This window comes from Diadema antillarum, unplaced genomic scaffold (genome assembly GCF_040938485.1).
Source record: "Diadema antillarum isolate AM-2024a unplaced genomic scaffold, OU_Dant_1.0 seq00002398_RagTag, whole genome shotgun sequence".
In the NCBI taxonomy this organism is placed as follows: Eukaryota; Metazoa; Echinodermata; class Echinoidea; order Diadematoida; family Diadematidae; genus Diadema; species Diadema antillarum.
Genome location: NW_027273009.1, coordinates 5,156 through 293,513, shown reverse-complemented (window position 1 = coordinate 293,513; position 288,358 = coordinate 5,156). Strand labels below are relative to the sequence as shown.

The following is a 288,358-nucleotide window of genomic DNA, read 5'->3' as shown; positions in this document are numbered from 1 at the left end:
CAAATACTTGTTTAAATTTGGCTGGTCTCATCACATTTGAAAACACCCCATTATTTTCAAGCATACTATGCAGTGACAATTTTTGGACTACTGTACTTTACTGCTTCTTGTTTTGGCAACACACATCAAATCATTCTGTTGAAGAAATGTATTCCATTATGCTCAAATGCCAAACAGTCATACACTCAGTAAAATTTTTGAGTATGAGCTTGGCATGCATTTCTTTCCCTGATAACTTGATTTTTATTTTATGACATGTGGTGTAGGCAGATGATTTCAGTTCAATACAAGAAGCACATAAGTCAGTATTTCAAACATAACATGATTATAGAATATTTGTATAAAAGAAACACATCGTCGCTGGGGCGACAAGACCTCGTATCTACAAAATGTCAAATGTTCAGGAGAGCCAAAAAACATGGCGGCCAAAGCACTATACCAAATGGGACAGCCGTTCCTTTGATGTGCCATGGTGGCTTCATTTTTGGGGTAACACAGCTAGGATTTGGACAGGACATCACTTCACCGATTATTTGACCATAAATGCAAAAAAGTCATTTTCACCAAAATTGCAGATACAAGGTCTTGTCACCCCAGCAACCATATGTACATACCTTAGCGACAGTTTTACTTAGGGCCCTCAACACAGCCAACTCATCCCTGTGAAGAAAAGTGATGTGTATGTGTCAAAACATTCTCTTATTAACATACATTGAACTGCAAGTAGAGGGTTGAGGAGCTACATTTACTTCATTTGGTGCAGATTCCTAGGTAGGGACTGCTGTGAAACATATACACATAGGTGAACAAACAAACAAACAAACAAACTAAATGGCAGTACTGCTGAAACATCTCTATGTGCGTGGTATACTATTTCTCTACATCTCAACTGACGGTCTGTGTTCTGCTCTTGAGAATGCATATTCATACATATATGTCCATAATTATGGACACAAAAGTTGGTGGATTCCTCAGACTTTGTGGCATTGGATGCACACTTGAATATTCTTGCACATTAAAAACGAGGCAACCCAATGATACAGTAGAGGCTGAGATGAGAAACTGCTATAGTTTCTGTTTTAGAAATCATTTCATATTAATACCTAGAATGTCAAATTATGGCAAACATGCACATAGCAAGCAAAACAAATACAAACACACATACACATCCATTTACTTGAAAACACAAATAAAAATGAGCTCTGTTATCCACTGATATTTTCCACTTACTTTTGAATTCTCTTTGGTATGACAATAGCCTCTTCTTTTGTTTGTTCAACAGTGGAGCACCTTCGTATCTGATGATGATCCTGAATTAGTCTGGAAGCAATTCTGCGAAGAGAAAGCATCATCAAAGTTCTTCATCAATCTCTGTGGTTTTTTATTTTCTTCTTTAAAGAAAGCAGAACAAAACAGAGCAATAGAGTAGATTTGGATGCCTATCTCCAGACTAGTAAACATCAAGGGATTGCGAAGAAAATCATTCCAGGACCCTTCCCGACATTGTTATCTTACATTGGCTCCTTGATACCGCACTAGTGTACAACATTCATGGCTTAAATGTGGCAAATTTAACCCAAACTGCCAGGTGGATTTTAAGCAAGCTGATACAAATGACTGTCATGTTAAAAGGCCTGTTTACCTTTGGGAGGAGTAATTTTAAAAATGTTCAAGGTAAATCTTTTGATGCATATGTGTAGGTCAGTTGTATCACAAAACATCCTACCATATAAAATTTTTGAATAAAGCCCAAAATATAAAGAGATATCGCTATTTTTCTCATTAAACCATAACTGTAGACGGTTTAGTCTGGAAACATTTTCATTATAACTATTGTTTCACATTTTGCGTATCTAACAATACCCAACATCGATTGTACTGTTTCATATTTTTACATTGGTTGTTTCTATCCCTAACTCACATTTTAGAACTATTTTGAAGCACTAATGCTGGGTTTTTGTTTCATCTGCAAATGGTAATTTATGCCCTTAAAGTGTGATTTGAACTTTTGTTTAATTTCCTGAAATGCATACACCAGCATTTCAAAGCTGAGGCCAGGTAACAAAAGAAAGTAGTTTCTTGTCCGAATTTTCAGAGAGAGGGGATTGATAAGACTATGTTGCACTCTGGTTAGCGCATGCGCACAGGTTTCAAATCCGTCGAACGGAGCAGCTGTCATTCTCACAGATTCCTCTTGACCGGATCATTTAAAGTCTCCAATATTTTCAGAAAAGAACTACTGGAGGAGCAAAACGTTCCACGTACAGCAAGTGTTATCAACAATTGGACCAAATACATAAGTATTCAAATTGAAGAAATTTTGAGTAATTAAGTTGAACTTTAACAGCGATACTCCACCATACCATGACTCAATATCCTTCCCCACACAGAAGCGTTCGGGCTGTGTTTCGCAGTTATTTCTACTCATAAAATGTAAACTTCCACATATCAAATTGAAGAGAGATTTGTATTGTAATTTAATGTACTAAGTAATGTAACCCTGCCATAAGTTTCCATATTCCTACACAGTTCGGACGGCACTATGCACATTCAAAGTCAACATGCATACAGACAGAGCCGCTGTAAATGCGCTGCAGCATACAAAACTACCCACCTAGACAACAGTAACACACAGCCAAACACCCGATCGGGGTCCACTAACCCGGGGGCGCTCCTTCTAATGCACTTGTCAATGTAATGACTCACCCCACTACCCCCGGACATGGGTGCGTCATTTCCTCGTTTGGTCCGTCAAATTTGTGACCCAGGTGTTCGTCATTTTACCAGCTTTGTCCGTCAAATCTTTGACCGAGGGGTGCGTCAAAATCCCATCATTGTCGGTCAAAATTTTGACCGAGGGGTGCGTCATGGTACGTCACTTGGCTATGGAAAATAACACGCATTATTTTGAACCGAGGGGTGCGTCATGGTACGTTACTTGGCTATGGAAAACTGCACGCATTTTTGCACGCTACCGGTCCCGCCGGATACACGTACCGCGAGTGAAATTACAGTGAGCGCTTTCCCGCGGCAAGTGAAAATCAAAGTCGGGAAGCGTTTTGGAATAAGAGGAAAAAATGCTTGCCAGAATCTGGCAAGCAAAGAATTTAAAAGCCACCCTTTCTCCTTACATTTTCCCTCCAACAAACCCATGAAATCATGCATACTCAATCTCAAACCAGGGACTGTTCAGCGATGTAACAACTTAGTTCAATCTTTCCTGTCGAAACGGCAGCAGAAGAACTGCCTGCCGCATGCTATTTTCTGCTCGCGGGATAGCCCGACCAGCTGGCCAGACGCGCGCGCGACGCTGTTAGCTGTGCGAATCTCTACGTACCGCGACTAAGCTGTAGTTACGCAGTACTCGAGTGGGAATATGAATGCCGTGGCATGGTGTGTACCTACCTGCGCTGCAGCAGTATGCATCCACCGCACTAGCAATGGCCGCGCACACACAGCGCATTCTGCACACATATGTGATTGTCATAATATGGATTGCATGCACAGAATACATACTACTGTTCGGAATATCGTAGCAGCAGCGTGATGTACGGTGAATGACAATACGGTGCTTACATGGTAAAAAAGGGAAAATTGCCGAAACTTTTACAAATTATGTGTACGAACCAAAAGAAAATGAAATTGCTTGAATAAAACGGATGCAAAAATCGTTTCGGTATTTACGGGGGTGCGTCAAATGTACCGAGGATGTCCGTCACAAAAGTGACCGAGGTGTGCGTCACTTTCAACGTGTTGTCCGTCAAAAAAGTGACTGTGGTGTTCGTCACTTGCAGCGTTATGTCCGTCAAAAAAGTGACTGTGGTGTCCGTCAAAAACCCCGTGTGGTCAGTCAAAAAATGACCATGACGCACCCATGTCCGGGGGTAGTGGGGTGCGTCATACATTGACAAGTGCATAAGTTCTACATAAACTTTACACAGTTATAAAATGTGGGACCAGCCCCAACACTACGCGTTGGGGCTGGTCGCAGTTAGGGGTCCACGTGACCCTCGTTGTACAGTGTAAATTTTGCACTACAGCGGTGAAAAGCTGCAGTGCAGCAGCACCGGGCCGCCGGGGGGGGGGGGGGGGGGGGGGGGGGCTACCGTACTAGCTTGACTGCCTGCTGCCCTGGCCCTGGCCCTGGCTCCGGCTGCGCTGCGCTGGCTGGGCGGTCGTGATCGTGTCTGTTGGATAACGTAGGTAAACTACAGTACCAGTAGTAGGCCTACAGGCTAGCAGTACAGCGTGCGGCGGTGCGGTTGCCAACCAACCTCACCTCATTCCGTCATCATTACGTACACATTCTGGAAAGATTAACCATGATATAATCGTTCTGACGAATATCAAAATGTTCATAACCCCTTGACTCAATGGAGGTGTTGGGTTTGCACTCAAAAGTTAAGTTCTTACCTAGAATAACGTAACATCTGAGGGACATGAAGAGGCACACGGTAGCCACAGGGCGCTGCCATCTTGAAAAGTAATGTCGAAGAGGGCGTTCCGACCTATTTATTTTTAGGGCTGATACGTAATACAGTGTATGAGTTTAGATATTTCTCCTCACAACTCATCCCAATGTAAACTCTTTGGTTGAAAATAACATTCATGTGAACCATGGAGCTACGAACTAAGCATAATTATACAATACAATGCTGCGATACATTAGGTAGTTGTTTACATTAAAAAAAATAATAAAACAGCCGAGTAAACAAAAATGTTGATGCGAACTCTCACTCCTTCTGCAGCAGTTTACTTTGATAAAAATAAGGAGAATACTGAGTCAACTGATTTAGTTTTTACAAGGCAAGTGTCGTTCAATTGTGCCGGATAATGCCTTATTTTCCTATATTGATGTATGAGATTCCTAAACGGAAATAAAAAGTTGGCTGTAATATTTTGTACAAGTCAGTGCACTAGTGTGAGCCTGATTATTTTTTTTTCTTTTTTGACATTTATTTCTACTTTCATTTACAAGTATGACAAAAATGTGAACGCATTGAAAGTTTCTATCATAACTGGTAATGGATTTAAATACAATATTGATTTAAACGAGACAGAAGTAGGGATTACTAATTTTGAAGTTAGCAAATAGGCCCTTAATCCCGATAGATGGCGTTTAAAGTGACAGGGGAATGAAACAGAAAATAAAATGTTCATGGGATTAATGATTTTTAGTTTATTTGTAGTTTTTTTAAACTATTTAGCAGGAGAAAGCTGCTGAGAAATTAACAAGCTAAGAAAATCAATAGCTTCCTCGGAAGCGGGAGGGAGATGGAGAAAAAAAAAGAGTATTGGAATATAATGCAATAGAAACATAAGGATCACAGTTCTTGTTTACACAGAATTATGACGTAATGCCATGTCACAAGTTTGTCCGGCGCATGGCCGGTGCCATGTTTTCAAAAGTGGGGAGGGGGGGGGGGGGGGGAGCCACTTGGACTTCTGGCGCCACGATGTTCCGGGCTTCATCAGCGGAAAACAACAACAACAACAACACTAACAAAAACAACAACAACAACAACAACAACAACAAATTAGCGCAACTATAGTTCTGTAGGGTGCCACTTCCGAGTTTCTTCAGCTGACAAGCAAAAAAGAAAAAAGAAAGAAAGAAAGAAAGAAAAAAAAAGGGTCTCCAGCGCAAAAACAAAGCTTTACCGCACATTGATACACTTCAAGGTTTCTATGTATTTTTTGTTTCTAGTGCCACTTACGCTCTTCCGGGGGGGGGGGGGGGGGGAGAAAAAAAAAGTGGGGGGCCCAAGGGTTAAAGTGGTGACCCTTTGTATGGTGCAAAAAAAAGTGGGAGCGAGCCCCCCCCCCCCACCCCCGTTCCGCCGGCCCTGAAGTTCGTGTTATGATGGGGCATAAAGTGGAAAGCAAATTAAGAGGTAGGATTGGCATATCATTTTATAGGCTTTTATATAAGAATGAAAAATAAGAGTGATTTTGCTCGCAAGATCTTTATAATAAGATTGCGGAGAGACAAAACAGGCAAGATTACGTGTAGGCCTACATGGGAGATTGCGCGTATACCGTTTTTCAACCCTCGTTTTAACGGAGGGTTGCACTTTTAATCATTGACACGCAGGAATTTATGTTTCAAAATGAGAGAAAAAGCCTGCATGATTTAAATGGTGAAAACAATTAATGGCCTAAATGAGAAAAATAACGACTTATCTTAATGAAAAGTTTCAATTCACAATTTTGTTTTGTTTTTTTCCGCAAGGTGCAATCAAACGGTATATGATTATCGTTCGGTTTATCTCAGCGACTGTGGAAGTACACAGAACGGAAAGTTTCATTTATTTATACATCACTACTAATAAACTTCTGTCCATATAGGCCTTCTACCAGGTTCTGTTTGGATGCCCATCGGCCCCAGGCACTCAGGTGGCCATCAGTGCCGCATGCCCGAGTTCCCGATTCAGGAAATCTTTACTTTAGGGGCTCAATTCTGAGGGGAAAAAAATCCGAAAATCGTTATGGGTCTCAGGGGTTTTGCACCAAGGGTAGCTTTCAAAGTTTTCCAAACAATTCTGAAAATTAGAGGGTCCCGAATAGGGACAGTGTCAACTCCCGGGGTCTTCTTTTCGCACTATCCACCCAAGAAATTTAACATCTTCTTGGGTGTATATTCAGCATGAGAAAGTCCCGAAAGATATATTATTCCTGTCCTTGTAAGTGGTGAAGGTGGACATGCACATGCACCCTTCACCTCGGCAATCTTCATTTAATTAGGGGTAATAATTTTGCCAGCTTCCCTGATGGTAAAAACTTGTGATGAGGTGAATTTGATGGGCTGAAAAAAAAAAATCCATCGGGGGTTAGAATTCTAACCCATTTCCATCATTCGGTTATTTCCAAGAATCTGGCACAAGAATTTATGTGTATGCATGCAGACCACCTGAGGGGGAGGGGGATGCCCTCAAAAAGAAAATCAAGCTAAAGTAGCTAAGTTTGATAAGACTCTACACCAGTGCGGCTCAGTGGTCCAGGTTCAAGTGCGATGTCTTTATCCATGCCTACGGAACAATATTTGAATAGTTTTATCGTAAAATGAGCTAACTCCATTTTTGTTAAGTTGAGATATTTGTGACTAACACTGCTAAAAACAAAGAAAATAATAAGAAAATACAGGATATCTAAGTACTTCTAGAATATTCCTTGTTATGTCACAAGTCAGGGGCGGATCCAGGAATTCCGTAAAGGGGAGGCACCTTTACAAAATTAAAGGGGGCGCTCGCGCCCCCCCCCCCATTTTTTCTCTTAATTTATTTTGTTTTATAGCGAAAAACGAAGAGGCGGCGCGCACCCGGACGGTGCGCGCCCCTCTGGATCCGCCACTGAAAGTGAGGTATTATTGGAAAGGTTTAATTTTGCTCTATCTGATGATGGTCTTTTTTTAGCTCATTTTGCAATAAAACTCTTCATTTCAGCTGAGCAAAACTGGGCGAATCATCTAGCGTCACTTTCAAAATAGTTGCAGACATATACCCTGAAAACATAAAGGTTTTAAACTGATATGTTTATAGATCGATCAAACTGCAATGAATGGACTTTGATCAACTTTAGGAGGAAAGTTATAGTTGTTGTGTCTTACCCCATGATAAGTGATATCACTATATAAATTATGATAATAATAATGATGGTTATATGAGCCCTACAACTTTAAGTTTAAATGATTACAATCCACTATACAATGTCATTGTTTATAGTTAACATATTGTTCTCCAACAATGTGGCAAGTTTTTACTTTCAAAGTTAGTGTAAATAGAATCAAAACGACGTTACTAAGCTTTGAAGAAAAAAAATCCATGTACACTGTAAAAAACCAAGAATGTGAAATGAAAAAGTCGATCACATCATGTATTTGCATTTATGACTGAAACATGATATACATGAAAATGAAGAAATGCGAAGAAAGAAGACGAATTTACGATGAAAATTCGACTCCGATACCATCAAAAACGTGCAAATAGTACCGTACTAGTAGGTTCATCTTTATTTTGGCGTCAATCCTGCCCGATTAGTCGCATTTTGTATATTTTGTATATTATATATATTTTTTCTTGTACTTCTTCTCAGCAATATTAAATCAATGCAGATTAAAACAAATTATAATTTCATGATACATAAATTACTGTAATGTCATTCTTTACATTCAACATTATGATTCATACTACATGTATTAATCTCGCATTCAAAAAAATACGACTGGATCAAAAGGTTTAATGGAACCAAACTACTGCAATAGACGCCAATCATGTATTGGGAGATTTACAATACAGTGACAAGGAGAATGTGTATGGCTCGCTGCCGTGATTTCGTGCTGGTGATGTTGCAACCCTGATGATGCTGGAGCTGATGTACAGCGTGCACACGTACACCGTACCACGGTACATACCGTACTCCACAGCATCAGTAGAAACACTACATCTTGTGAATGTGCAGCTAGGAAAGTGGACGGCAAACCTAGAAACAGCATCGAAGCTACTGAAAAATCACGTCACACTAAAAAAAATCAGCATCGCTATCAGCTTTGAAAGCAAAGTCGGGTAAGTTTGAGATTTACGTGGTACAATAATTACCATGGTAATGTAAAATAATATTCTAGAGAAGGAAAAACACATCGAAGAGCTGTGTAACGTTAGAGCCCGGCGCCCGTGGTCTGGCCTGGCCGCCGACGAAGCATCGCTTATTTAGAGTAATTAAAGGCCAACCTAACAACGACTGTCTCACTGACATTTCTTGTAACTTAAATGTAAGACCTATTTGTGTGTAGATGATGTTTTGTATCTGCAACTAAAACGTACGTTTTCTAATGTCAAAATTCTTCTGTATCTGCTGTAGGGCATCTAGTGACTATATAGGGTCTATACCAGTTCAGGCAAAAGGTGTACAGACTGTACCGGCGGTATGTATGTACAGCACAGTAAACGCTGGGATAATTGATAATACAGCCACCGGCATCCCCTGGCCCTATTACTGCATACTGGTATGGCCCATTGGCATTATCAAACTCAGTAGAAAGGAATACCGGGGTAGCGATACTTCCCTACTGACACTGCATTTTCTGTGTATCTGTAGCATGTGTACTCGCCCGGGCCTGGAGAGGGGCAAATAAATAAGCATGGCTTTACGTTTTGACATCCAAGTAAATATACGTACCGGTATTGAATACCGGTAGTAGGTAAGTAAATTATTCCTCAGCTGCTCCAGTTTGTTTGTATTTTTGTTTTGGTTTTTTTTTTTGGTGTGTTTTACTATTAGTTTAATTACAGTTTTTATCATTGCATTGCAAGAAATGTAAGTATGGCTCTTTATTAAAAAACTGGGTACTGCATGCTGCAACTGGTAGTGGTGGTACTGGTAGCATGGGGATTTGTGGGTGGCCCAATTCATTCGCTACCCACTGGGTATATTTGAAAACCATGAATAGCACCTGTCAGTGATAATCCGTGCATTTGAAGTGTATGCTCGTCAGTAAATGGTCGACTCCAGTTGAGATGCTATGGCTGTGTGTGTGTGTTTGCACAAAGATCATAGACAAAGCTGTACACAATTCGTTACAGGGATTTTCAAATATTTTCAAGCAGCTAGCATTAATGATAATTCACATACAAAAAGGTTTCTATATTGGGATTTTTACCTGCACACTGTACACCCAGCACTTGACAAGCACAAGGTACGATAATATGCCAGAGGTGGACTGTACCAGACTGGAAGAAGAAGAAGAAGAAATTGGGTGATTTTCAGCATGAATACGTATGGGTATAGAAATCACTGATCTCTATGGAAGAACAAGATCAGTGGTGGAAATGAGCAGCTTGGCGGAGGTCTGCGCTCCAGACTCAGAGTGCTTTTCTAGTTTATTACTAATGTGATGTACATTTGTACAACATTTGTACAACATTTGTACAACATGAATTAACTGATCATGCATGACAATGAGTGACACGTGCCTACAAGTGTAGTATAGTGAGTGATTGATGATTGAGTGAGTGATCCACAGCATTTGTATGGCGCCATATATCTGTTATCAAATAGAAACATTCAAAGGCGCAGACTCCTCAAAGACAGTTAGCAATTGAATGTCTAGTGAAAAATATGAGTTTTGAGTGAGGCTTTGAAGTGATCCAGTTTGTCAATTTCACGGAGGAAAGATGGGAGGGAGTTCCATAGGCGAAGAGCAATAGGGGAAAATGCCAGGTCTCCGTATCCCTTGAGATGTGTGATGGGCACCTGGAGAGTAAGGCCAGATGAACGAAGGCCAGGTTGAGGCTGCCGTCGCTTGATTAGGGAAGACAGGTATCCTGGGGCCAGACCATGAATGGCCTTAAAAGTGAGCAGTAAGATCTTGAAATCAATTCTGTTCTTGATGGGAAGCCAATGCATTTCAGCCAGGACAGGGGTGATGTGATCATACTCCCTCAGTCCAGTGAGCAAGCGTGCTGCTCCATTCTGTACTGTTTGAAGTCTGTTCAAGGTTGCAGATGGAAGGCCAGCTAGAAGACTGTTACAAAAATCCAGTCTTGATGTTTAAATGAGTGAATGAATGATGCTTTCTGCTGCCGTCCTTGTAAGCAGAGGTCTAATAGCTGCGATGCCACGAAGCTGGAAGTAAGCAGTCTGGCATACCTGCGAAACATGCCTATCCATCCTCATAGACTGGTCAAAGTAGACCCCAAGGTTATAATGCAGTGAAAAGAACATATTATGCACGTACCTACCACTATAATTACACACACACACACACACACAGGCACACAAATGCAGAAAATCTTCATATTGCCCTAGATTGCACATCCTTTGCCAAAACTATGGACGTCTGGGTTCATAGAAATTGTGTTGTCCAACATGTACATATTGAACGGTGTTGTATACCAGTGTGTACCTGGTGTGGTAGGCAAGATACTCAGCAACAGAAACAAAAAGATACATGTACTTGATTTTGAAACCTGTATTTCAAGATTAAAAAGTTATTATTATGTGCGATATTACTGCACATGGCAAACAGTATATTGCTGTTTACCCCACATACTCATACAATAGTTATGATTGCGGTGAGCATTCAGACATTTTAAAAAGATTATGAATAAACGTCATGATACTGTATGCATTGTTTCTATGAATATGAGAATTCAAAGTCATAAAAATGTCCTAAGATGTCTGTACTGGTTATCATACATTTATCCATGGATACGAGAGCTCTCTAGTCTGAAAAATAGTGGGTTCAGTAAACAGCATACCTGCAATTGTGATTGATTGATTGGGCCTGGAGTTTTGGTATGTAGCAAGAAATTGCATTGTTCAATGGCACAAAATAACAGACTGTCTTGTTCTGGGTTTTCTACATAGTATATTATTTTTCCAGTGGAAATTTTCCTGGAGTACAGCAGCACATAAGGACTGTAAAACCTTGCATTAGAGAATGCACGCCTTCATTTATTTATTGTTATTAAAAATGTTTACTTCTTAAGTAAGGGTGCCCATAACCCTCCCAAGAATACCATCTTCCCATCAACATAAAATATTGCTTATGGGACTGGAAGATTTTCAAAGCTGACGCAACAGGCATATGGCACAAAAGTTCTAGGGCATTCGCATTATAAATCAATCACAGCAGGACAATATTTCACTCGTAAACAACTTTCTTCTGGTGCCTAGTATTGTTGATTGGCAAATCCAGTAATATTTTCCCTTTCTGGCCAATGTTTTTCCTCGTCTGCATGACTTTTATTTTTAGCCATTTATTCGTCACCTATGTGCTATCTTGATTTTCTATTATTGAGCTCTTTATCTATAGATAGTCAAAATTAATAGTGGTTTTTGGAATTCCAGTTTTCATGATGTCAAAAACGTTAATTCGTGTGTGTGGACACACAGAAATTGTTACAATCAGTGTGATCTGCAATGGGATTTGAAAATCAGTCGTGCTTAATTATTGTTACTTTTTATAAAACTTTTTGATGATGTGGCTTGACCATTGTGTGTGAACGGTAGCAAATAAAATGGATTTTTACATCATGATGCAAAACTAAATACTCATATGTGTGTGAATGTGGCTGTCATGAGGTGATCTGAGTATCCTCTCGGATCACCTTCTGTATCTGTTCTCATTTGATTTCCACTTGCAGCCACTGTATAATGAGTTATCATCTGATTAGCATAGTATTGTTATTAAAGTGGCTCTGAGTTTTAGTGTTCTGTCCCCATACTCTTCTCTCAGTGTAGCCCACAGTTTTTCTTCAGCAGATTGTGTGTGTGACAGATGATTTGTGATTGTGTAGTATATGGCTATGCAAGTCGTTGTCTTGTGACAATCATGGACACTTTTGTTTTTACAGCATCTTTCAGTGAGAAGAAGGGGTGTGCAGTAAACAAGAATTGTTACGTTTGCAAGACTCTGAAAACGAAAGTCTCGGTAGATATAATTTAAGGGAGTACAGTCAAACCTGTCTATAGTGGCCACCCAAGGGAAACAGCAAAAGTGGCCGCTATAGACAGGTTGGTGGCCATTTTGAATTTCAATACTTGCATTTTATAATAGCAATTTTGTAATGCCTACATCTGTTCTTTTGATTTTAAAAACAACGTTTCGGGCCTGAGGAACTGCTCTGGTTCGTACCGGTTTGCATGAACGGGGTTCACGAGTGCTGAGTTCGATGGAGATTGATAATGTGTGAAGCTTAAGCCCCGGTCACACAGCACTCCACGTCCAAATCACGAACAAAAAGTTGTGAAAATCTGGTGGACGTGGTCGTAAGTGGTAATTTTTTGGTCAATTTCGGTTTGGCCGTGCTTTGTACGGGGTATGGCCATTGGCGGCTGTTCCACTGCTGAAGCACTGCCTAAGCAAGACTAACCATGTCCAACCACGTGTGTGTACGCGGAAAAATCCATTTGTCAGCGATAAGCCGCTAAACACACGCTCTTTCCCGTGATACCAATGCGTAACACGCGTCAGATGACCGTGCTTTGCCCGTGACAGACCGCTTAACTTTCACGTCTTTACCGCGTCTCCCCCAAGTTTTAATCACTGCCAGAACGCGGATTATCACGTGTGTTTCATGTGTGTTGCACGTCTTTACCACATGTGCCGCCCGTGGTTGTCCGCGGAATAATATTTTGAGCAGTTTAAAACTTTTTACTGCGTCCGACGCCGTTCCGATTTTTCCCCGCGTCCTGCTACGTCTATAAATCAACCGTAGCTCGTCTTAAACTCGACATCAACTCGAACAACATCGTCTGCTTCACGGGAGACCACTTTTGGATGTGCTTTGGCCGTGATTAAGCCGTAAAGCGCTGTGTGACCGGGGTTTTACGTAAACAACAAACGATACCCAGACAAGTACCGTATAGTCCTTATACAAAGGGACTTAATAAACACTAATTAGCCGGCATTTCAGTAGAATTCTAAGATGTTATTAGAAGTTGTCTTTACCTTTGTAGCACCTATTCAGGGCGGCACTACTGAAGCCTAGATCTAATCTAGTCAAGTTAGTGGTAAGACGTCTTTTCGTGGCAAAGAGCTGCATTAATTCAGTCAATTGTGTCTGTGTGATTGTGACTGAGCTAGGACTCGGTAGAATTCACGCAATGAACGTAAAAGACATCGTATTCATGGCTGATTTAATGGTTCTGCTAAATTTTTGTAGCCGCTATATGCAGGTAGATATTCACCACGGGATACAAAATGAGTGGCCGCTGGCCGCGTTAGGCAGGTGGCCGCTATACAAAGGGTCCATAATACATGGTCAATTTCGTGCAGGGGATTTTTCAGTGGCCGCTATAAGAAGGTGGCTGCTATAGAGAGGTGGCCGCTACTAAGACAGGTTTGACTGTATTATGAGAAATGTAGCAATTAATAAAGTTGCTTGTGTCCTTTGTATTACACTAGAATAACACTCTAATAGGTTCACTTCTCCACTGACCAATGCAGTGGCATTGCTGGGATATTACTGATGACAGGAAAGAAAAAAAAGCAAAAAACAAAAGCAAAAAACAAAAAACACAACCTGAAGATGTGGATCATCAGTTAAATGTTTCCACTTAGTCCATGACAGTGCAGCAATAATATGATTCTTCATGCTCTACATACAGGGTTTGTGGGCATAATTATACACTGTAGATGCTGGTGCTGCTGCTGCAGATTTTGATAATTATTACCATAATTATCATTATTTGTTCTTATTATTATCATATTCTAATTATTATCTTCCTTTGATATTATTATTGTTATTGTTGTCGTTATTACTAAATAGAAAGAAAGAATTTAAATGTAAAATTTGCATTTGCCTTGGTGTCCAGACAAAAGGCATACCATTTGTATTGATACGTACTGTCACCTGTATTTCTTACAGAGAATGATAAAGTACATTTGTACTAGAGATTGTTACAAAGAATACAAGGGGAAGCAGTAGTCAAAACAACATAGTAATGCATGAAAAGCTATTCACTGTAGACACTTTCCCAATGGGTTCAATGCATTCTAGTTTGCTTGCGAGTATAGTTGAGAAAACTGATTTTTGTGCCACTCTCATGGGATTTTGCATACTTGGTAATCAAATTTCGTCCAGAATCAGTTTGCTCTGAAAGAACTTTTGTCTATGCAAACTGTTGCTATATCGGTAGGGGTTTAAATGTATCATTAAAAAAAAAATCTAATTAGCATATCTCAAAGATTAGCATCATTTTCATCATGATTGGATGTTGTTGAGCACTTTAATCTGAATAGGGAATGTGTGAAAGTGCCTCTATGCAAACAGTGCAATACCGTAATTTTGGTTCAGCTTTTTTTTTAATCCACTGTAACATAGGACACACTGAAGCTGATTGTTAAACAGCCCTTTCAGTGATTTTGTAATGATTATTAGCCTTGTGCACATTAGCACACAAAAGCTACTTGAGCTGTGATTTCACCCTCCCTCCGGCGGTCACTTCAGTCGGAGAGCTTTTCCCAACCACAGCTGCTGGCCACAATCAGACCATCTCCCCTTGATAACCTTCTAAGTATGTGTCGCTTGCCATAGTCTGACCTTTACGGCTCCCTTCCCCACTCATCTCCCATAGGCCCGTCCATCGGAGCGGGAGGAAATTACGCATAACATTGCCAATTTGAATGATTTCTGCGTATGGCCAGCCAGCGTGTGCCCTACAGTGGGGCATTTATTAGTCGACCTGTCATTCGCCCATGGGAGCGTCGTCTGCTCTTGGGAGTAGAGACAGTGTATCTGGGATATATTGCCGATGATTGGCGTAGCCACATTGCGGTTTTCGTTCTCTGGCTGGAAGCTCCGATGATTATATATTATTCGCGAGAATGGCTCCGGTGCTCCGGATCAATTTCCATTCAAACTTGATTAATAATTGTCTCGGGCCTTGTCCTTCGAGGCTACTTTGCATTTCAGCCAGAATGGCAGTGCAACCTTTGTGCATTGTGTGAGATGTCTGGAAATTTGCATGTAATGAGCCATGTGAATGACTTATTTAGGAGCATTACCTGCATCAGGCCAAAATTAATCTCAAGAAACATGTAGCAGAATTGCTGTGTTCATGACATTAAAAGTTCGTGGAAGAAAGTCAAGTGGCAATGGCAAAACACTTATTTCTTGATGTTTAAATTGTTTTTAACAAACATTCTCCCTATTTTTAGTGTAATGTCTTTTTTTTAATAAACTTATCTATCTATCAATCTATCTATCTATCTATCTATCTATCTGTCTCTTTCTCTATCTCTATCTCTCTCTCTTTATGTGCATTATGTATACAGTATGTATGTATGTATGTATGTATCTATCTTTATCTATCTATCTATCTATCTATCCATCTATCTATCTGTCTACTTTTGTATCTATCTATCTATCTATCTTTCTACAAGTATCTATCTATCTACCTATTTATACTTCTTGTGTGTGTTTGTGTGTGTGTGCGTGCATGTATGTGTTCATGCACTATGGTGCCATGGAACTAAAATGCAGCCAATGCATTGTACACATAACAATGACAATGTACAAATTATATGTTGGTTTCATATGAGAGTTAACCATGTAAAGCCGTGCAGACATAAACATTTCCTTAGTAAGTGGACATTATGAAAAAGTAATATTGATAATCACTGGGCATATTATATGCTAATCATGCAAATCACTTCTCCTTCTATTGTCGTCATTACTAATTCATAGACTATGATGTAAAATAACTGAAATTATGATGCAATGCAAATTTGTTGAATTTATTCTTGTGAAGTGACATATTTGTGATTTGATGACATAAACACCTCATCTTATTTGCATGCGGAATGTTTGAATTTTGACCAATATCACTATTTTATGAAAACTTTGAAGCTGTGAATTTGCCAACATTCTCAAAATATAATAAACATTCTGTCTTTTCCATTTCACCATAGTATGTAGATCTGTTAGTCATTGCAATACATTTAAAGTGACTTTTACTTAGATCTGTAAAATGCCAAACAAGAAAACAAAAGCAAAAAGAAACACACACCACTTGTACACTCATGTCTTTATAATATTATTTGTTTGTCTTTAAGAAGTGCATACATGCACACATTCACTCACACTTGAACTCATTTTAATGTATGGCTGTGTATTAAACACACAACTAACATTCACACACCCACAAATACACACAGGCACACTCATACACAATACACATATCATGGATAGTGTGACATTTTGATCTGAAGTATATTCTGCAGAATATTTTGAGGCTGGGGTTAAAAGCAACATTGGAGCCAGGCCTATGTACAACAATTGTATGTGTATGACACAGTACAAGGTGTCGCATTATTCTATACGCAATAAGGCTGAGACCCTCGATTGCGCTTTTAGCATCTGGATACGTGTTTAATTTGTCAGGTAGGAATCCATTGAAAAATGCATATAAATTTCAAGTCTTCTATAAATCTACCTACAGTATGTCTGTGATTACAAACTCTAAGACTTGAAATAAATGTTTGAAGAAAAGATAAGAAGTATTTAATACATACATGTACATATTGATAGAGACTGTATATTTTTAACACATTTTATTGATTCACATGCTACAGCTGCACATGAAATCATTACTTCCATGAATGGTCCATTTGGATGGAAAATCTTGCCTTATAATAGTACAATAGAAGAAAAATGTTATAACTATACCTGTCAGATAAAGATATCTTTCATGTAACCTCATTGTACTCTTTATTTAATGAATTGTAGCAGCCATCAAATTTTGTAATGGGCTATAATCTGATTATCACAAACAGCAAACAGTTATGTGTTCTTCACCATGGATTGATTTGAATCAATATTTAAAGGAAAAGTTCACCATGTGGGTTGAGTGAATGCAGCAATGTTAGTAGAACACATCAGTGAGAGTTTGAGCAAAATCGGACAATCCGTTAAAAAGTTATGAATTTTTGAAGTTTCTGCTCAGTCACGGCTGGATGAAAAGACTGCTATAGCTTGTGATGTCACATGAGTACAACGATATAAAGAAAGAATAAAGAAAATTCAACATATTTCCATAATTCTCCCATAACAAATGAAAACTCGACTTCTCTCTTTCAGAAGGCGGGAGGAATAATATTACCCTTAACATACGTCAGTAGCAAGTCAAAGAACTGTGCACTTTATTCAAAAAGTAAAGTTTTGTGAAATTCTCTTTTTATTTTCCTTATATAGTTGTACGCATGTGACATCATACATTGTAGTAGTCTTCTCTTCCAGCAGTGACTGCGCAGATACTTAAAATATTCGTAATTTTGAACGGATTGTCCAATTTTCCTCAAACTTTCACTGATGTGTTCTGCTAATATTGCTGCATTCTCTCAATCCTTATGTATATGAAGGTGGACTTGTCCTTTAATGTCCAAGACAAGCCAAGGACAATAACTTACAAATGCTAAGACTAAGGATGGATCTTGCAGAAAAAGAAGTAAATGATTTAAATATCATGGGTATACATAATATGTTGAATCTTGCATACAGGTGCAGGTAACTTCATCACAAACTGTGGTAACAAGTTTATGTACAATGTAGTAAATGATGACAGAGACCTTTTCTTTTCAGGTTTTGTCAAAAATTTGTGATTTTTTTTTCTATAACAGGAACAAGGAGCAGCTGCTAACCTGTACAGGAAAAATGTGCGTGCATTTGATTTCCAAATTCATGTTCTTCTTTATCAGTTCCCATGCACACACACACACACACACACACACACACACACACACACACACAAGCACATGCATGCGACACGCGCACATGCACACACCCCCATGCCCATGGCAAGATCATTTACAGTAGGAGCAATGATTGGCAAATATTGTAGATATTTGGCTAAAATCTCCATTCTTGACTTCCCCGCCCCTCTCACAATATAAGATATCAGTTGCTACCATATCTCCTCCTCCTCTCCACCATATGTCAGCCACATTGCTTACAAATGTTGGTGTACATATATGTCCAATGTATAAATTTGCTGCTTAAATGTCAGAGAAATCTCTGAGTAATGCTAACGATGAAGCTCTACACTAAAATGCTGAAGCAGTAGTGGGTAATCAATAAAGTCATTCAGATTCTAAGTGGGATTTTGTATGCACCTGGTAGGGCCCCGTAGCAGACATACATTAGATTAGCTAGCTTTCAGATTCAGACCCTTGAATACTGGTACTCGCTCTAGAGCACTGACTGTGCTGTGCAGGCTTTGGCTAGTGATACTGATGGAAGAAAGGAGATACTCTACTTGTACTGTGTATCACAGAACCATACAGTCGCCATCTTCATATTTGGACAAAGAACCATTAAGGTTTGGATAGTTTTTGTTTTTTCTATCATCTTTGAGAAGATGGCTGGATGAATGACGTCACAATACAAGTTTATGATTTGCCTGCACACTTGTTTATAGACTATCAGCTAATCAATCTACACTGCACGCTTCTCACATGTGCCTAATAGAATATTGCTGTTGAGTATACGTAGAGTTCTACTATGGTATGGAAGCCCATTCACTATCAGCTGTGAAGTTGTCGTATTTGAAATCTTCAATATAATATCCCTTTTCTTCACAAGAAAAATTGTATCTGAAGGAATACATTGACCATTATTTATGACTAAAATCTTTGTAGAAACATATGGAGGGTTATAATGGTTTCTGAATGCTCATGCATGATCATGGTTTCACATACTGCATTATGATCATTATTGATAAATTGATAATTACGGTATGTATTATTGTGGACTGTCAAATGTTGAACGTGTAGTCTCCCAGACGAAGATTGCAGTCACACATTTCAAAATCCAGGGCTTCATTTTGTGCTGTGCAAGGGCTTGTATTGAAGTTCTGTATGTAGGCTATGGAGCTGAACCTGTCAAAACAGGAGACCCCATGCTTCATTTCCTATGTGCTTCCACGTGTAAGTCAGCCGTCTTCACATAAATAATGCATGGTGCCCACCATCCTATGCCACATGATCTCTTCAGCAATTTAGGGCTGTGTGCATAAATTGCGCAACCATAATCACTTTTGAGGCAAGGCGGGCAGATATGGGAGCCATCTCATTTGTCATCCATGCCCACTGGTAAATTTGCAATGTATTCTTCTCGTCCGTCCGTGAAACTGAGAAGAGGGGAAATGCATCGGTGTCAACAAGATTTTAAAAATTAACATTACAATGAGCGCAATTAAGTGGGAAAAGGCGCGAATAGACTCATCCATCCCCATTTTGTTTTGCTGTCTGAAATTCTGATCTAGAAAGAAAAGTTGGATCTGCTCCATGAAAACAGCATCAATCAGCTTTGCATACCAGGTACTCAAATTTGTGAGAAGTGAAGGGCCTCTGAACGTCATATCAGGTCACCATTAGAACCCTTCGATGCACAAATTCTCATGCCTGATTTGCAACTTTAAGCAGGATGTTCGAGAGTTTGAACCCAACGTTTGCTAGATGTGCTTACGTGTGACACTTGATGTTGGAGCGCTGACGCTGGTGTGCTCAAGCGTGACTTACTCCGCATGTAGCTTCAATCTTGTTGTCATCCTCTGGAATGTCGAGACACGTATTGCAGGCACTCGAGTACTTGCAGATAAATTCATGGGTCATTATCATGAATACCTTAAAAATGTTGTTATCCCAGGCAGTTGACATATTTTTGTAAAATAATTGTAAATATTATGATTAGAACTGAGTTCTATGATATTATACATGTGTATCAAGTTTCTGTGAGTTCTGAGGGGGTGAAATTCAGTTGAAGTCGTGTTTCAAATCAAAATGTTGAATATTTATTAACTGCTTCAAACTGTTGAGGTGAAACTGAATCGCGGTCACTTTTATACCTTTTCCCCCAGATTTTGCCTACAATGTTTCACCTTTCAGCAGAATTGAAGACTCCATATCAAGTGTGTACTTACAAGACAAAAGAGGCAAGAATAATGAAAACAAGGAATATTCTCAATTTTCTGGAGTTCACTATCCTTGATTACATCAGAACTTCGTTGTAGGTAGTATTAGAAGCAGTGGCATTCACACCACATCTTTTTGCTGTTGAAAGTGACTTAGTTTGCATGTTTTCTGAGGTGTGTTCTACAAATGTAGATCAATATTTCCCATGAAAAAACCCATCATAGAAGCAGTCACCCATTATCATGGTGTATGAGTATGACATTGTGGTGTTTACATGAAGCTGCTATGTGGATAAAGTTGTTAATGGCATTGACAATGTATGCGCAGAAAGTCATTGGAAAAATATTCTTGTAATAAAGCCTCACATAAATTGTTACATCAGCAGCTTCTGTGTACACTTCTTTTTTTTTTTCTTGTGTGTCCTTTATTAAAAAGATCGTTTCCCTGAGCACTGTGTTTTTTTTTTAATGAAGTAGATAGTGTTCAAATGCAGGCAGATCTCATGGTACATGCACAGAACAGAATATCAATGTAAATGGTTCCTTGATTCTTTCTGTGTCAAAAACATTTGTAATCAAGTCATGCCAGTGAGTCTATATCTTCTGTAGATAGCACTTTTTGTTTTACAAGCCTGTGCATAGGAATTGTATATGAAGCCTAAAAGATTATATAAGTACTTTTTTGTTATTTGTAAAATTAAATAAATTGAGTGTGGAAAATTGAACTATTAAAGTTTGCACAATAATCCTGAAATGAAAGAAAAAAAAAAGTTCAGTGGGTCATTAAATAAAAACAAAGGAGTACATTGTACAGTATACCATGCAGTAAACCAGCAAATCCTGAATTTGTTTTGCTGTCAAAATATACTGTCACTTCGTACTTATTAGATTGGCAAATCTGATTCTTACTGGTTTTCATCTTTTGGACAAGTGCCAAATGGAACATTATTAAAATCTGCATGAAATTAGAACAAAAAATCTTACCCATAATTTGCTAATAGATGTACTATCTTCAATCATCTAGGATGTACAAATGTTGCCAAGTAAAGGATCAACAGAAAGAAATATGACCAAAATAACACTTGAATTCAGTGTCTTTTCTACCGTATGGAACACTACGCTGTGAATGTTTAAAAGTTACACATGTACTTTTAGATACAATAGCACCAAACCACTGAATGTTGTTTCTTGGACCTGATAGGTGAAATCACTCTCAAAAGTGAACTACTGATTGAGGCAATAAAATATCTAGATGCATTCCTTCTATGCATGCAGAAAATGTATCAAATTAGTAACTTTTGTGTATATCTGTAGTGTATTCTAATGAAATAAAGACTTCATGCATGCAACATTGTAATTTCAGTAAACCAAAGTCTTATCTGGAGGTGCACCCACAGAATGGGATGATTTAATGTTGAGTCTATGCAAAAATCCTTGTAATGGTCATTTCCTAGATTATGTATCTTCATAAACACTACAAAGTGACAGAATACTGATGATAAGCAGATGATAATTTCTAGCTCTTACCTCACAGGCATGTACATGTACTTGCCAACCATTCCTATAAAAATAATATTTATGTATTTATTCATTTATTAATCTATTTTCAGGATAAAATAAGCATAATTCAACTTGTATTCATAATTTTGTGAATACGTGGTAATGGTAGTTTGTTTGAGAGATCTATGTACAGTATTCTTGTTTGTGATATTTCAGGGTTCAAAAGTATGCAGGAGTTGGTGATATAACATTTGCTCCTGCAACAATTGCTCCAATCTTATTTTCTCCAAGAACTTATGGTTAAGGGTTGTGATAGGGTTGTGTAATGTAGGTTTAGTTTTATGTGAGGATTAGGATTAGGGCTAGGGTCATGTTTGGTGGGGGTAGAATTCTTGTTTGGCGTAGCGTGCAGATATGCAGCAATATTAGTATTTATCAGTGGGAATTGGGGGAAAATTGGACCATCCATTCAAAAGTTATGAATTTTGAAAGTATCTGCACAGTCACTGCTGGATGAGAAGACTACTATGGCGTATGATGTCACATACTTAGATTAATACATGTATGTACTAAGGAAAATATACACAAAGAATTTCACAAAATTTTATTTTTTGAAATAAAGTGCACATTTCCTCGACTTGTCACTGACGTACAGTATGTTAAGGGTAATATTATTCCCTCTGCTTTCTGAAAGAGGTAAGCAAAGTGCTCTTTCATGATACTAGAAAAGGGTAAATATGTTGAATTTTCCTTTATTTTCCTTATATTGTATTATGCTTGTGACATCACAAGCTGTAGTAGTCCTCTCGTCCAGCAGTGACTGAGCAGAAACTTTAAAGATTCATAACTTTTGAACGGATCGTCCCATTTTCCTCAAACTCTCACTTGTGTGTTATAATTACTATTATTGCTGTGATTCAGTCAATCCACCTGTCTACGAAGGTGGATTTGTCCTTTAAGTCAGAAGAGGAGAAGGATTCATAGTCTCATAAGCATGGGCACTCCGGCTTGCATCCTCCCCGTTGTTTACCCAGGGATGAGGGGCTGTTTGAAGTGCTGGCAGGGACTGTGACACGACCCCGGTCATCTTGTCCCCAGCAGAGCTGCACTGATTGCATTTTGTCGACGTACATCTCGTTATCTGGCCAAGAAAGCTCGGGCCTGACGAGACAGCGGCAGGGCATGATATTAGAGGGGAGAGGGTGAGAGATAAAGAGAGAGAGGGCCAGCAAGCAAGCAGTGGTAAGAGGGACTAAGATGAGAGAATTGAGGTCATGTAATGAAAGATGGCTGTACAAATTTGAAGAGTTGACCTGAATGTACACGAGTCTATAGCTCTCTGTGTATAGAATATACACTGTAGTTTCATGCTGCAATCATTGTGCCATCATATATTATAATCATAGTTTTTGCCTACATTGATGAATATCATTCTCCTATCCCCGTCCCCACCCCTCGTATTGAGCAAGTGGCATTTCATTCTTCTATCAATATGGGGCAATGGTACAGGTGTACGCATGTACCAGTAGATAGATGTAGGGCACAGATATTTATGTATGTGCCCTTCTTGAGTAATCTCGTTCACATGAAAACTGCAGATACGTGTATGAGGAAGAGGGAAAAGCAGACACAAGGGCATTCACACAAAATATGGTGAAATAATGTGGTATAATGTGCGGCATTTTGTTTTTTGAGCGCAAATACGTTACAAAATACTGTGGTGATTTCTGGAGTGGTGACTCAAACTTCACGCGAATTATGCATGCAACATTCAGTGTGCATCCTGTTCCGAAATAACATACCATTCTCTGCACTGCTTCAAATTTCTGTTGTGACCTGACATACTTCCTATCATTTCCCCCAAGAGATAAATGCATATATGCACAGTACTTACCTAGAGGTTTACTTTCGGGCCAGAAATACCATGATATTTTGTAAATGAAAACTGTACCAAATGAAATACATGGGTCTTTATGATTACTCTTTTATTTTGCCATTGGGAACAACGACAACAAATTACTATGGTACACTTGTAAATAATGCCACAGTAATTTCAGTGTAAATGCACCTTTACATTCATAGACTTTTACAGAGAGATATTTAGAAATGGACTTTGGCACACTGAGTCGACTATACTCAAGACTGCACACTGGCACTGGTCCGATGATCCCTGACCAGTAAAAATCACTATTGGACCAGTAACTTTTTCAGGAATAGACCAGTAAAACGTGGAAAAACTGGGTACCTACTGGTCCAATCTGTCTGTCGGACCAGTAGAAAAAATGGGTTAGTGTGCAGCCCTGCTGTACTGATGATCTCTGAATATAATTTTTACAACAATGAATAAACTCCTTTTGCATGAACATGTTTTCTTTTATCAAGTACCAATTCAGTTCAATGCAATTCAATTCAAATTCTATTTCATTTTTCGACGAGAACATATACCTTTTGCTTTCGTTGGTAACAGAGAATAAAGTTTCATATGGAAGCAAAACAACGCAGAATGAAGAAAAGAGTTTACATTGTACAATAACCAGGTAAAGAATACCAAGATGTGATGGAAAGAAAAGTTGGCAAAATATTGCAAGTTGTACATGTAGATAGCAGACATTTGGGGAATACCAACTCAACCCCCTCCCCCCACCCCAAGAAAAAGGAAGACAATTTTCTAAAACATGAGAGAGCAAAATGCACTGCATGTAGCAAAGTTATAGTGGAAAATCTGTCACCAGGGTGGAATGATTGATAGTGGGTGGGTGGGGAGATGTAGGTCACAAGCTGCAGCCAAGTAACCAGTTTCTGACTTGAATTGACTGTCGCTCGTGCTCTGTACTACGACATGGAAACACCGCCTGCGGTAAAAGCAGAAGAAAAAAAATGAATACAATAAAGGCAGTAAGAAGACTGCGGTTTAGTCTCTTTTCACACATGCATTCTTATTTTTTATGCAGAAGATGGATGTGTTCCATTCACAAATGTGAAGTTTAATGCAAAAAAACCCCCCAAACAACAAGACAAAAATATTCTGAAGACAACCTTGTCTGAAGAGATAAACTCTTTCTGTATCATCTTATCATCTTGTGGCCTTGTTCTTTTCGAACTTCGGCATTTTGATGTTTTCTCTTACTTTCTGTGGTTATCAGAAACCTGCAGGCAAGCTGCGATAAATCAAGACACACTCTCCTCTCCCGAGAAGACTGAGAAAGTGGTCAGAGACAAGAATTCAACATGGCGGGCATGGCAGCTAAAATGATTCTGGGCAACAAGCTCAACAGTGTCAAAGGTGAGAGGTCATGATGCGGTCTTTGCGAGGATTTGGCTTGAGAACAGCAACAAGGTCTCAATAACGACCTGTTGTGTGTGTGTGTGTGTGTGTGTGTGTGTGTGTGTGTGTTTTCTCACAGAAGTTGGTTGATTCAAGTGAAAATATCCATGATAGTCAATAAAAAACAACTACTTGTATATAGTCAATCTGTGAGATAATGTTAACTTATAAAACACAGAATGAAATCTTTCTGCGCTTCAAGAGCTCATCATGATGGTATGCTTTTAAAATAGTAATGAACAGTTAAAAAGAAAATGATGCAGTTGTTATGTCAAATCATAACAAGTAGATTATGAATATTATATGATATCATCACAAGCATGTACCACAGACTAGTCCTCAAAGAGTTTTTAGAAATTTAGTTCTTCCATATTAGAATAAATAAGTGTAAAGTTTCTTTTTGCTCTGGAACAAGCAGGTGCATTGTGAAGCGTTGTGGTCAATAAATAATTGTGACATAAAGGAGGTCTTAAAGGACAAGTTCACCTTCATAAACATAAGGATTGAGAAAATGCAACAATATTAGTAGAACACATCAGTGAAAGTTTGAGGAAAATTGGACAATCGATGCAAAAGTTATGAATATTTAAAATTTTTGTGTTGGAACCGCTGGATGAGGAGACTACTACAGCTTGTGAGTCATATGCGTACAACAGCATAAAGAAAATGTAAAAGAAAATTCAACATATTTTCACTTTTTTCGCATAATAAAAGAGCACTTGACTTGCCTCTTTCTAAAGGCAGGGGGAATAATATTACCCATAACATTTGTCGGTAACAAGTAAGGGGAATGTGTACTTTTTTTCAAAAGATGGAATTTTGTGAAATTCTCTTTATATTTTCCTTATATTGTTGTACGCATGTGACATCTAAGTTATTCATACACTGCAGTAGTCTTCTCATCCAGCGGGTACTGCACAAAAACTTCAAAAATTCATAACTTTTGAACGGATTGTCTGATTTTCCTCAAACTTTCAATGATGTGTTCTACTACAATTGCTCCATTCTCTCAATCCTTATCTTTATGAAGGTGAACTTGTCCTTTAATGTAATTTTGTGCAAATGCAATCAAAACTTAGGGTTATCTTATCAAGATGTTAACTGACTGACTGGTCATGATTACCAGTTAGCTATTGTCTTCTCTTTGTTTTTGTCTTTTTTTTTTGCTTGCTTTGACTTTGCACCTCCTTTTTTTTTGTATTGTTTTATGCTGTATGTAATGAAAACTGAATTGTGTCTTTCAATAGAAAAATTGGTTGTTTATGGTGAAAGGCACTTCACAGTTAGCAATATTAATCTGCAATGACCTTTGAACCACACTTTTTTTAAAATAAATAATATAAGTTATAATCAGAATAGTATTGTCTAGAATAGCTAAGTAGAAAGAAGTAATCTACTTGTAAATGCTGCATTTGTGACTTTTGCTTCTTTGTTTTAAATGAGTAATACACATATTTCCATAATTGCTTACTGCGCAAATCTGAGGTATATTTGTATCCACGGCAGAAATATAACCAAAAACCTTAGGACTAAAATGATAGAGGATGAAAACTTAGAACATGAATGCTCTATACTTGTAGCTCATCTGATTTCCTCCGTTCTCTCTTAGTCCTAATTCTATTTTTCTGAGACTTGAAGGGATGCTGACAGTCAAAATGATCAGTGCTGCAATGCAATGGCAAAGGGAGGAAAGCCCAGATGTAGTCATCTGCATAGCGGGTTTCAAAATAAAGCTCTGCTCGAGCTGCCTTGAAGCTCATCAAGCAGCAATGCATAGTTTGCAAAACCGAAAAAGTGATCGGGGCAGTCTTTTGTGTTAGTCTGGTGATTGAGATGTTAACGGCTCAGTGTCTGCCACAGGACATTTCTGCACCTCTTCCCTTCGGTGATGAGAGGATTCACGATGAAAAACTAGCTAACTATAGATCAGTTAGTACCACAATTGAGGTCTGTGGGCTTGCATGCCATTTACATATTTATCTACACTGTATATTACACCCTACGGAGACTTCCCCAGGCAGAGCAAGAAAAAGCTGCCATATCCAGATGGGTGATGGCTTTTCCAGGACAATGCTCCCAATCAGTGGCAAAAGGACGGATGTCATTGTCTCAGTGATGTGATAACTGCACTTGCTCCTATTAGCTTTTGCATGCAGACAAAGATTATGTTAAATTTATTTTGTATTTAGCTTTCCTTTTTTTTTTTGAGGTGTCTGTATAGCATCTCCAAAGAGGGGCATGTTCTTAGCAATTACAGTAAAAACTATTCGTAAGATAACCACTCAGGTTTCAGAGGTAAACAATACACATTCATTTCACTGTTATATTGAGAGTCGTGAGAAAGTTTCATGAGTGGTGAAATTCACTAACTGAGAACAGCATTGACATTCAGAAGAGAGTTATCATTCCTTTCAAAGAAAAAAAGTTGATGTCAATACATTAGGGATGGCAAGATATTTGTTAGTCGTTGATTGTGCTATTTATCAGTCCACTCAAACCAAGTCACAGTGATATCCCATAAGCATCACAGAATAGCCAAGTTCTAAAAAAATGATAATAATAGTTAGGGGTATTTATATTGCCCTTTACCACTCAGCCTGAGTGCTCAATGGGCATGAAAAAAAGTGAGAAATTACTTTGTACATACTAGCATTAAACAAAACAAAACAAGCCAAACCAAAGAATTTTTTATCAATATGTTGCCTGACCAATTGAGTCATTACTCTGATATGTGACCATGATGGTTATTTTGAAAGTGCTTCAATAATACTTACCAGGTATCTTTGAATTCATTAATGTGACTTGCAAACTGCCATGACTAAACCAATTATCTATTTTGCTCTTTAACTCAAGTTTTCTCTGGTGTTGTCCTTATAAGTTGTCAACCAATTTTGAATTCACACCTTAGTCCCGTGATCAATATGGATAACTACTATAAAAGGGGGAGGGGGAGAAAATGACTGAGAATATTTTGGAAATGACAGCAGTGTAACTTGTTACCATCTTGCAGGAGTGAGACTTGTGTCCTTGACTACTGCTGGCAGAGTGATTATGATCTGCGTTGAGATAATACGATAATATCAGGTGTCTGTTTGTGAAACCAGGCATCATGCCTTTTAATGAAAGCAGACCAGGTAGAGATGGCTAATATTTATTGTTGAATTTGTCTATTTCTCTCTTTCTCTCTTTTCTTGTTTCAGTGTCAAAAATACTGATTCCCCAAAGGCCAAGCACAGTAGTCTCATGATCATAATGTTTTGCCAAGTTTGTCACTTCAAGTATAGTTCTTTGTTGTTGATAGTAACACGAAAGCAGTGTATCGAGAGTTATCGCATTTGAGATCTATTTCCGTAGGCAATCAGCATGAAGCACATACAACTGGAAAATATGTATGAGTTGGTATGGGCTGCTGGATGTGTGTATTATGTGTTCCGCTGAATACAAAGTTACAGGTATCATGTAGCTGCCAGGAAAGCATGTCTTTGAATTTCAATAGAGAAATCAGTAGCTTTGACAAATCAGTTCATAAATTTGCAGTTTTTTAGTTATTCTGCAAATTATATTTAATAGTGGAGAGCCGTACTGTGAAATTCCTTGCTACACATTCCTCATGCTGTCTTACAGTCATCAGGTGTTGTTTGCTATGCATTGCTATGGCATCCACCGAAGCTTGTTTCTCAAGACACATTTTTTCCTTAGGTATATAAATATAAATGTGTTTAATTGTTGTGGACATTTACAGTGGTAATTACGGAGGTTTCATTAATAAATGTACAGACAGGATGTGTGCAACTATGTGTAGTTGTAAGGAGAAACCTGTCATACATGATGTGTATGATAGAGATGCATTAGTTTTGTGTATGTACTCTATGCATTTTAGGGCCTCTCTTGAGTACAAAAAAAAAAAAAAAGCTTTCTGAGCGTCAGTAAAACTTTTAGCTCTATCTGCCTCAATTCTGCCAAGAAAATATATGTCAAGCTGAAATGTCCCCTACTGTGCAATGATGCTGTCTTATTGTGGTAGTGTGACCCCAAAGTCCACTGAAATCAGCGCAGTCAACGTCCCAGATTCACAAATTACCTACGTCAGAACCCACTTGGAGAGAAACAGCCGTAATGTGGTCGATTGACGGCAATGGCTGCGCGTCTCCTGGGGTGCGGTGTGAAAGGTGCTATGACAAAGTAGTGTGCCTCTTCTGCTAGACCACCTTGTAATATAATGTTCACGAAATATTCCGTGAATAAAATGTGCTGAAGTCAAATTGGAGATCACATCAACAAATGCAATGGCACAGCAATGAAGCATGGAAGTGTGTACCATATGATGTTCCCTTCCCCTACTGGTAGCTAGAACTGCTGTTTGGCAAAGCTGTCTTGCAGCTATGGAAAGCATGTGAATGCCCCTGTTCACACTGTAGGGCAGCACAGATGCATTATGTTTGTGTCTCAATGCATCATCATCATTGAAATTGAGTCAGGCCAGGTGGACTTCCTGTTGTACAATGTCCCATCATGCACTGGAACAGTAGAGAGCTGACATCTCCTGCTGGCAGGGATGCAGAATTCATCAGGGGTAGTTTGCATAAATACAGCACTTGCAGCTAGTATCCCACTGTCGGATGAGGTTGGTTCTCCCCACAGACACCTGGTTGTGCATTATTGCCATTCTGCAGTACATGCAAGCGAGCTGCTGACTGTACAATAGTCTCCTTAACCCCCCCCCCCCCCCCCATTTACCCCCTTCCCATCTAACACTTTCCCCATCTACCCACCCCCCCCCCCCTTTGTCGCCCCAACCACTTCAGGGGTTGCAGTTGATGTGATTAATGGAAGAGTTTATGAGGTGTAATTCAATGATGATGTTGTTGCTAAAAAAAAAAAAAAAAGATACAGCATAATGTATTGTACTTTACCATCCATTCCTCCGCTGGTGAGTTATTGTTCAATGGTCCTCATGAAACAGGTACACAAATGGAGAGTTTGCATACACGGTACCCTGTATCTGTTTTATCTTCTTAAGATATGAATGCTGTTGATGTCATACAGTCTGGGTGGAAATTCAAATGGAGTGGATGTTTTACATTGACCATTGCTGTTGGTATGCAGTTAACATAAATTGGGAATGATGATAAAACAGATTGGTCCATCTGGTGGATAAATGGGCCCATAACATGAGATGTCTACATTGTGGCATAATATATTGCATGTAATTGCAGAGTAAAAGACCATATTTTGTATGAATATTGCCTTCTGTAGTCCTTATTTACAGTAACATGTACTCCACCTTTTAATAGATTAATTAGCAGAGGAGTTCATCTTTCAATCCCGTGGGTTTGGCTTTTTCACAGAGTGTTTAGACCACCATATGTTACGTACAGTCTCATAAAGCCCAAAGGTATTCCTTACCCTGCACTTAATGCTTCATTGTATCGAGTGTGTTGTAAGCCACACCCCTTCAAATAGATCGCTAGTCTTCAGCAGAGGCTCTGCACATTCGTAGATATGATGTTTGCTAGATTTGTGTACCATGTTGGTGTACTTTGGACATATTTGCAAACAGTTGGGGAAAAGTTCACTGTTCTTGGTATTTGATCGGCATCTTGAAGTCTACATGTGACAAGGATGAATGGCATGAATGCATAATGCTTCCTTGAAAACATTGAATATCTGCAATGTAGCAACAAGAATTCTTGACATTATGTTAACAGATAGAAAAGCCCCCCCCCCAAAAAAAAAAAAAAAAAGGAAAAAAGAAAAAAAAGAGTCACACACAAACCTGGGTAGTGAATACCAAACTGTAATTAAAAAAGAAATCCTTAAAGGGTGTGTACAGTTCTGGTTAAGGTGAGGATTTAGCTTTGAATGCTTTGCGAGATATTCAGAAACCAATGTATGAGATGTCAAAGAGCATGCAATTCTAAAGGGTATCAAAAGTTTATTTGATGAATATCGGTTTTGAAATGGCTGAGATATCCAAAAACAACGTGAAACAAAGAGATCGTAATAAAAGGTGTGGCCTGTCGTCTTTTATCATTATCACTTTTTTGGATATCTCAGCCATTTGAAAACCAATTTTCATCAAATAAATGTTGAATCCTTCTAAATACTGTTTCATATTTCATAAGAGATTTCTCATTGTCTCACTTACGAATGTTCAAAACATGAATACCCCCTCGACCAGTACTGTACAGTCCCTTTAAACTCCAGATAAACTAAAATTTTGTGGGGAAGAAGCCATTCAAAAGCAACACCTCAAGAGCAAGTGATACACACACACAGACATGGACTCACCCACCTACCCACACACATGCACCCACAGATGCAGACAAACACAGACAGACAGACAGACAGACATGCACACAAACTCATCTCATAAATTACAAAATTTGTGATTCAGTAACATTTGTAAATGTACATGTACAAGTACATGTGTGAATTGAAAAGCTAGACATGGAGGTATGTACTGATTAACATAACATGGAAGTACTTGACTTGATGAAATATCAGACACTGAATATTCATATTACAACCAGGTTAATCATATTACACGTAAGAAGAAAATTGAAACAGTTTGAGTAATAGCCCATGATCTAGAAAGCTGCATATTCTGGAATCTTCAGTTTCAGGTGGCTGTTTTGGTCATATGATTCCCATTGTCAAATGTGCATTGTACTCATGATATTCCTGGATACAAAGTCTTGGTTTTGTTGTGAAAGAATACATTTGCTCAAGTTGTAGGGAATATTCCACATGTGGTGTTTTGATTTCATTGTTCCCATTCAGATTGCTCTCATCGTAGGGTATTTTTTATGTTAGCATGCAGGCAAACAAACAAACAATTTAACAAACAGACAAGGGAAGACTCATTTGTTTATTTGTAGTGTCAAGTTAGTACCCTGATGCAAACTCTGTAGGGCGACATGTTGTTGCAATGATTCACTGAATAGGGTCTGAATCTGCCAGACTAGTGGTGCGCCATCAGCCTAAACGCTAAGTGTTGAAGGCAGCGTGCCCATATGGCAATTAATATTCATGATCGAGAGAGGGTTCTTTCCGCACACACTTTCCCCAGCATACTGGATGTAGAAGGAGACCAAGCGTGTTGTATACTGCAAAATGGCTGCATTCTTGGGTAAGTTTTGCTGCAAGTTAAAATTGAAAATGCCATCAGGATTTGCTGGTGTGTACGATAACGAGAAAACAGTACCTCGCTCTAATTGCAGTCTTATCTGTTGGCTCGCATAAAAAGCTCCATCCGGTGCTGCCGTCACCGAACGGTAGCATTTGAGGAAATTACAGGGTATTGATTTTAGTTTGTTCATCTCATCGTGTGTGTGTGGGAGGAACTTGTTCTGTGGAGGACTTTATAGCCTGAAGCATTATGTTTATGTGTATATTGCAGAACTGACTTTAAAGTGAGTTTGAGAGGTGATTTGCATTCAGCAGAATATCTCACTGTGGGGGGAAAAGAAAGAAAACAAAACCCCAGACTGATATTGACTCAGGGTGTACCGACAGAAGGGGTGTAAAATATCACCAGCTTTTTCAACCTGTATCCAAGAGCCTCTCATAGTGTAAGTTCTGATCAATTTTGATGATTTTCCTCAGATAGAGTTAAACTGGCATGTCAAAAATTTGACTGCTTGTTGGTCTCACATCTCTGGAATGTCTATACACTTCGGGGAAGAATACATATTGGCTGGGCTAGAATATTACAGTTGTAGTACATAATAGCGTTTTGATGGTCATAAATGCCTATGGTGTGTGAGCACTTTCGTAGACACTGGTATATTTAAAAAGCAGAGCAATGATTTGCTCCCGATGGCTGTCTGCTCCCCCGAGTTGTGACAGTTTACGGGACTGTAGAAGAGCACTTGGAAAATGAAATTTTGATGACCAGATCTAGACATACTGGACGTAGCTGCCTCTGTTGGTCCGTCCCTGCGGTATTCATTTATTCATAGAATGCAGTGCGAGTACCATGGGTTTATTTTTCCCATAGAGGATACACAGTACGTAGAGCTACAGTATATACCAAATGAAATATTGATCTCCATTTGCTGTGCTGTTGGATGCAGCTCGCTCCTCACAGTCACTCAGTTTTGGCCATGTGTCCATTTCAGCCTTGAACGACAGAGGATGAAATTGGCTAAAACGTCTGGTATGGATGGCTTCTCCCCCCTACCCCCTCTCTCTACCCCCCTACCCCCTCTCCCCCTCCTCCCTCCCCCCCTCTCCCCCTCCCCCCCCCCCCCCCACCAATTTCTGATTCATGGAGTTACGGCTGCATTAATCATCTTTCCCTTGTTTGAAATTCATTTCAATACCCACTATCACAACATGATTGCAAAGGCCTTCTAGATTGCGTTTCTCGAGCTCTTGCATCTATCATCTATTGCGAGTAGAGAGGAAGGCAGCTCCATTGCGCTGTTTTACTCAAGGAGCAAAGGTCATGTAGTTGGCGTGTTTACAGGTCCGAGCTACAATGTATAAACGCATTTCAAAATGACTTTGCGTTTATCATCTCTACAGAAATGCCTTTTAGATTGCACTGTTTTTGGCATTTCCTACCCCATAATCAAAACAGCTTGGTGTTGATCATCTGCCCAAATCTCTCTGGAAGTTGATTGAAAAACCTGAATTCTACGCCAGTTCGTGAGTTGATAAATGCACCCGTAGTCATCCAGCAAGAAAAGTGGTACTGCCCACGGATAATGGGCATTGTGTATGATGCTGACATGCTAACCCTTGCCGTGTTCTATGACATGATGGATTTAAAGGGATTGTGTGCAGTGCTGAAAGATGATTGCAGCCGATCAGTTGGCACTGTGGGCGATATAAGAAGGAGATTGAAATTTCTCTGTCCCTTTAGCCTGAAATTGATACAGAAGTCATTGACTGTATAGTGTGCCAATTCGTTAACCCATTTAATGTCCAGTAGCCCTTGACAACAGGTTCAATAAAACCATATATCATGCTTGGCCAAAAAAAAATGCCCACATGCCAGACAAGAACCCACTTCAAGGAATTTTTTTTTTTTTAAATTCTCTGCAGCCTCCTCGCAGTGCACTTTGTATGTTTTTAAAAATTACTGATAATTGTGACTCTTCACTGATTGAAATATTTCGCCGGTTAAAGTATTGCACTGCCTTGTCACAATTTCTCCTTTGAACTAAACTTGCTGACAGTTTAAATGAAATTCTTTAAAAACTAAAAAAGCACTCTGAGAGCCCAGACCTTCCCCAAGCAGCTATACTTTTCCACCGATGATTTTGCTCTTCGATTGACATTGAGTAATTTTCACCCATATGCATGCTTTGTGAAAAATAGCCTGATATCCCAATATAGAAGCCTTTGTTACATCATAAACCCTCAGCTGCGCGTCGTATGTCACCCTGTGTAGCAGAAACTAGAGCATGCACTTTAGTGCGCGTATGAAAACGTAAAAAATGCACGGCTTGAACTTCCAAGTTCATTGATCCTACCTGCCAAAATATCAAAAATCTTTTATAAAATCCATAAATTTTTTTTCATCACTACCAAATTTAATCATCTGTGCCTTGCGTCATTCTCAACGTTTCCTGCAATCTCATCCAAATCCGTGCTCAGCATTTAGAATTATTTTGCACACAGACAAACAAACAAACAAACAAACGGTAACGAAAACATAACCTCCTCCCTTGGCGGAGGTAAAAAAGGCGACACTATTTTCCAAAGGGTGTTATATTCACTTTGCAATGTGCAAAAACAAAACGAACAACCCCAATCCACATAGAAATCATCATCATCAACAACAATAGCAACTTAATAAAAGGACAAATGTGAAGATTCCTTAACTTCACACTCCACCAAGTAAGTGTATGTGAATACATGATGTCAAATACAAGTGCACTTTGATGTCAAGTTTTTGAAGGCGTCAAACTTTGCGTACTTAATTCCTCCCACCCTCTTTTTATTTGAGATGCTTTTTACACAAATGCCAGTAATCTATACTTAGTGACACCACAGCCACATTTGGAATTGCCAGTCTGTAAAATCACCCTCTCCCTTTCCATTTGAATTGATGACATTGCTTCTCATCTCGTGAGTAGGAAGAAACAACTTGTCAACAAGTTAATGCACACTGTCAGTGGTTAATGCACACTGTCAGTGGTTAATGCATGCTCATGCTGTGAGTGTCCAGACACTTTGTTATTGTTTTTGTAATGTTGCCTATCGGGCAAGGTGAAAAAATAACAAACCCAAAACCTGTAGGCATTTACCACTACACTTGTTGACAGGAAATTGAGAAGACACGATACTATAAAACCAAAAACATTTCGTGACATGAAACTTCTGCAAATTGGAGTCCACTGCCTTAATTTTCTCAGCATGAAACTCCCTTGAATTGCCACCTGCATTTAATGCATTGTGTAGTAAAAAAATAATAATAAAAGATCGCATGCATTTTACTGTTTTAAGAATCTTGGTTCCTTGTGAAATTCACAAAAGTTCCGTGCACTCAAAAATTGCTGGGTCTAATTTACACTATTAGGAATTGATCCATTATGCGGATCACACGCCAGTGTTAGTTGGCAAAGATTGAAATAGGCTACATTTATCTAACTTGAGAGAGAGTGTCACGTTTCAAAACGCATTTGGAACGGTGTTTGCAAATGTGGTTTGAAACGCAATTCTCGGGGAGCTGCGTTTATCTAACCATCATACAATCACGATTCGAATGTTGTCACTGCGTAGCTGCTTTGTGCTGTTTGACCCGGGAAGTAAAGGTCAACTGCATACCACCAAACATGCCTCCTCAGTCACACACAAATAATGGGTAGAGAGCACAACCGGAAACAGCTGGGATTTGACCTCGAGATATAAACGAGTTTCAAAACGGCATAGCGTTTATCTACTCACAGAATGGCGATCGTGGTCTCAAACGTGTTTCAAAATGCCCTTTGAAAGGCATTTCAAAACGGTGTTTCTAAACGCGTTTGTGTTTATTTAACCCCTGAAAATGCCTAAAACGCGTTTTATAGGATTGTGATTCTGCCTCAGAAAGTTTTCAGATAAACGCAGCCATAGAAACTTTCCATGTTGATGAGAAACCCAGTGTGTTTGAGGACATTTGTCGTAATCATACAAGTCATCCACTCTTGGCTGTAAATTTTAGAAGTATTTGGCAAAGATTTCATTTTGGTCATTGGTTATAGTTGTATGCACTAATGACCTGACTACAATGTACCTCCACATCCAGTTTCAGGTGGGGAGAAGATAATGGACAGTTGTAGGTATGAGCACTACATTTTCACAATTCTCATATTTATCAAATTTAGCATCCTTCAAGTGTTGGGGTGTACTGTTTAGGTTTAAATAGCACTGTGTTATACTTCAGTTGTTTTTTTTTTTAAATGCATTTCTTTATATCAATAAATGACAAATAGATTCTAAATAGTGCGACAAAGTGGAACAAATTAAAGTAAACCCAACTGGAAAAATGGGAGAATGAACACTTTGCATAATTGGGAGGACCCGGTGCAAGGCCTAAAAATATTTCAGAATATCACAGCAAAAAGGCAGAGTAGAATAAAAACCATGTTCCTCTTGAATAGAAGTCACCTGCTGATTCAGTCAATCAGTGATTATCAAAGTACCATTTGTAATATATTATGTATATATAATCATATATTATGTATACATAATCAGTAGAAACATGATTCCACTTTGCTTTCAGAATTTGATATGTACCAAGGAGTTCTTCCGCAAATCTGAAAGGGCTTGTTAACATCTATCTGCACTCAAGTAGTTCATCTGATGTGGATATGAAAAGCTAGTACATGTCTCTCATATCTTGCTCTTAAGTTGTTGGCTCATGAAAGTCTATGAAGTACAATTTTCTTCAAAGAAAAATGTGATCGAATGAAATAGATGAAGCAGCAGCCCAGCTAGAAACACTGACAGCATGCAGGTACTTGAGAAAGTTAAATGAGTTGAATCACAGAAAAATGAATTACTTTAAATGAGTTGAATCACAGAAAAATGAATTGCTTTGGTCAAGAATTCAGAAACTGCAGTCTTACCACAAAGTCATTGTTGTTAGGCTGCATTACAACACAATGTTGCATGGACTTGTAATTTGATGTGAGGATGCAAGTATTTGTTTGAAGTCACACTTAAAAAAGAAAAAAAGAAAAAAAATGGTTTCCTTACATAAAGACACCCATCATTGCCAGGAGCCAGAATATCATGTTCAATAGCGATGGCAATTAGTGAAAGTGATCCAGAGAAGGTTTGAGTGGCAAGCCTCCGAGCCAACCACAGTGGGCAAAATGATTGGAGCCTGCAAAATACATGTGACCTGTGGTTTGTGCATTATGCTTCCTACGCTCCAGTTCTACGATAGAAATGTTGTAACATATGTTGAATATATCTTACACCCGTGCGTGTGGGTGTACTTAGTACTCCGGGGTGATAGGCATAACGGGCAATTCATTGTAGATGGCGAGTCCCAACTGTGAAAGTAATCATATCTTCCCCAACGACGCCGTGGAGCCGAAAGTGCACACTCCAGTGATCGTGACGCTGTCACTCTTTCTCCGCCGCGTAAATGGTTGTGTTGCCTGCCAGCGTGCTGCAAGCTGTGGGTGTCGCGTTGAGAGCACAGCATTTGAAAGGGTCAACTCAACCACAGAGACATTTGCAGAAAGAGCACTCCCTCTTAATTGGATGTGTTTCGTCTGGAATATGGCTGGGAGTAATGCAACCACTGTACATTTTGTTGATGCATATACTATGCATTTTTTTAAATTTGTGTGCCTGTTCATGTATGTAGACGTATAGAAATAAGAAAAGTAAAAAGTAAAACATGTAGAACATGGAATGAGACTATACACTCAAGTGATATTTTTTAAAGGAAATAGTTATGATGCAAAATAGAAGGAACTGCTATGTCAAAAGAAAAAAAGACACACACACTCAAAAGAAGATTCTTGTAGTTACCTAGGGAAATTAATTCTATTTGCACATGACAATCAAAACATAAGGAAAACTGAAAAAAAGTGATAAGTCAAGAGATTCACAGAGCAAGAAATGAGAGAAAAGTACTGTTCAACCCCCCCCCCCCCAAAAAAAAAAGAAAAAATGAGGGAAAGAAGAGGAGGAACTAAACAGCAAAACTGGAAGCACCCACTTTGAGTTTTGATAAAGACATTAATAGTGGACTAGGACAGGTCCATCTTTTAGACCTGTGTTTAACCCGTTGAGGACGAGTCCCGAGTATACTCAGGCAGGTGTCTTTTGGAAGTGCATGTTGTAGCGAAATCAGTCCGTCCTCAACGGGTTAAGGCATAATATTGCCAATGAAACAAAAACCCAACATTAGTGCTTTAAAATAGTTCTGAAATGTGAGTTAGGGATAGAAACAACCACTGTAAAAAATTGAATTTGTATACTTGATGTCTAGCGCTGTTAAATATACAAAATGTGAACAATAGTTATAATAAAAATGTTACCAGACTTAACCGTCTACAGTTACGGTTTATTGAGAAAAGCACTGATCTCTCCTTATGTTTTAGGCTTTATTGCGAAAATTTTATGTGGTAGGATGTTTTTTGATAAACAGACCTACACATATGCATCAAATTTGATATCTTGAACATTTCTTAAATCACTGCTCCCAAAGGTAAACAGGACCTTTAAACTGCAGTGGCGATATCTAATTGTAGAACTTTCTTTTCATCCCATTATTTGGTTGTCTTCTATCTGTATCATATACTTTATATGGCGTAAAGTCAATGAGCACATTAACGGTTTTGCAAACTTGGACTCATTGAATAGTTTTGTGAGGCGTGAAGTTTATTGAAGGAGACTCATCTATAGCAACAGAGTGCTCAACACATATGAACATATACAGTGGAAACTCGATAGAAGATGTTTTTTGCCAAGGAAATCCAATATCAAGAATGTGTTTCTTATTAATAGTAGATGTTTGAATTTGTAAATTTATATAGCTTGCGATTGTATCAAGATCGTCTGTGGATTGGTATGTGGTTATCGTATGGGTGTGTGTTGTGTGGAAAGCTTGAAAATGGTCTGCACAATGCTGTGTGTGTGTATGTGACACATTCTGCATGTACATTATGACTGCGTGTGTGTGTGTGTGAAGACGGGGAATTCCCTAAGTAGAAGGCCAATCACAGCATCAGATTGCTTCACACCTGCTAAACGTCATGATGATGTCATATATACATATGGCCGTCCCACCACACTTTCTGCATGTATCAGTGTGCGTGCACACACACACTTCACACGTACAACATGCAGTGCTAGCTGGAGTGCACTGAAGAAAATGATTATGTGTGTACAAGACAGTTTTTGGCGCATCAAGCTTTACAATCTCGGAAGATGATAGCACAGGCGAAATAATGGAAGGAAATTTGGGACCGAGAAAATTTCCTCGTTATAACCGATATCTCGTTATAGCAGTGTTCGTTATACCGAGTTTCCCCTGTATTGTAAATGTCAGCCCTGTACAAGAACCTGAAGATAGAAATTTTCCACCTTCAAGATTACTTTCAATGGCACTCATGTAATATAATGGGCAATATTTTGTGTGCTTTTGTGTTTGCAAATGTATCAGTTGATTTGTGGAATTTGCAAAAAATGAAGCCACAATGAAATATGTGGCACCCCTACAGGTGTACAAAATTTACCTACTGTATAGTGCACTCAGTATGCCTCAGAAGCATGTGGGTTATGGTGAGTGATGAAATTTGGGACCATGTGCTTGGGTGTATATCTTGTGCTAATTACTATAAACCTGTGTACTCCAAAATCTTTAAAAATCCACCAGGTTCGTGTGCATGTAGGCTGTGGGTTTACACTGAAGAGTGAACATGCCATATAATCAAGAGAAGATGTGAATATAGCAACATAAAGTGACCATGTACGTGAAAAATGTTTTCTGGGTAATTGTAATTCAACAAGTTGACACCCAATCCTGTTTTCCCCCTTTTCAAAATGTGCAGTTCGAGCATATTGTATGTGCTTGTTATGAGTTCAAAGTAAATTTTATCAATATTATTATTTGTATTAAACACTGTTTGAATCTGCCTTCCATGGAGAAGATCATATTTTTGTAGATATTATATATTAATATAGAGTATTTTCCAGCGCATTATATCTCTAGAAACTTTGTTTTTCATCTGAAAGGACTTTTTGATTATCTATGAAAAAAAGAAATCAGACAACAAATGTTTGTGCATCTTATTTTTTAGAATAAGAATTAATAGAAGTTAATGTGTTTTTGCATTTTGCTGCTAGCAAGGGCAGGTGGAAATGTGTGTGAGCGATTGAAAATATTCTTATTGTAAGGGTAATCATAAATTGTGCTGCTAATGAGGCAGCATTGGGACAATAACAAGAAGACGGTAATCACTCATTTTGAAGCAGTTACAATCAAGTAGAAAATCTCAGTAGTTTGGTAAGTTTCTAAGAACCCCTGAGGACTTTATGTGGTTTTGACCTCTCCATTAGTGTTTTCTTTGAATGTGCATGTGTGTGTTGGGGGGGGGGGAGGATGGAGGGGGTAATGACCGATTCTTGGTGCCTAGGTCTCTTTTAAGAGTGTCGCACCGATATGCAGCAATTGACGACCATTGCAAGCAAAGTATTTTCACCATCCCCGGCTTGGTAGCTCTATCGCTTGCCTGTTCCCCCAGGGATTGGTTAGTATTACCACTTTAATACTGCTTTCAGTCTCTGACCATGCCTAATGGCTGGCTATAGATGCATATAGATTTATATGCAATCTCTGTAGTTCCCCATCTGTGAGCCACTGTAGGTATTAACGGAATATATTCGTCTGTGCTGTTTACTCATGACAGGCCTTGGCTCGGTATTGTCTTTCTGTATATCGCTTTACCAGTGCATCACTAGTGTATTCTAAAGAGTCTCTTGGGGATCACTGTTCAAGAAGAGTACTTTCCAAGAGTTTGGATGTCCACTCATTAGAGTTAGAAGTACAAGAGTTAGTTTCAAGTTGTGTTGTACCTCACTTGTCCATGTCTGTGTGTTCAAGTAGGCGTCTTTTCATGGCAGCATCCATAGAAGACTATGAAAGGAGAGTATTCTGTAAAGGGCATTAATTGTTCTAAGAATGTTCTTAAATTTAATCCTGTCTTTTGAAATGATTTGCTGGAAATCGTGAGAAAATATGTGATCAGTATTTGTATAGACTTCGCTTTGGAAGAAATACAAAATTTAAGATATCTGTAGATGAGCCTGTGACTATATCCATTCACTCTGGATGAGCAGCAAAAGCAGAGCTGAGCACATCAATGACGGTTCAGCCTCTCAACACTAGCCTGACCTTTACTGAAGGCGGAAAGCTTTATCGTTGTTAATCAAGTCTCCATGGAAACCGCCAATGAGCACACCAGTTAGTAACAGTTGAGCAGGTAGTGCATTATGTTACTAAACCAAGTAAAAAAAAAACCCGAACAAATAAAAAACAATACAAAAAATTGCTGAAGAGCCAGCCAAAGGAATACAAGTATGGAAATCATTGAAAGTGAGACAGGTCTACATAGAACGAGATAGAGGTAGAGGCCATTACAGAGATAGAGATAGAGAAAGAGATAGATAGATAGATTGATAGATAGATAGATAGATAGATAGATAGATTGAAAGAAAGAGAGGTAGAGGGAGAGAGAAAAAAATGAGATAGATAGATATATATATATAGAGATAGATAGAGAAAAAGAGAGATTGATAGAGATAGAGAAAGAAGAGAAATATATCTATAAATCTATATCTTTCTATATTTTTATATACTATATAGAGAGACAGAGAGAAGGAGAGAATAGACAGGGAGCTCAGAGAGAACGATATAGAAGGATGCAGGATTCGGGTGTGGCTTTGCATTTCTGTCATATATATTGTTAAACCAAGAAAAATTACCTGAGGCCTGAGGCACTCAAATGCTGCCTTACAAGTCACTTAGAAATTCATGTATACACATCCGATGTCTCAAAGAGCTTGATGTTTGCTTGAGAAATGAATCCGCAATGATTTTGGCTGTTCGTGTGGTTGTCGCAAGTTTTCTGGGAATTGAGATGGAACTTGATCCCATCTTTACACTGTCTCCTACATGTACAAACAAACATCTAAGTTGGGGGGGGGGGGGGAGAAGAGTTTTGAGGTATGAAATTTCTGTCAAGAGAAGTATGTATCCATCTCCATAAATTAGTTGGTTTGCATGCCAGGAGGGACAACTTTAGCAAAGTCGCTCGAAGTGAGTGCAGACCTGGGAATGTGGAAAAGTACTGTAGATCTTTCCAATCCTATCTACAGATTACTGTATGAAATGTTATCCTATCCCCCTACTGTTTCCTGCAAACTTGTCAATGTCTAAAAGGAAAGGGGGAGGGGGGTTGAAAAGTTGTATCCATCCCAATAGATTAGTTGGTTTGGCAGCCATGAGGGACAACTTTAGCAAAGTTGCTCAAAGTGAGCATGGACCTGGGAATGTGGAAAGATGGATCTCTCCAATCCTTTCTACAGATTACTGCTTTCGTAAGCAGAGTCTTGGTAAGAGGGTAGAATGCCTAGAGAAGAGGTGTAGATACACCATGTTATTACAGTTGAAGTTTCCCCTGTGATGTTTGTGTAGATTCAATGAACATAAAAATATTTAATGAAGCACTTGGTAAGTTGGCTGTGATTTGGCTCTGCTGATGGGGCGTCTGCCTCCCAACTCAAATGACTCGGGTTCGATTCCAGAGTCTAGCTACGCAATGTTGTGCTTAATCGCACTGTCCCCTTGAGAGGCAAAACACTCTTTCCCTCAGATAGGACATAAAATGGAAATCTCATGTTGGTGTCAGTCAAGACTCGCACATGGAAAAGATCCCACTTCATTCATGTCAAAAAGCGGGATGCTAACCCTGTTTAAGTTGTCCACCTACCCACACAAAAAATGGGCGAAAGATGCCAACCCCTCGTGGCTCACCCCAGGTGACTAGCAATAGTCAACAAACATCAACAACCAGGAATATTGTGCCACATCAGAAGAAGAAAGCTTGGTGAGTTGGAGGAAATGTATGTGGGATGAAATATTTGAAGGTTTCTGTGGCAGTAGAACGTTGAGTGGTGGAAGGTTTCACGGTGCACCATGCATTCTTTCTTGGGTATGTACAGTGTATGTGGCCCATTTCGGCAAGCATATTCATGCTGTTTTCTTGAAAAGAAGCTTGTGAAAAAAAAAAATCATGTTTTTCTCCTTACAATTAAAAGTGGATTTAGCACCTTCTGAAAAAGAACTCTTCATCAGCACAGAGAGTTATTTGGGAAAATGTACCTTTAAGGCTTTCTGTGAACCAACCTGTCTTTTTCCACCATTGATATTCGAAATGTGTCAGGTTCATGCAATGCATGAACGTGATGAATTTGCAAACCGACAGAACTGTCTATATGCAAATGTTTCACCAGGTAAAGATCACTTCTTGTATGATACATGTAAGATAGCAAAACCAGATCAGTCAAGTGCTATTAGCAAGCAAAACATTAGGCAGCCTACATGTATAAAGAGTCCCAGAAAGGCTGAGGCCTTGTATAATGTAATCAGTATTGGATTTGTCTGGAAGACTTTGATGATAAGGCAATTCTCCCTATCGCATATAAAATGTAAGCATTTCTTCAATAGTGTTCGGGTCCGTACGATGTATGGTGGACTGACGCTGTGTGCAAATGAATGAGGTGATCTTAACCAACCCACGCGCAACACGCAGAGGTCAAGTGGGGTCACGCGTTCGGTATCGATTGGTGCACTTCTGGGAATGCGGAGTTACATTTGTACTGTGCAGCAGGCAGAAGCAGAGGGTATTATGCAGTAATTGCCTCAATTTTTTCCCCTTTTTATCATGACTCTTTGAAAACATTGCCACTTCACAGTAGAAATGCATTTTCAGAGTTTATAAATTCATTCCTTTCTCAACATGTAACAATCGCTGAGAAACCTATAACAATACAAGAGATAAAGATAGTGCTCCATGTTGTTTTTTTTTTTTTTGTACTATCAAATAGAGCTAGCACTCTGCACCGGCACAGCTTCATTGACACATTGTTTAATGGATGTTATTGTGTGGCTGCTGTTTGAGCTGTTGCATTTATATGCAATAGGGAGAATTGTTGTCGCCAGTGTCTCCAGCAGGATGTTCTGCCACATGGAATGCGGAGAGATGGTGATTAATAGGGTGGGGATATTACCCATCTAGATCAAGCCTCCAAGAGTAGGGCCCATCAATTTCATCTGTCAGGCACTTTGTAGCGGCTGATGCAGACAAATAGCATCTTAAGAATACCATCCATTTGCTGTCGTAATGAGGCCTTAATGACAACTTATTCCACTGCAAGAGGAAAGGACTGGGGGGGGGGGGGGTGTGGGCGGGCTCGCAGAGGCCATGATGGAGCGCAGTTCTTGAAAGCCTCATAATGATGACTGTAGTATCCAATAACTGTAGTATCCAATTACTGTGTAAATGTGGTAATTTCTTAGGCTGTGGGTAATCTAATCCACATGCCAGACTATTCATCTCCACAATCTACTCCAGATATGGACCTATTGTTTTGGTGAGACAGTTCTAGAAGTCTGTAGCTATTCAGCCCCCAGAGGATCAAAGCAATATAATGATCTGTAATTTGTGAAAATGCTCCATAATGCAGAGGATAATATCTTTTTACATGTGGTTGAGGTGCATGGAAAATCATTTGCAGGCATGACTAATACATCATGTAGTAAGGTCACATGTTCGTTTTCTGCTGCGATCTGAAAGGGCAGTAATTTGGTTTATACACTGTACCTTGATTTGATGGAAGTAGACAGTGTTCGTCATTAGATGCTGCTCGAGCAAATATTCTCATGTTAATGTTATGTTATTGACCTCCTGGCCCTCCCTTTGGAAGAATTGGTATTGCACCAATATGTGACTATTCAGTGAAAAACAAACAAAAAAAAATTCTGCTGATTCAGCACAACAATTCATTCCCGCTTTTCTGTTCTTAGTCCATAATGCTAACAATCAACAGGTGTATATAAACTATTAAAAAAATCGTCTTTATGACTGTGTGCATGTATTTTCAATGAATTCATTGTTTTTTGTTTTAGTCTGTAGATGTATGAATACTTCTACAGCTGTAATTTCACAAAAATCTGACCACCCAGTTTAGTTGATCTCAGTGCTTTCATCAGACTTTATGACAATTATGCATGAGAGAGTTATCATGCAAGGCATTGTCAGTATCATTCTTGAAGAGTATGGGATGGGGAGGGGGGCTGGTGGAATTCTACCAACTGGTGATGTAGTAATATCAACCATGAAATAGTGTGAACGTCATGTACGTCAGGAAGATAGATCAGAATTTGAATGGACCATTGTGAGAGAGAAAAAAACAACAACAACACTAAACCCAGCTCAGCTTAAGTGCATTATGCTTAACTTTGCTGTTTGTGCCATGAACAGTGAAAGCCTGTGTACCACGTTCATGCAATTTTCATGTGAAAACTTGGTATATCGGTGTATTAAATGTAATGTGAGCTTGATTGATGATATTCAGACTTATGAGTATCAGTACTAGATGATAAGCTGAGCCTACCATGATGAAATATATAAATTAGTCATGTATAGTGAAAGTGTGAACTTCCAGTCAAATTGGCAATGTCGAATGATGTACAGTATTAGGTGAGAACCATGATGAAATACAACCGTAAATGACCAAATTAAAATATGTCATCATACCTTGTATACTTCTGTTTCCCCCCCCCCCCCCCATCTTACATGGATAAGTTGCGTTTAGCCTAGTGGATAGACAGGTGGTTTGTGTGTGTGTGTGTGTGTGTGTGTGTGTGTGTGTGCGTGCGTCTATGTCATTGTCAAGCTTGTTATTCCTTGGAACAAAGAAGCAGCTGGTTTGGCCAGGCATTATTCTGCCTCTGGGCCCTGTTGCCCTCAATTACTGTAATCTTGTTGTCAAATCACGGAGCTATACCACGATAATCTCCTCCTCACGCACAATCTGCCCAAAGCTGTTATCACGTGCCCGCACATGCAAATCCGTGCCTCGTCCTCTCGAGTAAACCAGAAACTCACCACAAGAGGGTTTCACGATTCTTTCTCCTCCCAAGTTTCCGTGAACTTTTGTCCAAACATACCCTTTGCGTGGCATTTTGAGTAGCATGCAAAATCAAGGTGTACCGTCTGTGCTCGATATTACGCCTGGTTTGTTTTGACTGGACAGCGAAATTGACCAGTAGTTCCCCGAGAGAATTCATTGGAAACTCGAGCCAATGTGTAGCTGGTGTTACAAAATCATAGGAATCTTATGATACCATACATGAGTGCAGGAGTCAATTTTCAGAGAAAGTTGCTAGACTCTAGTAGTACATTGCACATGGTTGATTTTTGTTTCTTATCCATCATGAACTCTACCCTACTTTTCATTCCAGCACCGTCTATACTGCTCCCATGATCATGAATAATATTCCAAAACCAATGATGAATTACTGAGAAAGTGCCTAAAGCCAGCTTGCATAATTATACCTCCCAGCACAGCAGCGAGTGTGTTTTTACATCTATAGAAGCTCTGCCTTATGTTTTACCTCTTTTGAATTTTTTCTCATTACTGATAGCATTCTACAAATGCCAACGATGAATTTCTGAGAAACTGCTTTAAAGCCAGCATGCATTTTACTTATGCCTCCCAGCACAGCAGTGAATGATTGGAAGCTCTGCCTTTGTATTTCCCCTCTTTTGATTTTTCTCTCCTTACTGATAGCACTCAACAGATACCAAGTGGAAATGACTTTCCACAGAAATTTGGCTATGAGCGAGGGTGTAAACAAAATGTGCCTTTACAAAAATACTGAACGTACTGAAAATGATGTGGAGTGGTTGCTTTTTCCTATAACCATTTCATCATGCTGAATGTCGGAATGATTCTTCCATTATTCTGTGAGCGTGTCTGATATGATAGCAGTGTGGTTGAGCTTCAAGGGTATGTTCTACAGGGTTGTAGTTTGATTCACCTTGCTGTGAGATGATGCTAATTTTAGAGCTATAGTTAAAAACATGGGTATCCCTAGGTGGGTCTTCATCAGCTCAAGCTTGAAGAATAGCGCGCTTATGGGGGATCAGAGAAATAAGCCCGAAGTCAGCTGAAATATGCAATTGCGTCTTCATCAGCTCGAGCTTCAGGCACAGTGTAAGCTCAATGCTGGCGCATGTGCACTTAAACGAACGTTAGCGGTGCGAACACACTCCGACCCGACTGCCTACGTTCCTGCGTGGTGCGCAACGCACGCAGTGCTGATGAAGACGCGTTAAGATTAGTGCGCTATTTTGCAAATTAGCTGGCTATTCAGCAAATAATTCGAAGATTTCTTTGGCTTTATTTTCCGATCGGAATAACGCGCTATTTCGGTCTTCATTGCAAAATTAGCGGGCTATTTTCTGATCGGGCTAATTCTTTGGATCAGAAATAGCGGGCTATTCTTCAAGCTCGAGCTGATGAAGACCCACCTTCTGTGCCTTGTTTCTGCACGTCTACATTCAAACTTGCTGTGGTTCTTCCAGATGAAATCTATTATGAAATAAACCCTTTAAGAAGAAAACAAACAAAGAGAGTCTGTGTTGTTATATCAGAATTATTTTGGACCATATTTGGCAGATAACTGCATCGTCTCAAACCCTCTGAATCAGTGTTATGTGCCGATCAGGACAATTTGCAATTATACGTCATACCACGAAGGCCAAAACATCAGTGTATTTGACCAGTTTATTAATTTCCCTCAATCATTCCTCCATTGTGATGTAGAGTACATTTCCATGAAATTAACAAACCTTTACAACCATCTGTATGTCAAATACTGTGAAAGCTGTTATTTACAGAAGGTAATGAAGGTTTGATTTTTTTGTGATTCGTGTACCACTGTTGGGCTGCGAATTTAACAACACATGAAAATATCTCCACCTCATATTGATCACATCATATTTAGATGGACGTCGATGCACTTACATTAGCCTCAGTCTTAAATCACAAAAACAGCATCTCACAAATATGTCTGTGACGTCCTCATTCACGAAAATATCTGTATGTGAAAACAACAGCTTTTACAGCACCACCCAAAATTCTTTGATAGTATTCATTAGATTGTGTTTAATGTCAGAAGATGATTTATTTCAAGCGCAGTTTTGCGCCATGTCATCCATCAATGGTTTTCCAAGAGTATTTGTAATATCTTGAGAGTGATTTTTCAAAAGCACAATTACTTGCATACTGTATATATCAAAGACTTGGGTGTGGCACCCGAAGTGAAAGTGATGGGAAGCGGATTTAAAAATTGGTGTGTACGTTCTTTCATCATGAGTTTGCTGCATTCAGCAAGGGTATTGTGATTTTGGAGAATGCCTTGTATTCAAGTTGTTGACGTAATTCAGTTAGATTTTGTTTGGCTTGTAATTTGGAGTTTGAGGAGCTGTTTGTCAAGCGAGGAAAAAATTATTTGAAAAGATTTGGATGTTTATTGACGTAACAAATTTAAGCGAACTTGGCCTAGATGTTTCAAGCATGCTTGAGCAAGCATATTGTCAGATTCGCTGATTGTGAAATCTGTCAATAGTGGTCATGTATTTGCATGTTTTTTATTCCATAGGAATGGAAATTAATGACATAACATAGATAAAAATGATACATATTGGTATTAGAAATGATATATAAATTGTCAACTGTTTAATACCACATGTTTTCAGGGCAGTCTCAGAGATGAGAAGGGTTGGATTTCCATTTTGATGATGAAATTACCATGTATACTACAGAGATCAATAAAGTTTAAGATTGAATTTGTCAATCTACTTCATATGGAGTTTGCTGAAAAAGCACAATTGTAAATGCATATCATATATATGTTAAACTTGCTTTTATTTTTTGGTTTCCAGGGTGTGTATAATTACACCTACAGTGCCGACCGCGGGAAACGTCACGCTTTTCCGAGATCTGGACGAGGCCACTGACGCGTATCCCCGCGGGTACCCGCGGGTATACGCGTTCACTGGACGAGTCCATCCGCCCGCACGGATAATCCATCCTCGGGAATATGCGTCTCGATTGACGCGGGTTGGACGAGGGTGGACGAGGGTGGACGAGGGTATTCAAGGGCACATTCCCGTTAAGCTTTATTTTGACCGCTCAATCAAAATACATTTCATGGAGTTCCGACTTTGCCCATTTTCATCAAATTCCGATTTCAGGGGCTTCTTTTCGATTTAATCACACTCTGATGTCCACTGCCTTGATTGTTCGCTACTTTCTAAAGAAGTACACCTGCGGAAGTTGTGCACATGCGTTCATCACTCAAGTATCAATAATTATTAGAACATATCGACATCGGTTACGATCATCTCGCTATTCACGACTTTTAACGATCTGCGCCACCAAAATTTCATTGCTGAAAATTCGGTGGCCCAATCGGGCTACAAAAAAAGTCGGATGTTTGCCTTTACTTTTGAAAATGAACAGCGGTAACAGTCGGCTCCGTAAGACGCAAAAATGAATGTCGCATGTTTACTTTTGATTTTAGAAATGAATCACGGTGACATTTGACTCCGTATGATACTGGAATAAATACCGAATGTTTGCTTTGGCGTTCGGAAGTGAATGATAATATTCAACTCCGTAAGACGATAAGATAAATGCCGGATGTTTGCTCTTACGTTCGAAAGTAAATAGCAATAACATTCAGCTCCGGAAGATGCTTGAGTAGGCTATATTATGTCGAATGATCCCTTTGACGTTCGGAAATGAATAACAAAAATATTCAACTCCGTACGATGATGAAATAAAAGACGGATATTTGCTTTTACTTTCGAAAATAAATAGCAATAACATTCGGCTTCGGAAAATGCTAACATAAATGTCAGATGATTGCTTTTACGTTCGGAAGTGAATAGCAGTAATATTCTGCTCCATACGATGCTAAAATAACTGTTGGATGTTTGCTTTTAGATTTCGAAATGAATAACAGTAACATTCAGGTGCGTTCGGTGGTAAAATTAATGTTCAATGATTGCTTTGATGTTCGGAAATGAATAACAATGACATTCAACTCCGTATATACGTTTATAAAATATACAATGTATATCTGATGTTTGCTTTTACGTTCGGAAGTAAATAGCAATAACATTCAGCTCCCGAAGATGCTAAAGTAAATGTCGAATGATCCCTTTGACGTTCGGAAATAAATAACAAAAATATTCAACTTCTTACCATAATAAAATGAATGACGGATGATTGCCTGTACTTTCGAAAGTAAATAGCAATAGCATTCGGCTCCGGAAGATGACAAAATAGATGTCAGATGATTGCTTTTACGTTCGGAAGTGAATAGCAGTAATATTCTGCTCCATACGATGCTAAAATAACTGTCGGATGTTCGCTTTTAAATTTCGAAATGAATAACAGTAACATTCACCTGCGTTCGATGGTTCGGAAATGAACACAATAATATTCAACTCCGTGTATACGATGATAACATAAATGTCTGATGTTTGCCTTTATGTTCAAGAGTAAATGGCAATAACATTCAGCTCCGGAAGATGCTAAAATAAATGTCGAATGTTTGCTGTGACGTTCGGAAATTAATAACAAAAATATTCAACTCCGTATATACGATTTTGCGTTCGGAAGTGAATAGCAGTAATGTTCTGCTCCATACGATGCTAAAATAACTGTCGGATGTTCGCTTTTAAATTTCGAAATGAATAACAGTATACATTCAGCTGCGTTCGATGGTTCGGAAATGAACACAATAATATTCAACTCCGTGTATATGATAACATAAATGTCTGATGTTTGCTTTTATGTTCAAGAGTAAATAGCAATAACATTCAGCTCCGGAAGATGCTAAAATAAATAACGCATGTTTGTTGTGACGTTCGGAAATGAATAACCAAAATAACTCCGTATATACGATGATAAAATAAATGTCTGATATTCGGTTTTACGTTCGAAATATAACAATAACAATCAGCTCCCTTCGACTTTCGGAAATGAATGATAATAATATTCAACTCCGTACGATGTTTAAATAAATGTCGGATGCTTGCTTATAATTTATATTGCGATGTACTTTCGCAAATAAATAGCAATAACATTCGGCTCCGGAAGATGCCAAAATGATTAATGTCACATGATTGCTTTTACGTTTGGAAGTGAATAGCAGTTACATTCTGCTCGGTACTATGCTAAAATAAATGTCGGATATTTGCTACATGTGTATTACATTTCGAAATGAATAGTAACATTCGGCCGCGTTTGATGGTAAAAAACAAAACAAAAACAAAACAAAACAAAACACACACACAAAAAAAACTGTCTGATGTCTGCCTTGACGTTCAAAATTCGGCCCCGTACGATATGATGAAATAATTGTCAGATGACTCATTTCACTTTCGCAAGTGGACAACAGTGACATTCGTCTCCGTACGGTGATAAAATAGATGTCGGATGTTTGCTTTTATATTTGGAAATTACTTACTGTTAAATTCTGCTCCGTATACGACAGAGCTGCCAACCTTTCGAAGCACAAATTAGTACTCAGCAGCTCCAAAATTCGTATTTTCCACCAGAATTGGTTTTTTTTTTTTTTCAAGCTCCCTCTTTTTGCTATGAGGCCTACAGGCTCTAAACATAACGTTATGACACATGCCGAAGCATCCAGCTGGTCACCAGCACGATAAAGATTCTAAACTACGCAATGTTCAGCGTTGATTGATTGCTTTCTCGCAATGTGTACAAGTTTGTACCTCCAAAATCTTTCTGGGCTGATTATGGAAGCTTCCATTTTCTAGCAGGGGACGGGGAATACTTGATCTTCTCAAGAGAGCTTCTGTGTGAGCGGATGCAAAACTCTGTTCTGTGTTTCCAATTATGTACTATCAAAACATAATCATGCGTTGTTTTCAGGCTTTTTTCATTTTATTGGATTTTAAACATCAGTATTTTTCGAAGTATTCCAATTCCTTTTCCCCTGACTGGAATCGGAAAGTCTGCTATAACGATGATCGCAAAATGCCGCGCTGTGTGTGGAAGCGCCGATGTGGTGCAAACCACAGACCTGTGGTGCAAACACGTGGCTTCATTTTCAAGTTTAAATGAATGCGCCATGTGCTCCTGCCTATAAGATGTTACTGCAAGTTCGATGGATCGAATGCGCCATAGCTGAGCTGAGCTGAATGGCTTGTTTACGGTAAACATGCAATTTACGTTCGATATGAAGAAATCATTACGTCTTTCACGAGGGAAAAACACACAAAACAAACAAACAAACAAACAAAATACACCCACGAACGAATGTTGATAGCCAAAACTTTGAAAAGTAATAAGCAGTTTTGATGCGCGTGAACTGAAATTAATTGTCATTACACGTTGTATTTTGCTGTCTAACCAGGTGATGACTGCATCTCATTGGACCTTCTCGTAGTGAATTTGTCTGGGCATACGAGACCTTTCATGTATTTCTGTGATTGCATTTTTAATTGACTAAATAATCGATCCTTTTGTTATTGTTCAGGGAACATTAGATATTCGATCAAGTACACTATAATCGACTCTTCGATGTTCCCTACTATGCGCCAAAAGAAAGGCTATAGACATAGAATCATGATATCTTTGGAATTATTCCTTTAATTCAACTAATGAGCTGGTTCTTCGATCGATATTTCCAGGATACTTACACGCTGTTTATTCCAATGCGCGCATTCTTTCGTCTGGCACGCACCTGGGTGTGGCACCTGCTTTTGTGGAAATTTCCACAAGGGAGAGGGGTGGGGTGTCAAGTTTCTTCGAGCCGAAGAGACTGCGTACACAATCTCTTCGCTTTTATTTATTGTCATTCGTGTTTTCGCCTTATTCTTTGCTGATATTGAACATTTAGATTTAACTTTACGAAAGTTGCTATAGCACAATCATGGTTCGTTTTGTTGTGAGGTGTACGTAATTTCTTTTTTTTTTAATCATTCTTGAGAGGGGAAAGAAGAGTAAGGGGGAAAGAAGACTAGAGGGAAAGGGAAATAAAACAAACGTCACGTACGCTAAGCATTCACAGGAAGCCGTCTTTTTACACCAGTCACCAGCATAGTTATCATCACTATCAGACATCACTCAAGATCATTTTAGCCTTTTCCTATGATCAACATTAAGAAACACGCATAATCCCTCGAGATAAATACGTAGGAAACTCAATAATAAATATAAAGTATCAACACCTCCCAACAACACAAACATTTAGAAAAGACGACAAATAGCACATCGAAGCGGCTGGGATCAAACTCCGTCGCTTCGATTGCAGCGAAGCGGAGAAATCGCCGTTACGAAAATAACAGTGCGAGACACTAAGAGAATTACGTTTAAATACTTCAAAGTATAAAGGGAACAGATAAAGTGATATAAAATGTAAGAAATCGTACTAAACGAGGTGTGAGAAACGACGGAAATAAAACGAAGTTTAGTAGTAAGCTTAGGCTCTAGCAAAAGTTTTGCAGCACCGAAAGCTACGCGAAAATAAACACACATATAAAACTCGGTATTGCGACGAGATCCTATGGGATCAAGTCAATAAACGATACAAAACAAAGGAAATTGATTCATTTTGATGGGAAAATAGTTTGTTATAAGTATTCTGTTATATGAGATCTCCTTTAATAGGCCTAGAAATAATCGAGTTTCCACGATACTCAGGAAAGAAAGTTCGAACGCTTTTCACCTGCACATATACTGCAGAGGGCAGTGCACATCAGTCATCAATACACGAACAGAAACTCACCTCTACAACTTCCTCGCAGAAAATGATGCAATAGCGTTATAAAAAAAACACACAACACTCTAAAAATCATTTCGTACTTGGGAGGCAAGGGACAAGAGGATGAAAAGAAGAGAAAAAGAAGCAGACATTGCACAACGGGACGCTTTCACCCCGCCTCATACGGTACTGTAGTGGCAGCTGGCTACAGTGTGTAGACACTCCCCAGCCGGCCGGCCACACATTGGGATACCACGGCGATCCATGTAAACATCCAGGGTCCGTAGGCGACAGGGATTCACGCGCGCGAAGTTCTGTTCGGTGTACACAGTACGCAAGCAGCGATATGCGTGTACGCACATTTTTCTATTCAGCGCTTTCCACATACGGTGCGTACGTGTTGCATCGATATCCCAGCTGAATACAGATAACATGGCACATGCGACGTGCGTTTGCTATATTTTTACCCATTATTTTTCCCCACTGTGAATTCGTACTTTCTAAGGACGTTTTCATATTGTCGTATTCCCTTCGATTTTTCGTATACGAATTTTTCGGAACGGTTGGCAGCTCTGGTACAATGCTAACATAAATAACAGATTATTGCTTTCACATTTGAAAATGATTAATGGTATACATAGGCTCAGTATGATGCTTAAATAAATAGAGGATGTTTGCTTCACATTCGGAAATCAATAAGGGTAACATTCAGCTCCATAAGATGCTAAAATGAATGTCGGTTGTTTGCTTTTATACAGTGTATTTGAAAATGATTAACGGTAATATTCGGCTCCGTAAGGTTCTAACATATTACTATAGTAAATGTTGGATGATTGCTTTTACAATCAGAAATGAATAGCGGTAACTTTCGGCTCTTTACAATGCTAAAACAAACAATCTGGAAATGCTCCCACTTTCTCATCCCAAAAGTAAGCTATGACCACCTAATAGCATAGGCATCAACTTTTATAATTATCTATAAGCCTATTTGCTAAATCTTAGAATTCAGAATAATGGTGATAAGATGATCTACTTTTGTATTCATTTATTTTAGACATGGGTACCTGTCACGTCAGTAATGCTTAATAATTGTTTTTAGTAGGACCGATTTAGTTTTTCCTATGTTTTTCTTGATTTTTTTGGCCACCAAAAAAAAAAAATAGAAATCAATGATTTTGGTGGTCAAAAATAAAAATTAGTTTGGAGCCCTGCGATATCATTGGGCTCATCATCATTACTTAATCTTTCCCATGATACGCTAATATTTATATCATCAATCTGCCGACGTCATCCGACAATTCATGATTCAAACCTTTTTTTTTTTTTTTCATCGTCCGTAACCCAACTTTGAACACAGACAGGGTATTCTTTCTCATTCTAGAGTAATGAAGGAGCGCACTTTCGGCTGTGATCTAAGTCCTATTATCATCATGAGTTCATGTCGCCGTTTAGTGATCTAAACTTCAGCTTTGCTGAACTGTTCAATGTCTTGAGCAGGAAGCGAAAACAATGGCTGGACTAAGGAACCTTCGTTTTTAAAAGGGGGAAATAGAAACAAAAAACACTGAAACCGAACAAGCCGGCCGAGCATTGTTTAGGTTAACCACGCGTGGTGATAATCGCGCCCATTGATCGCTCTGTCCAGTATTCTGACTGGGAGGAGTTTTTACTGGGGGTGACCCCCCCCCCCCTTCAGATCTCGGCCACCGATCGCGCGATCGCTGCGAAATTTTTCCTGAAGATAGAGCTGGATGTCAACTACAAGATTACATGGTCATACAATAGAAATATATTGCCTTTCTATTTTTAATAAATTGATTATGCAAAGTTGTGCATGAAATCATATTTTCACCTATAACTCCGTAAAAAAGACTGAAGTATTGCTAAATTTTTGTGTCAAAATTCCTCAAGACATATAAACCAATTTTCATTTAAAAATAAAGCACAGTCAAAACCAATTTCTTTTGTTTTTTATTGTTTTGTTAATTTCTTATGTATTTTATTGTTTTTTCGACCTTGTGTTTTCTGTTGTTTTTCAAAATTTGTTGCAGGCACTTTTTCAGGCTTATCTACACTATATAGAATTGATTAATTTCAATGGTTCAAAGATGAAATACTATAATTTATATCAATTTAACCCCAAAAACACAATTTACATTCAATTTGCACACGATATCATGAATTTGAGCTGTTTTCCGGTTGACATGCATTTGCATAACATTACGTAACTTCAGAACGGTGTACTCAGACGTCGCAAATTTGGTCTCAAAATATGCGGAAGACTTCAATGAAAAAAGTTGTGAAACGACGCGGCAAAATCTTTGCGCGTTGCAGAATCGTGACGCGAAACGTGGGGGGGGGGGTCAATTTGACCCATTTGACCCCCCCCCCCCCCCCCCCCCCCCCCCCAGTTAGAATAGGGTTAAGAGTATGCATATTGACCAAAAATAGTCAGAGGGATGCTAATGTACTCTTACAAGCTATCGCTACTATTTAAGTTGAAAACTGGAACTTTCTGAAAGGTTAAAGATGATCGTAAAATCAGTTCTGGCTACAGGATTTTATAATAATTATAATAGCATACAACATGTACCAAGTTTTCATCGTTTACCTGTCTTATCACTCCAAAGCAGTTCAGCTTAACTGTTGGCTTATAGAAGTGATCATCAATCGGTAAGGATTAGTCAGATGAATTCATGAATTCACTTTATGCATCACGGCTAATCGAACTATTCAACATCGTTGAAGTAACCATACTTTTTTATTTTCATAGTTCAAACTATTTCTTAACATTTATATGCAAAACGAAAGTACTCTACACGTTTTTCAAAATGCTCAGATGTAATGAGTCAATTCCACAAAGATTGCATTACGGCAACCTTTACTGACCTAAACAAGTTTTCTATAGAGCTATCAGTTCTATTATAATGGCATTCTGATAACTTCGACTGCGTTTTGAACTCGTACCGAGCACAGCATTCAAAACAACGGGTTCCTCAGGTCCTCTTTAGGTACTGGTATACTTGCTAAAAGCATTCTCTTTAGCTTCCATTGACAACAACATGGGAGGAGAATGGAAGCGATCAACTTTCTCGGTAAATGAGGCTTTTCGTATATAGCACACATTGCGTGCCTCTTTCTTTTTTCTGTTTCTGTTGTTTCAAACTACACTGCAGCCGACACACAACACAAACACACCAAAGTTTACATTCAGGCAACCGTATTTTGGTATTGGTTAGAATCGAATTATATCTGTCTTGTGATTGGCTAATTATCTGTAGCACAAACAAAACAAAACAAAACAAAACAAAAACAAAAACAAACAAACACAAAAATGCTGAAAACTGCTTATCGAATATCAGTGGCGTGCCAAAGGAGTAAAATGGAGTCTATACTCTAAAGGGGCCTGAGCTTTTGATTCCAGAAGAATCTTCGTCAGAGGCAAAATGATAATCAGGCAGGGAAAGCAATCACATTACAAAGAAGTTCACACAACACGAACAGTCAGGGACAGGCTAGGGACACGGAACAAAGAAAACAAAAGGAGAGGATGGGAGGTCATGGGCAAGGAGGCCAACAGGTGAAGGGAGGGGGATTAAAGCAGGAGGGTGGATAGACAAAAGGCATAGGAGGGTCAGTGATAATCCTGAGTGCCATGGGGGTGCATCCATTTAAGAATGAATTTTCTCACACACCCAAGCTGTCGCCATTTATGTGTGTGCGATGAAGCGTTAACGCCGTCGCTAAGCAGGACTGTTGCATCATGGGGGGGGGGGGGGAACGGGTTGTGAGCTTGAACATAACCTGAACTTTAAGGGCGATTTTCTTTTTTTTTTTCTTTTATGACTTCTAGGGATGCGGAAAGGGGTTGTTTTATATATTATTGTAAAGATAAAACTATACAATGTATGTAGAATTCAAGTATTTATATATACATGTGTAGACATGCCTAAAATTTCGTTTACTGCGACATACGCATTTCGACCGAGCGCATCACGACCTGTATGGACTACGCACATGTATTCTTTTATCTTGCGCTCTGCTTTTGTGGGAATTTCTTCAAGCATAGGTGTCAGGTTTTCCTACGTTACGTCTGCGGTCATTAATTCCATATTTGTTAGTTTGTCTGCTTTCTTATTCTGTGTTTTATGCATTTTACTTGAACTTAAAGGTCTAGACATTTCGTTTGCTAAATGCACGCGAGTCACGTTGCATTGTATGATGTATTTTGTTTCGTTGACCATTCATGAGAAGCGTTTCTTTGAGCAAACTCTCTTTTCACACCAAAATCACTTATAGAAGGTAGTCATCCACATTGGTTATCAAAATAATAATTCCGTCATTTTCCTTTCGTTCAGAAACAGGAATCAGAATTCTCAACACGTCATCCACATTGGTTATCAAAACAATTCCGTCATTTTCCTTTCGTTCAGAAACAAAAATCTGTTATTCTCAACACGTTATTACAAAAATTACATCTCACAGCGATAATAGGGCCTACTAGAACCAACTCATCGCAGCAAAATGACACATTACGGTAACGAGGACATACACAATGCTTGAACAAATTACTTTGCTTCAAAATGTAGAAACAGATGAAGTGACATAACAAGAGAAAGGGCGCACCGAAAGAGGTACACTGTATCAAGATCAACTAAGATAAACTCTAACAAAAAAGAAGAAGAAGGAGGAAACTATTCCCCCCCCCACACACACACACACGCACACACATACACACAAACGAGTAGATACACAAAGGTCATATGTTTACCTTTGGGAGCAGTGATTTAAAAGATGTTTTAGATATCACATGTGATGCATAATAGGTCCGTTGTGCAAAGCATCCTACATAATTTTTTGTAATAAAGCCTAGAATATAAGGAGATATCAGTATTTCTCTTATAGATTGTAAAGAACCTTCGGAATTAGGACCTTTGTTTCATTTTCGGATTAACGAACCTTCGGCATAACGAACCTTATTTCATTTTTTGATAAATGAACCTTTGGAATAACAAGTTACAAACCTCATATTTTCGGATTAACGAACCTTCGGAATAGCGAACTGTAACCGTTCACATAGTGTACTGTATTTTCGATCATACGGATTCAATTTTTTTTTTTCCAGCGGTTGTTTCTATCCCTATAACTCACATTTCAGAACTATGGGGGTTTTGTTTCATGTACGTGGTGAATTAATACGCCTTTAATGCAAGAGCAAAAACATGGGAAAGTTTGAATGCTTTTCACGTGCACATCGTCACATAAAGAGAATCAGGTGCTGACGGACCATAGAAGTGTCTCAAAATCAATACTGCCATGCAGCTTGCACCAAAATCACAAGAAATACTACATGAAGATTCTGATAGGTATTATCCCGTAACAGGGGCGGATCCAGGAATTCCGTAAAGTGGGGGCGCGTTTACAAAATTAAAGGGGGGCGCACGCACCCCTCCCCCATTTTTTTTTTTTTTTTTTTTTACATTTCTTTTGTTTCAACAAAAAAAAAAAAATAATAAAGGGGGGGGGGCGGGCGCCGGTTGCGGTCCTCCCTGGATCCGCCCCTGCGTAACCAAGTAAGTTTGAGAGAGAAAAGTTTGAGCCAAAAACACAGCGTTGACAAGTACTACCACAAATTGCATTTTAAATATGGTATATAGTACACAGTACGAGAAAGTATACAGCACGAGATCTCTAGTTTGATTTTCATTTCGCTTCGAATAGTAGACGAGCAGTGACAATCCGTCAAAGTGCAAACTACAGCTAGGGCCTAGCGGCACAGTTTACAGGTCTACCTTCTGTTCACTGCATGGTACACATAAACAAGAACAAAAGCGTTTTCTTCTTTTGCATGTTAGCATGGGGACGATAGTGAATTAAGTTCACCAAGATTCAATGTTTGTAAACAAGAAAGCAGCGCGGAGCAAAGACCTCAGATCGTTGTTATAGCACACGTGCATCTATTGTGGTAACATTTTAATCAACGCACTAACACCATCTGAACATACTCAACGATCATGCCACACAATCACTGTGAAGGGGAAATGTCCAGCAACAACAAGAGCACGAGTATGTAGCCTACCATATACTGTACGCGCATTCATTCCGTGAGTGCCAAATACAAGCTAGAAACACACGCAATAAAGAAACATCGCAAGTTCATGAACTGAGGGACCTTTTTTTTTTGTCTTATATCTTAACAAGATAAAGACGTTGTGATTTCGGGTGCTGTTCGTTATTCCGAAGGTTCGTTATTCCGAGGGTTCGTTTATCCGAAACACATAAATTCCCTAAACCATAGAGGTTGGTTAATCCGAAAACGAAAAAAGGTTCGTTAATTCGAACATTTGCGGCGTTATTTCGAAGGTTCGTTAATCCAAAAATGACATAGGGTTCGTCATTCCGAAGGTTCGTTAATCCGAAAATGAAATAGGGTTCGTTATCTCGAAGGTTCGTTGATCCGAAATGATATAGGATCCGAAATGATATAGGGTCCGTAACGAACCTTCGAAGTAAGTCGAGCTTTGTTTCATTTTCGGATTAACGAACCTTCGGAATAACGAACCTTATTTCATTTTCGGATTAACAAACCTTCGGACTAAAGAACCTTACTAACGAACCTTCGGAATAACGAGCTGTAACCGTGATTTCATAACCAATTTGTTTAATTGGACCTTTTAAAAGCTATGATTGTATCGAATCATTGAGAGCAATGAAATTTAACGGCCTTCTGTCCGCCGTATCAAAAGTGTGATGATAAAGGGGATGTGCGCATTGTCATTCGAAATACATGTAACTACATGTACATGTAACTCTACATTTAAGTAATTAGTCTGATTATTATATAGCAACTGATTTTGGGATTGATAGTCACTACTGACAGTTTTTATTCTCGTAAACGGCACCTGTCAATCTCACAGGCGTCAAGTCGAAGCACTCACACGTCATGAATTGACCATAACGTAAAAACGACAGAACTCTACACACAAGAGTTCTGTGATAAAAACACGCTGGGCACACAAGATGAGTATGTTGGAACCACATGGCGCACTCACTGCTGGCAGGGCAAGCACGTGCTTTGCTCATCGAACTGATCGTTTTTATAGCGATCATAATATCGCTGCACAGCAGAGATTCGTATTCCAATGCACAGTAGGCCTACTCTCTCTCTCTCTCTTTCTCTCTAAAAAAAAAATGAAAACATTCACACTTGAAGGGGTGGATACATTTAAAACGGAGTCAATTTAGAGTGAAATTGGAGTGAATTTTGAGTGAAAATGTTCATTTTCACTCGGAGTGACCTCCGGGATCACTCGAAGATTTTGGAGTGCTATTGATGTAGCGCGATTCCGCTGCTTAAATGCATTCAGTTTTGCTCATAATCATTAATTTCATCCTTCTTTTTTTTTCTTGGAAAGCAAGCACTCCTTAAAGAGGGAAAACCCCGATTGGACAAATTGCGACGTAAACATGCATTGACATAGTTATGTGATACCTATAAACAATTTATCATGAAAGGAGAGAAGGGTACCTACAGTACATGTATCCAAGATAAACATTATGCATGCACGTGTAGTACCACTTCTCGGGGACTCGAGTGAAGTTAAACGCAGCTTTGTTGATTACATAATGCCACTCTGGTGGTTTCGCCATACCCTTCTCTCTCTCCTACGTTTTCTTTGTTTTCTCCCTCTCTTTGTCTTTTTCTTTTTTCCCTACAAATCGTGTACTTTAAGAATAGACAGACGGTGTTAAACTTCAACTCAAGTGGCTTCTTAAGATCTGCGCCTCTTTCATCCATCTTAGGGACCGTGACACTATTGTGAATGACACAATTAAAAGCATCACACAAGGACTTTCACGCCTCGTTAGACCTTTAAGACTCAGATCTTTTTCTTTCTTTTTATGTGTGTGTGTGTGTGTGTAGACGTGGACGCCATTGGGAAATATCAAGCTCGAGACAATAAGTGGCCACTTACAATATAATGACCGACCGATGTTGAAGGTAGATTAAATCAGTAACTAAGTCAGAAATTGGGGAACCAGTAAATAAATAGGCAGCGATCGACACTTCGACGGTTTGCCAATCTAATGTGCAGCGATCGACGTCGAAAGTGTCAATCAAATACGTTATTTACGGTCGACGTCGAAGGTTGATAAAATCAGTAAGCAGCGATCGATGTCGAAGGTTGATAATCGGATGGGTGCTGTTCGTAATATTCCGAAGGTTCGTAATTCCGAAGGGTCGTTAAATTCGAAACACACAAATTCCCTAAACCTACAGGTTCGTTAATTCGAACGTTTGTGGCATTATTCCGAAGGTTCGTTATTCTGAAGATTCATGAATCCGAAAATGAAATTAACGGAACAATATACCTTCTGAATAACGAATCTTCGGACTAGAGAGCCTTCGGAATAACGAACATCGGAATAATAGCTACCGATGTGTAAGGTTGATGAAATTATTAAATAGCGACCAATGTCCAAAGTTGATTAGGTCATACCGTCCGACGTTAGTGATCGAGAAAACTATAAAGTAGCGGCTGATGTCGAAGGTTGATAAAATAAGGACAATTAAATCATATAGGTATAGCGTCCATAATGTCGAGATCAAATAAAATTGAGCAGCAACGAAGTGTCGAAGGTTTATGCAATCAACTTGGTATCGCACGACGTCGAATGTTAAGCAAAATTATCTGATTTATCCGACATTTGTTTTAGCATTGTAAAGAGGCTAAAGTTACCGTTATTCATTTCTGATCGCAAAAGCAATCATCCAACATTTACTATTGACACCTTACGGAGCCGAATGTTACCGTTAATCATTTTCAAATGTTAAAGCAAACAACCGACATTCATTTTAGCATCTTACGGAGCTGAATGTTATCCTTTTTCATTTCCAAACGTGAAAGCAAACATCCGCTATTTATTTTAGCATCTAACTGAGCCGATTGATACCGTTAATCATTTCCAAATGTAAAAGCAACAATCTGTTATTTATTTTAGCATCGTTCGGAGCAGAACATTACCGTTATTCATTTCCAAATTTAAAAGCAAACATCCGACAATCATTTTAGCATCGTACGGAGCCGAATGTTACTGTTTTTCATTTTGAACGTCAAGGCAGACATCAGACATTTACTTTACCATCAAACGCAGCTGAATGTTACTGTTCTTCATTTCGAAATGTAATAGCAAATATCCGACATTTATTTTATTATATGGAGCAGACTGTTACTGCTATTCACCTCCAAACGTAAAAAGCAATCATCTGCCATTTTCTGGGCATCTTCCGGAGCCAAATGTTATTGCTATTTACTTTCGAAAGTAAAAGCAAACACCCGACATCTGTTTAATCATCATACGGAGTTGAATATTAGTGTTATTAATTTCCGAACATCAAAGGGATCATTCGACATTTATTTTAGCATCTTCCGGAGCTGAATGTTATTGTTATTTACTTTTGAACGTAAAAGCAAACATCCGGCATTTATTTTTATCATCGTACAGAGTTGAATATCATTGTTATTCATTTCCGAACGTCAAAGCAAAGATCCGACATTTATTTTAGCATCTTCCGGAGATGAATGTTATTGCTATTTACTTCCGAAAGTAAAAGCAAACATCCGACATTTATTTAATCATCGTACGGAGTATTATTGTTATTCATTTCCAAACGTCAAAGGGATCATTCGACATTTGCTTTAGCATATTCGGGAGCTGAATGTTATGGTTATTATTTTACTTTCGAACGTAAAAGCAAACATCCGGCAAATTACTGATACTTTTCAAAAGATTTTCGCGGATCGATTTCAGCTAATTTCCTTCATGTAGCCGATGGTTGACGAGAGAGTTTGATTTTCATATCATTAATTCCGCGCTGGAGCGCTCGGGCAAATGCGGGTGTTTAGGCGAGCGTGAAAGTGCGGGCGACTTCCCTCGTCTGTACGCGTCCAAACGCCCGCGTATTACCTAGTACGCCCGGACGAAAGGGCTTCCCGCATTTGCCCTAGGGGTTTTCGTGACGTTTCCCGCGGTCGGCACTGTACAATGTACTGGTAGCTTGAACCTCAGAAATCTCCATTTTTGAGGGCAGAATTTCCTTTTTGAGAAGGTAACATTGATGTTTTTCCCAGCACTAACCTGCTAGAGAGGTGTGCTGATGCAATATAAGGATTTTTTTTCCCCCTGCATTACATTACATGCATTGTGCACACTCAGGATGGTGAGCAGGCGGAATATTAACGTCCATTCAAGCAGGCATGCCAGACATTGTATGCATGCGTGCTGAAGGTCTTATCCACTTAGACCAGGAGTCCTCCTCTGTCGTTGTTGTTGTTGTCATGTTTTCATTTTTATTTCCGGCCCGCTCTGATGGCTCCCATACCCTAATAATGGTTGCGTTAACGCTTTACCAACTGCCAGTATCCCTGCCACATCCCATCCAGTATTGATTGCCAACTAGGTGTATACATGTAGCTCCATCGTCATCCCCAGCCACTCTGAGAGAGTGGCTGTGTCGACCGGCACCTCAGTCATAATCCCTGCTCGACATCCAGTAGCATGATTTATGGACGAATGTGTGGTATACACCATTACTCTATGTTTGTATTCTGCTTAGACCAGTTTCCTGGCAGGGTATCAATCCAATGGCACCACACACTTTACATCTATCTGTTAAGTCTCATTTGAGACGATAACGCAACTAAAGGGGAAATAGCATTCAGAGCTTTGTGCCTGTAACAACTGTAAGCTTGATGTGGGTAATAATGACAAGATTTTTGCATATTAAAGTCTGTAATTGAGGCTAACCAAGCAATTTACTATAAGGGGGATGATAATGGAACACTAATGAGTCATGTACAGGTTTCAAGTATAAGTACATGGAATATTTTAAGCTGTCTTTAAATTTGCCAATTACATGAATTTGAAAAATTAACAAAAATTGTCACCAATAATACGAATGCCCTGTACACATGTATATTATCTCCAAGGTGGGATATTGCTAAATTTTCTCATGAAGAGGGATAGCACCGTAGGTCTATTTCCCAATATGTCACTGTGCTTCTTTACTGTGAATTTAACCATGTGCGAAATTGTCTTACAAGTCCCACTTTGCAAAAGGGGTATGCATGAAATATTACACATTTCATAATTACACATTGAGGACACTAGTGGGAATCACCCACACAAGGTACAGAGTGTACACTAGGTACGAGATACCGGTAGTTGTAATTGTACTGTTGCTTGAATGACATGATGTGTATTCAGTACTTGCTTTATGAAATGATAAAGCAGATCCTTGTCCACCAAAAATTAATATGTCATCATGTCTGGACTATTGCACATGTGTTGAGTGCATCATTGGAATGTTACCATGAGAAGGGTTGTCGCGGTCATGTTGGGGTGATGTCAGGGTAATGTTTAGGCGATGTCGGGGTAATTTACCCTAGCTGGCTAGGGCAGAATTTTTCAAAAGTATTACGGCAACAATGTCCAAGCAACGCTTTGCTTGGACCGTCTTAACAGGCAGGGTTAAAAAAAGGATTGCGTGGATGTTGTTGAGGTAACTCTGGTTTGAAAGGCTGTGTTAAAACGGGGCTTTATTGTGGAATGGTGAGGCGTTGCTGCCCCTGGGAGGATTGTCTGGAATAAATTTTCAATGATGAGCATTTGCATTGGCAAAATTATTTCTGAAAAGCATTGCAAACTACTGTCAGAGTTTTTATAAAGCAAATCATGCACTTTGGAGATGGAATGTTTGTTTTGGGTTTGTCAGGGAACGTGAAGGTAGTTGCCTAGCAACTTCCAAAGGATGTCTTGAGTCTGAAAAGTAATTAAGGCGTCTGTTTGCTTGCAATGTTAATGCCACTTCTATAACATTGTCGTACCCATAAATTGAGGGCCTTACTTGTGATGGCAGTGAGATGATTTCAAGGTCGGTTGATTCTTCATAAGATGAAAACTACTTTCATCAGACGCTTTGAGCGTGGCAGAATGTGGAAAATAGTTCCCTTTTCACCTTATGTAATTAGGATGTGTGCCAGCGGCCAGTATGATTTTTGCTTTTTTATATGTATGCACAGACTCTAAGAATTTCCCATAACTCTCTTTTCCTATGTCATATTTTGATAACACTCTACAACATCTTTGTCTGTGATAGTAGTACTCTTATTTGTGAAAGTCAATATGAACATCAATCATAGTGGGATGTGAAGATTAGTCAATTCTTTGATCAAATGCATGCATGCTAAACACACATCTACACCAGTGCATCTCCCTCCCTGTTCCCCCCTCCCCCCCCCCCCCCCCCCCCGTCTCGCAATCTCTTTCTATCTCTCTATTGTATTTGTAGGAAGATATGATTGCATGATGTACATTGTATAAATATACTGTAATCTGCTAGTCTTTCTCTCCACCTGTTCTCTCTCTTTCTCTCCCCCTCCCCTCCCCCCCCCCAACATCCTTCCCTTTCAGCTAATGAGAGGCTCTTAGCAGTCAAACAAGGAATTATGCTGCCGCTGTTTGTGTAGTAATTGGCTATCAGGGGAGAGAAAGTGTGCGGTGAATAAATTTGGGCGAAATTGTTGCTTTGTGGCTCAGAGGCAAGAGCGTAGTGACACACGAAATCCCTATTGAAATTCGGAGCAGCTTGCTGAGGGATATTGATTTTTTTTTCCCCCCTGCAAAACTGCTTTTGTATTTACCAGCATATGCCCGCTTTGAAGTCATAACCTATACAGGGTCTGCCAACCAATTACCATTACACCATCATTTTCTAATTTTAGCCCTCCCCTTAAAGGAAAGAAAAATAAAATAAAACAAAACAAAACAAACAGTGTGGAGTAACTGAACACAATTCAGTGGTATTGGTTATAACAATGCTTATGTACACAGAGTCTTGTATTCTTGTTCATGGTATGTTTTACCTGCTGTTCTGTAATACAAAAAGTTGAAATTGGGAAGATAATGACGTTGAAATCTTCCTTGATATATAAGTTGGTTTTTGTGTTTTCTATGTCAAATGTGTTTCATTTGGGCATTTTAAACATATCTTTCAGGTTTAGGCATTATTGACAAAATCTTCATTGATGATAAAAACAATACATAATTACTTCAAGTCACTGTTTGCTGAGGTATTTCGTGAAATGGATTAATCAGTTAAAGTAGAATCAAATTTCAAAAAAGAAATACGTAGAGGTTACTGAGAGGTGAGCAGGTTACCTTTGGTTGAATCCACCCCCCCCCCCCCCCCCCCGGGAAAAAAAAAACTTTCGATGGGAACTTTATGAATAGACCTGACACTCTGTTGTAATTCTTAATTTGTTAACCCATTCTGTGCCAGGAACTTTGCACAGTGCGTACAGTGCTGTACTGCTATGTATTTGTGACCCGCTACAACAAAAAGGTCCTAAAGTCGCGCACGGTCGAAGCCGTGAAAATCATGTTTGAAGTCAGAGCATTAAAATTGGTCAAAACTTACGATTTTCTGATGTTGATATATTATTGGAGTCTAACATGTCTTCTATCATCTGTCGAAATTTTGAAGCAAAATGATCAAAGGAAAGACCAAAAAATAGCGTTTTTCTGAGCCATGTTTTTTGGCGTTTCAACGAAGCAGAAACTGGTTCGAAAATTTGGATTGAGCGCCACAACAACGACCAGAGTGATCTCATTGGTCAGTTTGCTGCTTGCTGCTAACCGAAGCGTAAAGCTCGCACACTGCCCAGTCGACTGGTGCGTGTGGGCGGGGTGCGCTATGCTCAGCCACTTCTCACATCCTGGTCACTGATTGGTTGGTGAGGAGACCGCCGGCGCTGATGTGCTTGAATGAACTCTTCGGGGGTTGCTAGGGCTTACCTTCTATTGTCCAGAGGTGAAAACTGACTTGCGTGTCCCTTGATCGCGATTGCGTCGAAAGGAAGACTTTTAGGGCGCTTTTCTCGAAACAGTGATTTTCCAGACGTCTCGACATGCTCTCTTTTAAACATCAATATCTCCGCAGCCGATTATTTTATAAAATGTGTTATATATCAATTTGAAGCAGAAAGATTAGGGGATTATATCATGCAATTTTCAAATAATCGACCTCGCCCGACTTTAGAATCATTTTGTTGTAGCAGGTCACATTTTGTGTGCCAATCGGCACTCCAAGCACACAAAGAGTTAAGTCGGGTGCCAGGACCAAAAGCAGCAAGAATTCAAGAAAACAAGTCTTCATTGGTAAGATCATGGGTTCAGACTTTGCTGTGATATATATCACTTTTAATTAGTTCCAGAGAAATTCTAAGCAAAGCCTTGCAAGCATTGACAGTTTAAAAGTAGAATTTTGGGTTTGCTTCTTTGTTTTACCAATACCTACTATATGTAGTGCAATAATCCTTACAAACACTAAAAATTCACTGACAGGTTGTCAGAGTTTACCCTTTTTGTTTATACTGATAGCCAGTATGACTCCAAAATAATGTTAACCCATTGAGGAAGAGTCCCGAGTATACTCGAGTAGGTGTCTTATATGGGAAATGCATGTTATAGCAAAATCAGCCCATCCTCAATGGGTTAAAGGATTGGTATAGTTTTGGATGACGGATTAACCTGCATTTGACTATGAGATACAAAGTAGTAAACAGAAATGCTGAGTCTCGGTGATTCTATGCAGGAGACTACCTGGAAAATTAACTATTTCTTCATGCCCTGGCTAAAGCTTTTGAAAGCCTCTCTGATGTGGGGAATTATCATCGCCAATTGAAATTGCTGTTACACTCGAGTATCTCCCCAAAAGCTCTCTTAGAAGCTTTGATTTCCGATTCTGATGTATGTGAATGTTTGAAGCCCTCTGGCAAAATCCAGCTGCTATTGCAGATTCGTTGCATGGAAATTGGCAATTTTCATGTTAGAAAATCCATGTTTAGCTGCTGCATAAGAAAAACTTTATGAAACTTTTACAAAACTTTGCTGTTGGCACTTTCACTCGATGGAGCTGGTAGATTGTTCTTCTATATTTGCAGGAAGGCCCCTGATTATCTTTGAAGAAATACCGTGATGATTATTAAAGGTATGGTATTGTATTGGTTGAGGTGAGAATTTCAGCATGTAACTTTTTGTGAGAGACTTAGAAACCACTTCATGAAATGTTAAAATGCATACAATTCTGAGAGGAATTCAAACTTTATTCGATGACTGTCGGTTTTGAAGTGGCTGAGATATCCAAAAAGTAAAGTAAAACAAAGCAAGTTTAATGAAAGGTCGATGCGACATTTTATTAGGATGGCTTTGTTTTGGATATCTCAGCCCTTTTAAAACCAATTTTCATCAAAAAAGCTTTGAATTTATCTTAGAATTACTGTAAGAGTGGAAATGTTCGCGGTGTTGAAATTGTCCGCGCATTTCACGCAACCCGAAAGTAGCGTGAAAATAAAAGCACGTGAATATTTCACTTTTACAGTACATACTCTTTCTGATTTCATAAGAGGTTATTTCTCATTATCTCAAAAAAATCATCGTCAAAAGACATGGAAACCTGTAGCACCATCTGAACCAAAACTGTACCATCCCTTTAAGTAAGAGAACGGCAGGTTATTCTAACATGAAGACAGTTAATCATGATAGAGTTGAAATTGAGAAAGTTGACAGTTAAAAGGGAGGAGTGTTAAATGTAAGGAGGAGATTTAAAGGTAAAAAGAGTTGAGAATAAAAGGTATGCTTTCTGGAATGGGTAACTGCAGTGAGGCATCCATGGTACATTATACAGCTAAGACCATTTATTTGCACTCTTTTAAAGCTGACTTTTGCATTTATTAGTCCAAACATGCAATGTTTAGGAATCATTTCAGAACATTTTTTTTTTCTCACTGACTTTGATAAACTCAAGGGTGTTTCTAAGAAGTAGTTTACTATTTAAACAAACTCACCTAACTGCTTGCTCAGTGCAAGTGTGTTTTAACTTTTCATTTAGTCAGGCTGATGTTTCGAGTAAATGTTTTGACAAGTTGGGACTTATAAGGTTATTTTGTGATCTCCACTTGTAGAACCACATTGGCAGAGTGGGAAAGAAGTGTTTTCACTTTTCAAGAACAGAAAAATAGCGAGGTCCTACCTTGGATGCGATACATGCACTTGAGGCAATATTTTCACAATTATTAGTACAAATGTGACCCTGCACCACAAAACAAACAAAAAGTCGCCAGACATGGATATTTATTAGAGGTCAGATTCTGAAAGAGCAGACTCTATGCTTTAAATTGACATATAACTCAATTCAATTGGACTCTCCTAACCTATCTAGATATTGGAAAGAAAGTATACACCCTGGATAAGTGTGAACTGAGAAAAGAGGCTCTGAAGAACAGGGTCTATTCAAGCGTTTAATCACGCTAGCTGTGCGATAAATGGAACAAATAACAGGGTGATGAGCACCAGAGCAACAACAATGAAGGGATTAACAGATTAAGCTGAAATTGTGCATGCATTGTTAAAACATTCTGTTAATGATCAATGCCAACTTTTAAAGCAGTAACTTTATCCCTTCTAAAGTTATTGGAGTTTAAAGTGATGAGCATGAACAGGTTTTTAAGAAATGAAAAGAGGACTCTTTGAGAAACACCTAATCACATTATTCCACTGAAAAGTGTTCCAGAAAAATTGCTAATAACCCAATTTCCATTTCGTTTTATGATCCCAAACTTAAATATGATGTAGAAGAAGACTCGCTCTTTCAGAAAATATGAAAAAGTCAAGATTGGCTAGGTTGACCTATTTCACCTATTTTCAGCTCTCACACAAAATTAGTGCATGCGACTTTTTGTTTGTTTTGTGATGCATGGTCACAAATTGTATCACAAATGTCAGTCAACTTGTGAAATTCATGAAAATAAAAACACTGTGAAATCAACCACAAAATCAGCACATCAGTTTGCTTGAGGTCATCTTTGGTTGTTTTCAATTGAAATTTAAAGGTGCTTTATTAGATTTAAAAAATTGCAGGAGCATCAACATACTGTTTTTATGAAATACTGAAGCAGATCGTGATCAAATGATTGGTTGAGAGTGAACATGTGACCAGATTGCCCTGCACACATTATTTTGTTTAGGACTAGTCAATAGTAAAGTATAATGACCGGTCATTAACTCTTTCATGTTGTGATTGTGACCAGGCAAGACTTCATCACTTTATTTTAATACTCATGAAAATGGTTGCCATGGAATTTGTTAAAAACACCTGCACTTGGAAATTCTTTTGATGAAAAGGATCTGATTCATCATGGTATAAAACAAATAAAACACATAATTTTCTTTAATTAGTATAATTACCCACACTTGATACCTTCAAAACAGTCCAAACAGTGCATGCACATGTACCCTTGCCTATCTTCGAGTGGTGACTTGCTTGGGTAATTATTCTTACTAATACATGTACCTGCACAGACGTGTATTATTTGTATGATATTCACAATCCAGTTGCATGACATTCCCATTACTCCCAATGAAGCTAGCACAAGTAAGGTTATTTGACCTATCAAAAAGCAGTTGGGGGGGGGGGATGGGAGGGGATGCACAAACACACACACATACACACAAATGTACTATTACTGCATAGTTGTATTGATTATGCTACACACCATGTGTTATTTCTCTCATTAGATGTACCATGAAAATGACTCCAGTATAAATCATCCCCAGTTTCTTCCATGTCATTTTCTCTCCGCAGTTGAATATACATCATATGATACGAGTGAGGTCAGAGTAAATACTCGTTTCTGCACAACCTGGGAGATTATGAAAGGATGAGATAGAGGGATGCAAAAAAAATGCATCTATGCAAATCTTTTTTAGGGGGCAGGGAGGAGGGGGACTTGCCTTTACAATTAAGACAAAGTGAAATCTTCGGCTCAGCAGAAAGTATGTTACAAAGTGAAAACACAGATCCATCTTTATCTCTTGATCGAAACCAATTTTTACCTGCATCTAGATGAACTCTCGCGGCGGAATTCATAAAACCTCTTATTTTGACCCCATTGCACAATTTGTGTCACAGATTTCAATTTGAAATTGTAATTGTAAAAAAAAAAATGTAAAAAGAGAGGGTAGATTATCAAGGAATTCCACTTCATATGAATGCCCCAGTTAGGGTTGATGAATGTTAAAAGATCTTTGATATATGGCATACTGGCAGGACAGGTCTTTAGTGATACTTTTAGAGCCATGTTTTCCATCACCTTACGAACAGAAATATTGACCTCATTTTTTGTGTGATCTTTATATGTTAAAAATTCATATGTGAAGATAGTGCAGAGTGAACAGTGTGTGATTTTCAGAAAAACAGGGGAAAAAAAATCTTGTTTGCTTTCATTTTCATCATGTCCTAAGCATCTTCGTGTCATGCATTCGGTTTCATCTCATAATGATGTGACTGCGTACCCACAGCTGACAAAAAAAATTGAAGAATATTGACGCTTTTGATACAGATTGAAACCTTTGCAGGCACAATACTGGCATTTTGCAGGGTGATATTCTATGTCAAAATAGATGTCTTCATAAATTCTGTTATGTATCCTATAAATTGGTGACAGCTTTGGAATTCACATGTGGCGCCTTCGTGTACTGTATGATTATGCAATCTGACATAAATGCGAACACAAAAATCAGCTAGTGTTCAAAGACAGATGGCATGTATGCCTTACACATTGTACAATGTGCATTTTTGCCTGTCCTTGCATTAGAGCTTTCACAGCCAGACTTATCACAGCCAGACTTATCACACCCATCAAGCACAGGTTTCCATTTTCCTAGTTGATTAATTGTAAAGCTTGTCTTGACAGTAAAGGAACCTCACACTCAGTAAATGTTCCCTTCAGAGATATCACTCGTTTACCATCGTTCATCACTAGGTGGCAGATGTCTCCTTGCTAAACAGTGTCACCGCCTGTGTATATTTGCCCTCAGCTGCGGTTTTTCCAATAATTTGATTTTTATGCGGCCATCGGCCATTGATTTTTTTGCCCCCTCCACTCAAAATAAGAGATATGGTTTCCATTTGTGGCAGTGTTTGAGCTTTGCCTTTATACAAAGCCATCATGTCCCTGATAAACACTGCGGGCAGAACCTGTAAATTTGTACAATCAGAATATTTACAGATATTTTTTTGTGTCTTAGAACATTAGACAGATCTCCTTAAAGACAGTGAGCAGCTGCATTATCCATATTCATTTGCATAAAATGATGTGGAAACATAGTGTGGATAAAGCTAGAAATCATGCACAGCATGTGTGTTTGCAAAAATTTATCTGTGTCATGAGGTGAAGTGGTCCTGCCTTTGATACATCCAACTGGACCCCATGGAAGACCAGATATTGCAGCTGAATATGGGCTATCCAGCCATCTTCTCAGATGGAAATGAAACAAGCAAAAGGCAAATATCAGTCAAATCTGATAGAAGAATTGAAATACTGGTCCAGGGAATCTCGGAAATGAACTTGCCGTCAGTGAAAGAGAATGAGGTTAAAGACATTAGAGTCTAGACAAGGTGAGTTGTATGTGACAAACAACAAGAAGGAGGATATGACACTGAAAGATAGAAAGAAAAAATAATCCAATATGGCTGCCCGAGGCTGCAGATATTGCAGCTAAATATGGGCTATCCAGCCATCTTCTCAGATGGAAATAAAAAAAAAAAGAAGCAAAAAGTAAATATAATATCAGCCAAATCTGGTAGAAGAAATGAAATACTGGTCGAGGGAATCCCGGAAATGAACTTGCCAGTGAGTGAAAGAGAGTGAGGTTAAAGACATTGAGAGTAGAGACAAGGTGAGTTGTATGTGACAAACATCAAGAAGAAGGATATGACACTGAAAGATAGAAAGAAAAAATAATTCAATATGGCTGCCCGAGGACAAACCGCATGGCCGTCTTGCGAAAGTGATGGCCTCCGGGTCATTTTGTAGAGATGCATCATTCCAGCCACTGAGATATGACAACTTTCCCAAAAGACAAGTTTTCTATATAATATCTCCTCTCATGGCATGTGTGCTGCAGACATTAAGCCATTTTACACTCACCACTGAGATGTGGAAAATCACTGTTCTAGGTGAAGACAATATCATGAAACTTTTGTTCGTAAGTATATAGGCTCCTACATTTTCTAATACAAAAGAAAGCCTGAACTCATGCTATACATGTTGAATGCTGCATATGATATGCGTGGCATTGCAACATGAATTATTCAATGCGATATTCCTGTTGAGTTCCCGATGACAAATCAGGGACAGTCCCTGCAGATGCATATATCGTATGTGTTCTTTATCAAACTGTAGTTCTGGCATAGATAAGGCCATTTTCACTCGGGTCAAGAAACATTGCAATGCTAAATTGCATGTACAATCATGATAACAGTAAGGTTACAAATTGGAATTATTGACTGTACACATGACTGAGGAAGACTTCATGGATTCTGTGGTTTTTATTTTGAATTGAATTGAATTAAATTGAAAAGGTGTTTTATTCATCACTGTGGAGGGTGTTTTATTCATCAAGGTGAGGAGGTGTGGCTCCTTTTGGAGTCCCCATCAGTTATTCTTGAGCGGTAAGGAGTGCGGTTTTTCTGTGGAAGTGGTTGAAAGGTGACCATAAGCTCCACCTCTAAGACATGATTTGGAGGTCAATTTGTACACACGACTGTTTCGTTCCATAATTCTGAAGAATCGTCCACTTGAAAACACCTCCAGACCGTCATTTGAATTATGATTCGAATTACGATTCAGATCACCCTCCACGATTCCAGTTATTGCATACACAGGGCCAAAATGTGTATGATTTAGATTGGGATGCCAAAGATGCATCACTAGAATTGTGATTCAATGTGGAGTGTACTCGTAGTACGGTTGAAAAAGGATCCAAGTTCTTGTTTACCTACCACTTCTTGTTTTAATAGTAGCCTATGTTTAAAAGAGTACAAAAGTGGCAATATTTTGCAATGGTGGTCTGGAGACAGGTAATGTTCATATGTTTGCTTGGTAGAAAATTTGTGATCCCATCATAAAAAACAAACAAACAAACAAACAAACAAACAAACAAACAAACAAACAAAATGCCACACTTATAGTAAAACCAGGAGCACAAACTAGTGTGATATGATAATAAATAAACTAAAAGGTCATTTTTGTCTGAGTTGTCCAGACACTAAAAATGAGTGAAGAAGATATTCTGTACAGGTGTACATATTTGATCGTCTGTGTGGGCTAATGAAGGTGTGTGTGTGTGTGTGTGTGTGTGTGCATTTGTGTATTTTTGTGTGTGGTGTTCATGTGTTTGAATGTCATTCGAGTGTAGGATTGTATTTGGTATTCTTCACCTTGCTGTTTGCTCTTAACGTGGAAAATTGCGCCGCAAGAAGGGATTCTAGTGCCAGTATCATTAAATAGAGAGTGTGTCTTGCAGTCTTTTTATTGGGAGCAAGAGGCCTGCACCTTTAGACTACATGCGGGTGAACCAGCATTGAGTATGCACATTTTACATTGTGCATTTTTTAGATGCTCCCTGCAAGATGGGTTATGAAGTGGCATGGCGCTCCCCTGGGTCTGTTTCGGAGTGCCCTGGATAGCTCCCACCGATCAGTAATGTGATTCCGGACTGCTTCACCTGATGGTGTTTTGTTTCTGCTGCTTCGTTGTTTTTCACCGGATGTTATTCTTTCCCATGTTTGGATCAGTGTTTTCAGCATTATGTGTATGCATGTGTTTGTAGGTCTGTATGTGTGTGTAAACTTGTAGGCCTATTTCTATCTATTAAAAAAAAAAGTGCATATATGTTGTGTATTTGTGTGTGTGCACGTTAGTGTGTAGGTTAGTGTGTATGTGATGCATGTATACTTAACTGTCCTTCTGTTTTCTACATTGGTGTTGAGCTCTGCATCTTGAATAAAGGCAGTAGTTCCTCTGCCGGGGTTACAGTCTCTTCTCTCTCAGTAGGATTTCAGAGGTGCCTTTAAAGACCCAGTTTTGGTGCAGTTAAAAAAAATGGTATTGTTCATGTGTATTTCAGGCATAACTGGCGGGCTTCAGTATGCCTAACAATAATTTACTTAATACACACTGACGTAGCAGTTCACCTGAGTCATTGTACGTATAACCCATTGGATCATCATTTCTTCTTATTTTGGAAGCCCATATGTGTCTGACTGTAAGGTTACAGTGTTTTAAATCTGAATAAGTCTGTAATTGGTGGTAGCCCTCATTTTCCATGCAATCTGTATAAAATATATTCCAGGTTTTCAAACATGAAATGGTCACACACCAACTTGAAAGGATGGCAATATGCCACAAATGTTTGACATGAATTACAACAGTTACCGTGTGGTACATAGTCAGTCTAGCGTATGTTTATCAGATGATTTAGATCCCTTTTTAATCTCATTGAATGTCTAACGACATGAATTCAAAAAAGGGTTCAATTCATTTGATGCCAGAAACTAGTTTCCATGGCACTGAAGCCTGGATGCCTATTCTGGAAAAAAAAAAAGTCATCTTAAGATGACTTTGATGGAAATGGCTGGATTCTCACAACGTAGACTGTGGCAATCTATCTCCCCCATCTCTTAAACATTGTCTGTCTCCTTGAGAGTTTCACACCGTCAGAAAAACTCATTTGTAAATGTGATTTTGAAACCGCACTTTAGATACTGCATTACGTACCTAATCAGGCTGTTCTTATGTGAAAGCAAATGTGAACCATGTCTTTCACAAACACCTTTTTTTTCAAATCACTCACGACTTTGTGCCACCTGGGGTATATTCTCATCAAGTTTTAATTAATTCTTGGTGCCCGTTTGCAGTCTGAATAGTCTGACCTCTTGAATACGCATGATTGAGAAGTTGGACCTCTTGAATATGCTTGATTTAGAAGTTGGAGCTCAGCTTTACCTCGTATATTCACCATGATGTTAGCCTTGTCAAAGCTGCTGTTACACTGTAGCACTGACAGTGGTTGTGATTATTATTCATAGCAGGAATAAAGGCTAACCCACGCACCACTCCTCCCGGATCATTCAGACACTGAATGATTCAATAAGTCACTTCAACCAATTATGTTGCTCAATTGTCAGTGCGAAATATGTGTAGTGCTCTGCCGATTGGTTGTGATTTTTGCGACCAATAGAATGTTCGGAATGAAAGTTGGTAATTCAAAGTTGCATGGTTGACCAATTGAGGACGAATCTCGAGTATACTCAGGCCGGTGTCTATGGGAAATGCGTGTTGTAGCAAAATCAGCTCGTCCTCAATGGGTTAAAGAAGTTACAATTGTACCTCTTTGGAGACTCGGTACTGTACAGTGGCTAAATCCTCTGTTACTCTGAATGCGTGTGGAAGCATATTTTAACCCTATGAGGACGACTCCCGAATATACTATGGAAAGTGTCTATGGGAAATTATGCATGTTCTAGCAAAATCAGCCTGTCCTCAACGGGTTAAAAGCTCATTTACAAACAAGTTCTTCGGTACATCTGAAACCCCTCCTTGTCTCCCCACACATCTCTTGGCGAGTGCGGGACAGGACAGAGGGGGCTGCCCTGCTTCTTCCCCTGTCGTTAACGCTCGCGAGCCCTGCCCGGCAAGTACGTAGCTGTAAGCAATTGCTTTGGCAGCGTGCCAGATCTAAAGGTCAAATCTCGTTGCAGCAGAAGTGGAAAATGCTGATACTGTTACCCTAGTTTCCGGTCCCGCGTTGGAGAAATGCGATAGCCATCGCCCTAAGCTTTGGAGCGGAAAAAACAAAAACGCAGAAAAACAGAAAATGTGGAGAAAACCTAGCCAGCGAGAGTCTATAAGATGTAGACATGATATGTTTGTTTTCGTAGGTGGTGCATTGTATTTCTTTGGTGAATATTGTTGAAGATCATATAATTGTAGTCAACCAAAGAAACATAACAAAGTTCTCAGGACTGACAGTTTTCTTTTGTTATAATCAAAATTTTGTGATAGCCGAACAGTAAAGTATACAAAGATATGAAGATAATAATTGTGAGATTTGAATTTTCACTTCGTTCTAATAAGAAATTTGTTACAACCGTGTCCGTTATAACGGGAGTGTACTGTACATGCATATTGGTATAGATGTGTTCAAAAGACACACACACACACACACACACACACACACACACACGCATATGCACACAAACACACACACACAGAATAATTATATAATATTGGATGGCCTTGAGATTAATACAAGGAAATATTGGACGAGCTATGCACAAATATTGGACGAGTCGAAGACGAGTCCAATATTTTGCTTAGCGAGTCCAATATTTCCTTGTATTAATCGAAAATAGGACATTCAATATCATCATTATTATCCTACAGAGGATTTTAGCAAAGAATGTTTTCACTTTGGCCTACCCTTTCTGTCTCCGACTCCGAGTGCTGTTCCTACTGTGTAGTGATCTTGACATGGGGTATGGTACATGTACACTCTTCAGTGCAAGTTAATCCACTTCAGTCTCTGATAAAACAGTGATCTATGTATCCAAGGTAGCCGTCATGTTACTGTTAGACCGAGATCTAGCTAATTTAGACCAGAATTAGATGTATTTGTATCCGAGATCTGAGAAACAATTCACGTCACATCTATATACCGTAGATCGTGAAAGATCGAATTAGGCTACTACTACCACAACTAGTCCTACTGTGCTGTTTATAACGTACTTGTACACACATACGTACATGTACAGTAACTAGCCGGGTTCACACGTACAAATTAGCGGGATGACGATCGCGATGCTCATCCCGAGTTTTTTTGCGAGCGTCCACACGTACCAAATTAGCGAGATAGCGATCGCGATCGGTATCCCGCTAATTTGGCGAGCGTCCACACGTACCGAATTATCCCGCTAATTGCCGATAGGCATAACAGCAAAGCCTGCAAACTGGGTCACGCAGCGCCCTTCTCTATCACTGCCTGCGCGCACTTACCTTTGTCCATTGTCTTTTACGCGTCAGTGGTGTGGTTCGCGCGCTGTTGTTGTTGTGCTCCAAAGAGGTGAAGGACCTCTTCGCAGACGCCTCGCTGTTGTGATGTGCGCATTGCATGATGGGATATAAAAACTCGAGATTCTAATCCCGACCGTTCACACGTACCAGCGCAGGGCCAATTATCCCGCTAATTGACGAACCAGTGCAAGATTTCTTGGGATTAGCATCGCGATGCTTATCCCGCTAATTTTCGGGTTTTTTCTCTCCACACGTGCAAAAAACTCGGGATGACGATCGCGATGCAAATCTCGAGATTTGTATCCCGCTAATTGGTGTACGTGTGAACCCGGCTACTGTAATATGCATATCGCGCATGCAATATGCAAGCGCAGCGGCGGCGGCCGGCTACATGATATCGCGCGCGGGCTATCTAGCAGTAGCGCTGAGCATGCAGAGCTGCAGATCAATCGTCGCCTTGCGCCTGCATGCACAAAAAAATGCAACTTGTTTTCATCAAACCTAAATTTAACTTCCTGTTATGAAAGTGATATTTTGAAAAATTGTGTGAAAAACAATTTCAACTAATTGATATATGAAATTTGTTTGTATAAACACAGAATTTTAGAAGAAACGATATTCTAGTTAATTCGTGATTGACCAATCACAGACGTTTTTACTTCTTATTTCAGGTCATCTCGTATATATCTCAACCAATCACGGTGCAGTTTATAAAAACTTTGGGGAATCCCCCTCTTGCCGTCCAATATTTTAAATATTGGTCGCCTCGGCAAAAAATATTGGTCGAGTTCAACAAACTTTTTAAGTGGGTTGGAGGTTATGAGGTGTGTCGACAAAATAACACTTGTATTTGGGCTCTAAAAATCCTCTGTATGGATAATAATACTGGATATTTGCTGTGTGTGTATGAATACATGACAGTATGTTTGCTTGTGAGTCATGTTGAGCACAGTGTTCTAATGAATTTATGAACACTGAGTGGTGCAGTGGGAATAAAGACTTGTTGAAATGAAACTCAGACAGAGACGAGAGAGTGAGTGAAAGGAAGGGGGGACCATAAATTTTGGCTGGGCTAACATCGTCTCCTGTTCTCAGTTATATGAGGATGGCTCCCTAGAGAACGTGGAAGAGTCATCCCATGAACATTATGTGCGTCTGGAATTTCTCAGAGAGTGAGGGAGAACGGCACAGGATGATACTGCTCTGTGTTTCTGCATTTGCCAATTACAACTAGAATGCTGATAAAGGAACAAAGTAATACAACAGTGAGATTAAAGTTTTAGAGTAGGAAATAATGTTTAATCATAAATTGGTAAACATGAGAATGCACTACCTCTGTTCAATTGATAGACTCCAGAACTGATGTGGTGTACTGGTTGTCACCTTATTATTCGTTACTTTGTGGAAAAAGAAAAGACACTTTTGCTTTTAAAGTGAAATTCATCCCACCAGAGTCTTGAATATAAAAAAACAAAACAAAACAAAAAACAAAAAACAAAGCGCAATCGATGCTTTCCTTTTTAGGTTATCATCAATCTAGTCACCATGGTTACCATCTTTTTTTTTCCCCTCCCTACCCGCATCCTTTGCCAGGTGAGCTGGGCAACCTTGGAGGAGATGGAGAAGGCAACGACAAGGATGAGGAGGAGGCAGCCCTGATTGAGGAGGCCAGAAGACAGCAGGAGGAAGACAGGAAGGCCCGCCATGCCAAGATGGAGGCCGAGCGGGAGGTCGAGCGGGAGCGCATCCGAAACAAGGTCGGTGGCTGCTGCAGTGACCTGCATTTTTGCAATGGTGCCAGAGGCATCAAAACTTGATATGACACCGACGAAGTTTACTAGAAGTTTAAAAACAGTGACATTAATTATCTCTTTTGCATGATAAATGCTAATGAATGTGACAAGAAGGATGGTGGTGATACTTTTATGAGGATTGACCATGTTAACCTAGATGAAGCTAAATCTGATTGATAATTATAATTTTCATGGAGGTGTAGGGGCAATTGTGTGGGACCACATTACTGAGATCAGTTGCACAATCAGCTCAAAACCAGCGGAAAGGGAACATTCCTGGCTGGAGCAGTTATCTTTTTTCATAATTTTCAGGCGAGGAAGTAGGAGTGCTACTCAGCTATTAGTCACTTGTCACATACATGAATTCAGAAATTTCATATGTGACGAGACTATACTTCTCCATGCAACTTCCAAATGCTACTATGGAAGCACACAGTGATGACAAAACTGGCAAGGAAAAGCAAGGCTAGTGTGTGTGTTAGTGTTGAACGATGACTCATCTTTTGCCATGTACTGTATACACCACATATTTCACAAGGTTTTCATTTTCACAAATTACAGAATCGGATGCTATTAGCGAATTTAACAATGCGTGAAACCATTAACTCTGATCTCATCATGAATGCGACAATGTACATGAACATTTCTTTGTTCATTACTGTACTCCCCGATCGCGAATTTAACCACTTGCAAAATTGTCGGGAAGTCCCAATTTACAAAAAATTAGACTCGCTAAATATATGGCATACAGCTGTATACAGTAATGTGAGATATGTCGCATCTGCATATATATGTGGATATTTGGTATTTTTGCTCTCTTCCTCTCATTATTCTCAGTATGGGCTGAAGAAGAAAGTGGCGGAGGAGCCGATGATGCCGGAGCCAGACGACGCTGGCCGCATCACGAGGAAAAAGAAGACTCCGGCAGAGATGCAGCAGGCACTGCAACAACAAGAGGAGGAAGAGGAAGGTGAAGAAACAGGCTACTTAGTTTTTCTCTCGCACTCAAAGCTGCAAGTTGTACTATGAAGCTGTGATGCAGTGACGTTTTTGTCCCCGCCGAACGAGTTCGAGCAGGGGACTATGAAACGGGCTCCGTACGTGTGTGTGTCCGTGTGTCCGTCCGTCCGTCCGTCCGTGTGTCCGTGTGTCCGTGCTAACGAGAGTATGCTTGTGTGGCTAGGAGAACAATAGTGCACAATAGATGGCCTTTATTCCGTCAGGCTTGTGTGGCTAAAATTTTTGCTTGTGTGTCTATTTTAACAAAAGGGAGAACAAAGGGGTAGACACACAAGTATATCACCGTAAGGTCGTCCGTGTGTGCGTCCGTGTGTGCGTCCGTGTGTGCGTCCGTGTGTGATCAAAATCTTCAATTTGCTACTTCTCTGTCATTTATGAGCCAATTTTGATTCTGTTTGCTTTATATGATAGCACTACATGGGAGCTTTGAAACTTCTACACAGAATTTCAGTCGTGACCTTTGACCTTGACCTTTGACCTATATTGTACATTTTGCTACAAAATGCTACTCCTTCGCCATTTCTAACCCGATTTCGATTCTGTTTGCTTTATGTGATGGCACTAGGTGAGGGCTTCAAAACTTCTATACAGAATTTTGACCTTTGACTTCTTTGACCTTTGACCTTGATTTTTGACCTGTATTGTTCATTTTGCTACAAAATGCTACTCCTTCGCCATTTCTAACCCTATTTCGATTCCGTTTGCTTTATGTGATGGCACTAGGTGAGGGCTTCAAAACTTCTACACAGAATTTTGACCTTGATTTTTATACCCCCGCCAAACGAAGTTTGAAGGGGGTATATAGGAATCAGCGGACGGTCGGGGGTATATAGGAATCAGCGGACGGTCGGGCGGTCGGTCGGGCGGTCGGGCGGTCGGGCGGTCGGTCCGTTGCAAATCTTGCGTCGCGAACTACTTCCTCAGTTTTCAACCGATTCCCATAAAACTTGGCACAGGTGTGTGCCTTGGGTTGTAGATGTGCAAGACGTATTTTTTGACAGTACCCAAAAGTACGTTGCCATGGTAATGGCATATTATGGGCAAAAATGGGTACAAATCTTGTGTCGCAAACTCCTCCCACAGTTTTTGATCAATTTTTATGAAATTAGGTACAGATGTTCATCTGAATATGTTAATGTGCAAGACACATATTTCCGCAGTGGCAAAAAGTGCGTTGCCATGGTAACGGCATGTTATTGGTAAAATATAGGGCAAAATGCTTCATGGCAAAACTGCTTCATCAGTGTTCTTCTAATTCTCATGGAATTCATATTGAATGTTTGTCTTAGGATATAGGTCAGCATGACACATTTCTTGACAGTGACAAAAAGTATGTTGCCATGGTAACAGCTCACATATTATGAGCCAAAATGATGGAAAATTTTGTCTTGCAAACTACTTCCTCAGTTTTTGCCCAATTTCCATGAAACTTGGTACAGATGTGTGCCTTTGGTTGTAGATGTGCAAGACGCATTTTTCGACAGTACCCGAAAGTACGTTGCCATGGTAACGGCATATTAATGGCAGAAGATCAAGGAAAGATCTTGCGGATTTAACTACTTCCTCAGTTTTTTGACCAAAGCTTATGAAATGTTGTTTTGACCAAAGCTTATGAAATGTTGTTTGGCGGGGGTATAACCAGTCGCTGTAGTGACATTTCTAGTTTGACCTATATTGTACATTTTGCTACAAAATGCTACTCCTTCGCCATTTCTAACCGGATTTCGATTCTGTTTGCTTTATGTGATGGCACTAGGTGAGGGCTTCAAAACTTCTACACATAATTTTGACCTTTGACTTCTTTGACCTTTGACCTTGATTTTTGACCTGTATTGTTCATTTTGCTACAAAATGTTACTCCTTCGCCATTTCTAACCCGATTTCACTTCTGTTTGCTTTATGTGATGGCACTAGGTGAGGGCTTCAAAACTTGTACACAGAATTTTACTTTTGACTTCTTTGACCTCTGACCTTGATTTTTGACGTATATTGTACATTGGCTACAAAATGCTACTCCTTCGCCATTTCTAACCCGATTTCGATTCTGTTTCCTTTATGTGATGGCACTAGGTGAGGGCTTCAAAACTTCTACACAGAATTTTGACCTTTGACTTCTTTGACCTTTGACCTTGATTTTTGACCTATATTGTACATTTTGCTACTAAATGCTACTTCCACGGGGACATATATTATGCACCGCGTAATTTCTACTTTTCCTTGTTTGTATTCAGACTAGATACGCTCTGATAAATGCTGATGTGTCTGTGCTTGATGTGATGTGTGGTAATTTCCAGATCAATGCTTAGGCTTTTAAAGCTGTGTGATGTTCTTCATTTAGATCTTGAGGTTTTCTGCTAAGGTTTGTGAAAAGCATAAAAATTAACATTGTAATCGCCTATGTATATTACAAATTTAAAGGGATTGTATAGTCTTGGTTGAGACCAAATATCAGGTTTCCAACATTTTTTTTATAAGACAATGAGAAACCTCTTAACAGAGCATGTAATTCCAAGAGGTATTTAACATTTATTTGATGAAAATTGGTTATGAAATGGCTGAGATATCCAAAAAAGAGCGATCCTAATAAAAGGAGGGACCCACCTTTTATTACAATCACTTTGCTTTTCCTTGTTTTTGGATATCTCAGCCATTCCAAAACTGACTTTCATCAGATAAACTTTGAATTTGTCTTAGAATGATATGCTTTTTACTATATCCATAAGTGGTTTCTTGGTATCTCGCAAAAAGTTAAAAGCCCAATCCTCATCTCATACTATCCATCCCTTTAAGAATCCAGAAAATATGACTTCTTGCTCACTGAAGCCATAGTGACACAATAAGGATTAGGATTAATCTCTCTTCATTGATGATTACTAGAAGTTTTAAAACATCTATGCCAATTGGCACACAAAGATTCCATCCAGTTTGCCAATTGGTGAACAAAGTACAGTAATGCTTAAAAGTTCAATTTGTACATTTTAGTTTATTGAAAATATGATACACTATTCAAAGCATGTTGCAATGGTGCTTGTTATCACTATTAGAGTTTTATAGTTTTTCTTTTTGTTCCTTTCCTTCAACTCCTTTTCTCCCTCCACTCTCCTTCTCTTCCTCTACTTCCTCCTCACTTTCATCCTCATCCTCTCCTTCCTCCTCATCTTCTTCTTCCTCCTCGTCGTCATCATCCTATCCTCTTCTTCTTCCTCCTCATTCTCTTCTTCTTCTTTCTTCCTCCTCATCCTCTTCTTCTTCCTCCTCATTCTCTTCTTCATTCTCTTCTTCTTCCTCCTCATCTTCTCTTCTTCTTCCTCTTCTTCTTCCTCCTCATCCTTCTCTTCTTCTTTCTCTTCTTCTTCCTCTTCTTCTTTCTCTTCTTCTTCCTCTTCTTCTTCCTCTTCTTCTTCCTCTTCATCATCCTCTTCTTCCTCTTCTTCTTCCTCCTCATCAACCTCTTCTTCCTCCTCATCTTACCTCTCATCTTCCTCCTCATCATCCTCTTCTTCCTCCTCATCCTCCTCTTCTTCATCCTCTTCTTTCTCATCATCCTGTTCGTACTCTTCTTCCTCCTCCTTCTCTTTTTTTTCCTCCTGCATTTCTCATTTTTGTCTTTTCTTCTCCTTTCTCCTCCTCCTCCTCCACCTCACCCTCCTCTGCATCCACTACCTCATCCTCCTCTTTATCCTCCTGCCCTCTTTCTCAACAATGAAGTTTTTTTCCCTCTCTCTTCTCATTTCCTCTCCATAATTTGATCTCTCTGTGTTTGTCTCTCTTTTTCATTGTTGCAGGTTTTCTAGAGACTGTAAAAGGATACGTGGCACCATTTGCGGAAAAACTTGGCTTGGACCTGTTCAAATAAATCTTCATTGCAGATCAACTCTATGGGCCTCACTCTCACCCTCTTCTCACATTTAGAAAAAAAAATAATAATTCAGAAAGGAAAGTTCTTTTTTTTTTATTATAGCTTTCCAGGTATGAAATCAAAAAGAAATTTAGAGCAAGGGAAATAAAGCCTGATGCAGGTACAGTTTGCATTTTTCCAACGACTCGACTTCTACCGATAGAGAGCACTTTGGTTTGGATTTCTTGAGTCCTCGCAGCTCATCCGTGGCTGATTATTTTCCCGATGAGAAGTTTGATGGGCTTTTAGAAACTTTGTTTAAACATTAGAAATTGTTAAAACATTGGAAAAATACCTGTTTGTATCCATTTATGACAGTTTGAAATACGATGTCCTTTTCAGGTGAATGGCAATGACTTAACGCCGCAAGCCGACGTGATACGAAGACTTTAATTTTTTTTTTTTAATTGTCTTTCGTACAAAGTTTGTGGAGTTTCCCTTTTTTTTTTGGCGGGATTTGTGAACTCCAACATGATTTGTTAGTGATATTCACTACTATTGCCAATGATAGTATACCTAGTCAGTTGCCTCTCTTTTAGTCTCCATACTATGCATCTGGGTTACTAGACTGCTACTGAGTAGCACGACTAGTGAAGGATAATTCTTGAAGATACCAAGTTATTACGTTATTAACAAAACACGACCAGGGAAACCAGTACTCCTCTCCACTGAGTGTGTTTTCTGACAGCAATAGAGATGCTAATGTAGATCAGTTTGTTAATGTATTCGAATTTATGCATACTTTTCACTTTATTTGTACTTAGTTTCTTGAGCATAGTCCCTTGGGCTGCAACCTGTTGTTCATTACACAGGTACATATCTTTTTTTTTTCTATTTGTGTCATTGGTTTGCTGTGATCTAACAGATATCAGCTGTTGCCAATTTTGGGATAGTCAAATTTCTGGCAAGCTCTTTGAGTCTTCAAGCTGAGTAAAGAAAGTGTGCATAAATTTGAGTACATTAAGTACACTGGTCTCGTGCCGTGCGGGTGGCAGAACAGCCCTTACAAGGCCGACAAATTTATCCCGAATTTTCCCGACTTTGCCATTCATTCATTCATCCTTTTCGCTTCGTCGTCGATGCTGATTTTTTGGTGCTACTTCGGTTCTGCCAGCCGCATGGCAGTGCCCACTTTCTTATACAATGAGTAACGTGTGTGATGGTAGCCATGTTGACGCCAGGGATTCGATGGAGCGCGTCCAAGCAAAAAAAAAAAAAGCAAGGGCGTTCCGAGACATGGAATACCGCTGCATATCAGATCAGCTGCAGCTTGTGTAGAGAGTGAAAGACAGCATGCACACTGCACCATGTATTATACACCCGCACCTGTTCACGTGCCATGCACTTGGTGCACTCACAATGCATGCTGGTGCACCTTCTGCGTGCCATTGAGCTTTTGAACCACCAGAGTGAAAGTTGCGGTGTAGTCATTGAGAGGTCGTGATTTTCTCCTTGTGAGTTTGTACACATTCAGCCAGGCATTTGGCCACTAAATATCAATCACCATGTATGCCATTCAAAATTATACCCACTTTTTGCTCTTTGGTTTGTGTGATTGTTTTTTTTTTCATTTTTTGACAGTACTGAGTTTACGATTATTAATCCTACCCCCTCATGCATTCCAATATGTTAAAAAAGTGCTGAATGTGGTTTACTCTTCTTTTCTTTTTCGGGAATGATGTGTTTATTCTGCTCATGAAAGATTGACCATCGATGTACTACACTGTTCAACTTTAATTTTGCTGGCAGAGGCCTGGCAAGTAGAGAGCTTGCACAACCAACACCCTGCAAAAGTATGGGGAAGTGTCACGCTTCGAGAAGTGACTGAGCACGTGCACCCCGCATGGGTCACTTCTCGCGAGTTGCGGAGTGCCGTTCACACGAATGCAATGCTGCTGCAGCTTTCTGTGCACGAAGCAATGTTTTGGGCGAATCGAGGATAGTTCTGCAGCTGGGGGAGAAAGTTTGTGTGTGTGCGTGTGTGTGTAGTTTTCACACCCATGCCCATTGTATACGTATTACACCCTGGGGGTACGTGTGCATGGTGCTCAACGTAAATACAACATGGACACTGTCTACCTAATTTGCCTGGGGACAAAGAATCTTTAAAAACTCTTCAAGGATCGATGTTCTGGGTTACAAAAAGGATACAAAAAGTGACTCAAATGCTGTTCAAAACCTGGCACATTTTTTCATAAAAAATGTCTATTTTCTGATGGCAAGATGTTGCAAGAGAAAATGAATGTTTCGGATCAATGCAAATGATACTTCTGACATAGATGGGGGGATTAAATCATGGGAATTCTAGAAACCTCTTCCACTCCATGATGCAGAGCATGCTGTGGACTAATCCTGAGGAAAATGAGAAGTGTAATACTCCCCTGTCCTCTGCTCTTTTGCGAATTTTAATAGATCATTCAGCTCCCACCCCAACCCCTTTTGTATTATTTTTCTTCCTGCTGAAATCGACATCCCTGTTTATAGAAAGTTATTTATTCGACATTTGTCCTGGATATACCAGTTGGAGATTTCTCCCTCTAAACCTGTGCTGTTGTCTTTTCTGTTGATCGGTGAGAAGAGAGTGCAACGTTAAATTGAAACTTTTAACTCGTAAGTCTTCGTGTGATGTCTTGATCATCGCTTTCAAACGTATCACGTACAAACTGGGCAGCCTTGCCCATTTCTTGACCGGTTGACGTGGGCAAGCACGTCTCCTATAGTGGAAAAAAAAAAGAGAAAGTGTTGACAAGAATGGAGTGATGATATTTTAACTGTGTCAAATATATTTTGTTAACAGCTAGAACTCTTGTGTCAGTATAGGTTTATTTATTGAGATAGAGAAGAACATTCCCTGCAGAGCTCAATATTAGCCATCATTCCAAGTTTGGATGCTGATAAAACTTAATTCTTACTGTGACCAAAGAATAGGGAAGACCATCACATTCTATTGGATATAAAATTGTTCAGTTTATACTCCCAACTTTGTAGGTACTTCCTCTTTTATATATCTGAAATAGGACAGGCACACACAAGAGTGAAAATTGTACATAAATAGATTTTTTTTTTGTCTTTTCGTGACTGGTGACAAATTTGAAGTATGTACCATGCACCTAGCAAAATATGTTTCTAATGATGTTTTGGACTACATATATGTCATTATACATACAAGTTGATTAGGTATTATTTGCCAGTCGGTGCAATGTATGATATTATAAAAAGATGAGTATTTATTGGCTGAATGTGATGATCTGTTGATGCATTTTGTGAAGCAATGATGGAGAAAATATATGTATGTTTCATCTGTGTTTAAAAAAAAAGAAGATACACTTCAACAATTCCTGTCTTCATTCTTCAGTGTGCTTGAATACAAATTCCCATTTGAGAGTCTGACTTTTGCTCAGTGAGTGTTGATATAGATCCGTACAATATTTGAAAATATGTAACCAAAGGAGATTTCATGTAACTGTGATTTCCACTTTATCATCAGGCTTTCATCCGATTCAAGGAGTCATTCAATTGATTTTCGAGCGGAACTCTCACTCGAAAAGTTAAATCTGAAAGATTAGGTGTTGTGGGGATGCTCATTGTAGTTTAAGGGGTAAGCTCTTATCATCAATGATTAGCCTCCGTGTGAACGTACCTTCGTTTTGAATGAACCATGTTTTGAAAACATTTACAAAGTACTTTCAAGAGGTCTCATTCGATCAGGAACAGAAGTGCACTCAATCCTCTTCTCTTAGAATTGCCACAGTTTTCACAACTTCGACAGAAGTGCCGTCGTTTTCTTGCCACCTCTACCAATTCTCTGAATTCGAGAGAACTCAAGCTGTCTCTTTTGTCTCTTCTCTCACGCGTTGACCTCGCGCTGAGGGTTTCGGACGGTTTATGATGTGAACACGCGATGTTGGGCAGTGCTTACATGTAGCTCTAAGTCACGTTGCCACAGTTTCTAGTCATTACGTGCTGTGAATGATACATAGTATTTTTATGTGCCTAGGATAATACATGTAGTGTCTCTTACAGGACCATCTTGCATGTGAGATGGGCGTAAAATGCTTTTGCTGTGTTTTGTGTCCACAACCGTGAATTTCTGGTCACTGCATCTGGTGCGATAACATCGTATTTGGTGTCATAGTTTTCTGCCTTGTCTCTCCTTCTCTGTTCATACTTATAAAAATTTATATTCCATCTCAATTTCACCAGTCGCAAATACATGAAACAAGCAAAGTTGTCATCATTGTAAATCAGTACAAACTTGATATTTTTTGTCAATGTTGAACGAGATGTGTTTACATTTAATTCTACATTTTCTTCTGATGTCTCCTACATGTATCAAATGTTTTTGTCATACTGCGCATGGCTTTCCACATTGTAGAGTTTTACATTGTAGGTGTAAATGTTGTGCAGCAGTGCACGAAAATAGACATTTGTAAGGAAGGGGGGGGGGGAAGATTTTCTCATATTGAAATTTGATGTTTAATGAGAACTCAATGGTAAACGAGAAGTATATCATACACTTCATTCTGCTAGGTCTCTTGTGACTGTGGCGCTAACAAGTGAGGCATCTCACTCAGTTGAAACAAGACAGGAAAGTATGATGCTATAATTTTCCCCCTTTTTTCCCCAGTATTCTCTTACTGTCTAAAAAAGAAAGTAATATTCTGTGAGGTAGTATGTGTATGTCGGTTTGATTTAGCAGCTACCTACTTGCTTGACATTTTTGGCAAAATGTTAATTGCACTCGGAGGGACTTCTTTTTGTCCCATTTACAGAGATCGGATGATGTCAAACCTGTCAAGCGAAGCTTGGAAAGGGTGGCCTGTAAAATGCTAATTATGCCCGCTGGGACATTTTGGAAATCAGGCTAAGAGATTCTTGCTTGCTGATTTGAAAGTAAGCTCAACTTATCTCAGACACCAGGAAATATCATTTTTGACAGGTGATAGTTATCTAAAGGTCACAAACTTGTTTTATACAAGTATTTTTTTTTTCTTAACCCCTTTGTATCGATCTTTGAAGAGATGCAGTGTTGATGGGGTGACCAGAAGCATGAATATTATAGTTGGCCATTATTCATATTTGGAAGTGGCTGCATGTCTTGTATTGAATTTATGCATATATTTGAAAAAGGAATGGAAAATTGGGATGTAGCATGGGTAGTATGAGCAGATATTGCTTCTCTTTTGCCAATGGAATAGGCAGTTTTCTGTCTTGTGTTTTCTCTGCATTGGAATTAGTGATGGAGAGGGAAGCTTTCTGATTGCACAGTACTGCTAGTCTGGCCTGGACAATATTGATAGTCACTTTACTGGCAGCATTTCCCACAAAATGAGGCAAGCAAGCAAGCAATTCTTAAAGATATGATCATTCTCTTGCCGATGTAGCTCTGATAGAAATGGCCAATATGGTATGCCAAAGTTGCTTTGACACAATGCATGTTCCCGCCACTGAAAATAAAATAGCCAAGTGCACAGCGCAACTACATTAAGGCTTTATGGACCGCACACATCTATTACACTGTACTTATCTTTTAAGATGGCAAAATTTCAACATAATCAGAAAGGTGCTTGTAGTGAGACTGAATTTTGCTGCAAATCAAGAGTGGTATTCCAGCGGAGCTGTCCCATTATGGGTTTCTATCTTTTCCAACCTTCAAACAAAATGACTATTAAATTGCCAAAATCATTTAAGCACACAAAAAGATTGCAGCTTTAAATCTTCAACACTTTCACTTTGCCAGTGTACTTCAATCTTTTTTTTCTCATCACTATTACTTGCCAGAAAATTCTCCATCTCAGCTTGATCAATTTAATCCAGATTTCCTTTATAAATATTGTGCAATATATTGCTCACTGTAATAGCAACTTCTCATTTTTCAGTGACACATCTACATGTCCATGTATACATGTGATTGTTATCGGTATCATTATGTTTTTGTGGTTTGTAATATACTGTAAAAGTGGAAATTTTCTCGGTGTTGAAATTTTTGCGCAACCAGAAACTAGCGTGAAAATAAAAGCACTCAAATATTTCTACTTGCCATATGTTCCTGTGCGTGATGTCTTGATTCTGCGGAATTAAAAACACGCGAAACTCTTCTTACCCGGCCAAGCATGAAAAATTAGTCACGCGAAAATATCCACTTTTACAGTAACCATTTCTATTAATACTGTTGTCGAAGGCATGCACAAAGCTCGCATCGATGGCATTTAAAGGCATGCCGAAACAGAGACCTTCAAAAAGATACAATGTACACATTGTGCAATATTAAAAGGAGGGGATGCTATCTGGAGCATTATAGGCACCATTGTACAGCCTTGTATTTGTCAATGTAAATGTGTTATTCGTGATGTAGGTCACAAACAGACAGTTGGGTTTGACCATAGTTTAAGCTGTCTTAAACATACAGTGAAGTGCTCACAAAGTGCTAGAAGTAACTGGCATTTCTTGCCATTTTTTTTTTCTTTAGGGGAGGGGGATGGTACACCAAAGGGCAGTGAATAAATCCCAATCCCAAAGAAATAACTAAGACACCACCGAGAGCACAGTTTTTCAGACAGATCTGCTACTGCTTTACAGGCTGATGTGGAAGCCATCAGCATTGTGCAATTATGGCACAGTACTTGAAACAGCTGTATAGGGAGGGAATTCCTGCCCCTCAAAAAAGAGAAATATGTCAATATGTAACAGGGGAAATGCGAGATTTAGTATGTAGGACCAAAATTAATTTTGTGGTTTTGACTGAGTGGAAAGCTATTTGCCCCAAGAGACTTCATATTTCCGTTGGAGACAATCCACATCTTTTTAGATCAAAGTGTGTGCAATATTCACTGTCATTTGACATTCTCTTCTTAGTACTGAGTAACTTTGTATTGTGAACCCAGTGTGTTGATTGATCTTTCATGTCTTTTTTCTATTAAGGTTTCATTATTTATTACCATGGAAATTGTTCATTCAATCATTCATTCATTCATTGGTTTATTCATTAAGTGTGTGCTATTGACTTAATGTGATTATTGGTGAATCTATCTTGTAATGTACAGTAATTTATCTACATTAAAAGAAAAAAAAATTCACACAGTGTATTTGCCTTCAATTCTTGTCAGCGTTTATGATTTTAGAATGAATTGTAATATGTACATTGTATTCTAAGATCTCGGGTGGTTGTACAGAGAAGTTTTAATCCAGTGCATATACGATACATACATACTCCTTATTGAAGCTTGAATGGAGGCTCTTGTATGGTTGAAGGGGTGAGTTGGATTTTGAAACTTGTGAGATGGCAAATGTACAGATTTGATTCCGCCTTTTTAATGTTTCATTGAATGGATGAGATCTGCCAATTAAAGTGGTCGTATTAATCAGAAGATAGTGATTGTGGCGATGACAATGATAATGATAATATAATAATGATGATGGTGATGATGGTGATGATGATGATGATGATGATGATGAGGGTGGTGATGGTGATGATGATGATGATGATAGACAGGGCTCAACACTAACGGTGGCCCGGTGGCCCGGGGCCACCAAAAACGCACGTCGGGCCACCCAAATTTCAGAAATGAAGCATTTGGTGGCCTGATCGGGCCACCAAAAAAGGTCGGATGTTTGCCTTTGGGCCACCAAAAATAAAAGTTAGTGTGGAGCCCTATGATAGAGATGAAGAAGGTGATGATGATGATGATGATAGTGATGATGGTAATAAGGGTGATAATAATGATGGTGATAATAATGATGATGATAATAGTGATGATGATGATGATGATGATGTAGATGATAATGAAGATGAAGATGAAGATGATAGTATCAGATCTATAACTTGTCATCCTAATCATTCCATGGTATGGAGGTCAGGTTTCTCTCTTCAAGACAAATGCAGTGCATATATTGTAGTCTTCGCAATATACAAGTGATGTGGGTAGTATGCTGAATTTTCAACCCAAGTGTCCGTAACCCACAAAGGTCCTTTAAATTTAGTCCATGGATTATGCAAATTTCATCTCCCAGACATGTGTGTGACAGATCACATATGGCAAGAGACATTTAATAATGAACGCATGCTGACACACCAATGTGAAAGGCATGCCTATTTCACACTTGTAAGAGCCCATTGGACTAGATTTAAACCATTGACTTGTTTTCAATTACCTATTAAATGCCTCTGGGCAGAATATGTACAATGTGATTTTTAACAAAGTGGAAGAACCATTCTTTTTATTGAATCTAATATTGAATATAATGATTACATATCCTCTGCTAATTCACAATCATCATTTCAACTACATTTGTACGTGTTCAATGCTACTGGTTAATAAGGCATACATGCACACAGGAGCCTAGAAATACATAGTATATCATGGTCTATTAATGCTCAAAATGCAGCATGAACTCGCCAGTAATGATGATGCACTATTTGTACCCTGGGGTACTTAAAAGAAATCTGTCATTTTGTTTACATCATTTACTTTTTAGCACTGTACCCTGGGCTACCCAAAGATGGCCAAAAGTAATTTTTAATGCTTTTTGAAAGAAAATTTTGTTGCAACAATGAGCTCAGCAGTACAGCAGCATCATAACATTAGTGCTCATCACACACACACACACACACACACACACACACACACCAGCACCGCACTATGCATAACCAGTCCACAGACAACATATAAAATGAGTAATCATGGAAGTTGGTGGATTAAAGAGATCTCATTCTGAAATACTGTTCAAAATTGTAATGACACATTTAAAATATAATGATTATATATATATATATATATATATATATATATATATATATATATATATATATATATATACATATATATATATATATATATTTACTTTAAAGCTTTCTCTTGCATTGTTTTACATTGACTTCAGGCCATGCACTGACAACTTCTACTGTAGATGTCCCTAAAAGCATTTTTGTTATTCACAACTTTTTGTGTGATTTTGATTAAAATGAATGTCAAAACATGGAAATGAACTTAAATTATACCTGACTCGTAAGACCCTGTCACACAAAAAAGTATAGAGCAAACTTATGCGTAGCAAATATGGTCAAGATATGCTCAAATGCTCAAGTCCACACCAAAATCTGTTTTTCACAGCATGCTGATCATGATGTTATAGGCTAAAAATTTTACACATTCAAATCTTTTTTCCCTCCCCCCCCCCCCCCCCCCCAAATGGGCGGGGGGTACCTTTGCGAACCTCAACAAAGTGCCTATAATGAAACTAAATGAAATTTATTTCAATAGGCAGGTGTCATGAACGAATGGCTACTTATCCCAATGTACTGTATAAAAGCTGTTATTTTCGCGAGAGTTTAATTTCGTTAATTTCGTGAACGACTGTTGGTCAAGTGTTGGACTGTGAACAAATAGTGAAAATGTCACCATGCATGTGCAAGGGTAATAGTGCACTTATAGCATTGTGCCTATTCGGAGAAAACAGCATCTCGCGAAAATGTCCATGATCTCCTCATTCACAGAGATATCTGTATGCGAATATTAACAGCTTATATACAATAGTACTCCCAAATTTCCAAAAACATCAGGTTCATATCACACTTTAGTGTGGCAGAGCCTTTACGAACAAAGGAAATCACAAATGGATAAACACACAATGCAGTAAATGTTTGTTTTAATCAATAATCTCTTTGGTTTCTTTTCTTTTTTTTATACAACAGTCCAACTAAAAGCATTGTCGGCATGGACAGATTAGAAAAATACATCTTGACAGGCACAATTTACAGTGTAATTAGTACAGTGTACCTCAGTAACTACTTGATGAAGAAATGCAGATTTAATCGTACCACACAATTCATCCACATTACACAAAATACTGAGTACAGCACACAATATTGCTTGATGGAGTAGGCCTACAGGTAGAACCATCACAGCTGATTTTGGATATTGAGCTCAAGACTCCACTGCAATCTAGCACACACAACTTTACATGTATGTACATTTGTACATGGAGCTGTTGGCTAGAATGCTAATGCTTATCAGAGCCTTTTACACTTCCACGGATCGCTTCACCATGCTTCACGGATCACCACAGATCATAATCCACGGTGTTTCAACTGGCAACATCACAATTTTCCTCTCAATGCCGGAGTGGATATGATCCCAACTGGGTGTCTACAGGGGACAAGGTAAGAATGGGACCACACCACAAACGTATACGGAGCTAACGCAGACATCAAGGAAGAGCACGGAGGCAACTGGGTCCCTCTGCGATCCCTACACAGATATCTCCAAAATGTTGACAGATGACTTCTGCTTGCAAGCACTCTTTGATGATTTATCCTTCTTGGGCAACATGCCTCCAGAGCTATGTATGGCAAGCACACCAGAAAATCTAGAGCACATATACAGTATGATTCTGCTTGTCAACACCACAAAGGTAAACACTCTTTGTTGCAGAAACTCATTTTGCAGCAACATCATGGCATAAACAGAACAAAACAAAACATCAGAAAACAGCGAGGAGATGGGAGTGTGTGGATCAAAAGCTTGGATTCTCGGGCGACCACTTTATGGACAGTATGAGAAGTTGCTGGCTGAAATGATAGGGAAGATGTAAGCAAATTTCAAGAACTTGGCAAAATACACAGAATTTCAAACCCAGATGGGGTCGATGCAAGTATGGATGCCAGATGTCTTCACGAAGTGTTCCGGAATGAATACTGAGGCAAAACAGAATAGACAACGCCTACAAGGAAGAGTGTGAAAGGATTTTTATCCGTGATGTCCGGGATGAAAAATTAAGCCAAGCTTAATTTTTTTTTTTCCACGGACATGCCGGAAGATCAAGGATCATGCCGGAGGACTTCACAGTGTCCAAACATTCATGACGGAAACAGTACGGATGCTCCTGGAACAACGATCCGTGAAAGTGTAAAAGAGGCTTTACAGCTCAGTGGAGGAATGTCCTTAGGCATTGCACATAGAATAGAATTTATGAAAAAGATACATATGCATCACACAATGCAAAATTACATTTCATATTTGCAAGCAATTGCCAATTTTCGTAATTCTTGTAATTTCTGCTATTCGCTTTTGATTCAATTTTGATTCTTACAATTTTAACAATTTTGACAATTTGCTTTTTTTTTTAACATAAAAAAATTGTGGTAATTAAAAAAATAATATGAATATCAATTTGTATCAATGAATATGCATTTGCGCTCCCAGGGTATCCATGAATTCTTTGAACACATTGATTTACATAACCACAGAAATGTATTTGTTTTGATGTATGTTCAAAGGTTTATAATTGTTTGTTTGTAAATATTTCATTTGAATATAAAGTGATTCATAACTATAAGAATAGCAAGAAACTGAATATAGCTAGTAGATGTATTTACTCAATGGAGTACTACACTAGAAGAGAACAGAAGTAACCAAGTTTTGAGGTGGTTGAAGCTGTAACATATACATATCAATGATTTATTAACCTAAAGGCCTAAAGTTTCCCTTTTTATTAACCTGCCAGGTTGATAGCCATTAAATGACCTTTCAAATGATTCAAATGTTCTATGAAAAATATAAACTTGAGAAAGTGTTTACTTTCTTTTTCTTGCTGAGTGTATATATTAACTGCTGTGACGAAAGTTATTGTAACGAGATTTGTGGGCAGTTTTTCACACTTGAGAAACAGACAACAACACTCAAGCTACACAGACTATTTTTCTTAGCAATAGATTACCTTTGTTAGCTTGAATCACTTTTGCTTGTTAACCCGTTGGGGACGAGTCCCGAGTATACTCGGGCAAGTGTCTATGAGAAATGCATGTTGTAGCAAAATCAGCCTGTCCTCAACAGATGTAAGATTTGGGTTCAGGACCAAAGAATATCATTCAAATTTTATGTAAAACAATCCATGGGCATGGATCCCACATCATCACAACGAATAGAGCACTTAACAAATCTACAGCCAGTCCTCCTTCCCCTGTACCGTCAAGGACTGGAGTGGCTTGCTTTATTGATCCAGCCAATTCACCCTTTCTTGAGGGATTTATGGTAGTGCTGAGGGAGATTTTTACTGTCTTGAGGATCAGTTCTCACTAGCACAATTCGTATATATGTGCATTTGAGTATTTTTTTAAAAATATATTTCATGAATGCCTTCTGGCAAGAGACAAACACATTTAGTGCTCAAACATGCACACATGGTGAGTAATCTTCAGGACTAAAGCAGCACTTTACTGAAATATTAAAGGGTGTACAAGAACTTGTGGATTTACAGTGCTGCGTTTGTAACATTTACATCATATTCTGGTCAACTGCAAGCTTTAAAGTCTTATTTAGAGTTTGATGGATTATTCCATGATCAGCAAAATGTCTTCTATGAACAAAAGAAGCAGCATGCTGCATATCTATTTCCTTGCTAGTTGTCACTGTGCTTTACACTGATTAGTACTTGTCTATGTACCATACGTGCCACACCTTGAAATGCTATTTATTGATAATTATGCAGCACTTCATTGCAAAGTTTGGAACAGCGTGTCTTAATGATGATTTGGTGCAGCTGCTAAAAATGAAACAGCACAATATTGTCAGTCACACAGACTAATGTGTATGAGCCTCCTTTCTACTTTTCTATTTTGGCACATTCTGCATTGTAATCACTTTAATTGACAGCAGTGAACAAAGAGAATATTTTTTATAATTTTTATTCTAATATGAAGAGAAATGTACTATACACAGGTAAATGTGCATTACTCTTGGTGGACTATGAGGTTGGGTAATAAAAATGAAACTATAGGGGTGTACAAGTTTAGTATTGTACTATCAAAAAACAAGAGACCCGCAGGTCTAGCGCTCACCCGGGTATCGCAAGTTCACCTTTCACGTAGTCACTAATCTTAATTATTCACAGCTCTACCAAAATTTGACCAGGCATTCTCAAGTAGAAGATGAAAATGTACAATAAGGGCCCAATTTTTTTAAGATTCCCTAATTTGGGGGGATTAGGGCCCTCTGGGGCCCTCTGGGTGGGGCATGGTGCCCATTTTGATAAATTGAGATCCTGACCCCCTACGTATGCTACCTGCCAAGTTTGACGAAAATCCATTATGAGGTTTTCAGGAAGAAGATGAAAATGTACAATTCAGGCCCCCATTTGGACCTTCCCAACCAACTCCCCCCCCCCCCCCCCCCCCGCCCCCAAGAGGGGCACCCCTGGATCTCCTATGAACAAACTTGAAACTACAGTCATTAATGTACTCACTCATAGTATTATCTCGGCTCTATAACTTCTGATTCTAGAGAAGATTTTTAAAGATTCCTTCATTTGGGGGGTTTGGGCCCCCCTGGGGGCCCCCTGGGTGGGGTATGGTGCCCATTTTAACAAATTGAGTTCCTAACCCCCTAGGGATGCTACCTGCCAAGTTCAGTGAAAATGGGTCATGGGGTTCTCAAGAAGAAGATGAAAATGTACAATTGAGACCCCATTAGAACCCCTCCCCACCCCCCTCCCCTGGGTCCCAAGGGGGGCACCCCTGATTCTGCCATGAACAAACTTGAAACTACAGTCATCAATGTACTAACTCATATTAATTAACTTAGCTCTATCACTTCTGGTTCTAGAGAAGAAGATTTTTACAGATTCCTTAATTTTTTTTTTTTTGGGGGGGGGGGGTTTGGGCCCCCCTGGGGGCCCCCTGGGTGGGGCATGGTGCCCATTTTAACAAATTGAGTTCCTAAACCCCTAGGGATGCTACCTGCCAAGTTTGATGAAAATCTGTCTTGGGGTTTTCAAGAAGAAGATGAAAATGTAAAAACGAAGGGCGATCGCAATAGCTCACTTGAGCCTTTGGCTCAGGTGAGCTACAAAAAATCATATCATATTTTTGTTGCCAGATATGTTTTGGATAAAAATTGTCTGGTTACAGAGCACTCACCGAGCCAATTTGATTCTTTGTAAACATGTTCTTTCAGAATAGTTTGTTCTTTAATAGGCCCTATACTGACATTTCTTTTCACGGACTGGCCACTTTTATTCCCTTGTTAAAAATCTTTCGACACAAGGACATTTCTCACACATCATATTGATACCAAGATGCAAACCAGGGCCCTGTTTCATTAAGCTGTTCGTAATGTTATGAACAATTTACACACGACTGGTGATCAGTTCTGATGTGCTATACTTATGCTGTACTTTTAACCCATTGAGGATGAGTCCCGAGTATACTCCGGCACGTGTCTATGGGAAATGCGTGTCATAGCAAAATCAGCCCATCCTCAATGGGTTAATAGCAATTCAGTGGAAACCCTCTGGTTTGTTTTAGTAGCAAATATTTCAGAACAGCAGAAATTTAAAGGTCACAATTTGTGACATGAAGATAGCTATTTGTAATGAATAAACTATCTGTTGGTTTACTGTTTTGTTTTGGGTTGTTGTTTTTTTTTTTTTGGTCCATTTTAGAAAGCAGAAAAGATGGTAAACTTGTCGAATTGCGATGGGCCATAGTCAACAGTTCCAATGGCGACAAAACCTTTTGTAGACAGCTGCTCTTTTGCTGCATAGCTGAACAGTGGCTTGTCGTTGATGCTGCTCTTGATCGTCAGTGTGGTCGAGTCCTATATGGGAAAACAGTTTGAGAGGGGTTAGGAAATCTCTCAATTACAAGTGCACAAATTGTGCTGGACATTCTGATAATGTCCAGTTTTTAACAGAACATTTAGACATAACCTAATCACATCTTGTAGCAAGGAAACCTAATCATATCTTGTAGCAAGGAAACTAATGAAAATGTTTGGAAGGTATAGGGTACATTGGGACTTCTTTATCTGTCAAATTAAGTGTAATAATTTCTTAAAGTTGGGTATGAATGCTTCAAAAATCATCTGCCTCTTTGGTAGTGAAGCAGAAAAGAATGTTTGTAGCATAATTGGCACACGAGTACACTCTCATTTCAGCTCTCTATAGCATAGTGATGGTGCACACTTACCAAGACTTCAAAGTGCACAGTAAACCACTTGTTGGCCTCCACGGGGGTGGACCCAGACTTCAGGACATTGTACCGCACTTGAAAGGAATGCAAATAACAAATAATCATATAACCAGTGATGATAAAATGACCAAAAAAAGAAAGGAAAAGAAACAAAACAAGGAAAATACTACACCGTAGTAAAGTAAATAAATGTGTGCGGATTACAGCACTTCCACTAATCAGAAGCCTCAGCATCACTCCAACCTCTTTCAGTAACAAAAAAAGTCACATCAGTGCTAGCATTTTGACACTAGAAACAGCATGCCTCCATGAAACAGTGAGACAATTTTGAGTTTGCCAACAGATGAAAGAAAACCAAACGTCAGTGGTGGAGCCATAAAAATAGCATGAAACGAGAGATGTGACTCACATATGTCCGTGCTCAGTGCGTAACTTCCGTTGGCAAACAGCCAGAGGAATATTCCCTCCGTGGAGACGAGACCGCACCCTCCCTTCTGGAGCCTGGCCGCAACCATCACTCCCCCGGCTGGGGATGAGATGTTGGCGTCCACGCTGAAGCTGACATTGTGCCTGAGAGAGGAAAGTGAAAGGATGAAACAGGAACATTGTCATGTGTGAGTTTCTTCAATTTGTCTCCCTCTACTTATCAAATTTGTTAAGATTGCAACTGCTGATCTGTAGATTAACAAACTTTCTTTCATTTTGTATGCCTTGTCTGCCTTGGACTACTTAACATAACAATGTCAAAATTTCAGAGCTTGGGTATTTGTTCCATGTTCATGTTCACGGCCTGCAACCAAGGACAGCCTGGTGGTAGTGTCACTGCCTGGAAAGCAGTAGATGACAGGTTCGAGTGCCACTAGTTCCTTTTTTTCTGACATGTTTGTTAATCTACAGATGAGCAGTTATGATCTTTAACAAATTTCATTTGTACAGGGGACAATTTGAAGAAACTCATATCTGAATCTTCACCCCTCTGAGTATTATCTTTCTTTCAGGAACATTGTCGTCACGTAATAATATCTAACAGAACACATTTGGCCCTTACGTCTTCATGGCTATCTGATTCCATTCAGTTCCAGTCTGTATATCTATGTTATTATCTCCTGTGAAGTTCTCCAAAGTGCCTTACCTTAACTTGTGAAATCTGATCTCACTCAATGTTTGTCCATGACCCAGTGTGATTTGATTTCCTAAACTTGTACAGTTTTGACTTGACCTTTGACCCTTAACTTAACACACGCAGACACACAGCATGCTCATGACTACCTGAGTGAAATATTCTGAGAAAAATTAAGCTTGTTTTGATAATCAGACAGAATCAAACATTTTTCTCTGCAATGTTTCTTTCGAGTGTTCTACTGTGTACCTGTAAGACATGCCTACAATGTACAAAATATATTCCCTTACCAGGTAAACACCAACATATCATCATCTCCACAGAGACAAATTCACTTATATGCATTACAATGATAATATTCCCATATCTGTTTAAAGGTTTTAAAGGCTGTGAGGAGACTATCAATGCACAACCTACTCACCATAAATGATTGCCAACATATGAGATAGGAGTGTGTGCATCTGTGCACCAGTTGACTGGGTAGGAGGTTGCCACCTGTTGCATGACATTACCACGTGTCGTGTTCCCAGAGTCCCTGATCTCAAAACAGCCACTCTGGTCAGCAAAGTAGGCAGCTTCCGAGTATAGTGGATACACTATGAAGCATATAAAGAGAAAAATATTTTGCAAGTATGAATAAAGAAGAATGTTAAATCACTTTTTTCTCTGATTTGTGGATTATACAGACTTGAGTGACTTTAATTCTTTGAGGATATAATTTTTAAGGCACATCCACATGAAAATATACTGCATAAGCTGTTCTTTTCGTGTATAGATATTTTCGCGAATGTGGAGCTCACAGACATTTTCGCAAGATGTTGTTTTCGCGAATTCACACCGAGGCTATTGTAAATGCACAATAAGTTACCCTAACGCATAACGACATTTTCGCATGTTGTTAAATTCGCTGTCCTATTGTGCTTTGTGAAATTTGCGAAAATCAACTCTCGTGAAAATAAAAGCTTACCAGTATACAGTTTACCAAACAGTGAAATCGTGTATTCAAAAAAATTATCACATCCAAACTTTTAACTCAACATCTACATCATGTTGAACACACTTTATGTTGTGATAAAATCTTGGTATGACGAAAAATACAACGAGGCTGACATCACACCACAGCCACTTTTGTTCATGGCAAGATTATTTTCAGTTACATGAGAAGATCTCAGCCAATCCTACACAGTAGTTTGAGAATTTCAGGATGTACACATGTAGGATATCAGTGATAATGATAATGACTTTTAATGTTTTGCTACTGTGAGGTGTATTTCCTTGTATGTATATAATTTTACTTTTTCTCTTTGGCAATTTGAGATTATTTTCTTTAACACAATGAAATATGTTGTACTGACTTTGCTTTATGGGGAATATGAAATATATTTCTTTGTATCTGTAAATCACTGACTGTTCCATTTGGGCAAGACGAGATATATTTCCTTGTACATGTGTAGTATTGACAAAATCCCTACAAAATCCATCAGCGACCTTTGCTTCACTCACCATCAAAGTCATCATAATACGGAACGGGGAACGGAGCAGGAGGGGGCGGGGCGTCGTACGATCCTTTCTTTCCAAGGGGGGAAGTGGTCAGCGTGTAGATTTCGTCCGGCTCCAGGTTCAGTTGGAACTGACCCCCCACAACCTTGTGTGGAAAGCAACGGAAATATGATTTTTTTTTTTTATGTTCTACACACATCATCTCTGAGGTGGGAATTTGTTGACTTTGTTTCTCGAAAAGGGATGATAATTGTATTTTCTCATTACGTCACTAATATTCTTTATCATGAATCAAATGCCTGCCCAATGCAAGTCCAAATGTGCAGTGCATTTTCCATATTCAGGCACATAGAGCAGTCAAAAAAAGTAGTTTTCACACTGAAAAAACAAAACAAAACAAAGCAAAACAAAAACAAAAAATAAAACAAAAACAAAACTGATAAGAAAACCGATGATCTCTGCCTGTACTTTAAACACAATTAGACAACATCCTTTAATGTGACCAAATATAAAAAAGGACACCCTTGGCACTAATACAATGCACTTACACTATCATCCATGAAGCAAAGAATTGTAACAAGACTTTTAAAGGTACAGTTTACCTTTGGGACCAGTGATCTTAAATATGTTTGAGTTATCACATTTGATGCATATGTGTAGGTCAGTTGTATCACGAAACATCCTATCATATAAAAATTTTGCAATAAAACCTAAAACATAGGGAGATGTCACTGTCTCAAAATAATTTTACTATAACTATTGTTCACATTTTGTATGTTTAACAATAGTTAACATAAATTATACTGATTCAAATATTTGCATTGGTTGTTTCTATCCCTAACACACATTTTAGAACTATTTTGAAGCACTTAAGCTGGGTTTTCGTTTAATCTGCAAATGGTAAATTATGCCTTTAACAGACCTCACATACCACGCACATCATGTAGGCCTAAACTATTCCTACACTATCAAAGTGGAGCATTTCACTGGAAAAAAAAAAAAACCCTTCAATACTCCTTTTCAGCTCTTCTCCAAGACCCCTCCCACAACCATACCTGAATAGGATCCTTCTTGACAAAGTATGTTGAGTTAGCTCCCCCAAACCCAGGCTTAGAATAGAAGACATTCAGAGATTTAATGGAAGCCTGTAGTGGAGAAAAGGTAACAGAACATTGTTGACCGATTAATTTAACTGCATTTGTATATTCTGCATGACAAAAAAAGAAAACAAAACAAAACAAAACAACAAAACAAAACAAAACAAAAACAAAAACCCACAAATAAACACATGGCACATGTGTATTATTATATCTATTTTCTAAAAAAAAAAAAAAAGAGAGCGAATACAGACATAAACCTACACAGTAAAGGGTTATAAAAAGAGCCTTCCAGTTGTGAACAGAGGCATGCTATGGCACTGAAGTGTCAAACACTTCCCAGGTTTCTTCTTCCACTGGCATGCTTCACTTGAATGATATTGGTCTACACTCGAGTAAGATTGCTACAGGTCCGACTTGTCACCAAAACCTAGGTGAATGGGTTCAGTTCTATGCCAGCTTGCAGCCTCATTCCTCCCATGAAACACTTTTCAGCAGCTAGTTTAAACATCATGGTACATTCCAGAACTTCACAAGAAAGACAATAAGAGTATTTTTTGTTGTTATTGTTGTTTTGTTTCATTTGTTTGTTTTTGTTTTTTAAAACAAGAACATGTATGTGATAAAGCTGTTAAAACTGGAATTTCCCATTTGTGAATTTTTGTACATTGTTATCCGACTCTAAGACCCTGAAATTTAGACAGGAAATACATGTAGATACTTTGGCATCAAACTCTTGGTTTTGAAACAAATATCAAATTTCTTATTTTCAGTCTAAATCACCATAATCTGAAATTTCTCAGTTTTGCTGTCTGCAACTTTATGGATGTGTCACAGTTACATAAAGTTACACAATGTATGTGTGGTACACAAATTTATGAAAAGTGAATTGAGTATAATCATGGTAAACATATAATAAACATATAAAATGCAAGCACAATGAGCTTTACACACAGACACTTACAAATTGTCCCTTCAGAATAAAGGAAGCTGTTTGTGCCTTTACATCATACGGTGGAAGAGATGGCCGAATGCACTTGGAATGATCATGTGTCTAGGAGAAAATATGCACAGAAAGGGATTGAAGAACATAATGAAGTAAAGTGACCTCTGTCCACATGACGTACTCATTAGACACTATTCACTTGACCCTTGACCTTTAACTCATGGCCAACAACCTTCTAAGAAAGTCACTGTCAGGCAGTACATGTATATTAGGTTAAAGATCAAGGGTCAATGGTCAGGTTAAAATGCAAAAATTATACCACTTAATGGTGAAATTACACTATATTCTCCTTACAGAGATGCTCCGTACTCAATTTTATAAGCAATTTCCAAGATACATGTGAGGAGAAAAATGTGCAATTTTAGAATTTTCACTTAACCTTTGAGCCCCCATGGCCTAAAACTAGTGGCTATCTACAGAATCTTTATTTTGGTAATACATGTGTATATACCAAGTATCATGAAAATATCTTTAGGCAATGTAGAGATATGGGTAAGGGGAATAATGGTAACATTTCATTATTAGATCTACATCATATTGCAGTTGACTTTTGATCTTTTATAGCGTGTGAGCCAAAATGTTGATAGGCACACCTTTGTCCACTCATGCATACATATGCCAAGTTTCATTTGGATATCTCAAGCAGTGCGTAAGTTAAGTGCTTAGCTTAAGTTGTCCACAGATTACGGATGGACAGAAAGACAGACAACCCCAAAACATAAAGCCTCTAGAGACACTGCATGGCAGAGGTATCAAAATTAATCTGAACTCTTCAATCTAAACTCTTGATGCATCCTGCTTGCAACATGCCTCAGGCGACACTTTGTGGCAGAGACATCAAAATTACACAGACTTCACTTTCAATCCTGAGGAAAAGATGCACATTTCATGTGAAAATCAAACATTATGTAGGATTTTAGACACAAAAAGTTTGGGGTTAATTCCCCTTCAAGACTTCCACTTTCATCCTTGCTTACCATGGTTTCTATGACGATGGTGAGATTCTTCCCATCCGTGAGGCTCACATAGCTCCCGCCCTGGTCGAAATGACCCGCACCCGACCCGTGTTTGTAATACTTCCAGCCTGGGAGGGTGAACTGAGTGGTGTGGGCTGTTGGATGAGGAAAGGAGAGATTGTAGGCGTCATTGCATCACTTTGGTCTGTAGGTCTTGGCTCTGTTTTATAAAGCTGTTTTGTAAAGTTATGCAGGACTTTACGAACGACTGGAATATGAAGTGCCAATATGTGTGCCAATATTTCATCTATATACATTGGGGCAAAAATACACTTTCAACTAAAAAATGTGTGTTAACATGTAAGAATGATTATTATCATCTTCAGATTTTAACGGTAGCTATTGAAATCAACCCAGTTGGCTTGCCATATCTAAGCTGTAAATAAAGTCGTGAGTAAAGTCGTGAGTAACTTGAGACTGCGTTCACATAGAAGTGTACGGTATACGATATTCGCTATTTGTTATTCGCTACACGCTATTCGGGCATGGCGGGTCACATAAGGTAGCATGTGTGTCCCACTTTAATATTCTTTTGGCGCCGCCAAGTCAGCCCAGTACACCATCACCCGCACCACCAACTCCCTATCCCATGCAGGGAGGATTTCTACCTCTTACACAACCATCCCAGCAATCTTATCAACAGCTTCTTAACTGTCGAGATTACATTGGAATGTACCATTTTTGTTACAAGAAAGCTATAAATTGAGTGTAATTATGAATAAAAAACTGACCCAACTCCACTGGGGGTAATTTTGGGTAAATCAATTAAAACTTATTATTTTCAATTTGTTAAATAACATTATATTTGTGACTGTGCACCTCAAAATGAACATAAAGTCGCACACACTGATTTTGCGTGGGGACTGGAAATAAGTGAAATGGGTCAACCTAGCCGAACTTGGCTTTTTCATATTTTCTGAAAGAGCAGGTCTTCTTTTACATTATGCTAAAATTTGGTATCATAACACGGGCAGGAAAGTGTGTTTTTTAGCAGTTTATCTCGAACAGTTTTGGTAGAATAGTGTGATTAGGTGTGTCTTTAGAATCCCTTTTTTATTTTTGAAAAACCTTGTTAACACTCTACACTTTCAACTCTAATAACTTTTGAAAGGATAGTGCTACTGCTTTGAAAGATGGCATTATTTATAGACAGAATGTGTTAATGAGGCACACTTAATTTCAGTTTAATCTGATAATTCCTTCATTGTTGTTACTCTGGTGGTCTACTTCCTGTTTTTTGTCCCATTCATTGCACAGCCAGCACGGTTTGGTAAAGATTAAGCGCTTGAATAGACACTGTACTTCAGAGCCTCTTTTCTCAGTTCACACTTTTCCTGAGTTTGTGCTTTCTTTCCAATATTTAGATAGGTTAGGAGAGTCCATTTGATTTGAGTTATACATCATTTTAAAGCTTAAAGTCTGCTCTTTCAGAATATGGTCTTAACTAAAAATTCATGACTGGCGACTTTTTGTTTGTTTTGAGGTGCAGGGGTCACATTTGAACATGATACACAACACTGCATCAGAATACCAGTCTACATGTTTATTTTGGTTATAGGGTAAATCCAGACCAAAATTGTCATCATTTCATAAGCGAGAGATGATATACGCTGCACGAAAATCGAACAAGCTCAATTCCCACTATACTATACTATATACTATGCGCAGCTATACGGCACTTTCAAATAGTGCCCTCTTATGTGACTCGTTATTAAGAAATCCCTTCTTTCGATTCAAGCTATTCGCGTGCCCTCGAAAACGTGCACCATATACCCGAATGGTATACTCCTATGTGAACTCAGCCTTACGAACAGCTTTATGAAATAGGAACCCGTTCTACTAATGACAGGAACACCACTGAATAACACAGTATACAAATGATAAACAGGTGTGAGTGCATCAGTAGAAATAGTATGCATATGGTTACCATGGAATGCTTTGTGGGAAAGTTCATTGAAAAACTCACAGATGTCTTAAATTAAGATCATTCTCCTGTATCATGGCTTATCTGCTGAAAAGTCTGCACAATGTTCCAACTGAAGCTGGTATGCTGATCACTTGCATGCAACCAGCGCATGTCTCCCTTCACTGGTAGGTGAAACCTACAGCCGGCAGAGGTTGTTTTCATTTCCATATGTTTATTTGCCTGTCCTGTTTGTGTACAAGATAACTTGAGAATTTTTACCACACTTACAGGGTGTCTTCATGAAGTAAGGAAAAAAAATAGTTGAATTTTGGAGTCATGAGGTCAAAAGTCAAAGGGGGTCATAAAGGACATACATTGTAAACTAAGCATAATCTCTCCATAACTCAAAAATGAATGATCAGATTTTCATTCGATGTATTGTGTAGATGTCCCTACACTTCTATGTTTGTGTTGCAGATACTGTCTACGAAATTGCAACATTTAAATCATGGCTGTTTGGCAGAGGTCTGCTCTATAGGAATGTTAGCTTCTCTAGTTGTTTGTTTGTTTGTTTACTTTTTCACATGATTTTATAAGTATTTCTAATAGTTGCTATCCATGGTTGATAAATTTTGAAACATTCTAACCCAACGACTGCAGTTCAAACTCCAAACTACAAATATTGTGCATTTGATAAGTAATGATTGGATGACTGACTAACACTGCACATACATACAAATACACACAAATATGCACATACATACACACACACACACACACACACACAAACACAAACACAAACATCACACACATCTCTACAGTCCCATCAGCTTCTATTATAGATGGCACAAATATGCTAGCAAGCATAACCTCACATACACACACACATCAGAGAAAAGGGCGGGATTGTCCATTGACCTGAAATCCATATTGGACCTTCCACAACGTAGTATCCTGACCAAGGCTGGACAGCAGTCATCAGTCCATCACGGTCAAACGGCAGGGCCTCATAGTAGCTGGCGATTAAGTTCCAGGAGATGGTGCTGGTCATGTTGCCATTAACATAGTTCTGATTCAGTATCTGTAAAGACAGATGTATATAACATTTGGTAAAAACAGTAGACATTATATGAATAACTGGCATGGTTACTGGTCATTATCTTCATCACCACTTTTTCTTGGATTGTCTAATAAACATTCATTATCCTTACTATCATCACCATCATCAATATCAACACCACCATCATAATCATCATTGCCATCACCTTCTCCATCATCATCATCATCATCATCATCATCAACATCACCACCACCATCATCACCATCATCACCATCATCATCACCATCATTATCATCTCCACCCATCGCCACCACCACCACCACCACCATCATCACCACCACCACCATCATCATCATCATCATCATCATCATCATCATCATCATCATCATTATCATCATCATCATCTCCATCATCACAACACCTCCACCATCACCATCTCCACCATCACCACCACCACCATTATCATCATCACCAACATCACCATCATCATCAACATCTTCTCCATCATCACAACACCTCCACCATCACCATCACCACCATCACCATCACCATTATCATCAACAACATTTCCCCCAACATCATAGCAATCATTAAATTTATCTCACCCTGGCCCAGCATCCAGTCCCAACTGCATCATTGAAAGTGCTGTAATCTTCACTTGACCATAGCATCTTTCCTGTCTCAAGGGTGTACTTTGTGACATAAGTGCCTGGGTAGTGAAATCTTTTGCAGATGGTAGGAAGCAAAACAAAAAGATGACATCAGTTCAATGAACACTTGTATAAAAACACAAAGACCATGACATTTGGTGTTGATTGATGATACTTCTGACACCTGAACACTTCATAATGAGCTTAAATCCCTATTGAGCAAACTGACAATTCAATAGTTTAGATTTAGAGTCATGGCTTAACTTAACTTGCAGTGGAATAGAAAGCAAAACTATGAAGAGCACCACAAAGAGAAACTGTAGTCTTAGAGACCACATTTACAGCTATTTTAATCAAGACATATGAATCGTGCAAATTCCATAACTCTCTTCACCTATATAACTTGTATTCATCAAATATCTACTATTCTGTGTAATTCTTCTCTACTAATTTAAGACAACATATATAGGATGACATTAAATTTGCAGAGTAGCAGGTGGATGACAAAAAAATAGGAAATTAGTAGGAAAATTTGAGAATTTTTGAGAATCCAGGACAAAATTAGAAACAATCACAAGAAAGCATCCTATGGGTGCGTTATAGCGCTCTCCTAAAGTGAGCTGTAACGTACTGTACCCGCGCCAGAGGAGCCCTCGAATGCTCCTAAAGTGTACCGTACCTTACTATACCGGGCCAAAAGTGGACCACTTCCCGATGTGCTCCAAAAGTGTACCAAAGCGTACCAAAAGTTCACTGAAAAGCATGCGCGTATCATGCGCATACGTCACAATGCAAAGACACCATTCTCTTTGTTCGGAACAGCTGCAAGTAGTTCATGCGCCAGGTGGATGACATTCTTGCTACAAAAATGTGTGACCTTTTCTAAAAATAACTCATGAGGTACGCTTTCTCGACAGAGAGCTCGAACGCTTCAAATCTGGCACAGTTCGGTACGGTACACTTTGGTTCGCTTTAGAGCGCTCGAACGCTAGCACCAAATGAGGTATACAGTGAGATATACGTGCACATAATGAGATGTGGTTACTGAATGACATTTAATATGCAATGTAAGCAAAGCAAAATGACTAGTTGTCTTGCCCGATATCTGGTCATTGAGGACGTGTAAAACCTGGGGTAGTAGAGCGGCTACAATGCTAAAACTCATAACAGTGCATTTACTCAAATTGCTGGTACCACCATTTATGGTGAGAATGACAGATTATACCATGCACATCATTGCCATTGCCTCTGTTCACTCATAAAAATGTCTCATCAAGGTTAATACTCTCGTGAACATGAGTGCATGAAAGAACGTGAAGTATAGCCGGTGACACAGGTCTTTTAACCCTAACCAGGGCAGGCTTTTTGGCCTGTTTTGTGGCTGGGGGAGGGTCGATTCAACACGATCAACCCCCCCCCCCCCCCCCCCCCCCCCCCGAGATCTTGGCCGTCGATCGCGCAATTGCCCTGAAAATTGGCACATACATTACTTGTGGCGTAATCTACCAAACTATAAAAGAAAGAATTGAATTTTCCATTTCTTACATTTTAAATTATTCAATATGGGTGAAATCATAAATTTTGTTCTAATTCAGAAAATAAAACTATTGGCATCCTAATATTTGGTGACATTATTCCTTGGAGCATTCCTAACAATGTACTTGAAAAAAAAAATCTGGTATCAAAATAAATTTCTTATGTATTCCATTGTTTTAGGAATTTCTTATTTATTTGTACACAAAATCAAGTTTTTTTGAGCCATTTTTGTTGAGATGTTACAATGTATAATTAGGATAGAATTACTTTACTTGTGAAGATCCAGGGCAGAAGTTCATGGATTTTGATCCAGTGTAAAAAAAAACACAAAAAAAAACCAATTGATGATTATAATAATTGTGTAAATATTTGACTTTTACAGTAAAATGTGCAAATGGGTAATGTCAGTGGCTCTTTCATGCGACATGGTGAAATTATTGACAGGAAAGGTAAATGAGTTGATGCTGACTACATTCACTGACTGCAAAAAAAAAGGCCATCCTAAGCTTGGAATGTGTTTAGGTCAATGATAGGAGATGACAAGTCTGTTCAGAATCTCCAAAATTGAGGCAATATTGAAGCATGGATTTTATCATATTTATTTGAAACTTTTTCGTTTTAATGTAACAAAGAAGTATGTGAAAGAAAGTTGTGACTCTCTTCAATTTGTCTCCATCTACAGATCAGCAGTTGCGATCTTAACAAATTTAATTTGTAGAGTGAGACAAATTGAAGAAACTCACAACTGAAGATAATATTTATTAAATATTCATGACTGAATGACACACTCCTTAAAAAAAATCAAAATAACAACAAGTGAGCTTGTGTCAGGGTTGCTTTGTGATATCAATGGAGTGCATGCTACTGCACATATCAGCGTAGTAGCGGTGAAGATTGTTGGATCAGGTGATGCGTGGATGGATCATTTGATATGTGTGAGGGAGCCCTTTTACCCGAGGATACCAACAGCTTCAGCGAGATCTTTATCGTGCAGTATGTCCTCGCTGATGGTGAATCCACCGTCTGCGGCCACTATGACGGTCTCTGTTATGTTATTGGCGTCAAGGGTCTTTCTCAGAAGCTTTATGTAATCTTTGTTGTATGCCCTCTCGTTCCAGATCTGGGAGTATATAGCATCAGTATAGAGTGTTGTGTGATAGTTTTTCAGGATATTGCATACAGATAGTCAGATGTGCATGCGTGTGTGAGCAAGGACGTGTATGTGTGTGTGTGTGCAAGTGTGCATGTGAGGGTGTGTATGTGTGTGCTCTGTATGTTCAGAATATATTTTGCTTATTAGTAAACCGTTTTGTTCATTCTGTTAATACAGATATGTACAGTGTGTATATATTCAAAGTTATTGTGTAGATATTTCATTGGTATTACATGGAATCAAGAATAAAGATTACTAAAACAAACAAACAAACAAAAACAGTGGTGTGTGTAGATGTGTGTATGAGCATATATATGTGTGTTTGCTGTTAGAAAAAAAAAGAAATGTTAGTTAAATGACCATGGACTGGTTCATTGAATGATGAAGCAGGCAAGAAGCTGACCCGAGAGTGCAACGTATATGACTTCCATATTGGCAGACATGCAATAATGGTGATTCTAATCTATTATCATCTATGAGTATTGGTAGTTTCCACAGCTATAATGTGTAGCATATTTGAGAGCCCTGTCAAAATAAGGAGATGCAATCAAACAAAAGTCAAAAATCAACATAACTCAGGTATCATCCAATCAGAATTGATTATTCAGAGACGTATGTTTGATTTTCTGACTTCTTTATTTGATCTAAATTTTTAAGTAAAAGGCCCTGATTCCTGTAAGAAATGGTTTAAAGGGACATTCGGACGATTTTCATAATTTCACATCATGTAGTGCATAAATCAATAGCTCCATGTACAGATTCGTGGAATTTATTGTGGTCCTTGAGCAGAGAAACCAATAAATTGAAAATCGTAAACAAATTACACTGAACAGTGATGATGACATCAGAGCCTCATATATTTCAGAAATGTAGCAGTGTAATTCCATTTAATACCGCTTGCTCAACAAGTTCACCTGTGCAAAATCCATGCATACCGTCTTCTTTTGTTTCTGCTTCCTTGAGCCCCAACTCATGCATTCTTATGGTGAGGCTATCATGTCGTCATCCTTGTTCATTGAAATTCACAATAAATTTTGAAAACATTCTCATTACTTATCCCAATCACTATAAATTCTGAAACTCTGTACTCAGTTTGACTAATTTATAGTTGTTCAAATGTAAAAGTCTGAAAATCATCCGGAGGTCTCCTTTAAAAGCAGTTTGTCAGAGGTGAAAACATTGAGAAAATACAGAAATAAATCTGATAAATGTTCAGATGGATGTTCTTTTTGCTTCTAATTGGCTGGTTTTAAACAACAACTAAAGGATGCAATGACTGACTCCTAGTAAGCAAGCAACCACATGACCCTCCGAAGGGCTGTGAGTCCACTTTTCCCCATTTCATCAGAGAAGAGACTAAAATATGACAAGTTTAATATCTATTTTCCTATTCTGCTGCAACTGTAGATAGACGCAAACAAGAAAAGATTGCTAATACAACTATATGTAAAACATTTACATTATATGTCTGGCAGCCATGATTCTGATAATTTCCAATGGTAAAGCTTCATCCCCCAAATTTCTACACGAGAATAGCTCTGTCACAGAAATCACTCTGTTAATTCACAAGTTCATTATTCAGAGATGGGACTGTACCATCTGCAAATGTTAATCCTAAAACATATGCAAAATCTAAAAAAAAAAAAAAAAAAAACAGTAACAACAAGTTTCCACTCAGGGCTTGTTATTCCTACCAGAGATGACAGACCAAGGAGAAAGTGGATTAGCCATCACAAGGTTTGCCTGATGTACATCATGAAAACCAGCAAATCAGCCAACAAGCAAAGTTAGTATTGAAAGCAAGAAATCAAACACACAGTCACTATCATGCGCCGAGCCAGAATTATCAGGTCTCCCTAGTGGCCACACATTAGTCATGGTTGGTGCAAAAGAAGTAGCTTTGGAGACAGACAAAACATGGATAGTGAACAGTTAGTGCTTGAAAGCAGCAAATAAGACCTGTCTATTAAAAGGGATAAAAATAAGTTAGTGTGTTTTGCAAGGCATAAAGTAATCCAAAGCAAAGACAAGAACAGCCTCGTGCGAAGGTGCTGTTAGGGCAAATGCTCAGATAAGGTGCCAGTGAGTGGGATATTAAAGGGGTATAAGGATAAGAGGTAGGACAGCGGTATTGTTTGGAAGACACAGCATCTACACTAGTCGGAGGATTACCCCAGGATGCTGACAGCTGATGCCAGCTCGGCGTCACGCAGGACATCGTAGCTTATCTCGAATTTGCCGTCTGAGGCGACAATCTGTGTGTCCCGGAACCCGCTGGAATCCAGAGTCTTACGCAGCAGCTTAATGTAAGGAATACTATAGGTCCTCTCATTCCAAATCTATAAGGGGGATAGAAGCATGATCTACTGCTGTACGCATTACGAATAAAAGTAATCCCTCTTTCACCTTTAGGGCAGAAGTATTAAAATATGCATTTCCCACTCATTTCCTAATGCCCTTGCTACAGTAAGTTATAATAATAATAATAAATCATCTATTAAGCGCAGAAACTATGTCTATATATTCTACTGTGCTTCAAGAGCTCTTAAATTCCTATGTTGCATAATGCTGCATGGGAAGTAAAAATGAAACAGGCCTATACTAAAACAAAAATGGTTTCACTTTTGTGAAGTTGTCCATTCATCAGAATTATGTAAGTAACCTATAGACAATCGGACGAGGCCTCGGTTGCAAAACAAAATTTTTTTTGTCTGTGCTGCAAATAAGTTAACTGTGGCAAAATCCAAACAGTACCATTTTTCATTTCTTTATAGCCAACTGGCAAAGTTTCTGCTTGTTTGCTTCAGTGCCTGACTAGCATACATGTACGTATCCTGAAAGTGTCCATGAAATGAGATTGTAGGAAGTCATCAAAATCCCAAGTGAGGTTGTCACATTTTCACACTAGATACAAGCGCAAGGCTAAACCAAACAATGGAGATACCCTAACATGCACATTTGTACGGATATCATATGGTCGCATACAAATTTCTCTCCTTCCAATTCGTTAATTCTGGAGGGTCCATACAATCATGAAGTTTGTCAGGAAATATTGAACATGATGTGACAGGAACTCATTTGCCTTGGGCTTGCTTTGCACCGGTATGCCCTGGGGGCATCCGTGTGACAATGTACTTTTCAGATGTTCCGCAGCGTGACTCTGATTCAATACATTGCTGCAAACATTGGTCAGGAGGCATAAAGGACTGTATAACAGGTGATAAAATACATGAAAATCACTCAATCCAAATATAGCTGTCTACACTGTATAGTCCGACCTCTCCTATCTGGACATGTTGGGACCGCTGCTAATCCGGATAAGGGATTTGGCCGGATATGGGAGACTCAATGTTTAATACATGCAGCTGCTGAAGAACGATCGTCTGTACCGTGCTCTGATTTCATGAAAAAATAAAAATGTCTGTGTTCTTGCAGTGATTTGAGGGTAGGGAGTGTCTGAACACATGTTATTTAGATAAAAATTAGATGTGAATGTATGTTAATCATGTTGAGAATAATATGTAATTTATGTGAGTTCGTGTAGGAATTCTTTTTTGCGTTTGAAATCCCCCTTTTCCCCGTAATTATGAGACTGAAAAAAAACCCAAATCAAGCTGAGATCGCATCCGAATAATAGAGAGATCCGGATAAAGGGAGGCCGGATAGGAGAGGTCGGACTGTACATCCGTTTTGTTAAATGTCGACAATGGTTGGACAAAAAAAAAAGAATGTCACTCACCCCAATGTAGTCAATGGTCAAGTTGTGCACCTGTTTGGCTCCCTGGAGCCACTTGAGGACGTAGTTGACCGACTGCTGGATGTCAGTGTAGGGGCTGGAGGTGAAGTTGCCCACCCACCCAGGCCATCCCCAGGGCAGGCCGTACAGCTTGATGTTAGGATTACGCTATGGGGAGGGGGGGGGGGGGGGGTTACAACAAGAACTCAAAATAATAACAATTCTTTCAGTTTTGCATGGCAGTATGTGATGACCTTAAAGAGAAGTTCAAGCACAGAATACTGAGTCATCATGTCAGCTCCGAGGAGTGAGAAATAAACATATATGGAAAAAAATACATCATTAATAGCTGTTTGCATATTTGCTCTGCTGATTAGGAGGAATGAGGGGACAAAGATGAGATATAGATAAGGGGAGGAAGACAGCTGGAAGGAACAGAAGATGTTTGAGAAAAAAAAAGAGAAACACACATGAAGAGGGGAAGAGATGTATGGAGAAAGAGAGATGAAGTAGAAGAAAACAAGAGAAGTTACTCACTCACACAAACGAGGCAGAAGAAAGAACAAGAGATTTCAAAAAAGGTAGAAGCATATAAGTTGATGAAGCAAAAGGAGCTTAAAGTGTACCAATACCCTGAGTACTATGTTTGCTATATTTGTAGAATATACTTGAGACATGCCCTCTGCAAAATATTAGAATTTTCTGTCACTCCGATTTTCATTTATTGGGGTTTATATGTAAATTTTAAATAGTATAAAAAAACAAAAGAGACTTGAAATAGACTAGTCAATCACCCTATTCTTTCAACTGAACAATTGTGTTATTTATATTTTTTCCAGATATGTCTTGAACGATAGTGGTATGCAATGTGTGGGCACCATCAACCAACCAATTGATATGGATTCTCAATATTGTAAAAATGTATGCGTAATAGCTAGAATGCACACACATCAGTACCAGCACTTACGGAGCAGAACTTTAATGCGCGGAGCACAAGTGCCAAATTGTTATAGAGATATGATTTTATTAATCAAAATATGTATACTTTCAAGGACTACCGGCATCACAAGTGAATTATGGCTGTTTTTTTTTTTTTTACTATTCCAGCTACAGGTACACAAATTTGATTTCCAGGGTATTGGTACACTTTACAGCAAGAAGAAGCAGAAGGTGAGAATGCGTATATATGCATATTAAAGTAAAGGAAGACCAGAGTGACTGAGTCCATGCCTACCGCCTTGGCCTCCTTCATCAGCCACCACTCGTAGCCCCTCTGGTAGTTCTCATCATCCGCAGAGTGCATGTGTGAGGGTTCCGTGCCATCCGTGCTCTGGGCGTCCCCACCAATTTCTACCTTGAGGATGTGAAGAGAGGCTCCGAAGTTGGGCTTCATGAGGTGAAGGAGAGAGAGAAATGTAAAAGTACCCTGGTGAGATTGGGAGTTACTGTCGGGAATCACAGCAGACCACATGTGATGAATGGCTGACTTTGAATTAAGATTCCAAATATCAGGGGACACGTATTTTGATGGTAATTTTGTATACATTTCTTTTTTAATACAAATTGGGTTCTAAAAGCTTTCACTTTTTCATTTCATGTTAAAGTCAAATTCTTATTCTTTTATAATATGTTAACATCAAGGAGTGCGCACACACAAAATGCAAGATTTTCCTCTCTTTAGATTGGTCGTCCCTCTTGCAAAATATCCTGGAAGTATCAGCCAGGAGTAGACCGAATTCGGAAGCCAAGATTTGCAAAAGCAAAACGTGTGCGGTTCTACACAATACATTGAATGCCTGTGGGCAATTCACTTTAAAATTTTCATGTTTCAAAGCTTCATGTGCTGCATGAAGCTTTCAAAAAACTGGAGCTGACTGCTGTTTTCACGGCATGAAACTAACGTAAGTTGAAACTGGCATTCAATGCATTTTGTAGAATCATGCACATTTTGCTGTCGCGAAACTTAGCTCCTTGTGTAATCTGAAAAAGTTCCATGCATGTGAAAGTTTCTGGAACATGAAATTCAGCATTTACAGCATAAAAATTAGAAAAGTTCCACAGGGCTCCTACTGTAATATGTAATGAGTAGGTCCCGAAGGACCATCTGTCCAAATCTGATGCTTTAATCCTCCTCGTTAAGGGGCCTGACTATGGGAAGTCTTTATCATAATGCATGCATGCAGTATCCGTTAGCACAAATTTACAACATGTAAATCAGATCACTTACCGTAAATAGGTAATCCAGTATCTGCCTACGGTACGGATCAGTGTAGCTAACCAGCAATCGTGAGGTAGCCTAACAATCAATAAATGAAAGGAAAATAATTTGAACATAAACACATGAAGAATTGGTCTAGTCTCCACGAAGAAATTCAAACTGTGGATATGAAGTCAAGCAGGTGGACATTGTATTAGACAAGGGAAAATCTGATTAATTTACTCACAACCAGATAATTTTAATTAGGGCAGGGAGCAGAGGTGGTTCCAGGAATTCTGTACAGTGAGGGGAGGTGCATTTAAAAAGTTTCTTTTTATTTCTTTTGTTTTAACAAAATGTAAAGAGGGGGCGCGTGCCTGCTGCGCCCCCCTCTGGATCCGCCACTGGGTAGTTTACTTTGTACATCCGCCAGTGGGTAGTGTACCGTACTTTGTACACTGTACCTTCAAGTACAAATCATTACTAACCCTGGTAAATAAAAATGAAAAAGCTGCATGATGCATCATTTGATTTCAGAAAACAATGAATTTCAGCTTTCAACAGGTTCAGCCCATTCGGCGCAAGATTCTTCTGAGGAATAAGACCGATTTTGACGCCATCCGCTCAAGGGCACAACAGATGTCAACCAGCTATACCTCCAGATTCAATTCTTCTACACCAGTTGATGACCTTGCTGATGCTCTGCAACAAAAACTTGATAAGATCATCAGTGACAGTGTTCCTTCTAAGATGACCTCAACTAGAGTCAATCAACCTTGGTTTAATTCTAAAACCAAACGCATCCTGAGATGCAAACGTCGTGCCTTCAAAAAGGCCCGCCAGACGAATATGACCAGGGACTGGGACCGCTTCAAGCTCCTCATGAAGGAAGCCCAGAAAGTGTGCTGTAATTCCTACAACAATTATGTGCATGACATCATCCACAGTGTACCAGCTGGCTGCAGAAACAAGAAGGTGGGTGCTCTAGTGAAAGCTAAGCGTTGTGACCACATAGGTGTTGCACCACTGAAAGATGTAGGTTTTCTTCATTCGGACCCAAGATCTAAAGCCAACATCTTGAACAGGCAATTCTCATCTGTCTTTTCGATTGACGATGGAGCCCCTCTCATAGACCTTGAGGACAAGGAGTACCCCACTATGGATAACATCAAAGTCAGTGAAAATGGAGTGATCAAGCTTTTGAAAAATCTCAAGTCCTTCACTGCCTCAGGTCCTGATGGGATACCAACTACAGTGTATGCTTCTGAAGCGAGCAGCTGTGGAGATTGCACCAGCAGTGACTTTACTTTTCCAAGCTTCTATCAGCCAAAGAAAAGTGCCTTCACAGTGGAAGAAAGCTTAGATTGTTCCATTGTTCAAGAAAGGAAGTCGCTCTGATGCTGCAAACTACAGACCCATATCTCTAACATCCATGCTGTGCAAGCTGTGTGAACACATAATACCGGTACACTGTGCTGTATTCCGTCACCTGACTGACAACAACATCATTTCAAATGCCCAGCATGGTTTCCGCAAACAACTTATCTGCATGCTGGATGACCTTGCCAAGTGATTAGACATGAAGTCACAAATTGATGTGGTCCTACTCGATTATGAGAAGGCTTTTGATAAAGTCTCCCATCGACTTCTCATGAAGAAGGTCCAGCACTATGGAACTTGTGGTATTAACCTGTTGAGGACGGACTGATTTTGCTACAACACGCATTTACCACAGACACCTGCCCGAGTATTCTCGGGACTCGTCCTCAACGGGTCAAGACAGCAGATTGGATGATTTCCTCCACTCACGCACACAATCTGTTCTTATTGATGGCCAGGAGAGCACGGAATCCCCTGTTACATCAGGAGTCCCGCAAGGAAGTGTCTTGGGCCCCCTGCTCTTCCTTACCTTCATCAACGACCTGCCGGACTGTATCTCAAGTTCATCTGTCAGATTATACGCTGATGATAGTGTGGTTTACAGGCACATTTCTTCACCTGATGACTCAACCCGCTTGAAGAAGGACTTAGATGCACTTCAAGAATGGGAAGCGAAATGGCTGATGCGATTTAACGCTACCAAGTGTCAGGTTTTGCAGGTCACCACCAAGAGGAATCCCATTCCTGCCTTCTACACCATTCACGACAATGTACTAGAAGTTGTCAGCTCGACCAAATACCTGGGTGTCCATATCGATTCAAGATTGAATTTAAACACTCATGTGGATATCATCATTAAGAGAGCCAATGGTACTAGAGCCTTCTCCTCACGCAACCTACTGTACATCATAGCAGCTAGAAAGTCAAAGAAAGTGTCTACTCAACGTTCATTGGGCCAACTGTCGAATATGCAGCGACTTCATGGGATCCGCACACACAACGGAACATAAACAAGCTTGAGCAGGTTCAGAGAAGTGCAGCTCGATTTGTCATGGGCGACTTCGAAAGATCAATCAATGTCACAGCTATGCTGGATCATCTCAAGTGGCCTTCACTGCAGCAACGTCGCTCCCAAAATCGTCTGCTGATGATTGATGTATAAAGATCAGACATCACTTGGTCGACATCCATTGGCAGACTTACCTGACCCAGCTCTCGACATCTAGATTTTACCTGAGGACACAGTTCCCGATTAACTAGCCCTCACACACCAGTACTACAGGGTATGCCAGCTCATTCTTCCCTTGCACCATAAAGGACTGGAACAACATGCCTGTTGATCCCGCTGCATACCCATCCCTCATCGCCTTCAAATCTGCGTTGAGGAAACTCTGTAGGATGTAACTCTTCATCCAGAGATTTTTACTTGCACCTGTAACGATCTTGCACCTGATTTCAAATTTCCAGTGCCCCAATTGCCGATGCGGCATAGAACTCTATATGTGTAGAACGTCTATGTTCTCACTAGTCACAGTGCATTCATCCTTGACCATTTGAGGGCAGCACTTTACCGGAAGAAGAAGAAGAAGAAGAAAAAGAAGAAGAAGAAGAGAAGAAGAAGAAGAAGAAAAGAAGAAGAAGAAGAAGAAGAAGAAGAGAAGACGAAGAAGAAGAAGAAAAGAAGAAGAAGAAGAAGAAGAAGAAGAAAAGAAGAAGAAGAAGAAGAAGAAGAATTTTTCTCAGTGCTGGCGCTCGTGTGGTCAGAAGCTATGGCAGTGTGTGTATTTGTGTGTGTTTCTACGTACACACACGCACACACTTACTGCTTACCTGACATAGACTAGGCCCAAAAGATGATTCAACTTGGGGATAAAAAAATGTGAGGGATCACTGAAGTGATGCAGCTTTTTGAGTACGTATGTAACAAATGCAAAGAGGGAAACCGACCTGAAATGAATAGGCCTATATTTTATTACACTCTCTAACACTTAGTGGAAAAATTAGCAAAGAAAATGGGATAGGCCTATTACCAATGTATACTAACATTACAGACATTAATCATGAAAATAAATTCAATTAGAATCTAGGGCCTACTTAAATTGGATCTAGAGTACCGGTAGTACTAGTAGATCTATGCACCTTATATTCTATAAATTTAGGCCTACATCATACATGTCAGTGATGTGCGTGGGATGTAAAATTTAAAGGCTTTAAAGGGTGTGTACAGTTCTGGTCGAGGTGTAGATTTAGCTTTTAACATTTTGGGCGATATCCAGAAACCACTCTATGAGATGTCAAAGAGCATGCAGTTCTAAGGGGTATCAAAAGTTTATTCGATGAAAATCGGTTTTGAAATGGCTTAGATATCCAAAAACAAGGTGAAACAAAGAGATCCTAATAAAGTTGTGGCATGTCGCCTTTTATTATTACTAGTAGCAATTTTTGGGATATCTCAGCCATTAGAAAACCAATTTTTATCAAATAAACGTTAAATCCTTCTTAGAGTTACATGTTCTTTCATATTTCATAAGATGCTTTTCATTATCTCACTTACGAATGTTCAAAACATGAATTCCTACCTAAACCAGTACTTGTACAATCCCTTGGCTTTTAAAAGCATGTTATTCATGGTTATTAGGCAACGAAATGTTTTGACATTATAAAAAGTAAGTTTAGAAACATTGGTCGCATAGCTAGCCACAGGCTTTAAATTTAGATAGGGCCTCGACTAGGCCTACCCTAGACTAGTCAGTACTAGACGTAGACTAGTCTAGACCTAGACTAAATTTTTATATCAAAAATTAGAAAAGACACTTCTAAGACTAAGTTCTACTCACGCCTCCACCGCTCAAGCCACCTATTCCGTCAAACCTTCTCCCGAGTCCATTTGTATCGTCAATAACATAGCTTCCAAGAGCAAAAGATGTCACAGCAACGAGATGAATCACTGATCTCAGTAGGGATATAGATGCCATGATGCAATTGCTGGAACTTGGCCCTGTTTCTGGCTACCGTATATTGCAAGGAGCCCAGGCATCCAATGAGTAGTCGGTCTTTCACGCGGCGCGGACCGGTACCGTGGCAGATCAGAGGAGTGGTGGCGTGGACGGTATCCATAACATGCAACGAACAGTGGGCAGAGCCTTTGTCACATGACAGTGTCAGGTGACCCAAACAACCGCCCAGCTTTTTTTTTTTTTTTTTTTTTTTTTTTGTCAAGACGGTAGACCTATCATATACTAAGTACACGTCTACGGCTGCACCATGACTAGAACTATTCAATCAGCTGTTAGTTTTCTATGGATGGACAAAAGAATTCCACAGGTGCATTTATTTGTGCCTTTGATGTTCGATGTTTGAAGCCGCCATCTTTCTGAGCAACGCCAACATGATATCGGGAATATGCTGCTCGTTTATATATCAAATGCAATGAAATTTCACCTAATGATAAAGCATATAAAACAAAAGTCAATTCCATTCGAAAATATGTGAAAAAGTGTAAATATGAGCTGTATTTTGTGAAAGTGTTTAAGATTTTACCCTCATGGACAGCCGGTTTTATCACTTTTCTCTTTATTTCCGCCAGAGTTAAATGAAACTAATATGGTATATCATCTTCAAGTAGGCCCTATATTATAGCTCTTTGTATTATTAATATGTCAGATTAGCGTACAGACACGTACAGTTGAGTAATTGATATCTATTTCAGCAATATTTCAGCAATTTCTACCACTGGCGTAGCCGGGGGGGGGGGGGGGGGGGGCGATGGGGGCGGTCGCCCCCCCCCCCCCCCCCCTAAGATTTGGACCGGGGATTTGGGTGGCGGAAAAAAATGCGTGTATACTGTATGCATGCACATGAAGCGGGTCTCCTTTGCAACCTTTCATCAAATAAGATATTTTTTTGGGATATTTCACTCAAAGTGTGCACCAGATCGTTGAATTTCAATTCAAAATATGCAAAATCTCTCGTGCTTGGGAGGGGGTATCCCCCTCCCAAACCCTCCCCCTCTGTGCCTCTTTCTCTAGCTTAGTACACTTTTTAGATTTACAAAAAAATCATGAATAATTCTGAGTGCACATAAGACTTATCACTTTATCTTATATTCCGGAAACTCAAGGTTCCCTCATGTATAAGGGGAATTTCCCCTTTTAATCGACCCTTTCCTCCCTCAATCCCCCCCCCCCCCATCATTTTTTTTTTTTTTTGTGATTTCCCAAATGTTGATTCCATCCAATATGCGTATACGAGATATCTCAATTTCAACCTTAAAAAGGCAAAAGCTCCATCGGAAGGGAAGGATGGAGATGACACTCGCCCACGCCTTCTCCCTGCTCGCCCGCCCCTCCCCCCTGTGGCTGTGGCTACACCCAGATCGCTTTATTTCAATTCTAAAAACGCAAAAGCTCCGCGAGCGGGAGGGGGAATCCCCCTTCCCCTAAGCTCTATACCTCACTAGACTTTATACATACACACAGATGGTGCACATTCGGAATAAGAGCTAAATTCAGTGATTTTAACACTTCGATGAAAAAGTATTGCACCAAAAATTTGCACCAGATCGCTGAATTTCAGGTCTGAGAACGCAAAACCACCTTCGTGTGGGAGGGGATATGCCCCTGTACACCCTCGTATGCATGCTTTTTCTGTTTGATTGCTGAACAGACAGCGTTCATGATAATTATTCAGTGTGAGAATTAAAGGACAAGTTCACCTTCATAGACATGTGGGTTGAGTGAATGCAGCAATATTAGTAGAGCACAATACATCATTGAGACTTTGAGGAAAATCGGACAATCCGTTCAAAAGTTATGAATTTTTGAAGTTTCTGCTCACTCAAGGCTGGATGAGAAGACTACTATAGCTTGTGATGTCACATGGGTACAACGATATAAAGAAAGAATAAAGAAAATTCAACATATTTTCACTTTTCTCGCATAACAAAAGAACACCTGACTTCTCTCTTTCAGAAGGCAGGGGAAATAATATTACCCTTTAAACACATGTCAGTAACAAGTCGAAGAAATGTGCACTTTATTCAAAAAGTAAAGTTTTGTGAAATTCTCTTTTTATTTTCTTTATATGGTTGTACGCATATGACATCATACACTGTAGTAGTCTTCTTATCCAGCAGTGACTACGCAGATACTTTAAAAATTCATAACTTTTGAACGGATTGTCTGATTTTCCCCAAACTTTCACTGATTGTGTTCTACTAATATTGCTACATTCACTCAATCCACATGTATATGAGGGTGGACTTATTTAATATAAAAATGCCTACCATTCTATAGGCAAATTGTTAAATAATAATCTACACTAAAATATACTGCAACCTTAAACAAGTGGGACTGTTTCAACTCGTTAAAACACGCGAAAACATGCATCAAATTGCGCCATTTGCAACATCAAAATGCAAAAAGTTCTCACCGTGGGGGGGGGGGGGGGGGGGACACCCCCTCCCACACCCTCCCCTCCCCTTCGCTCGCTCCGCTCGCTCGGGTTCAGTCACGTTTATGATATTCAGTGAAAAGAATTCATACAAGAAGCGTATATATTAATAATACCATTTTATAGGCAATTTTATTGTTCAATAATAATCTACATCAAAATAAACTGCTACCTTAAACAAGTGGGACTGTTTCACGTCGATAAAACGCGCAAAAACATGCATCAAATTGAACCATTTGCAACATCAAAATGCAAAAAGTTCTCACCGTGGGAGGGGGGACACCCCCCTCCCACACCCTCCCCTCCCCCCTCGCTCTCTCCGCTCGCTCGGGTTCAGTCGCGTTCATGATGTTCAGTGAAAAGAATTAATACAAGAAGTGTCTAAATTATACCATATCATAGGAAAATTGTTCAATGATAATCTACATCAAAATATACTGCAACCTTAAACAAGTGGGGCTGTTTCAACTCGTTAAAACACGCAAAAACATGCATCAAATTGCACCATTTGCAACATCAAAATGCAAAAAGTTCTTACCATGGGAGGGGGGACACCCCCCTCCCACACCCTCCCCTCCCCCCTCGCTCTCTCCGCTCGCTCGGGTTCAGTCGCGTTTATGATATTCAGTGAAAAGAATTCATACAAGAAGCGTATATATTAATAATACCATTTTATAGGCAATTTTATTGTTCAATAATAATCTACATCAAAATAAACTGCTACCTTAAACAAGTGGGACTGTTTCACGTCGATAAAACGCGCAAAAACATGCATCAAATTGAACCATTTGCAACATCAAAATGCAAAAAGTTCTCACCGTGGGAGGGGGGACACCCCCCTCCCACACCCTCCCCTCCCCCCTCGCTCTCTCCGCTCGCTCGGGTTCAGTCGCGTTCATGATGTTCAGTGAAAAGAATTAATACAAGAAGTGTCTAAATTATACCATATCATAGGAAAATTGTTCAATGATAATCTACATCAAAATATACTGCAACCTTAAACAAGTGGGGCTGTTTCAACTCGTTAAAACACGCAAAAACATGCATCAAATTGCACCATTTGCAACATCAAAATGCAAAAAGTTCTTACCATGGGAGGGGGGACACCCCCCTCCCACACCCTCCCCCCCTAAGATGAAATCCTGGCTACGCCGTTGATTTCTATACGCGGACCCCTCTGCCTTTACCATTGTCTACCGCCCATCGTCACAGTTGTAAGTATAGGAATAGCGGAAAGCAATTACAAAGACAAGTTATCTTCCTTGGAAAGTGGCTGGTGATCTGGCAATGAGACACGAGTCAATTTTATTGTCTTCGCATCTGAGCGGCAGATCCAGTTTGACGCATATTTCAAATATTTTTGAGTGGCGGCTTCGAGCATGGGATATGTCAAAGCGAATAACACTGTTGTGACTCCATTTCTCGAACCTCAAGGGCTGCGTTTATCAACTTTCCTCTGTTTAAACGGCTTTCAAAAGCCGTTTTCAAAGCCCTTTCGAAAGCCGTTTCCAAAGCCCTTTAGAAACGGCTTCCAAAATAGTTGCGTTTATCAACTCTTCGCGAACACGATAACTGGCCTGTCACTAGACAGCTGCATTGCGCACTTCGACCCGAGGAGAAGAGGTCATCGGCGTGCATGATGGTTCGTAACTGCAGTACAAAGCCGTTTCAAAACAGCTTCTATTAGAAACAGGTTTCTGAAAACCTGTTTAGGAAACCTGTTTGGGAAAAAACAAAATTAGCGGATTTCGAAAAGGCTTTCCGAAAGGGCTTTCAAAACAGCTTTACGTTTATCAACTCATAAAAATTCCTTGAAAACTGTTTGGAAAACCTGTTTCTGCCGATCGAGAAAAAGAGCTGATAAACGCACCCCTTGATAAAAATCAAGATTAGCTCGACGAGGGGCGTCGATCCGTTTTCAAGATTTTTATTCATTATCATTATTATTTTTTTTGGAGGGGGGAGGGGAATGAAGGAAATGTGAGATGGAGCGAAGCAATTTAACGAAGGGGGGAGGGGGGAATTAGGAAGTAGGCCCTTCTAGTATTTTCGTCCCCTCTCAGACGAGGGAGTGCTTGCATTTTCAGAATAGAAATTGGACAATCTTCAGCACACTTTGGTGGAATATAGATTATAAAAAAGAGCAATATTCAAATATTCGGGGAAATTTGCGACTTGCTAAATCATGGTACCTGCCACCTCTGGTTTCGCGTGTATGCACTGTGTAAAAAGTCTATTTAGGTGGAAGGGGAGTTGTGAGAGGGGGGTATCCCCCTCTCATTGCATATTTACCTCGACCAAGGATGAGGAGGATACAGGCCTATGTCTTTTTTGTTTGTGTGTGTGTGTGGGGGGGGGGGGTGCCGATGTTGGTTTGTAATCCATCTGTATCTATATAATATGTATGAATGTTTGCAAAATAACTTGCATAATTTTGTACGAATTTTGATGACATTTACAGGAAAACTTGATAGTGACATCACAAGGGACATATACCGCATGATTAAACTCTAGTAGTGATCCGGATCACTGTCTGATGGATCCAGGATTTTTATTTGTTTGTTTGTTTATTTGTTTGTTTGTTTTTACCTTTTTGAAGGATTCTTCATCGTTGGCAAATACGGTACCAACAAACCAGGACAGTTTTACAGTTCATTAAGATTTATTGTCACTCTTTATAGAGTATCAATTGGGAAATAAAATACTAATTGTAAGTATCTATTATGATCGTACTTATTGGACAACACAATGTAATAACATATTTTGACAACATAATATCAGAATAACTAAGAATGCTGTCGTATTATACACAATCAAAAAAGAAAAACATGTTAATGTAAAAACATGTGAAACAGAAAAGTAAAATATCAAAAAGCACCATGAAAGCTCCATGAATGACCCCAAAGTAAGCAAAATGTCGAAGACAAAAATAAAAACAATACAAAAAGCAAAAGTTCGACGCAAATAAGGATCATGAGTCCGACACCCGCAGGCAAAAAAAAAGCCATGAGTTCCACATTATAAGCAAGAAAAGGCCCATTTGTAGAGACCGACCATGCCGAACTCGTATAAGTCGTTTTTTATCTCGTGACGAATTCGTGGGTCGGCTTTCAGGGGCTGATCCAGGAATTCCGTAAAGGGGAGGCGCCTTTGCAAAATTAAAGGGAACGCGATTGTGTATAGGACATGAGAAACGAATGAGAAACGAATAAGAACCGCACGCCCACAGGACGGAATGCACGATGAACAAAACGGGTGACGCATGAGACATACATCGAACGTCGTCCGATATGCTGTACATAGCCGTTCCATCAGTTCCATCTTTTTGCAGCAACGGACTCTACAGGAGCCCTAGCGGATAAAAACGCGTGGAAAACGACAAAGCACCGTACACAGATACAGGAGAAAACCTAATCAACTATCGGACAAGGGTCAGATCACGCTATCCGTTTTTTGTGAGAGAAATAACAACAACTTTGTGCATGCACAAAGTTTACTGGCCCCTCTAACGGATATAACCGGAAGATAAACGTCCATCCAAAGAATAACATGGACATGAAACGCATTTTAAAAGATATCAACGGATGTCAAAAATCGACATTCGTTTTTAATGCGTTTGCCATATCCGGCAAAGTGTGAAATGGGCATTACTGAACTAAATTTCTGAAATCTACATTCGACATCACACACAGCTGAATGATCAAAAGCCATTCAGGAAACATGAATCGGAAAATCTATCCACATGCATGACGATCACGAATCAGTGCATGGATAGACATAATGGCAGAATTCTACACACTAAGAAAAAATGATTCATTCTTGCACCTTTTAAGGGTGCAAAGTGATGTCACACTGGTGGCTCCCTATGGGTGTTATCTGGCACCCTCGAGAAATGGGTGCAAAAGTGGTACCTTGCGCAAGGGTATAACCTTGCAACCTGTGGGTGCACCTTTGCAACGCCAAAGAAGGTGCAACATTGCACCCTTTATTGAGGGTGCGAAGTGGTTCCCTTGGGTGCATATTTCCACCCACACTAAGTGGTGCTAAGTTGCACCCTTTTCTTGAGGGTGCATCTTTCCACCCACACTAATTGGTGCTGAGATGCACCTTTCTTGAGGGTGCGATCTTTCTCCCTTTAATTTTCGGCGCAACTTTGCACCCTCTCTTGCCTCTACTTTTGGTGCAACTTTACACCTTTCGTGAGGGTGCAAAGAAGCACCCTAAGTTCCAAGATTGTAGCCTCTTTTGAGGGTGCGATTTTGTGCCATATGTATAGGTATAATGTTGCACCTATGTGGTGCTTATTTGATCCATGACTGCAGCAAAATTGCTTCTTTAAAGGAGCCAGTCAGTGTCACTGTCTACGCCTTTAGAGGCGCCATGTTGCCCAGTATAACCTCAAGTGAACCTTGAGATTACTGGGCAATATTGCGTCTCTAGAGGAACAGGCAGTGACACTGATTGGCTCCTTTAAAGAAGCAATTTTGCAGCAGTTATTGATGAAATAAGCACCACATATTTGCAACATTATACCTATAAGGTAAATATACTTAGCATCACATAACAAGGTACAATTTGGTTACTTAACTACTTTAAACCTTGAATAGTGCGAACTAATGCAAGCCTGTTTGCTCAGTATATCAAACTTATGCTGTTGTTGCACTCTGCAAAGTAAATAAGATTGGTGTAATTTGGATCCTGTGAATCATGAAATGTGTGCGTGGAATTTGTGAGTTTTGAAATGTTAATGTAGAAGTTAACTTATAGTTGTGTTTGAATGACATACTAAAACCAAATATTTACCCAATTACCTTTCCAATGAGGTGAGCACTATCACTATCTATCAAACAAACCCTCTAGGCAAGAGCATACATCTGCATGAAGGAAGAGGTAAAAATATGATATACATTTGTCTGGATACGTTTTATTCAAAACGTACTTGAATACGTACTTATTCACATAATCTATAAGAATAAGATATGCTTTTTGCCAGTACACAAAGCCTCAAAAAACAAAAGCATGCTACGTACATTTCTAAAGTATGCACCATATTTAAAAAAAAAAAATGTAAGAGGATTTAACAAGTTGTTTGTATGCATTAAAACGAATAGGCCTACATATTTCCATGCGTACAATATTCATGTAACAGTGACGTCATCATGAATCATCAAAAAGATATGTTTCCAGCATAGACATGAATTTATCTAAAATTTAAAACATGTCTTACAATTAGGAGTTTGTTTTATAATGACGATGCCAATTGTCTTAAAGTCCTTATCACGACATGTCTTGGTGTTCACACTTATTCAAATCATGAGATTCTTGGCACTTAGATTACGACTACAATTTATTATGGTTTAGATACTTTAACTGACATACGCATACCATATTCAGGTATACGGGCATTTCGATGAAAACATCTAAATACAAGGTATAATTATAATATGAAAATCGAACTTGATACCAGCCCTTATGGGCTACCAATGGAGACTAGGCAGAATCGCAGTTATCATGGTTATGTATTCAGATTTTGTTTTGGGTGATCAATTCGAGTCCCTCGAGCTGAGATTCCGGAACTGCAATGAGCAAATCATCATAATGACTAACAAAGTGACTGAGAATAATACATGCACCAGTTTCTGTTTCGTTGTTCTATACATAGAAAGTTGTTACGTTTTCCAATCCTCTGTAGGCACACAGAGATTTTCAGATCACCTTTGGCTATAACGCCATGGTCGCGTGCAAAATGATTGCAGCTTATCTAACTTGTAGTTTCCGAATAGGGGACTACCGTGCTTATACATATTAATCGGATGATAGACCCCGTCAAAGAGTAAATTGCGGATATCGTATACCATTGTCAAATCCACTTTTTGTTCTGTACACAGTTTCACTGGACTCTTATGAACCACTTAAGCATTACCAAATCATGGAGTATAAGAATAATCTTATGTTATTTCCTTGAAACGGCTGCATTTGTATGAGCGGGAACAGTTTGGCATCATACATGACTAAATGCATGTATTATACAAGGTTTCAGGACACTTTGAACCGTGTCCCCCCCCCTCCCCCCCCAAAAAAAACACACAAAACAAAACAAAGCAAAACAACAACAACGAGTGAAATGTCGTATACCCTAGGCCCATTAGTGTATGATCTTTGTCCTTTGAATACATTGCTCATATTTTTCAACGAATAAGCATCTGGATGCAACGTAGGTATATATAAAATGATTTTTTTAAAGGAAAATACATTTAACCACTTCAGAAATAACTGTGGAACAAATAGCATAATATTGACACGTTCCCTTATTCCTAAATGACGTGACAGAAAACTTTCCTCACCGAAATCATTCTGTCGTTATTTAAGTACAAGACATTGATGATTATATACCTAGTTCGATTAAAAGTATACATGGAGTCATTGCAAAAGTATCTAATGAATAGCATGCTTCAGAACTACATCATTGTCATTTATTCTATGACGCTAATAATAGAGTAATTGTTCCGCCATACTGCCTGGCAGGTTGTAGTCCTCCTACGACGTTTGTTCAGCAAATAAGGCACAAAATAAAATTTTGCGAATTTTACACGCTGTTGCCAAAGTATCTAATCTTCTTTACCACTATTCTCAGACATAAGGTATGCTGATGCTGTATGAATTAGAAACGGAAGCTTCACAAATATTCACCATCTAACAAGGTAAAAGCGAAGTGATGTCTTGCCCACATATCGAATTTGTGATTACACTGATTTTCAAATGTAAGCTCATTGACTTTTTGACTGTTGACGGAGTCGGACTTCACCAATATCAACACTTGACAGCCATCTTTAGATGTTCTGGGGAGTGAATTTGGTGGTCATATAGCTCAAAAGTGTGGAAAGTTATTAAAAGAACACCACAATACTATGTCGACAGTGCTTACAAGGTGAGATACAAAGAAAGAGCACGAAATGACATCGTAGAATTTGACAATGACCTACAATATTTGACCTTGAACGCTGGCACCCACAAGGTGGTAGAAGTAACTTCATCCAATCGTACATACATATGCAAAGTTTCATTTGGATACCTCAAACAGTACTTAAAGGGGAATGAAACCCAAATGTACCCGTGGATTGGAGCAATATCATAAGAACACATAAGTGAACATGGAAAATCGTATGATCCAGTGGAAGTTATGCATTTTTTAAAGTTTCAGTGTCACTTTCATGTATGGAAACGTATATGACGAAAATATCAAGGGAATTCCATAAAATCTGATTCTAAATGAAAAGTGCAAATTGCCTCCACTTATTTGTCGTTGCCATAATGTTAAGGGTAATATTACCCCACCCCCTTCTGGAAGAAGTAAATCAAGTGCTCCTTTTGTAATGCTAGAAACGTGAAACTATGCCTATTTTATTTACATTTCTTTATGTAATTTTCCATGGTTGACGTCAAAGATGTAGCTTTCTCATCTCGTAATGGCGGCACTGAAACTCTAAATATATGTGTATATATAGCTCTTCAACGGATTTTCCGATATTCCTCAATTTGTGACGATGTGTTCAACTGCTAAAGTAATCTCCCTGCATTAACTTGTCCACTTGTACTTTTCGTTTCATTTCCCTTCGTGATACAACGTTGCCATAATCGATAACAGACTGATGTACGAACGGAGGGACAAGCTGAACAACATCATTTCTCTGGTGACAATTCCTTGTAAAAGTATACACCATGAAACTTTAGGCTGGTAAACTATATCAAGACAATTATTGAACAATATTGTTAATGAAATGCCGTAGGTTTTTCTTCCTGATAGTTGCCTGTTCAGATCAAGGCTTGCAATGTACTGCTGAAGTATGCATCGGGTGTTTCTGCCTTGTCTGGGATACTGAAAGCCACAGAGCACAGCAGGCCGGAAACATTGTAGCGAAGGAAGACACGATTGTATACAGGAATTCGGGCAGATTTCACAACCATCCAGCCAAATAGTGCGCAGCATTCACAGTGAAGATTGTGGGATTTAGTCCTGCCAGGTTCTGAAAGAGATTTTGGCATGAATAAATAATGACTGAATAAAATTTCGAAGGAAATAGGTCGTTTACACTATAGGCGGTTTCGTTGCTTACATAAACTAACAGGTTGCAACTATGACCATTGACCAGAAAATGGAAAATTAAATTGATTGCATAGATCTACTTCAGGTTTCTAACGTCTTTTGCTGAAATAATGAGAAATGGTTTTGAAATACCTGCGATATCCAAAACAAAGCAATAATGATATAATATATAGGACTCACTTTTTATCACGATCGCTGCGTTTTATTTTGTTTTTGGATGGCTCATCCATTTCAAAACCAATTTTTATCAAATAATCTTTAGAATTCCTCTTAGAATGGCATACTCTCTATTATTTCATAAGTAGGTTCTTGGTATATCACAAAAAGTTAAAAGCCCAAATCCTCACCTCCACCAATACTATACCATCCCTTTAAGCTTTGATATTGGTTTCTAAACAAATCCGCTCGGATAGATTTATTTCAGCTCTTTGTCATATAAGTAAAACATGATAATGTTGCAAAGAAATATTCCTCTTATATTTCTAGTTACAAAGCAGATGGAATTCCCGTCTCCCATAAAAAAATAAAAGTGCAGCACTTACTTGGTTACAGACATACAGCATGTCCTCTCCAGGCAGACGGGGAATTAGGAGACAGCATGCCGACATCACCAAGTTAGAGCTGAAAAAAAAAATAGAATAAATGTGGAATAGCCTGAGTAAAGTCATGTTGAAAATAAAAATGTGGCGAATTTGGAGTGAGATGAAAATACACACCTTTTATGTAGGCCTGCATACATTTATGACATAGGGCATATTCAAATATTCCCACATTTTTCCTGACCAACTCAAAGTCTTCATAAACATAAAATAACAAAGTAAGACAACATCAAATTACATGCCAATTTAACATCAGTTTGCCGTATATTTTACACAGTTAGGAAAGGAGTAAGACTTATAGACCTCAGCCATTCAGCCGTTGCTGAGCTTGCCACAGATGATGGTCCGGGTGCTGGCCATGGCAATGGGTGTAATGATGCCCATTATGGTTGACACCTCTAATCCTGCTACCACACACACAAAAAAGTGAAAATATAGCCCCCTCTACTTATTCATAACATTGATTTGATTTACTTTGATAATACTGGTTACAGAAAAGAAGATTACCCCCCCCCCCAAAAAAAAAAAATAATGATAATAAATAAAATAATATAAAATAAAATAAATAATATATAAATAAATAAATGAATAAAAAATGAAAAAAAAATGAAGATTCTTGCGGGGTAGAGATGCTGCCTGTATGAGTTACAATCCATCATGGAGTTTTCAGGAAAAAGTCCAAAAAAAAAAAAAAAACTGAGAAGACGTAGAACGGAAAAGGCAAGAATTAATGATCGCAATGGTCCACTTGAGTAACATATCTCTCGATTATAGATGGTATCAAAAATTGCACTATAGTCTTATCAAATTTTCCGCAACCCACTAAACGGTGACTACGTTATAGTAACTGATAAAACTGCGTTCATGTGTAATAATACGCTTTCATATAATATACTTCACGGATATCACATGCTGAAAATCTAGATGAATCAATAACCTGAAAATACATATACAAGTGTACATGTATTACGGATTAATCCATTAATGAAACTTACATATTCTGTTGAGGAATCACTCTGTCCTTCAGAATTGCATATCAGTTTACGTGATCAGGAGAATGCGCGCAAATTATTGTATCTTGCTTGAATACCTGAAAAGGAAAATCAAGTGTCATGAGTTCAAGGCCACTGTTCATGCGTGTGTAATAATTTTGCAGAAGAGCTAACTTATGTAAATGTGACTACATAACTCTCTCCATGGCAGCTTAATGTATAGTTCAATTTTTATGCACTGCCTTGCTGCATACAGGGTGTACTTAAGTCCACCACTTACACTACCTGACTACAGAGAATTATCCCAGCATAAAGATAAGCGTGCAATGTTTGCCATTATAAGTTTAGTTAGTACACTAGTCTATTTATCCATAAGTTTATCAACAATTATTCATCAACTTCAGTTCCGTTCCTTTTATTCGTTATTAATCAAATGTGGTATGGCACGACGCGATGTATTATCCTTGGGGATGTGTGTTTGTGTTGGGGGAGGGGAGGTGGCGTAAAGGTTATGTTAAGGATACACTTCCTATAGGAATATCCGATTCCACGTTTTCTTAACTATTTTGTTTTGTTGTTGATCGGTAAATATAAAGAATTACTTGAAATTTGTGATTATGTATGTGTTCACTGTATTGTGAGTATAAATTATGCTTGTATAATTGTGTATGTAGTAAAAATTGTGTCATTTACACTCTAAGAAAAAAAGGTTCTCAAATGGTTCTCGTCGGCTCCAAAATGGTTCTCATCAGATGGTTCTCGCAAAATGGTTCCGATGAGCACCTATAAATGGTTCCCAATCAAAATGGTTCCGTTCGTCACCATTTGCTAGTATGCGACCCAGTCCCCGAGTGTTATTTGTAGTACTCTTGCAGGTCAAACAATATCTTTAGGTCCACTTTCACTTTTCCCCTTGCTGTATATTCGAATGCCAGATAAAGAATCACCAAAAAATGTGGTATTGGTACAAAAACATTGTATGTGTTTCTACTGCTGTGATAATAAAAAGTACATATTTTTTTATCGTAGACTAATGACTTCTCTTGGCTGCGTGCCAACTGACAGCTGCCAACATCCAATTTCAGCGCTCGATCAGATATGCGTACGCGTAAACGTACACATCGAAGTACTGCACTGCATATTGCACCACCGTATGGTAGATCGTGCCGCGCCAGCAGTTACACACACAAGATTAAAACATGTTAGTGTGTGTACCGGCGCGGCACGCGCCGCGGCTATCGTAGCCCTGTGCTGTCAGCTGCCTGCCTGTGCAAGCCTATGGATGCAAACCTACCACCACAGCGGACAGAGTGGTGCCAATGCAATACCGTGCATGCTATGATAGCAGCAGCAACTAACTGCAGACGACGGCGAGTGTAGACGCCGATCCTAGACACGACTACACAGTAAGCCTAGGCCTACATGCATCACACCCATAATGAACGGCACCCGTCTAAATTAGACATTAATTTTGTCAAAGTGGACTGGAAAGGTGTCACTGTCAATTCTATTTTCGCCATGGCATCATCACAATTTAGGAGAATAGGTAAGATTTTTAGTTTCAATGTGGTTTTATCTCATTTTTAGATGACATTCGTTGGTACAAAATCAAGTTAGATTCATCACTTATTTTTTTTTTTTCAGTCAGTGATTAATCTTTAACTTATGTCGGTTATATCCTAATGTTAGATCTAATTTGATCGAAGCTGCTATCTTGTGTAATGTTTACCAGGTTCAGTAGATCCAGATCTAACAATAACATGTTAGGCCTATAAACACTTTACAATTAGAAATTTGGCATAGCAATGGGTAGCCCGAACAGACGTAGCCTTTTGTCAAGGCCCTCTCGCTGTATGGTGAGAGAGCCCAGCTGAGTGGGGTTGCGCGAGGGCCTTTTGAGATCTGCTTCGCATCCTTTTGTTAGCCCTTTGAATTACCGAGTTTTGCTCCCCGATTTCGGGAGCAAAAGTCGGACCAATCAGCGTGTCTGTCTGCTCGAACCCGATTTGAATGGAGCGGATGCACGCCGCAGACCACACAGAACTCTATACACACAGAGTGTGTAGTTACGTAGAGTTCTGTGGCAGACCTCTGCGGGTGGTCAGTGATGCATGCGAACAGACATGACAACACGTCCAAGACTGAGGATTCGGGGAGCGCGCCATTCCATTGGTTGACCGGAACCCGATAAAATGAGTATTCAGAAGGGTTCACGTGTCATGAATAATAATGTGTAAAGCAGATCTCAAAAGGCCCTCGCGCTGGCGCGCTCGGCTGGGCTCGCTTCGCTCGCCCATTACAGCGAGAGGGCCTTGACAAAAGGCTAGAACAGACGCCGTGCGGAGCACGGCTGTCACGTTTTTACAGCAACTGGGACGGGCTAAGTTACTTAGCCAGGCCTGCATGTAACGTTTATTGCCTATTAAAAGTAGAGTTAGTAACTCCGAAACACAGCCCGAACGCCGAACGCGAAGATATAACTGTGTACAAGGACGGAGCGCCCCGGGGTGAGGCCTAGAAAATTGTTCTGTAAACTGTGCTAGGGTTAGTGTTTAATGTTAGGTCTGTCTACAGCCCAGTAAACCTAACAAGTTAAGTCAGAATCTCTTCAGTATGTTTTCAGACTTGTTCTAAGTAAGGAGTCACGTCATCTAATGCCATGTTCTGTTTATCAAATTATAGCAATGACTTTGTTTTATTAACGCGGTGTAGGTCTATTGTATCTTTCAATTCATATGTCAGGGATGTGGACACACCAACAACATGCACAGAAACCAGGGAACATAAACTCCGGCCGGGACGACAAGGTAGACTCTATATTGATCAGAGAGACAGCCCGTGACTAGACCGTTGACAACATCGGCCAGAACCGTAGACTTAACACTAGTCAAGAATGAGCAGGGCGGCCACAAGAATTCATCGATCAGAATAAGAGCCCCGGATAGCCCATTTACAGCATCAGCCAGAACCCTGGGCTAGTCGAGAATGAGCTGTGTGGCCAAGACGATACATCGATTAGACCGGGGGCCCAGAGCATTTATTCAGCTGAAAAGGGTCACACTTTTTGATGATCTCATCATGTAAGGATGTGGCCAAGGGTCAATAAAATGAATTGCTGGCAAGTCACATCCTGTACCGTAAGCCTAGGGACCACAAAAAGGGACCCCGAAAAAGGGATTTATTCAGCCGAAGGGGGTCACGGACAAAAGTTGGTGGATATTGTTCCTTTGGGTGTACTTATCATGAAAACAGCAATGCCAGCTATTTTATCCTGTACGGGGCCCCAGACAGTAGCCCAAAAGGGCCCCAGAAATGTGTTGTTATTCAGCTGAAAAGGGTCACGGCTAATTTCTTTTGCAATGGAAGTAGTTCCCATCAGAGATATCCAAAACACCAATGCCAGCTATTTTATCCTGTACGGGGCCCCAGACAGTAGCCCCAAAGGGCCCCACCCCCCATAGGCCCTACGTACAAACACACACACACATTGATTTTATTCAATTAAAAAGAGTCAGGGCTAATTTCTTTTGCAATGGAAGGAGTACCAATCAGAGATATCCAAAACACCAAAGCCAGGTATTTTATCCGGCACGGGGCCCCAGACAGTAGCCCCAAAGTGCCCCACCCCCTATAAGCCCTACGTACAAACACACACACACACATTGACTTTATTCAGCTGATAAGAGTAACGGCTAATTTCATTTGCAATGGAAGTAGTACCCATCAGAGACATATAAAACACCAAAGCCGGTTATTTTGTCCTGTACGGGGCCCTAGACAGTAGCCCCAAAGTGCCCCCCCCCCCCAACACACATACTCACACAATAGTTTCATTCAGCTGAAAAAGGGTTACGGCTAATTTCTTTTGCAATGGAATTAGTACCCATCAGAGAAATCCAAAATACCAAAGCCAGTTATTTTATCCTGCATGGGCCCCAGACAGTAGCCCCAGACAGTAGCCCCAAATTGCCCCCTTACCCCCTCCCTCCCCCCCCCCCCACACACACACATTGATTTTATTCAGCTGAAAAGGGTCACGGCTACTTGCTTTTGCAATCGGAAGTAGTACTCATCAGAGATATCCAAAGCACTAAAGCCAGTTATTTCATCCTGACGGGGCCCCAGACAGTAGCCCCAAAGTGCCCCCTACACACACACACACACACACACACACACACATATATATATATATTGGTTTCATTCAGCCGAAAAGGGTCACGGCTAATTTCTTTTGCAATGGAAGCAGTATCCATCGGATATCAAAATACCAAAGGTTAAGTCAGATATCTTATCCTGCACAGGGTCCCGTACAGTAGCTCCAAAGTGTTTTGCTTTATTCTCTTTATTGTTTGCATCTCTTCTTCTTAAATATGCGCTCCTTCGTCTTCATTTTCGCGACAACGACAACGCGTCCTCCTCATCATCATCAGTTTTGCTGGTCTGGCAAACATTTTCCAGCGTATCAGCTACGTTTGATTTTAGAGCGGCGAGAGCGGAAGACGTGCATAATTGAGTCTGGGAAAGCGTAGGAACAGCGTAGCTAAAGCGGCCAACAGCGTTATCGAAGCAGGAATGAAGCGTCGTAGGAACAGGCCTTGATTTTATACGAGAGTAGAGAACTTAGTGAGAGCGTCGTTAAAGCGGGAAGGTCGTGCTTTGATCAAGAAAGCGGCGTAGCAGCGGGACCATGTCGTCGGTGTTTAGTTTAGACTATATTTCCCGTTCTTGTGCCGCTGTTACTATATACGGTCAGAAAAACCAGGAATTGTTACGCTCATCCCGCGGTATTTACACTGTCACTGCTCTCTCCCCGTTTGAGCTACGATTCAAAATAGGTCAATCTTGATGGGGAGATGAGAAAGAAATCTTGAACCAGTTCAAAATTTCTTCCCGATCTGTAAAATTGCCAGAGTCCAACCCCATCACCCAAACGCTGCTGCTACGATGCTCCCGGTCCCCGTACACTTTTGCCGCTCTCTCCCGATCTGACAGATTGAATAGATCGGGATGCAGATCTTGATAGTGGAATTATACATGTGGGGACACTTTAGGAACACTCCGTGGGGCCCCGTACAGCTATATGACTGGTTTCGGTGTTTTTGATACCTCCTTGAGTACTACTTCCATTGCAAAAGAAATTATAGCAGTGATTCTTTTACACACACATTGACTTTATTCAGCTGATAAGAGTAACGGCTAATTCCATTTGCAATGGAAGTAGTACCCATCAGAGACATACAAAACACCAAAGCCAGTTATTTTGTCCTGTACGGGGCCCCAGACAGTAGCCCCAAAGTGCCCCCCCCCCCCCCCCAACACACATACTCACACAATAGTTTCATTCAGCTGAAAAAGGGTCACGGCTAATTTCTTTTGCAATGGAATTAGGACCCATCAGAGAAATCCAAAATACCAAAGCCAGTTATTTTATCCTGCATGGGGCCCCAGACAGTAGCCCCAGACAGTAGCCCCAAATTGTCCCCTTACCCCCTCCCCCTCCCGCCCCCGCCCCCCCCCCCCCCCCCACACACACACACACACATTGATTTTATTCAGCTGAAAAGGGTCACGGCTACTTTCTTTGCAATCGGAAGTAGTAATCATCAGAGATATCCAAAGCACTAAAGCCAGTTATGTTATCCTGTACGGGGCCCCAGACAGTAGCCCCAAAGTGCCCCCTACACACACACACACACACACACACACACATACACACACACACACACACACACATATATTGGTTTCATTCAGCCGAAAAGGGTCACGGCTAATTTCTTTTGCAATGGAAGTAGTATCCATCGGATATCAAAATACCAAAGTCAGATATCTTATCCTGCACGGGGTCCCGTACAGTAGCTCCAAAGTGTTTTGCTTTATTCTCTTTATTGTGTGCATCTCTTCTTCTTAAATATGCGCTCCTTCGTCTTCATTTTCGCGACAACGACAACGCGCCCTCCTCATCATCATCAGTTTTGCTGGTCTGGCAAACATTTTCCAGCGTATCGGCTACGTTCGATTTTAGAGCGGCGAGAGCGGAAGACGTGCATAATTGAGTCTGGGAAAGCGTAGGAACAGCGTAGCTAAAGCGGCCAACAGCGTTATCGAAGCAGGAATGAAGCGTCGTAGGAACAGGCCTTGATTTTATACGAGAGTAGAGAACTTAGTGAGAGCGTCGTTAAAGCGGGAAGGTCGTGCTTTGATCAAGAAAGCGGCGTAGCAGCGGGACCATGTCGTCGGTGTTTAGTTTAGACTATATTTCCCGTTCTTGTGCCGCTGTTACTATATACGGTCAGAAAAACCAGGAATTGTTACGCTCATCCCGCGGTATTTACACTGTCACTGCTCTCTCCCCGTTTGAGCTACGATTCAAAATAGGTCAATCTTGATGGGGAGATGAGGAAGAAATCTTGAACCAGTTCAAAATTTCTTCCCGATCTGTAAAATTGCCAGATCCAACCCCATCACCCAAACGCTGCTGCTACGATGCTCCCGGTCCCCGTACACTTTTGCCGCTCTCTCCCGATCTGACAGATTGAATAGATCGGGATGCAGATCTTGATAGTGGAATTACATGTGGGGACACTTTAGGAACACTCCGTGGGGCCCCGTACAGCTATATGACTGGTTTCGGTGTTTTTGATACCTCCTTGAGTACTACTTCCATTGCAAAAGAAATTATAGCAATGATTCTTTTCACTTAGAATAAAATAATACGGGAGCACTTTCCAGCTACTGGCTGGGGGCCCCTTAACTGGATGGGTTTGTGTTTTACGTATCTCAGCTGTTAATTCCACTGCCAAGGAAAATAGGCATACATGACTGTTTTCACCTAAAAACAATTAATTCATATGGGGTGGGAATACCTTGGGGCTATACCTGTCAAGGGCCCTGCATCCGGGCCAATATCGCACCTCTTTTAATCGAATTCTTTAATGTTGAATTAAATTTAGCAAAAATTTCGCCAGATGACATGGTAGTTCAATGTCATATTAATCTCTTCAATCAAATTTATTTTGAAACATTCACATTACCTCTAACCTTATTCTAAATAACACTTTTTCAACTGAAATCCATATATAAGACAAGTACCATTCCACTATCCGTTCATTCATAAATTCATAATGATATAGTCACGTGATTACATGCTGCGCTCGTTCATTCAAATTGATTTCTGGCCATCTAATTTAACATGTTCTGCAGTCAATTAAACAGATATGTTCATGCTTGGCCTCTTTCCTTATTTTCTTTCGTCGTAGTTATTGTTTTGTAAGCATCATAGCATTTCATGTTTTCGTATTCGTTTAAGAGACTTTGACACCATATTTTAACGTGCTTTTTGAATCCAAAGAAGTAAGAAGCCACAAATTATCTGGCCGTTACGAGCGCTTTATTACGAGCGGTCGGCCAGTTACAAGAAGTCAAGGTTATGATCCTCAAATGTTTTTTTTTTTATAATTCTTTCTATGTCTTATAGAGATATACGTCTGTATATATTGTGCTGTCATGACTATAAAAAATGAAGTTAAGCTGCATTACTGGTACACGTATAGGCCTATAATGACATGTATAATTATGAAAGAGAAGGAGCGTTACCAGTGTGGTTACAGAACAACCAAATCCAGTTATACTAGATAAGAAATATGACACTTTTACTGCTTTATAACAGTAATTTATAGATGAAACGAAAACACACATAGAAAGACATGTTAAAAAGATCTGAAACAAAGAAATAGCATGATTTGAATTTGAATGAACACGTTTGGAATTTGACTGTCTTTCGCGAAATTTAATGACTGAAATACACTTTTCGGCAAGTCAAGGCGAATTTGGATGAACGTAGGGTACCAGCCAATTTGAATACCCATTTTACGAATTCGAACCTTCTATCAGAATTAATGAACCAACAAAAGTGCGAAATTGGCTGGGAAAACCTAACTGGCTGTGATGTTTTGGGTATCTATGATGTAAACTAAGGCCTACTTTGATTGTAAAAGAAAAACAACTATGACTCTTTTCAGCTAAATGATGTCATAATAATTATGTGGGGGAGGGGCACTTTATGGCTACTGTAACCTGGGCCCAGTACAAGATGAAATGACTGGTTTTCGTAATATGTTCATCTTGGTTGTGCACTATACAGAAGTATGCTTCCTTTGCAAATTTCTTGAGTGTTTTGCTACTGTAACCTATGGGACCCCATATACAGGATAAGATGACTTGCTTTAGTGTTTGTGATATCTCTGTTCAGTAGGCCCTGATATTAACGTTACAAAAGAATTTGTAAGACCATTTTCAGCTGATTCAGAGTTACATGTATAATGGATGGGACACTGTGGAGCTACTGTCTAGGGCTCTGTGCAGGATGACATAACTAGCCTTGGTGTGTTGAATATCTCTGATAGGTACTTCTTCCAGTGCAAAAGAAATTACCCGTGTTTGGGGCTATACTGTGCGGGGCCCCATACAGGATAAAATAACTGGCTTTGGTATTTTGGATATCTCTGATGGGAACTACTTCCATTGCAAAAGAAATTAGCCGTGACCCTTTTCAGCTGAATGAAACTAGTGTGTGTGTGTGTGTGTGTGTGTGTGTGTGTGTGTGTGTGAGTGTGTGTGTGTATGTGTGTGTATGTGGAGAGGGGGGGGGCACTTTGGGGCTACTGTCTGGGGCCCCGTTCAGGATTAAATAACTGGCTTTGGTGCTTTGGATATCTCTGATGGGTATACTTCCATTGCAAAAGAAATTAGCCGTGACCCATTTTGGCTGAATGAAACTAATGTGTGTGTGTGTGTGTGTGTGTGTGTGTGTGTGTGTTGGGGGGGGGGTGCACTTCTGGGCTACTGTCTGGGACCCCGTACAGGATAAAATAACTGGCTTTAGTGTTTTGGATATCTCTGATGAGTATGCCTACTACCAATTGCAAAAGAAAGTAGCCATGACCCTTTTCAGCTGAACAAAATCAATGTGTGTGTGTGTGGGGGGGGGGGGGGGGAGGGAGCAATTTGGGGCTTCTGACTGGGGCCCCGTTCAGGATGAAATAGCTGGCTTTGGTATTTTGGATATCTCTGATGGGTACTACTTCCATTGCAAAAGAAATTAGCCGTGACTCTTTTCAGCTGAATGAAACTAGTGAGGGTGTGTGTGTGTGTGGGGGGGGGGGGGGAGCTCCTTTGGGGCTACTGTCCGGGGCCCCGTACTGGATAACATAGCTGACTTTGGTGTTTTTGATATCTCTGATGGGTACTCCTTCCATTGCAAATGAAATTAGCCGTGACTCTTCTCAGCTTCACGAGTGAAATCAATGTTTGTGTGTGTTTGTATGTATGGCCTATGGGGGGGGGGGGCACTTTGGGGCTACTGTCTGGGGCCCCGTACAGGATAAAATAGCTGGTATTGGTGTTTTGAATATCTCTGATGGGAACTACTTCAATTGCAAAAGAAATTAGCCGTGACTCTTTTCAACTGAATAAAATCAATGTGTGTGTGTGTTTGTACGTAGGCCTATGGGGGGTGGGGCCCTTTGGGGCTACTGTCTAGGGCCCCGTACAGGATAAAATAGCTGGCATTAGTGTTTTGGATATCTCTGATGGGAACTACTTCCATTGCAAAAGAAATTAGCGGTGACCCTTTTCAGCTGAATAACACCACATTTCTGGGGCCCTTTGGGGCTACTGTCTGGGGCCCCGTACAGGATAAAATAGCTGGCATTGCTGTTTTCATGATAAGTACACCCAAAGGAACAATATCCACCAACTTTTGTCCGTGACCCCCTTCGGCTGAATAAATCCATTTTTCGGGGTCCCTTTTTGTGGTCCCTAGGCTTACGGTACAGGATGTGACTTGCCAGCAATGCATTTTATTGACCCTTGGCCACATCCTTATATGATGAGACCATTAAAAAGTGTGACCCTTTTCAGCTGAATAAATCTTCTGGGCCCCCGGTCTAGATCAGAATGACAGCCCGTGATTCATAGCCCGTTGACAGCATCAGACAGAACCCTGGGCTAGTCAAGAATGAGCTGGGTGACCAAAAGAATACATCGATCAGAATGACAATTTTAGCCCGGATAGCCCGCTGACAGCATCGACCAGAAACCTACGCTAGCCAAGAATGAGCTGAGTCAAAGAGAAAACACTGATGCTGCCAGAGAAAACATTTGAGAAATGTGTAGATAGGGTAGGTAAGTCCGTTTGCATTGACTTATAGTTTATTTTATAGCTGCTCATTCAGAATCTGCCGTCAACCAAAAATTCATGTCTGGCGACTTTTTGTTGGTTTGTGTGATAGAGGGTCACATTATGAATTGTTATGATCCCAATACAGTATTTGCAACTTACAATGTACCAGTGATAATCTTTCACTATAATTTGCTTTTAACAGCTTTGTATCAACTGTATGGGGGGGGGGGGGGGAATGTAATGGGATCAGACCAGGGGGGCATTTCATGAAGCATTTTGTCCGACAAAGTTGTCGGACAAACTTGCTCTCAGCCAATCAGATGCAAGGATTTCAGTAGCTTGTAACAGTTTGCCAGAAAAATATCCGACCAAAACGCTTCATGAAATGCCCCCCCCCCCCCAGATGCCAATCTGAGAAGTGAAGTCATTCATAGTTTTAATCTAAGCACAAACGGAAAATGCTCTTTATACTTCTCCAGTCATTGTGTGGTCGATTTCTGCCCACTTTTAAAGTTTGCACCTAGACTGGTAAAACTTATTGCATTTATACCCACGCAGGAATTACTTATTGTGTAGAGAATTGAAGATTATGTAATTTATTTCCAAGCACTGATGCACCTCTTGTCACCAGTTTATATTGGTTTTGCAGAAATACAAAATGTACATGTACGTGGTGGTGGTGTTTAAAAGACTGTTGCCAAATTTGGTGAACAAAATTAAATGGTGAACAAAATTAAATGCTAACAACATATTGTCATAGGTTATAGGACAGCAAATTCAAACCTCAGCTTTAGACCTGCATTGTATATAGTTTACTCTATAATGAATTTATGGCTCTACTTTAAAAAAAAATGTAAACTTTTATTGATTCCCAATGTTATATATTTTAGATCATGGTTGGGGAATTTTGTTCATTCATGCTTGTGAAACTGTGTGTAAAACAATGTGTTCTTTTTTATTGCGTGTGGTTCTTTTTTTTTTTTCGTAGGACAAGCTGTAAATTGTCAGAGGTCATGATTAACCTGAATTTATACTCTTGTATTTGCAGTTGTATAGACGTGTCTATGGTGCTTTCAAATTGCAGAACAAACAAAAAGGTCACTCGTATACAAACAAAAATAAGTTAATTCAAGTACTCGACATTATAAATGTGAAGTGAAGTTAAGTGAAGAAGTGTAAAGCTTATCCTCTCCTAAATATCATACCAGCAATATAATGTATGTTTTCTGTGACAATACCAAAGGTCCTGTTTAATGGAATTGTTTTCCTGCCCTTTGTAGTTGCTTTTAGGACAAATATGCTTTAAAAGAAAAAAACCAACACCAAACAAACTAGCAAATATGCGGAAAACGTTCCTCATACTACTTAAGTAATGTACTTGACTTCTGCATATCTGAAGACTGACACAATTACTCTATCTCATCCATGCAGGAATTATTTCATAGAGAATTAGAAATTTTGTTATGTATTTCAAAAGACTGATGCACCTCTTACTATTTCATATATCATCTGTACAGAGATGTGTGATGGTGTTTCAAGAACTGCTCGGTACACAAATGACGAATATTGTGGGGAAAAATAGTGAACAAATGAAAATATTTTGTTAAGAATATTTGACAGATTATAACATGACAAATGCAAACCTCACCTTTGGATTGTAAAAGTTAAGGTGAATAAATACATTTCTGTGAATTTGTGAAAGAGCAAATTTCTATGGTTTCAGTTATTGAGTAATGTTTCATGAAAATATATTGGTGAATTTCATGTTCATGTATTCATGCTTGTGAAACTGTGTGCATGAGTGTGTTACCCTTGCTTTTTTTTCCAGTGTCAACGATAATGTATGGCATGCTCATGTATTGCTAATTGTATGTTTTGTACGTACAACTTATGTTTGACTGATCAGTTTTGACAAATGAGTTTGTGATGCACATTTCCAATACAGATACATACTTAAATGTCTTTAAGAATGGTGCCAGTGAAGCACCTTACCAGCACTGCATGTGAAACACACCAAAAATACACAGACATCAATTCACATACCACATTCGAAGGAAAAAAAAAAAAAGGTTCTTTTGAGCACCATTAAATGGTTCTCAGCACTGTCACAATAGCGACACCTTTTTTGGAGCCTGTGAGAACCTTTTTAAATGGTGCCTGTCAGCACCTTTTAACATTGGTGCCCATTAGAACCTTTTCCAATGAAATGGTTCTCATGAGCACCTTTTGAAAAGAGTCAAAAAGGTGCCCATCTTTAGTCAAAAAGGTGCCCATGGGCACCTTTCAAATGGAACTCACGAGCACCATTTCATCGGGAAAAAGGTTCTAATGGGCACCATTTGCAAAAGGTGCCGACAAGCACCATTTAAAAAAGGTTCTCACGAGCACCAAAAAGGGTGTCGCTATTGTGACAGTGCTGAGAACCATTTAATGGTGCTCAAAAGAACCTTTTTTCTTAGAGTGTATAATGTGTACATGTACATGAATATATGTGAGTTTATGCATGTATGTAGATATTCCTATATGCACGCCCATGTACCAACAAAAAGAATTTCCTAAATGAACAATAAATGAATCTGAAATCTGAAATCGGAATGCCATGACGTCTTTAGCAAGACATTTTGTCGCTAAAGCTGCTCTAATTCCACAGAATGGTTACGAAACAAAACAAAATAGAACAGAAAACAGCACGCATAAAACTAGCCAGTTTTAACAGAACTCTAAAATGAACATTTTAATATTACTGCCTGCAAGCCTACATTATAAGACATGGCTATACAACCAAAAACATAACAGATACAAGAAATTTGATGAAGGGTAATATCGAGAGTAAGGCCTTGGTCGAGAACATTGTGGATATTTCAGATCATGCTTTACGATGATGTTTTAACTCACCATTTTCCACGTGGTAGGAATCTGCGGGGTCTTGATATTATGAAGTGGACAAAATAATTTTGAAGTCAGAGTTGCAGTAAGCCGCTACGAAAAGCCTCAGAAGAGCTGATCTGCTATGGAAATGGAATTTGCGCTAGATGCTCAGCTCAAACACGCATGAACGAGCTGTACAATGAGCCATCTGGGAGTCAACTTATGTGCACATAAGTTTGCACGACTCAACAATTCATTGAATTCATAAATCATGTTCAAGAAAAGAATGAACATGCCCACACCAGGTGACTAAACTACTGGGTCCGTGAACTGACACTCTAGGAAACATCCATGTCATTATTTTGCATCGAATGTATTCTATGGATTAATAGGCGTTTAAAAAAAAAATCCACTTTTGATTCTTAATAATTCAGTAACTATATATCAGATAACACTATCATTGATATGGGAGATAGTTGTATAGTGTACAATTTCGTTGGATGTGGTTTAAAACACAAATCAGTTTCATGAAATCCATGATCAATTTCACAGTTAGGTTACAGATTTTGCTCTATTTCCAACCCTCTGTACAAAATTTTCACTTTGCACAGGGGTCAATGGGTGTGTATGGGAGTATGTGGTTAACACCCTGACATTGGTGTTGAACAATAGCCAGGGTTTTAATGCTTTATTATTTATTCATGAGAAATTCCACTATCACAGCTAGTCTTTATTCATTCTAAAATGTGGTGTTTGCAAGCACACGGAAACATGTGCTTACATTTTTCATGTGCATGCATTTTACCCTTAGGCTTTACCGTGCATGAATCCATGAAAAAAAAAAAGGGGGGGGGGGAATCAACCCTTACAAATAAATCGTGTAGTTTGCACCCTTATATATCCGCGAGTTTGCTCTCTAAATGATTTTAGTTTATCATTTCCTTTACGTTCACTTAATAAAATATGCATCTTATACATAAAATGTGACAATGGTATGAATAAAATGACAATGTGACAAACAAACAAACAAAGCAAACAAACAGCAAAAGATATCAAGTGAAGGGGTGAGTGAGAAGGCAATTGGCCTTATTTAAAACTAATCCCGGAAAAGTAAATACATTGTATATACAGAGAAAAATATTGGCACACACACACACACAAACACACACACACACTCACACATACACACACATGCATACACAGACAAAAACATGGACCAGCGCATATTAGCAATACACAAGATGTCATTTTCACAAACACACCCTATCTTGCTAGTCTCTTATAAATTCGTAAAATGATATTGGTAACTTCCAGAAAACCTTTCAAGTAAAATACGTTTTAAAGCTTCCTTAAAACTTTGTACCGTTTTCTTACATTTCACATCAGAGTGGATGGAATTCCAGATTTGAGGGCCTTGAAAAAATATTGACTTTTTTTCTGTCCCGAGATCGAGTCGCAACGAAAATCTTTAGCGTGTAGTGGGGTTTGATTCCATCATCGCACAGTAAGCATGCAGGGAATGCTGTGACATATTCCATTTCGATTGGTCAATACCAGACGAGCAGTCAAGTATTCTTCGTTAGCTTGTTCGCAGACCCTTTCATCAAAGACTCAACTTCATTTAAAGATGCTCCGATGAATGATTATGAAATTATGGAAGAACATCAAGTTTTATGATGTCTTTAAAAAAACATGTACATAGTAGCACCACGACGGTATGCAATATTGTATTCAAGTGTCAATCAACACCATATGGGTCTTTCTTTGAGACTTGTTATGGGCTCAATATTGCACCTTAGCAAGAATGAACCACAAACAGGAAGATATGTCTTTGTAATGGTAATTACGTTTCGACATCCCAACCAATAAGAGATAGGTTAGGTGAATGTTAAAGACACGGGGATACACGAATAGAAATTGCTCCAAAAAAAAAATGAAATAAAACGAATATTATTCTAATAGGCATGCCTGGGCAGTAATCTGATGTTTCTATTGATAGAGAATTCTATTTGAAGATTCATATCAGTTTGCTTTGTCGGAATCATGAGGAAAAGTGATAAAATAAACCGGCTATCCAGGGTACAGTTTAAACACTTTCACATGAAACAGCTCTGATTAACACTTTTGCACAATAATATTTCTGTTCAGAATTAACTTTTGTTTTATATGTTTTTATCTTAAAGTATAGGATTTCATTTGAAGCAAAATATAGCCAAAATTATGTAAACGTCCAAAATGAATCTTCAGATTGCTCAGTGAGACGGCGGCATCGAATCCCGATCAGCGAAGGCACAAAATTAATGCACCTGTGGAATTGTTTTGTACAGCAATAGAAATCTGACGACTATTTGAATAATTACATCCAGTTGGAACTTCATCTGTTAAACCTCCTAGGTTATGTGTACAATGTGATTGGTCAATACCAGACAAGCAATCAGGTATTCTACTTTTGTTTTTTTAGTAGACCCCTTTCATCATGGACTCAACAAAATTTGAAAATATACTCTCGATGAATGATTATAGAATATGAAAGAAATTTAAGTTTCCTGATATCAAAAAATATATGTTCATAATATCAGCACAAGGATATGTAATATTGCATTTTAGTGCCGAGCAACACCATAGGATGGCCTTTGTTTTGAGACTAGTTTGGGGCGTAATATTGCACCGTCAATGACCGTGGCAAGATCGAACCCAAAATGAACCATATAAGAAGCAAAGTTCCACCATTTTCTCAAATCGTGTAGTTTGCACCCATTTTCGCGACTTCGAACCCTTCTAGCTCCCTTATTGAACCTTTTTTTCTTAGTGTGTATATACGATGTTCGAGGGAGAAGATTTTGCACAAACAGTGCTATTCTTTTCCTGCACCCTTTTCAGCCTTAAGTACTATTTGCTCCAAACAATGTCGTTACTCTTTTGCCAACATGATATTGCATTCTCGTAAATCACTGACGGATACGGTATTCATTTTACGTACCCATATGAAATAATACTTCGGTTACTTCCTATACCGTATACGTGATGACTATCTCATTCTATAGGTCTATGCGCTTTGGGCTATCCCGTTTCACAGTGTATACTGGTTATTAGTGTGTATAATGAAGATTTTGATTAGATTGATTAGATTTGATTTGATTTGATTAGGCCTTATGTTGTTTTTACTTTGGTTGGACCCCTTCGAAAAACAGCAGTTTGCTGAAAGGGCTATACATATCCATCCCATGAGTGGTTAATAAATAAATACAATATACAAAAATAGATTACAAGACACATCATTTATTTTGTAAACCACCTCAGCGGAGCAAACTGCTATGGGTAGAGAGAGCGGAAGAATTTGGATCTTCCGTCTGTCAGTCCGTGTGCGCCAATAAATTGGTTCCTATTGTCAAAATATTAGTCAAATTAACAAAATAGAGTCCGACTCCCGTTAGAGCGAAGTCCTCGGGACCGGCAGTATTTTTTTGTTATATCGAAATTTCGATATAGCCGAATTAAAAAAAAAAAGAATAATCAGAGCGGATAATGTTGTGGCCCCAATTTTTGCTTCGTTGAAGTACACTTCACGTGTATGATAGTCCCTACATATACACACAAACACACATGCACGAACTTTTAAAAATTTTATTTCTAAGTAATTTTTATTTCTGATTCTGTATAATGTAAATTGAATATATGACACAATCGGTGTAATTGTGTTAAGAAAACAAAACAACTAAATTGTGGATCTTTTGAAAGTGGAAATCAACTATAATTGCGATGAAATAGCTGAAACTATTTTAGGCCTATGTAAATTCAATACTAAATTATAGTGACGAATAATGACCTACTTTCAAAAAAAAATCGCGAAATGTATGATATAAAAACAAACCGACAAAATAAGAAAAGAAAAAAAAAACTGTCCACCTGTACCCGAAATAAAAATCCTTCCTTTATCACCACACAATGATAGGCGCCACGCCAACCCTTCCAATTAGTCCATGGGCCAGGCCAGATATTGGTACCACCTGAGGTGGCAAAACCTGTTTGGTGTCATTTTGTTTGTCGGGCATATAACTTATGCTTATCAAGTTATGATAGCATTTCCAAATGAGTAGCTTAGTCATAATAAATGAATCTTTAACCAATTTGGTCTCGTTGTTATATTCCTATACTATATCCCTAGACTAACCGCTATACAAGGAAGAGCACTGTCTTCTGTATGTCCACAGGTGTTCTGTTGTAAACGCGGTGCGCTTAGTCTTTATTAAGGGCAGCGAAGGGAGTATCCAAAGGTTACGATGTCCGCGCTTAGTCTTTATTCAAGACGGCGAAGGGAATATCCAAAGCTTATGATACAGTGTATATCCCTTTATCTAAAAAAAAAAGCAGTTCCTCGTGGATTCTGCCGTATTTTTCAATTATTCATCATTTTCCGGTGAAAACGCTATATGGTGAAAACGCTAATGCCTCGCCAATGTCACTTTATTTCCATCCAACAATGAAAGATAATGCAAAAACAATGTACCGGTACACTACAATACATTGCAATAAATAATATTCTAAATGAACAGAGTGATTTTTGTCTAAAACTGATGTATTTGACGAGAGGGTAGTAAAAAAGCAGTATAGATAATCCCTTTTATAGGAACTTTAGATATGATAACGGTACACTGTTTTCTTTCGTTTTTTTCTTTTTTTAGCAGTGCTTACCAGAATATAGTTGTTAATCAGGCAAAATAACAAAACAAAACACACACACAGACAATTGCCACATAATGTAAAGACGCAGTATTGTAGCAGAAATTAAGAACACATTGACAGGACAATGAAGGTCAAAGAGACAAAAGAAGGGGGTGAGAAGAAAGAAAGAGAGACCTGATGCCACGCAACTCCATCACCAGCTGGAAGTACGAATGGAAGTCGTCCCGGAGATCTAGGTGAGTTGTTTGATTTCACTGTGCTTCTGTTTTGATATAACCGGTGAAATTTTGATGGTGTCATTTTTTAGAGCATCATATGCTGAATATTGTGCCAAATTTCAGAGGAATTGGTTTAAAAACCTTGGAATTTTCAAAGGTCACACTCTGCCTGTCTTTGGTCAAAGAGCGTCAACAATATTTGGTACTGGTCAGGTTAATGGCTGAAATCTGTGACTAAGCTACTACTCTGGAAATGCTATCGTAGCAAAATATAATCCTTAGATATATGCCATTTAATAATGCACAACTAGAACTTGCCACCTCAGGTGGTACCAATAACCCATTTTCGGGTCTTGGCCCATGGACTAATTATGTGACAATTTTGCCTGATTAACAACAATATTCTGGTAAACACTGCTAAAAAGAAAAGCAAAACAAAACAATGTACCGTCATTATCTAAAGTTCCTAATAAAAGGGATTATCTATACTGTTTTTATACTACCCTCTCAACAAATGCATCAGTTTTAAACAAAAATCACTCTGTTCATTTACAATATTATTTATTGTAATGTATTGTAGTGTACCGGTACATACATTGTTTTTACATTATCCTTCATTGTTGGATGGAAATAAAGCGACATTTGCGTGGTATTAGCGTTTTCATCGTAGCGTTTTCACCGTAAAATGATGAATAATTGAAAAATACGGCAAAGTTCACGAGGAATTGCTTTTTGTTGTTGTTTTTAGATAAAGGGATATACACTGTATCATAAGCTTTGAATATTCCCTTCGCCGTCTTGAATAAAGACTAAGCGCATCGCGTGACAGCTGTGGACATCATAACCCTTTGGATATTCCCTTCGCTGCCTTGAATAAAGACTAAGTGCATCGCGTTTACAACAGAACACCTGTGGACATACCACCGTCTGTGTTTCTAGTTCCGTGGGACATACAGAAGACAGTGCTCTTCTTTGTATAGCGGTAAGTTTCAATTCAGAAGTATAGGGATATAAAAACGAGACCAAATTGGTTAAAGATTCATTTGCTATGACTAAGCTATTCATTTGGAAATGCTATCATAGCTTGATAAGCATATCTATGCCCGACAAACAAAATGACACCAAAAAGGTTTTGCCACCTCAGGTCGTACCAATAACCCACTTTTCGGGTCTTGGCCCATGGACTAAATCCCCTTACTTCAGTATACTAGTACATAGTTGTACATGCATTGAAAAATATACAAAGACATAATTAAAAAATATTACCAATTGCTATTCTTACCAAAAAACAACAACAACAACACCATAATAGCTCATTCTATACTTCAATATTTCCGTTCACTCCCATTCCCTATGCCCCGACTTTATTTATGCCCATATCACTGCATAGACAGACAGACAGACAGACAGATTGAAGACACCTATCGAACCGTACATTCCTCCACCCATTTGTCCTATTCATCCGTTCAGGTTCAATCCTCTGCCCCCCTATACAGCTAACACGAGCAATACGCTACCTCACATTATTAAATAATGTGAGGTAGCGTATTGTTTGTAACACTGAGAACTAATGATTTGAACAGCAGAAACCGAACATGGAATGGTTGGGAAACAGAGAGAGAAAAAAAGAACAGTATTATATAGTATGCTCAATGCACCAAGGTCATTAGTCTCTATTCCCATTTTCGTATTATTATACGAATGAAAGTATACCTTTTGACGCTGAATTTTCTCTTTTCTCTATAACTTCCGAAATAAGTTTTATCATTTTATCTTTCATGATTGCAACGTCGTTTACTACCCTGAATTGTGATAGTATATGAATTAAAGACAGTAGACAAAGGACACTTTGATCCCTACTAGCTTTGTCGTATTTCTAGAGGTATCGTACATGCATTTTCCACACGATATTAATGATTATTTCGTAGCAGCTCACGAACCCGATAAAAGCCAAATAAACACGTGATTAATGAATTCTTGGGTCTGGTTGTTTGTAATGCGACTGACAATCAGTCCTATTAGGCACGTATTATTTCTTTTGATATAGAAAAAATATGAACAGCTCTTATACAGTGTATAAAGAAGCATAATGTGCATGAAGTTACTGCGTTGCGGTGTGAAATTCACAAGAGCGTTTATAAAGTAAACGTTGCGAAACTGCTCAAGCGATTTCAAATCAGATATAGCGCGTCATTCGAGATAAGTATAATCAATGTATGCCCCAGACTCGAAGGTGTCTTGCCCCAAAATCTTGACCAGTGTGGTTGCAGTCTGGTCCGGTGTCAGCACCTGCTCATCAGACACCACGTCAGCCAAGAACTTCTGGACACTGTCGTCGACGCACTCGGTACTCATTTGCTTAAACATGACGGTATCGACTTGCCCAGGGTGGTAGCTGAGGATGCGAGCGTCTGGCTCCTCAGCGGCCAGAACCTTGAACCACATGTTCCTGGCAGCCTTGCCCATGCAATACAGACCACTGAGGAAGAGAAAGAAATGATCGAAAGTCAGAGTGTTTTTTTTAAACAAATATGATGTAATGGAAAGTGAGTTGGTTAAGTACAGAAAAGAATGAAGTATACGGGTCGAGTTTCTTTTATGAGTACGACTGTGACAATCTGTAGTCTCTCAGTACGATTAATATCTTGATAGAAAGGGTTTGAAAAAAAATTATTTGCAGTATTATTTTTCTCTTCTGGCGAGTTGAAGTTAAACAAATATTTCCCTTTGTTTCTTATCATAGTGCATCATGGTTGTGCTCTACGGGTGACACAGAGACCGTCCACATGTGCAGTTATCTCAATATTATTGACAAGGTAAAATTAACGTTGGGAGTAATCTCCATATTCAAGGTGAAGGATCTATCTTCACATTATATATGCAGTGATAGAGTGCTTATAGTCAGAACATATACTTGGAGGAGGTTTTAGTAGAGGCTACTATGTAATCCCGTGAGATTTTTGTGCCAAAATTGATTTTTTTGGCTAACTTTGTCAATTTGGGGGTGCTGAATCCAAAAAAGTTTGGTTCCATTTTTTCCGACCACGTCTTCAGCCGCCATTTTGAATTCCAAAATGGCCGCCATAGTAAACTGTAATTTTATCCATATCTCATTAAGTGAGTATTATAGAAGCTTCAAATTTGGTGCAAAGTGCATGGTTGTGATGTCAGACACTCTGGTATATCTTTTTCTGATATTGTGGATTGTTTTGATACAATTTGTAGGCTGCCATCTTGAATTTCAAAATGGCCACCATAGCAAACAGTATTTTGAACCATATCTCATGCAGTGAGCATTGTAGAAGCTTCAAATTTGGTGCAAAATGCATGGTTGTGATGTCAGCCACTCTGATATATCATTTTCTGTTATTGTGGCTTGTTTTGATACAATTTATAGGCTGCCATCTTGAAATTCAAAATGGCCGCCATAGCGTTTTTACCCATATCTCATGTTGCAATTATTGTAGGAGCATCAAATTCTCGGTAATAGACATGCTAGTGGTGTCCAACGTTCCAATACAGCTGTTTCCTATTGTCGATCATTAGATAGGCCACCATCTTGAAATTCAAGATGGTGGCCATAGAAAAACATATGATACTGTGGTAAGCGCCCTAGATAAATTTGCCAAAATTGTCTTAGTTAGACCGAATTCACTTTCAGGTCACGCAGAACGACAGCCATCTTTTAATTCAAAATGGCCGCCATAAATTCAGACTGTAAGGACGAGGTTCCAATGACGTCATCAAGCTATCCTGAGGGGCAAAAACTGTGTGTGTGGGGGGGGGGGGGGAGGGAGGGGTCCCATGCCATTTCCCATAAGTGTGGGCAAGCGTGTAAGCGTTACATCCCACGTCCCATAATAGCACCAAGCGGGTATGTGATTCGCTTACACGTGATTTGTTTTTGCCTCTCAGGCAAAACATTATTTGGTTTCATGGAACCTCGTCAATAGTTACATTCAATCCCAGTTATTAAATATTTGTACAAAAGTAAGCATTGATACGATTAAAGGTGATCTTCAAAAACTTGATGCTGCCTTGAGATAATGAAGACAAACACGGAAAAGTCTCCCAATGTCAAGAAATGCCATGGTCACCCTACCAGGCATCCCATTCACAAGCTTGTTTGTTGACCACAAAATAAAACAACTCATCAGGGAGCTCATAATTGCTGGATGTATTCTGGAATAACACAGAATGAATAAGGAATGCCAGTGAGTAGGTTTTTCCTGATTGCCCTTGTGTGGGTCATCCTCAATTATCAAGACTTCCAAGATGCTTACTGCTGTACCGCCAATGACTCTAAAACTACCAAGGAGCAATAATAGCTCAGTTCTGTGGCACTTTGGATGCATCAGAATTCCTCAACAATTTAGAACTCCATCACACGAGGGTAATCTCAAAAATTATCACTGCATTGAAACTGATGAACGTGGTGTTTGGCAAAATCAGGTATCGGAAACATTCAAGGAGGATATTCTAGAAAGAGATGAAAATGGATGTTTTCATGTTCTGTACTAAGAATTTGTATCTGAAAGAATTAAAAAAAAAAATCTGTCTGGGATAATATGAGAAAGGCCAGTCATTCAGCTCTTGCAATTGAAATACACCATGTAAGATTGGATCAAAAGTCACTAAGCTTAAGAAGACCACTACACTTCTACCGGTACAACAGTCTGATAGACCTGTCATTATCCAGTCATTACTGGAGGATACAATTATCGGAAGTTATAAGTTCTAATGTTCTATCAAGTAATTCCACAATCACTCTTCATCTCACAATTTATGGCCTTCTCCTCATTCTGACTAACAAAGGTTCGTTTTTCATACCCATGCCTTAGAAACCCACAAAACTGAGCCAAATAATCAGCCTGAAAGTTGAAATACAGATCAGTCAATGTATTCCATCTGACACAGAACGGGGAAAAAAGAAACAAAAGGTTCATCAAAGATGCCATGGGAGCTGTCACCCGTCACAATGAGGAAGCAGATATCCTCATTCCGTTGCATGTATTAAATGCTACTTCAAGAGCAACAGGGAATTTCAGAGATATTGATGATTATTACGTATAGACACTGACATTTTCATTCTCCTAATGGATCTTTGCTTTACTTTTAATACTGCATCGCATGTTGTCTGCTCCATCACTGGAAAAGGGGAGATGATTAAGTACAATTGACAATGTTGAGAGATTATGTTCTGCAAATTGTTGCGAAAAACAAAGGTCTGCTTGGTCATGCCTTTCATGGCACAGGATGAAGTTGAAAATTTGAGGATGTCTCAAAGAGCAGATGGATCAAGAATTCTCTAAGCCTTGAATCATGCAGAATGTCCAATGACACAGTCCATGCCTTCCAGAAGTTGGGCGTGGATGACGTCAACCTGGACAATCTCCCGCTTTGCTTTCGTAGAGTCTTGATACAACACATCCAGAGAACAAACCTTGTAAACCTTCAAAACCTAATTTGTGCCTCTACTATACAGGGGAATTTAATATGGTACATTGTAGTTATTTTCCAGCGGATACACATAAACTGTGCAATTAAATGCTTTGAGCTTCCTACACCAACGGTAGCCACATGATTCATTATCATGTTCATAATAATGACAAGAAATGCAAAAGTCATTGTTTCTGGAAGAATTTAGAACCAATTCTCCCCTGTGTACAGCCCTATATACAAGTGCTGTGACTTAAAGAACACATGCAGGGAATGAGCCTAGAAGACATAACTAAAGTAAATTTCCAATAAATTTTCTAGTACACGGCTAATATTGTTTATTTAAACTCTACAACCAAATCGTCTAAATGGGGGCATTTAGTCACCCAGACACAGTTATTGAGGCACTTTTGAAAGTCATTTGCTTTGACACCAGAATTACATGATTTCCTATTCACAAGTTTTACCCAAATGCAATGCTCTTAAAGGAATGTTTCCCATGGCAGCCATTTTGCATTTCAACATGGCAGTGTACCTACAGGAAGCAGTCTCTCCTATGCAATGATAACACCATTTATTGAAGTGATTGACTTACACATAGGTCCTACATGAAAGTGCTCCAGCATGCTTGAGTTTGCAGGGTAAAGATCTTACAGTACCAGATATGGGTCGAAATCATCCTGAATTTCATGAGTGGCAGCCAATGCGAATAATCCATTATTACAGAATGTATATGATTATGTGTGTGTGTCTGTGTTTGTAAAATAATGTACAGTGTACACCACCATAAACATTGATATGCCTAAAAGTTGCTCGTCGACCACAGATATTAGCTGAAAAGCAGCCATTTTGAATGATAAAATGGCAGCCTCAAAAATGATCTGCAATTTTAGGGAGGGGATCAAAGTACATCTGAATGTTCAACATCATGAGCCCGGTTTATGCCCGAAATGTGAATTTTCTGTATTGTTTACAGCATGAAATACGGGTCAAAATATACATTCTGGTATGGCGGCCATTTTGAATTTCAAGATGGCCACCTATGATATCAAAATGGACCATCATTTCAGATAAAGATGTTTCAGAAAGTATGATAGCAAACGCATGCTCTATGCCCCAAGTTAGAACCTTACACAATGCATACAATATGAGATATAGGCCCAATTACATTTGCTATGGTGGCCATTTTGAATTTCAAGATGGCCGCCAACCAAAATTATCCATCATTTAAAACAAATATGTATAGGGTCCTATATTAGCATATCTGACATCATAAGCATGCTTTTTGGCCCAAATTTATACTTTCCATAATGCTTACAACCTGAGATACAGGTAAAAATGCATTTAGCTATGGCGGCCATTTTGAATTTCAAGATGGCAGCCCTCAAATTGTATCAAAACAATCTACAATATCAGGAAATGGTGTATCACAATGTCTGACGTTATAAACATGCTTTTTGCATCAAATTTTAACCTTCCATAATGCGCACATTATGAGATCTGGGTCAAAATACAGTTTGCTATGGCGGCCATTTTGAAATTCAAAATGGCGGCTGAAGGCGTGGTCGAAAAAAAAGGAACCAAAGTTTTTTAGATTCAGCACCCCCAAATTGACCAAATTAGCTAAAAAAAAAAATCAATTTTGGCACGAAAATCTCACGGGATTCAATATTTCGACATAGCAGACCGTACTATTTGGAAAAAAAGAAGGTAGATGCTGTGCTGTCACATCTCTGTCACGCACTAGTGGTAATACTTACCACGCTCCTTTGGGCTTAACGCTGGCACCTGACGAGATGTTGATGATGGTCCTTCGGAGTCCTTCTCTCGCGGGAAACTTCGAGAGAAAGTGAGAAGTGAGCAGGAAAGCCGACGTTAAGTTAAACATGCAGTAGTTTTGCATGTACTCCACATCGGACGAGGACAAATCTCGAATGTATCGAGAAGTATCGCCCAAGGATGCAGCATTGTTAACAAGGAGAACATGTTGATAATCTTCTGGATTGACATCCTTCGTCAGTTCCTGAAGAGTGCTGGAGAGCGCTGACTGGTCCGACAAGTCAGCCGTAACCGAAATGACTCGCACGCCAGGAGTAGCGGTGTGCACTAGACTTTGCGTCTCGTTCAGATCACAGGCACTTCTGCCTGTGATGACAACCACCGAATTTTCTGCTACTTGCTTCGATATGGCCAAGGCTATAGCGCGTCCAATCCCTCTGCTACCACCTGTAATAATACAAAATGTCTTTACCCCGAGGATCTCTTTCGAAGAAGCCATATTGGTGACAGATAGACTAACAGTATCTATAGATCATTATACGCGAAAACACCGAGTGCATTGGCGTTTACCGTTTTAATGTACAGGTTTTATACCCTTTGAGCGTGATCGTAAATTTTCCATTAAACAACATTCTTTACTCTGAATGTCACGTTCAAAGTGACTGCATGTTCAGGCTTTTCAGGCGCAATGATCCATCTCAAGCCATTAGTCGTGGGCCTGTCTCCACAAAGTGTTCTGGATGAATACTTCTTCTGGAGCAATACATTATCCCTGCGTTTCCTAACTATCACAGAGATGTTTTGCCATATGAATAATTCATGTAGCTATACTAAACGATAAGCAGAATATTGAATTTCGTGTTTTAAAGGAAACCAAACACCAAAATAGTGTGGATTGAGTGTATGCAGAATACTAGTAGAATTTATCTGTGAAAGTTTGAGGAAGATCTAACAGCCGATTCAAAGGTTATGAATTTGTAAAGTTTCTCTGCTATCATTGCTGGATGTAAGGAGACTACTATAGACTTCATGACGTCATTATGGACAACAATACAAAGAAAATATAAAGTAAATTCATCATACTTTCACTTTTCTATAGCATAGTGAAAGAGCACTTGACTTAACTTCTTTCAGAAAGCAGAGGGATGATATTACCCTTAATGTCAGTTACAAGTCGATGGAATGTGTACTTTCCATTAAAATTAAAGTTTGTGAAATTCTCCTCAAGTAATGCGGTAAGCAATCAGAAAAAAAAACGAACGACAAACGCTAACCATTCTCTCTGTTCAAATCATGTATCACGCTCTCATGTGAAACACGAAACACGAAATATGTAGTACACACGAATAAAATCTTACCTCTGTAGCAGCTCATGGAACATTGATAGTAGGTTCCATTCTATGAGTTAAAGGGTGTGTACAGTTCTGGTCGAGGTGAGGATTTAGCTTTTAACGTTTTGCGAGATTTCAGAAACCACTCTATGAGATGTCAAAGATCATGCAATTCTAAGGGGTATCAAAGTTTATTTGATGAAAATCGGTTTTGAAATGGCTGAGATATCCAAAAACAAGGTGAAACAAAGAGATCCTAATAAAAGGCGTGGCCTGTAGTCTTTTATTATCATCATCACTTTCTTTTGGATATCTCAGCCATTTGAAAACCAATTTTCATCAAATAAACGTTGAATCCTTCTTAAAATCACATGCTCTTTCATATTTCATAAAAGGTTTTTCATTATCTCACTTAGGAATGTAAAAAACATGAATCCCCACCTCAACCAGTACTGTACAGCCCCTTTAAGTAACTAAATCTTCCAGTGCTTTCCTTTCCAGCTTAGCCTTTGGTCAACGCGGTCTGGGCTTATATCCCCTATGTGTCTGAATTGAGACTAATCGCGATACGTGTACGACAACCAGCAGTGAATATTTTAATGAGAATGGAAAACGCCACTAAACACAAAAGAACAACAATAACAACCATCACATCCGGAGGCCCAGACCGTCCGTCGAGCAGCTCGTGCCGTATAGATCACTGTTGCAAACGCCATCTCAAGTGGGCACGCGTATAGTTTACAATCTAGGCAGCGGAGGCCTTATCCAAAGGCTATTCCCAGCTTGGCCACGAGGTTTTCATATACTAGTACGTCCTAAACAGCGTCCTCCTTGAGATCCATGACATCCCTCAACTACCCAACACCGTCTTTTGAATCCTCCTTCTCTCGACCAATCACTAAAATTTAGTTGATCTGGACTTGTCTAGGCAAAGCCATGCTAACTCCTTGGTTTCAGCTTGTGGAATAACATTATTATACTAATACCTTTATGGGCCTTCCTACACATTTTCAAATGCAGTACCTAGCAAGCTTAATCTTGAAATGGTTGCCGAGCGTCAAACGGACATCAGCAACCAATTAGCGACCAATAGCTAGCTGGTTGTCTTTATTGAGTAACCGGGTCGCCGGGCAAAATTTTCGGGTTTTAGTCGCCGATTGGTCGTCGATATTTGCCTCTGTTTTGTTTTTGTGTTTGTTTTGTGTTTGTGTTTGTTTTTATTTGTTTGTTTGTTTGTTGTTGTTGTTGTTGTTGTTTTCTTCTTTTTTTGGGGGGGGGGGGGGGGGGGTAGGGGGTTCTGAAGGTTGTTGACAGTCCTCGCATGCTATGTGACCAGGCCCTTATATTTTACAATGTATTCAATTATGTATAGATGAATCTTTGAAAGTTTCAAAAGAAGTACTGAAGAAAGAAATATATCATATAATATATATTACCTTTAATAGTTTGGTTTGACGTTTGACACATGCGCAAAGAGATGACAGATGTACGACATGAAAAAAAGAAATTTACCGAATTGTTCAAGCCAAATTATTAAGTATAGTATACTAAGGTCAGCATCATCCTTTGTGATTTTGTGCTGCCGAAGATGTCAACCATCTCCTTCAGGTTGGTCGCTTCCTGGTGATGAATGTGAGGGAGTGTAAGAAACATTATAGCCGGGTTCATGGTTCATACTCAGACATTATATTTAATATATCGGGGAACACGTATACGCGAACGAGGGGGTGGGGGTATCCCCTCTACGAGGAAGCTTTGACATTTTCAGAATTGAACTTCAACGATGTGGTGCATACTTTGGGTGGAATGTTTGGAAAACGTTCAATATTTCAAACTTTCAAAACTTTCGATGCTTTGGTGATATGTTCAGGTTTCGTGAAAACGCGCCAAGTAAACTAAGCAGGCCTACTCTCTAAAAAAAAATCGAGTAAAAATTTTCACTCTAAAAAGAGTGAATACAAAAAAGAGTGAATTTCGAGTGAAATTGGAGTGAATTTTGAGTGAAAATGCTCATTTTCACTCATTTTGGAGTGACGTCAGGGATCACTCCAAAATCTTCGAGTGATCCCTGACGTCACTCCAAAATGAGTGAAAATGAGCATTTTCACTCAAAATTCACTCCAATTTCACTCAAAATTCACTCTTTTTTTGTATTCACTCTTTTTAGAGTGAAAATTTTCACTCGATTTTTTTTTAGAGAGTATACTCTAATAATGTTTCATGATTTTCACACAATGACTTTAATCGTTGGGAACAGATTACGCTAAACACTGCCCTCTATGATCAACTTTGTAGAATTTGCTACTTGTTCAAAATGGTATTGTTTTGTTAGTGTTACTCCGACCACGGAACATTAATCAAAATGAGCTTGGATCACGAGTTTATATGACAATAAAGATGATGATGATGATTGCGGCTCTGTAATGAATAGTCCTAAACTTTTTTTATACAATTTTTTTTTCTTCTTACAACTGTAGACTGCAAATATTCAGTATATTGAGTTTATTCATTCTATGATAAGTTTTCATCAATTTATGAACCTATGAAGATCGTTAATGACATAATACTTCTTCTTGAGTCTTTTCCTTTGAGGTACCAATTACTACAATTTCAAACTTTTTGGCATATTAAAAACAAGCTTATTAGCATTAACGATTTTGGGATAACCTTCAAATCATAATTTATCTTATTTATTATGTTTGAATCTGTATTTTGAATAGAAGAGATAAGTATCATTTTCGAATAGACTGTAAATTGCAATAATGTACTTTATCATAAAGGTAATTTCTGTACAATATAAATACTATGCTAATACAGCTCAAGTGTACGCCATTGCGCGGATTACATTTCTCATACAACTGATACATTTTTCATACCACTGATACATGCAAATTGTTGTTTCTGACTGCAGAGATAATTTTCAAATCATTTGACTACCATATCATCAAATCCACGCAATATCGCAATAATTTTTATTGGTCCATGGTGTCAAGCTTTTTTTTTTCCAGGTGTATCACAACACTTACATTATAGGTTTGTTTATTCTATGGAAATGAGGGGCTTCATGCAACTATCCACAAAGATGTGTGCAATTATGACGCCCATTTCGTACATCTGTGATCTAGATGGTTACAATTCTTTATTCCGAAGGTTCGTTGGTACGCACCATCTTTGTTTTGTTTGTTTGTTTGTTTGTTTGTTTGTTTGGGTGGGTGTTTTTTTTTTCAGATTAACGAACCTCTTGTATCATATTAGGGAATTTCTGTATTTCGGAATAAGGAACATTCGGAGTAACGAACCTACGAATAACGAACATAACCCGGCCTTGATGATGGTTCGTAGCTGTTTGGCAAAGCCCGCAGACGCTCTATCAATGAACGTGATAGTCATTATCTTTATTCAATCACTGGTTATCCGTTATTCATCTTCCCTATCAATTCGTGTAAACATACAGGAACGAAGTCCTAAAAAATATTGTTTTTATTTTATTTTGTGTTATTGTTTTGTTTGATTGATTGTTTGTTTGTTTGTTTGTTTGTTTTCGTGGCGGTCTCCGGTAGTTAAAAAAACCCAAAAAACCTAATGTTCATTCATGTTCGCGTCATCGTTCACCGTGTTCAATGCCGACGTCATACTGTCCCGAAGTTGAGTGAAGATGGACACACGATAAAGGGAATGTTCAAATTCGGCTCTGAGCGTAAATTAAACATCCGGTTGTTCTCGAGTGCGTTAATACTATGCTCAGACTCTGCTGGCTTCTTTGTACTCAACAAGCCAGACCAGGATAACTGCATGCATGGTATAAACCCTTCTCGAGAAATAACAAAACATATAAGGTATAATAGGTGTCAGGCGAACTCAAGTCTTTCCATCTATTGTCATGCCCTTTATTCGGAATATTGCGATTGGGTACAATCTATTTAAATTGAGGTGATTCCTATAGTACTAGTACTTTAGAATTGCTTTGTATGTAACATCATTTGTTTCATATAATGAAGATGTGTAAAATTTGCTTAACCAGCACAGACCACGAAAATACTGCAACAGTACTGCGGAGTCATATACGATTGGGAAACCATAGATATGTTTCCAACAAGAAGAAAAGGAAAGAAACTTTGGTTTGTTGTCTCCTGTAGCGGACGTGAAATTCACAACCAAATCAAACAACTTTCACCAAAAAGCCCATTTAACCAAAATTAATTTAAAAAATCATCACTTTTAAATGGATTGTCCTAGTTGCGTCAAGCCACACTAAAGTGTATTTCTAATATTTCTCTATTCATTAAATCCAATAATGTCTATTCGAAATAAAGATGTTAAAAATCGTATAATTCAAAACGGATTGTGCGATTTGCTGAAACATCGCTATCAACGCGGTAGTATTATTTCTGCATCACTGATTATGATAATAAAGAATGGTACAATCACCGGAACAAGATCCGGGCATTTATTTGACAATGTTGTGTCCTTTTGTTAAGTTGATATGAGACCTTGACATCGGGGCTAAATTACGCGATGAAATTTAGATATATTAACAAAAACTGTCATTACAGCTGAAGTCTCCACTTTGCCTGCATACATATATATAATTAAAGTTTTAGTACAGTGTACAACCTGATAGACAATGGACTCAAGGAGAAGAATTTAAATCGATCCTTATCACTGAAATATTTTCCCTAGTTTGAAAGCTTTCACAATGGCGATATTCATAAGAATTAAGAAGCCCCCCTCCCCCTCTGCTATAACCACCATCAAATACAAAAATTCATATTGTGTATAAGTTTATCATCCAAACAAGTAAATGGATATAATTATATGATAGATACAAGTCATATATCATAATACCTGTGATAATACGCACACACATTATTACACATAAGGGGCCTTTATAAAAATGATAAAACCAGACCTACAAAAAAAAAAAAAAAATGCCAGTCCTTAGGTCAAATTTTGCTGAAGCAAGCATGTTGACTCTTCCAACTTGAGACATTTGACTATACACTAAGGTTAACTGTTGTACCCGAACATGATGGCTTTATGTTTACACTCGACCAAAGTCTGTCCAGCATAATTCTCTGGTCAGGGAATACGATTGTGTGCAGTATAAAAATCGTCTCGCGCCTCTACGGCAGTAGACCCGATCGTGCTCAGCGCACCGAGTATCCCTATTTTATTACGAGCTGTTTGGCTCTAACTTTTCAGTTATTGTTGTTTTGTTGTTTTAAGTGTCAGTTTATTTTTTTTTCTCCGATTTTACAATCCTTATGACAAAATAACAACGTAAGAGTACATATTATATCAGAGTACTTAAACGAAATGATAGACATAATGAATAGACGTATGTAGTATACACCAGCATTTATAGTACTGTACATATTCATATATCATATCCTAAGATACATGTGGAGGAGACGTCATCAGTAACTTGATTGAATATTAGATATCGAATGTATAGTCGAATACTTCTCCGTATATTTGTGATATCCTATAGCAGGACGGAAAAAGTTATAGCGTATGTAATTATTATTCTAGACAAGAACATTGTCACTTCCGCTATTACCAAACGCTGATTTAGTATTTCTTTTTAAAGGAAACGATAAATCTACCACCAGTGTAACTGCTATATTCATCTTTCTCTAGTTTGCATATAAGTATAGGTGTTTAAGCGTCAACGCTACCCCCCCCCCCCCCCCCAGAGAATCTCGGTGCATCCGGATAAGGGATTAGGCGGGATATGGGAGAGTCTATGTTTAATACACGCAGCTGCCTATCCCAATGATTGTAGCTACATGCATGTATCAATTTTGCGTGAACATGTCACGTCCTCGTCAGCTGCTGGTCTGCGTTCAGAATTCTCTGATAATTTGCTCGATGAACGATCGCCTGTACCATGCAATGATTTAATGAAAAGTTTTCTGTCCATGTTCTTGCGGTGATTTGGGGAATCGCATGTTTGAATGCATGTTATTTAGATGAAAATCTGATGTGAATGTATGGTACTTTTGTTCGGAATAATATCTAATCCATGTCAGTTTATGTAGGAAGTTTGTTTGAGATCGAAATCCCCCTTTCTCCCGAAATTACAGATTAAAAAAAAAAAATCACGGCGAGGTCATGTCCGGATAATAGAGAGATCCGGATAAAGGGAAGCCGGGTAGGAGGTCGGACTGTAGAAACGAAGCTTATACATGTTGCGAAACTGAGCTATTATAAACCAAACTGATAAAGGACGTCCGTCATTTGAGGTAAGTATAATCAATGTGAGCTCCAGATTCGAAGGTGTCCTCCCCCAGAATCTTGACCAGTATGGTTGCAGTCTGGTCCGGTGTCAGCAGTTGCTTCTGATCGGCCAGCATCTCGGTCATGATCTTCTGGGCACCGTCGTCTGGGCAGTCGCTGGAGAGTTGCTGAAACATGACGGTATCGACGAGCCCAGGGTGGTAGCTGAGGATGCGAGCGTCTGGCTCCTCAGCCGCTAGAATCTTGAACCACATGTTCCTGGCAGCCTTGCCCATGCAATACAAACCACTGAGGAAAGGAAAAGGATTGAAGTGAACATAGTGTATTTGCCCGAATACTATATATAGGGCATCATGGATAGTCAGTTGGCTTCGTAAAAATATGAATACATACAGAGTGACGTCATAAAGAGGAGAAGGATGGTGCCGCACTGCCAATAAAGATACAATGACAGAAATTTTACTTTCAGCTGCAGGACTTAAAGGGACTGTATAAAATTGGTCGAGGTGAGGATTTAGCTTTCAACGTTTTGCGAAATAATATATATCTAGAAACCACTCTATGAAATGTTAAAGAGCATACAATAATTTGTAAGAGGAATTGAGACTTTGTTTGATGAAAAATCGGTTTTTAAATGACTGAGATATCCAAAAATAAGGTGAAACAAAGAGTTCCTAATAAAAGTCGTGACCTGTCGCATTTTATTTGGATTACTTTTTTGGATATCTCAGCCATTATTTCATCCAATAAACTGTGAATTCCTCTTTGAATTGCATGTATACTTTCATATTTCATAAAGGCCGTGCCACACCTTTCCGAGTAGGCCTTGCGAGCGACTTGCGAAGAACACTTTTTGCTACCCGGAGGTCCCCGCAGATGACCCGCAGATGACAGTACATAGCCCGTATCTCACCCGTGGTTACCCGGAGTGGCGCACGCAAGTCCTCTTTACCCGCAGCCAAGTTTTGGCCCTGTCACATCTTTCCGGGCAAGATACGCGGGCTCGATGCGTGTGGGGATTTTCAAGGACGCAGGACAATTTTTGCAGGCGGACAAGGATTTGGGCGAGTTTCTTACCTGCTGGACCCGTGCTACTTACGTTCTACTTACGTCCATTCCGTTTTTCCTGCGTGTAGGCGCATGGGTGGCGAGTTAGGGCTGACAACTCGGTGAAGGAATTCTTCTGAAGGAATTTAATATGGCAGATGTCCCACAGAATGTCATGCAGGTGACACGCGCTTCCGGAGCAAAAACATAAATCCACGGGCAACTCGCAACAAGCCGCGTAGCTTACCCGGAAAGGTGTGACATTGCCTTTCATAAGAGGTTTCTCATTATCTCACAAACACACACACAAATTGGAAACCTACATCCCTATCTGAACCAAAACTGTGCAATCCCTTTAAATTGATTTTTTTTTAGTACACTACATCAACTTATCACGTGACCACCGAGGCTCTCAGTGAAATGCATTCCCTAAAACACAGGGTTTAGAAATGATGTGTATAGCATCGACAAGTCATATTCTTTTCTTTTTGCTGTTCCTGATGAGTTCAAGAACTTTCCTTGCTTTTCCTCATCAGAGCATGTTATAGATGTGCTCAGGCTTATAATAAGATGCTTATAATTACTGATTGCACAAACGTGTGAAGATTATAGTTATCTCAAAATGGTCAAGGTAAAATCAACGTGAAAAAAAATCTCCACGGTCAAGGATAATTATTTCCTCACATTACATGATAGTGAGGGCTGTGTAAGATACAAAGAAGGGGATTACAGGAGGAGGATGGAAGGAGAGGGAGGTAGATGCGTTGTAGGTAGTTGTCTCCTCCATAATCACCCATAATGCCACGTAGACCTACTATAGTGGTAATACCTACCCCGTCTAACGGGCAGAATGGCCGCAACTGACGAGATGTTGATGATGGTCCTTCGGAGTCCTTGTCTCGCGGGAAACTTCGAGAGAAAGTGAGAAGTGAGCAGGAATGCCGACGTCAAGTTAAGCATGCAGTAGTCTTGCACTTACTCAACATCGGACGAGGACAAATCTCGAATGTATCGAGAAGTATCGCCCAAGGATGCAGCATTGTTAACGAGGAGAACATGTTGATAATCTTTCGGAGTGACATCCTTCGTCAGTTCCAGGAGAGTGCTGGAGAGCGTTGACTGGTCCGACAAGTCCGCCGTAACCAAAATGACTCGCACGCCAGGAGCAGCGGTGTGCACTAGACGTTGCGTCTCGTTCAGATCACTTGCACTTCTACCTGAAATGACCATCAACGAATTTTCTTATACTTGCTTTGTTATGGCCAAGGCTATAGCGCGTCCAATCCCTCTACTACCACCTGTAATAATACAAAATGTCTTTACCCCGAGGATCTCTTTCGAAGAAGCCATATTGGTGACAGATAGACTAACAGTATCAAAATGTTAAATGGGGACATCGAGTGCACTAGCTGGCGTTTATTGTTTTAATGTACCGGTTGTGTCCTCTTTGGGCGTGAGCCTAATTTTTTCATAACCACATTCTTCAATCGGAATGCGCACATTCAAAGCACCCGTTCAGGCGTTTCAGGCAAAAATTGATTAATGATATTCCATTTCTTGTAGCAACAGATTAGAACTGAGCTGTCACTATGAAGTGACAATGTTTGTGTGTTGCTGTTTTTTTTTTATCAGGGATATTCTTTGCAAATATGTTTAAACTGTCACATAACATTATTAATGATTCCATCCAAAGTATGTGGAAGTCTTCAAAATACTTGCCACTCTTTGTATGTTTTTTTCAAGCAGTCATTCCGCTCTCCCTGTAGGGTGGTATGATAGTTCACGGGTCTTTCTTTTCTTACCAGCCTCATTAACCACCATGTAATCTCAGCTTTTTCATTTCTTACTGTTCTTTTAATCGGGAATCCACTTGTTTGACGTAAGACACGTCATGCCTAATTCCGCAATGCGTCCCCCCCCCCTTTTTTTCCCCTCCCTCTTTCTCGATTGTTATGGGCAGCGTTTATTAACTTTTATGAACAGAACATACATGTATCTGGTTACGTTGCCGAAGTGATCTTACTACTGAATTCCGAATACCTCTATTTTCACCGCATATTTTTTTAAAAGTCTATGACATAGTGTATTTATTAGTGAAAAGAAATCCACCGAGTTCTTCGGTGTTATCCTGCATTCAAATTTGACTTGGAATTAACATATTCATAAAATATTTACTTCGGTTTCGAAAGCGATTGGTATACTTCATAGGTTGATACTTTATAGGTTGAAACCAATTTTGACCAAGAACGTTCTTCTAACTTTGTACAATTCCTTCGGTTTACCGCATATCATTTATTATAATATCGTATATGGGGCAACTGTAACAAATCCAATATTGATATGTTATTTCATTTGCAGAAAAAAAAAGCCGTCCGAATGAATTTGTACACATTCCCCTTATTAATCCCATACCGATCCTCTATTCAAACGACTGAAAATATTACAAGTAAGTGATTTTCATATTTATCAGTCCGCTACCTTTATGTTCAAATACATCAACAACTTACTACCGTTCTTCCATAATACTTTCATCTAAAATAGCAAAGCACACTCCTATCCCACTCGCCATTGCTATGACATTCATCTAAATAACCCGAAGCTACTTGTTGCTCACAGATCTATCCGACACCATGGACCTGATGGAATTCTCTGCCCGAACAAATTAAAGCATGTACATCACTTTTTTCTTTTAAAGCTATATAACATGAAAAATTACATTATATCAAGTTATGGGAATTAGCTGATATCCGATCTTTGAAACCAAAAAACTAAATAGATTAATTTTTAATGTTTTGATACCCTCCCCGTCTCCTTACATTACTATTCAATAAATATATTTAAGTTTTCCTATCTTAAAAAGGCACCGACCTCGATGAATGAGTTTCCTTTTTCTGTTATGGGTATAACCGAGACGTGGTTGCATTCAAATTCTCCGCCAATCTTCCATCTTCCAAACTAAAGTTTTATTCACGTGCGCTGATCGCACACATTGTAAAGGAGGAATAGAAATGTTTATCCATGCTCAATTTAGATACAAAATTAGGAGCAATATTCATATTGAGGGAGCCGAAGATTTGTATATTGAAATTCTTAAAGATAAGGGTAAAAATGTAATCGCCTCACTCACCTCATTCTCTATATATAATAATTATATAGTGTCTATTGTATTACATTTCTTGTTGTTGAGATGTCATGCCAGAATGTCATTTTTTTCTTGCTTTTTCTTTTCTTTTCGATAAGTATACAAGATGCATGTTCAGCCCACTTTTTTTCTTCCTTCTCTTTCAAGGCTGTCGTATCTTCAAGCTAAAAATGCTTATTTGACGACAGTCTTCTGCATTTACACTCCCAATACATGTGCCATAATTCAGTCAGATCATTTAATTTTCTTTTTTTCCAAGTGGTCCCCAATCGACGTGTTCTCTTACTCTTTTCTTTAATCTGTGCACGTGTGTCTCACTTTCATATTCGGATGTACACACCGTACGTTCCATTGTCTTGTAAACAAAAAGAAATGACTGTGTTTCATTTTTGTAATACATATTCGATGCAGAAAATTCCTAACAAATTCATTTGAATTTGAAAAAAAAGGGACTAGTACTTCTCTGCATCTCCTGCCATATTATTTTCCATATTTGCGTGTGTTTAAGTCTTTGCTGTGGTCCAAAGTGCCAGATGAGCATGATGTTATTACATAAAGGGCCTACGTACGTGTCCCGACATCTGTCATGCATTCACCATGACAGTGTTGGACGACGCAGTAATTTCTGATTATTCTATGAAGTTGGATCGGTGTATAATACGTCTACTAAGAGATTTAGATCGTTTATCTAACTATCGTTGTATGCAACTTCCCGACGTGATGAAACAAACAATAGAAATTGCGACTGTAATGATACTAAGTACAGACAAATAAAAGGGAAATGGTTTTTGTTATAGTGCGTTCATGAAAACATATAATAACAACCGATAGTAACAACCTTCAAATAGGGGTGGGGGTAATATGAAAAACTTGATGTCAGGGTACATTACAACTTATATTCGCCGCAAATATACCATCCAACATTCTATGATAACCGCCTGTTTGATATCCTCGAACCCTCGTCCCAGTGAACTTTTGTTGTCTTGAAGTGCATTTTCGGAAATCCATTACACTACAAGTATATCACAATTCGATGATCAAAATCCATTCTGGAAAAAAAAATGAATCAGACAATATCTCCGCATAACAATGATGACAGAATGAATGCACAGACATGATGACAGAATGTATTATGAAAAAGGTTATGCGAGACAGGCGAGGATTGCATACAAACATCGTCCCTCCTTTCTGTGAGACCCGCTCCTCTTTCTGCGGTGAATATTATTTGTTCCAAGCGTCCTATTCTTGTGTCAATATAATGCTATGCATTCCGCTCGTAAAGTACCAACATGTATACGCACAATATGAGATGATACTTCCCCATAGAGCTGTATTCAGCTCTATGTACTTCCCCTATTTCCCACAGTAATGGGTGTCTCATTCTGTTTTTTTTTTTTCAGTATGGGAGGAGGGGGCATTTGAGAGTGTGCTGGTTTCTATTGATTGATGAAGATTTTCATTAGATCCAGGTCGTTACAGTTTCAGTCAAGATACTAGTGTGTCTATAATCGACAATGTAGGTCTAATTGTCTTGTTAATATGACTGTATACGTAGTATAAGCAAACACCCAATCCTGCTAAGTGTGTATAGGCCTATACTATTAGGCCTAGTCATTTCGGAATTTCGTTTAACCGTGTTAGCTGTAACGGGAGTGCACTGCACACGTCGATGCGGCGGGAATGCTAAGATCTGCAAGATGGGTTGAAGTTCATGACTTTGTATTCCAAAGAATAGCGCACATACAAGAAAAGGGGAGGGAGTTTGGAAAGGTGGGAGAAAGAGAAGGTCGTTTTTTAAATGATGCGTTCTTAAGTGTTCCTTTAAGAGGATTTTATCATACTACAACGTTTATTTTTGTCTTAGCTTTCATATTCCGTCTTGGCTATTATCGCGTTCTTAGCACTGCCAAAGGAAGTGAAAACTGGACACATTAAACTCACAAAACTGAAAATAGTCGATGAAAATAGTTGGTGTCAGCTGCTAACAAAATAGATCCATAAATAGAAATACATCATTCTTGTTGAAACACTTTAAACAAAGAAAAAACGAAAATTTATTACTATGTAAACATACATTTTCTTTGCCTTCCATTAGGGGCAGATTTTTTTTATATTCGATTTCTCCCATCTTTCTACTTGAACGAGGTTAACTTATACGAGGTTGACTGTGTATGATACATTTACACACAAACACAAGTACACGCACTTTTTAAAGCTTTTTTTCTCAGTAATTCTTTATTTCTAATTCTGTATAATGCAAATTGAATTTACACAATCGCGGTGATTGTGTAAAGAAAACATAACAACAAAATTGTGGATCTTTTGGAAGTGGAAAGCAACTAATTACGATGAAAATAGCTGAAACTATTTGATGTAATTTTGATACTAAATTATCAGGATCAATAATGACATACAAACGAAGTAAATACATAACTTCGCGGAATGTATAATATAAAAACAAACCGACAAAATGAAAAGAAAAAAAAAAGCTGTCCACTTGTACCAAAATACAGTCCTTCCTACATCACTACACTATAATAGGCGCCATGCCATCCTTTCCAATCCCCTAATTACTTCTGTAAAGACATACAAAAAATAACTAAAAAAATATTACCAATTGCTACTCTTACATAAACCAAATATCTAATTATATATTACATAATTTATTTTACCCTCAATATTACCCTCAATATTTCTGTTCACTCCCACCCCTTATGCCCCACTATAAGCCCACGCCACTACATAGACAGACAGAGAGACACACGTACACACACATACACCCTACATACAATATTGTGGGAAAGTGTGGGAATGGGGATACCCCCTCCCACGGTAGAAAAAAAAATTAAAGCAGAGTATAAGAATTGCGTTTGTATAGATCATTTAATACCCCTTTCAGGTAATCGTGGATGCGGATAATAGGAGCAATAAGTCGTAAAATTTCGATTACATGAACTGGAGAGGAGTCAAAAAGTGCGCATTATTCTGATGCTGCTATTATGCGCATTATTGCAGCATGAGGAGTAGATCGAGAATACATGAAGGCGTTTTACGACTTATGCGCACTAACATTCCACAATTCGGTCAAAGGTCACTCGATTTCCCGCACAACCGCTGATTGCTGAGCTTGAGCGAGAGCTGTGCATACACGTGAGTATATTATAGCACCGGAAACATTACGTCATTATAGAGGCGTGCGCAGTAACCATGACAAATACTCCCGTCTTTCGCACCGTTATATGAACGGGCGCTCGTAAAAGTAGTGCGCACTTCATGGGATATATGAATGCGATTTTGAATACTTCATCCGCATTATTTGGATGCGGATAATTGAACCGCGATTACCTGAAAGAGGTAAAAAACTACGTTTCTATGGAATTAAACATAGTTTGAAAAAAAAATCACTGCGAATTAATTACGTGTTTATTTGGCTTTTATCGGAATTTCTGAGCTTCTACGAAATAATCATTGATATCATGTAGTAAATGCATGTGCAATACTTCTAGAAATGCGACAAAGCTATAGAGATCAAAGTGTCTGTAGTCCACTGTCTTTATTTAATTTATATGAGATATATATTGTATATATAAACATATATCATAATATATTGGATTGATTTATTTCTGCTTAGTTCCGTTACATCAGATATTATTGTGTAAAAGTCATTTATGACAAACAGTATATCGACACTTAGTTTTTAGTACACAACAAAACAAGTACAAAAAGCTTTATGGGGAACTTAAATATATATATGTGTATGAATTAAAGGCAGTAGACAATTAAAGGACAATATGATCTCTTTAGCTTTGTCCATGGTCTGCGCCACGTTTTCAAATGTGGGGGGGGGGGTGAGCACTTCAGACGTCTGGTACCACTTCCGGGTTTCATCAGCTGACAAGCAAAAAAAAAAAATGGTCGTCAGCGCAAAAACATACCATTACCGCGCTCACTTTTCAAGCTTTCTATCAATTTCTTTCTACCAGTGCCGCTTACGTACTTCCGGGGTAAAAATTTTGACACATTATGTATTCCTTTGTATGGTGCCAAAAAGTGTGGGGGGCGAGCCCCCCCCTCGTATCCGCCGGCACTGTTGTCGTGATTGAATATGCATTTGATACATGATATCAATATTTATTTCGTAGAAGCTCAGAAATTCCGATAAAAGCCAAATAAACACATTAATTAATTCTTCGGTCGAGTTGCTTGTACTGCCACTGACTGACAATCAGTCCGAATGCGCTCAAACGCTTTCAAACCAGATAAAGTATAATAGTATTATTCGACATAAGTATAATCAATGTATGCCCCAGACTCGAAAGTGTCTTGCCCCAAAATCTTGACCAGCGTGGCTGCAGTCTGGTCAGGTGTCAGCACCTGCCGGCCGGACACTAAATCGGTCAAGATCTTCCGGAGACCATCATCGACGCACTCGGTGACGAATTGCGTCAACATGGGGGTGTCGACTGGCCCTGGGTGGTAACTGAGGATGCGAGCGTCTGGCTCCTCAGCGGCCAGAACCTTGAACCACATGTTCCTAGCAGCCTTGCCCATGCCGTACAAGCCACTGAGGAAATAAAAGGACAATGACGGATGACGAAGTGTATTATTTTGTACGAATATAACATCATTGAAAGTGAATTTGTTAAAAAAGGAAAAAATGAAAGTCACCTATTGACAGAAATAGTAGGCCTATAAATTCCATTATACGGGCTCAAATGTCTTTTATGAGTACAACTGTGACAATCGAGGATCTCAGTACAACGAATTTTTTGATGAATATGACTTTAAAAACAAATAAATACTGTGCTGGTTTTATCAGTTTCTCACTTTTCCTTTTTTGCTGTGTCAGAAAAAATGAATTATTCATGCATTATTTAGCATTGTTGAGAATGTAAAGTGAATGTTGGGAGTAATCTCCATGAAGGTGGCTCTCCATGTGGAGTGAGGGTTATGTAGGATACAAAGAAGGGGATTACGGGAGGAGGATGGATGGAGAGAGAAACAGATGCGTTGCCGTCACATCGATAATGCCGCGCAGTACAATCTGTTAAGTACTAGTGATACTCACCACGATCTATTTGCCTCAACGCCCGCAATTGACGAGATGTTGATGATGGTCCTTCGGAGTCCTTCTCTCGCGGGAAACTTCGAGAGAAAGTGAGAAGTGAGCAGGAATGCCGACGTTAAGTTAAACATGCAGTAGTTTTGCATGTACTCAACATCCGATGAAGACCAATCGCGAATGTATCGACTAACATCGCCCAAGGATGCAGCATTGTTAACGAGGAGAACATGTTGATAATCTTTTGGATTGACATCCTTCGTCAGTTCCTGGAGAGTGCTGGAGAGCGCTGACTGGTCCGACAAGTCAGCCGTAACCGAAATGACTCGCACGCCAGGAGTAGCGGCGTGCACTAGACTTTGCGTCTCGTTCAGATCACCGGCACTTCTGCCTGTGATGACAACCACCGAATTTTCTGCTACTTGCTTCGATATGGCCAAGGCTATAGCGCGTCCAATCCCTCTGCTACCACCTGTAATAATACAAAATGTCTTTACCCCGAGGATCTCTTTCGAAGAAGCCATATTGGTGACAGATAGACTAACAGTATCTATAGATCATTATACGCGAAAACACCGAGTGCATTGGCGTTTACCGTTTTAATGTACAGGTTTTATACCCTTTGAGCGTGATCGTAAATTTTCCATTAAACAACATTCTTTACTCTGAGTGTGCACGTTCAAAGTGACTGCATGTTCAGGCTTTTCAGGCGCAATGATCCATTTCAAGCCATTAGTCGTGGGCCTGTCTCCACACAGTGTTCTGGATGAATACTTCTTCTGGAGCAATACATTATCCCTGCGTTTCCTAACTATCACAGAGATGTTTTGCCATATGAATAATTCATGTAGCTATACTAAACGATAAGCAGAATATTGAATTTCGTGTTTTAAAGGAAACCAAACACCAAAATAGTGTGGATTAAGTGTATGCAGAATACTAGTAGAATTTATCTGTGAAAGTTTGAGGAAGATCTAACAGCCGATTCAAAGGTTATGAATTTGTAAAGTTTCTGTGCTATCATTGCTGGATGTAAGGAGACTACTATAGACTTCATGACGTCATTATGGACAACAATACAAAGAAAATATAAAGTAAATTCATCATACTTTCACTTTTCTATAGTGAAAGAGCACTTGACTTAACTTCTTTCAGAAAGCAGAGGGATGATATACCCTTAATGTCAGTTACAAGTCGATGGAATGTGTACTTTCCATGAAAATTAAAGTTTGTGAAATTCTCCTCAAGTACTGCAGAAAGCAATCAGAAAAAAAAAACGAACGACAAACGCTAACCATTCTCTGTGTTCAAATCATGTATCACGCTCTCATGTGAAACACGAAACACGAAATATGTAGTACACACGAATAAAATCTTACCTCTGTAGAAGCTCATGGAATATTGATAGTAGGTTCCATTCTATGAGTTAAAGGGTGTGTACAGTTCTGGTCGAGGTGAGGATTTAGCTTTTAACGTTTTGCGAGATTTCAGAAACCACTCTATGAGATGTCAAAGATCATGCAATTCTAAGGGGTATCAAAGTTTATTTGATGAAAATCGGTTTTGAAATGGCTGAGATATCCAAAAACAAGGTGAAACAAAGAGATCCTAATAAAAGGCGTGGCCTGTAGTCTTTTATTATCATCATCACTTTTTTTTGGATATCTCAGCCATTTGAAAACCAATTTTCATCAAATAAACGTTGAATCCTTCTTAAAATCACATGCTCTTTCATATTTCATAAAAGGTTTCTGATTATCTCACTTAGGAATGTAAAAAACGTGAATCCCCACCTCAACCAGTACTGTACAGCCCCTTTAAGCAACTAAATCTTCCAGTGCTTTCCTTTCCAGCTTAGCCTTTGGTCAACGCGGTCTGGACTTATATCCCCTTTGTGTCTGAATTGAGACTAATCGCGATACGTGTACGACAACCAGCTGTGAATATTTTAATGAGAATGGAAAACGCCACTAAACACAAAAGAACAACAATAACAACCATCACATCCGGAGGCCCAAACCGTCCGTCGAGCAGTTCGTGCCGTATAGATCACTGTTGCAAACGCCATCTCAAGTGGGCAGGCGTATAGTTTACAATCTAGGCAGCGGAGGCCTTATCCAAAGGCTATTCCCAGCTCTGCCACGAGGTGTTCATATACTAGTACGTCCTAAACAGCGTCCTCCTTGAGATCCATGACATCCCTCAACTACCCAACACCGTCTTTTGAATCCTCCTTCTCTCGACCAATCACTAAAATTTAGTTGATCTGGACTTGTCTAGGCAAAGCCATGCCAACTCCTTGGTTTCAGCTTGTGGAATAAAATTATTATACTAATACCTTTATGAGCATTCCTACACATTTTCTAATGCAGTACCTAGTAAGCTTAATCTTGAAATGGTTGCCGAGCGTCAAACGGACACCAGCAACCAATTGGCGACCAATAGCTAGCTGGTTGTCTTTATTGAGTAACCGGGTCGCCGGGCAAAATTTTCGGGTTTTAGTCGCCGATTGGTCGTCGATATTTGCCTCTGTTTTTTTTTTTTTTGGTTGTTTTATTTGTTTGTTTGTTTGTTTGTTTGTTGTTGTTGTTGTTGTTGTTGGTTTTTTTTTTTGGAGGGGGGGGGGGGGTTCTGAAGGTTGTTGACCAGTTTTCGCGTGCTATGTGACCAGGCCCTTATATTTTATTCAGTTATGTAGATGATTCTTTGAAAGTTTCAAAAGAAGTATTGAAGAAAGAAATATATATTACCTTTAATAGTTTGGTTTGACGTATGACACATACGCAAAGAGATGACAGATGTACGACATGAAGAAAAGAAATTTACTGAATTGTTCAAACCAAATTATTAAGTATAGTATACTAAGGTCAGCATCATCCTTTGTGAATTTGTGCTGCCGAAGATGTCAACCATCTCTGTCAGGTTGGTCGCTTCCTGGTGATGAATGTGAGGGAGTGTAAGAAACATTATAGCCGGGTTCATGGTTCATACTCAGACATTACTAGTATATTCAATATATCGGGGAACACGTATACGCTAACGAGGGGTAGGGGTATCCCCTCTACGAGGAAGCTTGTACATTTTCAGAATTGAACTTCAACGATGTGGTGCATACTTTGGGTGGAATGTTTGGAAAACTTTCAATATTTCAAACTTTCAAAACTTTCGATGCTTTGGTAATATGTTCAGGTTTCGTGAAAACGCGCCAAGGATACTAAGTAGGCCTATACTCTAATAATGTTTCGTGATTTTCTTGTTTACTGATCAAATAATTTGAAAATGTAATATATAAGCACAGCGACCTATAAAGGCGATGGTGTGGAAGGGGTGCCGGGGGGGGGGGGGGGGGGGGGGGGACTTTTTCATCTTAGATATTGAAATTCAGCTATCTGGTGCACATTCTGGTTGAAAATTTGGGAAATTTTCTGTCAAAAAAGTGAAGAAAATACATGTATATATTCAGGGGAAATGCGGATCGGTTAAATCGTTGTACATCTGTCATCTCTTGTTCCGAGTTCCGAGTCTTCACTTCGTACTAAGCCTGTGGAGGTGAATAGCGCACTCACCGGCAATAACAAAATAAGCATGAATGGAGTTGGGACAGATCTGATGTCATGTGTATTCTCACAATAGAATATAATGAAATAAGCAAATAGAAGGGGAAAAACAAAGTAAAATCAGTTTTGTAATCTTTACGGTTTTTTAATCTGCTGATAAGTTATTTGAAAACTTTATAACGTCTAAAGAAAAAGGATTTTTTTTTAAACCCTTCCTCTAGCTGCGTACATATTACGGCTCTGGTCCAGTTTATTGGGTCATAGTACTCGCTCTATCTGGATATCTCTTGCTCAGCAATTCACTAAGGCTCCATGTAATAAACGCCAGACTGCCAGATTGCCGGACTGCATGTAAAACGTTTGAAATACTGAGAGTTAATGAACATTTTGACACTTGATTAAGATAAATGTGCAATTTATACCCAATCTAATGACAAAATGACTTTAATCGTTGGGAACAGATTACGCTAAACACTGCCCTCTATGATCAATTTTGTAGAATTTGCTATTATACTTGTTCAAATAGTATTATTTTGTTAGTGTTACTCCGACCCCGGAACATTAATCAAAATGAGCTTGGATCACGAGTTTATATGACGATGATGATGATGATGATGATTGCGGCTCTGTAATGAATAGTCTTAATCTTTTTTTATACATTTTTTTCTCTTCTTACAACTTTAGACTGCAAATGCAATTATAGATGACAATTGTATGAAGTATACTACCGGTATTTTGTACTTTGTTAATGAAATTGCAGAAAGTTGATGACAGTTGAAAAAATGGCATACAGAGAATAAATAAATCAAATCAAATCAAATCAAATCAAATATTCAGTATATTGAGTTTATTAATTCTATGATAAGTTTTCATCAATTTATGAACCTATGAAGATCGTTAATCACATAATACGTCTTCTTGAGTCTTTTCCTTTGAGGTGCCAATTGCTACAATTACAAACTTTTTGGCATATTAAACACAAACTTATTAGCATTAACGATTTTGGGATAACCTTCAAATCATAATTTATCTTATTTATTATGTTTGAATCTGTATTTTGAATAGAAGAGATAAGTATCATTTTCGAATAGACTATAAATTGATGTACTTTATCATAAAGGTAATTTCTGTACAGTAGAAATACTATGCTAATACAGCTCAAGTGTACGCCATTGCGCGGATTACATTTCTCATACAACTGATACATTTCTCATACCACTGATACATGCAAATTGTTGTTTCTGACTGCAGAGATAATTTTCAAATCAATTGACTACCATATCATTTAATCCACGCAATTTCGCAATAATTTTTATTGGTCCATGGTGTCAAGCGTTTTTTTTTTTTTCAGGTATATCACAACACTTACATCATAGGTTTGTTTATTCTATGGAAATGAGGGGCTTCATGCAACTATGAAGCCCATTTCGTACATCTGTGATCTAGATGGTTACAATTCGTTATTCCGAAGGTTCGTTGCTACGCACCATCTTTGTTTTGTTTGTTTGTTTGTTTGTTTGTTTGTTTGTTTGAGTGTTTGTTTGTTTTTTGTTTAGATTAACGAACCTCTTGTATCATATTAGGGAATTTCTGTATTTCGGAATAAGGAACATTCGGAGTAACGAACCTACGAATAACGAACATAACCCAGCCTTGATGATGGTTCGTAGCTGTTTGGCAAAGCCCGCGGACGCTCTATCAATGGACGTGATAGTCATTATCGTTATTCAATCACTGGTTATCCGTTATTCATCTTCCGTATCAATTCGTGTAAACATACAGGAACGAAGCCCCCCAAAATGTTGTTTTTATTTTGTTTTGTGTTTTGTGTTATTGTTTTGTTTGATTGATTGTTTGTTTATTTGTTTTCGTTGCGATTTCCGGTATTAAAAAAAAAAACACCTAATGTTCATTCATGTTCGCGTCATCGTTCACCGTGTTCAATGCCGACGTCATACTGTCCCGAAGTTGAGTAAAGATTGACACACGGTAAAGGGAATGTTCAAATTCGGCTCTGAGCGTAAATTAAACATCCGGTTGTTCTCGAGTGCGTTAATATACTATGCTCAGACTCTGTTTGCTTCTTTGTACTCAACAAACCAGACCAGGATAACTGCATGTATGGTATAAACCCTTCTCGAGAAATAACAAAACATAAGGTATAATAGGTGTCAGGCGAACTCAAGTCTTTCCATCTATTGTCATGCCCTTTATTCGGAATATTGCAATTAGGTACAATCTATCTAAATTGTGGTGATTCCTATAGTACTGGTATATACTTTAGAATTGCTTTGTACGTAGCATCATTTGTTTCATATAATGAAGATGTGCAAAATTTGCTTCACCAGCACAGACCACGAAAATACTGCAATAGTATTGCTGAGTCATATACGATTGGGAAACCATAGATATGTTTCCAACAAGAAGAAAAGGAAAAACTTTGGTTTGTTGTTTCTTGTAGCGGAAGTGAAATTCACAACCAAAGCAAACAACTTTCACCAAAAAGCCCATTCAACCAAAATAATTTAAAAAATCATCACTTTTTAAATGGATTATCCGAGCTGCGTCAAGCCACACTAAAGTGTATTTCTAATATTTATCTATTCATTAAATCTAATAATGTCTATTCGAGATAAAAATGTTAAAAATCGTATAATTCAAAACGGATTGTGCGATTTGCTGAAACATCCCTATCAACGCGGTAGTATTATTTCTGCCTCACTGATTATGATAATAAAGAGTGGTACAATCACCGGAAGAAGATCCGTGCATTTATTTGACAATGTTGTGTCCTTTTGTTAAGTTGATATGAGACCTTGACATCGGGGCTGAATTACGCGATGAAATTTAGATTTATTAACAAAAACTGTCATTACAGCTGAAGTCTCCAGTTTGCCTGCATCCATATATATGATTAAAGTTTTAGTACAGTGTACAACCTGAGAGACAATGGATTCAAAGAGAAGAATTTAAATCGATCCTTATCACTGAAATATTTTCTCTAGTTTGAAAGCTTTCACAATGACGATATTCATAAGAATTAAGAACCCCCCCCCCCCTGCCATAACCACCACCAAATACAAAAATTCATATAGTGTATAAGCATATCATCCAAACAAGTAAATGGATATAATTATATGATAGATACAAGTCATATATCATAATACCTGTGATAATACGCACACACATATTACACATAAGGGGCCTTTATAAAAATAAAACCCGACCTACAAAAAAAAAAAAAAAAAGCCAGTCCTTAGGTCAAATTTTGCTGAAGCAAGCATGTTGACTCTTCCAACTTGAAACATTTGACTATACACTAAGGTTGACTGTTGTACCTGAACATGATGGCTTTATGTTTACACTCGACCAAAGTCTGTCCAGCATAATTCTCTGGTCAGGGAATACGATTGTGTGTAGTATAAAAATCGTCTCGCGCCTCTACGGCAGGTAGACCCGATCGTGCTCAGCATTTATAGTACTGTACATATTCATTATCCTAAGATACAGGTAGAGGAGACGTCATCAATAACTTGATTGAATATTAGACATCGAATGTATAGTCGAATACTTCTCCGTATATTTGTGATATCCTAAGCAGGACGGAAAAAGTTATAGCGTATGTAATTATTATTCTAGACAAGAACATTTGTCACTTCCGCTATTACCAAACGCTGATTTAGTATTTCTTTTTAAAGGAAACGATAAATCTACCTCCAGTGTAACTGCTATATTCATCTTTCTCTATTTTGCATATAGGTATAGGTGTTCAAGCGTCAACGCTACCCCCCCCCCCCCCCCCCCCCAAGAATCTCGGTGCATCTGGATAAGGGATTAGGCCGGATATGGGAGAGTCTATGTTTAATACACGCAGCTGCCTATCCCAATGATTGTAGCTACATGCATGTATCAATTTTGCGTGAACATGTCACGTCCTCGTCAGCTGCTGGTCTGCGTTCAGAATTCTCTGATAATTTGCTCGATGAACGATCGCCTGTACCATGCAATGATTTAATGAAAAGTTTTCTGTCCATGTTCTTGCGGTGATTTGGGGAATCGCATGTTTGAATGCATGTTATTTAGATGAAAATTTGATGTGAATGTATGGTACTATTGTTGGGAATAATATCAAATCCATGTCAGTTTATGTAGGAAGTTTGTTTGAGATCGAAATCCCCCTTTCCCCCGAAATTACAGATTAAAAAAAAAATCACGGCGAGGTCATGTCCGGATAATAGAGAGATCCGGATAAAGGGAAGCCGGGTAGGAGGTCGGACTGTAGAAACGAAGCTTATACATGTTGCAAAACTGAGCTATTATAAACCATACTGATCAAGGACGTCCGTCATTTGAGGTAAGTATAATCAATGTGAGCTCCAGATTCGAAGGTGTCCTCCCCCAGAATCTTGACCAGTATGGTTGCAGTCTGGTCAGGTGTTAGCAGTTGCTTCTGCTCGGCCAGCATCTCGGTCATGATCTTCTGGACACCGTCGTCTGGGCAGTCGCTGGAGAGTTGCTGAAACATGACGGTATCGACGAGCCCAGGGTGGTAGCTGAGGATGCGAGCGTCTGGCTCCTCAGCTGCTAGAATCTTGAACCACATGTTCCTGGCAGCCTTGCCCATGCCGTACAAACCACTGAGGAAAGGAAAAGGATTGAAGTGAACATAAGTGTATTTGCCCGAATACTACTCTAGTACATGAATAGTCAGTTGGCTTCGTGAAGATATATGAATACATATACGGAGTGACGTCATAAAGAGGAGAATGATGGTGCCGTACTGTCAAGAAAGACACAATGACAGAAATGTTACTTTCAGCTGCAGGACTCAAAGGGACTGTGTAAAATTGGTTAAGGTGAAGATTTAGTTTTGAACGTTTTGCGAAATATTTAGAAACCACTCTATGAAATGTTAAAGAGCATACAATTATTGTAAGAGGAATTGAAACTTTGTTTGATGAAAAATCGGTTTTAAATGACTGAGATATCCAAAAATAAGGTGAAACAAAGAGTTTCTGATAAAAGTCGTGGCCTGTCGCATTTCATTTGGATTGCTTTTTTGGATATCTCAGCCATTATTTCATCAAATAAACTGTGAATTCCTCTTTGAATTGCATGTATACTTTCATATTTCATAAAGGCCGTGTCACACCTTTCCGGGTAAGCCTTGCGAGCAACTTGCAAAGAACAATTTTTGCTACCCGGAGGTCCCCGCAGATGACCCGCAGATGACAGTACCTAGCACGTATCTCATCCGTAGTTATCCGGAGTTGCGAACGCAAGTCCTCTTTACCCGCAGCCAAGTTTTGGCCCTGTCCCATCTTTCAGGGCAAGACACGCGGGCTTGATGCATGTGGGGATTTTCAAGGACGCAGGACAATTTTTGCAAGCGGACAAGAATTTGGGCGAGTTTCGCATGCGTCTTACCCGCTGGATCCGTGCTACTTACGTTCGACTTGCGTCCATTCCGTTTGTCCTGCGTGTAGGCGCATGGGTGGCGAGTGATGGCTGACAACTCGGTGAAGGAATTCTTCTGAAGGAATTTGATATGGCAGATGTCCCACAGAATGTCATGCAGGTGACACGCGCTTCCGGAGCAAAAAAAAAAAAAACATAAATTCACGGGCAACTCGCAACAAGCCGCGTAGCTTACCCGGATACTGGACAGCAAAAGAAAGTACATGTACCCACTTCTGTCAAAGGCCGCACACAAAAATTCACCTCCTATCATATAGAAATAAACAATATTATTTGTACACAGGTGTGCTGCAATATCCATTAGTACAGTGTAATCACATACCCAATATCAAGTCATTATCTTTATTACAAAGAAAAAAATTACATGCACAGCATCTTGGTCACTGAATCAAAACTCACAAAATGTAACAGAATGAGCCTTACAAGTTTTACTCAAAAATCAATATCACAGGACAAAAAAAAAGCAGTCCCAAACATCCATTTTCAATAATGTGTATGTCCTCCTCGTGCCTGGACACATTCCATCAGGCATCTCTGACGCATGCCCTGGACAAGCTGTCTGGCGTAGTCCTGGAGAAGTTCTGTCCATTCCTCCTGCAGAGCTTGGATCAATGTTTGCCGATTGACAGGAGGCTGTTCCCTTAATCGCTGTTCATTTGTCAGACGTGGCATAATTTTTCTGATGGAAGCTTGCTTATCAAGACCAGAGTAAAGTAATGTCCAGTCTAAAGAGCTAACTGATTTTATTCTGAGAATTAGCATACCTGGTAATCAGGAAGGATAGCATCCCTAAATACAGAATACACTCATTAACATCATTTTGACAAGTTTTCACTGTGACATAATATTGGTTGTTTAAAAATGTTGTCCATTCAGTGACCATTTTTGCGTGGTGGAAAGTGCGTTTGTGTGGGATTTTAATTCAGTGACCAGATGCTGTGCATGTCAAGTTCTTCTTTGTTATGAAGACATTCACTTGCTTATGTGCATGTGATAAGTAAGGAGCATTGTAGCACACCTATGTACAAAAACTGTTTATTTCTAGGGGGTGAATTTTTGTCTGCGGCCTTTTACAGAAGTGGATACTTTCTTTTTGCTGTTCCTGACGAGTTCAAGAACTTTCCTTGCTTTTCCTCATCAGAGTATATTATAGATGTGCTCAGGTTTACAATAAGATGCTTATAATTACCGATTGTACAAACGTGTAAAGATTATATGTAGTTATCTCAAAATGGTCAAGGTAAAATCAACTTGAAAAAAAATGCATTGTCAAGGATATTTCCTCACATTATATGTAGTGAGGGTTGTGTAAGATACAAAGAAAGGGATTACAGGGGGAGGATGGAAGGAGAGGGAGGTAGATGCGTTGTAGGTAGTTGTCTCCTCCAAAATCACCCATAATGCCACGTAGGCCTACTAGTGGTAATACCTACCCCGTACTAACGGGCAGAATGGCCGCAACTGACGAGATGTTGATGATGGTCCTTCGGAGTCCTTGTCTCGCGGGAAACTTCGAGAGAAAGTGAGAAGTGAGCAGGAATGCCGACGTTAAGTTAAGCATGCAGTAGTTTTGCACGTACTCAACATCCGATGAAGACCAATCGCGAATGTATCGAGTAACATCGCCCAAGGATGCAGCATTGTTAACGAGGAGAACATGTCGATAATCTTTGGGATTGACATCCTTCGTCAGTTCTTGGTAAATGCTGGCGAGAGCTGACTTGTCCGACAAGTCCGCCGTAACCGGAATGACTTGCACGCCAGGAGTAGCGGCGTGCACCAGACGTTGCGTCTCGTTTAGATCACCGACACTTCTACCTGTAATGACAACCACGGAATTTTCCTCTATTTGCTTCGATATGGACAAGGCTATAGCGCGTCCAATCCCTCTGCTACCACCTGTAATGATACAAAATGTCTTAACTTTCAGGATCTCTTTCGGAGAAGCCATGTTTAATTGCTCTCAGATGGACTTACAGTTTTCAACGTATTACACGGAGACGCTCGAGTGCATAATAATAGTCAATAGTGGCGTGTCCCAAATGTACTCTTCGGCAGCCCTGTGAGCATGGATTTCTCATTCGTCATTCATCACTGTGAATGCGCATTATTCAGGTGAGAGAAACTTTTCTGGGTCACTGTGGGATGTGAAGACTCTGATATAAGAGTGTAGGTCCGTTATTTTGTCGTTGTTTACTTTGCTGTATATCTGGTCCCCGTTACGAGCCCCATTTCATGAAAAAAAAGAAAGGTTGACATGACAGCAACTCCTGCTGGAATGCAGTTGACATGGTAATGCCACGGATCCAGTTTCCTGATTGGTTGTTGCTATGGTAAGTTGCCATTCCGGAAAGAGTTGCTATCCTAGCATATTATTTTACGAAAGGGGGCCCTGGTTTGTCTAATCTCCTTTTGTTGTCTGTCTAGACCTTGTATTAATTTGCATTAGTTTGCTTTTCAATATTGCCTTGCAGTCACGTCTGGCATCAATTTGACTCATAAAGGTTATCAGTCATTATACTAATCTCATATGAACCAGGTCTGAGTGTTTCCATTAATAGTGCAACAGACCAGATATAGTCCGTCAATATTACAGGCTAATATTAGCATTGCTCAATGCCCATTGTCCCTTTGATGTTTGTTATAAGGTTAAAGGTTGAACGTATGAAATTATTGTTTTGACATATCCATTTTTGTCCGTCATTTGCCAGTGAAGTTATCACACGTATACAATCACCGACGCCATTTACGCCGCAAGGCATGCACTATAAGTCACATATTCCATGCCATCTCGCGGAGGGGTATCATCCCATAGACTTCGACGACTCCCACGACTTCGCGTCCGGTACATTAATGATCCAATGGCCTGCTCTGGAAGTCTGTTGTAATGTTGCAACTAACTTCGGCGATCGTAATTCATATTCCGTGACGAAACAGTTTCCAACAGTGTATGACTTATAATGCTTGCATTAGCGGTGTGCAAAGGCCTTATTCACTATTTTGTCTCAGTAAACTACAATTAAAGGGACTGCACACTACTGGTTGAGGTGAGGATTCAGCTTGTAACCGTTTGCGAGATATTTAGAAACCATTTTATGAAATGTTAAAGAGCATATAATTCTAATTGGAATCAAAAGTTTATATGATGAAAATCGGTTTTGAAATGACAGAGATAAACAAGGTAAAACAAAGAGATCCTAGTGAAAATCGTGGCCTGTCAATTTTATTAGGATCGCTTTTTTATAATTGTATCTCAGCCACTTGAAGACCAATTTTCATCAAATAAACGTTGAGCCCTTCTTGAAATTACTGCATGCTCTTTCATATTTCAAGAGGTTTCTCACTGTGTCACCAAAAATGTTATAAATCTGAATCCTCACCTCAACCAGTACTGTATAGTCCCTTTAAAGGGAATTTACATGAAATGCAAAATGTAAATGTGGATTGAGTGAATGCAGCAATATTGGTAGAATTACACATTAGTGAAAGTTTTAGGAAAATGGGACAATCCATTCAAAACTAATTGTTTTGTTTTTTTTTTTGTAGTGCAGCCATTGCTGGATGATCATGAGAAGACTTCTGCAGTTTGTGACGTCACAAAATATACGGAACGATAAAAAGAAAACAAATGTCTTTTTTTACATGAAAAGTTCATATGTCCTCGTCTTGTTACTGAAATGATTATTAAGGGTAATTATCCACCTGCTTTTTAAAAGAGGTACGCCAAGTGCTCATTCTTCCTTAATGTTTTGTATTGACTAATTACATTTCCTGTTATGCCAGTGTGAGCATAAAAACGGAATTATCTTAAAAATTATGTCATCCCTTTATTCACAGCCCTTGAATTGTTTTGTATTTATATTAACAATGAAGGTGAGCGCTATGCTCTTCCATAGACTTAGTGCACTATGAAGATATCGAATATGCACACGAGTTTTAGCTATTCATATTTTCCCTGAATTCTTATTATTTCCTGTTTTCAATAAAAGATGTTATGTCAATACAGGGGCGTCACCAGCTTTTTTCAAGGGGGTGCGTTTTGACAGTAAATGTAAACTGTGAGATTTTTTTTTTTGATTTGATTTATTGGCTCCTGTGTCATCATGAACATTTACACATACTCTATAAATGTACATTATTCATGTGATATACACGAATCTTTCGCTATGAAGGACTATACGGGGGTACATTATGTGACGGTGTGAGATCCTCGGCGATGGTCCATTCCGATGATCCATTCCGCTCCTTCAGTGCGGAGGAACTTTAGGTAAGTAGGTAGGAACTTTTTGTAAAAACAAGAGTGATATGTAAAAGTCGCGTTTACAGAGCATAGTGAAAATAAAAATACCATGAAGGACTATTACGGGGGTACATTATGTGACGATGTGAGATCCTCGGCGAGGGAGCGAAGCAACCGAGCGGGAGAGGGTGTAAGAGGGGGATACCCCTCCCACGGAGGGACTTTTTGTAAAAAAAAAGAAAAAAAGAGGAGAATTGCATAACAATTAAATGCGAGCGAGCGGAGCGAGCGAGCTTGAAAATTTTGATATTTTACAATCCCAAACTGCGGTTTGTATATAGCTATATTTTTTTCGCTTTGGAAATGAAGAGGGGGGGGGGGGGGGGGCGCACCGGGCGCAACTGCTGGCAATTACTGGCAGCAACGTCAGGAGAATGGCACAACGATTAAATGCGAGCGAGCGAAGCGAGCGGGCTGGAAAATTTTGGCATTTCACAGTAAAAAAAATGCCGTTTTTAGCTACATCTTTTCGCTTTGAAAATTAAGGGGGGGGGCGCAGCGGGCGCAACTGCTGGCAATTACTGGCAGTAACATCAGGAGAATGGCAAAGCGATTAAATGCGAGCGAGCTTGAAAATTTTGACATTTTACAGTAAAAAAATTACCGTTTGTAGCTATATTTTTTCGCTTTGGAAATTAAGCAGGGCGCACCGGGCGCAACTGCTGGCAATTACAGGCAACAACATCAGGAGAATGGGATAACGATTAAATGCCAGCGAGCGGAGCGAGCGACCTTGAAAATTTTGACATTTTACAGTCAAAAAAACTTCCGTTTGTAGCTATATTTCTTCGCTTTGGAAATTAAGGGGGGCGCACAGGGCGCAACTGCTGGCAATTACTTGCAGTAACATCAGGAGAATGTCATAACAATTAAATGCGAGCGAGCAGAAGAGTGAGCTTGAAAATTTTGACACAGTCAAAAAACTGCAGTTTGTAGCATTATTTTTTCGTTTTCGAAATTAAGGGGGGGGGGGGTACGCACCGGGCACAACTGCTGGCAATTACAGGCAGCAACATCAGGAGAATGGCATAACGATTATATCGTCTGTATCACTTCAGTCAATCAATTTTCCTTACAACGTTTTTGTTACCCCAAGGTTCCATAGTTATGTTTCCTCAATTTACTTTGTTTTGATTATGCAACCTTATTCTATGTTACCAAAGAAAGTGAAATGTTTATGTTCTTTTCGAAAAACGAAATAAAGTTTGAATTGAATTGAATTGAATTGAATTGATTATAATGCGAACGAGCGGAGAGAGCGAGCTTAAAAATTTTGACATTTTACAGTCTAAAAATTGCCGTTTGTAGCTATTCCTTTTCGCTTTGGAAATTAAGGAGGGGTGGCGCACCGGGCGCAACTGCTGGCATTTACTGGCAGCAACGTCAGGAGAATGGCACAACGATTAAATGCGAGCGAGCTTGAAAATTGTGACATTTTACAGTCAAAAAAATACCGTTTGTAGCTATATTTTTTCGCTTTGGAAATTAAGCAGGGCGCACCAGGCGCAGCTGCTGGCAATTACTGGCAACAACATCAGGAGAATGGGATAACGATTAAATGCGAGCGAGCGGAGCGAGCGACCTTGAAAATTTTGACATTTTACAGTCAAAAAAACTTCCGTTTGTAGCTATTTTCTTCGCTTTGGAAATTAAGGGGGGGGGGCGCACAGGGCGCAACTGCTGGCAATTACTGGCAGTAACATCAGGAGAATGGCATAACAATTAAATGCGAGCGAGCAGAACGAGTTAGCTTGAAATTTTTGACACAGTAAAAAAACTGCCGTTTGTAGCTATATTTTTCGTTTTCGAAATTTAGGGGGGGGGGGGGGCGCACCGGGCGCAACTGCTGGCAATTACTGGCAGCAACATCAGGGGAATGGCATAACGATTATATCGTCTGTATCACTTCAGTCAATCAATTTTCCTTACAACGTTTTTGTTACCCCAAGGTTCCACATTTATGTTTTCTCAATTTACTTTGTTTGATTATGCAATTATGATTTATTCTTTGTTACCAAAGAAAGTGAAATGTTTATGTTCTTTTCGAAAAACGAAACAAAGTTTGAATTGAATTGATTAAAATGCGAGCGAGCGGAACAAGCGAGCTTGATATTTTTGACATTTTACAGTCTAAATACTGCCGTTTGTAGCTATTCCTTTTCGCTTTGGGGGCGCACCGGGTGCAACTGCTGGCAATTTAATACTGGCAGGAACATCAGGAGAATGGCATAGCGATGAAATACGAGCGAGCGGAGTGAGCAAGCGTGAAAATTTTGACATTTTACAGTCCAAAAACTGCCGTTTGTAGCTATGTTTTTTAGGTTTTGGAAATTAAGGGGGGGGGCGGTGCGCCACTGTAGTCAAGGATGTCGGTTTATGTTCATAATTGGGGGAGGTATGACCAGCGAGGGGGCGTCGAAGTGACCAAGCGGGGGAAGGATGTCCAAAATCTGCACTTTAAAGCATCCCCTAATTATTTGTGTTTGTGTGTGTGTGTGTGTGTGTGTGTGTGTTTTATACATGGAAAAGTTGGGAAATAGCCCAGGTCGAGTCTTATTATTGGCAATGCAAGGCATTTTAATATAGACTATAGTATGTAAAGCAACACTCAGTGATCTAGCTTTGATATAACGAAGTGTAAGGTACAGAGGTGTACATTCTACATCACATTGCGCAACATTGCAGCGACTATTTGCCTTTCGGATGTTCTGTGAGTACACTGCTCCATCCTGCTTCATTCAGAATGTCAACCAGGAATCACGCTGAATCACAATCTTTGTCGGCTCCGGGCTTTTTGAACAATGTTTCACACCCAATAATGCCTCTTTAATTATAAGAAATCTTAGAGAAAAAAAAATTTCTTGCTCACCCTTTCATGTCAATTGCAAAAGCAGTTTACCAACCCTTGAATTACCATTTTGTTTTTGTTTTTAAACCAGCGGATGGGGGGGGGGGGGGGGGGGGGGGCACGTCCTCCCCCCCCCCCCCCCCCCCAGTTACGCCACTGATTGGAGACCTATAACGGGGGAGGGTGTGGGCGGGGTATCTCCCTCCCATGCGACGGAGCTTTTGCATTTTCTGAATTGAAAATCCGTTGCACAATGAATGAAATATACCTTACGTATACAGTACGGGCGATAGATAGTAAACACGTGATGTATGTATAGCATCAGTGCTGCCAGAGCCGGGGTGCGATCGTTTTGTTTTTTGTTTTTTGTTTTTGTTTTGTGTTTGTTTTATGTTGTTTTGGGTTTTTTTTTTTCTCCTGGTGCAAAATGAAATAAAAAATCAGAAGAAGAAAAAAAAAAGAACAATTATTTAGCGTCCGGCGTTGAGGTCGCTCGCAGACTGAAGCGTTTTTGTTTTTTTTTTTGTTTTTTTTAAAGGGTCTGAAGGGGGGTGCGTTCGAACCCAGCGCACCCCCCCCCCCCCCGTGACGCCCATGTCAATATCATGACAAAAGTGTGAGCCAGATCGTCAGAACTTTTATTCTATATAATATGCAAAAGCCATGCAACTTCATAAAAGAGGAAACTCACAGGGAACTTTCAGAATGGGCAGCTGCCAAGATTTAAAGCCAACCCACATTCTCTCTGAATATATGTTTTTCTTGCCTTTTTTTTCTTGACTGAAAATTTTCAAATATTCCAACAAAAGTGTGTAACAGGTTATTGAATTTCAATTCTAAACATGCAATCACTAACATAAAAATTCATACAATCACGTGAGGTCTAGATGGCGGTTGGCGGCGTTATCCGCGGATAATCGCTCTAGGAATATTTTCTTCAATCCCTGCTGGATCGCATAGTTTTGGTTGAGACCTAACTTCAGGTTTCTAACATTTTTGGCGAGATACTGAGAAACGTCTTATGAAATGTGAAAGAGCATTCAATTCCAAAAGGAATTCAACGTTTATTTGATGAAAATTGGTTTTGAAATGGCTAAGATACCCAAAACAGAGCGATCCTAATAAATGGTGGGATCCATCTTTTCTTACGATTGCTTTGTTTTACTTTGTTTTTTTCATCAAATAAACTTTGAATTCCTCTTGAAAGGTATGCTGTGTACTGTTTTATAAGGGAATTCTTAGTATCTCACAAAAAGTTAAAAGGCCAATCCTCATCTTCCCCAATACTATACCATCCCTTTAAAACAACAATAACAACAACAACAACAACAAAAACCGAATGTTTTACTTTGTTATTGTTGTTTGTTTTCGTGGTGGTCTCAACGGTTTAAATGCACCCAGTATATTTGCGTTCACAATGCCATTCATCGTTCACTATAATGGAATAACTTGGCAAGATGGTAATGAAATTTGCCCGTCTTTATTAAAGGCCGTGTCACACCAGTCCGGGCAAGCTACTCGGGCTTGTGGCGAGGAGGTAGTTTCCAGCACGTAGAAGATTTTCAGCGGGCGAACAAGAATGTTTGCAATTTTCATTCATGCCTTGTCATACCGTACGGGGGAACTTCTGCGGCTTGACTTGCGGGGAAACAAATTTACTCCCCGGAGCTCTCCGCAGTTGGTCCGCACCTGACAGTATCTAGCGCGTAGTTGCCCGGAGGTGCTCACGCAAGTCCGATTTAACCGCAGCCAAGTTTTGAGCATGACCAAAACTTTTTCCGGGTGAGTCGCGGGAATGCCCGTAGAGGTCCACGCAGAACGCCAGTAGGAGACCCTTAGTGGCAGTACTTCCCAGGCAATTCCCACGCAGGTACTTCGCAGTCCCGTATGCAGCCAATATAATGAAATTCTGTGAGATTTCAGCCATTAAATTAGAGGAATTCCTTTACTGAGTTGTCAGCCCCCACGCGACTGGTACAAAGGTCACACAGTATACTCGCAAGTATAACGCGTCCAGCAAGTAAGACACATGCGCTGACTCGCACAAAATCCTTTTCCGCCCTCAGGAATGTCCGGTATGCTAGAAAATCCCTACACGTATAGCAAGCCCGAGTAGCTTGCCCGGAAAGGTGTGACAGGGCCTAAACACGGTTGCGGGTAAAAAACATATGCGTGCGCACCTCCGGGCGACTACTTTTTAAATACATGCTAGGTACTGTCATGTGCGGATCATCTACGGGGACCTCCGGGTAGTCAAAATTGTTCTTTGCAAGTCGCACGCAAGGCTGGTGTGACACGGCCTTAAGTTGTAGATGTGAAATTTCATGCAGGCACTACAAAGTATCAATTTCTCAACTTTACCAGCTTATTAAGACTGAATGAATTTTGCCTTTTGGTCTTATTAGCATTGCCATTTATCTTTTCTTTAAGATCAGCAACTTCTGGTAGGCTATTTGCTCAACTGATTTTGATCATGAATATGCCTTTGACAGACTAGGCGATCTAATTGCGTTTACTTATCCCACAACATTTTTCGTTTGTGCGCATGTGTATAGCTGTATGTTTTGTATCCTTGACTTTTTATGTATGATATGTTTATATATATATATATATATATATATATATATATATATATATGTATATATATATATATACATATATAATATATATATACATGTATAATATATATATATATATATATATATATAATACTCTCTAAAAAAATCGAGTGAAAATTTTCACTCTAAAAAGAGTGAATACAAAAAAAGAGTGAATTTTGAGTGAAAATGCTCATTTTCACTCATTTTGGAGTGACGTCAGGGATCACTCGATGATTTTGGAGTGATCCCTGACGTCACTCCAAAATGAGTGAAAATGAACATTTTCACTCAAAATTCACTCCAATTTCACTCGAAATTCACTCTTTTTTTTGTATTCAATCTTTTAAGAGTGAATATTTTCACTCGATTTTTTTAGAGAGTATATATTATACAGATATTGACTTATCAGAGGTGGAATATAACATTTGAGATCCTCGCGGGAAGTTATATTTTTGTCGAGGATTATTATATTTTTCCGAAGCGCGTAGCGCTGAGGAAAAATATAGTATTTCGAGACAAAAATATAACTTCCCAAGGGAAATGAAATGTTATATTCCTACCGAAGGAAAAAAGTCAATATCTGTTATATTATATGACCTACAGTACAAGAAATAAACTGCTAAAAGCAACACGACTTCTCCTTTTTCAAACCCACAGTCAAATTCATGAACGCGCGTGACAACGCTCGGCACTGGAGTGTTAGTGGTATGCAATCGAGCCAAACCGAGCCATAACTATGATGGCTTTCGCGTAGGCTCTAGCCGTGTTACTATCGATAATTCGTTCTTCCGTGGCATATAGCCGTGCAGGAGCATTATTCCTAGAACAGTCGCTATTCAATCATACGTAGGCCTGTAGCGAGGGCCTATATTTACGTAGCGGTAACGTTAGAGCTAGATTTTGTAATGACAGTTGTAATATTGAATTATCATTAAAAAAAAAAATTGTAACGTTAGAAGACTATACCGTAACTGCCGCTTTTGGTCTAAACCAAGCTTGGTAAGTGTTTGTGGTGATGTATGAGAATGTGAACTTTCTAACAATGTAGGGCCTAATCTCTTCTGTCTGCAGTCACTGGTACATGAACTGTAGACTACGGACCTGGCCCTGGTCCAGGTCCAGCGCTAGTTGTAGCATAGAACTACCGGTGTCAAAGAAACTTACTAGTACTCAGTTCAGGCGGTGGTAATACAAATGGGAAATCCTTTGCCTTCTGGCCCTGTCACGACTGTCTAACATTAACGGGAGTAGTAGGCTCTATAGCTTCCAACACATTCACCAGTTTGTTTCTCTCTCAAGCTGCCATACCAGTTACAACACTGCTAACAGTTTGACAAAAACAAATCTGTTGCAATTTCGCAATTCTCGCTTGTAGCGCGTGTATGCCGTGCATGAAGTGTTGTCTACCGCTAACGTACGCTTTTAGTAGTGTGCTGTGTACTGTGGTCACGGCGATTGCATTCGTGTACGCGTGTGTGCAAAGCGTCTCTGTGTATGTTGCGCGCATCATAACAATTGGTTTTTGATGACGTCACCCCTCCTGATATAACGCATTTGTTTAACGTAGTCGCTGTTATATTCCATGGTTGTACGTAATTTACGTCATGTCATGAAAATATAACGCTTCTCATCCTTGTGACAATGGTCACGTGACTGCATTTTGACCAATCACACATTGATATCTATATAGGTCATATAATATATATATATATATATAACATGACTTTTTAATCTTCTTTCTTTCATATCTAATCAAATGTTGGATAAATGACATTAGTATTATGTGAAATGAAAATGACATAAAACATCTATAATTATACCCGTTAAATGAGAAAAGAGTCCATAAAATACTAACTGCCATTTTCTCAATGGTGACAAAATAACAGGAGTTTGTGGAGGATTTTATGTTCAGTTCAGTTCAGTTCAGTTTTTATTTCTGCATTTCAAAATCAATACAAATCAACAAATCAACAAAATACTTACATAGTCATTTACACAGCTAATATTCGTAACGTTTGGATCTTACATACATTTTCTTTTTTTTCATGAACGAATATCATATATGAAAGGAAGCAATAGGAAATGATAAAAATGAAATGCAGGGGACCATCATCATAAGCTAAGCTTGACGAGGAAGATGGCCCCAGATACATAAAGAAAATCTTCCCACTCACTGAGTGGGAAGTAATTGTGCGAAGGAAGTGCGGTGCAGTGCGGTGTGCATTGTGTTGGGATGAATCTTGGTTTGTACGTTGTGTGTTATTTTGTGTATCAGTGTGATGAGGTGAATGTTACTTCAGTTATGGCCGTGATGTTGTTTATTTCTCTTCAGGCTTACATAAGTATTGTATATAATCTTATTAAAAACACAATTTACTGCATTTTCTTTAAACGGCTAAAGAACAAGCTTGATAATAACTATCACAGTACAACCTAATCACGACTTAGGAGCATAACAGGACGCAATCTCTGCAATGTTCAAGTTACACTAAACGCCTTTTCAAGTTTGAAACACTAGAATACAGAAATACTCCTTGAAGAAATTCAAAGTCGAAATCGTAATTTGTTGAACAAACTTCTTGTGTCCAAATATAACTTGAATATCACACAGGTCTACTTAAATATGTTATGATTGTGATAAATTCCGATAAAGCTCCAGATTGGTATATTTTTTCTCCTTTGTATAGTAAATAGAAGGAAAGATCAACACATGATAAAGTGTTACGTGCCATTTACGGCACTATAAATAACGAGGAATCTTAATTTAGAAGATATGCATTGCGTTTAAGTGGATGTCACTTCCCTGCAAACAAAAGTAATCAAAAAATTATCATCATGATAACAGGTTCTAATTTCAGAAGTACTCAACACCATCTCCATATCGATCACACACTCGTATAAGCCGTTGGTTCTTTCGTTTATGAACTACATTTTTCTTTTTCTGAGATGCATGTTACTGACCTTGTTCTCATCACAGTCATTGAAAGACTTAAAGACACATTTTACGAGGAATAAAGAAATTAGCGATACAGTCATACTTGATACCTGATTACAAACATTTCCATTAAATGAACTGCTACGTAGTCGTGGCACTTCGTTTATTTGTATTCTCACCCGCTCATTGGTTCTCTGTTTTACCTCCAACAGGAAAGAGACAAAATGCTGCTTTAAGGGCCGCAACAGTTTGTGTATGTGTGTGTGTGTGTGTGGGGGGGGGGGGGGGTGGTCCAACCGGAGGTAGGGTGGGGCTATTGCTCGTGGTTGGGTTAAGAGGTATTATACCTAATATGATTTTGTCACTGGTGGTAAATTAAAAATGTTCACGCAATCTACATAATATCATTCCATTAACAATATAAATCTTACGGATTCTAAATTTGTTGCTTTAAGAAAAGATATCAATACTACTTCGGAAATCGCAACTATAATGAAAAGAATTCGCCAAGGTTTATTGTTGCTGACCAACCCCCTTCGAGTGCTAGTATATACAATTATACTATAACAACAAATTTTTAATGTCTATAGTAAAACATGAGCAAAAAAGTATATTTAGGAAGACATGACTTTTGTCTGTAAACAACTCCAGCTTCTTCTTTTTTTTATTCGAGTTTATAAACAAAATATGGACGAGGGTTCGAATTCAGATTTTAGTCTACATTCAGACAAAAAACAAAAAACAAAAAACATATTGATCTGATACGACTTATATCAAGAATCCAGTATTGTGTCACCAGGAATTACAGATTCTCAGTTGCGTTGCTTCATAATGTGTAATTCATCTTTTTTTTTTCATCGTTTTGATATTTTTTTTTCTAAAAGACGCAGGGGTCATCCCTTAAAGAAGACCTCCCGATGATTTTCAGACTTTTACATCTGAACAACTATAGATTAGCAATACTGGGTACAGAGTTTCGGAATTTATTGTGGTTGAGATGAGGAATAAGAATGTTTTCAAAATTTATAACAAACTGCAATGAACAAGGATGATCACATGGCAGCCTCACCATAAGAATGCATGAGTGGGACCTCAAGGAAGCAGAACAAAAGAAGAAGGCATGCATATAGATTCTACACATGTGAACTTGTTAAGCGAGTGGTATTGTAATGGAACTATACGCTGCTACATTTCTGAAATATGTGAGGCTTTTATGTCATCAATATCGTTCAGTGTAATTTGTTTAAGATTTTAAGTATTGCCGGGTTTCTCTGCTCAAGGAACACAATAAATTCCACAAATCTATACATGGAGCTGTTGATTTATGTATTATGTAATGATGTGAAATTATGAAAATCGTCTGGAACGCCCCTTTTAAAAGGACGAATTGCAAAGCTTAAAGGACAAGTTCACCTTCATAGACATGTGGGCTGGGTGAATCCAATATTAGTACAACACATCAGTGAGAGTTTGAGCAAAATCGGACAATCCGTTAAAAAGTTATGAATTTTTGAAGTTTCTGCTCAGTCACGGCTGGATGGAAAGACTACTATAGCTTGTGATGTCACATGAGTACAATGATATAAAGAAAGAATAAAGAAAATTCAACATATTTCCATTTTTCTCGCGTAACAAAAGAACACTCGACTTCTCTCTTTCAGAAGGCAGGGGGAATGATATTACCCTTAACATACGTCAGTAGCAAGTCGAAGAAATGTGCACTTTATTCGAAAAGTAAAGTTTTGTGAAATTCTCTTCTTATTTTCCTTATATAGTTGTACGCATGTGACATCATACACTGTAGTAGTCTTCTCTTCCAGCAGTGACTTCGCAGATACTTAAAATATTCGTAACTTTTGAACGGATTGTCCAATTTTCCTCAAACTTTCACTGATGTGTTCTCTAATATTGCTGCATTCTCTCAATCCTTATGTATATGAAGGTGGACTTGTCCTTTAAGATAAAATATGTGATGTCACAGATATAAGAGAGAAATATGAGTCCACCCACAAGCAGAGCCCTGTGATAATCCTCATTGAATGATTAAGTACAGCCTTCATTGAACACGGTGAGGTTCTCCACTTCATAGTTTATATAGTCTGTGACATTACCTTACATATACCACCTTACATGATGTACACACAATTTTGAGACCATTTGGCAAAGTTACATTTATTTTCGAGGTTACCTTGTAAGTATTAAGGACCAAATGCTTTTACCTTTCCATCATAATGTTCCACACATGACCAGGGAACGAATAAACAAATCTGGAATATGTTTTAGGCATTGTCAGGAATGAGAAGGAATACATTGCCAGTGATTTGTGTTGGATATTGGAAATAGAAGCATCAAGATTAGAACAGCGCTGTGACGATCGCGTGGATCACCCAAAAGTTTCAGCGTGGTGCTTTTGACCCAAAGAGTGGACGTGCTCGCCAGACTCGAACGCGTCCTCTTCAAGAATCTTCACCAGCTTGGCGGCCGAATCGTCGGGCTTCAGCAGTTGCTGGCTGGTCAACATGCCGGCCATTGCATTCAGCACTCCGTCGTCCACACACTGCGTGGTGAATTGGCGAAACAAGGCCGTGTCGCAGAGCCCAGGGGCGTAGTTGAGGACGCGAACGTCCGGCTCTTCAGCTGCGAGAATCTTGAACCACATGCTGCGTGCAGACTTGCCCATACAGTACAGGCCGCTGGACAAAAGAGGTAGAGATTGAAGTACTCATACGGGGTACAGCAACAATGCGTTGACAATGTTCAATTCGATTCAATTCAATCAAAACTTTATTTTCACTTTATCAACAGAACGTACAAAGAAAACTGTGAAATTTAGTATGTTTGTCGTTGAAAATATGCACATAGGCCTACAAGTCATGTTCTGTAAGAATAAAAGTCGTATCAAGGCTTTATTTATTCCCTCCATAGTGGGAGAATTTTAAGGAGAGTCCCATCCTTTGGCTTCGCTTCGGGTTAAATGCGTTTTCGAATGATTTCAAGAATATCCCAACCCATAAACAGGGCCAATCACAATCTTTTGGAAAACTACGTTTGACGGGAATCACAACTTTTAAGCAGCTAGTCCCAAACTCTCGTAGAAAGACTACAGTTATAATATATCAAGTCAGAATAGGATTCGTTACCTTCACTTGCTTTATTATGACTCGGCTGAGTTAGGAAAAAAAAAACAAAGGAGCGAACAAACAAACCCCACTATTCTAGACCACCTATTCCGATAACAAACGCTTATTTCAAGCTACCATATGCGTCTTTGGGTGATCTCGAAAGTCATAACATTCGACAGACTGGATTATGCCTTTTTTCTGCTTGAAAATGAAAGCTCACAACTTCTACTTGGTCAAGGGAGGATCCGAAGAAAGCTCTACTGACTTATTTGTATTAACTTTAAAAAACAATGATTGTATAACTGCACGCATATCCGAAAAGGCTCCGATTGCACTCGCTCGATCACTATGGCAACCCCCGTCTCCCTTCGTCCAGTTTCACCCTGCACTCGCTTCGCACTTTGTGCGCATTTGAAGATAACAAATATGTCAAAAAAGGTGATTGTTACTATGGTATTTTCTACAAAGAATAAAAGATAGGTATTTCAGTGCAAGAATGTAGATGCGAGGAGTGTAACGCAGGAGGAAGATGGCATTAAGATGTACATGTGTGTGCCAGAGGATCAAATTGCAAAAGATGGTGCGCTGATCAAACCCGTCCTCCTTCCGAAAACATCTCGTCATCCCAATCTCCCCCAGCAATAATAGCCATGTATGCAGGAGGAAGGTGTGCATAATAGGGGTGTGTGGATGCACACCTCTCTTAAACTCATCCATCTGGAACATATACGCCTTTCATCGTATAATTGGAGAGGCGTTTTGCATCATGAGGAGGATGGGAAGGCACAGATGCCAAGATTAGACACTAGTTGCGGGAAGACGGATGCTGGCAGCCTTACAAACTCACGTAAAGAAAATTATCTAATGCATAAAGACTGATGCAACATGCATTTAAAGCATTCGAGTTCGCTAATGCATCGAAACTACTGAAAAAAGTCTGGTGTAACAGTAAAGTGAGACGTATTGTAGTCTCCATTCCAGAGCACGTTGTGTGTGTGTGTGTGTGTGTGTTTTAATTCATGTCTATTTTCATTTATTCTTATTTATTTTCCTTTTTTTCCGTAGGAAAAGGTGTTGAGGTATTTGTCACACGACAACAGACTCGTACATGGAGATGAAGGACGAAATGCTACATCCATTTAATCAAGACATGTATCGTTTAGTTACCATGCTCTTGCGGGCCTGATGGCGGCAAACGACGTGAGGTTGATCACGGTCCTTCGGAGTCCCTCTCTCGCGGGAAACTTGGAGAGAAAGTGAGAAGTGAGCAGGAAAGCCGACGTCAAGTTAAGCATGCAGTAGTCTTGCACGTACTCCACATCGGACGCGGACAAGTCTCGCATGAAGCGGGAAGTATCGCCGAGAGATCCAGCGTTATTGATGAGGAGGCAGTGTTGGAAATCTTTTGCGACGATGTCCTTCGTCAATTCAGCCAGAAAGTTGGGGAATGCAGCCTGGTCCGTCAAGTCGGCTGCTATTGACCTAACTTGCACGCCAGGAGCAGCTTCTCGTAGTAGGCGTTGTGTCTCGTCAAGATCAGCAGCATCTAAGCCCGTAATGACCATTACCGAATTTTCTCCAACTTCCTTCGCTATGGCTATGGCCATAGCACGTCCGATTCCACTGCTACTTCCCGTAATGATACAGAATGTCCTGGCGCTTAAGATCCTTCCCGAAGGAGCCATGTTGCCGATAAGTTGGACCTATTGTGACAGACGCGACAAACCAAATGATACAACTTATATACTCCTACTATACGAATTGTACTTTGTACTGTGTATACTCAGTGAACCTTGAGTTGAACCATTTCTGAGATATGGAGAAAAAAAGTGAAATTCCGCCTTTTCACTCGACCTTTGACCTTAGACCCCGTGGCCCAAAATTATCCCGAGAGAATCTTTATCTGGTAATACCATGTATAAACAAAGTATCAAGATAGTACTTTCAGGCATTGCAGGGCTAGGCCTAAAGGGGAAATGGTGAAATTTTAAGAATTAATTTTGACCTTGACCATGGGCACCCACCCAAGAATCGATAGGCACAACTTCGTCCACTCATACATACATACATATACATACATACATACATACATACATACATACATACATAAATATGCCAAGTTTCGTCAGCATACCTCAAACTGTTTTTTTAAGTTATGAAGCTGTCCACATCATTATTGATTACGGCCGGATAACCCAAAATGCCTCCGGCAACACTTCGTGGCGGAGGCATAATGAGTTGCCGGAGGCATAATGATTTATATTGTTCTTTATTGAAAGATATCTTTCCTCCCACAATCTAACCCTTTGCTTTGTACATAGTCATGATTATGTTTAACTTCAACATACATTCACCGTTGCGTATATATATATATATATATATGCGTATATATCTATCTTTATATATATATATATATATACATATGTATATATATATATACAATGTAGATATAATTGTGTATATGTATATATATCTCTTTCGCAAAACCATTATCCCAATTCACCGCTGCGTGAATCTCATTGCAGATCCAGCTGAGGCACGCGGCTGGTCGTTATTTATAACTCTCTGCCCCAAAAAGGAACGTATGCTAAAGAGTTGAAGGGTTGGTCCGTCGGATATTCGAGCTTGGGTCTGCCTGAATCGCTATGACGTCTCCGTGGCCGAGCGGTTAAGGCGTTGGCGTTCCATGCCAAAGACCCGGGTTCGATTCCCGGCGGAGACCAATTTTTCAACTCTTGCGCTTTTCCAAAAAGGAGGAACAGTAAGAGGAATAACGGTGTCAAAGCTACGCACCGATTTCTCCTCCCTTTCTCATATCTCACATATGCAAAATTATTCAGGAGAAGCCAAAAAAAGCTGTTGTAGCGGTGATATCTTTCGCAAAACCATTATCCCAATTCACCGTTGCGTGAATCTCATTGCAGATCCAGCTGAGGCACGCGGCTGGTCGTTATTCATAACTCTCTGCCCCAAAAAGGAACGTATGCTAAAGAGTTGAAGGGTTGGTCCGTCGGATATTCGAGCTTGGGTCGGCCTGAATCGCTATGACGTCTCCGTGGCCGAGCGGTTAAGGCGTTGGCGTTCCATGCCAAAGACCCGGGTTCGATTCCCGGCGGAGACCATTATTTTTCAACTCTTGCGCTTTTCCAAAAAGGAGGAACAGTAAGAGGAATAACGGTGTCAAAGCTACGCACCGATTTCTCCTCCCTTTCTCATATCTCACATATATATATTATATATATATATATATATATATATATATATATATATGTATATATATATGTACTAGGTGTTTCAAAAAACATTTCCCACTTTTGATTCTTGATAATTCAGAAACTATATGTCAGATAACACTGTTATTAATATGAATTATAGCTGAATAGTGTACAATTTGGTTGAAGGTGGTTTAAATATGAAAGCATAAATAAGTTTCATGAAATCCATGATTAATTTCACAGTTAGGTTCCAGACTTTGCTCTATTTTCAACCCTCTGTTCAAAATTTCACTTTGCACAGGGGTCAATGGGTGTGTATGGGAGTGTGTGGTTAACACCCTGACAATGGTCCTGAACAATGGCCAGGGTTTGAATGCTTCATTATTCATTCATGAGAAATTCCACTATCACAGCTAGTCTTTATTCAGCCTCTGGCAGTATCTGTGTAAAGTCAAACGCCTGTCGATACTGTCGTTGAGTCGCATCAGTGCTCTCTCTACTTCTGAAAAACAAAATTACAATGAATACCTTCTGTTCTATCGTAAACGTGGTGACAGGAAGTAAAGAAATTCAATTAGAGTATAATACACTTGTGTATATGGAGCCTTAAATAAATCTACTCTGAAACAAATCGCCCCAATGATAAATGCTGCTGAACTCTTTACCAGAAATGATCTCTTTTTATCGAACAAGCGAAAAAAATTCCGACTAATTAGTAGACAGTTGTATTAAAATGAGGAACTTTAGATTATTTATGCTTATTTATATCCCAAATTTAGTGATATGTGAAGCAAAATTTGAAAATGATTGCCAGCTGGAATGAAATGTGGTGTTTGCAAGCACTTTACCGTGCATGAATTCAGACTAGCAGTGCCCATGGCAATCCACATGAATTATTGATTAAGCATTCATGTGACAGGGAGCGCCAGACTGACGCCTAGTCAACAGGTGGTTCAGGCATGTCCATTGTTCAGGGCCATTGTCAGCACACACTCACATACACATTATTGGTTCCTGTGCGAAGTTCAATTTTTGTACAGAGGGTTAAAATTTGACCAAAATCTGAAACCTTACTTAAAAATCAATCTTAGATTTAATGAAACTGATTTATGCTTTCACGCGCAAATTACCTCCAACCAAATTGTACACTATCCAGCTATTACTCATATTAATGACAATTTTATCGAATGAATAGTTTTTGAAATATTTATGATCAAAAGTGGGAAATGTTTTTTTGAAACACCTAGTAATATATCATGTATTACATAATCATATAAATATATTTAGTATTATATTTATATCTATATATTCATGCATATATTTTTTTCTCTCTCTCTTCTTTCTTTAAAACACAACAACATATGGTCTATTCAACTAAACAAAGAGACATACAATATACCATCTTATGCAATATAGTTAATATCTTTTGTGAATGTATTTGTAAAGAGCAGTTTGTAAATACTATATTCTATCATTGTTTTGTTTTTACTGTAAGAGTATATAGAGCTTATGTACACTGTATGCAGTTCTTAAAAAAAGCAGGTCTGCTGTGATCACAAGAACTGAACGGCATTTAAAAGATGAGAACAAATAAATGAATAGATAAATAAGTATATGTAAATGGAATGAGCATCAGCTTCACAAGATGTGCAACAGGACCACCTTAAGGTTAGCTACAGCTGCATGGACAACATGGATACCATAACAAAGGCGCACAACATCAAAATAATCAACAGTTCGTGGGCCAAAACTGAACAGCATTTAAAAGATGACAAGCCAAGGACTCCTGCAACTACTGATGAAAGGACGATTGCCCGATCCAACAAATGCACGGCTAAGAACCTCAGTAAGGTAGCGACCTCTACCGACGAGAAAATCTACATCGGCCTCGAGCCGTTGCCCAGGACGAGTTCCGAGTATACTCGGGCAGGTGTCTATGGGAATTGCGTGTTGTAGCAAAATCAAACCGACCTCAACGGGTTAACGAAGACGCGCAACACACGAAGCAAGCTTCATAAACAGGGAAAACGGCACTAGACAGAGCTGAGCAAATTGAAGGATGAATGCACCCCCTACTCACTCACATGGACTCAGAGGATCGTGAGACATGCTCAACCCTGCTCATCCAAAACAGACCGGTGCAGTCTGTGTCTATGGGAGAAATATCACATCATCACGTCCAAGAAACCAGCAATTTTGAACTCATTTCAACCTGCTAAGAAAAAGTTTTCCCTTGCAGAGCACGTCTAAATAGCCCCCCCATATATAACTGACCCTCGCCTTTACATTTAACAAGCTACCCCTTATCAATTAATTTATATTGAATAGCCACGTGCATGTTTTTGTTTGTTGTTTTAATTTTGCTCGAGTGTACCAGAGCTGGATGTCTCACACTCTACTTTACAATAAAACTGTATACGAAGTAGATTTAGTTGCTGACGAGACTTCAGCCGAAACAGAATGTCCAGCCTAGTCACATAAAGCAACATTTTCCATCCTACTACATATACTCTACTACATGAGCTCCTAAATAGTTGAGCACTGTCAGCCATATTGCAATTCATACTTTGCTTATGTACTATGTTAGAAAGATTAAACGAGAACTTACCTGTTCGAAGCTTTAATCTCGATTCTATTAAGTAATAGGAGGGTGATATTACGTCAGGAGAGAGCCCGCCATGTGTGCATGCGCAGTAGAACCAATTTTCGAAGAGTGAAAAATGGATTGTCACTAGATGAAAGATAACGGGAACTTGCAATCCTGTTCGAAACAATGCCGACTTACACTCCTGTTAGAACAGCAGGGTGGGTGTGGAGGGGACGTAATATCACCCTCCTATTACTTAATAGAATCGAGATTAAAGCTTCGAACAGGTAAGTTCTCGTTTAATCTTTCTATTCTATTGCGTAATACTCGTGAGATATTACGTCAGGAGACTTTAAAGCCTGTGACGATACATTTTTCCCCCAGACATAACATAAGTTATGTGAATAACTGAAGCACCTACCAAGAGGTCATTAGTTTTCTGCTACACGAGTGACAGCCTGCGAAAAGCTCATTTTGGCGTCTTTTGGCTTATTGTAGAAACGTCGAAACGTTCGTTCGTTTGACCATCCAGCCTGTTCAAGTACTGCAGTCACTGGTACATCACCCCTGGTCGCGGCTGAAGTTGATGCTGCTCGAGTGCTATGCGCTTTGTACTTATCAGTGTTGATACCTGCTGATGTAAGCACTTCCTTCAGCCAACGAGCAATAGTTTGTGATGATACCCTTTTGTGGGGTTTCTTGTAGCTGATGAATAGCTGTCGTTCATCCCCCCTGAGCATACTTGTTCTCTCGATATACTCTCTGAGGTACCTTACTACGCACAGGCGTCTGTCTGGAGGATAAGATTCCAGGGTAACCGAAAACCCAACATTCCCTGGTCGGTTCTGTTTGATCAGTTTTTCAAAGTGAAAAGTAATTGAACTGTTTCTCAATTGTAAATGATCAAGATCCATGAATTTCAGAGACTGAATCCTTTGCGCTGAAGTCAAAGCAATGATCATGCACAGTTTTAATGTTAATTTCTTCAGAGACAGCGACTTTGCTGGTGACATAATACGCAACAATCTAAAAACAGGACCAACATCCCAGATTTCTTTGTATCTGGGCAAGGGAGTCCGTAGGTGAAAAACTCCTTTCAGGAACCGACAGACTAAGGGATGTGTACCAACTGTACACGAAGCGTCAGTTAGTGTCAAGAAAGATGATAAAGCACTGCGAGCTTGGTTTATGGTGCTGTAAGCTGCATGTTCCACATGATAGAGTTTACTGAGGAATTTGAGGACATCCGTAACATCTGCATAGTAGCAGTCGATATTGTTCTCACGGCAAAACTGGTACCATTTTTTAATGTAGATATTGTATTGCGCCTTGGTGGAATCTCTCCAAGAAGCAGCCATGATGTTAATGATGTCCCTCGAAATTCCTTGGTGCTCTAGTGGTGTGCACATAGCCTGCAACAAATAAGATCAAGAGTTGCATGTAAGGGATGTGGTGTGTTCAAATTTGGGAGTGTTAGGAGTGTCTTGCTCCTGTGAAGCAACATAGGTTTCCCAATTGTCATTTCTCGCAAGAGGGGAAACCATGCTTGACTGGGCCAGTTGGGTACAATGATTATTCCATCTGCATTATCCTCCCTTATTTTTTGCAGGCATTTTGCAATCAGACAAAATGGGGGAAATGCGTAGAATTTCAATCCATTCCAATTGAGAGTGAATGCATCGACTGACACTGCTTCTGGGTCAGGTAACCATGAAACATAATTCTGTACTTGCTTATTCAGTCTAGATGCGAATAAATCAATTTCAGGTTCTCCAAATCTAGCAGTGATGGATTGAAAAATGTCCCTGTCAAGCATCCATTCTGTCCTGTCATCAAACTTTCTAGACAAGCGATCTGCTTCTTCGTTTAGTTTGCCTGGTAAATGTGATGCCGTTATCCACACATTGTGATCAATACACCACATCCAAATGTCTCTCGTAATGTTATTACATTCCACTGATTTCATTCCTCCCATGTTGTTTATGTAGGAAACTGCAGTGGTGTTATCCGTGCGGATGAGAATGTGCTCATCGTTAGCTCTACTACATAGTGATTGCAGCCCAAATTTTACGGCTAGTAGTTCAAGATAATTTATCTTACTGTCTTTGACATATCTTAACTCTTCTTCATTCCACCTACCCCCTGTGGAATTGTGTAGGTCAGTGGCACCCCAACCACTACCACTTGCGTCTGTACGAATTTCAACAGACGGATTGGGTCTTCTTAGTGGCATGAATGCCGACTGGACATTGGAAACCCACCAATTGAGTTCTTGTTTAGATTCAGGTGATAACGACATTCTCCTGTCAAAGTGACCTCTGTGCAATCTTAAGGCAACAACTTTCTCTTTCTCTGTGGCCCTATAAAACAAAGGCCCATACTGGACTGCTGGCGAGGCTGCCACCAGCTTTCCGATCACTTTGGCAACTTGCCTAATTGTAGTGCTCGAGGATAATCTGAGCTCTGAGCAGAGCGTCTTAATTTCATGCATTTTTGCCTCTGGCAATCGAAGAGTCATGTCTTCCGAGTTCAAGATAAAGCCCAAAAATTGGATCACTTTTTGTGGCTGTAGTACAGACTTGTCTGGGTGTACTAGAAATCCTAGGCTTTCGAAGCCCCGAGTGACTGCTTTAACAGAGTTCTTTGTCTGTTCTACTGTGTCCCCAATAATGAGTGTATCATCTAGATAACAAACCACAGTGTGGCCTTGCTGCCTTAACATTGCCAAGAGAGGTTTCAACAATTTCGTGAATAATCGAGGAGCAGTGCTCAAGCCATTAGGCAGGGCCTTATATTGCCAATACTGGCCTTCCCAAATAAATTTGAAGAATTTTCTGTGAGATGGGTGGATTGGGACTGCATAATATGCATCCTGGAGGTCGACTGATGCCATGTAGGCATTTCTTGACAAGAGCTGTGAGGCAGTATGGATATTTTCCATTTTGAAATGTTGGTAAGGTAAATACTTATTCAGATCTGTTAAATCTAGTATGAGGCGTGTACCTCCATTTTTCTTAGGTCTTGAGAAAATATTAGAGACAAAGTCTCCTGTTTCTCTGGAGCATTTTTCAATGACCCCCTTTTCAGACAGTTTATTAATCTCAATAGATAGAGCTCTTCTATCAGTTTCAGAAAGCCTGTAGCTTCTTGGGGGTTTGTTTCTGGATGGTGGCAACGTGGCCGCAAATTCTAGTTTGTAACCATTTATGACCTCTAAAATAGATGGGTCAGATGTAACAGCTCGCCAATTATCCTGAAAGGCATACAGTCGACCTCCAACTTTGGGAGAATCATGTGGGGTTTCTAGAGTTATTTCATCTCTCACCTCTGTAAGGCTTAGCGTTTCCGTTGTGTGTGAGGCGCTGGAGGCAGTGGCTTCTTGTTGCCTTGTGCTTGGCTCTGGCGGTACTGCCTCGGGTTCCGCTCTAAAAAAGGCCGGTCACCAGTACCAGAAAAAGGCCGAGTCGCAGTGGCAGGGGCACGAGATCTGGACCAGCCTGCTTCCTTGTAGCTTCGGTGGGTAGCACTAGCGAACCCCGGCGAGGGCCTAAATCCCCTGTAGGGATGTGGGCTTGAGTAGCTCTTTCTTTGTCCCTTCATCACCCCTGCCGTAACTTTCTGTTCTTCCATAAGGTCCTTAACCTTCTTGCTGAGGTTGTCGCCAAACAGTAGTTTGTTGGTAGTACCAACCATATTCTCTGGCTTGCACAGCCTGGCACATCTTGAGTCTAGGTCTGGTTTGATTAGCTCACGTCGTAAGCAATTCAACTCAAAAGAAGAACTGCAAAGTAGGGCCAGCGCATCTTGTTGTGGGTCCGTGATGTTGCCCGATGGAAGTGAACGGACAAAGGCATTAATGCCCTTTGTCATTGATTTCTGAATTTTTTGTAGTTTCAAGTCTCTTGACTTTGTATGTGTCGGAAGATTGTCCCAAATGAAGGGGTTCACTTTTGGGGAATCCATAGCTTGGCAGTTACTGGGCAGAGCATATTTAGCTGCTGTCTCCTCTAGTGCTTTGTTTTCCAGTTGATGTGTGAGCAAATATGTAGCTGACTGAGCAATTTCTTCCTCTATCGGTTCCCCGATATCTGCGTTCACTGCGAACTTCGCCGCAATATGTGGAACTTCGTCTGGCATGATTGGGTAGCATTCCTCGTCATCCGCGATTGAATGCGTTTGCCCCATACCGGCGCCCGTGTATTCACAATGCTCGCCACTGTATGGCTGCTGTGTACTCGTATGTGAATACGTATCATCGGTAGTGTGTGCAGCCCGTGGCTGCGGTGTAACTGCAGACGTATGCAATACTCCTGTAGAGTTTGCAGTACGATTTTCCGCCGGTAATCGCTGAATAACTGACTCCAGCAAGTCTTCCAATTTACTCAGTCTAGTGTTCACATCGGAGCTTGTCGATGACTGGGTTTTTGCCGGATTTGTAGGTTTGCTCTTCTTTACTTGCGCTGTGCGCTGAGCAGGTTTCGATTTCCCGCCATCTTGTGTAGCCGTAGGGGCACACAGCTCTGTGAGCTTCCCCTGTGCGGCGGCTGGTTGTCCGCCCGTGGCGGCGTGTGAAGCTGCCGTGGGCTCACGTGGAGCGGCAGCGCGAAATTTCTCTTTCACCGAGATCGGCGAAACCGATGAATCCATGATTTGATACTCGAAACTGCTTTCGATGCTCGAAAACTGTTTTGTCTGCCCAATAGCAGGGTACAGTTCTAGTGTCTTGGAGCAATTTTACCCCAAAACACATTCACTAGATAGGCAAAATCCGAAGAAAAATGCCAGAAAAAACGGAGGGATAAAATCCTCCGTCCGAATCTCAGCATGCACGATGACGTATTGGTTCTACTGCGCATGCACACATGGCGGGCTCTCTCCTGACGTAATATCTCACGAGTATTACGCAATAGAATTGATATATATACATATATATATATATATATATACGTTGTATATATATATATATATATATATACACTGTATATACTTCATATTAATTCAGCTACTATTGTTGATGGGTAATTGGTAGTGCCATTATTACTTTCACTATTTAAAATGGTACGGCCATATTAGGGCACTAAAGGGTTTAGAGATGTTGTCGCTGTGGAACAATTATTGGGGATGAGGGAAAGGTTCGCAAAATCTGGACAAAGATGTTGTAAAACAATTCCAATCGAGCTACAAGACTGAAAAGTATTTTCTCCTTGTGAGATTTTCAGGTATTGAACTTCTCCCTTAGGCAGGGCCCGGGGCCACCAAAAATGAAAGTCGGGCCACCAAATTTCAAAAAAGGGCAAGTTTGGTGGCCCGCCTCGGGCCACCAAAATTTTTTGAGAAGTATGTCAATAAATTTGTAACTTTTTGTGCCGGAAATTAGCAGTTAAATTTGTTCAAAGGATGGATGAAAAGGACTGAATGAGTGCCTGAGAGTGAGTGTTGCAAGTTTGTTGAAGTTTATTTATGAGTAGATATGTCCAACTTTTAATTCTTACTATCATAAATCTTAAATATTTGACTCATTAAAAAAAATGACTTTTAATGTTTTTTATTGTTTTTTTTCGGGACACCAAATTTGTCTCTCGGGCCACCCAAAATTTGAAATTTAGGATTTTGGTGGCCCCATCGGGCCACCAAACAAAAAAGTTAGTGTCGAGCCATGCCTTAGGTCTTCTACTTCGCAGTCTGTCAGGGCGATGTTCAGTGAAAGTATGATGTGTGTGAGAGAGTGAGGGAGACATAATCATATATATAGGAGATACATATTTTCTTATTTGTCTACGACCCGTGTAGTGTTTTATTTAAAGTACAATTAACAAGCAACAAAATTAATGATTCAAAATTAATACAACATTCATGGGTGGCAGAGACAATGCGAGAAAGAGAGACAGACAGACAGAGGAAAAGGGATGCTGCCTTCATTTTCACTGCATTTATGAAGAGACTTCATTTTGACTCGATTCTCCCATGGTGTAACATATCATATTATCATAAGAATCTTGAAACTACCAATATGTTTTGCAAGAAATGAATAAGTGAATGTAGCTCCATGGTGAAATCTTAAAGGTGAATAATATATCATACAGTCATCATTACACAAGAGTGGCTGTGGAGTGTTTATACATGAGAAGTACACATGTATAATGTTTGTGTTTGGTTGGTCAAGGTAAATGCCCCACCCAATGCCCAAAATCTAATCTGCATCTACACCTTATGCTGCATACCTAGGCTAGCCGCTAGTATCAATAAATTCCACCTAGCAGTTTCAGTTTCTTAAATTGTGAGATCTGGCACAGACAGAGGGATAATCCAAAAATATGCCTCCAAGCACAGAAAAGGATTCACAGAAAAGTACAAGTGTATTTATGAGCCATGATGCCTTCTAATTAGAATTCAGTTTCCACATTTTTTACTTTTAAAGTCAAACAAATCTTGGCAGGGGCAGTTATGAAAAGACAAAAAGTGCTGCACATAGCCACTGTCAGTGAATATGTGCATGTGTTTGGCAAGACAGTCTTCAAATAATAATAATAATAATAATAATAATAAGAAGGAAAAGTAGAAATTACGCGGTGCGTAATATATGTCCCCGCCGGAAGTAGCATTTAGTAGCAAAATGTACAATATAGGTAAAAAGGTCAAGGTCAAAGGTCAAAGAAGTCAAAGGTCAAAATTCTGTGTAGAAGTTTTGAAGCCCTCACCTAGTGCCATCACATAAAGCAAACGGAATCGAAATCGGGTTAGAAATGGCGAAGGAGTAGCATTTTGTAGCCAATGTACAATATAGGTCAAAAATCAAGGTCAAAGGTCAAAGAAGTCAAAGGTCAAAATTCTGTGTAGAAGTTTCGAAGCCCTCACCTAGTGCCATCACATAAAGCAAACGGAATCGAAATCGGGTTAGAAATGGCAAAGGAGTAGCATTTGGTAGCAAAATGTACAATACAGGTCTAAAATCAAGGTCAGATGGCAAAGAAGTCAAAGGTCAAAATTCTGTAAAGAAGTTTTGAAGCCCTCACCTAGTGCCATCACTTAAAGCAAACGGAATTGAAATCGGGTTACAAATGGCGAAGGAGTAGCATTTTGTAGCAAAATGTACAATATAGGTCAAAAATCAAGGTCAAAGGTCAAAGAAGTCAAAGGTCAAAATTCTGTGTAGAAGTTTTGAAGCCCTCACCTAGTGCCATCACATAAAGCAAACGGAATCGAAATCGGGTTAGAAATGGCGAAGGAGTAGCATTTTGAAGCAAAATGTACAATATAGGTCAAAGGTCAAGGTCAAAGGTCAGAACTGAAATTCTGTGTACAAGTTTCAAAGCTTACATGTAGTGCTATCATATAAAGCAAACAGAATCAAAATTGGCTGATAAATGACAGAGAAGTAGCAAATTGAACATTTTGATCACACACGGACGCACAGACGGACGGACAGACGGACACACAGACACACACACGTACGGAGCCCGTTTCATAGTCCCCTGCTCGAACTCGTTCGGCGGGGACAATAATAATAATAATAATAATAATAATAATAATAATTACAGTGTAATCATAACAATGCACAATCACAAATTCACACAAAAATCCCCAACAACAACAAAAATGATTGGTCATCTGGTACTTACATTGTTCATAGTACTGAGGGAATTATGCAACTGACATATATGGATATGTTTGATATGGACTGAAAACAGTTCAAGAGTAGATAAGACAGCTCAGAACACAAGGATAGCTGCCAAAAACTCACAAAATGCTTACAACTCGAGAGATGGAGCAAATACATAATGACAGTTTAATTTTGTTTTGTATAAAAATGTATTCATAGACACCAAATGGCAGCACAAAAGCAAAAGAAAACAAAATGAATGGATGGCAAAAAAAAAAATAATAATGAATAGTGATAAAATGATACACAAGCTGAACAAAAGTCCACCTACACCATGAAGGCTCAGTGTAAATCATGGTAGCTAAACGTCAAGCTCAGATTGGCTTGTTGTAGTTCAACATAGAAATGACCATGCCACAAGGCTCTCTGTCTATCCTTCACACAGCAACTGTGTACATGCACTATGGACATGACCGTCACATTGACAAAGCTGACTTTCTGGCTGCTGGAATGCAAGGAAAATGAGCTACACTTCAAAAATTTACACAATTATTAAATACCTACCACAACACACTGGCCATAATAATGCCCTTTTCTTTTTCATATGCATTAGCTACCTTTCATACTTGTCTCTTGGAAAAATACCACTTCCAAAATAAATCACTTTTCTTTCTCATGAGGTATAATTTTTCTACACATATGGGAAATAGCGAAACAAATCTGCATGACATCTGTAGCTGTAAGTGTGATGGATTTGAAAATGAAACACAAAAACGCACCCAGCATTATTTGTGTTATAAATGCATTATTGACCTTTCATATTGGTCTCTGAGAATAACACTTACTGAATAAATCAATTTTCTTTCTCATGATGTATGACTCCTTTACTCATAGTGGAAATGTCAGAACAAATCTGCATGACAAAGCTGTAAGTGTGATGGGTTTGAAAATGAAACACACAAATGCATCCGGCATTATTTGTGTTTTGTATTTTCAATGTAAATGACAATATTTGCAATACAGTACATGTAATGTAATATGGCACTAAGAATTCATGGCAGTGTGATTTTGAGGGCTTTTAAACTTCTTTCTATGTGGTAGTCATGTCACACTATTGGAGTAACTTTTGTGCTCTACATCAGAAAGCAAACTTAAATCAACTTTCATTGAAACATGTTTCTCAAATCAAGTCTGACCAGCTATGGCCTGTAGATGTATTTGAGTCTTCAAGGTTTGCTTGTTTTTGGTGTACGTTTCTAAGTCAACCCCTATAACATTTTTGAGGAGGCGGAGCTTAGTATGATTTTGCACTCACTCATGTGTGGACTTTTTTTATATGCTTTGATATAATATGCTACAGAAAAGAAAAATATTAGAAACAGCCTTTTTCATTAAGCCCTCTCATAAAAGTTGATCAAGTTCATATTTCAGGTGAACCATTTCACTCGAAATCAAAATAATCGATGTGTGCGCCGGACTCGAATGTGTCCTCCTCGAGGAGTCTGACCAGCTTGGCTGCAGTCTGGTCCGGCTTCAACACTTTCTGGCTGGTTACCAAGCCAACCAATGACTCCCGAAGGCCGTCGTCGGCGGACTTGGTGCTCATATGCTGGAACATGTCGGTTTCGACTGGCCCAGGGGCGTAGTTGAGGATGCGAGCGTCTGGCTCCTCTGATGCAAGTGTCTTGAACCACATGTCCCTGGCAGCTTTGCCCATGCAATACAAGCCACTGTACAATAAGGTCCGGAAAGGAGGAAGGGTGGAGACAGTTGTATGGAAAAACTTGTATGAGAACATATGAAAACAACTGTACATTAATTAACCCCTTGAAGACGAGTCCCGAGTATACTTGGGCAGGTGTCTATGAGAAATTAGTGTTATAGCAAAATCAGTCTGTCCTCAACGTGTTAAGACATTACAATCAGGAGCATACTTTCAAAGAGAATCTCTTATTTTCAGGCACATTTTATGAATTTGTCACAAGAAAAGCTATTATTAGTTAGCATCCCTTCATAGTGGGTCCCCCCCCCCCCCAAACACAAGCAGCTGTTGTCTGTTGGCTCGCTCATGTAAATTACTAGCATACATTTCATGCTACATATTGTAACACCTTACATGCAAACTGTGCCTCTGACCTGTTAAAAATGACCCCCTACAAGGGTAAGAGTTATGGGGAGTGGGTCATGTATGCACATACCGTGCATCCCAGAAACCACAGAACCCCAGGACAAAGGTTTATTGTGCATGTGATGGGTCTATGATTGAATAAGACATGTTCAAAATAAATCTTTACCCATGCTCTTCCAAATAAGTAGAAAAAGCAAATTTATTTATTCATGCATCTCTGAGTACTGTACCATGACTTTGAAAATTTAATGTTAAAAAAAACACACATTTGATATAATTTTTGGCTTAAAGGGACTGTACAGTTCTGGTTGAGGTGGGGATTCATGTTTTGAACATTCCTAAGTGAGATAATGAGAAACCTCTTATGAAATATGAAAGAGCGTGTAATTTTAAGAAAGATTCAACGTTTATTTGATGGAAATTGGTTTTCAAATGGCTGAGATATCCAAAAAAGTGATAATAATAAAAGGAGACAGGCCACACCTTTTATTAGGATCTCTTTGTTTCACGTTGTTTTTGGATATCTCGGCCATTTCAAAACCGATTTTCATCAAATAAACTTTTGATACCCCATTAGAATTGCATGCTCTTTGACATCTCATAGAGTGGTTTCTGAATATCTCGCAAAACGTTTAAAGTCAAATCCTCACCTCGACCAGAACTGTACACACCCTTTAAACACTTCTCACACCACAAAAATACAGAGATGAACATTAGTCCCAGAAAAAAAAAAAACCCCAACAGAACCCTGAACAAAGGCTTTTTGGCTTTTGACTTACAGTGTAAACACATCATCGTCTTAAGCACATAAGAAAGAGAAAGATAAAGAGAAAGAGATAGACACTCCGAAGCTCATTTATTAACCCGTTGAGGACGGACTGATTTTGCTACAACACGCATTTCCCATAGACACTTGCCCGAGTATACTCGAGACTCACCCTCAATGGGTTAATCTTCATAGCATTGTGAAAAAGACATGTTACATTATACATGTATCTCAGTGAATTACGAGTTATGCCTCAACATCTTCTTGGAACATGAGTACATGTGCACTATCATTGTTAAGACCATATCACCTACGAGCTGCATGTCAGCAACAGCATGCCTCACTATCAAGGAATGGCATCATATCTCTCTATAGTTCAATCACTTGAAAGAATACCTAATATTTGTCAAAATTATTTTGAACATTTGTTTTCAATCATACACCCCGGTGATTAAATGGTACAATAAGGTTTTGTTTTAGGTTTCTATGTTATTCTAGGACTAATATGTGTCAATTTCTTCTTTGTTTCCTGACGTGCTCAGTAGCAAAGCCAACAAGTGTAGCAAATGGTTTTTGACAATAAATTTTCAGTCATTGTACATTCACTCAGTAGAAGCATGAATAAGTTTGCTCAACCCGTTAAAGATGAGAACCGAGAATACTTGGGCAGGTGTCTATCCGAAATGCATTTTATAACGAAATCAGTCTGTCCTAAACAGATTAATGTATCATTTGAAAAAGCATTCATAAGCCAAAGTTTATTTTGAATGGTATGTTTTTTTAATCATACACCCCACGGCTTCTGCATATTAAGCCTTTGTTTATAATTTTTTTAAATAAAAATGATTAAAAAGGAAAGGAGGATCAAAGGGATGGTACAGTATTGGTGGAGATGAGAATAGGGCCTTTAACTTTTTGCGAGATACCAAGAAAACACTTATGATATAGTACAGAGCATACCATTTTAAGAGGAATTCAAAGTTTATTTGATGAAAATCGGGTTTGGAATGACTGAAACATCCAAAAACAAAGTAAACCAAAGCGATCATAATAAAGTGTGGGTCCCACACTTTATTAGAATTGCTCTTTTTTGGATATCTCAGCCATTCCAAAACCAATTTTCATCAAATAAACGTTGAATCCCTCATAGAATTACATACTCTTTCATATTTTGCAATCTTTGAGATTTCTCATTTTCTTACCAAAAATGTTAGAAACCTGAAATTAGGTCTCAACCAAAACTATACGATTCCTTTAATAAAGGGTTGTTTTTTTGTTTTTTTTTCTGGGATTCACTGTAAAACTCTACATGAGGGCCTACACTTTTTAAACAGAAATGTTTGTCTGGAGGAGTCTTTTATCACTTTTTTACTTTATCGACTCTCTTCCATGAAGCCAGACGCAGTCTCCACGAAACATATCCTGTGACAACCAGATACAGATCTTTCGGTCAAATACTTTCTATGCAGGGACCAAGTCACCATGAACTTGGAAACCGATTTGGTATTGCTCAGTCCCATGTATCAAACATCATGTCAGTTCAAAAGCAACTGGTGGTAGCTGACTATCAAAAGATCCATGTCGCAGGTATCAAAAATGATTTTTAAAGGAAAGAAGAATTCACAATTATTATCATAGTGAATGTACATTTGTCTCAATAATGCAAGCCCAAGGTACAATGTATGTTCAATAATGTTGAAATCTTGGGCACATAAATCATGTAACAGTGCCATAAATGTGGAAATATTGTGAATAATGATCTCTTCAGTATGCAAAAGGGTTAATTAAGACAATGCCCAGAATTGCAAAATAGGAAAGGTTGGGGGGGGGGGGGGGAGATAAGAAGAGGGATATGCAACAAGCTAGTTATGAGGCTGGGCCTGGGTAAAGGAATGTATGGCAGCAGGAGGATGGGGATAAGAGAGGTGTAGTGCAGTGGGGCTCCCACTGCACAACACCCCATCCCCCCTACACCACAGTGGGGGTGAAGATGAAAGGGTGGGAAATGCAGGTGGTAGTGTAGATGGGTGGCTGGAGCTAGAGGTGAGGAGGAGGAGAGGTCCAGCAGCAGGGGAGGGGTGGGGTGGGGCACTTGCAGAATAGACCAAAGAGCGTAGGAGAAGAATAGTAGAGGAAAGATGGAAGGTTGGCATATATCATGACACTTCAGTACCGGTACCTACCACGAACTCATGGGTTGAATAGCAGCAAGTGATGTGATGTTGATTACTGTCCTACGCAGTCCTTCTCTCGCGGAAAACTTGGAGAGAAAGTGAGAGGTGAGCAGGAACGCCGACGTCAAGTTAAGCATGCAGTAGTTTTGCAAAGACTCCACGTCCGATGAAGACAAATCTCGACTGTATCGAGTAGTATCGCCTAAAGATCCAGCATTGTTAACGAGGAGAGCATGTTGGTAATTTTCTGGAGTGACATCTTTCGTCAGTTCCTGCAGAGTGTTAGAGAGTGCTGACTGGTCCGACAAGTCCGCCGTAACCGGAATGACTTGTACGCCAGGAGTAGCGGCGTGCACCAGATTTTGCGTCTCGTTCAGATCCCCGGCACTTCTGCCTGTGATGACAACCACCGAATTTTCTTCTACTTGCTTCGATATGGCCAAGGCTATAGCGCGTCCAATCCCTCTGCTACCACCTGTAATGATACAAAATGTCTTCGAACTTAGAATCTTTTCTGAAGAAGCCATGTTGACGACTATAGAGTCGATGAGAATCAGGCACCCAGTAGGCAGTAGATGGACCACCACGGCACCAGTACAATGTACAGAAGTTCCTATCAACATAACACACACCGGTACGTGCACACGTCACACCGCGGTGCACCGGGCCAGTACGCTGAATAAACGTATACACTCACCCACAGGCAACTAGTGGATTTTCACGTGGTGGTACAAGAACGTCAACTATTGCAGTCCAATGGATACGTTTTCACCGAAAAATTCGCCATACTGAAGTACAGGGGAAACTCGGTATAACGAACACTGCTATAACGAGATATCGGTTATAACGAGGAAATTTTCTCGGTCCCAAATTTCCTTCCACACAAGTCTATGTAAAATGCTACTCTTATAGCGAGATCGGCTATAACGAAATAACTGCTATAACGAGATAGATTTTGTGACTTCCAAACAAAGAAAAACATAGTAAATCAAACCTGCTATAGCGAGGTAAAGCAAAATGCCTTCGGTAAAGCTTTACTTCGCCTGTGCTATCATCTTCCGAGATTGTAAAGCTTGATGCGCCAAAAACTGTCTTGTACACACATAATCATTTTCTTCCGTGCACTCCAGCTAGCACTGCATGTTGTACGTGTGAAGTGTGTGTGTGCATGCACACTGTATGCAGAAAATGTGGTGGGACGGCCATGTGTATACATGACATCATCGAATGACGTTTAGCAGGTGTGAGGCAATCTGATGCCGTGATTGGCCTTCTACTTAGGGAATTCCCCGTCTTCACACACACACGCAGTCATAATGTACATACAGAATGTGTCACATACACACACAGCATTGTGCAGACCATATTCAAGCTTTCCACACAACACACACCCATACGATAACCACATACCAATCCACAGACGATCTTGATACAATCGCAAGCTATATGAATTTACAAATTCAAACATCTACAATTAATGAGAAACACATTCTTGATATTGGAATGCCGGATTTCCTTGGCGAAAAACATCTTCTTACCCATAAAGGTGAGTAATTCCCTCACACACAATATCAAGTTATCAGTACTGATTGAAATATGATGGGTAGTCCCACATGTGCAAATTAATGTCTTTATTTTATGCCTTCTTTTATGCCTACTGATATAACGAGATATCGGCTATAACGAGGAAAATGACTCGGTCCCGACCATCTCGTTATATCGAGTTTCCACTGTATACTGAAGTACATGACTATCCCATAAATTACATTCCATGATTCCAGGCATGCCTTCGGGGTGCCTCGAATCGTTTTCGTTTTTATTTAAATAATGTTTAAAAAAATAAGATAAAATTACGTACAATGAAATAAAACACAAACTTCACAGTTCTCAAAATTCGTCTTTGAAACATAATGAACCATGAGAATCTACTAGATATAGCTAGTAAAATTGTGCATTTACAGAGAGGGTCTTTGTGATATATGCTTGTGATTTTTTCTCTTAAAAATTTTGAAGTATTTAAATTCTTCAAAACACGTGTCTCCATGAGATATGCCAATTTCTCCATTTGAACCCCCGTATCGTATCTCTTTTTCCTCTTTTAAACATGGTGTATTACCAAAATATAGATCATCTTGTTGCACATTCCATGCATTCATTTTAAGCCGAAAAATAACAACTTCATATTATGTTCAATAGTGTAAGAGAAAAAGAAAGAGGGAAAGAGAAATATCAATAGAGAGGGAGAGAGAGAAAGAGAGAAAAGACAGAGAGAGAGAGGGGGGGGGAGCATCACTATGCTGGAGGAGAGTGGAAGACCCGACCCTCGCAGGGGAGAGATTTACGTTATCTTATAGGGTCCAATAACTTCTCATTTTCTTCTCGACAGAGCAATAAGGCCTATCTATGATAAGTCCACTCCAAAATTGTATCAATTTCATAAGAAAGAAAAACATATCTGTAGAACAGTGACAAAAAAAAAATGATCAAAATCGGATAAGAAATAAGGAAGTAATGACATTCTCATATTTCACAATTTTTCAGAAGACACTTCTTGATCAGTCGTATATATTCAAATTACCAGACGCTTTCATGCTCTCAGAATTTCTTATTCATTCTGTATACAGAAATGACAAAAATCTCATATTTCAGCTGTAAGAATGAAAAAAAAAGTTGCCTTAACACCACCCAAAATATAACAAATGTTTACTCTGGATATTATCCTGGTATATATGGGAACATGCTTTTACTAATTGTTAGCTAAAAATAAAAGTTTTTTCCAAATGTCATTTATAACACACATGAACAATTGTGAGGGTACGACATCATCAACTCGCTTATTTGAATATTCATAAGGACCTGGTCAAGATAATGTTTCCGAAATAGTGTGAAATATAGTGTATAGGTGCTGAGACCTAAATCCCCCTCCTAATTGCGTTTTGTTTTAAAGGGAGGAGTTTTGGTTGAGATGGCGCTTCAGATTTCCAACTTTTTTGAGAGATAACGAAAACCTTCTTATATAAAATATGAAAGAGCCTTCATTCTACAAGGAAACCAAAGTTTATTTGATTAAATCAGTTTTGAAATGACTGAACTTTCCAAAACAAAGCGATCTGAATAAAAGATTGGACTAACCTTTTTATTATGAATAGTTTTACTTCATGTTTTAATTTGTTTGGGGTATCTCAGCCATTTTAAAACCGATTTTCATCAAATAAACTTTGAACTCATCTTAAAATTGCATGCTCTTTAATATTTCATGAGTGGTTTCTAATTATCTCACAAAAACTTAAAAGCTGAATCCCCATTTCAACCAAAACTATAGGGCCCACCATTATTCCTTTGAAACTGAACAACGATCTGGTGTGGTTTGTCTAGCTATTATATAAGCTCTAAATAAATGCAAAGTTCTGTTCAACTGGTCAGGGTCAATTTTTGGATAAAGCAGTCCTCTCGTAGCATAGGCAACCTATATAGCCCTCCATAAGAGCTGTTTACACGAAGTATATATGGGAACATATATCTTGCGCCCATCTTGCCAGACGTTCAACTATAGAATTATTTAATGTATCCTCAGTCTCAACTGTATCCTGATCTCTGTCCCAAATTTGTGTGTGTGTGTGTGTTTGTGTGTGTGTGTGTGTGTGTTTCTTTTCATCATGGATCCTGTTCCCGTGTTTTTAGAAGTGAAACACGGTACTGGATGGAATGTTTGGAAATTCTCCCCCCCCCCCCACAAAAAAAAGAAAGTATATAGACGATGTATAATTTATGTATGTTTGTTATCCATCTAATTTGGAATACACAAAACCATTATAAGCTAGGGCATTCATCATTGCGTGATCCCCAAAAGAAAACAAAAAATGTTTAATGACTGGCACGCTTTTATACAATTTTATAAAAACCCTCCCTCCCCCCCCCCCCCCCACGCCCCCCCCCCCCCCCCCCCTCCGTTCGATACAGACCTGAAATGCACTAGTAACGAATACTCGAAGAATAATAAAACATGACAAGTCCTCTTAATGACATGAAGCCATGAAGCTTCAGAGTGAACAAAATATAAGAAAGAATAAAATATGAAAGCTCTGATTTTCCAGAACAGTTATCATAACTGAATGAGTGTAGGCCAACCTGTTAAAAAACAAAACAAAAACAAAACAAAAAACCTAATGTTCGCTCTCCCATTGCTTGCACATACAGTTTTCCTGGTTGTAGATATCACATAAGAAATATCAATTCAATTTCATCAATACTATTCTCTGATTACATCACCTTTGCAACTGTAGTTGCATTTTACTGTAGTACACCTCTTTACTGAGCACAGTACAGTGTCAGGATTAATTAGTGTACATGGAATAATAAATTGCTGTTTGTTTGTTTGTTTGTTTGTATATCATTCTTCATTTTGTTGTCTACATCCAGCCAACACCAATCACCTCAAGACTAGGCTTCTTCTTTCTCTCTTTTCGGCGATGACATCGTCAAATACCAACCCAATAACACAAGTCAACCGCCAATTTTTATTATGTACACTCGCGATTTGCTCCTGCGTTGTAAATGAGTGGCACGAACATGTGCATTGTCAGTACAACTATGTGCGATATGCATGAGTCGATCCATGCGCGATGCATGCGTTGTATTATACAGTTCATCATGGATAGACGGGAAGTGACTGTGTGTGGACCTTGATTGCGCAAGTGGGAAAGTGAGGTACTGTAAATTTACAGCGCATTTTCATTGCTGTCTTGACACTTTATGGTCCTGCCTCGTTGGTACAATGTAATTACTAGTGTGCTATTACGACTGAAAAATGTTCATTCATTCATATGATAAATAGACCCACTACCACCAGCCCTGTTCATAGGCATAGCGTAACCAGTAACCTCGCCTGGGCTGGGGCCGGTGTGTGTTGCACTGCACTGCACTGTGTCTATGCCAAGGCACAAGTTCACGTCAACATATCACTGATATAGATTCTATTAACTCGATCTCGAGCTAGCAATAGCATCGCCATAAAGACACACATTTGACATTTCACGGTCACAGACATACCACCTACTGACGCAATTCTTCCCAATTCGTGAATCATGGCTTTCTTCTTGTCGGCAACAGTGTTTTTCTATTCCATATTTACACAAGGACTAAAAAATCACAAAATTATGAAATAACTAAGGTCTTGACTTGAACGTTAGTGGCCATTTCCATTTAATTTTTGTGCCTGATACCAAATCCAGTTGTTGTTTTTTTCTAAAGTAGGCCTAGCCTAGAAAGGCTACGAGTAAGCAATGTAAACAATGGTCGGGACAATGCCGAATGGCCTAACCCGTGTCTATGACATGATTGTTTATAGTTATATGCTATGCCTATGGACAAGCAGATCTATGGTCTATGCTAACCGCAGCAGCGACCCCATACGGACCAATACGTACCGTCTGTTACAGCGCCCCGCAACGGGGTTACGTCTATACCTACCCCACTAATTATTTTACCATCACTGTAGTCTTGTCTCTACCCTATGCCTAAGTTCTTGTTGTTGATTAGTGCTTGTGACCTTGTGTATGGCTAACAATTGACCGAAAGATCGGTCTGTATCTGTCCGTCGGGGAATGTTCCGCGGAGACTGCGTCTGGCTTCACGGATCCCCTCCGTATACGGAGGACAGCGTTAATGGCAAAATATAAAAGAGTCCCCTCCGGACAGACGGATCTTTCTGTCTAGGCTAACAATAGGTGCTTTGAACAGTGTTGAATATTTACGCCTTCTATAGAAATCTAGAGATTCACACTCGAACAATTATTTTCGGAACAAAAGAAAAAAACAAATAGACATATTCCACTGCTAGACAATTAAAATAATATATTTGGTGTGAGGAACAATCTGCACGCCTATGCGGTTGAAACAGAGAAGAACATGCGCACCCCATTTGGAGAACTAGCAAAACCTGGTCAGCTCGGCTCGGTATGTTGAGGAGGCTTCGATTCTCAGTCACGCAGTGACGTAGACCATTCATTTGCCAACGAGGGCGCTCAACCCATAGGCAAAGCAGTTTCCCGATACGTGTTACACCATAACGAAACTAATTTTAGATACGGTACTTTCTTTAATGTATTCTTAGCTTCTATGTACAGATGCATGCAGTCCCCACCACTTTCAAAATATGTGTTTATGCATCCATGCGTAAGGAAAGCTTAGAAAGGTAGGCCATAGAGTAATGTTGAGTGGTATGGCAAAATCAGTGTGTGTGTGTGGGAGGGGGGGGGGTGGGTGGTGGACATAAAGAACTGTGGGTATTAGGGTAACAAGCTCAAAGAATGAAATAATTTTGATTTTGATGATTCCATACCTGATAATGTGGATTAGTGATACTGGATTTCAAGGTCATCTAAACACAAATAATAGCACTGTTTTTGCAGTTCTCACTGATCAAGGAGACATCGTCTCGGGGTACCAAGTGGAACAGAAGTGAATGAATGAGACGTTTCCGTATTGTGGAGCCCACAATCCGGCACAATGGCGGAGGAGTGTCCCAGTTCCTCTCAAGGCCCGCAGGGGGACACACCTGGTGAAGCCACTGCAGCCATACCAACAAATCGATGGGTGCCCCAGCCAAAGAAGAAAGACGGCATCTACTCCCTGGACAAGCCCAAGTTTGAGACCTGGCTGGAGCCCATGGAGGAACTGTGGGAAGATCAGCAACAGAAGGCCAAGGTCGAGATCATCCAGTTACTCAGGAGAGCACTGTCCTCGGTTGATCCCAGACTCCACTACGCATTGGTCCTGGACCTACTGGACCACAGCAGGGATCTACGCAAGAAGAAACCTGAGACACTTGGACTTTACATCCTTAGGGGGTTTGAGGCATGGCTCAAAGCCAACCCCCTCAGTGCTGAGGTACTTGACCCTGTCTTCATCCTAATTAGGGGTTCAGTTCACAAAGTTTGTGCCCAAAGCACTGCATTCCATACACACAAGCAAAGCAGAAAATCTATATCACCATATCTCTATTTATAAGGAAATTGAAGTAAACCCTCTTGGGAGAAAGATATTTTCTAAATCTTATACTCAAAACAACAAAAAAGAGCTTTATATTTTAATGAATATTATTGTAAATTGGACAAAAGTATGAAAGAGTGGGGCATGCTACTTACATTGTATTTGGTGCATGAGACATTTCTCATTGTACATTTTCTCAGACATTTGAAGTCCTCATGATTAAGCTTAGATAAATCGAGGATGTGGTGTCACACTGTTTGTTGCTTTGTGAAGGACTAAAGAAGTCTACATTTGCATGCAAATTCAAGGAAAATTGTACCTCCATCTTTTTATGTAGTCAGTAGAGTATGGTCGTCTGTGCAAATGACAGAAAACAAAATTAAACAATGATAAAGATTTACTAAGAATACTAGTACTCATCTGATATGCTGAAACTCCGTCTTAATATTTTTCACTCAAAAAAAGAAGAAAAGAATGTACATGGGTTTGATGTTAAATTTTCCTTTTGATGCGAGCTATTTTGAAGGCTTCGTAGAAAAGACAGCTTATACTACAGTGCACTCCTGTGTAATAACAGACGCAATTAGAAAAAAACTCTTGTTACAACGAAGTAAAAATTCAGGTCTAAAACGAAATGTCTATATATCTTCATTCACTTTATTGTTTGGTTTGTAATGAAAGAAAACTGCAGGTCCCAAGGACTTCATTTTAAAATGGGGGTTTCCTGTATAGCAAAGTGCTCCAGTCCCTATCACAGTCTCTGAAGAGACCGCCCTATAATATGCGCAGTCTTGTTTTTTGTCAACTCTAACTCTGCAACAGTCACATTTTGTTTGTATTTCTTGATCAGAACTTTGTTATATGAAGGTGTAAGGTGGCCATAGCCACGTTGCTGAATCTCATCCTCTACATACATCCTTCTGCAGGTCAAGTCTTCGATCCTAACGCCCGAACTGAGGAGCCTTGCGTTCCATCTGGCGGCAAGCTCACATTCCAATGTCTTCGACTTTCTGTCCCGCATCTACAACCTCCAGGGGCCCGACAACTCCTTCCTTGTGTCGCGGGTCAACATCATGCTGGCCAGACAACAATTCAAAGAGGTAAACTGCACACTGAAATAGTGTTTAGGTCAGACTAGTTACCGTATCAGTGACTCGGGGATCTACCTCCATCTTAGCTGTCTTTAATCAAGCCACGAAGCCAGACTTTATTATCAGAAATGGTCATTTGCAGGATGACTTTCTAGCAATTCACTGAAGTGCTTTTAGCTGTTTGGTCCTCACTGCCAGTAGTTGCTGATTTCTGTTATAAGAGAGAAAAAGGTTAATGTGAGAGAGAAAAAGGTTGATGTGAGCTCGGATTCTCAGATAAGGCTTTCATGAAATGGGACCACGATCTGCAAGTCTATCAGTCAGTTGTATACACTTGAGTAATATTTCAATTGTTGTAGGCAATGTGTACTCATTGGGCAATTCTGTTTTTTTCCCGTCTGGAATATTTGTTCATAGGAATTTCCGTGCTGTGCTTCAATAACTGACATATATATATCATTGTGTATAAAAATGTCACCTTGTCTTGCAGGCAGCAACGTGTGTCATAAAAGTTCATCTTCAGGATCACTTTTCCCTCGAAGATGTGAGTAAAGCTATTACCTGCGTGTGTTCACATGCAAACTCAAATGTTATTAAACTTTCCTTGTTTATAATTTTGTTGATAAGAGAATGTTTTGATACTATTTAATAGTTTTCAAGATATTTGCTTGTTGTCATTTCCCTGACAGTTCTCTGGGACCGACAATTTAGCGAAAATGTCCACACCACTATTCGCAAGTATTTCATGTTTAGAGCAAATACTCTAATGGTGTACTGCATCCTGTGATATCTCTTTCAGATCTGCCTGCCGCTGATATTCCAGGACAAGGTAAACATGGTGGAAAAATACATTCAGCACCAACCAGAACTGCAGAAAGCTCTTGTCAGGCAGCTGGATGCTTTCTGCGAGCAGGGATATGACATTGATTCTTTCATCAGGTGGGTGATGATGGGCATACTTATAACCAATCACGGAGAAAGTTCGAGATATGAAAGCTGAGACAACAGCAAGACGGTGTGACTTGAATGATTGATGAGAAGTGTACTATGTTAAAAAACCAACAAGTTTTGATATCTAAAACTATCTCCATCTGTGCCTTCATAGTCGATAAATGTTTTTGAATTTTAAACTCTTTGGATCTAACAAATCATTTTCTTTTAATGGTGTTTATAAAATTTAAGTAGGGCATTTAAATGCCCGCTCTCTTTATGCATTCACGCCTGAAACAAAGCTCTTCATGCACGACTGCAGCCATATGTCAAAATGCTCGTGATTTCTGGAGGAGCCTTTATTGATAGAGACAAATCTAATTTGTGGATTTGTACATATTGTTACTATTGATGTTGGAAAACATTATATGCATGCCAAAAAATTATAAACACAATTCTCGCTCTTGCATATAACTGTTAAAATTCAAATGGCAGCAGTGCTTTTTAATTTTCGTAACAATGAGTAAACAATGCTGCGCCAGTGCACAGCATGTGCTCTCTATTTGAACGTACATGAAAAACACAGAGCACTATCTCTTACCTCGACACTACAATAGATTTGGAGATTTTCTTAGCAACTGTTATGTGTTAAGGAAGAGAAATCTTAACTGTAAGCTCTTAAGATGCGTCTGTTGTGTTGTAGAGTAACTATGCTTTAGTCATGATAGAAAGGGGAAAATCAGATGTGATTACCGCATATACCCTCTGCATGTGCCTGCCACTCATTTACGCCTCATTACAAGAAGTATACAAGTGAACCCCCAAAATGCGACCCCGCTTGACCTCCGTGTGTTGCGCATGGGTGCATAAGATCACCCCATTCATTTGCACGGAGGGTATGGCCAGTGTACAAACCCGATCACTGGCTACTTACCGTTAATGTTCACATTTATATGTGATCCATTGAATTCACAATCTTGAAGTTTACATGTTGGAATATGGATGCACCAGCTTCTGCTATTGTTCTTCCTTTGTGCTGTTTCTCTTCTACCACACAGAGACATGAGGATAAGCATTCCCGGTGTGCGCATGGACAAGCTCCGTCGGCGGCACCTCACCAAGCTCATCTTGCGCCTGGTCAAGATGTTCAAACTGGACATGGCGCTGTGTCCAAACACAGCCAGGTCCAAGGATCTCGGTGCAATAAAATTCCTCTTCCACAAGAGGTACATTGAGGTGAGAGCATCATCCAAAGATACCATTGCTGTGGAATGTAATGCACATATTTTCTTTTGTATTTGGTCACTCAAAGCTGTTCAAAAAACAAACCATTCCTCCACTTGACAGTACAACATCATGCTTTGTAGATAGTGGCACATTTTCCTCTGGTATTGAAAATCTTGATATGAAGCAAAGAAAACATGTCATGGGTAACTTGTTGCAGTGATCATTGTTGGCCCAGATTCACAAAGGGAGTTTGAATCTAGTCCACGCAGATTATAACATATTTTGACTGCATAGTAAAATGTAGACATTTTTTTTTTTTTGAACACATCCCAAAATGCCAACAAGCATCCCATAAATGAATTCACACTATCACATGCATATGCAAAGTACACTTGTTTCATGATTGTTTCAGCCCATAGACCAATTTTAACCTGTTGAGGATGGACTGATTTTGCTACAACACGCATTTCCCATAGACACCTGCCCAAGTATACTTGGGACTCGTTCTCAACGGGTTAATCGTGGATTTGCTTTAAACCACCCTTGTTCCAGGGTTCCATGGCACAGGACGTGTTTGAGGAACTTGTGATATCGACGGTCGGTGACAACAGGTCTGTCCAGGAGGAACTTATTGATCTCTTCGTGGGCTACAATGACCCCCAGGCCGCTGCCCGATGGGCAGTGAGCTATGGGCTGGACACCAGTCAACTGCCCGAGTTTGTACACCGAGAGCTGCAGAACGACACTGGTGCAAAGTGAGGATAAATATTGTTTTCTGTTCTTTACAAAAAAACAAACAAACTTGCATTTGTACATGTTTGTATAAAGAAGAATCTCCTCTTCATAGTGCCCACTTTCCCACTTCCCAGTTTTATGGCAGGTATCTGTCAAAGGGACAATATTACTATGAGTTTTGTCTATTATTAATCCATCTCATTTTACTTCATTTCCCCCCTTTATTCAAGGTAGAAGAGAGGTACTAGCTCTTTTTACCCCTTCCTTTTACATGAAATGGAAGCATTATTCCAAGGAAAACTGCTTTTTCAGTAGAGAAAAATACACTGATTCTGTTAAATCTAATTAAAGCTTCAGTACTGTACATCTTTCATCATATTTCATACTTTCAAGGGGCTAGCTTTCTGGTGATATCCATCAAGTAACATTTACTTGCTGTCAGTTGGATTTTGCTTTTCAGCACACAGTCATTAAAGATAATACATGTATAAAGTTTTGGTACCTCAAAAGTTTCCCTGAGTTTCCTTGTCTTAGTTTGTGTTTCAGGTTAAAGTACCTTTCATATAACTAACACTGTGAGACTTACTCGCCCCAAAGTGCTCTCATGTCTTTAGTAATCATGCGATAATGGTTTCGTACAATACGTGTATATTGATTGTCGCGGTACCGCGTCGAGTCAAACTAACGGCTCGTTCAAATTTTTCAGAGCCCGCTCTGCTCTGGTACGAAACCATTATTGCATGATTACTAAGACATGAGAGCACTTTGGGGTGAGTAAGTCTCACAGTGTTAGTTATATGAAAGGTACTTTAACCTGAAACACAAACTAAGACACGGAAAGTTTTGAGGCACCAAAACTGTTATATTATCTTTAAGAGTGGTGTTTTCTCTTTTTGAAAAAGTGAGAGAGAGAGAAAGAGAACTGTCCGCAAGTATGAATACATGTACAGATAATTATTCTATGTCTGAACTAGATAAAAAAAGTATGAAGTATTCTTACAATCTTTGACTTTTTGTTTTCTCTCGTTGAGTTTGTAAATAAACCTTAATCAGTAAACTCATGAATAAGCTCTTGTTTTTCCAATTTGCTGTGTTTTAATCAGTTGTTGTTTCTCCATTTATTCGAAGAATTCTGTGACAAAAAAAAAAAAAATTAAATGAGCTGGAACATACTCCATGGTTATGCTCTTGTGTCGATCAGTATATACTGGAAACGGAGCATGCCCTCTAGTATAGCATTGGAAAAGTATCATTATCTTCAAGGCAGGGGGCAAGTTTTGTAATCATGGATAGCAACAGCTGTTCTGCTTGAACATGGGCTGTGAAAGGGTCTGAGGATGCAGAACATTCTTCTCTTCCTTGTCTTCCCAGCCAAAATTCTGAGAGCGATATGGCGGACGGAGGAGGGGAAAATTGGGACGAAGAAATTCAAGATGAACCGACCCCAGATTTCTATCCACTCCACCTAGCAGACGAGAGAGTGTTACTAGTGTCTACACTGGATGGACTACAAGAGTGCCTTGATGAGATCACAAATATGGTACCAATATGCATTATTGAGTTGTTGAACTGAAATGCATACATATACAATATTGAAGTCACATGAGACTGCATTTTGTACTGTATGCTCAGGATCAAGTTCATCTGCATGGATGCTGTGAGTGTGTGGTTATGATCATGTGTGAGTGTGTGCATGTGTATGTGTGTGTGTGTGGGGGGGGGGGGTGGGATGTTGAAGTGTAGTCTAACTTTCCAACTGATTGGTAGGACAAGAGGGAAAATACCTTATTCTTTCCACAGCATTGAATTTAACATTATTGGTACAACCTACAAGGATGTGTGGTGATTGAACACTCCAATTTGTGTTTTCATGATATGTAGACATCAGGATATTATTCTTCTATTACTAATAATGCACCTTTACATTATTATGATGTGATGTAAACTTGTTAGCACTTGCTTGTACATAAATAATCAGAATACCACGACTGGATAATGTTGTTTTCTTTTTTCATACTAAAAAAAATTTTCTTGCCTCTTTCATTCTCACTAACATTTCTGTTGGACTATGGGCTTTTTAGCTAAAAACAATGTCAGATATTCACCGACACACTGCTCAGACTATATGTGACCGTGCATCACAAACTGAACAAAAAGTCGCACACGCTGATTTTGTGTGAGGACTGAAATTAGGTGATATGGGTCACCCTAGCCGATCTTGACTTTTTCATATTTTCTGAAAGAGCAAATCTTCTTCTACATTATGCTAAAAATTGGGATCATAAAACGGGCAGGAAAGTGTTTTTTTAGCAGTTTATCTCGAACAGTTTTTTTTTTTAGAATAGTGTGATTAGGCGTGTCTTTAGAGTCCCTTTTTCATTTCTTAACCTGTTCCATTCGGAATTCTGAAATGCCCGTAGACTTAATGCGCAGGCCACCAGGCTCCCGTACAGAATGGGTTAAAAACCTTGTACACACTCTTCACTTTCAGCTCTAATAACTTTTGAAGGGATGATGCTACTGCTTTGAAAGTTGGGATTATTTGTGACCGTGCACCTCAAAACGAACATAAAGTCGCACACACTGGTTTTGCGTGAGTACTGAAAATAAGTGAAATGGGTCAACCTAGCCGAACTTGACTTTTTCATATTTTCTGAAAGAGTGGGTCTTCTTTTACGTTATGCTAAAATTTGGTATCATAAAACGGGCAGGAAAGTGTGTTTTTTTAGCAGTTTATCTCGAACATTTTTGGTAGAATAGTGTGATTAGATGTGTCTTTAGAATCCCTTTTTCATTTTTGAAAAACCTTGTCCACACTCTTCACTTTCAACTCTAATAACTTTTGAAAGGATAGTGCTACTGCTTTGAAAGTTGGCATTAATTATGGACAGAATGTGTTAATGAGGCATGCTTAATTTCAGTTTAATCTGATAATCCCTTCATTGTTGTTACTCTGGTGGTTTACTTCCTGTTTTTTGTCCCATTCATCGCACAGCCAGCACGGTTTGGTAAAGATTAAGCGCTTGAATAGACACTGTACTTCAGAGCCTCTTTTCTCAGTTCACACTTTTCCTGAGTTTGTGCTTTCTTTCCAATATTTAGATAGGTTAGGAGAGTCCATTTGATTTGAGTTATACATCATTTTAAAGCTTAAAGTCTGCTCTTTTAGAATATGGTCTTAACTAAAAATTCATGTCTGGCGACTTTTTGTTTGTTTTGAGGTGCAGGGTCACATTTATGGACAGAATGTGTTAATGAGGCATGTGCAATTTCAGTTTAATCTGATAATCCCTTCATTGTTGTTACTCTGGTGGTTCACATCCTATTTTTTGTCCTGTTCACCGCACAGCCAGTACGGCTACGTGTAGGTAAAAATTTAGCGCTTGAATAGACACTGTATTTCAGAGGCTCTTTTCTCAGTTCACACTTTTACCGAGTGTGTGTTTTCTTTCCAATATTTAGATAGGTTAGGAGACATCATTTGATTTGAGTTATACAGCATTTTAAAGCTTAAAGACTGCTCTTTGAGAATATGCTCTTAACTAAAATTTCATGTCTGGCGACTTTGTGTTCGTTTTGTGATGCAGGGTCACATATTGTACATTCTGCCTTGTAACACATGCAAAGAAACAGTCTGTACATTGATAATCGTTTTGAAATCACCTTGTTGATTCACAGTAGTGAAATACTTTAAATTTTACATGTTTTCTTCCTTCTGTACTGTCAAATGGTAATTTCTATAACTCTTTTTGCAAAATTTTCCAGCCTGATTCCACTGTTGGAATTGACATGGAGTGGCGACCGTCCTTCACACCGACCAAAATTGCCAAGTAAGTTGTGACAAAAACACACACAAAAAAAAAGAGACTGAGAGAAGATATGACCCACAAACAATTTCCTGTGACCCTGATACAGGAAGTGGCGTACATTTCCTGTTATGGCATACATATGTGCCGTCAAATACAGCTTAATGGCAGCTTCATTGTTTATGTAACACAGCCCTGATTTTACACAAGAAGGTTTTAATGATTCAGCTGTGTAGCAGGCAGATTCTTGTGCTTAACTCATCTCGTATAGGAACCATGTGCTCCATGTTTCAAGTCTATGGGCCGAATGCATAAACGCTAGCAATTGCTTGTGCTAGCCTTTTACTTGAATCCGTATGCATAAAAACAAGCAATTGCTTGCAAGCAGAAGCTCTTGCTAGCAAGCACAAGCAATTGCTTAGAGACCAAACATTTGCTTAAAAACATATGCATAAAACATACCTTTTACTTATTCTTGCTAGCACAGCTATTGCTTACGATTTTGCAAGCTCTGTAAAATGAGCTTAAGCTTTTGCTTAATAACTGGGACGTTCCCTTTTAAGTATCATATTCATATTAATAAAAGAAAGACCACACTTGTGCATGAGTGGTATAAATCTACGAGAAATTACTCCTAAGTAGTGTAAGAAACTTTTCTGTTTTAACAACGGGAATGTTCAGTGGTTAGCATGCAAAATGTAATGAAAAACAGGTAGGATGTCTGACTTCGGTGGAGAGCAAGGAGACCTCTCTCTACGTGCGATCTGGCACATCCGGGCTACTATAAGCAGTGACGGGAATCAGCCAGTATGTGTGTGTGTGTGTGTGTGTGTGTGTGTGTGTGTGTGTGTGTGTGTGTGTGTGTGTATGTGTGTGTGTGTGTGTGTATGTGTGTGTGTGTGTGTGTGTGTGTGTGTGTGTGTGTGTGTGTGTGTGTGTGTGTATAGTTGTGTGTGTGTGTGCATTTATGAGTGTCATTTGATCATAGCTCTTCTGCTATGTCAGGAAATGTTTCCGCACACACATGCCCTTTCAAATACATGCTGTCACACTCGCCTTTGTTCTTGTGTGCGCACAGGCGTGACGTCCCTTTTGTTGAAAACGCAAGCAATTGCTTGTGCGGGACAAGCAAAAGGTATAAGCAGAAGCAAAAGGTTATGCATATGGATTTAAGCAATTGCTTGAGCTAGACCTTTTGCTTGACGAGCTTGTGCTTTTGCTTGAAGCAATTGCTTAATACAAGCAATTGCTTGTTTTATGCATTCGGCCCTATCTGTAATGACCTCAACTAGGAGGCAATTATAATAGTTAAACATATCTGTCTTTGTTTGTAGCAGAGATATTGTAGGGACTGTCAATACAAAATATTGTTTTTCATGTGGAATGAGTTCAAATGAATTTCCAATAGAGTTCACTGGCTCCTCTTTGTCTCTACTTTGTGATAAAGTATTTACGGCAATGTTCTACAGCAGAATGTAGAGTATACACTGTAGCATGTTTACTCAGAGTTTTAACTGTCAGAAAATAATCTCACTGAGAAGAAGATAATTTTGGCCAAGATCTCAGGAATATATATATATATAAAAAAGAGAGAGAGAATAAAACAAAACACATTAAAAGAAAAGCGGCTTGACACCAAAACCCATATTTCTAGATCCATGTTGTTAACGTTAGTTTACATGGTCAGTTGTAATATGTGACCCGCTACAACAAAATGGTCCTAAAGTCGCGCAAGGTCGAAGCCATGAAAATTGAGTTTGAAGTCAGAGCATCAAAATTGGTCAAAACTTACGATTTTCTGAATTTGACATATTATTAGAGTCTGACATGTCTTCTGTCATCTGTCGAAATTTTGAAGTAAATGATGAAAGGAAACGCCAAAAAATAGCGTTTTTCTAGGCCATGTTTTTTGGCATTTCAACGAAGCAGAAACTGGTTCGAACATTTGGATTGAGCGCCACACATAGGCTCCGCCCCTAACAACGACTAGAGTGATCTCATTGGTCAGTTTGCTGCTTGCCGCTAACCGAAGCGTGAAGCTCGCACACTGCCCAGTCGACTGGTGCGTGCTGGCGGGGTGCGCTATGCCCAGCCGCTTCTCCTGGCATCCTGGTCACTGATTGGTCGGTGAGGAGACCGCCGACGCTGTGTTTGAATGAGCATTTCGGGGGTTGCTAGGGCTGACCTTCTATTGTCCGGAGGTGAATACTGACTTGCGTGTCCCTTGATCGTGATTGCGTCGCAAGGAGATCTTTTAGGGCGCTTTTCTCGAAACAGTGATTTCTCAGACGTCTCGACATGCTCTCTTTTAAACATCGATATCTCCGCAGCCGATTATTTTTATGAGATGTGTTATACCGGGTGTCCCAAAAAAAGCGGAACGGTGGATTATCAGTACCTTGCGGTCTAAAAGTTATATATCTTTTGACATCATTAGAAAGAGCATCTTCCGCAGAAGACTATTATACCAAAATCATTAAATTCGGTTCAGTACTTTTTATTCTACGCTAATTTCTGAAAATGCAGTCATTGTCAAATTTCGCTTGATTTTTGCGACTCATGAGATAATAATTTGAGTGCGACACACGATCCATACGGTGAATATTGTGTAAGCTCGATGATCCATGTCAACAAAAGATACAGCTTTCACATTGGGAACGGACTAGGAAAAAACAGTGTGTGTGTGTGTGTGTGTCTGTGTGTGTGTGTGTGTGTGTGTGCGCGCGCGAGCTCCCAATATGAAAGCTGTATCTTTTGTTGACATGGATCAACGAGCTTACACAATTCACCGTATGGAACGCGTGTCGCACCCAAATTATTATCTCATAAGTCGCAAAAAATTGGAAATGACTGCATTTACAGAAATTGGGGTAGAATAAAAAGTACTGAACCAAATTAAATGATTTTGGTAACATGGTCTTCTGCGGAAGATGCTCTTTCTAATGATGTCAAAAAATATATCACTTTTAGAACGCAAGGTACTGAAAATCCACCGTTCCGCTTTTTTTGGGACACCCGGTATATCAATTTAAAGCAGAAAGATTAGGGAATTGTGTCATGCACTTTTCAAATAATTGACCTCGCCCGACTTAAGGATCATTTTGTTGTAGCGGGTCACATATTGTTGAGTGTGTGTGATTATCATATAATATAGCAGTATCTTCACCTCCAGACACATAGATTAAATCAGTCCCCTCCCTGTACCAGAATTTTTTCTGAGTACCAGCAGTGCTGGGAAAGGAAAAGTTCGCTCTTTGCATTGAAACATGTATCATTTTGTTCTGTAGTAATCATGAGATATTTGGTTTCTTCCCCGTCTGGTTCTAAAATCCCACCAGGGTAGCTCTGTGCCAGATTGCCACACCAAACACAGCCTACCTCCTGGACATGGTAGCCCTGTGGACTCCCGAGAACAAGGCAGATGTCATCAGCTTCTTTACACAACTCCTTCAGTCCGAGGAGATCCTCAAACTGGGTAGGAAATGTAGCTCAAAGTGTTGAATGCTTCCAATGAAATTGCAATAGCTTACTGTTAGCCTGTTGAAGACGAGTCCCGAGTGTACTTGGGCAGGTGTCTATGGGAAATGTGTTTTATAGCAAAATCAGTCTGTCCTCAACGGGTTAAGAATTAACAATTAAATTCTGGCATGCCAGCCTGTTTTTTTCTTTTTGTGTAATTAGGGCTCAAACTCTCACACCTAAGACAAAGTGGGAATGTGATGTATATTTCTTGTCAAGTATTCACTAAGCTTCAGTATATGTCTTGGCAAACCAAGAGAGGTGATAGAGTTTTCGATGGAACACAAGGAACATTATTGCATTGATATGATTGAGCAGCTTTAGTAAGTCAAGGTAAGGATAGAATTGACTTCTTGTCAATAGGATTGCATAGCAGTGTTTACTTGCACATGTAGATTTGAAGAAATGACATCTTTGTTCCCTCACACAGGCTTTGAGATCTCTGGTGACTACCAGATGTTGGGCAGGTCATTCCCAGAACTTCAACCAGTGCTGAAGGAAGAGAAAAGAACTGTAGACCTGCATGTTCTTGGTAAACAGGTATGATGATCACTCATCAGTAACCCCTTCACTTGAAAGAGGATATTTTACGTGGTTGCCATGGGTTACAACATGATTATCATGATAGCGTCATTAATCATGCTCTCATGCCCAACTCGATATTTTTTCTTTGTTTTTGTCTACTGTTAAACTGTTACTCGAGCAACCTGTTTCATCTATATATGGGCAATTCCGCAGTTAGGTGGACATGACATGGATAAAAGAAATGTGCCTCTTTATCTTACTCTTTAATCTAGGTATCAACTAATGCCATGGATGTTCACCAATCATTAAGGTCTTTCAAATTCAGTAGATTTTATCTTTCGTATTGATTGATTTCGCGAGATCTAAAACCATCATTTAAAATGTACATGTGGGACTGGGGATGCTGAAATTCACTTAAATGCAAATTACAGTGGGTTCCTTTGAAATTTTTTCCTCAAAGTTTTGCTAAAGGGTAAAAGATAAATACATTTAAATACTCCAGAAGTCATGTGACATTTTGTCAATTACAAAAGGGTGAAATGACCTGCGGAATTACTCCGGACAAATGTAACGTTACTAACCATGCTTTTGGGGGTCTAGCTAAGAAATTATTGGTCGAACTGCTAAAAAAACATTGTGTGAACATTTGTCATGATGCAATAATTTAAATTAATGCAACACTTTGTTTGAAGTAACTTGATTTTTGCACACTTTCTGTTACAAGACATTGATTTTTTTGTCATGTCCTTTTTTCGTAACGTTACTAACCAACCCTTTAAGTTGCCATAGCAATGCTATTATTTCTTTGATTGTATTCATTCTTTTCTGTATCATAAACCTGGGAATGATGAACATGTTTTTGACATAATTTTGGCTTGAAATGAATAAATGGTAATTTAGTAGTAAAAACAAATATCTAAATTTGTTCAAATGTAACGTTACTAACCGCGGAATTGCCCATATGCTTAATTATACAGATTGATATTATGAACTTTGGATTCTAGGCTGATTGCAAGGATAGATATTTTGCTCTGCATGTTTTTATCAAATACTCGCACAACGCTATTTTATATTAACAGATAGTACCTTGCTCATGTGCACCTCTATGCTTATTCATTGTGTGTTATCTTCCTGATCATACAAACTAAACATTTAAAATGTTAATGCCATGGCTTTTCTTATACTGAGTTGATTGATTGAAAGCCAGCAAATGCCCAAGCTGTTTATCCTGATATTTTGGTCCATACTCCACACTGTAGGTTATTCAGAAAGCCCCACAATCTACACCCGTCCAACTCAACTGCCTAGGCCTGACAGACCTCGTCTTCTACTGCTTCGGCCAGCGCCTGGACAAGCGTGACCGCATCTCAGACTGGGAGAAGCGCCCTCTCAGGCCGGCTCAGGTGCAATATGCAGGTAAGTGGAAGTGACGTTTTGTTGTTTGATGCTGTCTCACTTTGTTGTCATTCTCAATATTTATTCATAGTCTTTCATGAGGTAGAGCAAAAAGTTATCTTCTGTAAGCACCCTTGTTTTTTTTCATGCAGGATTATGTGTTTCAGTTGGAAAATATCCCAAAAGCTCATAGGTGCTATATTCATAAATGATTATCAAACTGGGCCACACATTTTTGAAAAATCAAATGCCCTGTTTCTCTATGAAATTAACCCATTCTGCAATTCTTCAAGAGCCCTCAATGCCCCCAAATGAGATTCTTTTTGCAGGTAGACAGAAAACAGACATGTTGGTAATCCACCTGTGCAAAGGCAGTCAAGCTGTACATGTATCCCCTTTCAACAGTCAACCTCATGTTCCATTGAAAAATGCAAAATACTGATCATATGTGAGGTATGAATAGAGTGTGTACTGATGGGCTCGGGAACTTTTTTGTTGTACACTGGAAGGAACTTGCATGGGGTCAGCGCGATTTAGTAAACTCAACCTTGATAGCTATGTACGTGTTTATACGAGCTTCATACAGAAAAAGAACAGCTAGAAGAAACTCTAATCCTATGTTCAAAGTCATTTTGTTGTCAGCGTAACTTTAATAAATATGAATTTAGGCCATGAATGCACACAATCTTGTCTGCACTTTGAGATTCATGTATACTGGGTTCCCATAAGAAACAGGTTAACAAATTTTTAACCCCCTGCCTTTTTCTTTATGGTGAAAATATAATGACTTTAACCTGTTTCATCTAACCTTTATAAAAATTTACTCTCTTTCTCCAGCCCTAGACGCATTTTGCCTGCTGGAGATCTACCAGCACCTCAAGGAGAAAGTCTCCAGGCTAGGCCTCGAGCTCAACATGGAGCCGTCTCGATTTTCCAAGACCAAGAAGGTCAAGAACAAGACCAAGGTCAAGGCCAAGGCAGTGAGGACGAAGGAGGGGCCATCGATCTGGAAGAAGATTGACCAGGTCAGTTTTGTCTCTATGAATGTGTCTTTCAGCTCTGATGAATCTTGTGTGTTAACCCTTTCATTCCCTGTGGGCAACTCTTTCTCATAGAATGTCAATGGGATCTTAGGATGGTGGTCCTGCAGGGGTTAATTCATCCATTGTGAAACAGGGCTAAACATTCTGAACATGTCATTGTGAAGTCTCTACCAAGTGTCCCACGCAGTGAAACTTGTATCAATTTGTGTGGTATTATCATGGCCTTTAGGTAGCCTTATGAATACTTTGACAGGCTCCAGCTCCAATATATGTCTCATTTTGGAAAGAGTGGAGACTTTTAATCTTTTTTTTTAATCATATACATTCCTCAGCAGTGAATTTTGTTTGTGTTTCAGTGTCAATAAAGGAATGTTTTACCTTAATGTCAAATTCTTGCAGATTTGGAAAAAAAAAATCTGATGGCAAGTTTTACCATGGTGTAGCAGAGAGATTGAAATTCCATGGAAGTTTGTTCATTATGTAATGATGCTAGGTGCTTTGTTTTTGTTGTTTTTTTCCTTCTAGCAAGGTATTTAAATTGTGGCTGATCATTTTTTCTTTGCTTGCATTATGTTCTTATCACTAATGCACGGCAGGTTGAGCGAGGTCCTCCGATCTCACCAGGGCAGTTGGCCGTGGTGTGCGACAACATGTTGCAAGGTTTGGGACGGCACCTGAGGTCTTGCGGTGTTGACGTCAAAATCTTGGACAACAATGACGAACATGATAAGGCTCTCGAGGTGAGAAACAGTATTTCTTGGTGGTCTGGAGCTTGCAGGTTGAGTGTTGGAGGAATGTTTGTGCATGTATTATCTTAGTCCAATTTGTTGGGGGCGGGTTTGTGGGTGGGGGGTGGGGAATCCTCAAATACTTGGTACAGATTGATATGCTTACAAGTCAAGTTGATTGTTTTATCATTCTTTTCTGTATATCCTGTCTTATGAAGGTAATGACAATTGAAAAGAAGATTAAAACATTAGCAAGTGGTAAGCAGTGCATACAAGTAGCTATGATCCTTTCCTATGTTTCACATAATTAATGCTACCATGTCATTTTTCTTGTAGCTCCATCGTCTTGAGGGTCGGGCAATTTTGACTGCTGGGGCTCCATTCTATTCTGTAAGTATGGCTGTCAGAACTCTATGTGATAAGATATTCTGCCACGCAGTGTGAATGCTGGAATTATTGTTATTTTTTGTTCATGTATGGCACAGATTATTATGATTTAGCAAGTTCTTTTACATTGTACAGTCATGGTATGTTCTTTTCTATATATCTTTATGACCATGCTTTCCTATGAAGTCATCAATTCACCACTTTTTAGTTACTTCTCCCTTCGTTGATTCATTTTTAGAAAGAATGAATACCCTTGAAGAGTATTCCTGACAGATATTTCATTTTGGGGCACAAGCTCTTGTTGATAAAAGAGAAATGTGGCCATAATATTCTTCAGCATTTCATGTAAATATTTTCTTTTTGGATAATTAATTTCATCGTATGTCAGTTTGTGTTTCTAAATGTGTATATATTCAAACGTCATATCTATTCATGCCCTTTGCACACCGATACGCTGATAGTAGTATATTGACTGGGTGTTTTGGTTAGTGTATGTACCCATGTGTACATCTAAAGAAATTTTACCTGTTATCTTCAAAGCCACACCTATGCTGTATCTCCCCTTTGAATGCAGTACATTGATGGTGGCATATCTTTATCAAATCATCAAATTATCAAATCATCGGCATTATCAAGATTTCAGTGAACAAACATCGTGCTAATAAAGTGTATTCAGTAGAGGATATCGTGACACTACTATCTATGGGAAAAATTGAGCATGGACAGTCTGGTCACTCATAGATGTAAAAGTTTCGGAAATAGTGATCAGTTTCAAATGCAATTTTGTTGTATCAAAGCTTTGATATTATACAGTATGATTTATTAGTAGCTTGTGTCATCTGAACTGTGAAAAAAAAAATGTCTTCACAAAGTAAAAGTTTGATGTGATATCCATTTTTTTTTTTTGTAGCTGAGGACCCGTGTTCCAGAGGACCAAATCATGCCGGTCGAAGCTCACAAGAAGGCAAGGTTCCAGGTCCAGGAGGTCCTGAACTTCTTCAATGTGGTCGTCACTCCAGAGGACATCTTCAGCCGTTGCCAGGTGAGCTGATGCATTGCCACAAGTCACTCAGGCCCCATTCACACCCATAACATAAGCACACACCAATGGGAACACCCCCAACCCGTGTAGTCACACAGACCCCATTCACTTTCGAGACATAAGTGCACACTGACGGGAACATCACTCCCCATGTATTTACTTCACACTTGATAATAGCAAGAGCCATCGATAAGGTCCTTTGTGGCTGTAAACACTGCTGATCGTGGCACCCGTGATTTGAGAATGACTTTATTAACACTTTTTTTTTGGGTGGCACTTCATGAGTAAAATGGTCTCAGAAGTGTCCAGCATTTTGGAAAGACTGTCTTCATGAGCTTGTAGATTACGAAGAGTGATGGGAACAGGAAGGGGACGCTTCCAGGTAATAATGTGCGTCCTCGCGGTCATACTATAATATGCTAGAGCATAATAAGCAGCGATTGTAAAATGTAACAAAAGAAGTGTGTCAACCACCAACTTTCATTGTCTTCATGATGGATCTTCAACTCTCATAAATATCTGCTTGAAACTAAAAAAGCGGGAATATATGTCATGTAAATGAGAACCAGTGACTGTAAAAATGAACAGAAGTGCGGCGACTGTCAATATGCTTCCGGCTGGATCGTCACTTCTCATAAATATCTGCATGATACTTGAAAAAGTGGAAAAAGTTTGACATCTGAATGGGAAGCAGCAATTGTAAAAACAGCAAGCAGCAATTGTAAAAACGGAAGAAGTGTGTCAACCACCAATTGTAAACTTTCCTGATGGATCTTCACCTCATAAATATCTGCATGACGCTGGAGAATTGGAAACATATGTCATCTGAATTGGAACCAGTGATTGTTAAAAAAAAAAGAACAGAATAACTGTGTCCATTGAATTGTCAAAAAATACTTCTGGATGAATCTTCACCTCTCATAATTATCTGCCTGATGCTGGAAAATTGGAAACAGTCCGTGCCATCTGAATTAGAAATTGTGATTTTAATAAAGAATAGGAGAAGTGTGCTGACTGTCAAAATGCTTCTAGATGGATCTTCAACCGTCATTAATTTTTGCTTGATACTGGAAAAGTGAAAACATCTGTCATCTGAATGTGAACAGTAATTGTTAAAAAAGAAGAGTAGAAGAAATGTGTTCACTGTTAAAATGGATTCCGATGGATCTTCACCTCTCATGAATATCTTCGTGATGCTGGAAAAGTATGAACAGTTTGTCACCTGAATGGGAAACAGTGACTAAGAAGTGTGTCAACAGCTAACCGTCCTGAGTGCTTTTGATACTGATGGGTCTTCACCTCTCGTAAAATATCTGCTTCATGCTGGTGAAGGGGAAACATCTGTCTTCTGAATGTAAAACAGTGATTGTAAAGAAGAACGGAAGAAGTGTGCCAACCATCTACATTAAAGGGACATTCCAGACGATTTTCATAATTTCACATCATGTAGTACATACAGTGTAAATCAACAACTCCCTGTATAGATTTGTGGAATTTATTGTGGTTCTTGAGCAGAGAAACGATACTTTGAAAAACCTTAAACAAATTACACTGAACAAGAATGATGACATAGAAGGTTCACATATTTCAGAAATTATAGCAGTGTAATTCCACAACAATACCGCTTGCTTGCGAGTTCACCTGTCTGTCATCTATGCATGCCTTCTTTTGTTCTGCTTCCTTGAGCCCTAACTCATGCATTCTTATGGTGACTCTGCCATGTCATCATCCTTGTTCATTGCAATTTGTTCTATTTTTTGAAAATATTCAAAATATATTCTTCATCCCAGTTATCACAAATTCTGAAACTCTGTCCTCAGTATAACTAATTCATAGTTGTACAAATGTAAAAATCTGAGAATCACCCGGAGGTTTCCTTTAATTGATCTTCGCCTCTCTGAGATGTTGAGTAGTTTCAATGATTGACTGTAATGGCTAGATACAGGTAACTGGGCAAAATTTAATTGCTCTATGTGGAAGAGGAGGTGCCACATTGGCATTAGTAGAGCCATTCGCCATGAATGTTCGATACCATTTCGACATTTATTACCCCAGCCTCCCTATGCTTTCCCAACGTGATCTGGGATTATGTATTGATTATACAATCTAGGAATGTGTCTAATGTCATGCAGTGAGTGATGTTGTGGTAAAAACCTCAGTGCCGCAGCACGCGATGCTGCATAATGATGGCTTTGCAAGGTCTTCTCCTTTAAGAGAAGTGATCAGCCATCATAAAGTTTGCATGTGCTTCCAACTTTGAGGCACAGTCAAATGTTTCTGCAGCTTGCAGTGATTATCATGGGTGGTGATTTTTGCCAGTGGGAATACTGAGGATTTCGACATGAACCTTGGAACTCTCTGTTGTCAGAGGGCAGCAGCCCAGACAAGTTCTTGCTGCATAAAATCACCAAACCTCATGTACTACAGAAGGATGGGTAAATGTGGATTTCTGCGATGGAGGTTATCACAGCAGTTGAAGATTGGAGATGTTTGTGATATATCTCCCTGTAGGGATTGGATCTGAAACAGTATAATGGGCCTGAAAATTGAATTTCAGTATGAGGAACATTCCCAAGAAAAAGCTTGTAGCTCCTTCCTACACTTTTCAACAATAAAAGAATAGTTACTGACTCTAAACATTTGTAAAGGAACCTCTATGATGCATTCGTAATCATGCTGTAATAATAATCATAATCATGTCCCACTATTCATGGTGACACTAGCGTACATGTGTTTTTGAGGTACAATCAAACCTACTTCAGTGACCACCTGTCTCTAACAAGCCCCTGCTATAACAACCCCTGAGGAATTTCATGCTAAGAAACCAGGTAGTCAAGAATGTGTGTATAGCTAACATCTTGCCTAACACGATGAGCGACCTTAGATTTGGTGTCTGCTGGGAGACTGAAAAGTGGGCTGAATGACTGCTCAATCCTTCAAGGAGCATCAGTCAGCTTGACAGTCTAGACTGTTGGATTATTTTCAAGAAAGCAGAAGGAAAAAAGGAAGGCAGCAGCCCTCAATAGGGCTGTCAACCTCAACAGCCCTTCCTGGTGCCTTTTTACCCCACTGCCACTTTAGAATAGAATGGCTTCGGGTGTCACGTACTCATGCATCGGAACGGATACATTGGTGTATCAGTTCAGCATATCATATTACTCCATTTTTCATGATCATTCATACAATTTGACCGAAAGGCTGTAGACCCGGTCGCTTTCTTTATTATTGTTACGGTTTTCGTATTAAAGCAGTGATGTGTTGAAGAAATGTGGAGAAACCCGTTGGTATACTACGTTACCAGAAGTACTGAAGATAAAGTGTACTTCAGAAAGAAAACCCTAAACCCCTCAGCTTTTGTTCGTGTACAAGAGATGTTCTGTTTTCAATATATGTGTTCTGAATTGGTCGATGCAGCTGTCTTCTTGCCAGTACCATTGCTGTCTAGTTTCATTAGCATTCTGTGAAAGATTGCCAGATATAATTGTATTTTGTTTTACCCCAAAGTAAGCATTTTGGCATTTGTTGGTACCAAACTGCTTCCATTATCTGACCTAGGCAACATGGCAGACACAGTTGAGGTTGATTCCTTGTCATAGATTTCAGACTTGATTATATTTAGTACCTATTGACCTGATTTGTGTGTTTGGATTGGTGAGCATGGGCTACCTTTCTTTTCTTTTTTTGCGGGGGTTGGGGGGAATTGGAGTTTGTAAGATGACAGGGCAACAGAATAGCACAAAGCTATCAGGCTCTTGTTCTGATGTACTGCTTTGAACATTTTTTTTTTTTTTTTTGAAAATCACAATTGAAGAAGAAGTTCCTTGCAGAAGACTATTCCAAACAAATGTGTTTGCATTTCAAAATTAAGTTGAGTATATCTTCCAAGTTACTCTAATTACCATTGCTTGCTGATAGTCAATTATACTTGTGCACTGTGTGAGCTGACGCAAAGCTGATACTGTTAATGACTGTGTAACAGATGAAAAAAAATAACCTTTGTTAGATATAGTTAGATACTGAAACAAATTTGGATCAGTCACCAGATTATGTTGGCAATGACTACAGCTAGATATGTTTTCTTCCTGCAGTTAAAGGCATCAGTAGATGCTTTAGTGATATGAAAAATGTAATGGAAGTTGAAGGGCTTCACAGTTTACCCAACCCTTCCCTCATCCCCTTATTACTGTAGGTGTGCAACGGAAACATCTATGTGAAAGTGTCAAACCCCGAAATGCGACGACTTTGGCAGCGCAAGCAAGAGCTCATTGCCAAGCAGGCTCGACCGGCCGTCACGTCGTATGAAGATGAAGATCTAGACGACTTTGATGGAATGATTATTAGCGGCGTGGGCGACTATGACGACGACGATTACGAAGAGGAGGAACTGCCGCGTGCCCCGCAAGCCAAGTGGGGGACTTACAGCTGGAATAGTCGTGAGAATTCACATGCGGCAAACAGCCAGCAGCCATCCAGTAGCCAGACTGACATGACTCAAGAACTCTCACTACCCACTAGTGCGGCCGTGCAACAGGGTCAGTCAGCATCAACTGAATTGGCCGCGGAAGATGAAGCCGACTTTGATCCAGCGTCCGTCTGCACCAGGGAGGACAATCTTGTGGTGGGTGAGAAAGGGGATGCCGCAGCATCTTCGGCAGCAGGTCACTCCCCAGTTGTGTACTTGGAGAATGCTGTGGACTATGAGAAGGTTCTTGTCCAGGGCTCGGTCCAGCTTCTGGTGGACGTGGTGCCCAGTGGGATTCTGGATCAGGTAGAACTCTTCTTCTGCTGTGCAACCTGTGGGAAGGTGTTTTGGGAGGGCAAACACTTCGAACACGTCTGCTCCCAGTTCTCCCACGTCCTGAGTCACAGCACTGACCGCCAAGGCAGGGAGCTCAAGGCGTAGATTCCAATAGGTGGGACTGGATGTTGTCTGATGAGCCTGTGCTCATTTGTTTCCTGTTTTTAATTCCTTTATGCATGCCTTATTTTCTTGTTGGGAAATTCATATTCAGCTTCTTTTTTTTTTGTGGGTTTGTTTGTATGCATTTTTCTCTTTATCCAACAAAGCCAACAATGATTTAGGAAGGTATTGTGGTATGAAAATTTGAACTATGTAGACTGGAATCATGGTGGTTGTTTAACAGTCGCTATCTAACCCTTAAAAAGGCTTTGTGTCCGACTTCTTTAATCACTTGGCCATATCATCTATTGCAAAGTACTTTGTACAGACACACAAAAATAGATACGTTTTCCCACTTTTGCTAGAGAGCTTGACTTTGTGTGGCGTTGTACAAAATTTGAAAGAACGGACATAGGGAGCTGATATATTCAAACTCGAGAGCCTGAAAAATTATACGAAATTAGTGACAATTTCATTGAGAAACGTGAGATTCCCTTGACAGAAATGTGACTGTAAGTTTCACTAGACCATTCCTGACATATTTGCCACTGAAATATCATTTGACTCACAGACACAGACATACCAACAACTTGTCAGGTATTTATAAATATCTTGATTGATACATAATGTGATGGGTAAATTGGATAAAAATGTACAATTGTAGGCTATGTATGCTCTATGACTATGTACACCGCTGAAGAAATTCGTATTAGAGTTTGAAAGCTCATTTCTGCTAATGATGTGGCTAGCAGTTGACTCAACATTTTGAGTATGTGTCTCATTCTCCCACTCTCTGATACAGGTGTGCAATGGGCGGGTTGGTGTCAAGTTGTCCAATCCAGACATGCGAAGGCTCTGGCACCGTAAGCAGGACCTCCTTGGAACAACAAGTGACCAGGCTGTCCTAGCTGGCAGTGAACACCAGTTGGAGGAAGGTGATGCCATGAAGAAAGGAGATGGGTCCTCCGTGAAGCTGCAAACTTTTGTGAACGAGTTTGCTGCCATGGAGACCACTTCCTCTCAAGTCCAGGAGAGCAGACACAATACAATGACTCAAGCATCCAACGCAAATGATGCATTCGACTGCCATACCAGCGAGCATGCAACTCTTGCCGTTCCGCTTCCCAGTACCACTCAACCGACCACATCTTTGCAAAGCGAATGTCCGGACACGACTTCTACTGCCGTGGGTGGACGAGGAGATGAAGCGACCCCGCATGTTGAAGTTGCTGGTTGTCACGACGACAAGTCATCATCATCATCATCACTGCCTCGGAGTATGAGCAGCCTGTCCATCTCATACTTGGAGGATGCCATCAACTTTGAGAGGGTGGTCGTTGGCGAGTCTGTCCCGTTACAAGTGGACATTATTCCTGTAGGCATTCTGGACCAGGTGGACACGTTCTATTGTTGCGTCTCCTGCGGAAAAGTCTTCTGGCAGGGCCATCATTTCACTTATGTCCTCTCACAGTTCTTTAAAGACTACATCCACAGTGGTGAGAACCCATAACGTGAATTTGAAATTAATGGAACCTAGTAAGAATCATTAATACAACCGCCACTGCTTATTCAAGATGACTTCGGAGTAACATCTTTGTCCCTACAAAGCAACTATCCAAGATAAAAGAGGCTCAAAATTCACCCTGTAATGTGGTTGGCAGGTGGCAGGGCTAGGCTGGGCTTCACAGTATGTCAGTGGACTATTTAATACATTGTCTAGCAATACTAGGTACATGTAATCTTCAACAATGGTTGAATATGCCTTCTTATGAATAGTTTTCAATGCTAGGGAAAGTTTTTTTTTTTATTACTCGTGGCTACATTTGTCACAGATTCATAATGGTTTTTTTCCCCTTATTAAGATGAATCTTATACAAATTTCTATTATATGCTAAAAGAATGTCCTGAGTAACCACAGTCTGATCCCATTTAAATTGTAAAAATTAATGATAGAAGATAAGCTTCGCATGAGTTATTGCAATATTGTCCCATAAAAGTAGTGTTCCCATTGATAACCTTGAGTCCCTATTGAACAGTGGAGACTGTATGATAACTCATTTCCATCCAAAAGGCAGTTTGCCATCCTGTGTTGTGCATAGAGATCCATCAAATTAAATTTAGTCTATAGTTGAGTGATCTTGCAATTGTGTGTTGATATGCCCCATTTATTCCATAAGTAGTTTACTGGGTACTAGCGAAGTACATTCCTGTTTGGAGCAGCAGGATATGGCAGTATCCGCTCAGTTCTCAGAATTTCTGCTTGCTGCCAAAGTACTGTACTAGCTGAAATTTTCGCGTGCAGATATTTTTGCGAATTGCTACTCGGAGGACATTTTCGCGTGTTGTTAATTTCGCGGTTCAAAGGCGATTCGCGAAATTCACGAAAATAAAACCACTGCGAAAATTTCAGCTCGTACAGTTGTTGATATTGTCATAGTTAAAAAGTTATCTCAAGGATGCCGTATTTACAAGGACCCTGGCCTTTTGTAGTGTTACGAAATACAGCACAGATCAACTTTCAGCCACCTTCTCTTGATTGCTTACAGTTGAAGATATGATCATAAGAATTGGCCATTTAATCATTATCTCTTTTGCAATTTAGTGTGTGCTCTAAGAAGTGAAGTCTCATTTAGCAGTGTATCTGAAGCGATCGTTGTAAGTTGTTGGATATCACATATAAATATTCTGTTTTCATGATTACTTAAGTGTGTGCATCATTGAATTGTACATAATTTATATGAATGAAATATTGTATGTACAGCAAAGATTGAATATTTTTGTTCATCTTGATCAGGCAAGGATAAAGAATAATCTTGAGGCATTGTCATGCAGAGATAAAGGTTGTCTGTGTAGAACTTTCCAATGTCCAGGTTATTTTTGTAGTATGAAAACATATGTTACTTATTTTGCTGAAGGTGATGTGAAGTCAAAAGATAGCCAGGCTAGAAAATGAGAGCAAGTCAACTTCAACATGCCTCGTACTGTGATTCGTCCACCTGTTTGCATGGGAATGACCTCTGACTTTGAGGATTAAATATGCATTGAAATTTGTGCAAAAAGGAAAGACTTCAACTTATTTCTGTCTATAATGTCAGATGACAATTTCTGGATACTCTTGCCAATTTTAACAACTGAAAAATTACACTCAAAGCTTAATTTGGAGGATTTGCAAATTGGACATTTCTAGCCAAATATATGGCTTAATGATGACATAATTATGTAGTTGTAGGTTACCTTTAAATGCTGTCATTTCATTTAAATGATTGTACTTTTATTGTAACTATCCTTCCTGCCAAATTTATACTGGCTTTGGATATTTGTAGCTAAAGTCATGTCTGAAAAAGACAGACTTTCTGTCAAGTACAGTGATTACATAGACCAGTAACCTTTGACTCTTCATCAGTCATTTAAATTTTTGTAAAGCAAATGGCCATGTATATACATTTGTCCCACCAAGTTACATAAATCATTGGACATATGTGGTCAGTTGGAAGTTATGGCTAGAAAAAGACATTTGATGGACAATGTTCAGTGACCTTTGATCTTTGACCTTGTTGGGACTTTGCCAAAATCTTGTCGGCATCATTAACACTTCCAGTAGTGTACACATATGCATGGGCATGCTATCACAAAAATCTACCAGTAATTTCACCTCATAGCCAGGTAAAGGGATTGGGAACATACATGGATTAGACTGCCCCCAAATCAGATGAGTGCCTCTTTTACCCACCCTTGTGGTGTGGAGGCAAGAAAACAAAAATCGTCTACAAAGTGTAGGCCTATGTGCCACACTGCTAGAACAAGCGAAAGACTCTTTGATGTCGCATTAATGTACATTGTAAAAATCTAGCGTAATCAGCGTAATCAATCTAGCGTAAGTTTGCAAGACACTGCCCAAGTGTTTTGCAATAGTCACCCAGTGGAAACGGTTTGACTTTGAGTGGTTCTCTCTCATGTAGGCTGTGACCTATATTTGTACTTTTACTCCAAATGTGTGGTCTTCAATGTTTCGAGTAATGTGATATACATTTACCTACTGCTAACTCTACTAACCAAAAGTCTAATTATCCCTTGCATGCTGAAATGTGTTACAAAGTTGAACATTGCCATAGATAATATCTAACAAGCATTAGATTTTTTTCCTTTTTATTCAGCTTATTATTCCAATGAGACTATGCCTGTACGAAATTATGAATAGCCTACATGTATGTGATTAGAGCTTAAGTAATGCAATTGATGATGACTAACTTTTTGAATTCTGAAATAGTTTCATCATTCTTCTTTGATAACTTCAGGGATTTGTTTCCAGTGCATAGTTTTATCAAATGCTATCTGTGTACTGTAATGACACATTCTATACATACGATTGGCAACCGTGTGCTTGACTCTAGACTTTTATATCATGTGTATGCGGTTAAGTGTTATTGTAGAGAATTGATCATGCAATAGAAACATAATTAAGCTCTTGTCATGTATACGTAATGCAGTTTCCTGCCTGCTCCCTGTGTGAATGTTAAGGATATTTCAGTGGTCCACCCCAACCCCTTTACACCCAAAGGGAGAAGAAAAAACGAACAACTCATTTGATGCTCACATGTTTACAAAGGTTAAAAGTGGGGAAATTACAGGGGAAATACATGTAGGAGTTAGTAGACAGCCTCACACAAATGCACTAATGAATTGCCTATCGTCATTTGACTTCATGTGTGAAAAAAAGGTGTGTAGGTATTTGTTGGGGGTAGGATAGGGAAAGGATTAGGCACCCATACTCCCTGCGATTTTTCCCCCTCTTGGTGTTTTATCTTGCAACGTAATGACGTTATTGAAGGCGCTGATGCGCTTCCTGGCAAAAATCATCAGCAATATCAATGAAGAGAATTTTGTGCTGAAATACTCCACGAAAAATGCTTTGCCAGTCTCGACTCACAGAATGATCGCAAATATACAAAATGTTGGTGGAATACATTTTGCGTGTCAGTGTGTGAAAATTATGTTGTCAAACAGTGAAATTATGGTGAAATAGTGATAACATGTATCAGTGTGTGTACAGGTGCTGTGTTCGTTTCACTGGTATGGTGCTACAACTGACATACTTATCCATGTACTGTGTGTGCACTCAATGTCAATTATGCCTTGTGTCTGTATCACAGGTATCATGCTTGTTAAAATGAAATTCACCATGAACATGCTACCTGTATTAGGTCTTGTTAATCTGTTCTAGAGGAACCTGAAATCTACAGATGTTCAGACATGGATTTGTATGCTTACATTAATTTTTGCCTACTTGATGTTTGTTTCATTGCAACTTGCAACAAGTGCATTACTGTAATATACAGCTTATGTGATATATCCATTTACATGTTTTCAGTCTACATTTGTACTAAGTTTTGATAGTATTGTTGCAAGTAAAAAACAAGCCAAATGTGAATCTCTTCTACAGTGCACTCCCGTTATAACGAAATGCTCGGGACCGGCAGTTTTCTTTCGTTATAACGAAATTTCGTTATAACCGAACAAATACAATATAACGAAAACAAGGAAACCACGTATATATCTGTTTGCTGAATACTCATCATATACTGGAAAGCTATGTGAAATGTGATGGGATAACTGTATTACAATAATAAACACAAGTTCCCTTCAAAAACTGTGCGTGACACAAGGAGCGAACACACAGTGGTGTGGAGCGTTCACCCATGCAGAGACGCTATAAATGCTTGTTCCGCTACGCATTTTCGAAAGCCATTCGCATTTTGTTATAACGGAACACATTTCTTTTGTTTTTCTTTGTCTGTGGCGTTCGGAAAAGACTTCGTTATAACGGAAATTTCGCTCTAACCGTGTTCGTTATAAGCGAATTTTGCACCATAGACTTTAATGTTGATAATTTTGGGACCAGAAGATTTACTTCGTTATAACGAAATTTCGTTATAACCGTGTTCGTTGTAACGGGAGTGCACTGTATTTTGAGCTCACCTGAGCCAGAGCTACTTGTATTTCTGTTGCTTCTTGTCCACCAATCTTTTATTATTTGTTGTCTGTGAACTTTGAACATGTTCATATCCTTCCGAACCCACTGTCAGTTGTTTGAATGGTACAGGTGGCCCTGAGAAGGGGTACAACCCTGCCCGGGTACTGTGTAAATCTAATAAGATCTCTAGAACTTCAGTCAAGATATCTTGTTTAGATACTCGTAGTAGAGAGGCAACGAACGGGGATGCTAGCTAAATGGGAGAACCTGATATACATCTACAGTATATGAAGATGCAGTTGTTTTCATGAAAGTCTTACAAGAGACTTTTCACTCATAAGACATGCTTTTTGTATGAGAGACTTCATGAAATGGATTTGAAAGTCTCTCATAGCTACATATGAGCAACTTTGGCCATTCTCAGATTTATGTAAAGACTTTTATGTGATGACTTTACGACATGGAAGACCTGAATTCATGCTTTTGTCTGAAAACGGCCATCCCTGACAGAAAGTGAGTTGCCGATGACAAGGGGGGGGGGGCAGAATTGTGAAAGTGCAACTACATTCTGACTAGAGATAAGAAAGTTATGACATTTTAAAGCCGTTACCAATCATACAGGAGTTGATAATTCTGTGTAGCATATGAGCTCACCTGTCATATGCTTTGTGCCTAAAAGTACTAAATCTTTTCTTTTTTTGGTGTGTTTTTCATTTTGATGATGGATCCCCCCCCCCCCCCCCATGCAAAGATTGCATAACGAATCATTTACAATTGTATTAAGGATGCATGTACAATTGGAAGTTTACTTGATGGGAAAAATGAGTATTGTTTATTTCATAGTACATGTACAGTATACATGGCAAATGAGATGAGCTTGCATTTGACATCATGAAATTGTCAATTTGTATTTGATTAACCACAGCTTCAAAAAAACAACAACATAATTTTAATAGTTATGAGCAGAATTTGCTCAAACTTTGTGTTGTTCCTCTGAGAATCCCCACCCCCTTCCAAACTGGCAACATTATGTAGAATTGCACTGTTTTGAGCCGTTGCCAAACATTTGTCGAACTCAACAGAGTTTCATGGTGATTAATTCATTTCATTGAATGGCATTTAATGAATATTTCTAGCGATTATTAAGTAAAGTTGGATAGTGTCAGCGGTCAGTGCAGATATTTTGAAATGCAATTCCATTTAACTTCTGACTTGCAGGCTGAATATTTTGTGCACAGAATCCCATGTCATTAGTGCCTTCATGCCAGTGTGCTTAAAAGTTCCGTCAAAATATTAAAAAATGCTCCTTTTTTTCTGTTTGAACAGCATCTACAATTTGTAATTGTCAGTGGTCTACAGAACTATGATGTATTTGTTATTTGTATGCACCAGCATTGTGTTGTTAGAAAATTGAGTTGGCGAGCATTTGTGTATGTGTGTGCACTGATTTTTAATTGTATTGTACAGTACAAGTATTGCCAGTTAAAATAGGCCTCAAAAGTCATCACAAAACTTCAACAATCCGTACTACTGTAAAACGAGGAATTTTCACGTGCATTTTAATTTCGCGAATTTCGCGAGCACCAAAATTCGTGAAATTAAAATGCACGCGAAAGTTTTTGTCTACACTACATGCATTGAACGCCAGTGGCAATTCGCGAAAATTTCATGCCACGAAAAAGGCTGTTGGCTCCAATTCGCGAAAATTTCATGCCGCGCTATATCATGTTTTACAGTATGTACAAATGTACATATAAAACTCCTGAAATATGATGAAGATATACATGTACAAGTGTTATTTACCAGGGCCGGGAGTTGGTTTTGGCCACAAAACAAAAAACCAACACCATTTAACAGGCAACCCTGATTTCCATGCCAGCTGACTGTAGCATTTGCATTCATTGTCTTACAAGATTCAAGACCTGAATGGAAAAATGTGGAGTACATGAAACTAATGACACACACACACACACACACAAACAAACCCAACAACGAAAAAAAAATCTATTAGTGTAACCTTTCTTTTACTCCATTTGTAACACTCACCTTTGTATACCGTACTAATACAATCTGACCAACTGAAAATTCTTATTGTGGAAAGGCCTCATGTGAAAATATAAAGAATTTGAATTATAAAAGGGTTTTAGGGCAGTGACCTACTCGCACCAAAATCCCACACACACCTAAAAGATAGTAATTTCACAAAATTTAAGCCAGATAGCATGGGTAGACAAAATTAAAAAAGAAATATATAAATTTTTCAGGCAAGTACCATTACATGCAAATATTAAAGGGCACATGTGCCCCATACAATAATTTCAAATTTCGGACTCATTTCTACAAAAAGTATTATACATGTATGTGTATGTGAGTGATAACAGCAAATGTATGCAGATTTATTTGTCTACAAATATTTTAATTTGTATACAAAGAATCCATATCTGTGAAAGTGGAAAACGAAACAGAACAAACCAAAAAAAAAGAAAGAAAAAAAATGTTTCACATCAGGTAACACAGGACAGTACAGAACACAAGTATGATATGGTAGTGACAATCACAAGTGTTACTGCTGTTTACTTGGGCTGGGTATTACAAGTAGATACATGTACTATCGAGACCCAACTTTACAAAGTAATAATTTCTTTCAGCGAATGGCTATTTATAACTGGGGTGTACTTGTCATTTCATGCTGATGCCAAAATTTATTTCCTTACTGTACATCCATTCATATCAAATCAGCCAGAATCGACCCATTTGATATGGGATTCAGATACATATGACGACACACACAGAACCCAGGAGATTTCCTTTGTAATAGGCTTCGGGCTATTAACACCAATTTATCAGCAGTGATTGGCTATTTCTGAAATTAAAGTGAAATGTCGCTTCTTATTGAAAGATGAGAGTGCCACAAGTCAAAATCTGGTCATTTATATTTTTGTGGATGGCACTTTATATTCCATCCAGTGAAGGGCGAGATCCGACATGACCACCAGACAGTAAAGACTGCCTCAGAACCTATTCGTAATTTGAAATCATTTTTTAGCGTTGAATCTGGGCTTTGCATGTGGATGTTTGTGCATGTAACAAAATACAGTTTGATACTCTCACAATGTTGCTTTATGTAACACAGCTATTTGTATTCTACAGTAGTCCCCTCTGTAAGAAAACATTGTATACTACTAATAATACAACAACAACAAAAAAGAAGAAAATATCATATGCTTGGTACATATCACTGTACAGCACAGTAAATTTAGATATTCAGATATTAAAGGTATTTCATCTGTTATATCCTCTTTATCACCTACCCTTACATGGAATCACAATATAAATGTTCTGTTTAGCACTGGGAAGTGGTGGCTGTAAATTTCAGGATACAGAGGGTGATTTCAAGTTCAGTGCTAGTGCTAGTGCTAGTGCTATCTCAGCACTAGCACCGGCGACAAAACCGAACTTGAAATCACGTTGGTGTTGAGATTTGACCGCAAAATTATGACGTATTTCCGGTTGCTGGTGCTGGGCTCGGTGTTGAATGTCGTCTGCTGAACCGAGCTCCGCCGTTTGTGTTAGCGATTTACATGATTTTTCACCATTGACCAACACTAGCCCCTAGGGATTAACATTTTCGTAATTTCAAGTTCGGTGCTGGTGTTAGCGTTGCCAGTGCGAGACTCTTATTCAAGTCCGTAATAGATGCACGTTTTACGTGCAAAGTCTATGCTAATGCAGTGTCGCCCAGGTAACGTACACGAACACTCTCAACATGGCTCTATAATCTGAGCCTGAGAGCAAAATAAGGATAATTGTGTTTTGAAGAAGTGATGAAATTTGTGGCATTTTAATCCATCTTCCTCATTATATGTCTACAACTAAGCAATTTTAGCTACATTTTTTAGTATTTGACTGTAATGACACGCCATCACTTTTTTCGTCGCGCAATTCCCGCAGAGCTCGCGGTGCTGCGATTCCAACACCTAGTGCTGGTGATCGATAATTTTGATCGGTATCGCCTCGTTAATCTGACCGTCGGTGTTGGAGCTCGATTTAACGCTGTTATTTGGGGGCTAGCACTAGCACTAGCACTAGCACTAGCACCGAACTTGAAATCACCCACTGTCTGCTGTTTGTGCCTACCCCTACAACTGTACTGTACATTTCTTCAAAACTAGAGATTACATGTTGTATCATAATTGTTCAGTGCACTCGCAGAGATAAAAGCCTCCAGTAGGATCTACAGCAGTTGGCTGCTACTTTCAATAAAACAAAATGCTGTAATGAAATAGAAACTACATGTCACAATAAAAAACAAACATCAAAAAAGTTCGGTTAAAACTGTGCAATTTCATCAAGAATATAAAGAATTGCAGGGCATAAAGTACTAGAATATTCACAGTAGGTGAACAATGTTGGTCTGAGCTGCAATCAGGGTCTACTCTCTCTGTGCTGATGAATTTTTAATATGCACAAATTTCATACACATACCTATGGACAGAAAATTGATGCAGCATGGAAAGGGTTACGGTAGTCATCTATTCTCATCAAATGCAAGAACTGGTTGCATACATTTGTGGCCCTTAAGTCACTGATATTCAAACCTGTACTGTTCTTACATACTAATAGACGTGAAGAGTAACTCCACAAATTTGGGGTCAAATGATTCACAATATGCAGCATCTGCATGTTCCGATACAAAAGCTGGACTCAGAAAAACTTCTTCCGCCTCCTCTTGAGGGCCTTGATCGCTTTCTTCTTGTTCGCTTTTCGGATCTGGGGACAGAAGACAAAGGAACATCTGTGTAAGATTTAAAAGATCAACTTTCCTGAAATAGATATAACATTCTGGATATGTTCTGCATGGCAATTGTCTGAAATATGTATCAATTTAGGCTGAACTCTATAAACATTGAATGTAAAACACCAAACATAACATACTGTGTGCTTACTTTGATGAATTGTCCCCTATACAGTTAAAGTTCTACAAGCAAACGATGTTAAAGGACAAGTTCACCTTCATAAACATAAGGATTGAGAGAATGTAGCAATATTAGTAGAACACATCATTGAAAGTTTGAGGAAAATCAGACAATCTGTTCAAAAGTTATGAATTTTTTAAGTTTTTGTGCAGTAACCGCTGGATGAGAAGACTACTGCAGTGTAAGAATAACTTAGATGTCACATGCGTACAACAATATAAGGAAAATATAAAGAGAATTTCACAAAATGCCATCTTTTGAAAAAAGTACACATTCCCCTGACTCGTTACCGACAAATGTTATGGGTAATATTATTCCCCCTGCCTTTAGAAAGAGGCAAGTCAAATACTCTTTTATTATGCGAAAAAAGTGAAAATATGTTGAATTTTCTTTTACATTTTCTTTATACTGTTGTACGCATATGACTCACAAGCTGTAGTAGTCTCCTCATCCAGCGGTTCCAACACAAAAATTTTAAAAATTCATAACTTTTGCATCGATTGTCCAATTTTCCTCAAACTTTCACTGATGTGTTCTACTAATATTGTTGCATTCTCTCAATCCTTATGTTTATGAAGGTGAACTTGTCCTTTAATGACCATGAACAACAGTCCATTTAGTAGTGATAGGATGTAAAATAAAAGACTGATGATTTCTTGCATTCAACAGAAGAGTGACAAAAAAAAGAAGTGAATTTATCAATGCTTACCTTGCTGGATGCTTTGCTCCTGCAGATATGTACAACCAGATAGAAAGGAATAAAGAAGAGAGAAAAGGGTGTTGCAAATGGTCAGTCACTCAAAAGAAGGGGGAGTAAAGACTGATGGATAATCATTAAATGAGCCTTCTTTGGCAAATTTCAAGACTTTATTTGTGCAAATCAGAGTTTAGTTTATGAATTATTTCACATGGCTGCTGTGGAAGCAAAGAATACTCGTCAGGACATAACTACAGTACAGAATCAACGGTTGTATGGGTCCCCTCCTAAGGACTAGACAATGAATTACGAGGGAGAGTGTCTCGCCTTGGGAGCATAACTCCTGCTGCCCCTGGACTTGACTCCAGGACTTAAACATTGTGACCCTGCATCACAAACCACCAAAAAGTGGCCAAACATTAATATTTATTAATGGACAGATTCTAAAGAGCAGACTGTCACTTTAAGCTGGAAATGATGTATAACTCAATACATGTAAAGTTTCCCAACCTATCTAGATAATGGAAAGAGAGTACACTTTTGGAGGACATCAGGAAATGGGCCACTTTTGGCTTGGCATGGTACAGCAAAGTCTACTTTTGGAAGCGTTCAAGTGCTCCTTTGACACTGGTTTGACACAGTAAGATACACTTTAGGAGGGTGCTCGGACGTACCCAGAGATCACTGTTGACCAATCAGATATCGTAATTCTCATGACGAGGTAATGAGAAAGAGAAAACAAATAAATTGGAGCAGCGTAGGGTTACCTCTTTCGGACTGGTTCATCTAGCTCTCCATCAAGATCTCTGTCCAGTGCGCTGATGTTGTCAAATTTCGTCAGCCCGTCCAGGCTGGACATGGTGGTCAGGCGGCGGGACGCTTGCTGAGAATTGTGTGATGAGGAATTGGTTTGATAGCTGGTTACTTGCATGCACCGTACATGCTTAACTTTAGCTTTAATTTTTGAGCAAACAGGGGCCATTTGCAACTCTCCTTGGTACCTGGCACCAAATGAGTTTCTGAACAGGAAATGACTGCTTCTCACACAGTACACTTTACAGAGAATTACATAATGAACATACTTCCTTACAATTTCTTCAATTCAGTTGATCAAAATTCGTAACAGACAAATGAAGTTTCATATACCATCTTTATCTATCAACATTTGAATACAATCAAACAAAATACCATCAGAAGGGTATGAATAACTGACTCAGAAGAGTGTAATCCACTAACACAATTGCACATTGCTTCTATACAACATGCAGACAGAAGAGATTACTTGCAAAATACATTGCTACATGTACCTGACATGAAACAATTTCCCCAAAGATGAAAGACCTTTCTGTTGCTAAATTTGACTAACGGCCAATTTTTCACTCTCCACAGCAAACAAGTCACTGTGAGGTATTCTCGGTAGAAGGTTTATATAACTAAAGACATAGTGGTGTTTCATGAATTTGAATAAAGACATAGTGATTAACTATATGAAAGGGATGGCACAAACTTGTGGAGGATGAAACTTTCTAATAAAAGAACACCACTGTTACAGTGAAGGATGTGATGATGTCGCATATGATCATCAGATGCATTCAAAGTATCGATAAAAGAAAGCAATCTATAGAAAAGATATTCTTCATCACTGCTGTGACTGTGTCACTTACCTTGTCCCTCTTGGTAACTGGGAGGCGCATGAAGTTTTCTTCTTCAAACCTGATTGGATGAATAAATTGACATTTCATTTGGGCAAGTGTAGGTTAACAGAAGGGAGACAATCTAAATCTTACAATGGTACATAAAAGCCATGTAGATTTGAAGCAGAAATTTCCAACTGTAGGAGTGTCCATTCTTTTTGTTTAATTATATTTGCATTTCATGTTTGTCTCTTTTGATATATTTGTTATACTTTCAGTACAAAAAGGAACACTTATCCCTGATAGAGAGATTATCAAATCGTATTTCACAGCCCTCAAAATCCACAGAAAAATATTATGTGCATATGAAATGCAGCAACATCTTTAACAAGGAAACAGGGCAAGTTAATTTTAATGCATACCTAAGTCAGCTTAGCATTCTCTTGGATACACGACCTCACAAAAAGGGTCATTAAACGTCCCAAAATTAACGTGAGTATGTTGAGCCCATTGAAGACTTGTCCTAAGTATACTTGGGCAGGTGTCTGCAGGAAATGCCTGCTATAGCAAACTCAGCTCGTCCTCTAACAGGTTAATAGTAGATTATGCCACAGTTTGCACATGTAGGAAATCATAATCATCAGTGACCAATGGACACGCTTGTCTGAATCAAGAAATTTTCATGGAATGCCTTCAAGAAGATTGCAAAAATAGAAACTTACTCTCGTTTTTCCTTGGCCTCCCTATCTTCTCGCAGACGATGAAGGCCTATGGATTCCTGTCACATACATAAATTAAAAATGAGAATCAAGTGAGTGCACATACAGTACTTGGTTTCTTAGTATCCATGACGAACACACAAACTCATATGTTTATGGAACTCGTATCACAAGTGTTTCTTTCTGTAAGTATGCTCAATGTGGACAGAACTTGGCATACTCCTAAGTGAAACATACAGTTGTACATTATGTACAGTCAGACTTCACAGTCATTTTGCCATATCTCTTTATTAGCAGTTTTGGCATTCCAATGTGTCAACATGTGCCTTTTTGCTTTAAAGATTACTCACGAAAAAATTGAAGATGGCACACTCTACTGACAAGCATCACTCATTCTGGATAAATCACTTTATTCAATGTTTTGCCTCTTAAAAAAATTATTTTAAAAAAACTTTTAGAATTCCTGTCATTTGATGTCATAAGCTACACATGTGATCCCACAAAAACTAGTAAGATGATGGTCATACCTCACATAGGAGGTGCAGTATTGATGTTTTCCTAGCTTTCCTATGATAAAAATAATTATCATAATCCTTACAGGAATATAATGAAGCAAGCACTCGCAGAAATACTATTTATTGAAAAGATGATGACCGTGAATTCTTTAAAAGGGCCCATCCCATCTTTAGTGTGACATTCACATCAAGTAATCACATAAATTACTGATAATAATGAATGATTGCAAACAAATATGAAATAAGAAAATTACAACTGCACACAGTTTATTACAAAACATAATGAACACCTTTACACATGAACAAAAACTGCTCTTACAAAGATTGTATTCTTGGTGTAGATGAGTAATACCGGTGCATCTTTGGAGATATACTCATGTTACCTCCTTTAATATTGGGAGGCAACATAGCATTGAGTTTTAAAAAAAGTCAAGCACTGCCTTATTTGATACAAGTAAATCAACAAAACAATGTAGAGACGTACCGTAACTTCTTCAGGTCCATCATAGTACTCAGCTGCAAATGAAGTCAATGCAAATAGATAGAAAAATAATAACTATTAATGAACAGATCCATGAATATGCATTGTATAATCATTGAAATATTTTGTACAACCTCAAGACCAAAACTCCTATGAGGCGGTCTATACAAATACACATCAAGTTTCACTGAGGTACCAGCATCGTTACTGAATTAATCTTGCACCAAATACGAAGTTTCACATCCAGTCTCAAGTGACCTTCGGCCTTTTACCTATTAACAAAAATTTGATAAAATGAAAAAAAAAAGGCTGGTACCAAGGACTTTGTTATAATGGGAGTTGCCTGCATATGTGACGGTGCATCACAAAACGAACAAAAAGTCGCACACCTTGATTTTAAGTGAGGACTCAAAAGAGGTGAAGTGGGTCAACCCAGTCAATATTGAGTTTTTCATATTTTCTGAAAGAGCTATCTTTCAAAATTATTCTTTAGTTTGGGATCATAACATTCATGAGAAAGTGTGTTTTCAGCAGTTTTTCTACAACCCTATTATGGGGGAGAATAGAAAGATCGGGTACATCTTAGAGTCCCCTTTTCATTTCTTGAAATGCTTTACACACTCTTCACTTTCAAGTCCAATAAATTTTGAAAGGATAAATCTACTGCTTTGAAAGCTGGCATTAATCATGGACAGAATGTGTTGATAGAACATGCTTAATTTCAACTTTAATCTGATAATCCCTTCATTGTTGTTGCTCCGGTGGTTTACATCCTGTGTTTTGTCCCTTTCATAGCACAGCTAACGTAGCATGGCTTGGTAAAGATTAAGCGCTTGAATAGACCCTGAACTTCAGAGCCTCTTTTCTCAGTTCACACTTTTCCAGAGTGTGCGCTTTCTTTCCAGTATTTAGATAGGTTAGGGGAGTCCATTTGAATGGAGTTATACATCATTTTAAAGCTTAGAGTCTGCTCTTTCAGAATCTGCCCTAAACTAAAAATCCATGTCTGGCGACTTTTTGTTGGTTTTGTGGTGCAGGGTCACATATATAAATTATGTAATCATATGGTGACGTACCACGTAGCTCTCTGATCATCTGGCTGCTTAGCGCCCTCTTCTTGGCTTTCTCCAGCTGGCGTTCCCGTCTCTCCTTCAAGCTCTCGTCTCCATCTGCCACAACGGTGAGGGACAGACAAAGAGTGACATGACAAGATCTGACTTAAACTGCTACATGGAACTTTTATGAACAGAACAAGTTTACTGGATGTATTTCTGAAAAGTCCCTGCACAAATCCCATCAGCAACTATTAAAGAAACAGAGTCCATGATTTCCAAGTGCTGTTGTCTAGATGTATATACTTGTATTTCAATAGCCCTGACATTGCCAAGTTAACACCTGTAACAGGATTTGGAGAAAAAAAAAATGGCTCATCAAGCCCAAGTGTGATTTAAACACAATTCCAGCATGTGTGTCAGGAGACATTGCTGAAAATAAGAATACCCCAAAAGCTGAAACATTGTGTTCTGAAAATGGGAACATGTCTTTTGCACTCTCCAAGAAACCTTGATTTAATAGTGTAAAAATGTAATGAACACTTGTACATATAAGAAGCAATTTCATAGTTGCCAAGATCATCATTAAGGACAATCCTGGACCAGATATAACTTTATCCCCCCCCCCCCCCCCCCAAGAAAAGGACAACAAAATTTGTAATGACAATGAAACTTGTATCACAATCAGATTAAAAATAAGGAAGCAATGAAATACTGAAGATGAACTAATTTTTGCAAAATAGTTCTCGAACAATTGATGTGAATATACAACTGAGTGAGCTGATGATGTCATCACCTCAAAATTTGATTTTGTAAAACAACAACAACAACAACAACAAACCTGGCTAAAATCAAATTTTTTTCTGCTACAAAAATGTAAAACATACTGGTATTCCTAGCAAAATAATGATCAGTCATAATTAATTTACTTGGACTAAAGGCTGGTGCATAAGTGCACTTTAACCAAAAAAAAAAAAAATGGAAATTTCAAGGTTTTGCATACAAACTACATACTGTATAAGCTGTTATTTTCGTGAATCACAGTTTGATCGGGAATTTAGCAACACGCAAAAATTTCGCCATGCACTCAGTTAATAATGCATTAATGATAGCGTTGGTGTCAATTCGCGAAAACTACATCTCGCGAAAATGGCTGTGACCTCCGCATTTGCGAAAACACCTGTACGTGAAAATAACAGCTTATAAAGTAGAAAGCTGTGAGGTAATGACACAATCAGCTCTTTCATTTGCACATTCACACAGACTGTTCAAAAACTGTTTTGTGAAAATCAGCCAAATTTCACAATTTCATAACTTTATCCAATTAATGTTTATCTAATTTTGGTACAGTTTTCACTGCTGTGCTTACAAAACAACTTTCTTTCTTGTCAGACTAACTTTTGACCGGTCCGGACTTGTCCTCTAATGACTGTAAACTACAGTGTAGATGGTGCACATGAAATGATTTCGCGTGATCCATTGCTAACAGAAACTGGTTGTACAAGGTGTCAGCCCTATGTAAAACAACAAATAGCTCAGGGACAAAGGGTTAATAACTTACCATAGTACATGGCAGCAACCTTTGGAGGAACATATTTCTTTGGCTTCTTCGTTTTCTCCTCATCACTTTCACCATCAGTGTCACTGACATCTTCATCTTGCAGCTGGATGGGGAAAGCAAAAGCAACATAAAAACAAACGCAAAAACAAGGGAGTTAACCAAGTGATTATCATCAGCAAATATGCTGAAAGAGACGTTGATTGTTTCACATCTTAGAGAGAAATGCTACTCCATGGTTAGTGAAATATATTTTGGTCAACAGAGTGTCAAAGATGTTGGTACAGTTTAAGCTGATTTCTGAAAGTATCAATTGTTTATGTTTAATCACATGGAAGAGGAGGAGGAAGAGGAGAAGGGAGGAGGAAGAAGAGAAGAGGAGGAGGGGAGGAGGTGGAGGAGGTGGAGGAGGTGGAGGAGGAGGAGGAGGAGGAGGAGGAGGAGGAGGAGGGAGGAGGAAGAGGAGGAGAAGGGAGGAGGAAGAAGAGAAGAGGAAGAGGAAGAGGAGAAAGAGGAGGTGGAGGAGGAGGAGGAGGTGGAGGAGGAGAAGGAGGGAGGAAGAGGAAGGACGAGGAGATGATGATGATAATGACAATACTTACTCGGCTAACAAGGTTGTCGGGATTTGGCTTGAAGCGCAGGGGATCGTTGGCAGCAGGCACCCCAGTCGCAGCCGTCTTGACAAGCTTGTCGATCTGGTAGGTGAGCTTCTGGTCTATAGGTCGCATCTTCTCCAGCACAGTGCGATTCTCGGCAAGCCTCATCACAGCGGGATCGCCACTGATCCTCTCGCCCTTTGCCTTGCGCAGCATGATGTAGCTGAGGTCTGTGAGGTAGCTAAATCGATATCACAAATGGGAACAATGTACAGATAATGGTAGCATTTCAGCAAGATTCCTCCAGTGCCATACAAAGATGTCACTTTCAGATAGTACAGTAGCCCTCTCTAATCTAATGCGAATAAGAACACCTGAAGACACTTTGTACAGTTCTTTGCACTGAAAAAAAAAATGGAATCTCTGTGAATGATTCTCTGGTTAACTTCAACATACTCAAATGGTTTCTCCTTCAGACAAGACAAATGAGACATTCTTCTCCAACAGCTATTACACGTTCACTGCATAATCATCGCTTCAACCTCCACACATGCAACAAGCCTACTCACGAATCCTCTTCTTGTCAGGCCCAGTTACAAACAGGTTGTCACTATACATTGTTGATTATTCTGGTTCTTCCCAATTTGTTCACTCTTGTCCAAAACTGCCATTGCATACCAAATAGATATTATGTTAACAATACATGGACGTATTGATGTCATGTACTATCACAACTTGAGCCATAATACCTCACACTAGTGGATCTAATCATGCTCTCATTATAAACTGAAAGGGTGTAGTAACCTACCTCAAATAATTATAATATATGTGGAGTCACAATTTTTTTAAACCAAAAAATGAAAGAGCACTTGACTTTTTCTTGTTCATCCCTGGAGAGGGCATACACTACCTCAGGAGAAGATGGTGCTTGACATCCAGAAAACTGATGCCTTTCCTTGTCGAAAGCTCCCCATCCTCAACCCGTTTCAGCAGGGCCTTGATTGCTTTTCCCACACCAGAAATCTGCAGGAGGGAGGAATTACAATCATCCCGAAAAATAACTCGCTTGTTATCATTGCAGGAAATATTGCCAAGTAAACTCTGATTCCGCCAAGATCCCCTCTCTTGATGATGAGCTGGTTCCTTTGTTGCTCTGGTTGTGTTGCTTAGTATTGTAGTATGTGGACAGATCCTATGTATTTCAAATTACCTTCAAAGTTCCGATCATGTACTTTATTGGTCACCCATTGACAACATTGTGTACTTTTGCCATCATGCTTGCATGTATACAGGCAGGTTGAATCTCAATTTACAAACATCACATTGGGGACTTTCACTTGGTGTGGACATGGACCTCTTCCATAGTGATCAGTAAAGATGTCAACTAATCCTTTTAACTGTGCAAGGAAACCTTACAAATTCAAGCTCACAAGGAGTGTCATGAAAACACATGGTGCACATTAAGGCAGCACACCACAGCCCGTGTGATGCCACAAGTGAGCTACAGTAGTGCGCTACAGTTATGTGATGCAAGTGTAGTACATTGTACATGTACTGCATAAAGGCATCATCACATTGCAGTCCACAAATCAAGAGTCCCCAAAACAATCTTACCTGTTCTGTCAACCCTTTCAGTAATGACTGGAACCTTGTGAGTTCATCTTCACTTATCTGCAGTAGAAAAAAAAAGAACAAGGAAAAGTAGAAATTACGCGGTGCGTAATATACTGTATGTCCCCGCCAGAAGTAGCATTTTGTAGCAAAATGTACAATACAGGTCAAAAATCAAGGTCAAAGGTCAAAGAAGTCAAAGGTCAAAATTCTGTGTAGAAGTTTTGAAGCGCTCACCTAGTGCCATCACATAAAGCAAACGGAATCGAAATCGGGTTAGAAATGGCGAAGGAGTAGCATTTTGTAGCCAATGTACAATATGGGTCAAAAATCAAGGTCAAAGGTCAAAGAAGTCAAAGGTCAAAATTCTGTGTAGAAGTTTTGAAGCCCTCACCTAGTGCCATCACATAAAGCAAACAGAATCGAAATCGGGTTAGAAATGGTGAAGGAGTAGCATTTTTTGTAGCCAATGTACAATATGGGTCAAAAATCAAGGTCAAAGGTCAAAGAAGTCAAAGGTCAAAATTCTGTGTAGCAGTTTTGAAGCCCTCACCTTGTGCCATCACATAAAGCAAACGGAATCGAAATCTGGTTAGAAATGGCGAAGGAGTAGCATTTTGTAGCAAAATGTACAATATGGGTAAAAAATCAAGGTCAAAGGTCAAAGAAGTCAAAGGTCAAAATTCTGTGTAGAAGTTTTGAAGCCCTCACCTAGTGCCAACACATAAAGCAAACGGAATCGAAATCGCGTTAGAAATGGCGAAGGAGTAGCATTTTGTAGCAAAATGTACAATATAGGTCAAAGGTCAAGGTCAAAGGTCACAACTGAAATTCTGTGTAGAACTTTCAAAGCTCCAATGTAGTGCTATCATATAAAGCAAACAGAATCAAAATTGGCTGATAAATGACAGAGAAGTAGCAAATTGAAGATTTTGATCACACACGGACGCACACACAGACAGACAGACAGACACACGGACGCACGGACACACACACATGTACAGAGCCCATTTCATAGTCCCCTGCTCAAACTCGTTCGGCGGGGACAACAATGGAACAAGACAACCACAGAAAGTAAATGTAAAAAAAAGAAAGAAGAAAAGAAGAACAAACATTCTTATGCATGATTTTATCCTCTGACCTAAGATAAGACTGCATACCTTTCTTTTGGGATGGTATGGTATTGGTGGAGATAAGGATTTGGCTTTAAACTTTTTGTGAGATACCAAGAAACCACATATGAAATAGTATTGAGCATACTATTTCAAGAGGAATTCCAACGTTTATTTGATGAAAATCGGTTTTAAAATGGCTGAGATATCCATGAACAAAGTAAAGCAAACTGATCGTAATAAAAGGTAGGTCCCATCTTTTATTAGGATTGCTCTGTTTTGGATGCCTCAGCCATTTCAAAACCGATTTTCATCAAATGTATGTTGAATTCCTCTTGGAATTACATGCTCTTTCACATTTCAAAATAGGTTTTTCATTACATCATCTAAAAATGTTAGAAACCTGAAGTCAGAGTACAGGTGTAGGTCTCAGCCAAAACTACAGTATACGGGTTGTATATAATCCCTTTAAAGTTCTCTAGTGGGGTAACGTCAAGGGTGTTGGTTGGGATCCCAGGAACCCATTACAGAGTAGTATTGTTCTAAAAAAAGTATGAGTGTTGGTTGTGCAGTAGTACAGTTGGGTTCGAGCAGGAATCATCTGACTATAGAGTAAGCTGACCAAAATCTGGCCACTTAAATAAGCTTTTTCTGCAACATTTATTCAACTAAAATAATTCATACAAAATCTGGTAATCCCAGAGTTTAGGGGCAGAAGGCATTTATGTCATTTGAATTATCAAAGTGTATCATTTTGGGGTCATATATAACTGCTGCCTTCTGCCCCTTCACTCCTAGCTCCTGGGATTGCCAGTAGGAGGGTATGCACCTAAGTTTAAAAACCTCAGCATGCTGCATTTACATCCTACTTATGGATCCTGCAGAGCATCCTCGTAGAAGTAGAAATACAATTGTATCACTAGCTTTAACGTCTACTAGTTCTACTGGATCATGGCCAGGTGGGGTGGCGTCAAACTTGAACCTGATTAGTTCATCATTCCAAAACTTATCCAAACCAATTTCAAAGCTGTAGACATTGGGTACATCTTCTACAAGTTTTATCCCAATCACCACAAACAGAAACTGCTGTACAAGTACTCATTCATTCCAAGAACTATCACGGATACAGATTGGAATGTACAGCTACCATCGACAGTCACTAAACACTAAACACAAACAAGGATTCTTTCAAAACAGCAACCCTTCACTACATCCATGAGCAAAGCAACCAGCTTCTAAGCTTCTCTGATCTCTCCACCCTACCAACTTAATATCAGTGCACCCCCTGTTTGAAGAAGCAGTGATCGGGAATTACAGCACAGGCCAACGCCTTCTTCCTGTACCAGATGATGATGATGATGATGATGATGATGATGATGATGATGATGATGATGATGATTTGGTTGGCCCTTGGCCAAAAGATCAGTCTGTATCTTGTTGCAATGTTGGGGATATGTTCTGCAGCCACAGCACAGCCGCAGCCACAGGTTACGTCTGGCTTCACACACTATCACAGAATCCCGTGCCCTGTCTACAGTCAGAGCTCTGGAGGAGAGCCGTTAATGTAAAAAAAAAAAAAAAACTCCAGAATCTAGACAGACTTTTCTGTCTGGGTTGGATCCTGCATAGGGGTGTTGCATGGATTGTTGGATAGTGCAGAAGAAGACGGAGGAGGCCGGAGGAGAAGGAGGAGGAGGAGGAGGAAGAAGAGGAAAAAGAAACTTCAAAAAGAAGAAAAAAGAAGAAGAAGGAAGAAGGAGAAGAAGAAGAAGAAAGAGAAGAAGAAGAAAAATAATGATGTACACGCGTAATGACTTAATGTCAATGTCAATGACGACGACGCGACCACGTCGGCTGACAACGTGGAAAGCAAGCACACTTTGTAAATGAATGAGTGGGACTGTGAAGACATTCCAACACATTTTCACGCCTAAGAATATGTCACCGTTTCGACTTCAAGCATGCAACAATCACAAAATCGAACACCTTCAGAAATATGCCCATACGAAACTCTATGGAAGTGTGACCAACATCTTTCTCTTACCCGATTATCTGAATTCATTTTAGGCAAAATGTGGGTCGATTCCTTGCCGGGCTTGAGCGTTGTGAATGGTCTCCTACTAGTGAGTGCACAACACGTGTACTCACGTTACTGTAATGACTTACAGTACTGTGTTGTGCATGTGTGATCCGCATACCGGACACATGACAAGACGTGTACTAGTAATTTCAATGTCATTTCGCCTTTGCCAACCGGCCCGGCACTCAATTTAGGCACACAAAGGACTAGGGATCGGCTTTCATGCAGCCTACCGTCGTGATATTTGTGATGTGATGGGACCAATGCATACACGCACTTGCGCTTGCGTCCAGTAAAATTGTTTCGTCAAAACAGTTAGTATTTAGGACTAAAGATTTTCGTAGTCCCACCAGTGAAAATCGCTGTCATGGAAGTGGTGACGACTTGTAACGATGTTGATCCAGCCAGGCCAGGTAATTTTATAGCATGTATGGCATGGGCACGATGGGGTGCTGCACTGTACTGTGACAGTAGTGCTTTCTGAACAGCTGATAAGTGGTTAGCAGTGTGCAAGAATAATTACCATAGCAAGTGGCAGATTATTGAAATACGAAAGGGAAAATCTGCCTTGAATTGATTTTATTTGAATTGAAGCAAGCTTTTTATGAAAAAAAAACCCAAAAAACAAACAAACCATATTATGCCATGGCGACAGTGGGGCAGCAAAGATCACTTCAACCTTGAACCTCGAATGAGTGCTCTCCCACAAGAGAGGACGCTGTCCTGGAGATCCTGTGGCTCAAGGGATTTACAAATACGCAAGAGTATAGACAGGAAATTCTAATACAGTGGGTGTTTTGTTTTGTTTTTGTTTTTTGCAATGTCTTCACAGCTAGTGTAGAATGCAGATGAAGCTTTCTTGTCATGGCACTGTAGATTACTAGATATTTAGCAACTTGCTGATGCATTGTCCATTGACACTGAAGGGCGGTCTATGTACAAATGTAATTAAGCCAGTAAAATTGTTTCGTCAAAACAGTATTTCGGACTAAAGATTTTCGTAGTCCCACCAGTGAAAATCGCTGTCATGGAAGTGGTGACGACTTGTGACGATGTTGATCCAGCCAGGCCAGGCATAGCATGTATGGGCACGATGGGGTGCTGCACTGTACTGTGACAGTAGTGCTTTCTGAACAGCTGATAAGTGGTTAGCAGTGTGCAAGAATAATTACCATAGCAAGTGCAGATTATTGAAATACGAAAGGGAAAATCTGCCTTGAATTGATTTTATTTGAATTGAAGCAAGCTTTTTATGAAAAACAAACAAACAAACAAACAAACAAACCATAAATGCCATGGCGACAGTGGGGCAGCAAAGATCACTTCAACCCTAAACCTTGAATGAGTGCTCTCCCACAAGCGAGGACGCTGTCCTGGAGATCCTGTGGCTCAAGGTGTTTACAAATACGCAAGAGTATAGACAGGAAATTCTAATACAGTGGATGTTTTGTTTTGTTTTTGTTTTTTGCAATGTCTTCACAGCTAGTGTAGAATGCAGATGAAGCTTTCTTGTCATGGCACTGTAGATATTTAGCAACTTGCTGATGCATTGACACCGAAGGGCGGTCTATGTACAAATGTAATTAAGCCTTGAAGACTTGATGTCTGTGTGCCAAGGAAGTACGTGGTAGCATGTTTTGTTTTGTTTTGTATTTTTTGTGGGGGCTTTCCATGTGCTTGCATAATTTTTCATCTGTCTTTGATATCTGACTGCTCAGATTAATGCCAGTTCGTCTTGCCATCGAGAATTCTTCATTAGTCTGTTTATTGAACATTAAAAAAAACTAATCAAAACTGATACCAAGAGTGATTATCAGATCATGTCAAATATGATAACTAACTGGAATCAACTTGTATCCTGATTCTTTCCAGAGTATGGACCACACAGCAAGAGGGTCTTATTGAATTAGGGACTCCCAGGGAGGCACCATGCGCAGGGTATCCAAGAAACTCCTGTTCAGGAGCCTGATGCTGGGAGCTGTCTCTGTCATCTTGTACCTCGGCAACCAGCTGACACGTCTGCTCTCCTATGAGTGTCCAAACCACAAGGGCAAAGAGATTGTCCAAAATTTGGTGAGTACACATTTGTTGAGTCAGAGGGCAGGAGCTGGAGCTGACTCAATACTCAAAAGGGTGCCATCCACTGTTTTAAAAGAATACTGTAAAAGTCTAGATGATTTTCAAAATTTCACATCATGTAGTACATAAATCGACAACTCCATGTATAGATTTGTGGAATTTATTGTGGTCCTTGAGCAGGGAAACCAATACTCTGAAAAATCTTTTAAAAACAAATTACACTGAACAATGATGATGACATAGGACACTCGCCTATTTTAGCAATGTAGCACTAGCAGTGTAATTCTATTACATTACCGCTTGCTTAACAAGTTCACCTGTGTGGAATTAAATCTATGCGTGTCTTCTTCTTTTGGTCTGCTTACTTGAGCCGCAACTCGTGCATTCCTATGGGGAGGCTGCCATGTCATCATCGTTGTTCATTACAATTTGTTATAATTTTTGATAAAATTCTAGTTCCACCTCCCAATCACTATAAATTCTGAAACTTTGTACTCGGTATAACTAATTCATAGATGTTCAGAAGTAAGAGTCTGAAAATCATCCAGAGGTCTCCTTTAAACTCCAAATCAAAACAAAGCAACAAAACACAATGAAGCAGACACACACTGTCACATGTTGCTCAATACATTTTGACATTTTGCACGTGTGACTCCTTTCTATCAGTTTTCTTCTTTCGGTGCCACCATTGCGGGATAAGAAGGCTACAACCATTCCTGATGTCAAAGTAGTGAAATGTTATCAGAAAATGTGAAAAGAATTCCTGATTTTTACTATAGTGAAAGAGCACTGGACTTACTGCTTGAAAGAGCAGGGGGAATAATATTATATGAATTTTATCACATATCAGTAATACCTGTAAGTGGAAGGAGTATCTACGTGTACATTTCACATTATTAATCATATTTGTGGAATTCTGTTTATACCTGCTTTACAAAGTTTTATGTTGTTCCACCACTGTGACTTCACAACTTGTTTTATAGCCTTCTTATCTAGCACAAGGTCCTTGCTTAACTTTTTTTAACTTAAATGTTCTGATTACAATGATTTGCCTAGATCTCTGTCTTGAACTAGTATGTCATATTATACACTAACGTCTAGATAATTCAAAGTTTGCTTATCCGTGGTCTTTAACAAAACCTGTGGCATTAATTTGACTTTTCAACATTGTATTAAAATTAGATATACTTTGAACAAAAACAAACAAACAAACAACAAAATCATGAAATGGCTGAAATGAATAGAATATCTGAAACACACTTCATCAGAAAGCTGAGCTCAAGACCTGAATGTGAGAAAAGTTTTGCAAGAACACTTGGATGAAATTTTTGGATTACTCTCATATGTCATAAATTGTCACTTTAATTTTTCTTCCTACAGTGTCTCCTGTATAAAAACAGCCTCGTGGATGGAAACCTGTGTGCAGACCTCTGTGAAAGCGGAGCTCTCAAGTATGTATCCTGCTTTAACTATCTCAAGGGTAAAGTTGTTTTTCAAGGGACATGGAACGGTGAGCCTGTCATCCTCAAGTCGAAGTTCAGCCAGCTTTCGGACTACTCTCAGCCGTATGCTTCCGTTATTCGTCAGAATGGTGATATGAGAACCATTGTTCCCGACATGGGGCTTTTCAAATCCATGATGCGGCACACGGTTGAGGGGCAGTTTGGCTTTGACCTTAAACTCTCAGAAGAAGAGCTCTTGAAGCGTATGTGGAGGGGCGCAGGCCAGAGTCGCATGGAGGACCTCACAGAGCCGGAGATTGTGAGTCTGTGGGCGCTGCTGCAACAGGAGGAATTTGTCGCGTTCCAGTACTGGAATGGATTCCACCATTATCCTCAGGTGCACGGCACATGTGGCCACTTCTACATCTTGGAGAACGTGCCACCGGGCTTTATTCTTAATCCGGGTGTGGTCAGTGTCCAGGAACAGCTGGCCTCACTTCCCTGGCTGAACCGCGCCAAGATCGCCCTTGGCATGATGGACTTTGTCGCGGCGATGGATGGCGCCTTCCCCGAAAAGCTCCACCTGTGCGATGTGAAGCATGACAACTTTGGCGTCAGCGCAGACTTTGTGGTGAAGGCCATTGACGTGGACATAACATTCTATCAAAATCAGCTGGACATCACGCTGAATCAGCCAGATTGCAGCAGTGATGCGGATTGCCACTTTTTTGACTGCAAGGGCACATGTGACATGGCTGCTGGGAAGTGCAATTCCCAGAGGAAAAACACAAATCTCCAGGTATATGAACTCCTACCCAATACTGCATGTGATACTGTAAATGGGGAAATTTTCACAGGACATTAATTTTCGCATATATTAGACAACTTTTTGCGTGCTCAAATTTTAGAACCCGTGAAAAATATCTTGACAATTTTCCGTGCACATTTTGAACTAGTTGAATTATGAGCTTCATCATGATCCTTTGGGATGTGTTGCATTTGTAGTGACTGCTTCTATAAAAAGGGGAAATGATTTCTATGTGCAGAGATTTACCTGTCTTATACGCAAGAATCTTACTGCATTTTCTCAGCATCATCTGAATGTGTTCTGTTCTGTTTTGTGTTTTCTTGTCCCAGGCTGTATGTTCAGATATCTTCAGTCGACATTTTGGTACCCCAGGCCTGCTCAGATATCCACCCACACAAGTTGCAAACCAGCTAGACTTGGCTCTCCAGGACTGTCTACATCAAACAAGGCTTCCATCCAGAATGAAAGTTTCCGAAACAGCTGTTTTCAAGAGACTATTTGAGCTGTTAGAAGAAAGTCTCAAATATGTGGAAAGGTAACACTAGAGGAAATCAAAATTGCTTCAGGTAGTGTAAAATTTCATTTGTGGTTTTAAAGGCTTTTATAGCACCTCATGGAAGCATTGTCAGTCTCCAGGTAAATAAAAATGGTCACTGTCATGATGGAGATTAATAAATTTATAAGGTTTGTGAATTTGAATGTTCACTAGCTGCTGTACCAATATATCTGGAATGCTATCGTGTGCTCTGAATGAATTTTTGTAGTACATTATCATGAAATCAGCTGCTGCAGAAAGGACAGGGTTTCTTTTTTCTTTTTCTTTTTTTTTACTGCCTTGTTAAGAAGACAAATAACATCAGGTGTAATGATGGATTACAGTATAATACATCTTTAGAACTATGTAGATGTCACATGTTTGATATGATACAAAACCATGAAAGCATTGTAATTTATTAGATTATGGAGGATAGAAACCGATATGTACACTTCAAGAGAGCAGTAGACTAAATTGATGCAAAGCTTTGGGTATATAAGACTTGCATGTTCACATGAAAGTTCATCTTACAGAGTACTTTTATTCGCCGGCAGAAACAACACTTGTATCAGTCCCATATACCCACATCTGTGTTTGTTCTTACTATGCATATTCCTAGGCATGTTTCGTAGCATGGCACAATCTTGACTGGCCATCCGATCAAGAAAATTTGGGAGATGTATCTTCAACCATTGGAAACAGGAATAATGATGAACCAGATCTGTACAACACTCGGATGACTATTCAAGTTGCTGATTAAGTAACAGTTTCTTGATTGAGCGTATCACTTCATATTTCATAGCAATTAACCTGAGGATGCCTTTGAAGGCACATAGAGAGAACACTGTTTATGGATACTTTTTATCATAGTGTTTATTTTCATGAATTTTGCAAGTGTGTTGATATAGGAAAAATTAACAACCTTGCAAAAAATACTGCCTTCTTTATATAGCAAATGTGCTGTTTATGATCTTCAATGTGAGAAATCATTAACTCTTCCCCTGAAATATAAAAATACTTTGTAGGTTTTATTCTATCCATGTGGTTCTCAATCACGAATGTCTGACATGTCTCACTTTATAGAGAAATTTCATATCTTGGAAATATATGTTATAAAAAGTAAATGGAGATAAAGGGAATTTGTGCATTTATCAGTTCATATTCATTATTTTTAAGGGTTAATCTGAAATTCAATACATGATAATTCATTGACAGAGCCATGTGATGGACAAAATCAATACTGAAATTTTACATCTCACAGATACAGTATACATCTGATGTTTTGCTTTGCAAGGGTGAGGAAAAATGATTTATTGTAGTAATATTGCGTTGCAATAAATTGCAGTTGAAACTGAAATTATCATTGAGCGTAGCCGCCAACCTTTTTGATATGGGAGGAATTTTTTTAACCCGTTGAGGACAGACCTATTTTGCTATAACACGCATTTCCTATGGACACCTGCCCGAGTATCCGTGGGACTCATCCTCTATGGGTTAAGGGCTATTAAGTGCCCTCACATAAAAGGGGAGGGAGGGAGATGAGGACTTCCCCCACATCCTTCCCTTGATAGGAACTCTTTTTTTCTTTTCTTTTCTTTTTCATCACTTGTTTGGCTTTCTCCAAGGAAGTTTTGGGCTGATTGATTGACACATGACTCATCATCAGTCTTCTTACTGTCTGCTTCTTCCAAGTTTGTCTCATGGTTATTATCGGTATTGACCCGACGAGGAATGTGTTATGGATCGGGAAAGAACTCCTGCTCTCCTTTGAAGTCATGCTCGGCACCGTCGAGAAGTTATTCACTCAACGGCAGGTTGTACCCAGGTGCTTTGACAAAAGAGAGCATCAATATCAAAGCAGGACTAGAGCTGTCGCAGCAGAAGAGACTTCCCCATGCAGCAGGTCGCTCTCTCTCTCTCTGTCAATGTTCTGGCAGCAATGACTGTGTGTGCCTTGAATTGGAGCAGTGCATCAAACTGCAATGTAAGAATGACACTTTTATCATCAAAAAGTGGAAAACATGCTGAAACATTCTTTAGCAGTGTACTTCATTTAAAAGATCAAGTATGCCACACTGAAACCTGCATGCGCAAATGTGCGCAATGTGGAAATACATTGAGCTACATGTAGCAAGAGGACCTAATTTTCATTTATTTGAATTTTGTGCATTATGAGGAGAACTAAAATACTTGTTTATAACATTTGATTCTTTCCTTTATTGTCCTAAAAAAATTCTAAAAGAAGCGTATCATTCAAAATTTTACAATGAAATACAATTTATGATTAAATGAAATATGAAATGTTTTCTGCACCTCAAACTTTCGTCTTGGAGCTAGGGCAGTGCCTATCATGACCTCAAATTTGCAGAGGAATGTTAGACATCCAATGTAGTGCTTTAGAACCAGAACATTGTTTGTATGGAATACAAAAAATTGCCACTCCATCTGGGACAACACCCTGACTCACTATGACACTTGGCTCCGTATGTTTGATGGCCAGTGAAAGTAGCTTGTTTGACAGTCTGATGTGGAGTTGTTGATGGATGCATAGGTCATCCTTTCTGTTCGAGAGGATATTGGCTTTCCGATAACTGGGTATTATTTATGGCAGGAAAGGGCACTAAAAGCCTTCAATGTCATCAACAAGTGAAGAGAGGTGACATCAAATGAGATCCCTTGTTTAGAAGATGATTTAATGAGACTTTTTACCGTGACGACCCGGTACATACACTTGCACTGTAAAAGTTTTAATCTGTCTTTGTTGCTGCAACTTGTCCCTTCCGTAATGCTAATGTAGAGATCTGCTGCTTATAAAATGGTTCACTTCAGTAGCGGAGCTCTAAGATTTGATGGAACTAGACTTTTCTGTGATGTCTCAGCAATGCTCTTGGATATCTGTTGCTTATACTTATAGTGGATTCCAGTGTTGAATACTTGACTGACCCTCAAATGGGTTTCCAAAAAAAAAATGAAATGAAGATGTCAGCTTCACTCTTTTCATGATGAATCTCTAGTTAAAATCATTCATTAAATGCTCACTAATTCCTCTTTTTCAGCTATTTTCATTCGATATACTTGATACAGAAAGTGATGGAATACAAATTCTTTTCACACAGATTGAGAACTCGAAATCTGCTTGAAAAGGTCAAAATGATTCCACTGAATCGAATTGGTTGGCAGCTATCATAACGTGTGATACAATGTGTGTCTTTTTCAGCACTGTTTACTTCAATTATGAATTCAAGCAAAGATGTGCAATACAATCATCATTGACATTCATGAAGAGATTAATCTTGTGATGTGAAGTTTTCAAATACAGTTGTGACATCAAACTCAAGTCGCCAATCTTATGTCATATACTGCTTCAAATAAAGAATACTTATTTTCATTGTGTATAACAGGGCTGTGTTGTTGATAATGGGATGTTGTATTAAAGATAAATTTGAGACTGCGGCAGGTTGGATATATCATAGCATAATAACATTGGTGTTTCCCAGATGTATTGAGATGTTACTTTTGCTTTTCTATGGATCATTTATGGCCAGAAATTTTTAAAACTGCTGCCATCTGGCACTGTCTGATGTGAATGCTTAGAAGCAGAGGGAATCGTTAACCTGTTCCTCCTGCAATTCTCTGAGAGCCTTCAATGCCAAAAACGAGATTCTTTTTGCAGGTTGACAGACAATGGACAGGGTCGACCATGAAAGATCATGGTCACATCATTAATCCACACATTGTAGGATGGAATATTGGAAAGTTGAATCTTACGATCACTTATTTTTGTTACAGCGATGCAAGGGTTGTGGATGGGTATTTTGGAGAAAGCACCCTCAAAGTACAGTAGAAAGGCACCATCGAAATCGAGTGATTATTTGTCGTATTGACACTTTCTGGCAATTTGAATCTATGTTAGTGGTAGTGTGTAGACAGGAGGGGGGGGTACAGTTTAGGCGTATCAGTTATATGTAAATTTGTTTGTTTGTCATAAGCAGGAATCTCCTTTATGCAAATCACTTTGTGTATTCACAAGTTACATTTTGTATGAGCTTGCTGCCATTCATTATTGGGCTATTTGCATTATAGGCCTATATTGGATGACCTTTTGATGCATTCCACAAAATGTTTTGATAAAATGAGGGAACATTTCAGGAAATCCCATGAAGTAAAGCCAACCAGCAGAATCATTCATTAGAAGCAATCATTAAAGGCCATGCAATGTGATCAATTACTTTATGCAGGTGGAATGATTCATCCCTCTGTCTGCATTCCACCTGTTGATGCAAACCTTGAGGCTTTTAAAATGGAGGCTGCCTCGGTGATTGCTACAACACAGCCAAATTATGCAAGGTGCAGTGTGCAGTAGGTGGCGTTACTGAGGTCATTATGCAGTGACTTGGCAAATTTAACAAGTCACATGTACAATGTCACTTTAAGATTTTTGTCCGAGATTCTCAGAGTATAGTAGGAACAACACACGGAGAAGAGGTAATCGTAACAGGTTGATGACGTCTGTACAAGTGCTTGTGAAGAAGCGATCGCGTTTGCTCTGATGTAGTAGCCCATGGGAAAACTGTTACCTACAGGTACAGTACCTAGAAATGTTGTATCTGCTCTGTGGGATACAAACAAGTCAAGTAGACACAACATTCTGGCATTTATACTGTGTAGCTAACATGCTGATAGTAATGATATTGCAGAATATTGCCTGAACTGGAAACACACGTAACAAGAAACACAAATCAGTTGTCAACATAGGGTAGGCAAAATATCAAATGCTAGCACTCTCTGATTTATATACAAGGTAAAGACAAAACTAGGCATTATGTACAGTATGAGGGAAACTTTGTTTTGTGATAGGGACAAGAAAAGAATAAACAAGCAATATTTACAAATTTGTGACCTGGTATTTTAGGGTGCATTTGAACGCTCTCCTAAAGCGAACTGAACTGTACCGTGCCTGTGCCAGAGGAGCGCTCAAACGCTCCTTTAAAAGTGTACAATACCAAACTGAACCAAGCCAAAAATGGACTACTTTCCCGATGTGCTCCAAAAGGGAACCAAAACCTTATCAAAAGATCACATGTGAAGAATGTGTGTAACATGCATGTACATCATCATGCAAAGAGTTCCTTCTCTTTGTTCTGGACATCTGTAAGTAGTTTAAAAACCTGTTGAAGACGAACTGATTTTGCTGCAACACATATTTCCCAGACACCTGCCCGAGTATACTCAGGACTCATCCTCAACGGGTTTAGCATGCCAGGTGAATGACCCTCTTGCTATAAGATGTGTGACCCCCTCTAAAAATAACTCATATGGTATGCTTTCTCAATAGAGTGCTCGATCGCTCCAAATCTGGCAGAGTTCAGTACGGTATGCTTTGGTTCAGTTTGCTGTTGTTTGCTTTAGAGCACTCGAACGCACCCATAGAGTCAAATTCAATGCTTGATGTGAAGTGTAATTCCCTGTAAGATTTTTGTACAATAAGCAAAACATAGAGTATGGCTCTAATGTTCCTGATGCTACATTTCCGAACCAGACTGTGCTGTTCCATACAGCACACAGCATTGATTTGACCAACATTCCATCTTTCACCATTTCTGTGCTCTGATCTCCAGTCGGTACACACGCTGGAGAGCTTTCTTTGCAGATTGGCAAATTTGTCTTAAAACTGATTTTCAATGGTTAGAAATTAGTTAAATCCCCCTAATCCCTATTATGTTGCCATGGATTTCCTGTCTGACTGACATAGTGTACATCATAATGCCTGCATGGCTTTTCTATCAAACTTACAACTACATTGTAGGTCAAGTTTGCAGGGATTATATTGAATACTGATGAAAAAAAAGTTTTAGTTCTACAGGTAGTATCCACTGTATCCTGTGTAATTTACCTACATTGTAATCAATGAAGCAGCCTTTATTTAGAAGGTGACAAAAACGAAGTGATTGCTGGGCGAGTGGCAAGCCACTTTGTGTGGTATCACATTTGTAATATGTATATTATACCTCTCCAGGTTCAATATAAAGGGCTGTGTTATGAGGGTATTTTGTGCAGAGAAACGTGAGCGATCTGTATAATTCATTCCAATCCCTCCAATTCTTGGCAGATGACATGGTAGTTTCTCACTCTGAGGCTATTCCCCTCTCCTGCGGCTCAAATTCCAGAACATCATTTCCAAAAGATGTGGGCGGTGCTTGATAGGGGTCTCATTTCGTGGTCATGTTGTGAATAGATGACTTTAAAGTGCCACCCTCTCAGAGAGGAAACCACATGACCCCGGCTCTGCCCCCCCCCCCCCCCCCCCCAAGTTGTCAATGGATGAACTACTGCTGTCATCACAAAGAGCGGAAACGACCTTTTGGCAGAGCATCTAGCTCAGTTTTGTGTTTGTGACTGGGTCATTTAAAAAGAAACCACATACTTGTCGCTCTTGGTTTCACTTGATTTCATCTGGTGAATAGATGATGATTTGTCATATATTCTAGAGGACAGCTTGTTCTTCAGTAGTCATGACTCAGTGATAAAAACTTCGACTTTGTGGAAAAATTGTACCGTAACAACAATAAAAAAAAAAGAGAGATAGAGAGAGGGGCGGGGGAGAAAAGGAGGGAGAAAAAGATTAATTATCATCACTGGCGTATTGATGATGGATTTTTTTTTTCATCATCACAAAAGGCATTTATCAAAATATGGCCTCCTTTTGGGGTCATACCTTAATCCTTTGTTTGTTTGTTTAAGCTTTTGTGTGCTGTTTTGAAAATTCCCCTGAACCTGCAACAGCATTTTCTTCATGCTTTTGTCGCAGGAAGTAGCAAAAGGTATCGAGGAGAAGGCATCAAGGTGTATTTGAATCACACTTCACAGATGATGACTTGCAATAGAAAATGCTTAACCCGTGAGGGGTGGGTGGATGTGGCTTGTACACGTATTTCAGAGTCTGCCTGTAACTAGTGCCAAAATTGTATGAGTGTTTCATGCAGAATTTTATGTTTTAAATCGTACCAACACTGAATGCCTGACATGGACTTGGTGCAATAGACGCAAATTGATAAACATTGTAGATTATCACTTTGAAATTGTAGGAGTTCTTTGTACAGTAGTTTATAGACAGTGTGAAAATGAGGCTGTATTATCAAATGTTATGATGTAAATGTAAAGCACGAAGCCTGACAGCTCTGTGCAACATCATGAGGAAAAAAAAAGCCCCAGGTTTTTATACTTGTCATTTTTCTTTTGTCATGGTGTAATGTGACTAGTATTGCCCATAAAAGAAAAAGAGAGATGTTTAGCTCAAAATAAGACAATACAGATTTTGTATTCACATGTATGGATGTTCGCAGTTCAGTACATTTTATATGGAATCAAATACAAACAGGATGTTATAGAGTCTGGACCATGTTGTTTTCCTAAGGTGAAATTTCCCCACTTGTGGCACATAGTGTGTTGGAATGCAGGGAATTTTATTTTCCATAGTAACATTCTTATGCTATTAAGTACAGTGCACTCCCATATATAACAAACATGGTTATAACAAAATTCTGGTTACAACGAAGTAAAAGTTCAGGTCGCAACATTATCCACTCTAAGTGTTTTTATTGTTTATTTGTTTGGTTATGATGAATTTTCAACATAACAAAAGAAAAGTGTCCGTCCCGAGGACTTCGTTTTAAAGGGAGTACACTGTATTGATAATATTGTAGTCACTACACAGCCATGACTTACAATGCTCAAAGCCAAATGGTTCTCTCTTGACTGTTACCAATCATTGCAACGTGCAATCAAACCTCTTCATGAAACAGGCCTCTTGTATATTTTTGAAATTTGTCATTTTTCTTTATCCTGTTTGTTTGTTTGCTTGCATGTTTGATTTTGCATTAATTATGTTGCCTTGATGTGCATGCTCTGATGTTTGTTTTTCCAATAGTCAAACACATACCAACAAATTTGAAATCTCCATGCAATTATCACATTTGTTATAGTAAAAAGGATGAAAAGAAAACCCTTGGATTGCAAATCAGGGTTATGTGGTATTACCACTCTTTCTCCCTTATTCACTTTGTTATAAGGTAGTCACATGCAGCTGTTTTGATTGTTTTTTTTTTCCAAAAAAAACCACCCCTTCCAAAAACAACAACAACCGAAGACGATTTGTAAAATAAAATCATGTGTTCATGAAATGTATTTTCACTTGATGTATATGAATTTATCAATTTGTGCACAAAAAGTCGAAATCAAGTTTGTAAATACACTGTATCACTCTTTATGCAATAATATGACAAGAATTTCCATCTTTTACTTCGGTTTCCATAATGTTCAGACGTGAAGTATTTATACATTTGCATATGTTTGGGTCTAAGTTATTTGATTGTTCATAATTGTACAATTTTCAGTTGTAGCAGCGTCAGTGCTATGATGTTTGGAATCATTTTAAACCCAACAAAACAAAATTGATGTTTGATTTTGAACGACATCACACGTGTGGGTCTCTCTGATGTTAAGCCCTGCAATTACATGTATGTGTTTCATGAGAGGGTTATGAGCTGAGAAAGAAAATTATGAAGGCTGCATGTCTTTTTGATAATTTGCATTCTGATCCGTAAAGAGAAATGAGTTTATGTACTGGTAGTTGAAAGAATTAGGCCTAATACGACTCTAGTAATTTTCTATTCGATGTTATGTTGTTCGTGTCATTGGTGGTAGTCGTTGGCTACAGTCTTGAATTAAGTATGTGTGCCATCATGTGACTGTGACGCGGTAAATGATGTTAGAAAAATGCACGGTAAGTTGTATCAGGAACTTTTTTTAAAACCCATCTATGACTTTTTAATGCAAATTATCTTGGAAGTTTGGGTGGCTGAGTAATAGTGAAGATGGTGCTCATGCAGTGTTGATTTAACTTTTGTATACCCATAAAGCAAGAGAGAAAAGAATAGCTAAAAACGTGCAGTATTGATGTGATGCGGTTTTGCCGTCTTAGCGATGTGATAATAAATAATTATGTTTTTTAATGATATGCAGAAGTTATAACTGTTTCCAATTTATGTGTTCAGATTTCACTTTAGGAAGCCTTTCCCTGATGCTACAAGCACATCAGCTTAGAAAGAGAGAGAGAGAGAGAGAGAGAGAGAGAGAGAGAGAGAGCGTAAGAAAGAAAAAGCAAAGAGAGGAAAAAAAAAGATTAGTGGAGAGAGAGAGAGAAAAAAAAAGGAAAGACGGGAGAGGAGATAACGCGGGAGAAGGAAAGAGAAAAACAGCAAGAGGGAAGCGCGCGTGTGCGTGTTTTGCAAGTTAATTTGCGTATGACAATATCCATACTTATTTGTGATTATACGGGGGGTGGAGATCAAAGAGAGGGTGCCCCGGGACGGAGGGGAAATGAGAACGGATTAGGGAAAGAGGTGGAGGAGAAAGAGGAGAAAGAGGAGGAGGAGGAGGAGGAGGAGGAGAGAGAGGGAGTAAGAAGATAAACTCAGATCTATTATTAATTAATCTGACCGGAAATCTCAGTTTCACGCCCATTTCAAAATTATCTGGTTTGGATTAGCGTGGCTCGCAGACAACGCTCTACTTTGGCACAAGGAGTAGGAGTAGTTGAGGAAAGAGCATCAGCTTTTATCACAAACGAACACCAAGTTAGTACACTTGTAATACAAAGGGCGCTATACCCATGTCAAACGTTAAAGGGGGACTACAGACCAGTCAAAAGTTAGTCTGAAAAGAAAGAGTAAAATTTTACACAAGCATAACCGTGAAAATTTGATCAAAATTGGAGGAAAATTACGAAAGTTAATTACGACATTTTTTTTTTTCACGAAAACATTTCTTGAACAGTCAACATCGTATGCAAATAGTCGATGTCGTCGCCTCATGACTTGCCACAAGTATAATTTGTACAAAAAATCTTGAAATTTATCATTACTATTATTTTTTTATCAAACGCGATTAGGCCACAGTCTCAATCCTTACATATCTGACTGATCATTATTTTGAAGTTATTCAGCCAGGATTAATTATAATCCTTTATTTTACACTTTGATAGAAGAAAATTTTTATTTTCGTCATCTTTTTTTTTTTTGTACACGATCAATGAAAAATTGTAAGGTAATGACATCATTAGATATGTTCACTCATTTGCATATTCACATCATCTATTCGAAGACTGTTTTGCAAAAGTTAGCGAATCTTTGAAATTTCGTAAATTCCTTACTTTTAATCAAATTTTGATCAAACTTTGACTGCTGTGCTTGTAACATTTTACCCTTTCTTCTAAAATAACTTGTAACTGGCCTGAAATTACTGTAGATTTATTTGTGTGATGCATGCCTTTATCCTGTACTCTACTGTCAATCCCAAATTCGAGAATATGACTTCGCCTAGTTGTTTTTATGTAAATGAAACAAATAGGGCGTTACCAAGCACTTTTTATGAGTATCCACTGACGATCAAATTTAGAGGCAAAACTTGTTGTTATAGATACAGAGTGAATAATCATATGATTGTTGTAAGATATCAGTAAGTAGTCTTTTTTGATCAATAATTACCGAGCCAGAAAAAAATCTCTCCAAACTGCTTTTAAATCGTTACTTCGGACGTCATGCCTTCCTGTATTGTCTTGAGGAAAAAAAAATCATCTTGGATTCAACAAAGCTCGTTATTCTCGTTATTCACCCTGTGAATCATAATCTCCGAGCAGAGATCTTATCAGTTCGATGGGCAAAGTCTTTTAAGAAACTTAATATTCCAAGCAACTGAGTGCGTTTTCGTGTTCGTTTTTTTTTTCATTCTTACAAAAACGCATCTTCATGTACGACGTTTCCGTATTGTCGTTATACTTTTATCCTATTTCATTGTAGTATGAATTACTGCATTTGTTTTTGTTTTTGTTTTGTTTTTTTAACAGACTAATCCCTGTCCCACCCAGTGGAATTGACAGAGCAGCTCACACTGTCATGTCCGACTTCTTGAAGGTATACTTAATTCATTATACTGTGTTTTTGTACTTTTAGCGGATGAATATATTGATAACTCTGTTGCTGGACGATGCTTTACCCGGATTGTTTAGATGTGGCTAGAAATGCCTGTCTGTTTGCATTGCCTCTGTTGATCATGACTGCTGCTAGCACCGGTGAGTCTACCTTTCAACCTTATTTTTTTCTTAGAAAGCTCATTCACCCGGAAGCCTATAGTTTCAGACACCCTGTAAATTGCGTTTCTAATGTGTCGACAAATTCAAGACAGGCAGTGAATGTGTATCTTTTGATTATCATGCCTTCCATTATTATGATAATGAATGGACTCTTCTATGGCGTATTTTCTTTCTCTTTGTGAAATAAAGAGAAAAGAATGATGCAATCATACTGCAGGTTTGTGGCGAGATTCTTTGTAAGATCGAACGTGTAGTCTCACCGAACACTGCATGATAGCAGAATGAGTCATGTTTTTGTTTGTTTGTTTGTTTGTTTGTTTGTTTTTGGGAGGTGTTTTTTACATTTTTGGTCTTTCGTCACGTACTTGTTTAAGGTCATCTGTGCTTGAAGATGGACAAAATGAATGGGAGAGTATCTGACAGTTCGCCTTTATGTTTGTCATTCTTCATTCATTCATTCATTTATTTTTCATTTCCAACAAAAACATATAAATATATT

General features: G+C 39.2%; 8 protein-coding genes, 2 non-coding genes and 5 pseudogenes across 13 annotated transcripts in view; 5 read left to right on the top strand and 10 right to left on the bottom strand.

Annotated features, from left to right (window-relative positions):
• Window positions 1-4,475, bottom strand: part of LOC139714728 (small ribosomal subunit protein mS39-like) — a gene marked incomplete at its 3' end in the record, with an annotated part of 12,309 nt that extends 7,834 nt beyond the window's left edge. Inside the window, exons 1-3 of the mRNA XM_071626400.1 lie at window positions 4,414-4,475; window positions 1,231-1,332; window positions 615-660 (exon numbers count right to left, since the gene is read on the bottom strand). Of these exons, the coding sequence (XP_071482501.1) occupies window positions 615-660; window positions 1,231-1,332; window positions 4,414-4,475 (210 nt within the window). The remainder of the gene's footprint in view (window positions 1-614; window positions 661-1,230; window positions 1,333-4,413) is intronic.
• Window positions 4,476-8,431: 3,956 nt separating this feature from the next.
• On the top strand, window positions 8,432-85,783 carry LOC139714732 (putative complexin-1). Of its 2 annotated transcripts, XM_071626403.1 has the most exons (5): window positions 8,432-8,561; window positions 25,056-25,195; window positions 80,642-80,805; window positions 81,679-81,811; window positions 85,647-85,783. In XM_071626403.1, the coding sequence occupies exons 2-5, from the start codon at window positions 25,141-25,143 to the stop codon at window positions 85,715-85,717; spliced, it is 423 nt and encodes a 140-aa protein (XP_071482504.1). In that variant the 5' UTR covers window positions 8,432-8,561; window positions 25,056-25,140; the 3' UTR covers window positions 85,718-85,783. The 2 variants fall into 2 exon arrangements, with proteins under 2 accessions (XP_071482504.1, XP_071482505.1); XM_071626404.1 differs by lacking the exons at window positions 8,432-8,561; window positions 25,056-25,195 and adding an exon at window positions 32,282-32,369.
• Window positions 85,784-100,190: 14,407 nt separating this feature from the next.
• On the bottom strand, window positions 100,191-123,102 carry LOC139714722 (galactocerebrosidase-like). 2 transcript variants are annotated; one of them, XM_071626396.1, is made up of 15 exons: window positions 122,919-123,102; window positions 118,732-118,800; window positions 117,739-117,891; window positions 116,508-116,672; window positions 114,941-115,107; window positions 110,035-110,152; window positions 109,288-109,450; window positions 106,425-106,558; window positions 105,406-105,495; window positions 104,400-104,489; window positions 103,348-103,489; window positions 102,266-102,440; window positions 101,134-101,294; window positions 100,722-100,798; window positions 100,191-100,350 (listed from the first exon to the last, which is right to left on the bottom strand). In XM_071626396.1, exons 1-15 carry the CDS (start codon window positions 123,054-123,056, stop codon window positions 100,192-100,194), a joined length of 2,001 nt encoding a protein of 666 aa, XP_071482497.1. In that variant the 5' UTR covers window positions 123,057-123,102; the 3' UTR covers window position 100,191. The 2 variants fall into 2 exon arrangements, with proteins under 2 accessions (XP_071482497.1, XP_071482499.1); XM_071626398.1 differs by lacking the exon at window positions 114,941-115,107 and adding an exon at window positions 112,569-112,735.
• A 32,264-nt stretch (window positions 123,103-155,366) lies between these two features.
• Window positions 155,367-160,893, bottom strand: LOC139714727 (sepiapterin reductase pseudogene; annotated as a pseudogene).
• A 7,068-nt stretch (window positions 160,894-167,961) lies between these two features.
• LOC139714733 (sepiapterin reductase pseudogene) lies at window positions 167,962-170,362 on the bottom strand (annotated as a pseudogene).
• A 6,067-nt stretch (window positions 170,363-176,429) lies between these two features.
• On the bottom strand, window positions 176,430-179,410 carry LOC139714726 (sepiapterin reductase pseudogene; annotated as a pseudogene).
• A 5,255-nt stretch (window positions 179,411-184,665) lies between these two features.
• On the bottom strand, window positions 184,666-188,202 carry LOC139714725 (sepiapterin reductase pseudogene; annotated as a pseudogene).
• Window positions 188,203-201,317: 13,115 nt separating this feature from the next.
• LOC139714724 (sepiapterin reductase pseudogene) lies at window positions 201,318-203,741 on the bottom strand (annotated as a pseudogene).
• A 965-nt stretch (window positions 203,742-204,706) lies between these two features.
• Window positions 204,707-204,778, top strand: Trnag-ucc (transfer RNA glycine (anticodon UCC)). Its single transcript has one exon. It is a non-coding gene; the product is annotated as a tRNA-Gly (tRNA).
• Window positions 204,779-205,105: 327 nt separating this feature from the next.
• Trnag-ucc (transfer RNA glycine (anticodon UCC)) lies at window positions 205,106-205,177 on the top strand. Its single transcript has one exon. It is a non-coding gene; the product is annotated as a tRNA-Gly (tRNA).
• A 3,066-nt stretch (window positions 205,178-208,243) lies between these two features.
• Window positions 208,244-212,689, bottom strand: LOC139714730 (uncharacterized). The gene is made up of 2 exons (XM_071626401.1): window positions 211,184-212,689; window positions 208,244-209,270 (listed from the first exon to the last, which is right to left on the bottom strand). The coding sequence occupies exon 1, from the start codon at window positions 212,503-212,505 to the stop codon at window positions 211,195-211,197; it is 1,311 nt and encodes a 436-aa protein (XP_071482502.1). The 5' UTR covers window positions 212,506-212,689; the 3' UTR covers window positions 208,244-209,270; window positions 211,184-211,194.
• Window positions 212,690-216,343: 3,654 nt separating this feature from the next.
• On the bottom strand, window positions 216,344-221,099 carry LOC139714719 (sepiapterin reductase-like). Its single transcript, XM_071626393.1, has 2 exons — window positions 220,536-221,099; window positions 216,344-217,188 (listed from the first exon to the last, which is right to left on the bottom strand). Exons 1-2 carry the CDS (start codon window positions 221,051-221,053, stop codon window positions 216,900-216,902), a joined length of 807 nt encoding a protein of 268 aa, XP_071482494.1. The 5' UTR covers window positions 221,054-221,099; the 3' UTR covers window positions 216,344-216,899.
• A 4,090-nt stretch (window positions 221,100-225,189) lies between these two features.
• LOC139714731 (exonuclease mut-7 homolog) lies at window positions 225,190-249,771 on the top strand. Its single transcript, XM_071626402.1, has 18 exons — window positions 225,190-225,233; window positions 226,937-227,414; window positions 228,443-228,616; window positions 229,098-229,151; window positions 229,407-229,546; window positions 230,596-230,773; window positions 231,317-231,519; window positions 232,871-233,039; window positions 235,265-235,329; window positions 238,644-238,780; window positions 239,255-239,364; window positions 240,609-240,765; window positions 241,582-241,769; window positions 242,384-242,527; window positions 242,852-242,905; window positions 243,813-243,944; window positions 248,134-248,857; window positions 249,647-249,771. Exons 2-17 carry the CDS (start codon window positions 227,034-227,036, stop codon window positions 248,845-248,847), a joined length of 3,000 nt encoding a protein of 999 aa, XP_071482503.1. The 5' UTR covers window positions 225,190-225,233; window positions 226,937-227,033; the 3' UTR covers window positions 248,848-248,857; window positions 249,647-249,771.
• A 9,465-nt stretch (window positions 249,772-259,236) lies between these two features.
• LOC139714723 (neuroguidin-like) lies at window positions 259,237-271,828 on the bottom strand. Its single transcript, XM_071626399.1, has 12 exons — window positions 271,811-271,828; window positions 268,658-268,714; window positions 267,954-268,066; window positions 267,050-267,284; window positions 266,451-266,553; window positions 264,914-265,006; window positions 263,841-263,872; window positions 262,845-262,900; window positions 262,153-262,201; window positions 261,256-261,371; window positions 260,501-260,519; window positions 259,237-259,585 (listed from the first exon to the last, which is right to left on the bottom strand). The coding sequence occupies exons 1-12, from the start codon at window positions 271,826-271,828 to the stop codon at window positions 259,520-259,522; spliced, it is 957 nt and encodes a 318-aa protein (XP_071482500.1). The 3' UTR covers window positions 259,237-259,519.
• A 1,946-nt stretch (window positions 271,829-273,774) lies between these two features.
• LOC139714721 (divergent protein kinase domain 1C-like) lies at window positions 273,775-277,436 on the top strand. 2 transcript variants are annotated; one of them, XM_071626394.1, is made up of 4 exons: window positions 273,775-273,919; window positions 275,306-276,166; window positions 276,505-276,710; window positions 277,330-277,436. In XM_071626394.1, exons 1-4 carry the CDS (start codon window positions 273,776-273,778, stop codon window positions 277,340-277,342), a joined length of 1,224 nt encoding a protein of 407 aa, XP_071482495.1. In that variant the 5' UTR covers window position 273,775; the 3' UTR covers window positions 277,343-277,436. The 2 variants fall into 2 exon arrangements, with proteins under 2 accessions (XP_071482495.1, XP_071482496.1); XM_071626395.1 differs by lacking the exon at window positions 277,330-277,436 and having other exon boundaries at window positions 276,505-276,717.
• The last annotated feature ends 10,922 nt before the right edge of the window (window positions 277,437-288,358 follow it).

Excerpts from the sequence above, each read along its gene's own strand:
- LOC139714732 (XM_071626403.1), top strand. The coding sequence starts at position 25,141 with ATGGCGGGCATGGCAGCTAAAATGATTCTGGGCAACAAGCTCAACAGT. Across the intron at positions 25,196-80,641 it reads CAAGCTCAACAGTGTCAAAG|GTGAGCTGGGCAACCTTGGA; the intron begins GTGAGAGGTCAT and ends ATCCTTTGCCAG. Across the intron at positions 81,812-85,646 it reads ACAAGAGGAGGAAGAGGAAG|GTTTTCTAGAGACTGTAAAA; the intron begins GTGAAGAAACAG and ends TCATTGTTGCAG.
- LOC139714722 (XM_071626396.1), bottom strand. The coding sequence starts at position 123,056 with ATGGCATCTATATCCCTACTGAGATCAGTGATTCATCTCGTTGCTGTG. Across the intron at positions 104,490-105,405 it reads TTATTCTGAAGGGACAATTT|GCTTCCATTAAATCTCTGAA; the intron begins GTAAGTGTCTGT and ends TCTCCACTACAG. Across the intron at positions 100,351-100,721 it reads CTGTGCACTTTGAAGTCTTG|GACTCGACCACACTGACGAT; the intron begins GTAAGTGTGCAC and ends TTTCCCATATAG.
- LOC139714730 (XM_071626401.1), bottom strand. The coding sequence starts at position 212,505 with ATGGATTCATCGGTTTCGCCGATCTCGGTGAAAGAGAAATTTCGCGCT.
- LOC139714719 (XM_071626393.1), bottom strand. The coding sequence starts at position 221,053 with ATGGCTTCTTCAGAAAAGATTCTAAGTTCGAAGACATTTTGTATCATT. Across the intron at positions 217,189-220,535 it reads ATTCAACCCATGAGTTCGTG|TGGCTTGTATTGCATGGGCA; the intron begins GTAGGTACCGGT and ends CTTATTGTACAG.
- LOC139714731 (XM_071626402.1), top strand. The coding sequence starts at position 227,034 with ATGGCGGAGGAGTGTCCCAGTTCCTCTCAAGGCCCGCAGGGGGACACA. Across the intron at positions 229,152-229,406 it reads ATCACTTTTCCCTCGAAGAT|ATCTGCCTGCCGCTGATATT; the intron begins GTGAGTAAAGCT and ends TATCTCTTTCAG. Across the intron at positions 239,365-240,608 it reads TGCATGTTCTTGGTAAACAG|GTTATTCAGAAAGCCCCACA; the intron begins GTATGATGATCA and ends TCCACACTGTAG.
- LOC139714723 (XM_071626399.1), bottom strand. Across the intron at positions 266,554-267,049 it reads CCGACAACCTTGTTAGCCGA|CTGCAAGATGAAGATGTCAG; the intron begins GTAAGTATTGTC and ends TTCCCCATCCAG. Across the intron at positions 263,873-264,913 it reads GATGATCAGAGAGCTACGTG|CTGAGTACTATGATGGACCT; the intron begins GTACGTCACCAT and ends CTTCATTTGCAG.
- LOC139714721 (XM_071626394.1), top strand. The coding sequence starts at position 273,776 with ATGCGCAGGGTATCCAAGAAACTCCTGTTCAGGAGCCTGATGCTGGGA. Across the intron at positions 273,920-275,305 it reads AAGAGATTGTCCAAAATTTG|TGTCTCCTGTATAAAAACAG; the intron begins GTGAGTACACAT and ends TTCTTCCTACAG. Across the intron at positions 276,167-276,504 it reads GGAAAAACACAAATCTCCAG|GCTGTATGTTCAGATATCTT; the intron begins GTATATGAACTC and ends TTCTTGTCCCAG.